At 41.8% G+C, this 288,358-nt stretch overlaps 8 protein-coding genes across 14 annotated transcripts; 4 read left to right on the plus strand and 4 right to left on the minus strand.

The window, feature by feature from the left end:
* Positions 1 to 12,191: 12,191 nt before the first annotated feature.
* Positions 12,192 to 15,933, minus strand: elf3 (E74-like factor 3 (ets domain transcription factor, epithelial-specific)). Its single transcript, XM_086118547.1, has 9 exons — positions 15,771 to 15,933; positions 15,465 to 15,619; positions 14,640 to 14,873; positions 14,393 to 14,518; positions 14,170 to 14,313; positions 13,990 to 14,076; positions 13,786 to 13,899; positions 13,443 to 13,638; positions 12,192 to 13,240 (listed from the first exon to the last, which is right to left on the minus strand). The coding sequence occupies exons 2-9, from the start codon at positions 15,601 to 15,603 to the stop codon at positions 13,129 to 13,131; spliced, it is 1,152 nt and encodes a 383-aa protein (XP_085974673.1). The 5' UTR covers positions 15,604 to 15,619; positions 15,771 to 15,933; the 3' UTR covers positions 12,192 to 13,128.
* A 10,862-nt stretch (positions 15,934 to 26,795) lies between these two features.
* On the minus strand, positions 26,796 to 73,013 carry LOC147200888 (uncharacterized). Its single transcript, XM_086117790.1, has 3 exons — positions 72,968 to 73,013; positions 30,130 to 31,070; positions 26,796 to 28,585 (listed from the first exon to the last, which is right to left on the minus strand). Exons 2-3 carry the CDS (start codon positions 30,305 to 30,307, stop codon positions 27,738 to 27,740), a joined length of 1,026 nt encoding a protein of 341 aa, XP_085973916.1. The 5' UTR covers positions 30,308 to 31,070; positions 72,968 to 73,013; the 3' UTR covers positions 26,796 to 27,737.
* Positions 62,548 to 132,560, plus strand: plekha6 (pleckstrin homology domain containing A6). Of its 7 annotated transcripts, XM_086117789.1 has the most exons (27): positions 62,548 to 62,893; positions 68,084 to 68,167; positions 69,188 to 69,305; positions 70,477 to 70,581; positions 71,358 to 71,430; positions 78,866 to 78,966; positions 91,943 to 92,130; positions 93,506 to 94,042; positions 97,440 to 97,920; positions 98,263 to 98,349; positions 101,562 to 101,615; positions 101,806 to 101,886; positions 108,469 to 108,537; positions 108,809 to 108,889; positions 111,662 to 111,811; positions 111,994 to 112,089; positions 112,232 to 112,343; positions 112,425 to 112,564; positions 114,713 to 114,880; positions 115,588 to 115,666; positions 115,938 to 116,041; positions 120,383 to 120,541; positions 121,349 to 121,501; positions 121,749 to 121,882; positions 122,139 to 122,287; positions 125,854 to 125,957; positions 129,088 to 132,560. In XM_086117789.1, the coding sequence occupies exons 1-26, from the start codon at positions 62,862 to 62,864 to the stop codon at positions 125,934 to 125,936; spliced, it is 3,618 nt and encodes a 1,205-aa protein (XP_085973915.1). In that variant the 5' UTR covers positions 62,548 to 62,861; the 3' UTR covers positions 125,937 to 125,957; positions 129,088 to 132,560. The 7 variants fall into 7 exon arrangements, with proteins under 7 accessions (XP_085973915.1, XP_085973908.1, XP_085973910.1 ...); XM_086117782.1 differs by lacking the exons at positions 101,562 to 101,615; positions 101,806 to 101,886 and having other exon boundaries at positions 62,551 to 62,893; XM_086117783.1 differs by lacking the exons at positions 101,562 to 101,615; positions 114,713 to 114,880 and having other exon boundaries at positions 62,553 to 62,893.
* Positions 132,561 to 135,490: 2,930 nt separating this feature from the next.
* Positions 135,491 to 136,778, minus strand: LOC147200890 (metalloproteinase inhibitor 2-like). Its single transcript, XM_086117378.1, has 5 exons — positions 136,649 to 136,778; positions 136,381 to 136,463; positions 136,195 to 136,310; positions 135,885 to 135,993; positions 135,491 to 135,661 (listed from the first exon to the last, which is right to left on the minus strand). Exons 1-5 carry the CDS (start codon positions 136,776 to 136,778, stop codon positions 135,491 to 135,493), a joined length of 609 nt encoding a protein of 202 aa, XP_085973504.1.
* Positions 136,779 to 137,776: 998 nt separating this feature from the next.
* Positions 137,777 to 146,345, plus strand: golt1a (golgi transport 1A). Its single transcript, XM_086118006.1, has 5 exons — positions 137,777 to 137,888; positions 140,517 to 140,608; positions 140,737 to 140,915; positions 146,002 to 146,065; positions 146,188 to 146,345. The coding sequence occupies exons 1-5, from the start codon at positions 137,864 to 137,866 to the stop codon at positions 146,215 to 146,217; spliced, it is 390 nt and encodes a 129-aa protein (XP_085974132.1). The 5' UTR covers positions 137,777 to 137,863; the 3' UTR covers positions 146,218 to 146,345.
* A 7,478-nt stretch (positions 146,346 to 153,823) lies between these two features.
* Positions 153,824 to 181,485, minus strand: csf1a (colony stimulating factor 1a (macrophage)). Its single transcript, XM_086118144.1, has 7 exons — positions 181,438 to 181,485; positions 170,481 to 170,594; positions 167,728 to 167,790; positions 163,190 to 163,360; positions 157,876 to 158,068; positions 156,432 to 156,479; positions 153,824 to 154,422 (listed from the first exon to the last, which is right to left on the minus strand). The coding sequence occupies exons 1-6, from the start codon at positions 181,468 to 181,470 to the stop codon at positions 156,448 to 156,450; spliced, it is 606 nt and encodes a 201-aa protein (XP_085974270.1). The 5' UTR covers positions 181,471 to 181,485; the 3' UTR covers positions 153,824 to 154,422; positions 156,432 to 156,447.
* Positions 181,486 to 191,288: 9,803 nt separating this feature from the next.
* optc (opticin) lies at positions 191,289 to 203,596 on the plus strand. Its single transcript, XM_086118780.1, has 7 exons — positions 191,289 to 191,416; positions 193,081 to 193,308; positions 194,487 to 194,643; positions 194,759 to 194,917; positions 195,010 to 195,212; positions 200,867 to 200,962; positions 202,864 to 203,596. The coding sequence occupies exons 1-7, from the start codon at positions 191,414 to 191,416 to the stop codon at positions 203,029 to 203,031; spliced, it is 1,014 nt and encodes a 337-aa protein (XP_085974906.1). The 5' UTR covers positions 191,289 to 191,413; the 3' UTR covers positions 203,032 to 203,596.
* A 5,334-nt stretch (positions 203,597 to 208,930) lies between these two features.
* On the plus strand, positions 208,931 to 276,943 carry LOC147200894 (dihydropyridine-sensitive L-type skeletal muscle calcium channel subunit alpha-1-like). The gene is made up of 42 exons (XM_086117655.1): positions 208,931 to 209,118; positions 209,779 to 209,884; positions 231,694 to 231,833; positions 232,091 to 232,233; positions 232,930 to 233,082; positions 233,305 to 233,510; positions 233,583 to 233,686; positions 233,781 to 233,926; positions 235,495 to 235,576; positions 236,135 to 236,295; positions 237,165 to 237,390; positions 238,158 to 238,365; positions 239,454 to 239,574; positions 239,654 to 239,768; positions 240,095 to 240,197; positions 240,301 to 240,370; positions 240,459 to 240,591; positions 248,733 to 248,862; positions 248,971 to 249,030; positions 249,147 to 249,253; positions 251,142 to 251,229; positions 251,321 to 251,428; positions 251,546 to 251,598; positions 254,031 to 254,177; positions 255,257 to 255,458; positions 255,829 to 255,987; positions 258,344 to 258,454; positions 260,153 to 260,236; positions 260,925 to 260,972; positions 261,224 to 261,250; positions 261,339 to 261,464; positions 261,622 to 261,687; positions 261,793 to 261,884; positions 265,621 to 265,780; positions 265,959 to 266,086; positions 267,254 to 267,350; positions 269,197 to 269,299; positions 270,971 to 271,072; positions 272,315 to 272,445; positions 273,027 to 273,149; positions 274,107 to 274,233; positions 276,791 to 276,943. The coding sequence occupies exons 1-42, from the start codon at positions 208,931 to 208,933 to the stop codon at positions 276,826 to 276,828; spliced, it is 5,022 nt and encodes a 1,673-aa protein (XP_085973781.1). The 3' UTR covers positions 276,829 to 276,943.
* Positions 276,944 to 288,358: the final 11,415 nt, after the last annotated feature.

Consider the following 288,358-nt stretch of genomic DNA (forward strand, 5'->3'; position numbering starts at 1 on the left):
CAAACCAGCTAATTTGTTTGGAATGTATGTGCAGAAGATGCTTCACAATAGTGAGTGTGAATGCAAATTGTGTGCTGACCTTTATATTTGCTTTGTATTGTCTTGAAATAAAGGTCATTGAAATAGATCAATAAGCGTTGAACAGAGCTTTTCTGGTAATTGTGTGGAATGTAAAATTATGTTCAGGTGGAAAGTTGATTCAATAACAATGCCATAATGCCATAGACTTTACTATTTTTGGACTAAAAAAAAGATTTTTGTTTTTTCACCATCGACGATTGCACTGGTCAACAGAGTTTACCATTGTTTATTAACCAGAGATGCAAATAACGTTTTCAAGAGGAATTTTATGCGCTGATTCTGAAACTGCCCTTGTATTTTTTCCAGCACATCAGGTTTTCATCATCATCATCATTATCATCATAACAATAATAACAATTATTATTATTGTAATTATGAATAATAATAAGACTACTAATAATTGTTATTATTATTATTATTATTATCCACCCAAATAGTGTCATCCCAGAGGCCTCCTCCCGCTGGGATGTGCCCAGAACACTTCGCCAGAGAAGCATGCAGGAGGCAAACCTGTAAAAGCAAATGTATCCTATATACAGGAAATTTTGAGCCTTCTATTACTTACAAGTACAAAGTATAAAAAAATGTTCCCCTGAAAAGCCTAATATATAGAATCAGATAAATGCATTTCATGGTTCATCCCTTAGGGGGCAGTAATCCCTAACTGGAAAGTGAATGGCTTTCCAGTTAAACTTGCAAGATGGCCATAATTGAGAATTACTCAGTCGTTTTGTTTTTTGTTTGTTTGTTGTTGTTGGGTTTTTTTTGCATCAAACCATGTCTTGATGTTTCAGCCAAACTAATAGTTTAAATTACATAATTTGTTACATCCATTCGTCCATCCATCCATTTTCTAATCCCCTTATCCTCACGAGGGTTACGGGACGTGCAGGACTTTGCATAGTTGTCAAACTCAGGTCCTGGAGGGCCGCTGCCCTACATGTTTTCCAAGTCTCCCTGTTGCAACACACCTGATTCAAATGATCAGATCATCAGCAAGCTCTGCGCAAGCCTGACATTGAACCTGTTCATTTGAATCAGGTGTGTTGCAACAGGGAGACTTAGAAAACATGCACGGCAGCGGCCCTCCAGGACCTGAGTTTGACACCTATGTGCTAGAGCCTCTCTCAGCCGTCTCCCGGCAGTAGGCGGGGTACACCCGGTGAACAGGTTGCCAGCCAATCGCAGGACACACAGAAATGACAACCATCCGCGCTCACTCTCACACCAAGGGTGTCCCCCGCCTACTGCCCGAAGACGGCTGGGATAGGCTCCAGCACCCCCCGCGACCCTAGTGAGGATCAAGCGGTTCAGAAAATGGATGGATGGATGTCCCATTAACCTGCCACACATGTTTTTGGAATGTGGGAGGAAACCAGAATACCTGAAGAACATGCAAACTCCACATAGGAAGGCTACAGCCTGGATTCATCTGCACTGAGGCCGACATGTTAACCAGTCGACAACGTGCCGCCCTAATTTGATACATCTACAGCAAAAAAAAAAAAAAAAGACCTGCAACTTCCTCTATTATGACTGATAACTAGTTAGGTATCCGGATGTCGTATTCCCAGTAATTTACTTTTGCAGTCTGATTTTCATGGATAAATATCACAAATTACTGAGAAAAAAAAATACACAATGACCAGTGTTGTGTGTCTGTGTGTGTGTGCGTGTGTGTGTGTGTATTATGTATCTCAAAGCTCCATAAGTGAGTTGAAAATGACCCGCATTTCTTTCCTATGGTATATGATGGGAACCTTTTATTTTTGTCAACTGTGATTTTCAGGAATGTATCTTAAATCGAACACACAGGCTGTTTAAAGAAGTGTCACCTCTGACACCACCTATTTGTCTTCCAAAATCCAACATGTCAAAATATTACACGGGTCAACCCGATTTCTTATTTTTGCTGACTTTTGACAACTTTTGAGAAATTTTAGGGCCCTGAATGAATTTTTGCTGATCATGTTTTTGACGGATATTTTTTTTAAACTACATACGTTTTTTGTTTTTTTTTTGGTGCTGAAAGTTTAAAATTTACATTGCGTTCAAGCATCCATATATGTTTGAATAATGAATAATGTTTGCAATCGAAGACAACTATTCCTAAACAATGGATTTCCAAAACTACTTTTATGCTTGCGATATTTTTAGCATTATTGACCACAGAAAACAAACACTGAATAAGTGAAACATTGAAATTGCTACAATACAATCTAAAACATTTTGCTCATCATAGAAAAGATACCACTGAAAAGCATTTTTTCTCTCACCATTGTCTTTTTTTATGTGTGTGTGTCTGTGTATAGATAGGTATACATATATATATATATAGAGAGAGAGCGAGAGAGATAAAATCAAATGTGTCATTTGCAAACACACAAAAAGGTTACACTGTTGCTTTGAAATGCTTCGCAGTGTTGTACAAATTTTGGCAGCCATGTTTCACCCTTTTAATTGTCTTTTTGTGGCTGATCTCTTGTGAACTGCATCAGGGGCATCTCTCATCAAACTCCAGCAGTAATCTGCATTTTAATAGTCATGTTACTCCCTAATTCTTGCAATCTGAAAAGGTGCTCCTCCACTCTGTCAAATGAACAGCATCATCAGCAAGCTCTCTTAACGCGCGATAACCATCCTGGTCATTTGAATCTTTATTCGGGGAAGCTTGATGTGCGATGGTGATAAAGCATATTCCCGTTCCACCCAGGGGGTTGTTTTTGAAAATTTTCCCATCAGGTTTCAGTGAATTTCTAGGTGGTCATTCCTTTCTGATCCAATGCTCTTCAAAGGCGCTCCCAGTCGCATAAAAAAATGGGGGATATTTGGTGTGACCTCCTTGCTTTCACAAAAGGTTTCATGTTCAAATCCACGCAGAACAACCCCTTGTGATCGCAGTATTTTAATCTTTCAAGCACAACCTTGATGTTTGCGTAGTTGTAACTTGGTGGTTTACTTCTTCTATCAAGCATTGAAACAAAAGCTGCAGTCTCACACACTTTGGCACCAGAAAGGATACGATGATCATTTGTTTACATTTTGCCAACCTGGTTTAAAAACTGTGCTTTAAAAGCTGTTTTTGTGCATGACTATGTGGCGTCAAACTCGTGAGTGAATGAGCAGGTTTTGTGTAAACCATTAATATGCAAGATGCAGATTGCAAAACGTGGTGTGATAGAATAAATCTGAGCTCGAATTCAGATCCGTTTTCAAAGTCTGGAGGAAAAAAAAAAGTAGGCCGGTGTTCTCTCAAATTCCAACCTAAAATTTAGTTTGCATATTATTCAGTCCTGTGTGTTATGAACACATCAACACAACAGTTAGCTATTAGGGGTCTCCGATCAGGGTCGTATGCTTCCGTTTCCGAAACAGATCACCCATTAGTGAGATCGGCTGATAACGGTCCCAGTCTCATAGATTAGCTACATTTTTCTTTTTCAATTTTAGAGTTGCTCACGAACATTTATTTTAATAATCGATTACTGTTCATCCATCATCCATTTTTTAACAATAACCAGGGTCGGGTGGCGGGGGCAACAGCTTTAGCAGGAATCCGAGCGTTCCCTCTCCCCAGCCACTTCGTCCAGCTCTTGGTCCTGAGGCTTTTCCAGGCCAGCTGGGAGACATAGTCTCTCCAGGTTGTCCTGGGTCGTCCCCGGGGCCTCCTGCCGGTGGGACATGCCCGGAACACCTCAGCAGGGAGCCGTCCAGAAGGCATCCTAATCAGATGCCCAAGCCACCTCATCTGGCTCCACTCGACATCGACGTGGAGGAGAAGCGGCTCGACTCTTCTCACCTTATCTCTAAGGGAGAGCCTGGACACACTGCAGAGAAAACTTATTTCAGCAGCTTGTATCCAGGATCTCATTCTTTCGGTCACAAACTATAGCTCCTGACCATAGGTGATGGTTGGAACCATCAACAGGTAAATTGAGAGCTTTGCCTTTTGCCTCAACTCCTTCTTCACCATCAGACCGACACATCACAGCAGACAATGCACCGATCCGCCTGTTGATCTCCCGCTCCCCCCTGCCCTCACTCGTGAACAAGACCCTAAGATACTTAAACTCCTCCACTTTGGGCAAGATCACATTCCTGACCCGGATAGGGCACTTCACCCTTTTCCAACTGAGGACCATGGTTTCAGATTTGGAGGTGCTGACTTTCATCCCAACAGCTTCACACTTGTCACTTTTTTTTTTTCAATTAATTAATTCAGCAGATTTTTAAAATACCCACATTTCTATCCCTTTAGGATACAAAAGTACGACTTTATTTCAAATTAACACTATAAAAAAAAGTGTATCAAAACACAGAAAAAAACGTTATGATTCTGTTGTTGGTTTGGTCTGCAACATAAGGAAAGGAGTTGGGGACACTGCACTCCACACAAGCTGGTCCCAGGTTGGATGCATGCTGCATACAAGCTGCAGGTGATCAGGTTTTGTGATCGGCAACAAAAGACATATTTCGATCACATACTTTTCCGCAGAAATTGTCTGATCACGATCAGTGGCCAATCGATCGGAGCAGTATCGGACCTTAATTCAACTTGTGGGAATATTTCACTTTGATGTATCCTGATGAGTATTTTACTGTATATTCCATTGCCTTGACCAATGTGCTCCATGAACTTCGTTTATTGTTTCAGTAGTCATGCCTATGCTGATAACCCCTGAGAGTTGTCATCTATATTATGACAGAGGCCACTCCTTGGACATTACCTGCATTATCTGGTCGTTGTCGGGAAATGTTTATAACCTTTCCTTCAAACAATAAATGTTGCGTTTGTATTTATATTGTAAGCAACCTTCCACATCTGACTGATCACTTTTGCAAAATAGGTCAATCCGTGGCAAATCAGGTTCATTTGGCTGTACAGCTGTAACTGGAATGGCAAAGCACAATAGCCAAAAATAATAACACCCGCATCTGGGTCTTTGCTACTTGACTCCAAACAACAATCCGACGACGGTTATGTCAGGGGAAAACAGGATGAAGCTGTATAACCTGAAGTTATTTATTCTTTGCCTGTGAAGCAAAAACATGTGAATGTATGTAGAAAATGTGGCTACCATAAAAATTAAGATGATTTTATATATGTGTGTATATATATATATAATTTGTTTATTTAATAGGTGTAGGAATGCCTGCAGGAATGGTGTTTGTTTACAGTTTCAGTGGTAAGGCTGTGTTTTCTAAAGCGAAAGTATTACGTTTTAGCTTAATAATTAACTATAGGGAAGGGCATAATGCGTCCCTTTGTGTTTATCTGGTGACAATGCAGTGAGGTCACGGCAGTAAAAATCCACCCCTCCCTTCCTTTCCTGTATTTCTCTGGCACAGCCGATAACGTTTCCCGTAAACTCACCCGCTAGACAGGTATGTTGACCTTGAAGGAGGTCTAACTATGTGTGCATGTGCGTGTCGGGCTTTTGGTTGAGAGTGCTCGACACGGCAGGTGGATTAACAGGTCTAGCAATGGCCGTGTATCAGAGCAATTTCTGGTGTTCATCAGCATTGTGCAGCACCTTTTGTCAACTTTTTTTTTTTTAATTCAGAAATCACAATTATTGATCTGACCAACTATTTGGTCTGGCACTCCACTTTTATAATGTATGTATGTATGTACCGGTATGTAAAAAAATTTCAATACAACTCGTGACAAGATAAAAACATAAATGTGCAGCTGTACTGTGTAAATCAACAGCATAAGAGGGAGTCTGGTGCACTAATTGAGAGCATTAATGTTGTGTTTCAATAATAATAATCATCATCATTTAAAAATAATAATAATACTGTATATAAAATGTTGCAATTAAACAATCTTATTACTGGGAAATGTCAAAGAATAATCTGTTGATGTACCTCATGACAAGATAGTAAGAGTAAGTCACAAGCCTCAAGCAAGTCCCAAGTCACTGTGGGGAAAAAAATAAATGCAGGCCGCCACCAAATTTCAAGGAACTCATTCAGTCAAGTCATAAAATCTTTCTCAGTCATAGCATATGTTAATGGAATAAAATATTTTCTTTGAGCATACTACAAAAACATACATTATTACTAAAAGTTATATTAACATTTACTGGACATTCCTAAAAATGAAATGAAATGAATGCCTATCCTTAAAGGTCAACTGAAGTAATTTTAGAAAATCCAAAATGAAATATTTTGTCATAAGTAATTAAACTTAATACATTACATAAAGTGTGAAAAAAATCAATTTCTTAAATTCGACAACATAATCGTTTTCCCGAAGTGAGATCCTGACGAGCGACAAACCCGGAAGTGTGACGTCACTTTAAGACACCACTCGTGGGGCTCACTATGTAAAGTGTACAAAGCCAGTCAGATATCAATTTGGATTTCAATTTATCTGAGGGGATCCAGGTGTTTGAAAAGTTGAGGAAGAGGAGGTTGTTGGAAAGATGTATTCTGGACCATCCATGTACGAGCCAGATGATGAGAATGCGGAAAAACAGAGGCCCTCGAAGTGCTTGTATCAAAGAACGCTCGTCGACACCGGTGTGAAATTCATTCACCTTGCGAGAATGAAACTGTATCGTTCCAATTTTCTAGTCCATTTATGTGCCCTATTCTTTTCTTTTGGCCACTCAAACAATTGTTTGCCTGAACGTGAACAGTGTATCGCCACACACCGCCGATGCATTTCGCCGAATAATTCGACAACAATGGCAAAGAGCAGTGAGCGTGACAATCAACAATGCAGTACAATGATCGCCGACTCAGCATTCTGTAAATGACGTCACTCGCCAGAGATTACAGAACAATAGCATTTTCGTTGCTTAGCGTGTTGCTATGGCTCTAACTATGAATCTATCAAAACCCCAAAAAAAAACCCTTTCAAAACTATGCCCGAAATAGTTTTGGCTCCAAGTATTACTCAAAAGATGGTTGGCCAAGTTTACTTCACTCTTGACCTTTAAATTATTTCGAATAATCCATGTTATGTTTTTCATGCCAATGTTCATATATGAGTGGCACACTTAATGTACTGAGAAATACAGAAATATGCTGAATGGGGAGTAAACCTGGATAATTGTCAGATTTTCAGATATAAAAACTGCATGTGTTGTTTCTCATGCCAATATGTTACCCAAATCGAAATTATATGCATAAAAGGGTCAATGAAAGGTATCAACTTTGTGCACTTTTGTACTTCATAGGTTGTTGCTTTTTGAAGTTGACGTGCATCAGTTTACGGGAGCGCTGTCACATTAAATATGGTGGACACACTCACGAGCAGTTAAGTACCCTTTTATGGACTCTATGTCGGAAAACGACTTCAGGTTGGGACTTTGTGTATCGATGTCTATGCTTGAATAAAGATCAAGATTCAAGATTGCAGGCGCCTAATCTGTCACTTTATTGACTTCTCAATGCACAAGTGACGAATTATTTGACCAACTAAACTTTGGAGTTTACCTGGCTCGCTTAGGTTCACACAACTCTTCTGCGTCACACAAATGAAAGGAACCGTCGATATTGTCTCTCTTTTCTTCAAGTTCCAAACCTTGCACGTTGCGATTGTCTTTTTTCCGGTTTCACCAAAACAATCATTCTTGAATCTAAAACTTCCTCACACGTTTTCACTCTGTGCAGCCGCATGGCTCAGTGGTAATTTGATAATCTCCCAACTCACAGGTCATAGGAATTATCCTCTGCCCCTGTGACGATGTGGAAGTGTCCTTGATTGAGTAAGACACTGAACCTCCAGTGGTTCCTGATGCCATGTCATCAGAAGGTGAATGAGGATTCAGTGTGAAGCTCTTTGAGCGCATTGTAAGTGGAAAAGCGCTTTAGAAATGAAAGACCATTTACCACAATTGACTTCTAGCAACCGCTTTGCTTCTTTTGCATTGAGTTGTTGTCTAAGTTTCGATGCATAGAAGCTGCTTTCGATGTGTAGATGGCTTCACGTCATGATTGAATTGAAAGCGGGGGGCATGACTATGCGATCGGAAATGCCACAAGCAAAAAGAACAGTTTGGATAGTTTTCACACACCATCCCACACCTGGTCACGTTACCTAGCTGGGTCTGAATGTTCACATGATCACATTCGGTTATCTTTTACTCGTCCCAAACCAATGTTCGTATTGCTAGCTAGACTGTAAGGTTAGCTTACCTGTCCGTGGGTGTTGTAATGATGAAGGAGGTTTGACATTCTCGTTGTGTATTTGTTCTGTGAGATGCAAAACATGCGTTTTGCCATTCTATGTTTTACACCAGGGGGGTCTAACTCATTTTTGTCGCGGGCCACATTGTAGTTCCGGTTTCCCTTGAAGGGCTTGTTATGAATTTTGGGAAACCATATCAATGTTTAATCCCCTCCACGTCTTACATACCTAGCGCACAACAAATTGATGAATAACTAGTTTTAAAATCAGAAGTCAAGAAAGGTGACTGTTATTGTGGATTACATATGACAATTTGACATTTTGTACTGACTTTAGCAAGCATTATGGAACTTGACATGCTTGATTTGCTTTTGCGGGCCACATAAAATGATGTGGCGGACCAGATCTGGCCCCCGGGCCTTGACTTTGACAGATGTGTTTTACACCGTCATCAACAAAATAATTCAAATTAATGATCCCCGGACTTGCTCCCATGCTTTTGATGTTTACATCGCTCCTTCACACCAACAAGTGAAACTGACTAGGCTGCCAGGTTGATGTGACTGGAACAAAAAAACATTTTTTTTTCTTTCGTGCTTTCTTTCCAAAGGCAAACTGTGTTAAAATGCTAATTTCAAACTATAAAAACAATGACCTTTCAAATCATATAGTTCAAATCCAAGGCAAGTCACTTAGATACCAAGTCCGAAGTCAAGTCAAGCTGTTCCCAAAGCGTAAGTCCTAAAAATAGCAATTCGAGTGAACATTTAACATTTGGTCCCACACAGACAGATATCAGTTACGCAAGAACGTTTGGTTCGAAAGGCGGTGTTGCAGTGCATACTTCACAGCGTGGGTCTGTGATTGCCCTGGCCAGGTTTTCTTAAGTAAATATCACTCCATTTTTTTTCTGCAGTAGTAGTTAGGAATATATTTATGCAATTCTATTCTGAGAGTGTCAAGGGCAACACAGCTCACTCATGCAACTCATAGGATTTTTACGAGACTGTTTGTGTTTTCATCTATGTGTGCCCTGCGATTGGCTGGCAAACCGTTCAGGGTGTACCCCGCCTACTGCCCGAAGACAATTGGAATAGGCTCCAGCACGCCCTTGACCCTCGTGACGATAAGAGGATTAGAAAATTGATGGATGCATGGATGTTTGTGTGTATATCGTAATGCTCTTGTGTCTTTACCATGACACAATACGTGGATTTCAGTGGCCCACCACCATGTGCTCTGTCAATTGTTCTATCAACAAATCTGTGGCAGAATTTAAAGGATGAGATAAATGCACAAGTTGATGTATTCTACAGGATGGGTGTACTTTCATGAATGTATTTCTAGTTGATTGCCAATGCATGAACCTTTTCAGTTTTTATGGGCCACATTAAATGAGATGGCGAGCCACATCTGGCCCACAGGCCTTGATTTTGACATGTAAGTGGGTGGATGAGTCACTGTTTGTGGTTTCTGCATTATTTGAACCTTTTGTTGAAGTTTGTCTATTTTGGTCGTGAAAGTCACAATTTTTATTTTCTAAAATAAATTGGGACATGGGAAGTTAGGGTTGAGTGAAATACACAAATACACACAAACACGCACGCATTCACTAGATTCTTCATCTAGTGCCAATTAGATGAATCTTCACTGCCAATTTCCTGACTTTGTTTCTTACTTCTATTGTGCAGGGCCTTTATTTGTGTATTTAATGCATTACAATTTCACAATAACTGGCCAAAAGTCCGATACTTGACTGCCTTGCAATGTCAGTGCTCTGGAAACAGATCTGTGCTGTCAATTAGGCCTGATTCTCATCACAATGCACTGATCGATGACAAGTACAGACCTACTTTGCAAACACACCCAAATCTCTTTTGCCCATTAGACAATATAGGTGGTTAGTAAGAGCCCCGCAGATTCTAAGGGGCATCCCAAAAAATTGGGTGAAAATTGACCTTCAATATCAAATTAAAATACTACTGTCCATTCATTTCAAGTCAAAGATTTCTACTCGAAGAACAGCAAGGAGAAATGAATTGAAATTCATATCACCAATTCATTAAATAACCAAAGAGGAGCCATCAGTAGTTTGAAATCCGTTTAACGGCCTGGGGCATAAAAGGCAATATCTCCAGCCACAGCTGACAGTAAGTAACCTGGAAGTAAACAAGCAACTACTGAATGGGACAAAGGCTTCATGAAGGTATTGCTCCAATGGAACAGAACTGAATAATCTCAAACCCCAAAGAGGCATCCAGTAAGACACTCATTTGAGGCCCATTTCCTGTGTACGCAGAAGGCATGCACGTTGTGAATGAACATTTGAGTGTTCTTGAATCAACTCTTTCTAGTTACTGCATACTTTTGGATTTATGATGGCAATTGCACTTCAAATGGTATGAAATATGAAAGAACATAAATTTTAGTCAGATATTTCATATTACTGGGCAAAATTAACAATGACAGCCTCTCTTGCTGTCGAGAAATGTACACGATGACTTCATCTAAGGCTGGAGCGTGATGCCATAAAAAATTGAAATATGTGTTTTAGTTTTCTGTTACTACTTCCAATGACAATAGCATATGTTCTGGTACTATCTTTTTTTTTATATACAGTATATCATCAGAACCTTACATCTAATTGCAGTGCACCCAATGCACTTCATGCACCTCCATGCCAGTGACTGGTGAAACGAATAAATCTTCTTGATGAACTGTCAAACTTAACTACTGAATGTTAAAATAAATGGAGACAAAAGGAAAACATTGCTTCACGATTGAGTAATATCCAGATGAAGTCTTCCGCACGGATGAGTGAGTGACTTTCAAAAAGAAAGATATATCACACACGTTTACAATAACTTGACAAGTGATCTTCAGCATGGGAAAGCGAACATGATGTCCAATTTAAACCAAACCCGAATTAATTGTTCGACTTCTGTTTATTCGACTGCTGCAGCAAGTCTCGAAAAATTCTCCAGCTACTCCAGAATGCTGCTGCTTCTAAAACAATGGGACAAGATCAAGATTGGTTTGCCTTTCCTGAACAAGAAAAAGTCAAAAGGTCAAAATACAGGTCTTGTGTCTGGACAGTGATCAAATTATAATTTAATGCGATTCAAAACTTTGATATCCGAGATTCTGCAGCAAAAGCATCGCAGTGCCACACCTTTTGTTTTTACCCGTATGCTCCTCCCAGCAATCATGCAAAAGTACATTTTTGAAATTAGTGTATTCGTGAAAAGGAAAGTAAAAGTGTCACACCCAGTATTTCCCAAAATGAATTTGGCAGAAGCATGAGGTTGATTATCAAGCAGTACAAAAAGTATATTTTAAAGTATAAGGTTTATCAGTATTGTCAATAAGTCTGTTATTTTTGAGTAATCATTAATTAATTACATTCAGTCTTCTGGTTTGACCAGAACAAGGTGTAATCATTCAATTCTAAAATAACAAGCAACAAAACCTCATGAGAGAAAATCATGGTAGAATGAATAAAAAATGACTCTGTGCTTTGGTCCAAACTTAGAACCTCTTGAAAATGATTTCGTCCAGTAAATATAAAAGATTTCCGTCCCATGTTTCAAGACAGGGCGGCACGGTGGACGGCTGGTTAGCGAGTCGGCCTCACAGTGCATAGGTGCAGGCTTTGATTCTGGCTCCGGCCTTCCTCTGTGGAGTTTGCATGTTCTCCCCGTGCCTGCATGGGTTTTCTCCGGGTACTCTGGTTTCCTCCCACATTTCCAAAACGTGCGTGGCAGCTTAATGGAACACTCTCAATTGTCCCTCGGTGTGAGCGTGAGCGTGGATGGATGTTCATCTATGTGTGCCCTGCGATTGGGTGGCAACCAGTTCAGGGGTACCCCAAGGACAGCTTGGATAGGCTCCAGCACACCCCACGACCCTTCAGAGGGTAAGCAGATCAGAAAATGGATGGATGGGTGTTTCTAGACAACATGGTCAATGCGTTTATTTTATTTATTTATTTTTTCACACCAATATGCTTCATAATTGATCCATAATTAACATGTGGTATTTGACTTGATCCCATCATCCCCCTCATTTTAAGTGTTACCAAATCCCCCAAATAGGTACTCAGTTGTCAACAAACCAGGCAGTGCTTATTTTCAACAATTCATTGTTTTCATTCTTGGTCACAAACACACAGCTTTAGAAATACATTGAAAAACAGGTAAAACATAGACAAATATAAACGGTATAAAAATGAAATAAATACAACATTTCAACCTTCAGGACATATCAACAAGAGTCCCCCCCCCCCCCCCCCCCCCCGTAGTGCACATACAATGATCCAGAATTGTGGAGGCATGATGCAATGACGATCATAAAAAAAAGTAGAACTGATTGTTTTTTTTTAATTCTGAAAGCTAAACCAGATGTAAATTGTGCGATAGAATTACCACTCATTTTTCTTTAAAACACTGTGTAAAACACTTACTAATATATGACACCAAAAATGTCGTGTACGTGGTTACAATCATTTTATCCATTTTCTCCACCAGTTGTCCTCGTTGGGGTCACAGGCTGCAGCCTATCCCAGCTACACATGGCAGCAATATTACTTATACTTAAGAATTCCCGCTTTTCTAAGTCTTAAAAAAAATCTGAATTTCAATGCAAGAGAACAAAACAAGATCCATTTCAGTTACTTCAAACGACTCTTTGATGACAATCAATCACATACACGACATAACATTAAAATTGGTTCACAAAACCTACTAGAGCCCACAACACTGGCTTACATTTTCTTTAACACCTTCCCTCGAAAAGGAAGTTAGTGTCTTAACATTTGGGCCGCAAGATTTTCTCCATGACAGGATAAGCAGGTAAGTCAAGTTCTGAACGACTTTGGCTTTTTCGTTTCAACTGCCATGAAGAATTTAGATGCCCATTCCAATCTCTTCAACTTTCCAACCACTGGAATTCTTTCCAAACTTGTATACCAGCCGCCGTCCATCAACCCGCTCAAGGATTTCTCGTTTATAGTAGTACCTATGGATGGAAGACATCAATGAGTTCATTTTTAGTATGCAGCCCACTTCGTCTAAAGTGTTTTTTTTTTCCCACACAGAATTGAGACACTGGTGTTATGTATGCTTGTGATGAAAATGCGTGCAGGTAATAAACTGGATTGGCAATGATCAATGTGGTAGTCCAGATATCGCATCAAAACGCTTCAATGTTGCATACTGACCTCATAGCACGACTGAGTTTCTCGTATGTCATGCTGCTGTTCTTCTTCTTCTGGCCCCACATTTGAGCCACAGCCTCCGATTTGAGGAACTTGAAAACACCCTCATGGCGATCTTCCCATTTCATCAGGCCCTGGTTCTTCTCTGGGTGAATCAGAATATCTCTGATGAACTCCCAAAGATGAGTGCCCCGAGGTGCTGCAGACAAGGCACACGGCACTGTGAGCTAGACTCAATGTGTAGGCAAGCGAATTTGTGTACAGGTCAAAGAAGATAAACCAAATCCGATACATGTGTTATTAAAATCTGAAGATGCTATTTCTTATTCCCGAATCTTATTCTTACCGTGTTTACTTTTCTTTGACGTGTCGTAAATGCTGTGATCCCTGCTGACTTTAGGAGGTCGCCCCCGAGGTCGTTTAATTTGTGACTCTGCTTTCTCCTTCTTAATCAGCGTCTCTGTCACCCAAACAGGACATGTTCACATGTTTATTGAAAACTACTCACACTATGGAGGAATTCAAACAAATCTCACGGTTTTCCACTTACTTGAAATCAAAGGGTAGGAGAACTCTGGGTCAGATTCTCCACTGCCAGACTCTGGTGAGCCAAGGTTCGAGAAGCCAAATGGACCACCTGATGAAATATAACAGAACATAAGGGTTGAAATTTAGACCCTTAAATTTCTTTCCACAGGTAGATGTATAAATAAAAGAATGAACTACTGACTATTGGATGAGGAGCTCCACTCGCTATCAGACTGATTATCAGACAGATACTCGTCTTGCAGAGGTGTCATGGCCCCCATGGTCAGGCTGAGCAGATCGCAATTGTCACCATTGTCGAACTCCATTTTGCTGACCGAGTCTTCACCTGTTTTATGGAACAAAGCACCTTTAGGATTTTCACTTCCAGATGCTAAAATTTACATACACTTTTCAAACTCTTGTACCTTGACCAAATTTGACGGTGCTGATAAGAGGAAAGGTTAGGTTGTCTGGGAGGTTAAGGTTGTGCAAGAAACTATCCAGGAGTTGGCAGGTTTCGTTTAGCTCTGGTCCCGATAGGCTCGTCAGTTCTGGGAAGAAAAAGAAAATCCCCTTTTACTCAGTGTTGCGTTGCTAATCAAAAATGTGAATCTATTCGAGGTTATCTGAAGTGCCTGGAATCATATTTTGTGAAAAAAAATGCAGCTTTACCATATTTAGCTTTGTATTCTTGCAGGTTTTGGTGGAGGTGCAGTCCAAGCTGAGGTCCAAACGCCATGATCATCTGGTCCAGGCTCATCTGACAGAAGCTGTGGCCGTCCATGGCACAATAGGACAGAGTCAGGGTACTGGCATCAAACTTGGTGCTGTCAGCTTGGGCACTGATCCACTCCATAACGTTTTCCGCCGTCCAGAAGTGAGGATTCGTCTGACCATACCAAAGACCTGCGTAGAGAGGAAGCAGTTACTTCAGCAGTGTAAAAGTGCTCCATTAAAAGGACGATCCCTACACCCTCTGCATTTAACATTAAATATATAATGCTAAGTTTCACTGAGACAGATATTTGAAAAGAATTGAAATTTGATATAGCTTCTGAAACTACATCCTACTGAAAACTTCGGCAATGCAGCGCCAGCTTGGATATTGATTAATACCAATCTGCATCACTCCCAGGTGGGGCTTTATTTCTCTAAGGTCAGAAAAACAAAGAACGAACTGTTTTAGCAACTAGGTGGCACCGCTTGACGCTTAAAATAAGTTAAACATTGACTCTCTGGTAAATGATTAGCAGCAGCGTCTAATTGAGGTCAAAGCAAAGTTCCATGAAGTAAGGGCCTGGCTACATTGAAAATAAGGGATGATGTCTGGTATGAGGAGGAGTGTCACGTGAAAGTACCAATGGTATTTTGAAAATACCTTCGGTACATCGGTTGTTTTTGACTCTTATGGTGAACACTAGCCTCAGAGCCCAGGCACACAACACAATTTCCATTTGGCGCGTTCTCATATACATGTGCAGATCATGTTTCTCTCACCATTGTTGGAGCCGTAGCCCAGGTTGCTGTTTTGCTGATTGTTGATGTTGGGTTGATGAGGCAGAATATCAGGAAGACTGTTCTGGTACATCGTGAAGTTTGCGTTGGTCAGCACGCTACTGAGGCACTGTGATGCCATGGAAAAAAACAACAACCTGGGAATAATTCAAAAAGTGTACGTGAGTCCCATTTCAAATCTGAACAAATTGCAATTGAAATCTATTCAAATTGAAAATAAAAGTCACTTCTGTCGAGACAGATCCTAACATTCAAATTAAATCCACACTATTTGAATGTATTTTTTACCTGGTGTGAGCCACGGGATGATGCAATACAATTATGATCCAAGAGAACACGACGGATGTGGAGTATTTGGTTTTCTTCTTGATATCTTGGTTGACTGATTTCTCCGTAACGTGTAGCCTCTTTGTCAAAAATGCACCTGTTGCCTCGTTCAGCCTGCGAGAAGATTTAATACTCTGGTGCAGTGGTGGGGGTGGTCACAGGTGAGTTCAGGGGAATTCCAGATGAAGTAAGCCACACCTCCAATCCTCCTCATCTCATCCTCCGCTCTATGCATGTTGATCAACACCTTAAACCTCCCACGTTTTCAAGTATGTCGCCAACAATGAGGCTCATTAACATATTTGTGTATCCAATTACACAGAGGGAAAGAAAATGGTTCGTTAAATATACAGTACTCCATTTGATTTTGTCAAGTGCTTGAAACATAGTCATCTAGATCGAGATACCTTTTGGAAGTGGACGACACATCTACTTAGAAAATGTCTCAAGACCCAGATAATTTTATTGTGAGCAACGACCCGACAAAATAAAATGGGATGCATTTCACAAGTCATGTTTTTCGGCTCTCTGCTGTTTGGTAGGAACTTTACTCACAGCATGTATGATAGCAGTACTGTATACTGTACACACACACACACACATATATATATATATATATTTTTATATATATGAGCGTCTGACCTGGTTCCAACTGAGTGACAGTGTGAGCGTGAGAAAGGTTGTCTGTGTGTGTGTGTTCCCTGCGACTGCCTCTCAACCAGACTGCCTTTTGCTCGCCCCAAGCTCCCAATTACATCAAACAGTACAGGTGGTATTGAAAATGGATTGATGGCTGTTTCATGATTTTGTCTTTTTCACATACACGACGTCATTTATTCTGCCAATTTTGCATGATGAAAATGTCACTGCTTGAATTGTCGGTAGAGCTGGATAGTTTTATCAACCCGATTTTCAACATGTATTTCGTATAGTCGTTGTTATTTTTGGTGTGCAATACAAGTACTGTGGTGCTAAGAAGAATAATAAGAGAGACCCAGTGTGTTCAGTGTTTATATTGATTGCCACGCATACCTATGTTTATCTCCATGCGCAAACATAACTGACTTCTTCTGATTACTGTATCGGGTCCGACTGTGTGTTCAGTGTTGTAATGTTGATCCCGGCATTGTGACTTACAGTTTCTAATTGACTTTTAAACGCATTTTTGAGATTCGTGCCAAGTTTAGTTGCACAGGCCAAAACAAACCGTACCAGTGCAACAGCTTTTTGGCTCAGTCGTCAGGTTAGTGAGCTGCATGTCATGTTTCTGGGAAATGTAATATTACATTTGTTCGGTTGAAAATTATTATGTGCGAACAAACAATTAGCGTTTTTGTACTCACATTCAACATGAGGCACTTAAATTCCTACGGTATATGAAGTTGGGTGAGACCGAACTGAGGACAGGGGGAGCGAACTCAGGGCAAAGGTAGAAAATGGAACGTCACGACTCTACTTCTTTTCTTTTCATAGTGAGGCAGGCATCTGGAGAGCAAAGATACAATGACATTAAAATAAATAAATTGTAAAAAAAGAAGAAAAAAAAAGAAACTTTCAGGGGTGTGTTCTGGTGTTATATTAAGCACAGTTGCAGGTTTCTGGAAGGGTTCCATATGCTCCGGAGGTTTAATGTTGCTCATTGGTGATACCTAGTGGTGACTGATCAACACCTTCTCTACTCCTGCTTCCGCTCCTGAAATCAACATTTGTTGGTTGATGATGCATTTCATCATCATCACTGTTTGATTATCAATCATGGATGAACCAAACCATATGTCACCCCCTCTATCGAGTCATCCATATGTTAAAACATGGATACTGTGATTTGTGTCCATTAAGCTAAAATAGCATAATAAAGAAATAGTTGCTGCAAAAAATATGTCAAGTTGTTCCACATCCGACGGAAACCGCTGCCTTTTTTTTCCCATCACGATGGCAATGCCATGAAGAGCAAGATAGATCGTACAAACATACTATGTATATGTACTGTATACACAATCTCAACAAAATAAAATACACAGTCTAAATAAAGATCATAAAAAATGTATGGATCGTTTTTTTCTTCTTTTTTTTCTTCTTAAGGTCCAATGTATTGTGTGTCAATTGGCTGTGTGGCGAAAGACTGGTTTGCACATCCACCAAGCAGTTGGTGGGTTCAAACACAAGCTCTGGCCTTCCTGTGTGGGGAGGTTGCATGTTCCCTTTGCACCTGCGTTCCAAAAACATGCATGTTAGCCTAATTGAAGGCCATTTCCTAAATTGTCTATAGGTAGAGTTGAATGGTTTTCTATATGTGCCCTGTAATTAGATGACAACCTTTTTCTGGGTGGACCCTGCCCCTTGCCCAAGTCGGGTATTAGCTCTCACACAACCGTCAACCTCATGGGGGTAAGAAATGCAGCGAATGGATGGATGCATGCCCATCATTTGGTTCACAGCTGTGACATGCTTCTTTTTTGAAGTGTAAGTTTTGAGAAAATGAAAATGAAGAGGCACACAGGTATAAAAATCACTCTGTTTACAGAGGAAAAACAACCAAGATTTTGTGTTGAAATAGAAATATGAATAACACACTCGTGAGACGATTTGAAAACATAATGAAAGTGCAACAAGAGCATAGTTAGTAGAGGCTACTTGGGTTGATGAAAATTTAAGCTTCTACTATCTGCAGTTTCAAGAGAGATAGAGATCAACAGTAGAACTCTATAGGTGATGATGTAAGCGGTGTTTTTGCGTAGGTGTAAGACAGACACACCAATGGAAAAACATTTGAAAGTTTTCTCCCAAATTTCACAACACCACTTCTTCCGCTGGGAGTTAAAAAGAGAGAGAGATAGTATGGAATGCAGCCCAGCAGGTTTTTGCTCTGTGACGAGGTACGAGCTTTCATAGCCTGTAGGCAAACAGGCAAGCAATTTCATCACTTCCCGCCTTCATTCTCCGCCACTCATTATCCTCCTTCAACTGGCTTATGTTGACGGGGCTTTCCACAGATACCGCAAACGTATTGATGTGAAGAGTGAGCATAGAGAGCAACGTCATCACAGAGGAAGTGCAATGGCTATGCCGAGGGTGTGCTGAAACAGAGCACAATGGATGGTAATTTGACAGTTTATATTTAACTTCAGACTATAAAAAAATCGTATTTGCATATGCAGGCAAGTAAACAAAAAAATAATTTGGACAGCAAAAATACGTCACACTTTGTGTACTGCATTTTGTATATTTTGCAAAAATCATGTCTCTGTACCAAACTATATGTTCACCTAGCTAGAAATCTAGTTTGCCTTCTCTTTATTCACCCTTTGGTGTGATTTTTTTTTTCCTATTGATTCTGTCGTAATTAGAAAAATGACAATTTCTAAAGTCGCGAATGGTGTAGTGGTTCACTTGCTCGGTAACAGCGTGAGTATGAGAGTGAATGCTTGGTTGTCTCTGTACAGTATGTTCCCTGTGATTGACTGTCGATCAAGTCAGCTGGGATAGGCTCCAGCTCCCTTCTAGCCTGAAAAAGAAAAGTGGTATAGAAAATTGATGTTTGGACAAGAGAACTTCACTGCGCCCATGCGTCAAAACTGCTGCACCCTGATTTGTGTGCCAATGTAAGCCTTGATGTCCTTGTTTGGTAATTTGGATCATCTATCTGCGGCATGCCGGGTGTTCTAGCGCAACAAGGGTGTTTTCTTTGACATGCTGCCAGTGAACCTGCCAAGTTGGTGGCTGAAAATAGAATAAACTTTATGCATGCTGGAATCTCGTCAAATAACTGGTGAAGGTAGTGTAACATGATTTTGGAAAAAATTATCAGGGTGCAGGCAGACAGATTTTGAGCTCTGCTGATATGTATTGGATTTCATTGTTCAGTGGTACCTCTCCTTACGAAATTAATTGGTTCTGGAAGAAATATCTTAACTCGAAGATTTTGTGAGTAGAGACTCGTTTTCCATGTAAATGATCCGTTCCAGGATTGTTTTTAAATGTTAAATGCAGTAAATGTTTTATGAAGCATAAAAATGCATCAAAATATGTAACATATACAAGTTACAACTAGATTATTGCACAATAACTTTGCTGCTGTGAATTGGGAATTTCTCCATTGCGAGACTAATAAAGGTTTTCTTATCTTATCTTAAATTAGAGTTGTGCATAATGCAAAAAAACAAAGAATAAAGAATAAAAATGATGGTCATTTAACGTAACTGTGGCCTGATCGTTTTTTGCCCTCTTTCGTTCATGTTCTGTCTTAGAAGTGGTTTTTGCCTGGCATTTTGAATGCCAGGCAAAGAACCGATCCAAGGACGTTTGCTTTTGTCGGCTTTTAACGATCCTTCGAAAATGTCCAAGGCAAACATCAGCATAGTGAGCAATTGCCGGACTGGTGAACGCTTTTTCTGGGTGATTCACATTTACGTAAAACTATTGGAAAGCCTCATGGTCCGAGGGGTGAATGACGAGGATGCTGCATAGACACATATTCATCCATCTATCTGCACACATAGACACATCCGGTAGAGGTTCCTCTGAGCCAATGGGATGCCAGGATGATGCTAGGTAATAGCCAATGGCAGAGCAGCTATAAGTGTGTTGCGTTCAGGAAACTCGGAGCTGCGAGAGCAGCCCATTCGCTATTTTTACCTTTCGTATCTTGAAATTTATTTCGTATGAAGAAATGTTCGTAAGTAGAGGCACCACTGTATCTCATTTGTGAATATGACAACAGCGTGCATTTGAGTCATTGAAGAAATCAATTCTTAATACGCATATCCTCCTGACTACCAGTAGTTCAAATTTGTCCTCTGTAGAGGACATTTGTGAACCTAAATATCTCCCACCCAGTGCCTCCAATCGCATTAACTCCTTGTGTTACTCTAAAGAGGACATTCAGTGCTTTCCAAATGATACCAAATTTGTAGGGGTTACAAAAAGTAAGAAAATGGCTTCCCTCAGTGCAAGCACTTTTTATGGGAAGAGGAAAAGTAATACTTTTTATCAAACACATTTTGTCTTGAAATGCTGTTGGCATTGTAATTATAAGACTCTTATGAACACGTTAAAGTGTTGTTTGAGGTGTTTTAAGTGTATTTGAGCCTGTTTAAAAAATGTAGTGGGATTTCAAAAATTTATTTTGGAGTAGTCCAATTACTTCACATGGATTGGGGAATTTCAAAATAAATGTAATTGGACAAAAAAAAATTCCCTGGTAGTCAGGAGGTTATTACGAGCTTTAATATATACAGTATTTCTAAAATTCTGCTGGCCGCAGCACAACTATGGAGGGCCTGCATGGACTCCAGCAAATCAGTTTTGCCTTCCGCCAGGACTGTGCACCTCGCACACTGATTTTATATAGAATGAGAGGAGTCACTTCCATTGTCGACAAATAGTCCGCCGTGTTCAGAAACGGAGCCAAGCCACGTGCTTCTGCAAAATACTAAAACAAAGTCTAACCCGCCCCTGCGCAAATTTTCACAGAGCCTTATGCCACCGCCAAACAGGTGCTGGTCACAAAAATAGATTCCACTGTCTAAAATCATGTGAGTGTAAAATTCATATCATGATGATTTCATACAAATGCAATCATTCAAGACATAAGCTTTTGAAGATATTGTAGGAAATTATATGGTTGGGTTGTCAAACTCATTTTTGTCATGAGTCACATTTGAGTTACATTTTCCCTTGGAGGGCCATTATGACTGAAACCAAATAAAAAAAGTCAATAACGGTTTATTCAACTAATGTTTGTGATGTGTTCACAATATGTCTCTTATTTATTATATGTGAGAATTTAAATTTTTTGTCGAGAGTTTAGCAATCAGCATGGAATTTGACATGTTTGATTTGCTTTCGCGGGCCACATAAAATGATGTGGCGGGCCAGATCTGGCCCCGGGCCTTGAGATTGACACCTGTGTTATATTGTGTACAATTTGAAAGTTTACCAATAGTTCAAAGAAATATAAGTGTCTAAAGTTGATTGTTTTTAAGTTCAAACTACTGTCATGCATGATTTTATAACAAGGTATCAGCATATTGTGCAAGGCCTCAGTTATTTCTTATCCATTCAAACAAACTCAGTGCTTGTTTGTTCAGAGCTGTGCAGTTAAGCTCTGCTTCATTTGCAAACATATAAGCAAATATGTGAGCATGTCCATAAATTCAAATCCCCAACAATGGATCACTATAGTCACGAGAATGTTCTTTTATTCTTAATGCTTAGCTGGAAAACGGATTAAATAACTGAACGTAGACTGAAAACGTCTTTCTCAATCAGTTAAAAAAAAAGAAAATCAAATACAGTATACCTTAAATAATTCCACTCTTCATTCCTTCCCTTTTAAATGTTAACTTTTAATTATTTTACTGACCAACTTTTCACCTCGCAGTCAGGATAAAAATTACATAAATACATGTACACAGTATTATTTGTATATGCATACACCATATGTATATTCTGTATTTTAATTATCCAATAAAACTTGCAGCCTGATGTGAACAATTACAAACAACGCCTATTTTCTCACCAAACTTTGAAAAATTGGTTAAACAGTTTGGCCAATCCTATTTCCCCCTGACTAAGGCTATGTTGGTGACAAATCAGCAATCAACTGACCTGGGAAACGTTTTGCAACCTCTTCCGAGATGAAACTTCTTTTCAGCAAGTCCTAAACTATACTCCTCTGTTTTGTATTATCTCCGTGTTTCTTTTTACAACCAGCATTAAATTCAAAACAAGGGTCCAGAGGTGAAGAACAATGGTATATAGGCCTAAATAAAATGTATTATTTTTATTATTATTATTTAAGGGGGAAGAAGTCCCGCTAAAATGTTCTTAAGATGGCCTCGTTTAATAGTTTGGTTGCATTTTATTTATTATTCATTTATAACGTATTGGCCCGAATATAAGACGGCCCTGATTATAAGACGACCCCCTTTTTTTCAAGACTCAAGTTTGAAAAAAGACTTTTTGAACACCAAATAAATTTTTATACAGAAAATAATTACAATACATCTGAAACAAATGATTATAACAATATATTTGAGAGAAAAAGCATGTTATTTTGCCTCATTCAAATCTAAAGTGCAACCACATTCAGAAATGAATGGCTTCTGGTTTTTGAAATGTAAATTACATGATAATTTCTCCTCAGCTGCCAGTTAACCTGGCCGATCTTCGACCCACTTTTCTCCAGATTGTCACTACGTTTCTCCATGTTCTGTTATCTCTTCCATTATTTTCTTCTCTTTTCCTTGTTAGCACTATTTTTTATTTTTCTTCTTCGTGCTACCGCTATTTTTATTTTTATTCTTCGTTGCAGGGGCTCGCTTTGGACTGGGGAGTCAAGTTCATCATTCGCTTCATTGATATCCGGCGCCATCCAGCGTTGTGAATGGGTATAATGTCTAGACCCGAATATAAGACGACCCCTACTTTTTCAGTCTTATTTCAATGCAAAAAACACCGTCTTATATTCGGGCCAATACGGTATTTTTATTTATTTACATTTAACATCAATTATCATTAATCACATGAACATAATCATAAATCTGTGCATTCCCCTAGTTCAGGACAGCATTTGTTGTGTCATAATTCAGTTTGATCACCTTAATCCTATGACGGAAACGGGACTCCATGTTTTCTTTGCGACCTTGCTTGCAGTGGTAAATGCCTCCATAGCTGGGATGCACATAGGCACACTGCAAACTGAATAATGCTCTGCGGTTCAAATCTGTCATCCCGCTTTTACGCACTGGAATAATGGAGCTCAGTCAACTTTATTGTAGCCAGGCTATACGACCTCATTTTAAAGCAGACGTGGGCAAACTACGGCCCGCGGGCTGGATCTGGCCGGTTGGTCTTTTTAATCCGGCCCGCCGAAGGTTGGTACAGCACACAATTAAAGTTTGATGTAAATGATTGCATTCATTTCATTTGGACTTGTAATGACAAGCATTTCAACGCCAGGTGGCGCAGTTACTTGAAGTTGCAGTGCACAGGGAGGGAGGGGGAGACGATACGGAAGCCCGCAGTTGCGCTAACTCAAGTAACTCCCGCTCGATATGACGGAGTAAGTGTGTCAGCGCTGCTATTTTCTATCACTGGATCCAAAACGGCGACATGCAAGCGACTCTTTATTGCAGTGAGTTTTACTAGAATTGCGAACATTTTTACATACTGTAGATCATGGCATCCAAACGAAGAGGAACAGTAATGGCCACGGAAGAGAAAGTGAAGTGTAGCTGATTAAATGAAGCGGGTTACAAAGTACGAAACATTCAGGAGACGCTTGGAGTCTGAAAGACTCAAAGCTACGAGACTTTGAAAAACGAGGAAGCGATTCTTGCTCAGTCTGATTCTGGCTGTTTCCATGCTCAGAGTGAATTGCTTGCAGCTTGACGGACAATCGAGTAAATAAACGTTTCCTGGAATGGTTTGTCTGTTATCGTGCTAAAAACCTTCCGCAAACTGGACCGCTAATAAGAGAGCAATTGAGTTCCATAGCGCTATGGGCATCAAAGACTTCAAAGCATCCCATGGCTGGGTTCAAAAGTTCATTGCACGACATCAGCAGAGCAACGCTGTCTTGTGTGGTGATCGAGGGGAGGTCAAGTTCGAGACAGTGAGTGAGTGGAAAGAAAGCCACCAGGTCTTTTACTCGTCTCATTTTGTAGCAAATAGTCCTAACTTTGTTATATTTTGTCATATACGTGTACTCTATGCTGCAGTTTTTGGGCAATATATAGTTGCACTCTGTTGCTTGTGTTGTCACACATGTATGTTGTTAACATACTTGGACGTTCATTCAGGACATATGTCGGTATGTCACCCAAAAAAAACCCACTTATCAAAATAGGATATATTGAACAGAGATTTGTGTCACGAATAAAATCAGCCCGAGTTTGTTACTTTTATTTTAGCACACAGGTCAATATTTAGGCATAATTAAGTCATAATACAATTAGTAAAAATATGGTCCCACATTGTCCACTCATAAATAATGAAAAGCACCTCTCAAACTTGTGAAAAAGCCTCATTCAAGATTAGAATTGTAATTGCACAGGTGTGCCTTTGACTGGCCACAACAAAAAGCCACTTTGAAATGAGCAGCTTCATCACACATCACAATGCCACAGAAGTTTGAGGGAGCGTTCAATTGGCGCAGGGAACAATAGGTGCTCCACCGCCTGTTTTTCATTCATTTGGCTTACATAATTTACATGGAAGCAGTGCTTAGTCATTGGCAATTGTTGGGCAATGTTCACCTTCCCCTAGGGATTCCTTCAGCACTGGGCCTTTGCCTTTACTCTAGCAGTAAAGATGTCAAATCACACACAAATTCCACATGTGTCTGCTACTCCACTTTTTCCCAAAGTCCAAACTTCTGCCGATAAGCTTCAGAAACCAACTCATATTTGAGCACCACAGTTTAAACATATTCATAACTTAGATCCCTTCTTGGTACATGAGGCTGGATAAATGGTCTTGGACAGCGAACACCCACCACACACCCCACAACTAAGGGCAGAGACCAATCAACTTTTATTGTCGACATAAATCAAAATCATTATTTTCACACCATAGCAAGCAAGCCAAGTAATGAGCCTCTGATTACAGTATGCAAATTGGCGTCAGTGAAAACTGATCACTCTGATTGGCTGTTAGCTCACGAATCAGTGCATGAGTGAGAAATGAACTATGAGAGTACACAAGAGCAATGCGATGCCAAAGAAAATGGCATAATCTAGTGAATTAAGATCAGTAAAAACATAGCTTTTAACTTAGACTTGCTCCTGCTTGATTATGAGTGTGATGGGCATTTTTCTGGATATGTATGAATTTCATTTAATGAAACCTTGACTGTGGATGGTATGAACAATAGTAATTGACGCACTCATGGCCCTCCCTCGTCTCTATTCGCTGACGTTGTCGTGTAACCAAGGAGACCCCAGCACCGTAAGACAACGGTCTATGCTTCTATCGGAATCCCTATTTTAACTATATTAAAACAATCCATACAGCGTCCGTCAGAAAGTCGAATGGAAAAATAATATACCCCAAATAAACTGCAGTAAAACACTTGTCTGAACCCCGCAAATGAGCAGAACGCGGATACAGGGGAGTCAGTCGTGTTGAGAGCGGATGGGTGGAAAATATACCATTATGCATGGGTCTTATAAATATATTTTACTCTTCATGCAAACGAAGCCGTGGTGGCTAGCATGTGTGAGAAGTGCAGCTGCAAGGGTTGGCATTGCTGGGTGCGGCAACACTTCAGGAACTATTTGCTGCCTAAAATGATTTTCTTTCTCGTAAAGGCATGACCTGATAAGCATTGGCTTTTAGCTAGGGAATTTGCGCCACCTTGTGGAGGTGTTGGAAGGGATGCAAGATGATGACAGTGGGAGTAGGAGAAAGCAGACATTGTTTCATAGGTTAGCTTTTTTTTTTTTTTTTTTTACCATATAGCCCAGCAGTCCCTGTTTGCGTTTCTACAGCATCTGTGTGTAAATATTCATTATTTGAAGGAACATCTCTCCCAAGGTTTGGTGCTTTCTACCCGCCTTTATTACCGATTTGTCTTACTGTTTATTGTGCATGTTAAATTGCTCCATGTACAGCACTTTGTATGCAGTGATGGCTGTTTGAAAGTGCTCTATAAATACTGTTGACTTGACTTGACTTGAAGGTTGTTAATTTCCTCTTAGCATTTAAACAGGGCTTTACATTACTTTAGCATTAGCACTGGCAAAGTTTCAAAATTATTTTTATGTGTTTAGTTTTACAGTAAACTCCAACTGGGGTGTCATTAAAAAACTTAAAGGACACTTCAGGACACCAGCATTTCAGACTGTATGCTACACACTTGCTACAAAAGGCAACATGCTGCATTCAATCATCAATACTTTATTTATAGAGAGCTTTTCATCCAGAAATTGTAACTCAAAGTGCTTGAGAGATTAAAATCATCCCACCCGCCACCCACCCATACACACACACACATCCGCCTCCCAGGCCTCACTCCTGCAAGGTCAAACAGATGATGATATGATACCATTAATAAACTACAGTGGTACCTCTACTTACGAAATGAATTGGTTCTGGAAGAAATTTCTTCACTAGAAAATTATGTACCGGTAAGTAGAGATGTGTTTCCCATGTACATGCCCTAATCCGTTCCAAGACCCCCCCCCACCCCCCATGCAGACATAAATGTTTTCTAAAGCATAAAAATGCATCAAAATATGTCACAATACATGTTACAATTAGATTACTGTACAATAAATGAGAGTTGCGCATAATGTAAAAAACAATGAACAAAGAAGAAAAATGATGGTCATCATCAGAAGTGGTTTTTGCCTGGCGTTTTGTAAAGAACTGATCCAAGGGCGTCTGCTTTTGTCGGCTTTTAACAATCCTTCGAAAATGTCTAAGGCAAACATCAGCATTTTGAGCGATCACCCGACTGGTGAACACTTTTTCTGGATAATTCACATTTGAGTAAAACTCTCTGAACGCCTCATGGCCCAAGGGGCGAATGAGGAGGACAATGGATAGACACACATCTATCAATTTATCTATCTACACACATACACACATATGATAGATGGTCCCTCTTAGCCAATGGGATGCCAGGAAGATACTAGGTAATAGCCAATGGCAGAGTATGTTGCATTCAGGAAACTCGGAGCTGCGAGCAGCAGCCCATACTGTATATACTTTTTACTTTTTGTATCTTGAAATTTCTTTCAGAACAAGAGGTAATATTTTCCTTTTGAGACGTTTCGTAACTTTGTATAAAAGAGATGTTCGTAAGTAGAGGTACCACTGTACTGTATTTCGAAAGGATCACAGTATACAGTGATATGATTCTGTGATATCATGGAAATAGTCGTCGTAAAGCCCAAGATCCTTCACATTTTAACTGCTAGTTTATTTCACTGTTGTATCGTGTGTAATTGTCATGTGCTTTACTAGTGTCCCTCTGTTATTATAACTCTTCTTGCATATGGCACAGGTGAAAGGCTTCTCCCCAGTATGAAATCTCATGTGTGAAGTCAATGATCCCCTCCGAGTGAAGTTTTTCCCACAAAACATGCAACTAAAAGGCTTCTCTCCTGTGTGTACTCTTTTGTGCCTGTCCAAACTTGCCTTTTGATTAAATTTTCTGCCACATTCAATACAGCCAAATGGTTTCTCTCCAGTGTGACATGACATGTGCCTCTGCAAATTATGGTTGTATTTGAATATTTTACCACACTCTGTGCACTTCACTTGATTACGAGAGCTCAGCTGTGTTTCAGGATCACTGTACTGCCATGAGTCCAAAAGTGACTGACGATCAATAGTCTGGTTCCTGCAATTATTGAAGTCGTCTGTCTTCAAAAGTGCAGGCGGACTATTTTGAGTTACTTTTACGACATTAGCTGCATCCAAGTCAAAAAACGCGACAGAGCTTCCACAGCCTTCTTCATTCACTTCACATTCAACTTTCTCACATAAAGCAGAAGTAGTAGAAGCTGTCTGTCTGTCCTCAACACTTTGTCTTTGCTGCATAGTGGAGGAAAGTGGGTTCTCTTTCACCACTTCACTTTCCAAAGAGGCATTCATCTCTTCTGATTTTTGACAATGATTTAACATTGGACTTGTCGAGACTTCTTCCAGTTCCTCTTTGACGAGTGGAGGCATTGGAGCTTTTTGTTCCAGACTTTGGCTGCTCTCTTGATCCACAGGGGGGATCTTCATGCTGATTAGCAAAGGCTGGATGCACTGGGATACATCTGAAATACAAACATTGAAGGAAACACTTCACACGTAAGTCACTGATGAGGGAACAATCGACATTCGCCTGACTTCAGTGCTGGCAGCGGGGGTTCAGTTACCACTCAGTAACGGTGTGAATGTGAGGCTTAACGATTGTCCATTTCAATATGTACCCCGCGACTGACTAGCGACCAGTTCAGGATCCGTGCACCCAAAGTCAGCTGGACAAGCTCAAGCACCCTATGGAACCTGAACTGGATAGGTGGTATTAAAAATGGATGAAAGTCAGCTTTTATAACTGACCCAAGCATTAATTATATTATTATTATTATTGTTATTATTATTACATTTATTTTACGATTTATTAACCATGCTTTAGTGATGATATTGGCGTGCTCTCTTATGAAATGTTAATAGCTCAATCAAGAAGCATTTTTTTTAGGTTTGTTTTCTTAAAACGTGGACTGAATTGGAGATAGGATTCCCTCTGACACCAGTGATATATGAATGTTGGATTTGAATCAGAATCATCTTTATTGGCCAAGTATGTAGAACACACAAGGAATTTGTCTCCGGTATAACACGCTGCATTAGTATCATCGTAAACAACAAATCATTGAACCATTTTAGAGTAACCAGTAGCAGTATTTGTAGTACAAGAAGAGTGACTACGTCAGTGACTGTTTAGGGAGTTAATGAGGATAATTTGCTTTCTTAAAATAAAAGTCATTTCATTTTACTTCATTTAAACAGGAACATTGCTGACACATGATTAAATATTCAAACATATTCTACCATTTTCAAGAAGAGGTGATAAATAATATCAGTTTACCACATATTAATCATGTACAACTTATAATTAAGTACTGTTTTCAGTTAATTGGGAGTTGCTCCATTTTTTTCCAAATTCACAGGTTTCCATGGTCAAGATGAGTGGAAACATTGGCAGATGATTCATGCATAATGAGTTTTATTTGGAGTGCCTCATGTACGGTATTTGTGTTTGCACGTGTCATGGTGGTCATAGTTTGGTGCTTTATTAGTACCCTATGAATATTTTAATTTAATTGGGGGTCATTTCATTCTCAGGGCAGTTGGACTGTTGTGGTTGTCTGGAAGACATTTCGCTTCTCATCCGAGCAGGCTTCATCAATTCGTGCAACAGTTCGTGCGGCTCTAGAAGTCAGCTGGGACAAGCTCTTGCTCAGACGCGACCCTGACCAGGATAACGGGAGATAAAATGAAAGGAAGGATGAACTTAAAAACTCGTCATTGACAAGTGAGAGCTGGATCTTCAACGGGCTTAGACTATTAATATTCAATGGCCGACCAATATATTTTTTAAACGTGTCATTTCGCCAAACTATCAGTAAAAAGACAGTTTTCCCGAAGTACTGCATGTGCCACAGTTGGCACGTTAGATACGTCCAGCTTTGAACACCGTTAATTGCAATTAAAACGAACAGCTCTTGTTTTCTATCGCAAGGGATCCTCTTGTAAATACTGATTAGACAGAGGGCGGTAAAATGATATGAAACATTGAGTGATTTAACGAACAGACCTGATCCGCGGTCATCGAGTGTTTTGCAGGATAGCTGAGCAGCTCCCAGCAGCCTGCGATGATGCTTGATCTCGTACTCGTAGTCGGCTATTGTTTTCTCAAACATCATCATAATCTCCTCAGCAGCCGCGGTCAGCCTCTCACTGACAAATGCTCTTAATAACTGAACAGAAGGCATTTTAAGGTGGTCGCCAGCTGAAGAGTAGATGGCCGTTTTCTGATGTTTATACCTTTTTCTTCATCTGGCGTCACTAGTTCAAACAGTCATTATTAAGGTGCCTACCGCCATCTACCGTTCAGGATGTACATTTAAATCATAACAGATACTGTACTGTATTCACAAATGGAATATCTCACCAGGAAGAAACGTTGATGTGATGGATTATGTCAAGATAAAAAGTGATTATTTCATTATAATAAAGAGATTGTAGGGTTTTTTTATGTCCAAGCGTGCATTAAGTGTGTGCAACGAGGCAGACATTGTGGCTGCTGAATGTCCTTTTTGCTCCCCGAGTTATTGAGCTAAGCCTGAAAGGTTGTGAACTCACTGGTATGTCCATCCTAAATGAAATTGCTGATTTTATCATGCACTGTCGTGTTGTCAGACAGTAAGATCGTTTTTATATGATTCAGTCAAATTGTAATTAAAATTGTAAAGCTTAGTAAAAATAATTATAATCAGTCAGAGACCATGACATTTTCATTAATTTTCATTTCATGCATTTTTGTGTGTGTGTGTGTGTGTGTGTGTGTGTGTGTGTGTGTGTGTGTGTGTGTGTGTGTCTTTTTACTTATCCAAGGGGTTTCTTTTGTCCTTCTGGGCTTTCCTTTTGTCTCCCTGCCTCCATGTTTGCCTCGGTGTTGGCACTTTCGCTCGGGGAGGGGCTCAGATCAGCATGGTCCTCATGTATTATTGGCTCCTGTCTCCTATGTCTCGGTGACTGTAATGAAAAGGCGGTTTGAGCAGCACTGTGACATCTCCCCCCCCCCCCCCCCCGCCTCCCATTCACTCTTGTCTTCTCCCTGCCTCCCTCTCAGTTGCTTTTCTCCTATCCACTTGTTCTATGACTGGCGGTGGAGATGGGTGGTCATGTGATGTTTTAATACCCTGGGATTTTCTGCCGGGCATGCTCTGAATTGCCTCAGTCCAGACGTATCTGAGGAGCGCTTGCCTATTTTCTTGTCCATCCAGCTACTTTTTTTATTCTTTGCTTCTTGGGGGATATATTATTAGCTCATAGTCATGTTTAACATGGCTCTACCTGGTGGTAGGACGACGTATTAGAGCACTGCCCTTTTATGCCTTGGCTGGAATATATATACGTGGTGAAAACAGACAGAAGCAAGACGTGGCATCCGTTGTGCAGGTGCCTGGTAGGTATGCTCCTGTTTGATTGTTACTGTATTACTGTTTGGTAATGCTAACAGAAGTGAATACAGTTGTGTTGTTTAAGGATTGGATGCCAGTCACCGTAAAGAAAACACATAGGGATATAGATCCGATGTGTGCAAACCGGGAACAAATGAATCTCTTCAATGATTTATGCTTGCGACATTTTCATCCCCTATGCATTATCCTACTACGCATCGTCACGTTGTTATTGACGCGTTGCCTGAATGGTGATGAAGAATGTGGTGTGTACATGCTTTCATTTAAGTGGGTGCAACCCGGAGTTCTTTTTTAATTACATGGTTCTCAAATCTTAATTTAACCAAATGTCGACTTAGCCTATGGCACACCTCTACTATCCCTATACACGCAACAAAAAAGCAAAATAAAGCGAAGGCCATTGTACATGGTTATTTTCTACCGCCCTCCAAGGTGATTGACATGTCTCGACTCAGCGTCACTACGGTTACCAGCAGGAACAAAATTGTGGAATAGGCCAGTGTCTCCTGAGCTTCTATGAGCCAAGTCACCCATGAGTAAAATCTTACAGCCTAATAACAAACAAAAACGCCACACGACATATGAATACTGAAATAATAATGACCTCTTCTCAATTTGCTCACAAATGATCATACTCAGTGTGAAATCTGGGCCCGTTTGATTACACAAAAAGGTGACATATTTGCAGAAAGCCGTGACTTATACAATTTTGTTGTACGAATGGGGAAATGAGGATAGACGGGTTTATTGTACCTTCTGACATCTAACAGAAGAGCATTTCATTGCTCTGCCTGTCACTTTAGGTCTCTGGCATTGATAGATGAGCAATGATGTAATTTGTCCGCCATGGCACCTCCTCGAATAGGCTGTTGACTTAAAATACTTCTGGTTAACGTTTGTATGTAGAGTTTGTATGTTTTGTCTTGCCATATTTTTCCTCTAGGTCAGAGGTGTGAAACTTATTTTTGTCACATCACAATTATGGCTTCCTTCGAAGGGTAATTATGACTGTGAACCCAAATGAATGTACGATCGCTACATATTGAATCATCTATCTCTGAACCACTTATCCTACAAACTGATGAATAACTAGTTTTGAAACCAGAGCATGTAACATTATTACATTTACTTTTGAAGTGGGATTAGTAACAAAAAAGGCTTGTAATATCTCTACGTCAAAAGTGAAGCCAATTTCCTGCAATTTTGTTGTATTAACAAGAAACAGATTGATGCACGTAATTTGCTTTTGCGGACTCTGGAAAATGACGTTTGACACCTGTGCTCAAGGTACTCTGCTACTCCTCACATTCCAAAGACATGCATAAAGGATATCTTATCTTATATCAAGTTAATTGTTCATTATCCATATAGGTGTGCATGAGAATGATTGCCTGGCGACCATTCCATTGTGCAACCCACTTCTCGTATTAATTGGCTCCTGCTCACCTGTGACCCAGAGAGGACAAGCAGTATAGAAAATGGATTAAGAATTTATTTTTATTTACGTGTACAACAAAATAGTGAGCAGCCTTCTTTGTCGGTCCCTCCAAAGAGTCTTGAACAATGTACAGATTGTTTACAGGAAAGGCATATATTATGCAGAAGTGTACCATAATAATTTTTATTATCAGTGACTCATATCTGATACATTTTATCATTAATAAATAAATAGACGGGGGAAATAATATATTCCCAAATGTTCTCTTAGCAGGGATTGTTATGATGCTTGGGACTGAACTTTTTTATTAATTAATTTTAAATCTTGGGAAAATGTACTGTATTTTCAAAGGATCGACTTGGTTAAGGCGATTTCAGAAACATGAACACAGATTTAAATGGTAAAAAGGAAGAGAAAAAAAAACAATCCTAAAATTTAATCTGCTATTGAAATATGAACCGACCGTAGACAGAGATAACCATTAGATGGTGGTGTGTTATTGCTCTTGAAGACCACCATCTTCCACAGCGTTGTGCCCTGTGGCTGTAATGCCTTTTCACTCAACCTTTATTGGTTTAATAAATCAGCAAAATTGTCTTTGGAAATACTAAGCACGTCCCGTTCATCTTTGGGAGCTGAATTTATGTCTCATTTACGGTGTGACAGGAAATTCAGAGTATGACCAATTTATTTCACCAAGAAAACAGCCATTGCAAAAAATGCATGAGGAGGGCAACGTACGTTGAGTCACACACTGTTCATGAAAGCGATGGATTATCCCTCATCGGTTGTATGTATTGCAGTTTGTCATTTCACAGAACAGTCCATCACTGATCAAAAACGAACCTATGAACCCTCAATCTAAATAATAATGACTGTTGGCACAGACATACACAGCAGCTAAAAATAGCCAGAGATTTTGTCTTTGGCGCTGATGGCCACATGGCTGTGTTAAACTAATCCAAGCCAATTCTACTCCAATCCTCCCAGTAGAGCTCATCAGAAGCAAAGCAGGATGAAAAGGATTTGATTCAAGCTTTCAGTACCGCTGTCATCAGTGTCTTTCCCAATTCACATACGGTACTCTAGATTAGAATGTGGGTGTTTTTAAAGAGGAGCTGCATATTTTTCGTGATGGTTTGTGCACATGGACCAATTTTCATTCATGGATTGCAAAAGTGTTTAGGTCACAGGCCATTAAATATGACCCCACCACAAAATAAAACATGATGCAAAGTTGCTGTATATTTCACCGATATAAATTCCTAATGAAAGATACCAAGGATATTTAATTTATTCACTTTTTACCAGCTGGCATGTGGCATTCATGGCACACACACATGCACACGCACACACACACACGCACACACGCACACATGCACACACATATGCACTAGCCATTTGTAACCATGGTAACATAGCGGTAATTACCGGGTAGGCCCAAGATACAGAAATGAAAGTAGACAACAAAGGAAGGTGTGGAGGACAGGGTGAATCCAGCGTAAAGAAAACTGGAAAATAAAGGTGATGGGCTGTTGACTTGAATAATAGCAAGGTGAAATAAAATTTGTAAGAGGTACGACTGCAATAATTTGCTCCGAAAATAATATCTGTATTGACATTTTTTAAAACTTTTTGGATCCATCAGTGCTTTCATTAAGTATATTACAATATCAGATTCTTGACGTTCCTTTTATATACTGTATATATATATGTATATATATATATATATATATATATATATATATATATATAGAGAGAGAGAGAGAGAGAGAGAGAGAGAGAGAGAGAGAGAGGACAGAGACTTCCGATGTGACAGAAGGCCATTAATGACTCTGAGAGGAGTCACACAGAGAGACAAAGACCTTTAGCAATTCCCCAAGGAGACAAGAGAGGGAGTAGGCCGATGCATAGCAACAACAAAGGTAACAGAGGAATAGCAAGCACATTATTTATTCAACTCATATTCTTCAAATGATATTCTGTATAATTGTTTATTCTGTATATGCTGTGTTTACCCTCACATTTGTCCATCGTACTTTGAACGGCAAGGCTAAAAAAAAAAAATCTAGCATGATTGTATACTGCAGATCAGTGTTAAAAGTTTGGGGACAGTATTAAAAACAGAAGGACAAGGTTGCAATTAAAATCATTCAGTCATAAAAAAGCCTGTGTAGTCAGTTGTAGTCATATGTAATGCTAATACGTTCACACCCTTACGTCATGATTAAGGATGGACTCAAACCAAAGGTAGGCACAAACTGTCACATGATGGTATTTGATGAAAAAAAATGTTTTTGCCTCATAACTGGCTTCCACTTGAGCTTTCTGTTTCATCCATCCATCCATCCATTTTCCAAACCGCTTGATCCTCACTAGGGTCGCGGGGGGTGCTGGAGCCTATCCCAGCCGTCAGTAGGCGGGGACACCCTGAATCAGTTGCCAGCCAATCGCAGGGTACACAGAGACGAACAACCATTCACGCCCACACTCACACCTAGGGACAATTTAGAGCGTCCAATTAGCCTGCCATGCATGTTTTTGGAATGTGGGAGGAAACCGGAGCACCCGGAGAAAACCCACGCAGGCCCGGGGAGAACATGCAAACTCCACACAGGGAGGCCGGAGCTGGAATTGAACCCGGTACCGCTGCACTGTGAAGCCGACGTGCTAACCACTGGACTACCGGGCCGCCCACTTTCTGTTTCATACTGTTTAAAACAGATAACATTAATTAGCCAATAACTAAGATAATGTCTATATCTTTACAGTATTTTGAAGTATAGTGTGTTGGCCACTTGGCCAATCAAAATATTTTCTGTGACATCATGTGGTTACATGGGCTACACGGCCAGTCTGGGTCATTAACTCAGTATTTAAAATGATTTGATTTAAGCGAGTGTAAGCAGTGCGTGTGATGAGCTGCATATTTCTTCAAACTTTTTTTTTTGTGTGTGACTTGTCGTTTTCGGCTTGAATTATGGATCATATTATATGCCGCCTATGTTGTAGGAGACATCTGTGACACACAAATCCGCCAAACGAGTGTGTGCCTTGGTGAGTCGCCCAGCTGACTCGCTCAGTCTAATGAGCGTCATTTGTCAGCTGCTTGATAAATGTCCTTCCTCCAATGTGGGAGACCATCAATTTAAGTGAGTACAGTATTGCAATGCACACACTTGATAGGTTTCCTCATTTGGCCATTTAGGATAAAGTGGACCTGAGCATGTATTGTTAATTGTTCTGTGACCATATTTGGCAGCCATCAGATGAGGAATGCATGCACATGATGAAACGTTTGGCGAACAAGCCTTTTGTGTCAAAATGAAGGCAACGTTCATGCACAGAGAGATGCCACACAACCCAGACTAAGTGTGAAGGCTCTTGTCAAATATGTAATGTCGAGTGTTGCCACTATCTCCAGGTTGAAAAACTATTCAACTGAATGCCTGAATTGAATGTTTGTATGGGTGGGTACTGAAAATGAACACCCCTCTTTCAGGAAAATGACCATATTTTCCACACTATAAGGCAAACCTAAAAGCATTCGATTTTCTAGAAAGACAGTGCATCTTATAATCCGATGCACCTATATATGGATCTATATTATGATTTCTTGGACATAGTATTTTAAATGTTCTCGAAAACGCTTTATTTCAAATGCAGCGGTTATGAAGGCTCTATAAATATATAAATAAAGCTGCATGGGATTGTATTGTATTCCCTTTAGCATACCACCATCTAGTGGCTGCATGGTGCAACTGCAGCCACGATTGTATCTTCTATTCCCTGCACCTTATAATGCGGTGCACCCTATACATGAAAACAGTTTGAAAATATGCCATTCATTTAAGATGCGCCTTATACACCGAAACACCTTATAGCATGGCAAATACGGTAACATCGTCATGACGATAAGGCATATTTCTTTTGACCGCAGATGTTCTTACTGTGTGTTTGATGATCACCTGGGTGCATTTAGAATTGAGGAGGATTTGTTCACTGTTACTAATGTGTGTGAGTAGATAAGATTATTGGCAAGACAGACCGTTTTCACATTAAAATGATGACAGAACAAAATTGTCCCCTCCTGTGTTTTGTATGAGCTGTCTAAAATGGATTTAATAAAAGAAAATGGTTTTGAATTGAAATCTTATAATGTGTTTTATTGAAGGTCGTTAGGCATTGGGTATTTTTCACCGAACTGAATAATTTTAAAATGAACACGCATGAGTGTTAACCTATACGATCAGAAGTGGCATTATTACAGTCAACACAAAATATTGTTGCTGTAACACACCTTTGGGTGTTGAACATTAAACACTTTCATGAATTTTACTTCAACGCGGGATAGTGAGGATGCATAGAGATACTTTGCAAGTGTGAAAATTAACACCCTAAATGTTGAATTAACACCATATTTGCAGTGCAGTGAAGTTTTGGTTTTTTTTGGGCCATTTGTCCATCCATGTTAAAAAAATGCTTCCCTAACCCATTTCCACAGTTTGAGCGTGCCTTGCTAAGTTGAATGAATTAGAGTCAGGCCGAACTAAGAAGTAAAGCCCGTTTGATTAATTAAACCCCACAAGTAGAGGGATCTCCTTCGAATAAACAGATTGAAAGCAGAACGATAGATCATCATTATTTGTGACAGTTAGGTGTGAGAGCGTTTGTATCATGCGACTTCAGCTGATTTGGGCTAAAATGACATCGTCCAAATGGGTGATGGGATTTTAGTGAGATGACAACAAGGCGGCTCAGTGAACTCTTTGCATGTTTTGCAGATGATGTCCAATCCGATTTACTTTTGCCTCTTTACAGTCGGTCAACAAATCTGCAATGTCATTAGTTCTGCAGACTGTGAGTGTGCTGCCTCACTGCATTAGCCTCCAAGCCCACACCAAATTATTTATATAACTCTCACTCCCACCCTCTGGAGTGGTTTCATCCCTCAGTGTACTTGGGAATGCCGATGTTGCTCTTTCATCCAACAGGAGAAGTCTAATCCTAACGGCCGTAGTATGACACTTTTTTTTTTTTCCGGAGACCAACTTTCTCAAGGATTATTCAAAATGTTGATTATTTAAACCTTACTTCAACGCATTAGTTGGAATTAAAATTGCTTTGGGAAAAAATCCAAACTGACTGGACCGAAAATACCCTTGAATGGTCACCAATTAATCAGAGGGCACATACAGAGACTTGAAAACCATTCACACTGTCATTGAGAAGCACATGAACCAATACTGCCCCTTCAGAAATCAGGTTAATCAGTTCATTGCCACACCATCAGCATAGCCTTGAAATCCCGCATGAATGAAACGCGAATATAACGCGGGGTGGTACCACAGTGGGTAGCATGGTTAATATGTCTGCCTATAGCTCTGATGGTCTCCTGAAGTGTGTCATTTTATATTTTGATACTCCAGCTTCCTCCTCTGCATCCCCAAAACATACATATGAGGTTTCTTGACATATAAATTCCCCATATGTGTGAATGTGTGTGTGGGAACAGTGGCTTGTTGATATGTGCCCTGCCACTGACTGGCGCCCTGTCCATCTCTTGCACAAAGTAAGCTAGAAATGGCTCACTAACGAGGACAAGGAGTAGATAAAACGGATGGATGGAAGAATCGTGGAAATTTTTGTCATGTCTCCCACCATCAGTTCACTTACACATATGCACAAAATTGTTGGTACCTCTCTGTTATTTAATACTAATAAATAAACAGACATGTAATTAACCAACTGAAAGTCAATTATTGTGTTTGAGTAGTGGTTCAAATAATTATTTAAAAAAAACAGACCCATTTAACAGGCCTAGACAAAAAGGCACACCTAGAAAATAGTTTGACCACAAGGACATGTTGAATCAAAGCGTTGTCATCTAATTAGCATCACAGGGGTCTTCAAACTTGTCAAATCAGTCAGCCTATTTAGATGATGACAAGTCGACACTTTGCTATTTGGTGACTTTGTGTGTGTCACACTTAACATGCACTGGAGGAAGCGAAGGAGAGATTGGTCTCAGGATATTAGAAATAAAACTATAGACAAGCACAAAGGTAAAGGCTACTACATCCTGTCCAAGCCTGATGTTCATGTGACCACAATTGCAAATATTCAGAAACTTGAGATCCACGGGTCTGATGTCAACTTCCCGCAAGAGGAAATTGATGACAAATTTGTGATTGACAATATGAGTGGTAAACAGAAGAGCCCAGATTAAGTAAAGGTGAACTTTAAGGTCAAGATACAGTTAAATCAATGTCAGATCGCACCACTCATCATCTTTAAGCCAAAGTGGACTTCAAGGGAGACGGTCAAGAAGGCCACCAAAGTTTAAAATAAATAATTGAAAAAAATGCCACACTGCATGTTGGCAAGTAACAGATCTTATGGGACACTGTCCTTTGGACAGATGAGACAAAATTGGAACTTTTTCACGAGGCGCATCAGCTCTATGTTCACAGATCCAAATATGAAACATACCAAGAAAGAAACACTGTCCCGACTTTGAAAATGGAGGAGGCTCTGTTATGACCTGGTGTTGTTTTGCTGCATCTGACACAGGGTGTCTTGAATATGTGCAGGGTTCAGTGAAATCTCACGCCCATCAAGCTATTCTAATGCTGCCCGGGATCAGAAGGTTTGGTCTCAGCAACTTGGGCCATGGGTCTTGTAATAGGATAATAACCCACGGCATCTATGAATGGCGGAGGGCAAAACATTGGACGGCTCTGAAGTGGCCTCCGATGAGCCCTCATCTCAATCCTATGGAGTACTGAGCAAGCGATATGTGATTTTCACTGGCTAACTCGCATGGATTTTCAGTGGTTAACGCTCATGAATTTATTCTTATTAACAGTATTATTATTATTATTTGTTTTGGCATTTTTAGTCAGCACAAACCGACTCGACTTGTATGCCTCCCCCATGAGCTGTTCATATTCACTCTGCATCACAGTCACACGGTCCTCTGGTCTGGTGAACTCTGGCTAGTTCAAATCTAATTACTGGGCCCAGTGCATCGTGGCTCCAACCAGCCCACATGATTTGTTTCTGCTTATTTCCTGATATTGAGCTGAGGGAAGCCAGTCTATGTCGCATATTCATTTTCACAAAATCCCCACATGTGATTTTGTGCAGTATGTTTAAGAAAGATAATACATTGGAAACCTGCAAGCTGTGGTTAATGCATCTGGTTATATAAACGAAGACTAGTTTCGTAAGAATCACATTTCATGTGGCAATTGCTTGTTTTTATTCAAGCTTCCTGATTTTCATTTCTAACGCGTACTTTTATGGATGATCGTCCATTGTTTTTAACAGCAAAAGTCAACAAATCGCTTCACTTTGGCCCAAAAGAAAGCGATTAACTCTTTGTCATGATCTTATGTAAGTTTGTCTGTTTGTTTATTCCCTAAATGTAAAGCTGCACTCCTGATTTTTATTTTGGGGGTGGGGAGGTGGAGGGTCACAAATTCATAATTCTTTTTTTTTCTAACTCAAAATGACACATTGATAACTTGATACCTATATTCCTTTTGTCTGACGTTCGGCAGCTTTCCATGAACAAGTTCCTGGCATGGTTCTGACTGCGCATTCCAAAACCTTTCTTGACAGAAATTTTAAAGCGGTGTGGTTATGGGAGAGATATGGGGAATGGAAATCACAAGTATCCATCTGTACAGAATGGTTGCGGTTGTTTCCTTTCAATGACCCACTTGCACAAACCACCCAACAATTTCGTGTTGAGGTCAAGACTTTGGGAAGTAAATTTCAAAATTTTACTATCAGCTTAATCTATACATTCCAGAAGCACCTTGGATGTGTGTTTGAGGTTCGTGTCATGCTGGAAGACCCATTTGTAAATTTCAACCATCTGGTTTGAGGCTTGCTGAAGAATTTTGAGGTTTGCATCCCTTTTCATTTAGTCCATGTGCAAAGTACTTGGCCCAATTTTCGGTGGATGCAATGCAGCTGCCCTGTTCGTTTCGTAGCATAAACAACAGTGGTCTTGGAACCCGTCCTTGTGGAGATCAATGGGAGAAAGTGATGGAGATGAGCTGTGCAACTGTGAGACAGTGCAACTTTAATTTTGATCTACTTGTGCCAGTGCAACCAGTAAATTTGTCGATTTAAAAAAAAATACTGTTCTTAAATAAATGGTGATTTCTGGCAAACATCTGCTCCACACTTCAGCTCACTTATCAGTAATATATTGAAAATGAGTGGAATGAATTTTCGCTTTGCAGGTCAATGTACAGTGTGTGCTCCTAAAATGTCAGGTTAGAGGGCCACTGTACTCCTAGTAAGAAAAAAATAAAAATGAGTCTGGCGCTCTGCTGAAGCTGGTATCTCCCACACTGTCTGAACGTGGTTTGTTGGTGAAGGAATCTAGCAGCCAGTTACACATGGGGTGGGCTCTGTTTTTATTTTATCTTATTTTCTTTCTTTCTTTCTTTCTTTCTTTCTTTCTGTCTGTCTGTCTGTCTGTCTGTCTGTCTCTCTCTCTCTCTCTCTCTCTCTCTCTTTCTTTCTCTCTTTCTTTCTTTCTTTCTTTCTTTCTTTCTTTCTTTCTTTCTTTCTTTCTTGCTTGCTTTCTTTCTTTCTTTCTTTCTTGCTTTCTTTCTTGCTTTCTTTCTTTTTGCCAGAAGCTGATTGTGGTAAATTCTGCACTGGAGTCAACCGGCAAATCATTCAAATCTGTATTATTATTATTATTTTCATCCAGGTTCAGGTAGAAAGCAGAGGACATGGCGTCCTCTGTGGGGCAAGTTGGCTGGGAAGCAATCTGATGTTGGTCAAATACAGGGGGCAGTGTGTTTACAAGCCTCTCAAAGCACTCCATCGATTTGGGAATTAGTTCTAACAAGGTGATAGTCATCAATAGCTTTAATGGTAGAGTTTTTCTACACAAGAATTGTGGTGCCAGACTTGAAATGGAACAAAAGCCTGCTCCAGCAAGATGTTGTAGATGTCCATCTCAGCACTTGTGCCAGCTGGTCGACATACTGCCACCGTGACTGTTGAATATTTCGAGCATGCATGTGCTTTGCTCTTCAATACTGAGATTGCTTCCAGTCGTTCTGGGCACAGCCTTGTCATTTGACTTGATATTTGTCTGCATTTTGTACATTTAAATTTTTCCCTGCGTCATTGTTGGCTTCTCGTTGTCCCTGAAGGATATCTATTTTATCACGCAGTTGTCTTCTCTGCACTTACACATAAGGCCAAGTCCTCGTGTGCAACACAATGAATTTTGGTCAGCGGGCTTTGGATGGAGTCATTAGCATTGAATCAGTCAATGTGAGCAGATCTGTAGGCATTCTTAATGTTTGTGAAGACAAAATCCAATCATGTGTCTGCTTATTGCGAGACATGGCGAACCATAGTTTTAATGCCAGCCTGATTGACATGAAAATGTGCCCTGGATGGGCATTTTTCAACTTTGGGAGGGTCTTTTAAAGAACATTCAAGGCACAGTTGTGCCTTTCTGCCATCCACAGAGGCACGGAGAGAGAGGAGCCAAGAGCCAGTTTGCAAATTATGATGGGAACACATTGATTATAGAGTGGATTTACATGGTTTATTTTGGGACTGCACTCAACATCAACATTAACACATGAATGTATGCATCCACGTGGATGCATTTTCAAGCCATGAAATAAAAGTGTCAATACATTTTGTAAATCAGTCATACAAGTTACAGCGCGAACAAATGCACATTGGGCTCCACTGCATCTGATCACAAAAAGTTCTGGGCATAAAAATGAGCACAAACATGAAAAATTCAACAGATCATTTGAAAGCCATCAAAGGCACAAACATAACCACTGATTACAAGCTACACAAGTGAAACGCTTTTCATTGAAAACCATCTGTTTTTCATCCATCCATCCATCCATCCATTTTCGAGACTGTTTATCCTTATTAGGGTTGCTGGTGTGCTTGAGCCGATTACAGCTGACTTCAGGCAAGAGACCCTAAATCCTGGATGGGTTGCCAGCCAATTGCAGGACACATATAGACAAACAACCACTTACAACTTTGGACAATTTAGGGCCAATCTCATTTCTTCATTTGAAACTCTCGGTTCTCGCTTCTCTCTCATCTGTTTAACATTAGCGCCTCCCATCAAGGAGATGAGGTGAAAAACAGAGGAGCGAGGCGCGAAAAGGGAGAAATGTTTGCAAAAAGAAGACAATTATGTCCTGATGACATCCATTACTGAAAAACGGCAACTGAAGATGTCACGTAATTGATGTGTCACAAATCCATTGTTTGAATTATGATGATCACCACACTGCAAAAAGAAGAAGAAGAAAAAAAAGGATCTTTACAAAGGTAAAAAGACACTTGTTTCTGAGAACTTTTGTTTCTTTGGGAATTTCTCAACCAACAAAACAATAAACAAATAAATAAAAATCTTGAAAAGTAGGTTTCATATAAGAAAAGTAATCTCAAATAAAGAAAAAAAAATCTACTTTTTTTTAATACCATATTCACACGAATTACTTAAGAGCCATGCACTACACGAGTCACCACATAACTAAATGTGAACGGCTGTGCTGAATCACATCTACGAGAATAAAGAACACAACAATGTAGTTAAATAGATGCCCATAATCCAGATCAGGAAAAAAAACAAAACATAATTCGGAAAGCATGGCAAGCATGAACCCGATTTTACAAACAAGCACATTTCGCATTGTTTGACACAGCCATGCACTATTACACATGTAACACTGACAACTAAGCGGATGGCTCTGCTAAATCAGAACTGCATACAGACATGGCCACTTCATGCTTTATGTGGTGCCTAAGTCGGTACGCGATTTGGTTCGGTACTACAGAGCACTGATTCAAGTGAAATCAAACACTACTATGTCTCTGTGACTAAGTGGATCATTTTACGTTGTGACTGTGCAGTAGTCAGAGTTGCTTTTCTGGGATTGAAGCAAGCAAGACCTAAATGCAGCCACTGTTGCCAAACCTCATAACTGCAGTACCGTACTTATATTGTAACAATTGTGAGTTGCACACTCTCTCGCATATGTAACCATATGCGAGCCATTTTGTATTTATATTGCACTTAATTGAACGGTGTTTGTTTTGTTTTTTCTTCTTCTTTCTGCCTACATTCTTGCTGCTGGAGGCTGTAAATTTCCCCAGTGTGGGACAAATAAAGGATATCTTATCTTATCTTATCTTATATTTATAATGTCATCAGTCAATGTGGGTGACGTAGTGAAAGCTTGTGGCCAAAATTCTTAATTTATCTTAATTTCACTCTTTTTTGACATTGTTTTGTTATTTTGATAAGATAACCTTTATTTGTCCCACACACTGGGGAAATATGCAATTTGTCAAAGTTTATGCATTGAACAATATTTGTTATACTGAAAATGTCCATCCATCCATCCATCCATTTTCTAATCCCCTTTTCCTCATGAGGATCGCGGGCCGTGCTGGAGCCTATCCCATCTGTTTTTGGGCAGTAGGGTACAGGCTACACCCTGAACCGGTTGCCAGCCAATCGCAGGGCAGACAGGGACAAACAACCATTCGCGCACACACTTACACCGTGGGACAATTTTGAGTGTTCCATTAACCTGCCATGCATGTTTTTGGAATGTGAGAGGAAAGTAGTTGAGGTAGTACAGATCTATATAAATGAATTGTATTAACTATCAAACATCGATGGGAAAATCTGTGTACATCCCCTACTTCCATCAGTGGGAAGCTTTCGAGATATTGGGAGTAGGACATTGTATGGCAATTATGCACTATCATCTGTGACTACATGCAATGGGTTAACAGGTCTTCTGATTTTGATGTCCATTTCAGACCATAGCCACACTTGCAGATTAAATAACGTTGGTTTAAATTGTTCAAGGTCCTCTGCACAGCACCAAAGGCCCTCGTTATTGTGATGATACATAAGGTTGTCTTCTTATTATCGCAGATTGAGTTCCACATTTTGTATCCATCAATTTAAAGGTCTGTCGCCCCCAACATCCCAGATACAGTTCCGTGTTATTTTCATGATTTAGAGTTGTATTTAAAGAGGAGCTACAGGATTTTTCATACTCAGCAAAATGCAGCAACTTGAGATGAATTTCTACTCTTGTTCACTGCAGAGGTCCTCTCATACTTGGTCGAAATATCAGGTGAATGTCTCCCAACAAGAAACGATTTCCCATGATTGCGGATTGTGGATGATTTTACTTTTTTGAAATTAAAAAGCATCTCCAGGACTCAGAACCTCAGAACCTTCTTGTCAACATATTTCCAATCCCTAAATGGCCGTAATCAAAATTCAGCACTGATTTTTCAGTCATGAATCGATGAGGGAATCCACCATTACAGGACAGTGATTCAAAATGGATGCAAAGACTTTGGACAAGTTTGGAATGATTCGTGTTTTAAATGTTGTTGGTGATGTTACTATAGGCTACTGGTGGTTATTGCATACAAGGGATGCGTGCCTACTGAGAAAACTCCACACATTTCCATGTCCTATTTACACTGCCTTGAATATTGAGGAATGAAAAGTGCAAGGAAGTAAAATCAAAATAGTGAAACTGAAACAAATGACCATTGACTTGTAATATTAAATGGGTGTCGAGGCTGATGAGGAGAAAGTGAGGCAAGCAGTGAGAGAGATAGAGGTCACAGAGTAGAGGAAGGGTGGGGGGTTGATTGTTTCTGGAGAGTCGGTGGTTTCAAATTTCTCTTCTTTCATTTCTGCACTCACATGCATTGGCCCTCTCTTACTTTCTCTTTCTCATTTTCTCTCCTGACCACTGGGGTGTTTCTGCAAACAAGTCCATTCCAGCCGAGCCTCAGCGTGTTGTAGGCGGTTGCTCCACACAGGAAGACAGGAGTGTAGAAAACAACAAAGAAGAGTGGTGACGTGAAGTGAAGAAGGAAACTAAGAAAGGTAAGCACCGCGGCACGTGTTTCTTTTGAGAGTTTCACAAAGGGACCATACATATTCTTTTTTTTTGCCTTTTGTTTTTTGTAAATTGGGGTTGGATGCCGTGCACATGTAAGTGCCTGTCTGCGTGAGATCAGGCTAGACGTGGCCGCTGATGCGACTGATGTGATTACAGAGCCGTTTGAAGAAGTTTCAGAAAATCCTAAAAGAAATGAAAGCTCTACTGTGATGGCTGCGTGGTTGGAGAACTGATGGTTTCAGAGTCATTCAAACCACAGTGTGTCTGTTCCATTCTAACATATTGGCAGAGCTCTGGCAGCCTTCTCTGGCCGCTTGCTGGGAGGCTGCAGGTGGACATCACACGTGTGCCACTTTTTTGGTTAGGGATGTTAGGAAGCTGACGAAAACCTGCATGATAATGTGCTTTGATAATAAACCGATTAATGGCCTTGCCTGCATGTGGTTGAGCATTGCTCATTTCTAATCCTACTTTTCTTCATTAGAATCAGGTTCCTTACATAACCAGTAACGGCACAAAATAAAATAAAACAAAATAAAGAATCTCAATGAACAGGTTTGTTTTCCTTTCTTTTTTTTAATTAATAGTTGTATCCTTCCTTTTTCTATAGGTGTCAGGCCTCAGACCTTGCCTTTGGCGTGTATGACTGGCGGCACATGCCAACATGTCAATTTCAGTTCAGATAATGTTTGCCCAGAAGCTTTTCGATTACAAACAATGATGGCAAGCTAAAAAACAAAAAACAAACAAACAAAAAAACGTGTCCTTACTGCCAGAGCTCAGCATGTGATTTCTTGACCAAATGCATCAAAATAGATCATTATCATATGTGCATTTTCTGTTGTCACCTGTGTGCTTGTGAGTTTAAGCAGCATGCAACTTCTTTATGCCTTTTAGTTGAGTGTATTAAGGTTGGGTAATACGCACACATGTAGGTGCATGCATGTATGCTCATGCCTGGCATAGCTGCTGGTATGACTAATGGGAGAACAGAGTACTTCCAGAAAATCCAAATAGATGAAAGGATATCTTGATAGATTCATCCACATCTCTCTGTTAACCGTGTGGTTAGAAAATTGATAGTTTAAGGGTTTGCGGATCACTCTGTGCACGGTGCATGTGTTCTACAGCCACTCGAAATAGCTACGGCAGTCTTCTGTGGCGGCTGGCAGGTTGAAAGAATTGGTCAATTTGTCGGTTAGCCATGCTACGTGGCTAGCGAAAACCTTCATAAGCGTCAGTCAAGGTTCATTCTCATAAAATATTTAATAACACGGTCTGGATGGGATTGAACATAAGTAGGTTCCAATTCTACTTTATGGGCAAAGATCTGTCACGGTCAATAAAACAATAAAAAGCTCATTTTAGTAAGCAGATACAGTATGTTTCTTTATTTTTTTCAGTAATTATATTCTTTTTTCTTCTGGAGTTGTCTATTCGTAGAGCTGAGACTGATTGTTGCCTGTTGTGGTGATAACTGGCCGGATTGTATAGCCACGAGCTCCAAGCATGTCGATTTTAATAGGACAAGGTAGAATGTATGCCCAACAAACTTCCCAACTACAAACAATGATCGCGAAGCTCAAAAGTAGCTTGTCTATATTGCCATGGGCTCAGCATGTGAATCCCTGACTTGTTACATCAAAAATATATTCGTGTACCTGATGGCAGTGTAGTGGTTAACATAGACATAGACCAAAACCTTCCACATTTTGACAATTATGGTCTCTTTGTTGTTTCAATTCATTTTCTGTGGCTGTTATTTTCTTTCTTTTTGACTTTATAATGACCTCATGATGACTGGTCAGAGACTGTAGAGGGGCTGGCCGTGGTCCACGTCTGCTTTCTAGGGTTTAAGTTTGAAGAGTGACTTAGCTAAAACCTCTTACTTATCTTCCCTGAAAAGCGCCTTGGTTATTTTGGCAGTGTGTTTTGAGACATGATGTTGCCGATCAATGGTTGCATCTTTGTTTAAATTGTTAGACAATATCCTGTAGACGTCCAAGTTGATGTGTTTAATGAACAATTTGTGGGGGGTTTGGGTCGAGAAAAAAATCGATTTGAGGTGACATACTTGAGGGGTTCTCGTTTTGTTTTTTTTTCAATAAAACTGTGATAGACATCGCAAGTACCGAGCATGTTTGTATGGAAGTGTGCCAAAGTAAACATTTTTGACGACTGAACTCGTTCGAATGTAGTTTTAAAATTCATTCAAACGTATTAATAAAATATAGCCTACATGCTAAAAAACAGCATTTAGTCATAATGCCACACATGCTCAAGTTAAAAAAAAATTCTGCTTCTAGCTTTTGGCCTACATTGTTACCAATACGTTCAAAAATGAACAAGGGAAAATATTGTTAATTAGTAATTGATGGTGTCATTATGTCTCCAGGACATGATTTCCCTTTAGCATGAGTTTTCCCAAAATGCTATGGGGCGAAAATGTAAATGTTTTTGGCATTTAGCCTATTTTTTTTACCTATATGTTCAATTGCACTTTGCAAATATCGTCAAATGTACTTACTTATAATGCGCAAATAACTGAAAGACCTCTCTCAGCCGTCACAAACACACAGAGTACAGCTGCAGCTCAAATAAGGGAACAGGAATTTTATTGGAGCAGAATGGCTTCTTCAATCTTAAATTAAAATTGTAATATTTTCAAACACAGATAAATAAATCAATAAATAAATAGCAATGGGAGCTCAATGAGGGCTATACAGACATCTAACAGGGCTATGGCACCACATAGCCCCAGTGTAGCACCGTGCATGGAAGAGCATTCGGGGCCCTGTTTTCGTTCCAAGCCCAAGTGTAGTGCAAAGTGCAGTCTAACCGTGCGCATGGGTGGAGTTTTCATTCTTTTTGGGTTTTTATTTTTTTTATTTTTTTATTTTTTTAGATGGGCGCAGTTAGAAATGGGCCTTTGCTCTTTGTGGGAGTGAACACAGCTGCTTGATTCCTGGCCAATCTAAGCGGCTCCCCTCATTCCTTTTAAATTCAGCGCGGAGGGAAGCACACTGTACACATGGCGGCAGAACTCAACAGGAGTCCATGCAGGAGATTGATGTGTGCAAAGTCCGTTTATAAAGAACTGCAATAAGATCTTCACTTGTGGATGATGTAAAGTTGGCAGCTGCCAAGTGGGCACTTCAACCCCCAATCGTGCATCTGTGTGTGACAACCCCGACCCTCCAAACAAACACACACACACACACACACACACACACACACACACACACACACACACACACCAGTTGTGCCATGGTCAGGGAGGTGCCTTCAAAATATGTATTAAAAATGACAATCAGAATCAGATTTATTGGCCATATGTGCAACAAACACACAAGGAATTCACTTCCCAGTTACAACCCATTCAGAGGTACATGGACAAGACTGACATGGGCAAGACAGAACGAAGAGTCTAGCAGGTGTTAAGCGCCCCAAGATCTTAGATACTGAAGGAGAACAGTCGATATTGTAAGGGGGAAAAAAAAATTACAATTGTACTGTAATGATAATAAAAACCATTATCATGCCTCCATTATCATGCCTTCAATAGACTCCTGTACACCCGAGACCCTTGTGTTTCGGATAATGGATGGATTATTATGCAGTCCGTTAATGGATTTCTACAATGATGCAGAGGGTCCGATGCATGCTTATGTTATATTTATGAATGCAATATGATGACATCCAGCACACATCAATAATCTGTCTCCTTGCGTCTGGATCATCGGTGTCAAACGCAGGTCCTGGAGGGCCGCTGTCCTGCATGTTTTCCAAGTCTCCCTGTTGCAACACACCTGATTCAAATGAACAGGTTCAATGTCAGGCTTGCGCAGAGCTTGCTGATGATCTGATCATTTGAATCAGGTGTGTTGCAACAGGGAGACTTGGAAAACATGCAGGACAGCGGCCCTCCAGGACCTGAATTTGACACCTATGGTCTGGATCAAATCCACCAGAATTATGTGACACCACTTGCACTACAACTAAAAACTGACTTTACCTGGTTTAAAGTCTAGTCTATTTCATGTCACCAAATTGTCAGCTCCGATGTGCTGGAAGCATGTAATAGAAAACCACCCTGCCAAATTCCAAAACAAGGTCAACGAGACATGCCCTGGCACTAAAATGAAGATGGGCAAGTGTTTATGGCAGGCACACGTGCATCTATCTATGAAAATAGGTCCCTCTATGTATATGTGTTGGTCTCTTGACTTCTACTGAATGCCTGAGTGTGGCTCACTGAACCCCTTGGGTTTGATTGAACCCAGGTTAGGAACCACTGCCAAAAACTAATGACTTCTCCCAGAGCAAATTGGACCCAGGAGTCAGTCAACCTGCAGTCCAGTCAGTGTGACATGATTGGAGGTCTTAAAGGTGGTTAAAGCTGCACTTCCCAATTAAACATCTAAGAGTTTTGAGTTGAACCATTCTTCAGAAACATCAGATGATGTGAAACATTCCTCACATGAAAGAGTTCTGACAAGACCTATGATTACGGTACACATTCTTGACTTGCATGAAGTCAAGAAAAGGTTACAACAGTAGCTCTAAAAGCCTCAAACTGATGGTTTGTAAAAATACACCATTTTAGGACAGTTTATTCTCTCCCTGGAAGTGGCCGGCCTGTAAAAAAATAAAAATAAATAAATCTCTCGTGTTAGCTAAAGACTTCAGTGGCATACAGAAATATCTAGCATAAGGTGAGGGTTTTATCTCTGTTGACAAATAACAATAAGAACTGAGTTGATGATAGCACCCCACAAAGGAAGTTCCGACTGACCCCACTAAAAAAAAAATAAATCTGAACGTCTGATGTTATCAAAAGACCACGTGAATGTTCCACAGTACTAAGGCAAACTATTCTGTGGGCAGGTGAAACCAAAGTTGAGTTCTATGTGTGACCGCACAACATTGCCTATAAGAAAGAAAGAAAGCTTGATGTGTGGCCAATGAGATGTAATTGAGAAAAAGATCATTCCGGCAAAGACAGATTGTTTTCTTTCTCTCCCTCTTGTTTAAATTCCTCTCATTCTAGCCTCACAGGCACTGGCATCCACTCAACTGACTGCTAAGTGGAACTGGGTATGCGGCGGGAAAATGTGAAGTAAATTCAGAAGTGATGGAGGGCAGGGTCGTTTTCAAGCAGAGAGGGACAGCGAGGGGAGGAGTGGGAGAGCCAGTGAGAGAGAACTTTGGAAGCAAAGAGAGCGTGAACAGATGTGGGTATGTTTGTGTCAGCTTGGGTTTGCGCTGGCTCGCCTGGAAGAATTGTAAACACACAAAGAAACACATTCCTTGTTTCCGACACACAGGAACATGCAAGGGACACATGCACAAAAGCGGGATTGTAAAGTGTGGAGTTGTGATTTATAGTAGAGCAATTATTGTGTCTATTCAATATGTTATTGTACCTGCAGCATTTATAAAGAACTCAGTCACAGGTCTAAGATCTGACAGTAGCAACAACAGCACTTTACAGATCAGACTGCACACATGGCCTCCTTAATCTCTTGGAAATGTGGAAATTTGTCACACTTCAAAGCGACACAGGCGTGAGTAAAGGTGTAGTATGTAAACACCTCTGACTCTTGCTCACTCAAATGTGGTTATGGCTGCTGAAAGAACACACAAACAATAATACATTCAAAACGGAACATTTTCTATTCATTGCCTGAATATTTCAATAAGGTGTTCTATAAAACCAAATAATTGTTTGGAGAAAAGACTGATAAACTGTCATATTTTATGTAGTTTTGTGGAGGAGCCTAACACATTTATCATGTCATGGTTCTGTTTGTGACCAACAGGTGGCACTGTAGGGCTCCACCTGCAGCTGCACACCTGTTGGCCATTACGTCATTAGTTGTATAAAATGACTTTATTTAAATTAGTTTTTGAGTTAGTTTTTCGTGTGTATTCCTGTTTGCATTTTTGTGAAATACATTTTGGTCAGCTACCCTGCTCCTCCTTGCCTCCCTGCTTTTTGGGGTCCTCCAACTACCGAGATGGAGGATAAAAATGCAAACAGGAATACACAGGAGAAACTAACTCAAAAACTCATTCAATAAAGTCCTTTTATACAACTAATGACGTAATGACCAACAGGTGTACCGCTGCAGGTGGAGCCCTACAGTGCCACCTGTTGGTCACAAACAGAACCGTGACATATCATGGGTGTACAGTGTGATGTCAAATGTTTTAGACGTCATTAATGCTGACGATCAGTCTGTAAGATTTCAATCTCATACTATCTGAGTAATTATTTACCACCATCTTGGGAGTGTGTCACATCGACTGAAGCCACAGTCTCGTCGTGACAGGCAGATTAGCTGGTACGGAGTCTAATACCTTTAGCCTCTAGAATGAGTTGCCATCCACAGCTCTTCTTAAGTCAAGGAGAAAGGTTTACTTACAGCAGATCTCGTCATGGTTGTTAGTCACGCTTAGTGTACTGACGCCAGCCAGCAGGTAGTGCTTCCATAAGAGTCTTTACATGCACATGACGAACAAGTTGTCATAATTTGTTAAGCATAATTCTATACATTTCCATTTGTTTCATTTTTGAACCCCCCCCCCCCCCCCCCAGTGCTTTACAGTGTTGTCCTTTCAGTACATAAAATAAGCAATTTAATTCCATTTTTTGAGATGTGAAATGTTCATGAAATAATAGATTCATTTAATCAGTTCATAAAATAAGATCAAGTAAATAGTATGATCAGTGAAAAAAAATGACGATACGTCCAACATATGTGTTGTCTCAGCAATATTTTATGACTGGACTTCCCACTTGCTTGAATCAAGTCATGACTGGACTTTACTTTTTTGGTGGAAGCTTGACTTGCTTGATTTGTTTTTTCCACGGTGACTTGAGACTTGCTTAAAATTGCACATTTTTGACTTATTCCCACCACTGAATGTCACCACAAACAAACCATATAAGCCGGTACACAGACACATTTCTGACTGTGGTGCATGCTTTGCTTTCAGCCACTACAACATCATTGCCCATGCACAAGCCACATGAATTGGTAAACTCGAATAAAAAAACCATACATATGAACACATAAGCTGTAAATACTTAAGGTACCTATGTTAAAGAAATGAATATATTTTTCTTCACAATTAATGACTCAGGAGGCTTTTCTACAGGTTGTCTGTGTGTCATTGGCATGAACACAAGTCCTAGTATACACATGCTAACCCAACCAAAACACAGAGTGAAGTAAACTTTTTTTTTAAATTAGGGCATGCCTGGCACATGTTAAGTGGCCACCTTGTGCACCCACAGCTTCACATACACAATGAATGGGCTGGTCAACTGTGCGCCGAGCTGATCTTCTCCAGTCTTTTTAAGTGCCGCAGCAGTTTAGGGGCCACAACTAGGCAGCTGGTGGGCCAGATACGGGCAGGGGACCCACCTATTGAGTAACCCTGAGGTAAACTATATACTATAGCAGGGACAGGCAACTAATGGTGATGGGTTGTTCAATCATCCCTTGCGACCTTGAGTTCCAAAGGGAGAAAGCAGGTAATCTGGGTGTCGGGCCATTGCAACCTTCTTGGGAATGACTTAGCAGGCGAGCAAGCTAAACTTGGCTCGACCCTCCTCCAACCAAGTCTGGAACCTGACACCTCCACCCGGTGCGCCATAATACGCAGAAGCTGAATTGCCCCACGACCTCTTCATCCCCATCTTAACTCTCTCACCACCTCTAAACGCAATCGCGCCAAAAAATCCTCACTGTCGAAGAAGGACCTTGTCGACTTGATACGCTTAGGGTCCGGCCATCACCCATCACTCCGACGATGGCAAAATTTGCTGGGGAAATGCGAGGACGACCGTTGCCGACTGTGCCCTTGCACAAAGCCCTTCCCCAGCAAATGTTGGAAGAGTCCTGGTGGTTCAGAACTTCTTCCATTTACGGATGATGAAGGCCACTGCGCTCATTATTACCTCAAAAGCAGCAGAAAATATTCTGTACCTTTCCCAGATGTGTGCCCTGAGACAATCCTGTCTCGGAGTTCTATTGACTATTCTTTGACTTCATGCTTCGTTTGTGGTCTGACATACAGTGTTACCTGTGAGACCTTATATACACAGGCGTGTGCCTTTCCAAATCATGTCCAATCAACTGAATTTTCCACAAGAGGACTCAAAGCTGAATTAAACTCTCAAGAATGATCAGTGGAAACATGATGCTCTTGGTGGCAAAGGCTGTGAATACTTATGTACATGTGATTTCTTACTTCTTTTTTTTTGGTTAAGTTTTCAAAAATTACAAAAAAACAAACAAATAAAAAACAAACAAACTTCGCATTGTCATCATGGGATGTGGTGTGGATCATTTTGAGGAAGAATATTTTCCACTCTGGAATGATGTTTGAACATAATGAAAAGTGGAAAAAGTGCAGCACTGTGAATACACCCCAGGTGCATTGTAGCTTTGTTGAATCAATAAAACATGAATAAATAAAACATTTTTTTGGTCATTTAAGAACAGGGACAGCAGTAAGACATTCATTCTATTTGTACAAACTCCAGCCCTAACTATATTTCAACAAATAAATAATAACTACTGTAGATGGATGGATGGATGGATAAGAGTCGGTAGGACAGGTACCCTATGTTTTCCATCCATCCATTTTCTAATCCGCGTATCCCCACGAGGGTCGCGGGCATGCTGGAACCGATCCCAACTTCCTTTGGGCAGTAGGCATGGGACACCCTGAACTGGTTGCCTACGCTACATATTCATAAAATAAAAGAGAATGTGTGAGTGCTAGTTTTTCCCACCAGAGGACAGCATGCATCCTCTCATGGCACCATGCCATCTTGAATCAACTCAATGTGGAAATCAGTTGAATTTGCCAACTGGGACAGACGTCTGTTGTCTGTGTCATTCGCCCTACTGCTGAGTATTTCTGAAAACAGAACAGCAGGTGATTTTGAGGAAAAATCTGCTTTAATTGCACTTGCCAGATAATATTTACCTCAACTGTGTCAAGGCCAGGCACGGGCCTGCATGTGGCCAGAGCACCTCCAAGGCATAAGTGAAGCTTTGGGCCCCATGATGACGATGAACGCCCTCAGAGAAATTAATAGTCAAGAGAGCCTGCAATATATTACATGAAATGTACATTAAGACTGGAGTCCATTGTTTCGGATCCGTTATAATGAAGGTAACTGTACTTGTGTTTGTTCTTCTTTCAAATTTACACTGTGTCAAACCAAATAGTGTGCCACCATCTAGTGGTTAACAGTGTAAGAAGCAGACAAAGAAGAACTAGAAGAAGAAGTAGAAGTGGTCATGGCAACTCATGTGTGACTTATGCCGTGAGTTTGCTGCCACCTCGCACGGCAGCAAGCGAAGAGACTATCTCCGTAGCTAGCTCACTAGTTCAGCATGCAGCATCCACCACAACATTGCCTGACTATGTACAGCACCAAAAGTTATCATTAGGGAAAGGCTGGGAACTAAATTCATCCCGGGAATATGCATTGATGGTAGCTGTCACTTGCCCAAAAATAACTGGGGGGGGGGGGGGGGTGAACAGTACTGTCACGTTGTTTGTCAGATCTGATTTCTTTCATTTCAGGATATAAATCAGATATCTGCGTGATGTATCTGCAGTATGAACACTCATCCATTCACATCAGACCTGTACGTTATCAAAAGTCAAATATGCATCCCGCATGGTTAAGTGGAGAGTGGAGGGAGACTAATGACAATCACAGTAGTGTTGACTTTGCATTTGATTTTAATTTCGTCCCACTTGAAACATGAAACATAAAGTTGACATTTGTGGTAAAAGTAGTAATCAAGCCACAGAGACGATTCATTTATAATCCATGTCAATGGTGTGACATCACAACTACTAGATATCTCCATTAAATGCATAGATAGAGAGGTGTTGCCTCATATCTCCAAAATATTTCTACCTCCTCCAGCCTCACTACTTTGAGGATATGAGATGATAAAATGAGCTCATACTTGTGGGGTCATATTAACAATAGTAAACAATGCGCCACATGACGTCGTTTGATGCACGTCACTCAACATCATCATCTGTGCGCATGTGTGTCACATCACGGACATGTTACATTCACATCAGAAGACGCATTTGATTTAGCAATTTTGTACATAAAAATAATAGATTAAGCAAAAACTCTAAATTGGGCGTCACGCTCTACAGTGTGAATGTAGCCTAAATCTTGAAAGTTTGTAAAAATGTACAAACGTCCATCCATCCATTTTCCGAACCGCTCAATCCTCACTAGGGTCGCGGGGGGTGCTGGAGCCTATCCCAGCTGTCTTCGGGCAGTAGGCGGGGGACACCCTGAATCGGTTGCCAGCCAATCGCAAGGCACACAGAGACAAACAACCATCCACGCTCACATTCACACCTAGGGACAATTTTAGAGAGTTCAATCAGCCTGCCATGCATGTTTTTGGAATGTGGGAGGAAACCGGAGTACCCGGAGAAAACCCACGCAGGCCCGGGGAGAACATGCAAACTCCACACAGGGAGGCCGGAGCCGGAATTGAACCCAGTACCTCTGCACTGTGAAGTCGACGTGCTAACCACTGGACTACCGGGCCGCCCATGTACAAACGTTTTAAGTTAAAAAAAGATTGTGTATATATACAGTATATAGATACTTTTTTAATGTATATGTTTTTAATGAACAAAATCCATCGAAATAGTGGTGCCAGGCTGGAACTCCAAATGCCTGCTCGCACCAAGCAAAGTCCATTAATTCCAGATTTGCCCGCTTCTTTTTTTTTTCTCTGATGCAATCAACAAACCGAGCCTGGTCCCGTAGTTTTGCCACAGGGTGTACCACAAAAGGCTCAGGGTGACGGTGGTGCTCTACAAGCCACTGTTTACTTGAGCCCACGTGCTGTACACACACATTCTGCTCTGATTTTGGGACAGTAAGTATAAATTTGTTACGTGTCAAACCACTGACTATAGTGAAATGGAAAAAACCAAAAGGGTGCTTACCATAGAATTGGTGACAAGTTGGACCTTATGAAGATGGAATCAGAGGTTTCCGAGGCTCACTGTGAAGCAGTAAACAGGCAGGAAATTGGAAGCTGATCTTATACACTAAAAGTTGGGTATCCAAAAACACCAGGTCCATGTAAAGTAATCACAGCATTCAAGCCACCACCGTCAACTGCTTCAACATCTTTTTTTTTTATGTTCGTTAGTTAAGGATATACCTTGCTTGTATATTTTTGTTTTAAGATAAGATAAGATATCATTTATTTGTCCCACACTGGGACAAATTGACTTATTTTATTTATTATTTTACTCTTTGGGAAGGACTATTGATGTATGTTGTGAGATGATACATCTATCTACTTTAAATCTGCTGATGATACATCTGCATTTGCTCACTGCATACACTGAGGGGGATCTGTTTGTGCAATATTTTTGTGTTATCCTTTACTCTTGCTTTTTCTCATTAACTTATGTTTTTAAATATGCTAGTGTTATTATAAATGTGTGTCTAATGACCTTTAAACAAGTGCCATAAACACTCCAAAAACATTCCTAGGAAGTATTTAAAATGTTTATTTCTATATCGCTGATGTCATTTGTCACAGGGGTGGTTTGTCACAAAACCCCTGCGATGGAGGGGGATTACTGTAATGATAATAATAATAATAAGAAGAAGAACAAGAAAAAGAAGAGGAATTTTAGAAATGCATCACATTTATAGAACACTTTTCCAAGAGGCAATTATGTTCCCAGAGTACACAAGAGAAGAGAGATAATTTAGAGGATACTGGAGTTCAATATCCTGCATGTTTACTTGCTGCACTATCAGCAACTAATTAAGCTGGAGGAAATGTTTTTGAAGAACTTTTTGTTGCGTTTCTCTCTCTTTCTCTCTCTCTCTCTCTGGAGATCTCTTACCTCAAATTACAAAGCCTCGTTCAAGCAGAGAAGTAAAGGTCTGTTTGCATAAATACAGCAAGTCTGAGCTGGGCACATGCCCAAAGCCATATGAGTCTGTTAAAAGAAGCCTTCCAGAGACATCACATGATGCTGAGGCTGAACTTGGATCAGGTGATAGGGAAGATCTGGAGATCGTGACTGCTGCCTCTATTCTAATGATAAGAGATACACATGTGAATGTCCTCCTTTATCTGTTTCATTCCTCAAAGAGAGAACATGGCATCTCTCCTGATGATGAACAGTTCCAGATTCCTTAGAGACTAATTTATTCCCACAACTTGCATTTCACATTAGTTTCCTAAGTAATCATTTGTGACTTGTTTTGCTAAAAGTTTGCAAAAATGGATGCTGAGTTAGTTTCCCAAAACGTAGCAACGGAGGCAAACACTTTCCAGTGGCACAGATAACATTGTAGATCAGGGGTGACAAACTAATTTTTGTCGCATGCCACTTTGGAGTTACGTCTTCCCTCGGAGGGCCATTACGACAGTGAAACCGAATAAATGTTTCATCATCACATCGTATTATGACTTGGACAGAACAAATCAAATTGATGGATTACTAGTTTTGAAATCAGTCAACTGTTTGTTTGTTGTTTGTTCAATTACTGTCCAAGTGAGTGTAAACAGGGTAAAAAAAATTTTGTAAAATCTCATTGTTTTTTATTACACATGACAATTTGACATTTCGGTCCAAATTTAAGCAAGGATCATGGAAGTTGACACATATGATTTGCTTTCGCGGGCCACATAAAAGTATGTGGCGGGCCGGATCTGGCTCCCGGGCCTAGAGTTTGACACCGTGCTGTAGATGTAACAGTTTGTGTTTCAGAATAATGGAGACAGTATGCATTAGTAACCATAGACACAGAGTAGACATGCTAGACAGTGTGATGCTTTGTCTCTCATCTTGTCTTCATATAAAAAAAAATAATAATAATAATCCTCGTCTCAAGCCCCCCTCGGTGGTGTCCGTCCCTCATTCAGCTCGGGTCCTCTACCAGAGGCCAGGAAGCTCGAGGGTTCTGCGCAGTATCCTTGCTGTTCCCAGCACTGCACATTTCTGGACTGAGATGTCCGATGTTGTTCCCGGGATCTGTTGCAACCACTCATCTAGTTTGGGGGTCACTGCCCCGAGTGCTCCGACCACCACAGGCACGACTGTCACCTTTATCTTCCAGGCTCTCTCCAGCTCCTCTCTGAGCCCTTGGTATTTCTCGAGTTTCTCGTGTTCCTTCTTTCTGATGTTTCCATCACTTGGGACCGCGATATGTGTTGGATTGTCTCAGGTGCCTCTTTGCACAACCTACACCTTGGGTCTTGTCTGGTGTGGTATATCTGGGCCTCAATGGCTCTGGTGCTCAGGGCCTGCTCCTGAGCAGCCAGGATGAGTGCCTTTGTGCCGTCCTTCAGTCCAGCCCTCTCTAGCCACTGATAGGACTTATTGAGATCAGCCACTTCAGTTATGGTCCAGTGGTACATCCCGTGTAGGGGCTTGTCCTCCCATGATGGTCCCTCTTCCAAGCGCCTCATCCTCTGTTCCCCATTGTCTGAGACATTCTCTGAGTACGTCATCCGTTGGAGTCTTGTCCTTGATGTATTCATGAAGCTTGGATGTTTCATCCTGGACAGCGGCTCTCACACTCACGAGTCCCCGGCCTCCTTCCTTTCGGCTTGCGTACAGTCTCAGGGTGCTGGATTTGGGATGGAACCCTCCATGCATGGTTAGGAGCTTTTGGGTCTTAAAGTCCGTGGTCTGAATCTCTTCCTTTGGCCACCTTATTATTCCTGCAGGGTATCTGATCACTGGCAGGGCCTAGCTGTTTATTGCCCGGGTCTTATTCTTGCCATTGATCTGGCTTCTTAGGACTTACCTCACTCGCTGGAGGTATTTGGAAGTAGCCGCTTTCCTTGTTGCCAGTTCGAGGTTGCCATTGGCTTGTGGTATACCGAGGTACTTGTAGCTGTCCTCAATGTCTGCTATTGTTTCTTCAGGGAGTGAGACCCCTTCAGTGCGGACTACCTTTCCTCTCTTAGTCACCATCCGACGACATTTCTCAAGCCCAAATGACATCCCGATGTCGCTGCTGTAGATCCTGGTTTTGTGGACCAGGGAGTCTATGTCCCTTTCGCTCTTAGCATACAGGTTTATGTCATCCATGCAGAGGAGGTGACTGATCGTAGCTCCATTTCTGAGGCAGTATCCATGGCCTGTCTTGGTGATTACTTGGCTTAGGGGGTTCAGTCCTATGCAGAACAGCAGTGGGGAGAGTGCATCACCTTGGTATATGCCACATTTGATGGACACTTGGGTAAGTGGCTTGCCATTGGTTTCAAGTGTGGTTTTCCACATCCTCATCGAGTTCGCAATGAAGGCTCTTAGGGTCCTGTTCACCTTATACAACTCCAAGCATTCAGTGATCCATGTATGTGGCATTGAGTCATAGGCTTTCTTGTAATCAATCCAGGCTGTGCACAGGTTGGTATGTCGGGACCTGTAGTCTTGTGCGACTGTTCTGTCAACCAGGAGCTGATGTTGGCTCCTCTGGTATCTCTACCAATGCCCTTCTGTGCTTCGCTCATGTATTGATTCATGTGTCCACTTATCTTAGCCGCAATGATGCCTGACATGAGCTTCCATGTTGCGGAGAGACAGGTTATTGGCCGATAGTTGGATGGGACTGCACCCGTTGAGGGATCCTTCATGATCAGGATCGTTTGCCCTTCGGTTAGCCATCCTGGGTGAGTCCCATCCCTCAGCAGCTGGTTCATTTGTGCTGCTAGGCGCTCATGGAGTGCTGTGAGTTCCTTTAGCCTGTAGGTGTGGACCATGTCCGGGCCTGGTGCTGTCCAGTTCTTCATATCTGGGACTCTTTCCTGTATGTCTGCCACTGTTATGGTAACTGGGTTCTGTTCAGGGAGGTTGCTGTGCTCCTCTCTCAGAGTGACCAGCCATTGTTCACTGCTGTTATGTGCGACCTCCTTCTCCCATATGCCTTTCCAGTAACTTTCAGTTTCCAGTCTTGGTGGGTCAGCTCTGTTGTTAGGACCCTGCCACTGAGCGTACACTTTTGCAGGTTGTGTTGCGAACAGCCTGTTTATTCGTCTGGCCTCATTCTCTTTTCGTGTACTGCTTTAGGCGGCTGGACAAGGCTTGGAGCCTTTGTTTGGCAGTTTCGAGTGCTTCAGGTATGGTCATCTGGATGTACCTCTCGGGTATCGGCCTTTTCATCACACCTCTCTGGGCCTCCGTCAATTGACTCACATCTTTCCGAGCCGCCTTGATCTTCGCCTCCAACCGTCTTTTCCATGGTGGGTAACTCATGGCTTCCTTGGTTGCTCTTATAGCCAAGCATCTCTAGGATCACTGATGCTGAAGCGTACATCAGCTCATTGGCTTCCGTGATCGTTACGGTAGGGATCACCCTCAGTGCTGCATTCACACTTTCCATGAGACTTTCAGGTGGTACTTCACATAGCCGTTGTAATCGGTTTCTAGGTTGCCCAGCTTTCATTCTCGCCATGATCTTAGCTTTCAGGTCAGTTGCTGCCTCGCTCAGCATTTCATTCATTGGGGCTGGCCTCCCAATCTCATCATCTGCATTCATTGGGGCTTGCCTCCCAATCTCTGGTATGACCTCCTCCTCTTATCTGGCAGCCTGGGACCTTCACCATGGAACCTGCGTTGTACCTCATCAATCTCAAGTTGTGACAGCAGTTGCCGTTTGTGGATGTTGGAACACTGAGCTACTCGTTGTTTCGTGGTCAACCGTGACTGTGGATTTCGAAGTAACCATTTAGCCCACATTCTCTGCATGTAACCCCTCTGACTAGGGTTGCTTGAGTAGAAGCATTCCAACAGAGCCATGTTATCGCATCTCGCCCATCTCCGCTTTGTTCCAGTAGCCCATATATATATATTTATGTATGTATATGCGCTTCCCCCAAGTTGTCAAGTGGTTAGCGCGTCAACCTCACAGTGCAGAGGTACAGGGTTCAATTCCGGCTCTGGTATTCCTGTGTGGAGTTTGTATGTTCTCCCCGTGCCTGTGTGGATTTCTCTGGGTGCTCCGGTTTCCTCACACATTCCAAAAACATGCATGGCAGATGAATGGAACATTCTAAATTGTCACTTAGTGTGAGTGTGAGCGCAGATGGTTGTTTGTCTATGTGTGCCCTGCAGTTGGCTGGCAATCGGTTTAGGGTATACGCCGCCTACTGCCTGAAGATGGCTGGGATAGGCTCCAGCATGCCCCGCGACCCTTGTGAGGATAAGCGGATCCATTTTTGACTACATGTTACTGACTTTGTATTTAATTAAAAAAAAAAAAGGCACTCAAAGGTTGAGGAACAAACCCACAACTTTTAGATTGGGAGACAGCCAGGAGTGGCATGACACTGGTGATGAGTGGCAGTCACTCAACTTGAACATTTTTTTTTTGTATAAACTACTACTGTGCAAGTAAAATTGACTCAAAATTTCTGAGTGAAGGATTTCGAAGTGAAAAATATTACTTTTTAGTAAATAGCACTCCATTTTTCCAGTGCACAGCCAGAGAGCCATCAATGAGAGCAAAATACATTAACTCAAAGAGAAAGAGGCTGTAATAGAGCATGTACTGTATCATCTACAGCAGGAATGAATAAGCTGAATGCTGCATTTCTTTGCCAGAAGGCAGGGAGTGTGTATGTGTGTGCTCGTGTGTGTTTGTGTGACAGAAGGAAAGGAGGGGGCAAAAGAGAGAGAAAGGAGAGGGTGAGACAGGTGAGGAAACAAGCTGCAAGAGGGAGAGGCATGCGGTCTGAAGGAGAAAGAGCCACCCTCCTCCAGCAATGTGACTACCTCCCCTTCTCCATCTTTTCAGCAGCTCTCCCCCTTTCTGCATCTGTCATCTCTCTGTCCATCTGTTGGTGCTGTCTCCCATACTGTTTGTAAATGAGTGATCCAAGGAAGGATGTTGAAGTTCCGTGTGGACAGGAGAATCAGGTAGGTGGAGACACAATGGAGGCGGGAACACTCGGGGCTGGGGTTGAGACGGGATGTGGGAGAGGAGAAAGGAGATGAGGAGAGGTTGACAGAGGAGTGAATGGCCAAATGCTTGTAGGTCAGAGATGACTGCAATGCAGTAGCAATCAAAAACATTGCATGATAAGCTCTTTGTCTATGGCTGGTGTGCATTATGTAGCGTGACCTATAGAAAACATCTTAGTAAATGAATTTGTGAGTCATGTGGCTCTGTGGTGACCTACTGTCGCTCAATCTCCTCCTCTAGTGGGTCGCGATAACACTGGCAAGGGTCCTGTTAGTGAGGTTTGTGTGTGTGTGTGTGTGTGTGTGTGTGTGTGTGTGTGTGTGTGTGTGTGTGTGTGTGTGTGTGTATCTCTCTGGCTATCTAGCTAGCTAGCTAGATAACGTACTTGAAAATTTCCATATGTAATATACATATATGTATATTTATATGATATGTTATATCATTATTTTTACACTGGGAATGTGGTGACAAAGTGCGTAGCACATGTGCTTCACAGTTGGGAGGTGCTGTGCTCGATCGTTGACTTCGCCCTTCCTGTGTGAAGTTTGCTCGTTTGCATTGGTTTTCTCAGGGTTCTTTGGCTTCTTTCCACATACCTAAAAAGCATGGATGGTCGATGAAATGAAGAATTTCAATTGCTCATAGATGTCAACGTGGTGACTGGTTGTTTGTCTATGTCACGGCCTCTTTGGCTCATTCAGAGACAGGAACATACAAGGTCGAAAGGATGGCAGGGACAAGAAGGAGTGTGGTCAAATGCCACAATCTTTATTTTGCCCAACCAAGAATAAGTTTAAACAAACAAACAAAAAGGACTGGAAACTCAGACCAAAAGGAAAAAAAATGTGTGGCCAACACTGGACCAACCCAAATTGAAGGTTGTCCTATCCAGTGTTGTTCCCATCACCTTCGGAAAGGCAAAAATCTTGATTAACAAACAACAAATGAATGGGGCTACCGGTGGTCACCAGCCCAAACTAAAACAATCAACTAAAACCAGAAAGGTTCCAGCATGATTGTCATGCATGGAATCGGGCAGCTGTGGAGAAAAGAGATGCGTTAGCCAACAAAAAAGATTGCCCTCGACATTACCTTTGTGTCATGTGCCGTGTCTTTGAAAGGTAAAGGCACACCTCCACTAGCGGTGGATCTGAATATGCTGCGGCCTTTAAGCGTGTGTTGAGAAATCCAGGATAGAATTTCTGAGTCGCGTACAGTTTATCTGGAAATGACATCATTGAAACGTCACTGTCCGTGTCGGCACAGTTCATGAACAAGGGAAATTCATGTGACTCACAGAAACACATCCAATCGTTTTTGGAGTTATGACCTCTTTTTTTCCCCCCTAAATCAAACACGTTTGATTTCGAGGGCCAGTGACACCTAACAGAACCCAATATTGGCAAACTGTATCAAAATTCAATTTAGAAAATAACTGACAATCCCTTTTCAGTAAGGTAAAGGTGCATAAATCCAAGACAATACATCAAAAGCATGTATAATTAAACACACAATCAAAGTCAATATCAGTCTTTTGCAAAACACCAATTTGAACATAAATATAGAATGCCATTTGTCCATTTTGTACCACAGCATAAACCCCACATTATTCATAAATGGTTTATATAAATGAACCCCAGCAGACATAATTTTGGTGTTTTGATTTCAAATATTATTTTCAGGCGGACACTGTTGTGAGACTAAAAAAAAAACTAAATAAACAATCACACAGTTCAAGTGGCATCTAAAGCTTTGACCACTGGGGTGTGGGCTGGGGGGCACATAAAGCCTCAGGAAGCGGAACCTTTTGTGAACCAGTTGGATGGAAAACTTCAAGTAGTCAGAAGGATTCATTTGCCCATCACTAGCCTCCATATTCTCGCCACCTTCCTATATCTTCTCCACCTAAGTGCTCATTGTTACCCGGTGTGACACCAGGTTGGAAGAAGAAGCAGAACCTCTTCTGCTTCTTCTTCAGAACCTCTCAATGGCCATAATGGCCGCATGCAACAGTCTACATGTGTACTGTATGTGCTTGGCGACAAATGCGAACTGTACCTTGCCTCTTGGCCAAAGTAAGCTGGGATAAGCTTCAGCTCACCCCTGGCCCTAGTAAGGTCAAGAAATATAGTAAGTTGATGGATGGATGGCCATAATATACATTTTCAGCCCCCCCACCACCCAAAAAAAAATCCATACATGAAAATAAATAAAGAAATACAATTTCTACATTCATATCATATTGAATGTTTAAGGATGTGCTCCGAAAAGCCAAAGGTTTCCAGGACCAGTTTCCTGAAACAGTCAGGGATGTGAATAATTTTCAAAATTAAAAACAATGAAAAGAACTATGGTAATATTTTTCATTTGTATCTCAAAAAGAATGTCCTCCAGTCATTAGCCATTCAATTAATGACGAGAAGATACTTTCAATAAATAATAGTTGAATGATTTTGTGATATGTGTCGTAAAAGTAACAAAATTGAATAGTGAGCTTTTCAATTTCGGTTCTACTCATACAATTATGTTTCCATACTTGACCATGCTTTTCATTTTATTTTAATTTATTATTTGATTTTTTTACATATACTGTAAAACAATTATTTTGCTTAATCATAATGGAAACTAGGCCCCATGGTGGTCGACTGGTGAGCACATCTGTGACACTTAAGTAAGGATAAGCGGTTTGGAGAATGGTGGATGTCATCCTTGGTTTTCTGACCTGTTGGCAACCAGTTTCTAATGCACATCACAGTATTTTAACTTGGTTGTTTAGCCTTTTGCATTTTGTGACTTCATGATTACTCCTGCCATGACATGTTGAGTGCCAAGGGTTTTATCTCTTGGCTTAGCAGTTGATCAGCGTATCCTAGCCTATAGAAGTAGCTTGGAGTTAAGTCCCATGACGGGACTTGACTGTTAGATTACTGAGGTGCAGTCCTCTTGAGCAAGATGATGCACCCCTGACTGCATTGCAATATATTTGCATGCCAAAAGATTTATTTACTGTTGTAATTCAATTAAATCTGTGTGCTGTTTTTGATAGATTTTTAAGACCATAAGGAAAACAAGGGTGGCCCGATGGTCGACTGGTTACTGTGTCGGCTTCACAGCGCAGAGATGCAGGGTTCGATTCTGGCTCCGGCTTCCCTGTGTGGAGTTTACATGTTCTCCCCGTGCCTACGTGGGTCTTTGTCCGGGTACTCCGGTTACCTGCCACATTCCAAAAACATGCGTGGCAGGTTAATAGAACACTCTAAATTGTCCCTCGTGTGAGTGTGAACGCAGATGGTTGTTCGTCTATGTGTGCCCTGCGATTGGCTGGCAACCAGTTCAGGGTGTCCCCCGCCTACTGTCCAAGACAGCTGGGATAGGCTCCAGCACACCCTACGACCCTTGTGAGGATAAGTTCGCTCGTCAACTTGTGTGTGGGCAGCGTGGAATCGCTTCCCACTCAGTGATGGTGTGAATGTGGGTGTGTGTTTTTTTTAATCGCCACATGTGTCCTGTGACTGAATGTCCACCAGTTCAGAGGTTCACCCTCCTTTTGCTTGAAGTCAGCTGGGATAGGCTTCAGCAACTCCCGCGACCCTCTTCAGGATAAGCACTTTTGAAAATGGATGGATAACGATGGCTACATACACACTGCAGGGTGTGTTACTCAACTGTTCGTAAAAATGTACTAAAGCAAAAAAAAAACAAAACACAGATACCTTTACCTTCCAATACATCACCTCATCAACTCCAAACCTCAACCAAAATGGTGTGTTCAGACTCTATTGACAAGCAATCGAGAATTACGACCAAAAGTTTGATGTCCTTGCAGCAGAGGAAGGTTTTGATAGTTGTATGTCCAGGGTTACACCACTCTTTTTTTGGAGTTTATTATTTCTTCTTCACTGGTCAGTCATCCATCTATTTTCAAGACAATTTGTCTTCATTAGGGTCCCAGGTGAGCTAGAACGGATTCCAGGTAATTTTGGGCAAGAGACAGAAGACAGATTATCCCCCACCAGGGCACATGCTGCATTGGCAACCAACTAATGACACTTATATTCACATCAAAGTCTACAAGTAGGTTAGGTGGAAAGTGAAGACACCGGAGAAAACCCATGCTCGCATGGGGAGAACCCACAGACTCCCCACTGCCAGGCCGGAGCCAACATTCGAACCCCTGAGGCCACCATGCTGTCCCGACACAATTTGATTCAGTATTATGATGCTGTAGCATGATTTTCTTTTCCTCAGGAGTGAAGCTGGCTTGTTTTGCTGAACATCTGGCAGTTGTAATTACCGGTAGCTTTTCGTACTGAAAAGACAAGAGACTTGTGCGTGTTTATCCACCCATCTACTTAATCAGCAGCTGCCTCTATATAGGTTTATAGGTTAACCAGCACACACACGTACACTTACAACTCCACACTTCAACCCCCAACACAAACTGCTCATTGCCAACCTATTACATTCACATGCAAATGCTGTAAAAAAAAAAAAAAAAAATTGGGATAACCTAAAATCAAGTAGGTAATTACTCCTGGTGCAGGCAGGTGTAGTATTGCTTTCAGCAAGTATATCATCCATAGAGAGAGTAATGTCATACATAACATTCAGAGCAATCTGATCCGCTGTCAGCCAGTGTATTTCAAAACCTCCTCAACCACCACATTTTCCTGCGCCGAACCGGGGAGAGGTTTTACTCTTACTGCTACGGTGGTCGTCACTCCGTAGTTGTATTTTGGGCTCCGTAAATGGCCACAATAAATGTTTCAGACAGAAATGTCCACAGCATGTCATTTGCTTGGAGCGATTGATCCAGAGTGGCATTAAATCCATCATCTTGTCAAGTAGGTGAACATGAGCTACAAATACGAGAAGTTGAAGCATCTCTATTCTGCTAAGCCTTTATCCTTTGCAATATGTCTATATGCCAGCTTTTCTGTCATATTTCGTTGTTTTTTTAACATCTTTTCCTGCTCTCTTTGCCCATCCGTCTTATGACTTGGGCTACTTTCATTTCTGTTGGTAATTGTCATGATGGTCATGTGTGAGCATTTGGTGTTGACCATATTTGCACATACACCGTTCAGAGAAATGTATTCATAAAATACTCATTTTTATTTTAATTTGAATCTGTCTGTTTGCAGTCAACATGACACCAGTAGACCAGCTGGACCAGTAATGAACACAATCCAGCTACAAGGATCTGCACCAATACACAACAATCTGCAGTGAGTAAACACACTCTACACATAGTTCTCAGCATGCTAATTCCATCACAGTGATGCGTATGTGGAACTGGGAGTCGCGGCTTGGAATTGAAGCGGATTTACATGGGACAGGAAATGAGAGCCAATCTCTTTTCGTTAATGGACGCTACAGCTTCTTGTTGCTTTCAAACTTAGCTTGTAGCAGATGTGTGCACATTCTCAGCATGATGTTTTTGATCCACTGGTGAAAAGGACACTTTGATTCGCTCCTCTTTCATCTATAACTGCTTCAAACAACAAAGTGTGTGCAGTAAAAGTGGTTAATATTGCACTCAACACGAGTGATGTCATGATGTACATCAGGGGTATCCTAGTCTTGTCCTCGAGAGCCCATATCCATCCTCTTTCATATGTTTCCCTCCTCCAACACACCTAATACAAATGACCAGGATCATTATCAGGTTCTGCAAAGCTTGCTGATGAACTGATTATTTCAATCTTATGTGTTGGAGGAGGGAAAGATGGAAAACAGACTTGATGGTTGCTCTCGAGGACCAGACTTGGTCACTCCTGCTGTACATACAGTAGATACATATTGTAGTTCACTGGCAAACCGAATGAGACGTACTTCTGTTGCATTTGCTTCTGGTTCCACAGTATGACAGACTTGAATGTGAGTGTAATGAAGGCCTTGGTTTTGGAGACATTTCCATGTGGTAGCCCAGCACTACCACAAGCATCACTAAGAATTCAAGTTAGCACAGATGATAGGACACTGGCATTTATTATGAACATGCCTCAAAAAAAGGACTGAAACTGCAGACAAGAGTGCGCTGTGTGGGTGCCCAAGACTTATAAACAAGACTCAGATTGATGTCTCTCGTCGACTGTGAAAACGTGATCACGAAAGATGAATCTTGCAACTTTATATGATGCTGCAACACCATTTGAAAAATGTTACTCAAGAAGAGGCTTATGAAAAATATCACCCAAGATGAGGACACGCTACACCTCAACATCATTGCTTTTTGTCTCCTCCAGGAGCTGTGATTCGATGATGAAAGGGAAAGTGAACACTGCTGCTGAGATCAAGATCAATCACACTAAAAGTACAAACATGGTGTCAGAAGTGTCTCAAGAAGTCCAACCTTGTGCACGGGTAAGAAATAACACATCCATACACAGTGAAAACAAAGTACATACCCCACAAATAAATATATGATTGTTCTCAAAATATTGAGGCCCTTTTTGAGGCCCATCACACCTAATTGTGAATGGGCAGAATGGTGAACTAGTGGTTAACACATCTAACTCACACTTCTGAGGTTTGAGATTTTAATCTTGGCTTCAGGCTTCCTGTCCAGAGCTGGCGTACTCTTGACATTCTGCCCCTGTCTCAAAGCACTTTGTTTTGCTCCTACATTTAACAAAAAAAAACAATAATACTGTATTGGCCCAAATATAAGACGGCCCTGATTATAAGGTGACCCCCTCTTTTTCCAAGACTCAAGTTTGAAAAAATACTTTTTGAACACCAAATTAATTTTTATAGAGAAAATAATTACAGTACATCTGAAGCAAATGATTATAACAATATATTTGAGAGAAAAAGCATGTTATTTTGCTTCATTAAAATCTTAATATTTGAAAATGTAAATATGTAAGTTAAAGTGCAATCACATTCGTAAATGAATGGCTTCTGGTTTTTGAAATGTAAATTACATCATAACTTCTCCTCAGCTGCCGGTTAACCTGGCCGATCTTCGACCCACTTTTCTCCAGATTGCCGCTACGTTTCTCCATTTTCTGTTATCTCTTCTATTATTTTCTTCTCTTTTCTTTCTTACCGCTATTTTTTATTTTTCTTCTTCGCGCTACCGCTATTTTTATTTTTATTCTTCGTGACGGGGTTCACTTTAGCCTGGGGAGTCAAGTTCAGCAATTACATCAATGATATCTGGCGCCATCTAGCGTCGTGAATGGGTATAATGTCTAGACCCCGAATATAAGACGACCCCCACTTTTTCAGTCTTATTTCAACGCAAAAAACACCGTCTTATATTCGGGCCAATACGGTACATGAAAAGATGCCTGTGCCCTGCCATTGACTCACGACCAGTCGTGGGTGTTTCCTGAGTGTGACTTGAAGTCAATTGAGATCAGCTCAAGCTCACCCACATCTCAAATTTGGCAAACCATCAGAGAAAGTGGATGGATGGAATTAGTCTTGAATTTGCATTGTCACCCAACATCCTCCAGGTGGTCCTGCATTGCGAAACTGTAGAACACATGTGCCATTTAGTCTTTTCAATTCTTCTCCTGACTTGCAGACGTCCCGAACGCCGAGAAAGACAGCTACATTTGGGAAGCGCTCCAACTCGATGCGCAGGAATCCTAAAGCAGAAGTCTGCAAAGCAGGATGGCTGTACAAGCAGGTATGTTTTCCAATCACTTGTCAGTATTTCATTCACTGGTCATTTTGCGCAGCGGCACGGTGGACGACTGGTCACAGTGTAGAGGTGCAAGGTTCGATTCCGGCCTTGCCTTTTATTTGTGGAGTTTGCATGTTCTTCGTGTGCCTGTGTGGGTTTTCTCCAATTGCCCATCACATGCATGGCTGACGACATCATCCACAAGGGGGAGATCTTCAAGTTTATGTGTATAAACACACTTTGTGCACACCAGTCTCATACTCAGACCACAGTGAGTCAATTTCTGATCCCGCAATGTCAAGCACTGTGTGCACCTTTGACTGCTCTGATTTTAAAGGGAATGACGAGAGCTGCTTCGATTGGCCGAGTCGGCTCTGTTCCCTCCCACAATGGCACACAATGACGCAAACGCCCTCTTCCACCTGTGCAAGTCGAGGAAAATATCAAAATAAAGAAACCTCCACGAATTGTCAACATTTAGACTGAGCTTTGCGCGAAACTTGCGCTGGGCCCGAAAAAAGAGCCCTCTGTTTCACATACTTGCAGTTAGAAATGCCTACTAAAATGCCGTCTAAGCTGAAATAGTTTCACCAATCCATCACTGTCCTTTCCTGCAGAGAATCTGTCATTGGTTCTTTTTGGTATTTGATTATACTGACAGTTCCAACCACAGTATGTGCCTCAAACAGATTTTACAGAATATTGGTGCTACAATGTCAACGTTTATAGAATGATTTGATCTGATGTGATAATAATCATTGCCTGTATGTCCCCACCAGGCCAGTAGCGGAGTGAAGCAGTGGAACAAGAGGTGGTTTGTCCTCTCTGACAGATGTCTATTCTACTATAAAGGTGTGTGCCTCTGATTTGTAAAGTTTGAAATTCATTTTAAATGGCATTAAAATTGATCTATGGTGAATTAAGTTTTGCCAGGAGGAGAGCGAATAGCAAGTCGTCTTTGTTCACCGGTAATAACCAAAACATGCAGGCGTGAATACGTTTTCATTCCAAACGCCATATTAATCATTAAACATGAACCACAGCAGTGACAATTCCATTCATTGTTTAAAGGGGTGTTCACACGGCACACATTTGCTCCGGCGCTGCACCGATGTATTTTGTTGCGATATATTTTGCACCGCAGCAAATTGTGTGGAGCGTTCACACGTACAAAGCCGCTGAGCGTGTCAGCACCGGCACAGCGTCGGTGCAGCCCCACTTGCGTTCACACGGCAGTTTCTGCAGCGGAGCAAAACGACAGAAAACAAATGAGCTGTCGTGTTGGTTCTTTTTAAAACGTATACACAACTCAAGCGACTACAGGACAGGCACGTCCTTCTCCTTCTCGGTCTCCGTGCCCTCTGCTCGAGAGTGACCGCCCACGAAAACGTAAATCAACGATGACTTCAATGACACTCAGAAAAGCAAACACGGAATGCGCCAAACAGAAAATCAAGAGAGGAAATCACAAAATAAATTATATGGGGGGCGGGGGGTTGTGAACACACAACAAAGGAACAAACTACACAAACAACTCCAAGACAGTCCAGTCTCCTACAAAAGGAAAGATGTTACCAGCCAAGTCTTGTGTCGTTATTAAACAAACACATGACGGAAATCCGACAGAGCACGAAAGCAACGCATTCTCGCCGTACGTACTCTTCACAAGCATTTGCTCTGGAGCAAATTTAACCTAGTTGTGTTCACACGTGCAAATTTACATCGGTGCTGCTTCGCAAACGAGCATTTGCTCCGGAGCAAATGTGGATCAAATTTGGTCCGGTGTAAGCTGTTTTCCGGGGCTACGCCGGAGCTAATTTGCACGTGTGAATGCTCTACTGGGGCAGCCCCGGCGTAGCACCGGACCAAATCTTGCCGTGTGAACACGCCTTATGTGCAATGATTCTTTAAAACCTTGCGCTCGATAAATGATCAACTCAAGTTTGTTGATTGCTTCAACTGGGTTAACTGTCTTATCTAAATTTGGGCTGCTGTAAAGTAACTTATAATAAAACGTGAATGCTACATCGTGTTTGGAAAGTCACTGTGCACTTATTTGTATTCACCGACATGTTTCAATATAGAATACAGGCAGTGCAGTTCATTTATATTGGAAAATAGAAATAGAAAAATTTAAGTTTCTGACCACCCTGGTTCTTATAAGTCTAGTCTTTCATCCTTTTTGTCCTATTTCTCTCTCTCTCTCTCTCTCTCTCTCTCTCATTTTACCCTTTGCCCTCCGTCCCTGTTCATAGTCATCCTTTTAAGGCGCTTCCTTCCCAGCCCGCCTCCCGCCCTCCCCCGAAAAAGGGTCCATGTATGACACTGTGGGAGAGAGGCATGGGAGGGAGGGGGGCAATTAATACCCTAAAGACAAGGCAGCACTTACCGGTACTTTGCTCCATACATCCGCATAGTACTGCTGATCCCATCTTGAATGGCAAATTTTGCGACAACCGCAAGCAAGTATCAGAGACAACATTTACATTCCATATACAAAGACACCTTCTTGAGTCGTACTGGATGTGGCAAAGTGAAGCAAATTGTGAATACCGATGCTTCCTCCTTGGAGATGTATCATCAAAGAAAGTACGGAATCATTGCATTTGATTGTATGATGTTATCCTAGCTCAGTTTTCCGATATTATTTGCCATATTCATATCTAATATTAATATATATTGGCTGACATATAGCCCGGTTCAACAATTGTCTGCTGCAGAATTAAATAGAAAAAGGAAAATAATATTTATATTCATTGTAGAATTTCAAAGACTTTATGGCTCCCATTACATCTTGGATTAAACGGTTGCAATGCCTCTTTATTTGCCGAAACAAATGTAATATGTCTTTTCTCACTTGTTGTACATTGATGCAACTTGACTAAACCAGTAATGTAGGAATTTTAACGTCATCTAATGTGCCAAAACTGCAATATCTTGACTGTCCCCAAAGTGGGGTTGCCTCTGCTCGACTGATACCATCACAGGTGTTACACTTACCATAATTAAGGATTGTAATGTTTCTGTCACCTTTTTCATTTCTTTAGATAAGTTAAGAAAACCTTTATTAGTCTAGATGTTTCGTCTGTTTAAAAAAAAAATGGGGGCCCCCTTAGTGGGCAACTTCATGTCAATGATTCCCGTGCAAATAAATGTTCTCCCGGCATACATATAGAGGATGTTTAGTGTTTGTGAATGTACATGTGTCAAATTGTGTGACTGCATCCGCTCATGAGGGGCGTTGCTCACATGCAGAAAAATGGGTCAGTAAGCTCACTTGGCTCTGCTCCGCGAGACAGAAGAGTGAGGCAAGATTGATATCTTTTCTTACAATGTAAACTCAATCATAAAATGCAAATCACACAGAATTAAGAATTTAGTCGTTGTCTAAGACCGGTGTAAAAACCATCCATATCATTAAAATTCTTTTTATATTTGGTAAATGAGAAACTACCAAATTGTGCTGTAATTTAAAAATGTATTTGGTGATTAGGAATATGGATTACAAAAAAACATGTTGTTGGTCAATGAACTAAAACTTCCTGATATTTTACCAGAGAAAATTGTGTAAATCTGTTTAATTGAATGCAAAATACCATTCGATGCTACCATGAATGATCTCAACTTATCATAAAAACCAGTGGCATTAAGTCTCTCTCTCTCTCTCTGCAGGGAACTATGGGTAATTTAAATCTTACTACATCTGTGTATTATAGTAACCAGTAACGGAGTGTGATGTCCCAATGTTTGCTGCTCTTCTTGCATGATGCTAACTGATCCAATACACATTGAAGATTAGAATGTAGTAGAATTTTTTTACTTTCAACAATGTTTTTTTTTAAAATAAGGGTAACTATTATTAACTCCCTTTAATTCTTTCACTTCTGATTTCATCAACGGATGTAATTTGATTAGGTTTCATATGAAGGTAGTGTGATAATTTAACGAAGTTGTGATCGCAACTCTGCTCAAGTTTATTTGTTCTACTTACTTTTTTACTTTTGTCCAACTCCTGTGGGGATTCTCTCTTCATTCTGACCACGTCTCTTTGTTCCCTTCCTTTCCTCTGCGTGGCCCAGCTGTATTTTGAAAAAGAGGGCCTGGTGAGAGGGAGCAATGGAAGCAGTAATGTGGCCAGTGCAATTTAGCAGTGTGATAGCTATGCCAGAAAAGAGCAAAGCTCAAAGAATGGGCAAAAGAAAAGCACTTTTGTGGTCAATGCTGTGATTTATAAAGCTCCCTCTGTCTCTCGTCTAAAGCACAGGGCTGCGGTTGGCGCCTCTGTGTGTGTTTACACATCTACTTAGCCAACAGTGACATTTCATTCCATTTGAGCCGTGTTCACATTAGGTGCTATCAACAAATTGGTCTCTTGGAGTTGAGTATCCCAATTCGACAAATCATTTCATTGCATCTATACATACACTGTAGCTCTGTTTTATGATATATATACAAAGAAAATCATTAAGGATTGACAAGCACACAAATTTGTGGGGATGTTGTGCGGGGATTACTTAGATTGCAATTTTATACTAATATCCCAAATGTTGTGCACTAAATTATATTGTATGCTCACGCAGTTGAACAGCCCTGAGATCATTTATAACATTGCCTGAAGACTGCATTCATGATTGTCCATCTATCACCAATCTGTCAGTCCAACCCCCCCACATCCCCCAAAAACACATCATGCTTAGTTCATCTGTTTTCAAATACAGTAATCCCTCGTTTATCGTGGTTAATGGGAACCAAAACCACCCGCGATAAACAAAAATCCGCGAAGTAGCAACCAATTAACATATACAGGTAATACATTTTTTTTTTTTTTTTTAAGTACGCAAAAAGTCCGCAAACAGTCCAGGAGAAGCTGCAAAACAACAGCGAGTCACATAGAGCAACATATACAGTACTGTACTCCATGTATATGAATTTTTATTTTATTTTTATTTTTTTATGAATATGTTTGAAAAAATCCGCGATGCACCAAATCCGCGATAAACGAACCGCGAAATAGCGAGGGATCACTGTATGTCGTCAGTTGTCATTTGCCAGAAAATCAGGCTTCCTTCAGTGATGGACTGATGGGCCTTCTGTCAGTGGTGACAGAATGCCCACCTCTGGATGATATATCGCAGTACAGTCCCTGATGTTTAAAAAATGTTGACATAGGCGTTAAAGTTTTTCCCAACACTTCTTATTTTTCCTGTGCTATATGCTGTACCACTGTGCATAGTGTTTTAGAGCTACATTTCAGAAAACGAGCCCTATTTTCATTCCCAGCGTAAGTTTCGTGCAAAGGGCTGTCTCACCGTGCGCATGGGTGGGGGTTTCTTTGTGATGATGCACCCATGTTTACTCTGAGTGCAGTTATTAAATTGTCAGGAGAGTGCAGTTACTAAATTGTCATAAGAGTCTGAGTTGAGGCAACTGCATGTGCCAAACAGGAAGACGGAAAAGTAAGTTCCACTGAGCGCATGGGCACCAGTTTACCAAAATAGGGCCCGATGTATTTCAAGATGCAAAATCAGCCAGTGAAATTTACATCAGCTTTGATTAATCTCATTCCAATTGCTAAATGTTTGTAAATGCATACACCCTTCCCAAAATGTGCAAAATTAACTGCACTCAGTGTTTGGCAAAGGTAGTCCTTAGTGCCCTGCAATTGGTTGGCAAGCAGTTATGTGTGTACCCCGCCTAATGCTCAAACACAGTGGGGATTGGCTCCAGCGCGCCTATGACCCTCGTGAGGATAAGCGGTTTGGATAATGGATGGATCAATATTTGCATTACGGAGGAGTGAGAGATACTACTGTATATATTTTAATATAATGATTTGTCATGCATTCAGTAGAACTTGTATGGTTTTAGATGTTATCATTAAGATTAAGATATCCTTTATTTGTCCCGCAATGGGGAAATTACAATCAGAATTCAGAAAGGAAAACGCTGGGTAGGGAGAGGGAAAAAAAACCACGCTCAAACTATCCTCTTCTGAGGATAATTTAAGTCCAGGATAAAAAAGACCCTAGCACATAAATAAGCATTTGACAGTTACAACAAGTCACAAGACATAACATGTAATAAGGGGGAGGATGAATGGGAGGGGGGGGAGGGGGGTAACCGCGACGCGCCCGAAATGACCAGCTGCACGGTCACCGTTGCGCTCCGCATATCGAACCACGTCACGGGGTAAAAAGAATCGGAGCGATGAAGACGGTGATGTGCCCATTTGTAAATTCACACAATGTGTTCATTCCCTTCCAAAAAAAATTTTTGATTCAATAAAGAGTCGGATTCATAACTAATGTGTTATTTCAATTATTAAATCAACTCAACAACATTAGGTGACAATAAATTGCAATTCCCTGTCGTGAACGCTTGGTGAGTGGCTTTTAAAAGCTAATATGCTAAAGACAGGAATCAAGAAAACAAAAATCAAAGTCATGTATCATTTGCCACAACATATAATTCTCAAGATAGCATGTACGCCCTCTGGGGCCATAAGCATGACATGAAAGCAAAAAAAACAAACAAAAAAAAACAACAAAAATATGGAGGCTACTTGGAGACACACACTTTTGTGCCTTTGATCTTGCCGATGCACTTCCATAAGAAAAGTCCAGTGTTTTGGAACTGATACCCATTTGAGTTGAATAAAACAATTGCTCATCTGTCTCTGTCTTTGACCACAATGGCACTGCTTCTAAGCAGCACATAAAAAAAAATAGGCCATATTTTTGTTTTTTTTAGTGTGTGTACTGTAGTGTACTTTAATTTTTGGTAGTTCCTTTATGGTTATAGTACAGTAATACTAAAATGATGTAAATCAGCCATTTCTATTTTTTCCTTCAGAAAAGCCAGGTCACAACTTGTTGTATAACACCTTTCTACCATCAACAATATTTGCTTTACACCTACCTTTAATATATATGACCTTATTCACTGATTCACCAAATAATGACACATTCATTTCCAACTTTTCCACATTCGCCATGTTTTGGATGGGCCTTGTCGAGATGTTCCTTCTCCTTTTATCTACTTCATTCATTGTCCTTGCATTTGTTGAAATGATTTTGCATATAGGTTTCAGCATAGGTTTTATCAGGCATGTCCTTCCTGACTCCAACCCATATTTCTGGGCTTGGGACCAGCACAGAACTGGACTGGCGTGCGCCCGGGTCCTCGGTAAAAGGCCCATTCACACTTTGTGACAGAGTATCAGAAGTGATCAATATTTGGTTGGAGGACCATTAAAAAGTGGAATTTTCATGAAAAAAAAAAGGAATCAATCTACCAAATTATAATTACCACTCGGCAATGTAACCCCCGATGGTTGAAACGGGAATATACATAACATCTATTTATTTTTATATTACATCTCTTTACAGTTGTGGCTGAACGATGCATTTAAGGTTTTCCTCTCATCAATGTTTCAAAAAAAAAAAAAAAAGACTTTAGACGCACTGATTTGCTTTTTAACATAGAGGTCAGTAATCAATGTTTTTGCGGCGGGGGCAAGGAAGAAAGAGGCAAGAGGTGCGCCCGCAAATATCACGCATGCACTCACGTGTACACGACGCTGAATCAGTGCGGACTAGCAGCAGGTACAGCTGGCTGCCGCCCGAAATTCCTGCTGCACTGACTCACATGGGCTGATCACTATCTTGCATGCGCGTGCGCACAAAACACACCCACCCAACAACCATGCGCGCACACGGAGAGGAGGGATCCGTGTATTGTATGATTGCACAAACCCTCCCCCTCCTTTTAATCTCTCTCTCTCTCTCTCTCTCTCTCTCTCTCTCTCTCCCTCTTCCTCAATACACACGAAACACAAGCACACCCCAGTCACCAGCAGAACGATTGGCCATGCAGAGATAAACATTCACGGAATAAAAGGTAGGAGAAAAAGGAAAACAAATCTATCCACTTGCACTTGCGGAGGTTTTAAGAAATCATGCTGACATCCATTATTCATTCAACATGAGTGGTTTTCTTCTACGGTGGTCCTATTTTTGACGACAGGATTCTGATGTGTGGGAGCCATTATAAAGTGCTTATCACATTTTTGAACGGACCATAATGGATACTTATTCTAGGAAACTGTCACTACGGGTAAAAGTGCATGTTCCAGAAGCAGCGCCAGTCCATTTGCAGCGACTTGTCTTGATTTTTCAAAAAAAACCTCATAGATTTTTTATCTTCTGCAGAATGCGCGTGTATTTCTGATCCTGTTCCTTTAGCTCTAACTGAGATGTTCACTATCATTTTTTTTCCTTCTTCACAGATGAGAAGGAGGACACTGTGCTAGGGAGTTTGCCTCTGCTCAGTTTCAGGATTGGAGGAGTGCAGCCTTCGGATAACATCACCCGCAAGTTTGCCTTTAAGGTCAGTGACATCCAAGCGAAGGGACGGATGGTGCCAAGAGGTTCATGTTTACAGTTTCATGTCAGGAACGTAACTGTGAAAAGACATCATTATTTTCTGCAATACTCAATAATAATGAAACAGTCCAGAAAATATACTTTGGATCATTTTTTTTCTACAGATATGTTATACTGCAATGTAGAAATATGCACTGACTGTTTTTCCCACAATATGTGATAAAATCTGTAAAAAAACAACAACAAAACAATCTAAGTGCACTGTGCAAGCAGCATTTAGTGATGTCTATGTGCGTTCTTTGGTTGCATTGCTGTGGTTGAACAAAGGATGATTTGGACCTGATTGGCGAATACTGAAGCTGCTGAGTTCATAGTTGGGCCTCATATGGTGTAATTTATGGCTAAAAATACCCGCTTGGGTACCACCTCTTCTAATGAAGTGTTGCTGTCTTCGGAGTACAGGAGTTTTATTGTGAAGCATGCAATTATTTTGCTGTCGTTTTGGGGGTTTTTTGGGCGGGGGTGGGGGGGGGGGGGGTACCAGTAGGGTCAGAATTATAGTTTACTATATTATGTTGCGCAACTTCATTCTTCACAGACATCTGGTCTTGGTCCGCCATACTTGTCCTTGGCTGAAATGAAATCTCGTAATACTTTATTTGCACTCTGCACATGCTTCGTGTGGTGGCAAGCAGGTTCATCAAGCTATTAACCAGAAAATGGCTTCCTTCAGACATAACTGACTGGTTAGGTGTGTATGGGAATAGTTCATGAGTTTTAAATCAACTGTTAAGAATTACAGTCCAAATAATACTCATTCAAACCTTTGCCGTTAGCCTCTCTGCACGCCGTCATGCCTGGCAAAAAAATGAAAGCCGGGTGGTACAGAGAAAAACTCTCCTCAACTAGTTGGCTTCAGCTTTAGGATGCTGTTGATCACTGCCGGTGTGGAGGATTTTATGAATAGCCACCTGACTACCAGTAGTTCAAATTTGTCCTCTGTAGAGGACATTTGTGAACCTAAATATCTCCCACCCAGTGCCTCCAATCGCATTAATTCCTTTTGTTACTCGAAAGAGGACATTCAGTGCTTTCCAATGATACCAAATTTGTAGGGGTTAGAAAAAGTAAGAACATGGCTTCCCTCAGTGCAAGCACTTTTTATGGGAAGAGGAAAAGTAATACTTTTTATCAAACACATTTTGTCTTGAAATGCTGTTGGCATTTTAATTATAAGACTCTTATGAACACGTTAAAGTGTTGTTTGAGTTGTTTTAAGTGTATTTGAGCCTGTTTAAAAAATGTAGTGGGATTTCAAAAATTTCTTCTGGAGTAGTCCAATTACTTCACATGGATTGGGGAATTTCAAAATAAATGTGAGTGGACAACATTTTTTTCCTGGTAGTCAGGAGGATAGGCACAATAACTTAGATTCTCTCTCTCTTTATTTATATATATACACACACTGTATGTATGTATGTATGTATCTATCTATCTATCTATCTATCTATCTATCTATCTATCCATCCATCCATCCATCTATCTTTATATATCCTGTGTATATTTATACCCGCGTGTGTATCTGGGTTCATCGACTGTTTCGACCTATTTCTAATTCTCTTCTGTTTTTAAGTTCTGTTTGCTAAGGCAAATACATGTGTGTCTACTTGACACATATGGCGAATAAAAGCTTTCTGATAGATTATTAGTATCGCGTTGGTCTGATCAGTGACAATCAGTTTTCTGTTCTTTGTTCTCAGAGTTCTTTGATGATATTTAAATGATATCGTACAGAAGGCGGGCAAGTTCAAGGCTGAAATATGTTCCTTCTGGCAGCTCTTAGCTTCTTCCTTTTAAGCAATTTTTTTCACCAATGATCAAGAATTCTACCTATTTTTAATGAGAACTTTTCTGAAAATATTGCAATTTAGATCGCTGAGTAGGTTACTTAAAAGTCTTGGTGATTTTTACATATCGCTTTAAAATAAACTACACCCATAACCATAGGATGAGATGAATTTATGCCAAAATGTTGAAAAGCATGTCAGTGGCGTATCCAACATGTTTGTGGTGTGTGTTTTTGCAAGGCTTGCACATTCTCACATGTTGTTAGGTCACATTATGGCCTTCCCATATAGAAGTCACACATTAGGTGGTATTGGGGAAGTCACGAACGCATCGATCTCCAGAAGCAGCACTACAAAGTCACCCAATGACATGCTACCGAAGTCTGAATCTCTGAGTAAATCTTTACATAATTAGGAATGTTAGTCTTGTTTCCATATCTGCATCCGTGTGAAACACAAAGCGATACATTTTGCCAGCCCTCTATATTTGTTGCAATCAGTGTTTGTCATTATGAGACCTTTCAGAACATTTTGTTCTTTTTGTTGACTCTTACATTGCATGTTCAGCATGGGAGCAAAGTCCAGCACATGTAGCCATTGCACACACACACACACACACACACACACACACACACACTCATACAAACCCTCTTACACTTGCAGCTGGGTCGGACTGCCTGCCATGGAGTTCATTTCATCGATGTTCCTGATTGGACACTTCGTACTGTTTACTGTCTACTGTTACTGTGTAAAGTAGTTAATATTAACAGAGATCAATTGCATTTGATGCACTTTCAAACATTTTCAAATATGAAAGCATACGCCACTGAGTAAGATATAAATGTATCAAAGACTAAAATCTCGTGAAGTGTTTTAAATGCCGGCGAAAGGTAAACCTAGAAATAATATAATAAGATATTTAAAGATGCGTAAGTCCGTTTAAAGCTAAACTAAAGGGAGCGTGGACAGTTGATCACAGAAAACGTCTAATTTCAAACAAACAGAGTAGAGTGAATCATCACTATTCCTTGGGCTTAAGGGGAACCACGAATAGCAAAAACCGGCATAGTGAGCACATTAGTGTGGCATGGTGCACTGCATGTCATCGTTTTGCAACCAGTAAAAATACAAATTACTGAGCTCAGTGGGTGAGCTCGAGTCGATTTTAGCCGACTTTGGGTGATAGGGGGAGTACACCCTGAATTGGTTGTCAGCCAATTGAAGGACACAAATCGACAAATAACCATTCCCACGCTCACATCCAGACCTATGGATGACAGTCGTTATATTAAGTCCCCTCTCTCACTGAACTGTGAATATTCGTAAGTGTTTGTGAAGGTAGCAAACGTGCTCCCGTCGAAAGACGTTCAGGTGTACTTTTCTTGTTACAATTGGTTCATGAAGCAAATGCATACCTGTCAACTTTTCAGAGCGACAACCTGTATAAACTACCAAAAAAATCCGTATAAAGAGCAAAAAATCCTTATAACATACCAAAGCATTTTATATGTCAAAATAACGGCAGAAAAAAACCCACAAAATTTTCAATGATATTTATTGTAGATCTCCATAATACAATGTCTGGTTAATGTCTAATCATCATTCTACTTAGTGGCATTACTGTGTTCAGAGTTGTATTCCGGAAATGAAAGCATTCGAGTAGACGAGCACCACTCTGGGCAAAAGCAAATGGAACTACCTGTTAGGAGGAAACCCCCCCCCCCCCCCCCCCGAAAAGCAGAGCTTTACGGAATCTTAAGTGCTTGCAGAAAGAGCACAGAAATACGTGGATAGGCAGGAGGCGGTGTGCGTGTGAGTTTGCGAATGGTGATTTCCATATTTTAGTCATCACTTTTCCCTGCGGCTTCCGAGATAAATGGTGTTTCACTGGCATCTGGCCAAAGCTACTTGCTTTTTATGTTAATGAGTGACACCAATTTTGCTGCAAATAATGGGGTTTAACTGATTGATTGTTGGTTGCTCAACAGAAACGTTCAGACTGGAAATGGGTTACCATTTATAAAGCGGAGACGAGAAGATTAGAACTGAGAAAAGTTCCCTTTCCTTCAAGTCATCAATAATTCTGAAATCATCGTATTATGTTGCAATTAATCCATCCACAATAAATAATAAGTAATACTTTCTCAACCCTGCAACACTGGAAACGTCATTGATTTTTGCATCAATAATGACACAATTTGATTTGAAATGTGCAGCGCTGCGGAAGAGTGGTTCGCGCTGTTGCCTCCTCGCAATAACATTCTGGTTTTGACTGTGTCTCCTGCAGTATGTGGAGTTTGTTCTCTCTCTGTGCTTGCATTCGTACTATCCATGTTTTCTAGCTTACTCCTGCGATACAAAATGTATGTTCAATTCCTTGAAAACTGCCTTTGTGTGCGTGTGAAGCAAAGAGTGGGCTGTCTGTATGCATCAACAATGTGTTTGACTGATGATCAGTCCAGGGTGTTTTCCACCTGTCACTCTCAGTCATCTTAAACATGCTCGCTGAAAGCCCTGAACAGCATTCAGCATTATAGACTGGATGGAATGAATGATTAGTAATTGAACATTACTTTTAACCCACGTAGTGTAGACCATTGCTCCGCTTTACTGTGTTCTTATTTCCAGGTGACTGTATGTAAAAGTCACTCTTCGAACAGTCATATTTCATACATCTGCTACATTCCTGTTGGCCAGCAAGTAGTTTTTATTATGACCTCCATTAGTTCGCCCCTTGTACAGTAAGGCAAGGCAAGGCAGCTTTATTTATATATTTCATACAGAAGGTAACTTCCCATCATTTAAAGTACAAAGCAACAAGATTTTAGAGAGCTGATTTTAAAAATGCTTTGAAAGACCTGAATCATAGCTATGGGAAAACAGCATAGTTTTTAACCTGGATTTAAAAGCATTTACACTTGTGGGTGATTTCACTTCTGTTGGTACCTTATTTAATTTGCAAGCAGCAGAACTGCTGACTGCTGCTTCACCATATTTTCTTTGGACTCTGTGCTCCAATAATTGACCTGAGCCCCACAGGTTCTATATTCCATTTCCATTTCTTTAATGTAATCATGAACTAAACCATTCAGCGATTTATAGACCACTAGCAGCATTTTAAAATGTATTGTACAGTTTACTGGAAGCCAGTGTAAAACCTTTACGACTGGAGAAACATGTTCTTGTCTCTTTGTTCTGGTCAGAACCCAAGCTTAGCGTTCTGAATGAGCTGCAGCTGCTTGATGCTCTTTTGAGGGAGTCCAATCAGAATCCGAACAAGTCTACTGAAGATAAAAGCATAGACATATTTCTCCTGGTTTGTTTGAAGCATGCAACCCTTTAATCTGGGTGTTTTTCAGCTGGTAAAAGGCTGTTTCAGTGATTGATTTGACATGACTGCTGAAAGATCCAAATTAATTCGCACCCCAAGATTTTTGACTTGGTTTTGAGGACCTCATGTGTGCTGGAGTTGCTACCATGCATATCCCAATAACGGAGAAGAGTGTGTGACTCCTTTAGATCACAGTCAATTTTAATTTGTTGTTGACAGGCTTTGAGTGTAACTTCTCTTCATAGGTATCCGATACAATATCCTGGCTACCATTCAGTAGTGCCACATACCCATCAATGATTGCGTAATGATTGTTTGATAGTGTTGTGTTGCTTGTTGAGTTAGAGATTACTATTTACAATGTGAATCATAAAGGTTTGTGACAGAGCAATTGTGTTTTAAAACTTAATTCTACATGCTAAATGTTCTGATTTTATTCTACTCAGTCTTGGTGCTTTTGGTTGATTTCTCAACAAGGGTACAATTTACCTGATGTAACAAAGGGCCTGTCTCAATTTTACGATCTCCCCCCAGGCTGTCATATAGAGGGATCATGTTCCAACGTGTCTCTTCCAAAGGTAACTGACCCAACTACTACTGCCTTTGACATGTAATGTATGTAAAATGACCCTCACATGACATGAGAAAATAAACTGAGGGAGATATGAACCTCCAAAATCGATAATAATACTGTTCAAAAACAAGATACATTTTTTTACAGAACACCACGTAATCAAAGCTTTCAGTATTTGTATCTTTTATTTTCACGTTTTACAGCAATCCATCCACTGATCATCAGTTGATCCTTTCTTTGGATACTTTGATAGGTTGTATGAAAATTATATATACTGTATATATGCCTGCATCGGTTTTCTTTGGGTATTCTAGTTTCCTCCCACATTACAAAAACATGCACGGAAGTTTAATTGATCACTTTAAATTATCCACAGGTGGGATTGAGAGCACGGATGGTTGTTTGTCTAAGTGTCCCTCTCTCTGGAATGACCTCCCACTGAACATTCGGCAAGCCTCCTCGCTGCCCATTTTCAAAACCCTCCTCAAAACTCACTTGTATTCTTTGGCATTCGACTCAGCATGACTTAGATTTGTTCTTGGTTTTACTGTTTGGTGCTTCCAAGTTGCCTTGATGAAGAGATGTTTTTGCCATCATGTTTTTTACTTGCTTCGCTCCTATTAATGGTTGGGCAACATGTGCCACTACGTGGTAGGGCTGTGCTGACCTCAGATGACATAGTTTTGTAAATAAAGTCAGTCAGGCCTTTTGATTCATGCTGGCAGAGCACATGTTAATGAGTCATCAATATTACACAGTATAATCCACAACATGGATTTGTCCTCCAAAATTCATGTCATGCCGATATCTCACACAAATTATTCCATGGTGCTTATTTAAACATGAGGGCGCAAGGTTTATCTTATCTGCATTTTGAACACCAACTATTTCAAGCTAATTATTTATATATTAATTTCACTAACCTAAGGAGCAGGGAAGCAGACGGGTGTTTTATGTGACCAGCAATCTACATCATGCACAAATCATACTTCAATGAAATCCGTGCTCTTGTTCATCGTGAACCATGTCCAACACAATTCCCATAGATTAGTGACTTTGCTACTAAGATTTGTTTTGTTCCCGCCAATCTATTGTGGACTTTTCAAAACCTGTTGGACCTGCAACTTTACAACCTGGCTGTTCAGACAGGGGTGTGTCCATAGCCAGAGGATATCTTGTGAGGAAAAAAAACATGTCAACTGTCGGTTTGAAAGCTTTTCATTTCTTAAGGTGGACATATTTTGAATATAGTTGGGTCGCTGGATTGCCTGCCGAGCCATTCAGGGTAAAACGACACTGCCTAGTAAATCTGATATTGACTGCATATTTCCTAAAATGTTTCTGAAAGTGAGCCATCTGAAGCTGTTGTAAGTGAAGCGTTCTGAATTTTTCAGATTTGTGACATCACCCTCCAACAAAATGTTTGTGTGACTGTGAGAACATCTGTATAGTGTGTGTATAGGTCTAATTCACATTAGTTCACCACAGTGTGAAATTTAGGGGTGTGTTTGCGTGACTTGTGTGGGCAGTGCAGGTATGCCTCACCCTCACAGTCTGCAGTTCAAAACAAGTGCCAGCCTGTGGAAAAAAGAGTCATCACATCTTTTGTTTTGTAATTTTTTTTTTAACCTGCTGTGATTGATTGGTGACAAAAATCAGCTAGGATATGCTCCAGCTCACCCACACAACAACCGCTGCAGCAGAAAGAAAAAGGATGAATGGATTTTTATTTATTGTCACTCTTCTTCTATAGGATAAAATACACAAGCTAACGTATGCCTACTCTGCTCACTTCAGATCTATGGGCGCTTTGTTGGTATAATCTTGAGTCTCCATTTCCCAACAGCATTGTGTTATGTGTTGTATTATACTGGACTGATTACTGATTTAAGTACAGATGGATAAACTCCACGGCCCTGGCATATAGATACAGTATATGAATTTTAGAAGCATTTATACCCCTCCCATGTTTCATTTGCACAACTTTCATGTGCCGTCCGTTGCAGTGACTGCACAATGTGTTCGTGGTTTGTTGTGTACTGTAAAAGTAAGCAACTGAAATAACGTGCACGTACACCCTCGTTTGTGGCTATGTTCAGAAGTGGCATTCACACTCACGTTAAATGGGAGTCAGCCTCGGTTTCATCATTTTTTAAAAACCAATGTAGAACTTTTTGCCTCTAATTTCGAAAGGTATGTTTGACACAAACATGGCACCAAAAGACCACCATACCTACAGTGCTTTCGGAATGTTTTTCTTCAGAACTGGGCCTTAGTCAGGGCATAGGGAATTACCAAGAGTTCCAAATACCAGCTGGTGTTAAAGCAATCAATTTGTCTACTAGAACATCTGAACTTCACGTGGGGTTGATGAAGGCAAAGCAAGATAGCTTTAGCTGTAGCCGACTCTTTCCTCCATTTATTTAGTTTTATTCAAATGGAATTTTGTGTTTAATTGGGATGCCTTTGTGAGGTATTAAAATCGGGTTGATGAGGTAAAAACTTTCAAATGTGATAAATATGCAAAAATAAGAAAAGAGAATTAAATACATGAAAACAAAAACAGAAGTCAGATATGAGAAAATCGTTTTATCAAGGCACTTAATTCATTTGCTGCAGACGGGATTTTTGGAAAAGGTTTGATTGATCTATCTATCTATCCATCTATCTTTCGATCTATTGATCTATCTATGTATCTATCATAAATATTTTACATACATACATAGTTTTTCTTTATGTTATTTTTTTTGTTGTTGACGTTTTTACTTTTACATTGCTTTCTAAATGAAATGATATTCTGAGTGCGGCTGTGAGAGGGACCGACTGATGACCTGCTTTGATTTAGTGTCTCTTCTGCTGACAGCACTCTGACTAAAATAGAATCTTCTTCACACATACTTCGTAAGATGAAAAATATCTCATACTTCTTAGATTTAAGCTTCCCTGTATTATAATAGTGCACTGTGGTGAAATAAGGATGAGAAGAAAAGAAATTAAATAAAATTAAATAATACTCATACATCATGTGCCCAGCCCTATCAAATGGTTGCTAAAACCAGTGAAATGTCCGTACTAGCAATTATCAATTTCCCTGAAAACATACATGCTGATAAGGTGATAATTTTAATATCCGCTGTTCTCTGTATCACTGTGGCCTAGATTTATGGTGGGTGGCCCACTCTGTGCATGTGGGTGAGTGTATATACACCCCCCCCCCCCCCCCCACACACATATATATATAATATATATAAAGATAGATAGATAGATATCCCCTCTTTCTGGCTGGAAAAAAATCCAGCATTTATAATCAGGAAGTGCAGCAGTGTCAATGACCAATTCTTACTCCTTGCACCTTTCCTTCCAAGGACAAACGCCATACTTAGACAAGGCTCCTCCTCTGTTGCTATGTTACTGCTGGGTGTTGCTGTGTAGTCAGTCAGCCCTATTGCATCATTGCTCTGTCACTGCAGTAGGCGGACCATTTCGGTGTTTCAAGCTGGAAGAAAAGGAGTCCTGTTTATTCGTGACATAATTTCCTCCTCATGTTGTTGCTGGATACATGAATACAGTACACATTTCAGCAGTGGGTTAACATTTTGTTGCTGTACTGACCCAAAATCATGCTTGGTATATTTAAAGGCAAATATGAAATAATTGCTGTTTATTTCATGATTATCATTTTATCTATAGTGTTCATATATATATATATTAGAGCTGTCAGTTTAGCGTGTTTTTATTGGCATTAATTTAAATAAATTTTAACGGGATTAATTTTTTTCTCGCGAGATTAACGCGGCACACGTCACAGTGGATGTTACGTTGCTCTATAAATAAACCAGAAACAAAACAACAAGCATGCTGCATAGGTCCAGCACGTTTGTTTTGCCAGCCACGGCAGCGCGAGACACCGAAAACGGATACTTAAAGAGTTTATGAATGGAAAGTTTACTTTTAAAATGTTGCCAGATTGTTCCACTGACAAGACCAAAGTTACCTGCATCATACAGGTATACGATGTATGCCACTGACGCGATTGTTACTTGTTTGGAACTATTTTGTGTGGAAGGTTACAGTGTTCCGTGTCCATATAAATAGAGCGGGTGGAGCTTCTCCGTGTTCGTCTGACAGTGACAGTGAAGTTCAGCGGTGCAGTGGTAGCGACCTAGCGAAAATAAAACGTCTCCAGTGTTGTCATCGAACTAAGTGTAGTCATCCGAAATGATGTCTACACAAAACCGTAGAGAGACTTCCGCGCAAGAAGGACCAACAGAATCAACATAGCCTGACTGCTGTGTTCAAAGCAAACTTGAGAAAAACGAAGTATGCAACCATGGTTTAAATCCATTATAGGCTGAGTACTAGTTTACCTTAGATATGCACTTTATAATGTTATATTGCTCTGTTTTGATTCCATAAAAAGAGCTGTTAAAGCAGCTGTTGTGTGACAAAATATTTTTTTTCACTGTTGTTGATGGACAGCAATATTGTGTGAGAGATTATGTGTGAATAACTGCTCCAAGTGAAAAATGTTCATGTAAAATTGAAATTAGAAATTGTTATTTCAGTAAATATTTGCATTTTGCACAAAAAAACTGATTCATGATTCCATGTTGATGAGAGCATTAAAATGGGGGAAAATAGGACTAAACAATATAAAAGGAAATTCAGAAACGAATAAAAAATGCATGAGTAGTCATGATTAATTTTTTTGTTCATTTGAGTTAATTATGACAGTTGGATTTTTAATTAGATTTGTTTGTTTGTTTGTTTGTTTGTTTATTGAACATAAAACATATATACAGTAATAATTTGACAGAAAATAAGGTAGATAAAAAAAGTAAAAAGAAAGAAATCAATCTTCATTCAACACAGTTATTATGTTCAAGGGAGTAGGAAGAAGTAAAAAACTTATCTAGTCCTACCCCGTTATGTGATTGTATCTAATAAATCATTTTTATATCAATCAGAAAAGAAAAAAGTAAGAAGAAAGAAGTCTCCATTAAGGCTCATACTTTACCCTTAACCGTGATATTTTTACAACTTTTGGTTTGTATCGGGATTATATACTTCCACACCCTGACACTCTTGTGTCAATTTTCTCTTAAATTCATAATGGATATTTATATACCTTTCTCTATTTATCAACTTAGTTCTGATTTATCATTATATTTAATGTTTTGAATTTATCATTTTAACTCTGATTGATGTAGGTTGTTTGTACTATTTTTTTGAATTTGTTTTTTAGATTAAATATTTTAATCGTTTGACAGCTCTAATATATATATATATATATATATATATATATATATATATATATATATATATATATGAGAGCGAGAGAGAAAGATGTAGCTATACACACACTACTCATAAAAAGTGAGGGATATTAGGCCTTCAGGTGAAATTTCAGCACGCGCATAAAATGCATTCAAACCTTTACAGATGAACTTAATGTGACCACCTCTAAGCTTTTGATTGCACATGTCCAACTGTTAAATGTTTCAGTAATTTTTGCACAAGTTGCTTCATGGCAAAATTTACAACAGGTGTTTGATACTTGAATCAACCAATAAATGTCGTGGTTCAATTTGAGCTGGTGTTTTAACAGTCTTCTTCATCATGTTATTCACATTTTGACATCATGAGGCACCTAACAATGGTCAGACGGTTGCGTGCAAGTTGTGTGACACACGTTTCATGAATTATAATTTTTAAAAATTTGTTTATTAAAGGGCAGCCCGGTAGTCCAGTGGTTAGCACGTCGACCTCACAGTGCACAGGTTGTGGGTTTGATCCCGGCTTCGGCCTTCCTGTGTGGAGTTTGCATCTTTTCCCCGGGCCTGCGTGGGTTTTCTCCGGGTACTCCGGTTTCCTCCCACATTCCATAAACCATGCATGGCATGCTGATTGAACACTCCAAATAGTCCTTAGGTGTGAGTGTGAGCGCGAATGGTTGTTCGTTTCTGTGTGCCCTGCGATTGGCCTGCGACCGGTTCAGGGTGTCCCCCGCCTACTGCCCGAAGACAGCTGGGATAAACTCCAGCACCCCCCGCGACCCTAGTGAGGATAAAGCGGTTCGGAAAATGAATAAATGTTTATTAAAATAAATATTCGCACATATACAAGAAAGAGCAATGAAACATATCTTTTAAAATTAAAGTTTTTTTAGTTGAGATTCAGTTTGGCCCTTAGGGCAAGAGCATTTTTGTTATTTGTGAACTATTTTCAAACATTCTTTTCTCTTAGTTTTTGTGTGTTTTTTTTAGATTTTATCTCAGGAACTGCATGTTTTTAGTATTTTGTATGTCGATTTATTTATTATTATTATTATTTTTTTATGAGTAGGACATAAAACGCCCTCTGATTCTGGAATGAACCATATATTGTTGAAATGGAAAGTGGTGCCATGGTTAAAAACATCAGCTTCAGAGACCTTCAAGATGGAAGATAGAAGATTCTCTTCTCTAGATATTCTCTTCTTTGGCTCTGCTGCCATCTAGTGGAAGTTGTCAAAATACTTGTCTGAGCGGTTTGAACTGGAAGTAACTGTTGACTTTAGAATAGAATGTGCTTTTATTTAACCAGGATGAATAATTAAGTGCGTATAAGGTTGCATTTTTTAAAAAAAAATTCCACTTTAAATTTCAAATGTCTTCCATTATTTTTTCACATACAAACACAAAACAAATCAAATCTTTAACATTCAAAGACTCAACATGACCATTGTAATCCCAACCCGAACCCTGACACTCTCCTTGTCTCTTCTTTTTTCCACATTGTATTTATCCACCCCATGAGCTCTACTGGCCTTCACTCCTTGTTTCCTGTTTGGGTATAAAAGTAAAGTAGGTACAAGTGGTGACTGTTTCTCTTATCAACTCTTTGGTGCCAATATGCATGCCGATTTACATTATAGTGCAAGTTGCAATGGTTCCCATTGGCAAAGCACAGGAAAATTACACAAAACTGATTTTTGTTGATCTTGAAGCAATTTGTCCAATTCATCAAAACGATCGTGTTGTATTACTGCTCACTCCACAGCAAATTTCTGCATCATCATGTCCATCGAACATTACTTCAGCAAAAGCAGACACAACTTTGCATCTGGGCAAGCATCTCCCATGCATGCGGAGATTCATTTATTGCTAATGGTTTGCACGGAAATCATTACGAATGTGTTCCAAGACTGTTGTTCTTATCTGCTCTTGTTTTGTTGACCTCTCTACAGGTGTGGTCGAAAGAGGAAGAGGAGCAGGAAGAAAATGGGGAGTTGAAAGCCCCTGTTGTGTTTTGCGTACAGGCGGAACATGCTGGAACCAGGACATATTACTTCAGCACAGACAGCTATGAAGAGCAAAAGGAGTGGATCACAGCCATGAGCGAGGCTGCAGAGGTCAACGTCAATCCATCCCGCAGGTGTTGCACCTACATATACACAGAACCAACAAATGAAATATTGAATAATATGTTTCATACGGGCAGCATGGTCGACACATCTGCCTCACAGTTCTGAGGTTCAGAGTTTGAATTTCCGTCCTTACTTTCCTTTGTGAACTTTGCGAATGTTCTCCCTTGGGAATGCTATGGCAGCTTCCTCTCAGATTCCAATAACATGCATGCCTGAAGTTTATCGAAATCAGTGGTGTCCAAACGATGGAGCGGGGGGTGGGGGGTGGCATTTGCTGTCCATTTTGTAGCAGCCTGCAGTATTTATTGAAATTAAAAACTTGACTGGACCCGTGTCATTTGGCTGCAGTGTACTACCGTTTTTTTCATAGTTTGGTCGGGGTTGCGATTTATACTCTGGAGCGATTTATGTGTGAAATTATTAACACATGAGAGTGGCTGCCTTTCCAGCAGCTCCTATATTTTGTTGTTCTACTTCTTCCTTTCATAACTTTGCTGCTGTGAATTGGGAATTTCTCCATTGCGAGACTAATAAAGGTTTTCTTATCTTATCTTATGATTATATCATTTCACATGTTATTTTTACATTAAACCACAAGAGGGCGGTCTCGGCCTGTGTTGATAAATCGACGATGAATCTGATGTAAGTGACGCAGAAGAGGAAGCGGCGCATCGTCTACATCCCGAGTTGGGGGAGTTGTTTAAAAGTGACACCGAAGATGAAGATTTCATTGGATTTAGTGATTTGGAGTGAACCTGATAGTTTGGTAAACTTGTTAGCCTGTTCTTTATGCTAGAGTTATCTGAATAACTCTTACTATGTTACGTCGTTACTGACATAACCAGGCACATCAGTCATGTAACGTGAGTATACCATACACTTATTCAGTCTGTTGTTCTATAGTTTTATTTTAATTTTAAATTGCCTTTCAAGATGACATGTATGTTTTTGGTGTTGGATTTTATCAAATAAATTTCCCCTAAAAATGCGACCTATACTCCAGTGCGACCTATATATGTTTTTTTCCTTCTTAATTATGCATTTTTTGGCTGGTGCGATTTATAATCGGGAGCGACGTATAATCTGAAAAATACGGTACTTAATTTCGTGATAGGGCAAGAGAAGAGAAGAAGAGAATGAAATTCATTCTCATCATTTCTATTCATAATCCGCCGTGAATAAAGGTAATTCATTTGGGCAGACCTACGCTCGTGGATTATAGGGCCACCCCCCAAACCAATCCGCTTGGCTCCAGTTCACCTGTGACCCAATAAGGGCTAGTGGTTTAGAAAGTGAATGCATAATATAAAAGTGTATGTCCCCGTATGTGTCATTTAATGAAATTATTGATTTTATTTTAATTTAATTTAATTTATTTTTCAGATCAAATGCGGCTGTCACAGTGGACCAGGCCATGGTGACAAGAAACACCGATCCGCTAATAGAACTGAAACAACAGACAGCACCAAACAAAAATGACAATGGGGTAGACAACTTGGAAACGGCCTCTCTGTCAACTCCTTGTTCTGATCAGGACACAGTGAAGAACAATGGGAGACAAGAAGACTGTGGAGGAAAAACTGAAGATGAAGGTGGGGGGCCCGGTAGTGGCCATTTTCAAACAAACCACAATCCAAATGGTTGGAATAAGCATTTCCCTCCCAGCTCCACGCCCCAAAACTACAACGGTAAACCCCCTCAATCCCAAAGTCACAGCACTTGTGCACATCAAAAACAACCCCAAGCGAGTGTCAACTCACCCAATGACACAAAAGAACAGCACCAGAATGTGGTGTTGAGGAGGGGTTTTGTTCCCAGAACTGCCCCTGAGAGAGTAGCCCAAAGGAAAAGCTCAATGGCACAGCTACAGCATTGGGTCAACCAGCGGCGGGTCATGGTGTCCCAGGAGGACATGAACAGGTATACCTTGTTGTCATAAATATGGGCATATGTGGTTTTTAAAACTTCCAAATGAGTTTTGGAGGACCCCTCCTCCCCTTGTTAATAATTATGCATGTAGGATTTAAATTGGGGAGGTCCAGTGGTTAGCTCACAGTGCAGAGGTACCGGGTTCAATTCCAGCTCCGGCCTCCCTGTGTGGAGTTTGCATGTTCTCCCCTCGCCTGAGTGGGTTTTCTCCGGGTACTCCGGTTTTCTCCCACATTCCAAAAACATGCATGGCAGGCTGATTGAACACTCTAAATTGTCCCTAGGTGTGAGTGTGAGTGTGGATGGTTGTTTGTCTCTGTGTGCCCTGCGACTGGCTGGCAACTGGTTCAGAGTGTCCCCCGCCTACTGCCCGAAGACAGCTGGGTTAGCCTCCAGCACCCCCCCCCCCCGCGACTCTTGTGAGGATAAGCGGAACAGAAAATGGATGGATGGATGGATTTAAATTAAACCTTTGAATTTTAGTTTTTCGGGGATACATTTTTGCATATGTTGTTCCTCTTGTCTAATTAGATCCATCCATCCATCCATTTTCCGAACCGCTCGATCCTCACTAGGGTCGCGGGGGGTGCTGGAGCCTATCCCAGCTGTCTTTGGGCAGTAGGCGGGGGACACCCTGAATCAGTTGCCAGCCAATCGCAGGGCACACAGAGACGAACAACCATCCACGCCCACACTCACACCTAGGGACAATTTAGAGCGTCCAATCAGCCTGCCATGCATGTTTTTGGAATGTGGGAGGAAACCGGAGCACCCGGAGAAAACCCACGCAGGCCCGGGGAGAACATGCAAACTCCACACAGGGAGGCCGGAGCTGGAATCGAACCCGGTACCTCTGCACTGTGAAGCCGACGTGCTAACTACTGGACTACCGGGCCGCCCTTGTCTAATTAGATTATTGAAATAACTTTTAGTCAGGTTTGATCATTAGTTTACCAAATGAGACTAGCTAAAGGGGAATTTCAAAAGTGAGGTTGTTGTTTAACTTTCTTAAAACAAATGTATTACCCAAAGGGGCTTTCTCTTGATGAAAAGTCCATTGCCTTGAAAAAGGAATAAAACAACAAGAACACATTAGTGAAATTGTCGTATTGTTAAAGGTACAGTGTGTAGTGTTTAACTCCATCTACTGGTGAACTAAGAAAATGCAATGAACTGAGCTCAAAAGTGGTGCCTTCGAGAAACAACAATTTGCAACCCTACTACCCATTTCTTCAGCAGGGGTGCAAGCATAATATCGTTCCAAATGACTTCTTATATTCCCTCAAGTGACAGAGTTTGTGTGTGCCATTTGATACACATGCTGTAGTCATCATATTGAGGAACTAATTTAGCTAAGTTTGTCTCCTTCGGGGGCGGCCCGGTAGTCCAGTGGTTAGCACGTTGACTTCACAGTGCAGAGGTACCGGGTTCAATTCCAGCTCCGGCCTCCCTGTGTGGAGTTTGCATGTTCTCCCCGGGCCTGCGTGGGTTTTCTCCGGGTACTCCGGTTTCCTCCCACATTCCAAAAACATGCATGGCAGGCTGATTGATCACTCTAAATTGTCCCGAGGTGTGAGTGAGGGTGTGCATGGTTGTTCGTCTCTGTGTGCCCTGCGATTGGCTGGCTACCAATTCGGGGTGTCCCCCGCCTACTGCCCGAAGACAGCTGGGATAGGCTCCAGCACCCCCGCGACCCTAGTGAGGATCAAGCGGTTCGGAAGATGAATGAATGAATGTCTCATTCGGGTATCCATAGCAGAAAGATGGCGGCGAAACATGGCAGCCTCTGGTAGCCTCCTGTGGGGGAGGAGCGCCCAATCTATCACCTACGATTACATTTTTTTTAAAAATTACGATGATGTGATGATGTGATTGAACATATTATTTTGCATATGAAATTGCTGTATTTTCCGCACTATAGGGCGCACCAAAAAGTCTTCCATTTTCTTAAAAGCTCACCGAGCACCTTAAAATCCGGTGCCTCTTGTGTATGGTCATTACGGTAATACATCGACTCCAATGGCTCCTTCCTGGAGACATGCTTCCAATGTTATAACTTGCTGTTGGTTCAGTGAACTGTGTCGCTGCTTTATTAAATAGGTTTTTGTTGCAGTTCCGAAAAAATGAGAGCTGTGGTGTTAATTTTTTAAAACGCACTCTTTATGATTGTCTTTCACAGTCTCAACAAATACAATTACACCTGTCAGTCTCCGGCCTTTTCTTCTTCCTTCGACTCGAGAGGCGTTCATGACTGCCTCGGAAAAACGTAAATTAACTATTCCTTCATTGAAACTACGGAAATTGAAAATAATGCATCAAAACAGAAAATCAAGTGAGGAAATCACAAAATAAATTCTTTAGCCCCCCCCCCCCCCTACAGAATTTATTTTGTGATTTCCTCGTTTGTGAATACAGTACATAACAAAGGAATAAATAACAAACACTTCTGAGACAGTCCAGTCTCCTACATTTTACTAACATTTGATCTTTCTGTTGGAGTTATGCTCAAGGAAATGCCAAAATAAATTCTCTAGGGGGGCTACAGATGTTATTTTGTGATTTCCTCGCTTGATTTTCTGTTTTGATGCATTACTGTGTTTTTGATTTTCGTAGTTTCATTGAAATAATCGTTAATTTACATTTATTGGAGGCGGTCGTGAACATCTCTTGAGTCAAATGAAGGGCGGTGGCTCCATCTAGTGGATGCATTGTAGATTGCGCCTTATAACGCGGTGCATTTAATATATGAAAAAAAAATTGCAAAATGGACAATTCATTGAAGGTGCGCCTCATAATCCAGTGCGCCTTTTCGTGCGCCTATTCGTATTTATTGTGAAATAATGAAAATTGAATAATCAACCATTTCTCACACGCTGTTCCATTAAATAATTAAAAGTGTAGTAACATTTTGAACAGTCAAACAAATGTATACACGCAGCTGACTTTGTACGAAAGTACGAAACATTGTGATACTGTATGTTTATATACATTGTTTTCTACTACTTTGTGTTGTTTGAATTTTGCCTCACCTACCTGTCTGCTCCTGCCAGATTAAAACAAGGCTCATATTGTAAGGGAGATTTGGTTTTAATATCTGACAAATTTAAAACTGTGATTAGTTGTAAATCGCAATGGAAGTCACTTCTGTTCCCTGCAAACAAATGAGGTGAACTAAAATATTTCCGAATGTACTGATGTCTTATACTGTTCAATTCCTGCGAAATAATCAGTGGCAACTATACTATGTTATTCTATACAGTATTTTTTTGAGCTGGCTGAATGCCGCACAGCCACCTCATGATATGGAGAAGTGCTTCTTTACTTCCAATACGTTTTCTCGCTCAAAGGCTTAAATCCCATCGGATTTGCTTTGTACCTTTTCTTCCAGTCCATCCCATCATTACCCAGCGAGCCAAGGCTTCAACTACTATGGCTACTCTCGTGGCCCGCAGTATTTGGAGGAGTACCCGCTGTACCCACCAGGAGTCCGGCCTGACAGCATTTGCTCCGTCTCTGCAGTGGGGGGATATGACCACCGCTGGACTGTTGAGGAAAAGCGGCACTCACTGAGGGACGGGCCTCACCAGTTTTATGGTCCACCAACGCCCAGGGACTCTTGGGGACCACATTACTACGGTGGAGTTGATAAGTCTATGAGACGCCTGTCCATCCAGCCGCGTTCCAGATCTGTGCCCAGGTCACCATCCTTGTCCTCCCGAGGGGCCTACTCGCCAGTATCGCACAACTTTGCCTCACCGGTTCGATCACCGTCGGCACGGTTTGACCGGTTTTCGGGGAGAATGAGGGATGATGTGATCTACGCTGATCCGTCTGTCTATAACCTAAGGAGATCGCTCAGCTCGCCAAAGGTGAGAGCACAACACTGTCATGGTGGATGATCATATTGAATTAATATTTAAAAATATAATAATAAAAAATCGACTTAACGTTAGAGCACAATCAACTGACGTTTCTCTGAAATTTGAGGTTGTAGTTTTATAAAGGCGTGAACAATTAAGGCGCAACATCGAAACAACTCAAATGTCTTTATTTAATTTTAGAGTTTTGTTTTACGGAACCGCAGAAAGAGAAGAAAGAAAGAATGAAAGATGAATGTTGTGACCATTTTCACCTTTCCCAAGTCTAACGTCCGTGCTGTCATTCTTGCCTCCTTTTGACTCTTTCCTCGTTATCGTCTTCCCTCCCTTTAGTATGACTACTCTGGTGATAGGAGGTCCATAAATCAAGGACTATTCCACCACAACTACCCCGTATCCCCTTCCATCCACCATAAAATGGTATGTGCTGCCCATGTGCTGCAATGCTTAACAATCAAGAGAGCATCACAGAACATACAGAAATAGTCATGCGGTGGTCGACCCGTTGTTTTGAAAAAAGTGAAGCTTTGCTTCGCAGCTGCAAACAATAAGTACTATCTTGGCCATCTAGAGATCAATTTCTTCCAGACTCTTCCAGTTCTCCTCAGTAGTTTTTTTGTACTCAGTTTCAAATACCGTATTTTCACGACCATTCGGTGCACCGTATGGTTGGGCGCAGTCTCATTAATGGGTGCTATTTCTGTATTTTACACATAGACAAAACGCACTGTATTATTTGGGCGCAGTTTTACAGTGGTAAAACATACGCCAGCTTAAACATACGGCATGCATGCGCGCACGCTAAAAACACGTTAGCTTGTAGCATACGGTAGCATGCCAAGACATACAGATACAAGCTAAAAACACGTTTTTAAAGAGGCAACGGAAGCAAAACTGAATTCCGTTGTATTTTATTTAGCCATCGTACAATGTACTCACGTTTTTCGATCAATCATCACCCAGAAATCCATCAAAGTCCTCATCCTCTGTATCAGAATTGAACAATTGTGCAAGTACCGGTAATCCATCAAAAACGCAGTGTTCCCTCTCGTTGTCAGTCACTCTCATTACCATGTGGCTCCACAGAAATGATGCCGGCTTTGCCAAAAACTCGAACAACAGTGCAAGCAGACAGGTTCGTCCAAGCAGCCACAATCCATTCGCAAATTGTGGCGTAACTCGCCCAGCGCTGCCTCTCACTCTTTGTAAAGTTGTGTTTGCCATCAACCATCCATTGTTCCAATGCCGCTCGCAACTTTACTTTGAACGCCTGGTCGCAACTTTGCTTTGAACGCCCGGTCGCAACTTTACTTTGAACGCCCGGTCGCAACTTTACTTTGAACGCCCGGTTGATGCCGATGTCCAGCGGTTGGATTTCATTAGTCAAGCCTCCGGGAATAACGGCAAGCTCAGAGTTCATTTGCTTGACTTGGTTTTTCACCGCTGCTGTGAGATGGGCACGCATGCCAAAAGCATAACCGATGGCTTGAAGTTTGAACTGAGCTTCGTAGGCGTGTCTCTTTGTAGAATTTATTTTCGGGGGTTCTTAGAAACCAAAACCGAAGTTGTTTTGCAACAATGCACATAGCCACACTCTATACAGGTGTTGGTACCTGCTTGGGGCGTCCCTTTAGCGTCCACTTACACGCCCACCCTTCACTCATTGGCGGACTTCTTCGCCGCATGCCTGTCCTCACTCACGTCTGCCTTTTCTCTCTCTCTCTCTCTCTCTCTCTCTCTCTCTCTCTCTCTCTCTCTCTCTCTCTCTCTCCATATATGTATATATACACGCCCACCCTTCACTGATTGTCCGACTTCTTTGCCGCATGCCTGTCCACAGTCACTTCCGCCTTTTCTCTATATAAACAGCGTGTCGGCTGTCAGTCAGGTTTTGGAGCTCAGCGCATACACAAGACGCTGCGCATCATACGGCGTCCTGTCCATTTTGGAGGAAATTTGAGACTTTTAATGACGCCTCATAGTCGTGAAAATACGGTATATTTGAATGTTTCAAGTGCGCACTGTCGGCTTTTGAGAAAACTGAATGCTTTTAGGTGCGCCTTATAGTGCGGAGAATACGGTATATATGTAGAGTGTTTCACCCCTTTTGCACTAAAATGCTGAAATGTAAAATAGCCGCTTGCCAAGTCATAATAGCTTGTGAAAACCAGGTACCACCGTTGTAACTTGTGAGTCAGTTGTGTGTGCAAGCATGCCAAACAGATACCCTACGGGTGGCACAAACCACTGTTGGTGATTAATTTGTTGGATGCATTACAGTACTTGTACAGTCTCATCTAGTGTTATTTGGACATGCAACTCATAATTATGTTTATTTTAGCACCATTTCCGCTTCATCTTAAATTTTCTTCATTTCATAGCCATTTGTTGCAATGCAATGTGCCACCATAATTGATTACACACTCTGAACTTGAACCAGTACTAGCGAGCTATATGGATTCCTCACATCACATTTGTGTGTTGCATAGCTCAAACAAAGAAATGAGCTATGCGAGCATTGACCGACCATTTCTTTGTTCACTGTCAATGACGGTGAACAAAGAAATGAGCTGTCATAGACACGTAGTGTAAAGTCTAAGAGGAAGCAGACTGCAAATCCCATACGCAGTTCGGTGAAATCAACGTTGCGGCCATTATGTAATAGGCATGTTTAATTTCCACGGCTAGGACACATCAGCCAGCTTCTTTCTGTCGCTCATAGCAGCCCTATTTCCACTCAACAAAAATTGATCACACCAGTCAGGCTGATGCTTTGATTAAAATAAAATGATATTTCTCGGGGTACTCCGGTATCCTCCCACATTCCAAAAACAAGCATGGCAGGTTATTGGAACACTCTAAATTGTCCTTAGGTGTGAGTGTGAGTGTGAAATGTTGTTTGCGTATCCTGCGATTGGCTGGCACCCAGTTCAGGGTGTATCGCGCATCTTGCCCAAAGACAGCGGAGATAGGCTCCACCACGCCCCGCGACCCTTGTGAGGATGAGCAGATTAAATATGGATGGATGGATATATTCCTCAAATTGAGACCAACAAAAATACAGATGTTTACCCGTACAAGAATAACACACATTCCTTATTCGATCAACTCATATTTGGATTATGGTTTTGCTTTCCAAACAGTTAACTCAAACTTGTTTGAAAAGCATTGATGGAGTTAATATATGCATGACCCTGCATGACCCCTACATCATGCATCAGTCCATCTGTTAATTTAATTGCTTCCGTTTTTCCTTGAGCGTGGGGTAAAATTAACATTTCCTTCTTATTCCAAACATCTGGAGTCTTTTTTTACTTGTCATCTTATTTTGCACTCCTTTACAAACAATTTTTGGCATGCATAAAATGGTGATTAGCAGACAGCCAAGTATTGCACATGTCAAATATTTAATCGGGTTAATATTAAATTTCCTTGGAAATGTCGCTATTGTTTTTAAACTACAGCACAGTAAATCATTTTAAAGAGTAAACTACAAAATGAAATTGTCTGTCCAGTGAAGGCGACTGGGTGCTTTGTTTGCTCTGCTTCTGTCTGATCTGAAATTTGTCGGTCAATGCTGCATGTGTCTGTGTGTTCACCTTATTTGTCACTGTTGCTGCTGCTTGGTTCAGGACGACATATTAGATCTCCAGCTCCAACGCAACTTGGATTATTTAGACCAGCAGGTAGGCGCACACATCTGCATTGTTTGTAAAATCATATTCCATTCAGCCATCTTTTATTTGCCCTATTCCCGTACGAGGAATACTTGAATAATCTCCTTCATTTAAAAGTAAAAGGTGTTCCAGTCGCCTTCAAATCCAGGTTGTTGTGAACGTGAAGTTTTTTATTTGTTAATTTGAGCTGAATCTTCAGGTGCTGGAGGGAAGCCGGTTATTTGGTATGGTTACTCGAAGGGTGGAGAGGTCCTCCTCTGCAGCAAAGCTCTGCATACAAGTAAGAGAGGAGAGCCAGCGCAGCAGGGAGGCAGGCTTTTCAGATGGCAAAACTGCTTTGTGCAGCAGGTTCAAGCTGCACCAATCATCCACCAGATGGAATCACACCTTTGATCCTGACACTATTTGATAACTTTCGAGTGAAACGTTGCAGCAACAGAATCAATCCTCACTCAAGGCCAAAATGCAGCAATTCAGCCGATACCGTAATACACTCTTTCCTAAGCCTGCCTCTCTTTTCGTCGTATTTTTGTCTGCATGCAATGTTCTCCTGATAACTTCACCGTTGTTTCTTTCTTTTTTTCCACATAACTACGACATTTGTCCTGTCATTTGTCACGTTTGCTAAAATCCAAAATTGTTTGTTGATACAAACCCAATTCCAGTGAAGGTGGGATGTTACGTTCAACAAAAATAAACAGAACAGCAATGGTTTGCAAATCATGTTCGACCTATATTTAATACACGACAAAGGCAAGATAGTTCATGTTCAAACTGATCAAATGTATTGTTCTCGGCAAACAGTCATAACGTTTGAATTGGATAGCTGCAACACGTTCCAAAAAAGGAACTGCAGGCAGGCCAGCTTAGTATCCACACTCGTTGACTATGAAGCCACGCTGTTGTAAGACGTGCAGAATGTGGTTTGGCATTGTCTTGCTGAAATAAGCGGCCATGAAAAAGACGTTGCTTGTCTGGCAGCATATGTTTCTCCAAAACCTTGTATGTACCGTTCAGCATGAATGGTGCCTTCACATACCGTCACAGATGCTGCCTTTTAAACTTTACGTCCATAGCACTTGGAATGGTTCTTTCCCTCTTCGTCCACAATTTCCAAAACCTATTTGAAATGTGAATTCGTCAGACCACACGGGATTTTTCCACTCCGCATCAGTCCATTTTAGATGAGCTCGAGGCCCAGAGAAGCCGGTGGCGTTTCTGAGTAATGTTAACACTTTGCATAGAGGGGTTTTAAGTTGCACTTCGGGATGTAGCGCCGAACTGTATTCACTGACATGGGTTTATGAAGTGTTCCCGAGCCTATGTGATGATATCCTTTACACATTGATGTCGGTTTTTGATGCAGTCCTGCCTGAGGGATTGATGGTCACGGGCAGTCAAAGTTGGTTTTGGGCTTTGCCGCTTTGATAAGATAAGCAAACTTTTATTGTCTCACAATGGAGAAACTCCCACTTCACAGCAGCAAAGTTATGAGAGGAAGAAGTAGAAGAACAAAATAAATAGGAGCTGCCTGAAAGGCAGCCACTCTCGCGGCGCCATCTTGAAGTCAAAATAACACAGCAAAACACATAAGACATAGACAGTCGTGCAATCTTAATCACTTTGATGAATGCTGAAGCTATTGATGATATGGAGATGACAAAATCCCTACATTCCTTGCAACTGCATATTGAGGAGCATTGTCCTTAAGCTGTTCGACCATTTTCTCATGCAGTTGTTCACAAAAAGGAGAACCATGCCCCATCTTTGCTTGTGAATGAGTGAGCATTTCAGGGAAGCTCCTTGTACACCAAATCATGGCACCTACCTGTTGTTTAGCCTGTTCACCTGTGGCATGTTCCAAACAAGTGTTTGATGAGCATTCCTCAACTTTCATCGTCTTTTTTTTTTCCTTGCCACCTTTTTTGGAACTTGTTGCAGCCATAAAATTCATGACGATTTGCTGAAAACCATACATTTGATCAATTCGAACATGAAATATCTTGTCAAGTTCAAGCCAACTTTTTTTTGTCAAATGTAGCAACATACAGCACAGATGAAATTTCTTTCCTCTCAACCACAGGAGAGAGAGGAGCAGCTGCGGGTACCCGTGCCGCGATCAACAGAACAGTTAACATAAAATAACAAAATAATACAACACAACACATACGACACAGACAGTCATGCAATCTTAACCACTTTTTCTGCATGCACGTTGTTGTTTGAAGCAGTTAGCGATGAAAGAGGAGAGACTTAAAGTGTCCTTTCAGCAGTGAATCAGAGACGTCATGCTGAAAAAGTGCACACGTCTGCTACAGGCTAAGTTTGAAAGCAAACAAGAAGCTGAAGCTTGTCTTTGTAGTGCATTCAAGTAAATATAGGTTGAACATGATTTGCAAATCATTGTATGCTGTTTTTATTAATGTTTAACACAACAGCCGAACTTCGCTGAAATAGGGTTTGTCTGTGCATGGCTTTGTGAATGACGTGCTAACATTTACAAAGACTGCGCAAGTCTTTAAATATTTTTCTGAGAAGTCATTGTTACATGTGGCATATGCTTTTTAAGGAGGCTCGTGCAAAGATTTATGTGAGAAGACCTCATCTTAGTTTAATCTCATTCAATATAAAATATATATATATGAATTGGGTATTAGGTTTTAGCCTGTAATGTAAATGTATATATATATATATATATATATATATATATACATACACAGTATATATATACAATACAATACATGCTGATTTATATAGCGCTTTCACAACAGCAACAGCTGTAACAAAGCGCTTCACAAAACAGTTAACATAAAGTAAAATAATAAACACAACACATAACATAAAACACGGACAGTCGTGCAGTCCTAACCACTTTTCTGTCACACGCTTTGTTGTTTTAAGCAGTTTGAGATGAAAGAGGAGAGAATCAAAGTGTCCTTTAACCAGTGGATCAGAGACGTCATGCTCAGAATGTGCACACGTCGGCTACAAGCTAAGTTTCAAAGTCAACAAGAAGCTGTAGCATCCACTGACGAAAAAAAGAGATTGGTTCACTTCTCCTGTCCCATGGAAATCCATTTCAATTCCAAGCAGCGACTCTCAGTTCTAAATACGCACCGGCGCTCTGCGCCAACGCTCCTCTCTCCTCATCCTCAACTTCAGCAGCCATCCATCCAGCCGCACCAACGCCGACTGTCCAACAGCGCCGACATAGCCACTGAATAAAACGGGTTTGTGAAAAATGCTGCCCAATACAGGCGCAAAAAACGCAAGCGCCCCAGGTCTGTCCAGCACCGACAGCCAATGGCGCCGACATTCCTCCAAATCAACATCTGTGCTGGTACAGGCGTGCTGCCGAGAAGGCTCAACCACCAAGCACAGATACTTCTCCTTTGACAAATGTCGTGGCCAAAAAGCGCTGAAAACAGTCCATATCAGGTCCACACGATGAAACAACAAACAACATGTGACAAAACAAAAGACAAAAATACCAAAAAAGCAAGGCTCTTGAAGAGCACTCGGGCGCCTACTCGGGGTGTGTATATATATATATATATATATATATATATATATAGCTAATAACAACTGCAGGTTTGGAGGGAAAGAGTCACTGGGAGCCGAACAACTCATAGACTAACTAATAGAGCATTTTAATTACACTATACTTCAGACACGGGTTTAAATGAATTTTAATCTACAGAAAAGAATGACCACAAAAAAACATCATATTTCATTGTCACATAAGGCTTCTGACCCTTTGCATAAATCTCCACTCAACTCAACTGTATTTATAGAGCACTTTCAAACAGCCATCGCTGCACACAAAGTGTCCACAAGTCATCAAATGTGACAGACCAATAGGCGTTATAGGTAGCATATATCATCGTTCTGAGATGAGGCTCCAAAAATTAGCTCTGTTTGCGGGTTGTTCGTGATGAGTTTATTGTGCTACCTCAGGATTGATTATGACTGAGGGGGGGGGGGGGGGTGCGAGGACTTTTCTGGCATCAAATGTATAAACCTATCAGTAGAATGAGAAAGGGTGCCTAAATGCACGCTGTGCCTTTACCACAACATTGCACTCCATGACTGGCGGCATAAACAATGTGCAGATATTTTGACCAGTGGTCCCCCCTGCACCCCCCCCCCCCCCTCTCCCCTCCATAAAAGTATCTAAATTCAGTCACAGCCTGGATTTTTATTTTATTTATTTTTTTTGGGTGGTCAAAATGAGATTATCCTCCCTCGTGTTTTTTTCTGGATTAGATTACTAAAACCCAGTCTAGAAACGAAAATAATTTTGCTTGAGATTATAGCCCCGAATAGTAAGTGTTTGGGTGCATCAATGTGCTTTTGACCTCTTGTTCTAATTCCACCCCGAGAAGAAAATTGCATATTTTACAGAAGCCCTTGTTTGATTTCAAGCTGAACTGTCAGCCTTGCAGACACACAAGTACTGATGATCTTTTCCTCCCAACATATGATGTATGAAATACATTATTTCACAGCCCCTTGTAAGCAACTCCATTGTCAACTTGACTCATTTTATTAGCCCTTCATCTCACTTTACATACAATAGTCCACTTTGTGTTTTTATATGGTTTTGCGGTGGTGATGGTTGATTTCAGATAAAGTCGCTTTCCGTACCATCAAGCACCCCGTAAAGTTTTGTAAATCATTTTTATCTGCAAAACAATGTTATTTCACTCATTACATTCATTTTCTGTCAATAAATGTATTTTTAATTTCAACATAAACCATGTTGACCGCCATGCTACACATTACATTGTACAGACCAAGTTTTCTAATTTGTCTGTTTTCATCAACAGTTTTATCTGTGGAATGTTACAAGTCACAAAATGTTTACTTGCGTGTTTGTTTTTGTTTGTGTAATGGGGAACATTCCATATATACATGAAATAAAAATGTGTTTCAAAATTAAATGGATCTTGAACATAATGAGGACTTCAAATTGGAGACTGTATGAAATAATTTTCCGATTTACTAAAAAAACAGATACAATGGTGCTTTCAGATGCAAAGTTTAAGTCGCATGTTATTAAAAAAGAAAATATCACTTTAAAAAAGTATACTATATCAAAACAGACACATAACAAACTAATTGAACGCAAATGATTAAACCATTTGTGCAACATGATTGGATGCTACAATTCAATTCATTGTGCTGCTCCTGATGGATACCATGGGGGATAGTCCTGCAGACAAAAATGAAGAAAAATAGTTTTACATCTCTGTAAGTGACACTGAAAGATTTAACATTTGTGGTTTTTCATGGGGAATAAAGAATACAGTATATGCCTGAGAGTATTGTTATATGGTCAGTCCATATATGTGTTGCTCCATTGCTGAAAGGGTTCTAAATCGATTGATGCTAACCGATTACCATGTGAAAGGCATTATCCATTGCTATGTTAGCATTAAGCTGGTGGAGCCTTTTTGTTGACAGTTGTCTGGTTGTTTCAAAATTGAAAAAAAAAAAGAGTAATTCTCTTTCTTTTTTATTTAGTTTGACAGTAAACTTAGAGGCATTATGCTGGGTTCATACTGAAGGTGAAATATGGTTGCTCCTCACATGGCTCTTCCTTCTCTAACAGAAAATAAATATTAGAATAATATGTACACTCTAAATTGTCCCTAGGTGTGAGTGTGACGTGGATGGTTGTTTGTCTCTGTGTGCCCTGCGATTGGCTGGCAACCGATTCAGGGTGTCCCCGCTTACTGCCCGGAGACAGCTGGGATGGGCTCCAGCACCCCCCGCGACTCTAGTGAGGATCAAGCGGTTCGGAAGATGAATGAATGAATGTTTCAACATCGTTAACCAATCAAGTGGCTAGTAGTTGTGCTCAAACTTTGGATGAGGCGAAAGGCTATATTGGTTCACTGTTCGACAGCCGCCAAATTCCTTGCTCACCATTCTCCATGCCTGCCACTTTTTGGTTTGGTTCCAGTTGGTATTGGAATCTGGATGTGCTGTTGCCCTTAGTAAAAAGTACTTTATTCAAGTATACCTAAATGAAAGTATTTTTCACAAAACAGAGGCAACGTACTTTAAGTGTACTTTTTAAAATCTATATTTTGATAAATTTCACAGATATATGCTTAAGTATACCTGGCTTGTACTGAAAAGAATACAGGAAAATAGAGTATATTTTTAAAACTTAATTTGTTCCAATTTAGTATGAAAAAGTACATTTTATATGCTTGTACTTGAGTATACTTTATAAAATATACTTCAAATACTTTTTCATAAGGGTGCCCACAGTTTGCAATGATTATTATGTCCACTTCTCAACCCTGGCTGTCGCTAGTTAAAATGTTCAAACACGAGTGAATAGGCGAAGAAGCACATTTCTCGTTCCCACTCGCGTCGTTTTGAAACACCCACCAAAAACCCGGTAATGATTCACACCTCTCCGCGCAAACCCCATTGACTTTAAATGTAATCGCACCACGAGAACTGCTCAACTTGGATTTGGTCAGCATTCAACAGCTTGAAGCCTCTTTTTGATGAATCGTTCACTATTTGCCAAACTGCTGTTTGAGTTTAAGTGAGTTCACTGGCCACCATACATTGCTCTAGTTTCTTCATACAGTCTCAATTTGTGCTTGCAAGTCAAAGCGAAAACCGTCTGGATGATGGCTTGATCTAAAAAAAAACTCTTAAATCAGGGAACTCATATCTTAAGGCACCAATGTACCATGTTTTAGAAAGCAGAAATAGTTCCCACATTGCAGGGGTTTTATTTGGTTCATGCAGTATCCCTGCTTTTTGGATTTTTTTTTTTTTAATAAAAGCCTTCTATTCAGGCCGAGTGTCAACATTTATGTCCTTGTTTTTACAGGTGCCTCCTTTCCATGATGTCTACAGAGAGTTACACCCAACACTGAAGCTCAATGAAATCGAAACGAGTGTAAGTATCATCACTTGACCACTATAAATGAACTTGTACATTTTCAAATAGAGTTCCTGGGTAAAACCGAAGGGACACACGTTTTGGGATACCGGGCCTTGAAATGAAAATGGAATAACACACTATATTAACCAGGTTTCCAACAAAAGTACAAAAGTGTGTGTGAGCGAGAGAGAGAGAGAGAGAGAGAGAGAGAGAGAAAGACAGTACTCTACATTTGTTTTCATCACAGCTTTTTTTGTTTGTTTGTTTGACATGTTGCCTGACACAGAAACTCTTGGGCCGGCTCTGTGAACAGAATCACATTGTGAAAGATCACGAAGCAGTTGTCCACAGATTACGAATGGACAAGGTAAAAAAAACATATATGCAGTCATACCTCGGTTTTCGAACGTCTCTGTTCTCGACCAAATCGTTTTTTGACCAAAAATTTCGAGTTTTTTATGCCTCGGATTACGACCGAAAATCAGTTCTCGACCAAACTGAGCGCACTTGAATGTGCCACTTGACTCCTCTCGCCTTCCTTACACGAGGAACTGACGCTTCCTCGGGTAGACGAGGAAGTGACACTTCCTTGTGTAGCGTTCCATTGTGAGCAGACGTGTTCAATAAAGTTGTTGTTTTTTTAAAAAGAGCGTGGTTTCGGTTTTCAAACAGCCTTCTGGAACGGATTATGGTCGAAAACCAAGGTATGAATGTACTTCATGTTGTGACCCGAACCAGTGGACATTCATTTGCTGCTTTCTCATGAACAAAGAGTGTGGAAAACATACAGAGTAAAAAAAGCCCACATATAAGCACATATATTCTCTCTGAATTATCATTTTCCCATATTAGACATGGTCATGTAGAGTGAATAACTCACTACAATAGAGGTTAATACTTTGATCCAAACCCGCACAATTCACGACGGAAGAGAGATCGGGAGAGAGAGCGAGAAGAAATAAATAGGAAGCTCTTTTCAAAGTAGCCACCCTTAAATTTCAATGAGATCCAATTATTTTGTTCATTTTGGCAAGAGAGCTACATTTGACTTTATTTTTTCTTTTCCTTTTAAACCTTCGTGTGTTTCACAATTTATAACTTTCACGCCTTGCTGGAAACATTAAACTCAGACGATTCAGAGTTGGCCCTGCAATCAGAATATATGTCTGACTTTCTATCTATCTAGCAATATCAATATCTATATCAATACATACCTATATCTATACATCTCTCTCTCTATATATATATATGTTTTTTTATACATACAGTATATATATACTGTATTTTTTGGGGGGGTATATATACAGTATATACTGTATATATATATCAGAATCAGAATCATCTTTATTGGCCAGGTATGTAGAACACACAAGGAATTTGTCTCCGGTATAACACGCTGCATTAGTATCATCATAAACAAGGACATGACAAATAGGTATGGAAGGACACTTCGTAATGTAAGTGAACCGTAGTGCGGTGGTACCACCCAGTGACAACTGTGAGACAATGTGCAAATATCAAGCAGAGCTAAAGTGATCAGTGGTAGAATACAATACTCTAACAGTTGTACAGTTGGTGCAGAAAATCATTGAACCATTTTAAAGTGACCATTAGCAGTATTTGTTGTACAAGAAGAGTGACTACGTCAGTCACTGTTTAGGGAGTTAATGGCTAGAGGGAAGAAGCTGTTTAAGTGTCTGCTGGATTTGGTGCGCATGGATCTGTAGCGCTTGCCTGAGGGGAGTAGCTGGAAAAGGTGGTGGGCAGGGTACACAAAGACACACACACGCACACACACACACACACACACACACACACACACACACGGTTTTGGTATAATAATGACCAGGTAATAATTATCATCATGGCCTAACGGATTTATCAAAGTTAGCAGGATAAGCACAGTCAAACATTACACAAGCATACCTTCACAGGTGTTGCATTTCAATGCAGTTGTCAGATTTAAAAAACAAACAAACAAACAAACGACATAGAGATGGTAGTTGCAATTCTCATCTCCATTAACGTGGGACAGGAGAAGTGAACGAATCTCTTTTCGTCAATGGACGCTACAGCTTCGTGTTTGCTTTCAAAACTTAGCTTGTAGCCGACGTGTGCACATTTTCAGCATGACGTCTCTGATCCACTGGTGAAAGGACACTTTGATCCTCTCCTCTTTCATCTATAACTGCTTCAGACAACAAAATGTATGCAGAAAAGTGGTGTTGTGTTGTGTTATTTTTGTTATTTTGACTTCAAAATGGCGCCGCGAGAGTGGCTGCCTTTCCAGCAGCTGCCTTTCCAGCAGCTCCTATATTTTGTTGTTCTACTTCTTCCTTTGATAACTTTGCTGCTGTGAATTGGGAATTTCTCCATTGCGAGACTAATAAAGGTTTTCTTATCTTATTACTTGGGGTCACTCTTGGACTAGCAATGCCCTGGGGTGGAATGCAGCTGGGTTGGTGTATGAGTTGTCCAAATGCAAGAATGTCTTAGCAAGGGGGATTTGAATACACGACAAGTTCTCTTTTGTGACATCTGCGGCGTCAAAGTAAGTCTCCTTGTTAGGAGTCTTTGCTTTCCTGAAGCAGAGAGTAGAGGTTACATGGTGGTTCAATTACTTTAATGTTCGTCGGAAATAAACATGACGTGGAGGTGTGGAATGGTTGGTGATCTTGGGAATGGAGAGACATTGTCCATTTGCTGACTATCCATTACAGACAGTCAAGACGTTTTTTTTCTCCCCCATGCTAAGGATCTCAATTACCGTAAGTATTCAGGATTTGCCAAAATACACAATTCAATTTTTTTATGTCATGGCAGCAAAGGGGAGGTATATTGCTGCCTTTTAGTGTGAGCAAGTATAGCTTATATCTATGAAGAAACATTGCAAAATAAAAAAAATGTCATCAACTTTAAATTGGGAAAAAAACATTTTCCTCACTCTTTTATGATCCATATTTCGCATATTTTGTCTCCGTTTTGTCGACCTTCATACTATTTCAACCCTTTCATGCACCAATAATGATGACCTGAAACCTGATACCAGGACAATCTGTCCATTGTAGTAACCGCTGTCCCTAAAACCTTCTTAACGCTCCATTTGTTAACGAGTTGCTGTTGTGGTTGCTTTTTGTAGGACAGCCTCGAGGAGGCGTTGGTGGCTACTCATCAGGAGATGGAGAAGTACCATAACCAGCCTGTGGTCTTGGAAAAGCTGCATATCAAAAAGGAAACCCTACAAAACCAGCTAATAAACATCAGAGGGGAGCTTTCCCAGGCCTCAAATGTAAGACAAACATGACATGCGGATCGTTTGTTTTACATAGTTTGTTTTACATAGTTTGTTTTGAAAAATGCTGAGGTTACGGATTGGATTTCATCATTGGCATATCCCCTACGTGTGTACATAAGAATGCCTCAACTGCATAAACAATGCAATCAGAGAGTAAGTTTACACTGTCCTTACAGTCTTTAAATGCCACTCGTATGGAATTTGAAGCTTTAGAAGATGAGGCCCATGCCATTCACGGAGATCTATGGGAACAACTTAATGCAGGCGTCCAGGTAATTTGGTAAACCTTTCTGCTTTAACGTTTTGAAGTCGTTTTGTCTGAATGTTGACTGGTGGAGGCCCTTTCTGTGGGGCTACCCGTTTCCTTTCGTTCATTCTTCATTTATTTTAATTTCTTTGTTTTGGGGGGAGCAGAGCGAATTGGTTCGAAGGCACATCCAGAAAGAGTTTTGGAGAGTCCAGGATGTACTAGAGGGCCTACATAAGAATCACTCATCCAGAGGCACTGATACAGCAAAGCACAAAGGTATCATCCAAAACAAAACGATGTGGATGACGACAACTGCAAGTGTCTCAGTGTAACCTTTCTCACTCTCTTCGTCTGCAGTGGCCAGTGGTGCGTCAGGCTCCTTTAGCACCAATAGTCCAGCCAGTCCCCTCAGCTCAGTAAGCCTCACCAGCCCTCTCAGCCCTTACTCCCCAGTGCCCGGGTCCCAGGTCTCTCCCTCTAAACAGCTGGGCCCGGAGGTAAGCACCGGACACACCCAGCAAGGGGTCAATCCTTTTTCAACACCTGTCTCACACTGTAGAACCAGATCTAGCCCTAAACCTCGTCCCAAATCTTGTGTAATCCCTCATTTCAACACTGAAGCCAGGCCCAAATCAAGACCAAAAAGTTATCGAGAATCTGACAAAAGCCTGAATGCGGAACATCGAAACAAAAATAGCTGTGAAACCCGTGAATGCACATTTCCTCGTTCTGCCCTAGTTTTGCAGAGTCCAAACGAGTCCTTGGCGAGATTGGATACTGTGATTGAAGAAACGGATCCAAGTGTCACATGCAGAAAGAACTCACACATTAGCAAGTTTCTAAACCCTTACGAACCCAGAGATGTTGACTTTCTCCAAGTTCAATGCCAGGACTCCACTTCCAGTCCACATTCAAACTTGACACTAGCCCACATGCAACTCCAAGATTTTGGTTGGTTAACCTCAAATATGTGCAGCCAAGAGGTTAAGGTTGGCCAAAGAAAAGATGTATTTCCTGACTCCATCCATGCATCTCCCTTGTTAGTAGGATATCCAAATGATCAGAGAAACTTCCAACCCAACAGGCATTTTTCTATGCCTGAATCCCAGATCCTGCTTTTCCAGGACATCTTTCAAACTAATGTGTTAACATCATGCCATGGCCCGGATCTCCCACTTTCTTATTTTAGAGGTGATCACCCTGAAACTCCACACCACCACCAACTATTCCATTCAACTTGTAATGCTCATACAGATGCTAAGATTCTCCCTCTCCCCCATAATCAAACAGAACATTACACTGATCCAATGATTTGTTTGGTACCACAATCTGATTCACCCACCCAGCCTTCAGATAAAGTTTTTATGCAGACTCATCTATAAAAAAACAAGATTGAACCTGAACAAGATTGAACCTTAATTCCGGTTATCCCGATCACATCCCATCTTTTAAAAAATATATGACCTTTCAACTACCGTTGTACTGTACACTGATTATGTGATAGTCAACCCATGAAATGGAAATAGTTAACACATTCACGTTCGTATGTATGTTTTATAAACATTACTCTTTGGTATCAGTCTAATTCAGATTGATGAATTCATAGACCATATAAATATATAATCACGTGTTAACATAAAATCACTTTAACGCAACTTTTTAGTGCACTTAATTTACCTGCTTTGTAGTTGTAAGGTATATTATAGCAGTATGGGTTGTGTGTGTGTGTGTGTGTGTGTGTGTGTGTGTGTGTGTTGGTTGCGGGCATGCTGGACCTTATCGCAAATGTCTTGAGGCAATAGGTGGGGTACACCCTGAACCGGTTGCTAGCCAATCATAGGGCACACAAAGACGCACAACCATTCACTCTCACAATCACACCTAGGGACAATCTAGAGTGTTCCATCAACGTTTAATGCGTGTTTTTGGAATGTGGGAGGAAACCGGAGTACCTGGAGAAAACCTATGCAGGCATGTGGAGAACATGCAAACTCCACAAGGTGCCCGGAGACAAACCCCTGACCTCTGTACTGTGAAGTGGAGGTGCTAACCAGTGAAAGAAAGAAAGAAAGAAAAAGATGGAGGGATAGATAGATAGATAGATAGATAGATAGATAGATAGATAGATAGATAGATAGATAGATAGATAGATAGATAGATAGATAGATAGAATGTTAAATCATGTCGGACACTGGTCCTCCAAAGTAAGTTAGCCACTGGTGCCGGTCGCGAGACGATTTCGTTTAACACATTCCAGGACAATTGAGCTCATCGCCGGCAACCAGTTCAGCGTGTACTGTACTTGAAGACGGCTGAGATATGCTGTAGCACACCCGCGACCATGAGGATAAGCGGTTGGGATAATGGATGGATGGAGAGATGTAAATGTCGGTCAGAACTTCTGTTCATGTGTTGGCCCGCAGAGACAACACATCATTCTTAGAAACTAATAGGAATTCAAAGTCAGGTTTCCCATTGCTATGAGCGAATGATCTCTTGGAACATACTTGCTTCCTTACCTCTTTCTACTCTGCATTTAGCTGGCTTATCACTCCCTCTGATGCGCAGACTTCTCTTGCTTCAACCCTCTCTATTTTTTTGCTTCCTTTCTACCTTGCTATCCCCCTGGCCTTCTGGTGATCTAGGAAAGTGCACCCCCAAGACCCCCCCTCCCCAAGTCCTATTTCCCTTTGGAATCTTCCACTTCCTTCACCCCTTCTATCTCCCCACTGGCCTTTGACAGCACCATCTGGCTACGCAACTTGGGCATCGATGATGGTTACTTTGATGTTGAAGATTCTCACATCAGAAAGGTATTTGGTAGATACGGCTTTTGCTGTGCCCCACCCCAAATGCTGTTCAGTTTCTTTTTTTTTTTTGTATCCATCAATTTTAACCTGACACCATGGTCTTTCGGCTTAACCTATTGCTAAATATTATACCCTTTGGTGTCAGTAACTTAACCAAAACACTTGTTGGTGATCACTAATCAAATCATGCTAGAACAATGTCAAACCATGCTAATCATATACTGTATGTGCATTTCATCTCTATTTTCAAATGGAATGCAATTTCACATGAAGGCTCTCCACGACAGAAGTTAGGTATCTACTTCCCGGTGAAGAAATACGTGGAGCACAAGTGGCAATTTCATTACTCACCAATACAAAATGCATACATTTGTCGGGGAGCATTTCATGTACATTAAGAATGCATTTGCCCAGCAAGTTAACGTAAACCATGAAGAGTGACACTGCCTGAGGTGGTGTGATCAGTATTATGCAAGCAGTGCATTGCTGGCCCCACTCATTCACTCCCAAAGTCGTTTTTAAACATCTTTTCAGACTTGGTCTAGAATTGGCTGGAACTGAATGAGTTAAAGTACATTGTAGATATATTGATGAAAATGAATGCATTAGAAAATAATTAAAACCTTCACAATTTGCAAGCAGATCTTTGAACATTCTAATCTAAAAGTCAAGTAAGGTACAGTTTAGTATATCAGTCTTCTCTCTTACAGATGAAGTTTGGAGATCAGAACTATATGAGTGATCCACAAGACCAAGGCCCGGAAAGGCAATCCACCATGAATAATAAAGGTACAACATTTTTTCAGTTGAGATTTTCATATGAAACCCTAAATGACTGAGACTAACTCAGCTGATGATTATTGTCATGTGGTTGGTACAGGGTTACTCATGGGACATGGGATTACACTGTTAACATGCCCTCTGGCATGTTTGAATGCCAGATAAAAGAGAAAATCAAAATGCGTCATAATTGTGCTTGGTCATGCGTGAGACTATCATGCCTTAAGAGTCACGTAATCTTCTTTCCCATGGTTGTGACCAAATCTCATCTCACTTTCAGTTGGTATTGTCCCTCCAAGAACCAAGTCACCCGCTGACGATTCAATGAGCTGGTCTGCTGGAGTTTCTCGTCATAATGGGAGAATGCCTAATGGGATTTCTAGGGTAAGTCAAGCAACACTAACAACAAGTTATGTCTTGCTCGAAGCTTGAAATAGATTCTGTCAGGTGGATCTCAGTCCATGGATTCAGTTGGAAGCAATGCATTAGGGGAAGGACCAATATGTTTTGGGTCTCCCTGGCAATGAGTTTACCTCTTCAGGTGAATACCATTACGGGTCAATCGAGAAAATAAAAACGCTGGAGATATAATAATAACGTGTTCACTATTAACCCTTACCGTAACTACAGTGGGCAGCTTATCATGTTATCAGGTTGCAGGGTGCATCAGAATCAGAACCAGAATCATCAGAATCAGAATCATCTTTTTTGGCCAAGTATGGACAACACACAAGGAATTTGTCTCCGGTCGTACAGGCTACACTAGTATTATCAATAACAAGCAACTACGATAAACTACCATTAAAGGGTTAAGTCAGTCGGTTACACTGTGAGATTCCACTTCCGCCACAATGTCCACTCTGATGTCCCCCAAGTGAATTATCCTTAAGTGGGAAAACATGTGACTCTCCGCTTGATCGATGATCAGCATTTTTTCTTGTTCCTCCAAATGTGCATTTTTCCTGCATTTATGAGCAACCTCAATTTATTCGATACAATTCGGAAAAACATACCGGTATATCATTTATACAGTGTAAAGCTGAGGGAGCATACTGGAGACAAAACACAGAAGTGCATTGAAACTAATTCGGTTCAGAGAAAAGACTGTAACAATGCCAAAATCTCGGCAAGGGATATATTTTTGTTCTGCTGTGCTTAAATCTTTCTTCAAGTTGAGTATCCTCTTTAATTAAAAAAATGGAATTCAAATTTGGGACATCCAGGGCCCTCTAAGAATGTTACAATTTCTACAAATGTTATCACAAGTTATTCTCGATTTCCCTTTAAAACTTTTCAACCGAAATGAATATCAAACTCTGTAGAGGAAGCATACATGGAAAGACATTTTTTTCTGGTTATTCTTCTCTATTCTGCGATTGGCTGGCAACCGGTTCAGGGTGTCCCCCGCCCACTGCCTGATGACAGCTGGGATAGGCTCCAACACCCGCCACGACCCTTGTGAGGATAATGCGGATGGGAAAGTGGGCAGATGGATGGATTCTTCTCTATTCACATCCCAATTGTGCAAGCACATATTGCAAGACTGAGTTCATATTGTCCATGGATAATAACACCATTGCAATTGATATGATAAGTCACCTACCTAATTTATATTTGTACACATGGAAACTAGAGAGCTGTGCAGGGGTGAAAAAAAGCAATTGTTTAACTAAGGGATGATGTCAAATCATTCTGAGCGATTGCCCAAATATTGGCCATAGCCTGGAATGTCTTGATAAAACCACTGTTGTTCTAACAAGCTGATGTTAAACACATACACTGAAGAAAAGAGCAGCAGGTGATGACGGAAACATTGTCAAATGGTAAACAAAGAGCCAAAACAATTGTTAGTGACATCAGTAACATTCAGAAGGGTGGAGTGAAGGTATCACATTTTACTGTACGCAAAAGACTTGGGGAGCAAAAGTACAGAGGCTCCCAAAAGATGCAAACCACTAATTAGTAAGTAGAAAAGGAAGCCCAAAAATTGCTGGACTTTTATGGATGGATAAGATAAAAATCAAGTTTGACCAATGTTATGGAAAGACATACATTTGCGGAAAAGAAAAGGATCTACTCACGAATTAGACCGTACAAGCTCAATTCATCCGTCCATTATCCGAGCCGCTCATTCTCACGAGATTCGCAGGCACGCTGGACCTTATCCCAGCTGACTTTGGGCGGTAGTGAAAAACATGGCTTGAAATTGCATGGCTTCTTGTAAGACAGCCCCACTGATTTTCACTTGTATACATTATAGAATTCACATTAACAAAATGTTCTCGCAAGTTGAGAGAAACATTTTGTCAGACAATTTAAAGAACAGAGCAACCAAGGTGTTTGGTACATCATTCATCATGAGGCAAGATAATGGCCAGTTTGTCAATGTAAATAGGTGGATGGTTTTAGACTGGCCCCAGCTTAAAAATAAACCCCACATAGCAGTGGTTCAGAGCTGTTGTCACCCTGGTATCCGCACATTCCTGTTGTTGCAAAATAGCGACTCATTTTATAGAAGTTACGTACAATAGAGCATGTTTGGTTTCATAATAGACTCTGATAATACATGTACAGCAGTGGTGGGCCGTGCATTTCAACCTTAGGCCTTCAGTGACGTCACATACTTACACAATATAGGCTCGTCAAGCAGCACTTAATTTCAGGAGCATTTAAAACCATCAAGTATGCATTCACAATTAAGAGCAGGAAACTAAATTTACAGATATTGTCAAAAATAAAAAGATGATTTGAAAATATTAAATAAAATACCACCCAAATTACGCTGTGTGATCTTCAACAAGTCTGTCCAATAAATTGCGCAATGTCGCAGTTTCATATAAGACACCAACCAAACAATTACAAAACAAACTATTCTTTGAAAATAAAGTAAACAGATCATTTGCATTTTGAAAATCGGCGATACAACAGTAAATAACTGAAAATGTTGAGCAGCTGAGATTGAACGAACTTGGTGACTACAATGCGCCATTATACAGTGAATTGCAGGTGAGCAGATTTATTTGATGCATTTTTGTATCTTTGTCATTTTATTTCGTTACCATTAATTTAATACTAACGAAATAAAATGACAAGAAGAAATGTAAAATAAAATTCATTTACTCAACAATGTAGTGCCTGTTCACTGAGCTGCAGATCTACGCGAGTGTCCCCAAACGTTTTTAAACACACCGTAGCTTGTAAGTGCCCAGCCGTGCTCTGATGTTTCCTTGCTGCCTTGCTAAAACAATCCAGTGTGGCTCCAAACACCAAATCGGTCAGTTGCAAGCAATAGGCATTCCCAGCAGTACAATTTGCAGCGTTTCTCAGAGGCTGTGAGCCACGGGTACCGTTCATAATTGCTCGTCTGAAAATGACGGACAAACCCTTTTCCTTGCTGGGACAGGCTAGCTAGCGCAGGAGTTGGGCGACCTCTTCGTATAATATCCAGCTTTTCGTGGAAGGCCCGTCTTGAAAATTTTGTGGAAAGTAGTTCTGCAACCAGATCAACGTCTTCTCCTTCAGCCATTTTGGGTTAAGATGCAGTGATAGCTCTCGCAGGCGCGAATCCAATCTTTTTTTTTTTAAGAATCTTTATTGAACAAGTCAGGATGCAATTCTCAGTAAACAGAAAAGGCGCTAATCAAATTTTATTTTTTTTAAGAATTTTTATTGAACAAGTCAGGATACAATTCTCAGTAAACAGAAAAGGCGCTAATCCAATCACCGAACGTGCACGGCCAGTCTCGACGTAAACCCTTCTAGCTGGTCCGAGTACGCAGACTAGTCTCAGACTCGTGATCAGATTGGCTATTGCAACTTGACTGTGCCCATTCATTTACAGCGCACAGGGGACTGCTCTGTTTAATCTGAAGGCCCCGAGCAAGTTAAATTTACCTGGCAACACAAGCTAGCTGAAATATGATTGGTTAAAAACTCTACCATAATAAATAAGTTATTAATGTAATTTTAAATAACATTGAAAGCCACTCGACTAAGTGGAAATAATATGACGTAAAGAATACAGAGAATAATTTTGTTTACATATTTATGAAAATAAAATAACAAATTAAATTTATGTTATTCTCAGAAAAGTAAATTTATTAAATTTTCATTTCTGAGAATGTTTAGGCCAGCAGAGAAGGCCTTGCTGGCCCTGACGGAACGCCACTGATGTACAGTATGTTTCCAAATGTGTTTGAGATGCCACAAAAAGCACATTGCTAGCTATGACATCCGGTAGCGTCTCGGTCTCACCGCACTTGTCAGGCACAAATGTTTTCAGTCCGTTGTAAAAGTAAAATAACTGGCTTCACTGTTCCAGTTATTTTGGAAGGCAGTGTGTGTGTTATTATTAATGTAATTTTAAATAACATTGAAAGCCACTCGCATATTGCATTTTTCTCTTTTTTTACAGTTGAGCAGAGGTTTATATTTATGAATGCTAAAATGAACAGAATTGAAACATTAAATATACAAAATAAAACAGTAAATTATTTGGATAGTTTAAATACTTTCTAAGTCCGCTACTCATCATGGCATTTAGGCACCCATACATTTTCAACAACACTTATCCAGAACAGAGTCACTGAAGCCTAACACAGCTAAATTCGGGCGAAAAGCGAACGATTCCCTGAACTGGGCGCCATATTCAAGATAATTGTGACTCTTGGGATGTCAAAATTCACGTGCAGCTCGGAATCAATGTGTTTTCTCTCTTTGACAAAGGAACGTCCAAAGAGTGCTGTGTTTCCAGCTGAGCTAAGGTCCAAAATGAGTGTGGAGGAACAAAATGAAAGGATCCGACGCAACCAGAGCAGCTCTGTACGAGACAAAAGGAGGAGTCTTAATCTCTCAGGCGGGCAGTCTCCAGCGAGCTACAAAGTGGTACATACAATAATTTTGCCTGTTGCACGTGGACAATGAAAAGAGAAACCTTGGTTATTTACTGTTTTGATATATCCGGTACAAGGTGTCCTTAATATGTCGCTGGGGTCATGCTGAAACCTGCTTTGTCAAGGTTTGGTAAATGTCATATTTTTCACAAATCGAAACTATTGGTCAGTTCATGCGACACTTTTTGTGTGTGTGTGTGTGTGTGTGTGTGTGTGTGTGTGTGTGTGTGCGTGTGTGTCAAATATTTGTCCAATCTAAAGTGTTGAAAGTGACTTGCTCTCTTTGGCAATGCAATGTTCATACGTAGTTGGTCTCCTGAAAGGTGCTGATTTTAGAGGAGTAAGGATTCTTCCCAAAGACAGTGATGTACAGGGTACAATGAAACTATCAAACCAATGCGGAGCAAAATATTTTGTGTCAGAAAGCTTGCTCTCATCTGCAGGTAATAAGTCCTCAAACCGGATAATGACCCAAAACACACTGCTAAAAATACCCCAAAGAATGTTGAAGAACAAAACAGTGAACTATTCTGAAGATCCCTGATCAGGTTTCTATTGGACGTCTATGAAAGGAGCTGAAATTTGCAGTCTGGAGCAGTCGCCTTTCAAAACTGAGACAGCTTGAGCAGTTCGCCTCATAAACAGTCCAACTTTACCAATACATATCAGTGTGTCAGAGGCTGTAGATGCTGACTCTGCCTTCGAAACAACACTAACAGGTTGAATCATTTTGTGGGTTGTTAACTGAAAGTAAAATCAATAAGATGAGCAATAATATACAGAAAAATAATGTGTGCAGATTCGGCGGCGGCTCACAGCTCATGAGATTGACATCAATGACTTAGAGGCAGCAGTCAGGGGACCGGGACTGGAGTCACCTCGTGAGGAAATTGCCCGTTTGAGACGGTCACAGGTTGAACCAGAACATTATGACCTGGACATTAACAAAGAGGTAATGTCCTCTATTTGCTTTCTCAATGAATTGACTACATTTTATATATAGATATAGATATATAGATATATACAGTATATCAATATATATAGATAGATAGATAAATCTAATATACAGTATATATATATGTACATATATATACATTTTTTCTTTAAATTTTCACTTTGATGCACAATGCATGTGTCGAAAATACAGTGCAGTTACAGGACAGTCCTTTTCTAATGATATAATACATTGTAATTCCTAGCTAATGGCTCCAGACAAGGTTATGATCCCAGAGCGCTACCTAGATGTGGAAGATAACACCCCTCTAAGCCCAGAGGAGCAGAAGGAAAAGCAGAAGAAACTCGAGCGCATTAAGACCCTGATTGCCAAATCCAAGTATGTATATTACAGAATTTTAAAAAGTCAATTTGAAATTAGCACAGTCTAACCGAATCCCCACAAGCATTTACTTACCAACTGCTTTGTGTTGTTGTGCAATCACTGACCAAGAAGGTATTCACAATCATAGGATGAAACTTAGAAACTGGACTGTGGTTGTACAATAGAATTGTGAGACGAAAATAAAAGAATTGAGATGTGACATTTCAGATCAATCTCACATTTTTGTTCTCACTTTGCTCATCGATGTCAGTCTGCAAAATGTTGTTCCTGCCCTGGATGGCCCTGTCGAAGGTGGAGCACCAGTCAATTCTCAGCAGCAATTGCAAGAGCAGGAGAAGCGCATTGAGATCTCCTGTGCTCTGGCTGCTGAAGCATCTCGTCGCAGTCGCCTTCTCTCGGGTGAGGACGATCTCCCCACTTTACCAGTCTTCGTGAATGTTATATTTATTATTTTGCACGTTGTTTTCAGATTTGCCTTGAAAATATTGCACTTCAACTACTTGGCTGCCTTTTTATTTATTTATCAGATTCTTGGCTCATTGATTAATCTTTGTAGTTATCTTGAAGCCACACATGAATGTGTTTATCCAGTTATCCATCCATCCATTTTCTACCGCCGATGCGGGGTAGAGTTGTGGGGGCAACAGCTTTAGCAAGGAAGCCCAGAATTTTCTCTCCCAGTCACTTCTTCCAGCTCTTCCCGGGGAATCCCGAGGCGTTCCCAGGCCAGCTGGGAGACAGAGTCTCTCCAGCATGTCATGGGTCGTACCTGGGCCTCGTGCCGATGGGACATGCCGGGAACACCTCACCAGGGAGGCGTCCAGGAGACATCCTAATCAGATGCCCGAGCCACCTCATCTGGCTCCGCTCGACGTGGAGGAAAAGTGGCTCGACTCTGAGCCTCTCCCGGATGACCGGGCTCTCTACCTTTTCTTTAAGGGAGATCCCGGAGGAAACTCATTTCGGCCGCTTGTATCAGGGATCTTGTTCTTTCGGACCCTTAGCTCGTGACCATAGGTGAGGGTTGGAACGTAGATCGACCGGTAAATTGAGAGCTTCGCCCTTTTGCTCAGCTCCTTCTTTACCACGACAGACCGATACAACGTCCGCATCACAGCAGATGCTGCACCGATCCGCCTGTCGATCTCTCGCTCCTTCCTGCCCTCACTCGTGAACAAGACCCCAAGATACTTAAACTCCTCCACTTAGGGCAAGATCTCCTCCCCGACTCAGAGAGGGCACTCTACCCTTTTCCGACTGAGGACGATTCTTTCAGATTTTGAGGTGCTAATTTTCACCCAACCACTTCACACTTGGCTGTGAAGCTCTCCAGTGAGAGTTGGAGATCCCGGCTTGAAGAAGCCAACAGCACCACATCATCTGCAAAAAGCAAAGAATCAATATTGAGGCCACCATACCGGACCCTCTCAACGCCTCCACTGCGTTTAGAAATTTTGTCCATCAAGGTTATGAACAGAATCGGTGACAAAAGGCAGACTTGGAGGAGTCCAACACTCAGTGGAAACGATTGCAACTTACTGCCAGCAATGCGAACTAAACTCTGAAATTGGGACCGAACAGCTCAGATCAGAGGGTTCGGTATCTCATACTCCTGAAGCACCCTCCATAGAGCTTCCCGAGGTAAACAGTCGAATGCCTTCTCTTCAAGTTCACAAAATACATGTGGATTGGTTAGGTGAGCTCCCATCTACCCATCTTGAGGACCCTGTTAAGGGTGCAGAGCTGGTTCACTGTCCCATGGCCGGGACGAAAACCACACTGTTAATCCTGAATCTGAGACTCGGCTTTCCTCCCCAGCTCTCCTGAATAGACCTTACTCGGGAAGCTGAGGAGTGTGATCCCTCTGTGATTGGAACACACCCTCCAGTCCCCCTTCTGAAAAAGAGGGACCACCTCGCCGATCTGCCAACCCAGACCCTCTCTCTCCAATGATCAGGCAATTTGCAGAGGTGTGTCAATCAGGACAGCCCCACATCCACAGCCATGAGGAACACCGGGTAGATCTCATCCATTCACGGGGCTTTGCCACAGTGATTTCAACCCCAGAGATAGATAGTATTCTGCCCACCGATTCACAACCCCTCCCCACTGTGCACAGTGTTAATGGTGCATTGCTTCACCTTCCTGAGATGTCGGATGGTGGACCAGAGATTCCTCGAAGCTGTCCAGAAGTTGGCTTCCATAGTCTCACAGAGCTCTTCCCATACCCGATGTTTTGCCTCGGCAAACGCTGAAGCTGTGTTCCGCTTGGCCAGCCAGTACCCATCATCTGCCTCTGGAGTCCCACAGGGCATAAAGACATTGTTTTCTCTTAACAGAATTGTGGCGCCATCTCTGTAGCGCTTTCAGCCTACAAAAAAAAATATTTGTAATCACTTAAATGTCAAAATCTTGATCCTTGATTTACACACAGATTGGATACCCCGCCTAATTTGGATGACCAGGGCGGGCGTCCTGTTGGCCAAGCCCACGACACACTCCTAGTTTAATGCTGTTCGTTTGACAAATACGAGCCATGTAAAAAAAAAAAAGCTGCTAAACCATTCATTTGTATGAATAGGGTGGGAAGTGCTACTGCCCAAAGAGTTGTCATCATTCTAATATTACATACATTCAGTTAGCAGACAAACAGTATTCTGATTAGCCACTTTTACACATACAGTGGTACCTCTACTGATCAAATTAATTGGTTCTGGAAGAAATTTCTTAACAAGAAAATGTTGTAAGTAGAAATGAGTTTTCCATGTAAATACCCTCATCCATTCCAAGCCCCCCCCCCAAAAAAAAAAATTCAGACATAAATGTTTTCTAAAGCATAAAACTGCATCAAAATATGGAACAAATACATGTTATAATTAGATTATTGCACAATAAATAAGAGCTGTGCATAATGTAAAAAACAAAACAAAGAATAGAGTAAAGATCATTTCCCTTTTATTTGTGTCCTCGTCGTTTTTTGCCCTCTTTAGTTCATGTTAACTCTCAGAAGTGATTTTTGCCCGACGTTTTGTTAAGAACTGATCCAAGGAACGTTTGCTTTTGTCGGCTTTTAACAATCCTTCGAAAATGTCCAAGGCAAACATCAGCATAGTGAGCGATCTGGTGAACACTTTTTCTGGGTGATTCACATTTACGTACAACTCTCGGAACGCCTTATAGCCCAAGGGGTGAATGACGAGGACATTGCATAGACGCATATCTATCTATCTATGTACACACATAGACACATACGGTAGAGGTCCCTCTTAGCCAATGGGATGCCGGGAAGATGCTCGGTAGTAGCCAATGGCAGAGCAGCCATAAATATGTTGCGTTCTGAAAACTCAGGACTGCGAGTAGCAGCCAATACTGTATTTTCACCTTTCGTATCTTGAAATTTCTTTCATAGCAAGAGGCAATATTTTCCTATTGAGGCATTTCGTAACTTGAAAATTTCGTATGAAGAGACTTCGTAAGTAGAGGTCAGAATATAGACTGGCACCATGCTGTTTTACTTGTTTCGAAGAGCTTATCGACCTTATCGAGATGTTTCCCTGCAAAGTGCCTTCTCATGGAGGTGCGTCAAGTTGTTGAATATCCTGATGTACCGGTCGAGGATGACATTTCCATCATTACGTTTTTACGATTTTTCCAGATACTGATCTAGTGCTGCTCCTAATTTACTGCTGCAGTAGACCTTCCAATCTCATTCCATTTTAAAAAGAAGAGTGTGGCATTGGACACAGGTTCAATTGCCCTTGAACGGGTTGTAAAAATGCTTGAGAATTGTTTTGAACAGATGTATGAACTCAACATTTTACAACCCGAAGGATATTTGCATGTGGCACTTCGGCAGAAAAGTCTATTTGTAGCTCCACTCAAGATTACTCCTCCTTTTGATTGGCTGATACGATGTTTTGCGTTGCATTGTCTTTCTTTTTATACCTACCTTCATTTCACTCCAGCTCAGTGTGCCCCAGATCCCCCCACTTCCCCAACCAGCCTGCATCCTCCCCCTTCCTCCGCCGACTTCCCCACCTCCTCATAATGAATGCCGGAATCGGACCAGGTAAGTGACTGTTCACCACACCCACCCTTTGTTCAGCCCTGTTTCCTCTCAACGCTTGGTTCACTTTTTTCACTGGCCGAAGAAGTTGAACAATTACAAAAAATAAATGTACAGATGCACTTTTCCACTTTCACTTTCTTTTGCATTTGATGAAAATGAAAGCACTGTATAGCACGTGGCTACCAGTTGATTTTATGCACAAATTCCAATGACGTTGCGATGTTATGTAAAACATAAAAACAGAATACAATGATTTGCAAATAGTTTATATTCAGTTGAATTCACTACAAAGACCAGATATTTAATGTTCCAACTGAGAAACTTTGTTGTTTTTGAATACTCACTCACTTTGAATTTGATGTCTACAGCATGTTCCCAAAAAGCTGCAACAGGGACTTGTCCTTGCCAATGTGGTGCCCTAACCAAAATTTTCAATGGCAGGCCCTTCTATCGACAAATTATGTGTATGTCACATTTTTATTGCATTTCCTTGATAAGGTAATGACAGAGATGTTCGCTCGGGCAGTTGAACAAAGGCTCGAATGCAGGAACAGATTGACTTTCACTGACGGCAGGAGACGCAGTTTTCAAAGAAGCCACTCTGTGTGCGCTTCTCAACTGACACCTGACCTCTGCATCCTCTGCCGGCTTTTTATCGATCGTGTATGCAAATTACAAGTGATATATCAGAAAAACACTCCCTTCTTCATTTACATGTCACGCCTCTCAGCCCAGCCCACTGATACGCCCCACAGTGGGCACCTGGAGGCCAAAACATCTCTCGGTACAAACAATGGATACCTTGTTAATGCAATGGGTAGATTTCGCATGAATTGAGACACTGTAACAAACTCAAGGACATCTTATCGTGCTGCCTACCCGAAGTTGAACCTTCCTGTCTGTACTATCAGTTAACAAGACCTCAGCTCCGTTCAGCTCAAGCATACAACAAAATGAAACTTTAAACATGATAACTTTGAGTTTGTCGATACTCTATCAGGTAATGTCACATCATTGAATATGTAATATGGACCATTTTATTAATTTCATGACTGGCTTGTTATGCAAGGGACTTGCTGTTGCGTGCCTAATTCGACACACCAAAAGGAGCAACAACTTGACCTCTCATTCTGCCATTTTCCCTCTTTTTTTTCTTTCCTCCTCTTTTTTCGTCCCAGTGCTCTGGACAATTTCGGTAACGTTCACATGTTTCCAAAGTTTCATACCCTAAAGAAATGGTCAAGACTTTTTCAAGAGGTTGCACAAAATAAAATTATCTGGATCCAGATACATTTTTAGCTAGGCTATATCTACTTGTACTTAAAATGTATCTGGACCCAGATGATTTTATTTTGGGCTTCCACTTGACAAAATAAATGTGTCCCTCCATTTTAGGAGATTGAGCAGTTTACTAATCAGCCAGAAGAGGGAGTATTTGCCATTAATGAATATGTGGCAAGTATCAAATTCAAAATAAGTGAGTGTTCAAAAACAACAACAACAATCACAAAAATCATCAAGCTTATCAGATGGAACAATAAATACCATGTCTTTGTTTTGTATTCAATTGAATATCGGTGTGAAAGTACTTGCAAATCATTCTTCACTGGAATTGCTGTTTGTGTAAATACCTTGCACTTTCTATGATAAACACCTGTGCTTTGTTTTTAAGGTCCTCGTTTTTGTTCGCTCCTTTTGGACATTTTCTCATTCAATCATATAACATATAATATATAACCTGAGCAGCTCAGTTAAGAGAGTGTGTGGTTTCAAATATTTGAAAATACGAATGGATGGCTGGATGGATGGATTTTTTTTGTTTAAGGTGGGAATACGATTTGTTTCAAAAGCTATGCTTGGTTTTACCTACCAAATGTAAGGCACACTAGGTCATTGAAACCATGCTTGAACACACTTCATACCAAAAGTCTAATTCAGATTCAGAATCTAATTCATTGGCTAAGTATGCAAGAAACACACAAGGAATTTACGTCCCAGTTACAACCCGTTCAGAGGAACATAAACAAGACAGCAATAACCAATGTGGAGGAGACAGAACGAGAAGCCTGGCGGGTCACTGTTAAGCATCCCGATATCTTATGTGAAAGGAAAACAGCTGTGAAGAAGAAGGAAAAAAAACAATAGACTCCAACTATTCTCCTTAAATTGGAGGACAGGGTTCCCACTCTTCCACTTGCTTTTTATTTATGGACCTTTTAAGGACATGTGAGGTCTAATTTAGCCATTTTTGAAGGCCTTTTTCTCCATTCAGCAGGGGATTCACGGTGGATTTAATGCCCGCTCAGCAACATGCGGGCTGAACAGAAAGCCACATATCACTGAGCTGGTGTTCAAATCATTGCTGCCAAAGGAAGGGTACATCTTTATTTTTAGGGGCAATCAGCTCACCCTTTATTTGACATAATGTATGTCAAATTTTCATTTTCAAATGAAAAAAAAACTTGAATTCATTCTCAAATAAAGTACACAAAGAAAACTGTAAATTTAGAAAATATAAAATTTATTTTCAAATAAAAATACATTTTTAAGGATTTTTATTGATATCGGAAGCTTTCCCTGAAATATAGGACAATTAAAAACATAATTTTACAACTTATTTTTTTATGGATTTTTATGAACTTTAAAGGACCCGTGGGAACCCTTGAGCATAGTTTGAGCCAGAGAAAAAAAAGCTCAGCACATGGAGCATACATTTAAAAACACAGTCCAACAATTCTCAAGGCTTCACATGTAATGAACTGGGTGGGGGAGGGAGGGGAGCAAGGTGGGGAGTGCGTCACAATTTGTGAAACAACCTGCACGCAGTAGGTGTGCTCAAGTCGCTCCAGCTTTAGGGAGCGGGTGAAGTGAATAGGAATCCAGCGAGGACTTATTTTAGACCAATGTCAATGGGTGGGGCAGCACAGAGAACAGCAATTGCTCAAAAATAGAAGCGGCCCAGTGAAAACCATCTCTATAGTCACGTGGTCATCCTGGAATTTGACAAAACCAAACCCTGTGCTGAAATAATGAAAGCGGTTCGTAGCAGTGGACACAGAGGTCATCTAAAAGCCCCGCCCATTTCATACGGTTTTGTTTGTTTGCTCTTTTTACCTCTTGCACCCTCCAGCTCAAGCCCTGTCTGCTGTCAAGTTTGATGGAGCATCTTTTTGAGGACTTACGGTGTGAAATTGACAATGAAGATTACCTCAAACAAGTGACATGACCTGATCCAACAAAAGCATGGCAAGCCGTCAACATGGCGACGAGGGAAATAGAGCATCTCTACTTCAAAGGAATCTGCACAGACTTCAAGATTTAACACCCCAACATTCAAGTCATCCTACGCTTTACCTCCAAATCAATGGCCAGTATAAACTGCTTGTACCCTGGGGCTGTACAAAAGCTCGAAAGCGTAGTCTATCTCGTGCTTCAAAACGTGTCGCGCGGTACATGTCAACAGAACGTAGTTAACAAAGTCGAGAATGACCGATGGGCTGTGTGCGAGTGAAAGAAATGAACGTCAGCAAACAAAGGTTGGATTATTAAAACATTTACATTTTAACAAGATAATGTTAAACTGTTCAAGATTGAGTGCTCAATGAGAAGACCGCGCCGGTGCTTTTGGACCCAATGAGTTTCATTTGAGGTTGGGCGTTTTAACCATAGTGAGAGTCATGGGAACGTTGACTAGCCTTTTTGCCCTTGTGGAAAAATAGAATTGAACTTTGGTGATAACTTATCCATTCCAACCAAGCCTGTCATTTTAAACTTAATGCTACTAATAATTTATAATTTATATCAGGAGACCCAAAGATGTTTAACAGAAATTTGTCCGGGTAACATGTTTTTCTGTAGCACTGACTTAGAATTCTATTTCTAGCGGCTGCACATATATTCACAATTGTGACACGATGTCTTTTTCTCCTTGATGAAACGGTTGAAAGGAAAAGAAACAGTTTGAGCAGGGGCGCCCAACCTTTTTTGACCGAAGATCGACTTTTCAAGCAACCAACCTCCCGCGATCGACCCGTTAGCACACACGCACTCACTGACACACGCACGCTATGATAAGCAACAGCCATAACGGCCCACAACACGAACGAAACAGAACAATAAAATAGATACAAGAGCTTGTGAGTTTGTAAAAAGGAATAAATGCCTACCTTAGTCGAGACCTGACGCGGTATGGGATGCACTTTGGCAGCGTCTTCAGTGCAACAACGTCACGATCATAGCTCACGTGTACCGTTTTAAAAAAGCTTCTCCGGGCTCTCCAAATTCCCATTCTTTGCCAGTGCTATCAATGAATTGCACATGAAACAAACTTTGAATGAGAATAATAAAAAATAAAGCAGATATATGGCAACAGATCTGATCACAAGCTGCAAGTGCAGACTGCTGAGCGCTAACAACTTCAGGTGATGCAGGTCACGCGCCGCCGTAGGTTAAAGGTGAACTGCTTTGTTGTATTATTTTATTAAATTTTTCTGCTAGTGAAACTGAGAGGATGCTTAGGGTGCAGTGTGCACTAACACAAAAATATAGAATATTAATAACACGCACACAGACATGCATCTTTTTTTTTTTAAATCCATTTCCCCCTAGACCCCATGCGATTTACTTTGGGACCAGTTCACAGGCTACCGGTCAATCGCGATCAACTGGTTGGGCACCCCTGAGTTAGACTGTGTGTCCCAAATATATGGGCTTTAGACCGCAAATCCTCCCAAAAGTAAACATTTGTCTTAGGTCATCATTTCCATTTCTGGTGGGGATACAGGAAACCAATTTTTAATGAGGCAAAAGGATGGAAGGCCAAGGCAATATTTAATGACCAAAACAAATAAAACCAAACATATACCTGTATGTATATGTGTACATATATATAAAATTCTACTCCAGTGATTGTCAACACACATAAGTTTGGAATATTGGATCTTTGTTTAAAAGTAGCAAGCCACACACGTTCACTGGCTATAGAAGTGACCTTAGAAATTGAATTCAAAAATTGTCTGTGGAAGTTAGCCAGGAGGAAATACTGTACAGTACCTACAAAATACGATTTCATGACAAAATGGTTATATTTCATGGAAACATGCTGTGCCAAATGGCTAAAATGTGTGAGCATTTGAAACCATTTTTGATTGACAGGGTGACATTCATGATCGTTGACATGCCATGAGTTATGACGCAGGTGGAAACAAGTTTTATTTTCAAAGACGCATTTAGTGCCAATAATCCTAAACTCCAAATTGACCAGCATAATTCGATCCATTCCTTGATTTTAATTGACTCCGTACATGTGGATGAAAACTCACTGGTCAATTAAATACTTATAAATAATGTATAGTTGTACTTTTTGGGGCTTTACGTCTGTTTACTATGGCACTTTTTTTTTTTTGGTCAATTTATAGCTTTAAGAGGTTCAACTGAAACAAATCAATTTCAGTACTTTGGGGGTTAGAATTCTTTCAATATGTATTCACATTTCAATTGTTCGATTCAAGGTGTTTTTTTTTTTTTAATGTGCGTCAAACTTAATTGCAGATGCGTGTGGGCATGACTTTCCAGCCATGTAAATGATTCAATCAAGTTCATCTCTCAAAACGAGCATTTTTAAAGCAGGATAAATCAATGATAAAATCAACTCCATTGAATCTTTCCACATGCCCCTGTTTTGTTTTGTGTATCACAACCCATAACATTTTTCATTCTCCTCGATGCACCTCGATGTCCAAGTGGCCTGTCTTTGTTCAACCAGATTTCAAGGAAACGTTCCCCAAATTTGGGAAAAACAATTTCTTGCCGAAAGCAGTTAAGCTCCTCACCACACAACAGCAAAACAAAGATTTATTAGATGATCTATATATTTTTTTCTTTTACAATTTTTTAAGAAAGGGAATATGCTCATTCAGTGGCAGTACTTATATTTTTTGACGCAGGGAAAGACAATAACAAGATGTAATTTTTACACATTTCATCGACAAAAGATTTGTTTTTAAGTTTGTTTGCTCTGTTGGATAAAACACAGATTGATATTTTTCACTCAATGGAATCTGACATGCAAAGATGATTTCAGTCCGCAAGTGGTTTTCAATATTGGTAGCGTATGTCAAATTCACGGCTGAAAAGAAATAATTGGCCGGGTTTTATGATATTCTCAGAATCCATTCGGTTATCCTTCTATTATGGATTACAACTACTCCTTTGAGGGAAACATCTACCAACTGCTTAAACTATGCAAATGATTAAAAAAAAGAGAGAGTGTGTGTGTACGTGTGTGTGAGAGAGAGAGAGAGAAAGAGAGTCAATATGCTTGCTTTCAGAAAATTTTGCAATAAAGTGAATGTATTCAAATGTCTTTTTTTCCAGATGCTTTAGAACTCACCACGGTATTTTGTATAAGAAAATATTGTTTGGAATGAATATACCGTATATAGGTATGCTCGTGAACTCCACTTGCTTATGAGGTATTTCACTGCCAATACACTTGAGACTACTGAGGTGAAACCTGCTTCTCATCAATAAGCGCACTCATTATGATGATGATGATGATGCTCTTCAGTCTTGCTGTATGTCCAAATAAAAGGTTAAACAAAATGATTTTGTCTTTCATGCTTATAATTCGACAATGCAAACCTTTACATGCCCCCCAAAAAATATGGCTACCATAGATAGACAGGTGCTGAAAAAAAATCCACCTCACAGTTTAGAGGTTTTCTGAGAGCAGACTCGTCCCCACAGGTGGGCCACAGGGGACCGTGGTCGCCCACAAAAATGCTTGTGAATGTGGCATCTTAACAAACCGCTTCACTTTGTCACATAAAGACTGTTGATTTGGAGCGGCAGTGCTGCGCAACTATATAATCATAATTGGGCTCCACATTCATTTCATGTGTGCCCCTTACGGGTAAGTCTGAGGTCAGCGGACGAATTCTAGTTTCCTTCTGCATTGTTTGTTGTTTTTTTTCTTTTTCTAATGGGAAAAGAACATTTTGGGCTCTAATGACACAGGAAGGTGTGTTGGGGATACACACACAATTATATATACATATATATATATATATATATATAAATATAAAATTGTGTGTGTGTGTGTGTAACTAATAGCCCTCAGTTAAGTGAGACGACAGAGGTTGGTCATCAGGAACCATAGTTCTACTTCCACAATTCACTGTAACTTTAAAATGACCTGTATGTGAGTAGGGTGGCCCGGTAGTCCAGTGGTTAGCACATCGACTTCACAGTGCAATTCCAGCTCCGGCCTCCCTGTGTGGAGTTTGCATGTTCTCCCCGGGCCTGCGTGGGTTTTCTCCGGGTACTCCGGTTTCCTCCCACATTCCAAAAACATGCATGGCAGGCTGATTGGACGCTCTAAATTGTCCATAGGTGTGAGTGTGGGCGTGCGTGGTTGTTCGTGTCTGTGTGCCCTGTGATTGGCTGGCACGGAAGATGAATGAATGAATGAATGTATGTGAGTAGAACACAAGTAAGAAGAATGGATCGCTTGGCCAACATCAGTTCAGCCTGCTGGCAGATGTTCACGTGTAATCCAAGCTTTTTTTTGTGAAGACCAAAACGGGGGTGGGCAATCCCCCCCCCCCCCCCCCCCCCCCCCAAGTTCTCTAATACACACAACGCAGGTTTGACTCCAATACTGTGCCTGCATGGAATATGTTGATACTGGTACTGAGACGACAGCTAAACAACTTTTTTTTTGTAATCATTAAAAAAAAAAAAAAATTACAGTAAACGTTCGAATTAGAATACATTTCGTCAAATAAAAAAACATTTTTAAACATTTCAGAATAATTGAACACAGGACAAAGTTTCTCCACTGGCTTCTGGTTAAATACAGAATCAGTTTTAAAATTTCACTTGTTTTTAAATATCTTAATGGTGCTCTCCCGTCTTTTGTTTCCGAGATGCTCATTAACTATACCTATATATAACTTATTTTCAGGATATCATGTATACTTTCCAAATCAACTGAAGGTGCTTTTAGGCCTGGGTGTACACAAGGATTTTTGGAATCACAAAATATTTTTTTTTTAAATCATTAGCAGCAGTGTTGGAAATAACATTTAAGTATTGTGGTGCTCAATTTAGCGTGTTTGTTATTAGTGAATGTTTAAGAGTATGATAGTTACGTTTACTGTACAATAATATACCAATACAGAATTGAACTACCTCATGGACACATTTTCCTCCATTTGTTAACCTTTTACGTTAAGTTTACACTTTGGTGTCTTAGTTGTGCACTGAAATGCAAAGTGTGTGAATGTACTGTATGTCTTGTCAATGTTTGCCGTAAGTTTTCTTTGAAATATTTTATTTCTATGCATGTGGCAACTTGCAATCTGCTGTGTTTAAATAAATACCAAATGTTCTAAAATACATTGTGTTTTTAGTCTTTGACACTTTAGATGAAATATAAAAATATATAATTTTATGAGTAACTAACTATTTTTACAAGGCGGGTTATTAACTAGATTCATATTTGGAAAAAGTAATTTGTAACTGGAAGTACAAGTATTTGCTTTTTTTTAAGTAACGAACATAACACTAACTGGCAGACCGCACACAAAGATTTAAAAAAATAAAAAAAAATCTGATTTTGGCATATTGTGTGTGGGGTGCTCAGATAATCTCAAGACCGCCACCGACACACAAAAAGATTCTCTTCCGCCACCAGTCAGGAATCCAGTCCTCAGACAGAGCATTGTCACGTGATCACACGTGGCAAACACAAAGACAACCAGGCTCTTCCAGGTATGCACCAACGGTTGCTGAGTGTTTCTAAAGAGGACCAGAGACAGAGACGTGTGGCAATATCGGCAAAGAAATTCTTACTTTGGAAAATACTTTGTCGTCTAGGAAATCCACAGACGGCAAGGTCTTGACTGATTAGCACATCCCCCTCACAGTACAGAGGTTGTGAGTTTGATTCCAGGCTGTGTGGAGCTTGTATATTTTGCCTGTGTAAGGGTTGGTTTTCTCCCACATTCCAAAAACATGCACGGTAGGTTAATGGAACACGATAAATTGTCCCTAGGTGCGAATGGTTGTTTGTTTACGAGTGCCCCGCGATTGGCTGGCAACCAGTTCAGGGTGTTTTCTGCCTACTGCCCGAAGACAGCTGGGATAGGATCCAGGAGCCCCTGTGACGCTTGTGATGGTAAAAACGGCTGGATGATGGATAGCTTGAGATATGTCTGCAAACACACTACCAAGCATAGACCCAGTTTAACCTGAATTGTATATTTGGTGTGGGGGGGGGGGGGGGGGGGAGAGAGAAGCAGTCCAATAGTAAATGGATGTGATGCACGTCCATGGCTCCAGCATCTCATGGCCGCTGAGATACACACAGCAAGCCAGCACTACAGTAGTTTTTCCAGCAGCAGGCCATCGGTGCACTCCCGGTCAACCAAATGATTGACAAAACAATATTGAAAAGTCAAAGGAAAAAAAAACAAAAAGACAGCTGCATTGATTTTATTTGGAGTCAATAGCTTTAAAGCTCTGGTAAGCTATCCCCTTCGGGGAATGAAAGCTGCCCTGTACCAGAAACAGACGTCATTTTTCTTGATGCAAGCAAAGTTTTGGGCCTGCTCGTCGTAGCCCATCTTCCCTGGCAAGAATGTCCACAAGCACTCTGTTGGGGTGGTCATGCAGCATGGGAAGGAAAAGCAGGATTTGATCTGAGGGTGAGTAAAGAGAAATTTCACAATGTCACACAGAATATTGATTACATATGGTTAATTTGTGCCAAGACTTAATGAAATAAAATGGAGGGAATTTAACACGATTTTCTTGAGCTCATTGATTGCATCTTTAAAGCGGTTGGCACTTGTTCATGGGTTAAGGTGGACATCTAGAATATAGCTCAAAATTCCTCACTAAATCCAACTTCTGCATTCCTACCATGCAATCACAGCCCTTTTCATAGCGGTACAACAGACTCTTCTGCACAGCACTCAAGGCTTTCCACGGCTGGTAGAAGTCACACAGAGAGATGCGCAGCGAGCCGTCAGTCTACCTGTAATGGCAAAAGACCAAAGTGGAAAAACAGAATATCAAGACTGCATCATAAAATGCATGCAGAAGTCTCAAAACTGTCAGACTAAAGGGGGGAGAAAAAACTAAACTGCCCATCACTCATAAGCTGTGTTTTGCAAGCATCAATGGTTTACATTTGGGTGCCATTAATGGTTTGAGTTTTCATAGGGGAGAAAGGCTTTTTATACCCATGAGGAGATATTCAGTGCCCTTGGTTAGAGTGACTCCACAAGCTGTAGAACTGGGTGCAGTGTAGATTTCATCAAAAAGCTTTTCTGCGCCCTTGAAGCTCTGGAAAGAGGGTGGGGAGTCCCAGTGAGAAGCTGTCCAATTTGCCTACAAGAATATAGTCAAGTCTCACCTTTCTCTGTTTGATGTCATACTTAGCGAGTGTCCCTTCTACATGTGTGCCAGGCGTCACTCCAACAACCTTTGCCTTGATGACTAGAAAGACAAGTTTTGAAAACATGCATTTTGGGTGGTGCTCCTGGCCCACAAAAAATAAAAAAATCATATTGGCGAGCTATGTCACATGGATACCGAATAAGCACTCTCCCAGGTACACTGTCTAGCAATTAAACCCTTAAGAAAAATAAATCAAATAAAACATGATAATTAAGGTGGCTTACCAACAACATCGGCTTTGCAAAACACCTGCTGCGGATGCATCGGTAAACAAGTGCAGGCTTGCGCTCCTTCATCCTGGAAGCCCCACAAGCACAGCAGCACCAAGGCTAACACAAAGTTCTGCCAGCACATTGTTGACCGGTCAGGGTAAATCAAAAGAAATGAGCAAAACAAACAGATTTAAATTGTACAAAAGCTGAGCTCTGGTTCACTTTGCTGGAGTCAAAGTTCACAAGGGCCTTTTTATGGCTACAGAGCTGCTCACAGGTGGCGTTGCTTGCATACACCAATGATTGTTTTCACCTGTTTTTCCCCATTAAATACAATAATGCACATGTGAGTACCAGTGCATGTGGGCGTGGTGGTTGGCCAATAGGGGGCACTAAGCTCCCATCCCATTTCTCAGCAAGGAGACGTGAATGGTTTGGGTTTTTTGTTGTTGTTGTTTTTTGTTATTTACTTTTTACTTGTTTACTTAAACAACATAAAAATAGACAAAGTGGCATCAATCACATTTTAACAAATATTAACATGTCTGCCAAGGGTGCAGTAGTTATCCAACAATAAGCAAAATGCACATATAACAATTACTTAAAATTGAATTTAAAAATTAGAAGGATACATTCAGATTAATGCAAAAAAGTACCTTGAAAACCATGCCAATTGTGTGCTCTAGTTATAAATACAATAAATATTTTAAGATATGTGCTGAAAACATTCAAAGACTGAAAACAATTTAGCACTGAATAGTCGAAGAGGCGCTTCAACCTCACAGTGCAGAGATGCAGGGTTCGATTCATTTTAAATGTCATTTTGCAAGGAGGCTGTCACGCTGGCTTAAAATGTTATCTAGTGATGCCTTTCTCAGGGTGACTGTTTAATTTCAAACATATGTAAAGAATTCCAGCGAGTAGCAATAAACTGTAGGCTGCATTACTGGAGCCCACCAGCTAAGGCTGAAGGGTGTAGTTGTTAGAGTGATGAGCTACAAAGATGAAACAGCTCACCAACCACAGACAACAGATTAACATTCAATTAAGGTTTGATGATGACATCACTATTTACTGAAGGGAGACTGTGTGGTTCTAGTTAATCTTCACCTCACTGACGCTACATGACACAATCAGCACTCAAAGGTCGGACTACAAAAAGAAAGCACTTCGTCATTGAAAAGCAAACCTGGCAGTACTAGAAGAGAAACAATATAAAGGATTACCATGGTTGCCATTACCGAGTTTCAGAGTAAGTCTTCCGACAGTTTTGGTTTGGTCTGAGTTTTAAAATACAGCATTAGAAGAAATTTCCAATTCAATGAGGTCACAATGGGCAGACTTCAGTGACTTGATTCTAAATACAAGCCTACTTGTGACTTTGAGCATGAATAAACCCATGTTAAACAAATAGGAACGAAGCATGTCAGCCTCTGTCAGGATATCCAGGCTCGACTGTCATTTGCATGCACTGGCTGAGCCGTGATTTTTTAGGCAGAATTTTTGGCCATATCATTCGGTTTTCAGTCTCCATTTGAAGCAGCTAGTCACTGATAAAAATAACTGGCATATGATTTTACGTAATCAATATGTTTTGAATGGTTGATTTTCTCTTATGTTTGTTACTGCAGTGAATATTGCCCTGAACTTGATCTGTTTTAAAAAAAAAAGTGAATCAAATCACAACTGAACTGATGAATCTGCCAGAAAAATCGCTATTAGATATTTTCCAATAATCGATCAGCCACCTTCTTAATCAGATTCCTAAGCAAGCTCTGACTTTTCCAGGTTTGTGAAGTATATCGAACAAATAAATGCAAGAAAGTAAAAAAAAAAAAAACATGGCATAACTATGCAGATATATCAGTCATATGCCCAGCTAATTATATATAAATTATTGAGTACCATATTGGCCCGAATATAAAACGGTGTTTTGTACATTGAAATAAGACTGAAAAAGTGGGGGTCGTCTTATATCTGCGTTCTAGACATTATACCCATTCACGACGCTAGATAGCGCCAGATATCATTGAAGCGAATGCTGAACTTGACTCCCCAGGCCAAAGTGAACCCCTGCCACGAAGAATAAAAATAAAAATAGCGGTAGCACAAAGAAGAAAAATAAAAAATAGCGGTAAGAAAGAAAAGAGAAGAAAATAATATAGATAACAGAAAATGGAGAAACGTAGCGACAATCTGGAGAAAAGTGGGTCAAAGATCGGCCAGGTTAACCGGCAGCTGAGGAGAAGTTATGATGCAATTTACATTTCAAAAACCAGAAGCCATTCATTTACAAATGTGATTGCACTCTAGTTTACATATTTAAATTTCCAGATATTAAGATTTGAATGAGGCAAAATAACATGCTTTTTCTCTCAAATATATTTTTAGAATCATTTGTTTCAGATGTACTGTAATTATTTTCTGTATAAAAATTAATTTGGTGTTCAAAAGGTCTTTTTTTCAAACTTTCAAACAAAAAGGGGGGGTCGTCTTATGATCAGGGCCGTCTTATATTCGGGCCAATACGGTAATTACTTTTTGCAAGGTACATGTGACACAGCATTTCAGGAAAGAACATCATACCAACAGTTAGTGCTGGGAGAAATGGAAAAAAATGTTACAATACAGGCCATTTTATACCAAAATCATGAGATATCATGATATATTTTAAGTTATTCGACAAAAAAAAAAATCATACAACACTGATTACTGCTTACATTTCATCACTTTATTTTGGAGTGACATTAAACAGAATTCCATCAGTGCTGATACTGTAAGGTTCAAGGTTCAAGTTCATCTTTATTGTCAAATATGCTTTATGTATTACATGCTGCATAGATGAAATTTCTTCCTCTCAATATTTTTTCATAGATGTAAATATCTAACTATATAGAGTAATAAAAAAAAAAGATTTCTGACAAAAATTGACTATCCATCCAGCCATCCATTTTCTAATCCGCTTATCCTCATGATGGTCATGGGCATGCTAGAGCCTATCGCAGGCCTCTTCAGGCACCAGGCGATGGACACTCTGAAATGGTTGCTAGCCAATCGCAGGGCACACATCAACGAACAACCATTCGTGCACACAATAACACCTAGGGGCAATTTGTAGTGTTCGATTAAACTGCCATGCAGTTTTTTTCGAATGTGGGGAGGATACCGGATTACCAGAGAAAAAACCTCATCGATCCATCCATCCATTTTCCGATCCGCTTTATCCTCACAAGAGTCCGTCTTCGGGCAGTAAGCAGGGAGCACCCTGAACAAGTTGCCAGCCAATCGCAGGGCACAAATAGACGAACAACCATCCGCGCTCACACTCACACTTAAGGACAATTTAGAGTGTTCCATTAACCTGCAATGCATGTTTTTGGAATGTGGGAGGAAACCGGAGTGCCCGGAAAAAACCCACGCAGGCACAGGGAAAACATGCAAACTCCACATCATAAGGCTGGACCCAGAATCGGCACCTCTGCACTGTGAGGTAATTTGATACTGGATGCATCGCCGTTGAGATGGAAACAAAACAGCCGTCATTAGAGGAAGTGTAGTAAAGAGGAAAAGCATCGCACTGCTGTGAAAGAGAATAGCAAAAACAAACAGATTGGCTCACAGCTCTGATGGATACATGTAGATGATGATGATCACAGTTTTTATACAGGTAATGAAATAGAAAATGTACATTTTTCATTTCCAAATATTTGTTCACTGTATGATTTTCTGAATAAATGAAGCCATCAGAAATTGGTGAACACATGTCACTTTTGGGAAATTATTTTCCCTGACAGGGGTGAAAAGATAAATAAAAATGACAACCGCCTTAAAGGCAGTAGATGCAATTGTTTTAAACATTTTCTCTGTATTTGTCTTCCAGGGATTGGAATTGGTCTGGTGGGGTTTGGCTTATTTTTTCTGCTTTTTGGTGTGTTGCTGTACTTTGATTCTGTTTTGCTAGCCTTTGGGAATGTAAGTAGTATTTTTATTCCACTTTCTCTCTCATAAAACAGATCAATGACAAATTTTTAAAAAAATGAAATGTCTTTATAAGGCTTCAGTCCAAAACAAATTTTCGTAGTTTATTTTCTCCCCCCCAGATTTTGTTTTTAACAGGTTTAACATTCATCATCGGCTTCAGGAAGACATCTCACTTCTTCTTCCAAAGACATAAGTTCCGAGGCTCGTTTTTCTTCCTGGGAGGTGTGTCGCTGGTGCTGTGCCGTTGGCCAATTATTGGTATGCTGGTGGAGTGTTACGGCTTCATCCTTTTATTCAGGTCAGTTACAAACATCAAAATGTTGAGAAGGAATAAAAATTATCATAAAATTGTGTGCACCACATGAATGGAATGCATTTGTGTTATTTTTCTCCCTGACAAGGGTGAAAAGATAAATAAAATCACCTGGTGGTGAGTAGGCTCCGATGGTGGGGGAAGATGCCGGTCCGTCCTGGCAGACCCAAACGTATTGTGAGGGTTTGTTGAGAGCGTCTGGTGGAATCCCCTGTCAGAAAGAGTTTCAACTCCCACCTCCGGCAGAGCTTTTCCCATGTCTCGGGGGAGGCGGGGGACATTGAGTCCGAATGGACCATGTTCCGTGCCTCTATTGTTGAGGCGGCCAATCTGAGTTGTGGCCGTAAGGTGGTTGGTGCCTGTCGTGGCGGCAACCCCAGTACTCGCTGGTGGACACCAGCAGTAAGGGATGCCGTCAAGCTGAAGAAGGAGTCCTATCGGGCCTTTATGGCCTGTGGGACCCCAGCGGCAGCTGACGGGTATCGACTGGCTAAGCGGAACGCAGCTTCGGTGGTCGCCGAGGCAAAAACCCTGGCGTGGGAAGAGTTCGTTGAGGCCATGGAAGACGACTTCCGGACGGCTTCGAGGAAATTCTGGTCCACCATCTGACGTCTCAGGAGGGGGAAGCAGTGCACCACTAACACTGTGTACAGTGGGGATGGGGCGCTGCTGACTTCGACTCGGGACGTTGTGAACCGGTGGGCAGAGTACTTTGAAGACCTCCTCAACTCCACCAACACGCCTTCCTCGGAGGAAGCAGAGTCTGAGGATCCTGAGGTGGGCTCTCCTATCTCTGTGGTTGAAGTCACCGATGTGGTTAAAACATCCTCGGTGGCAAGGCCCCAGGGGTGGATGAGATCCGCCCGGAGTTCCTCAAGGCTCTGGATGCTGTGGGGCTGTTCTGGTTGACACGCCTCTGCAGCATCGCGTGGTCATCAGGGAGAGTGCCTCTGGATTGGCAGACCAGGGTGGTGGTCCCTCTTTTTAAAAAGGGGGACCAGAGGGTGTGTTCCAACTACAGAGGGATCACACTCCTCAGCCTCCCTGGTAAGATCTATTCAGGGGTGCTGGAGAGGAGGGTCCGTCGGGAAGTCGAGCCTCAGATTGAGGAGGAGCAGTGTGGTTTTCGTCCTGGCCGTGGAACTGTGGACCAGCTCTACACCCTTAGCAGGGTCCTCGAGGGTACGTGGGAACTTGCCCAACCAGTCTACATGTGTTTTGTGGACTTGGAGAAGGCATTTGACCGTGTCCCTCGGGGGGTTCTGTGGGGGGTGCTTCGGGAGTATGGGATACCGAGCCCCCTGATACGGGCTGCTCGGTCCCTATACTGCCGATGTCAGAGTTTGGTTCGCATTGCCGGCAATAAGTCGGAATCGTTTCCAGTGAGGGTTGGACTCCGCCAAGGCTGCCCTTTGTCGCCGATTCTGTTCATCGCCTTTATGGACAGTATTTCTAGACGCAGCCGAAGCGTTGAGGGGGTCCGTTTTGGGGGCCTCAGTATTGCATCTCTGCTTTTTGCAGATGATGTGGTACTGTTGGCTCCTTCAAGCAGGACTCTCCAACTCTCACTGGAGCGTTTCGCAGCCGAGTGTGAAGCGGTTGGCATGAGGATCAGCACCTCCAAATCTGAAACCATGGTCCTCAGTCAGAAAAGGGTGGAGTGCCCTCTCCGGGTCGGGGAGGAGATCTTGCCCCAAGTGGAGGAGTTTAAGTATCTTGGGGTCTTGTTCACAAGTGAGGGCAGGAGGGAGCGAGAGATCGACAGGCGGATCGGTGCAGCGTCTGCTGTGATGCGGACATTGTATCGGTCTGTCGTGGTAAAGAAGGAGCTGAGCGTCCCAACCCTCATCTATGGTCACGAGCTATGGGTCATGACCGAAAGAACGAGATCCCGAAATACAAGCGGCCGAAATGAGTTTTCTCCGCAGGGTGTCCGGGCTCTCCCTTAAAGATAAGGTGAGAAGCTCGGTCATCCGCTGCTACCCCCGCGATCCGACCCCAGATAAGCGGTGGAAAATGGATGGATATATTTCTCCCACATACAGTAAACAAGAAGTTCAGGCAGAATTTGTTTGATTAATTTGTATTAGTTGTGTGGTTTGAATTGGATTCCCTCAAATAAATAAATACAACCACAACTCGTTGATGAAGTATATAAAAGTAAGCGGTACAATTTCATTGCAAAAACCTGAAGAAAATCCAAAATCCATATTTGCATATTACTGCTTGCCCTTATGAAGGTCGTGAATAAACCGGAGCCTGTCCCTGGTGACTTACCCTTCAAAATGAGTAACTAGTTTATTTTTTAATGGAGCAGAGGTGATAGGATGCTGGCAAGTATATCATTGCTTCATAGTCTGGAAAAATACAGATTACCACATTTTCTGCACTACAAGACACTTTGGAGTATAAGGCGCACCTTCACTGAATGGCCTATTTTCAAATTTTTCATATATAGGGCGCACCGCGTTTTAAGCACATAGAATAGAAGCTACAATAGTGGCTGCGGTTGTGTTATGCATCAACTAGATGGAGCTACACTCAAGAGAATACAATACAATAAGCCTTATTTATACAGAGCCCTGGCTGCAGTTACCTCATGCATCCACTAGATGGAGCTAGGCTAAAGGAAATCCAATACCAAAAAAATACAGCTTTATTTATAGAGCCTTCACAACCGCTGCAGCTGTAAAAAGTGCTTTACGGGGCATTTAAAATACTACAGTGAAACTCCTCTACAACAAAATCATGTTTGCAGCAAGACATTTTTCACAACAGGGGGTTTTTCACTGTAGCAAATTTGATCTCAGATGTAAACACACACACAAACGTATGTCTACACTCACACACAATCGTATGTGTACTCTTTATTTTTATTTCAATCGTGCAAAAGAATGAGCACACACTTATTTGGCAGTTCATATTATCATATTATCAGTGTAGAAAGAAATTGTGAAATTTATGATCAACATTCACTTTCACTTACACCAATTTCTTGGATAATGTATTTTATTTTGCTTGCTCCGTCTTTCATTTTGATCACTTTTACCCTCTCTTCCAGCATTAGAGCTCTTCTTGTCTTAGCTGCTTGACATCCAAAGGTCCGTTTTGTAGCCATTTTAGCAATGCAACGTCCATGCTCGTCTGAATCTAACAATAACAAATTTTTCCTGGACCCGGTGGCTTTTCTTTCCACCATCTCACTGTCTTTAACTCGACCTCCCCTCGATCGCCACCCACGACAGCGTTGCTCAGCTGATGTCATGCAATGAACTTTTAAGCCAGCCACAGGACGCTTCGTAGTCCTTGATGGCCATAGTTAGCTCTCGAAGGCTAAAAACCTTACGCTAACTGGAGTGCTTCTCTCTCATTAGCGCTCCAGTTAGTGTAAGATTTTTAGCATGATGAAAATCAGAATTAATACGAGGACACGTTAGTTTATTTGAATGTCCGTCGAGCCACTCTGAGCAGCTAATCGGATGCATTCCACTCTATCTTCTACGGATCTAGCTTCAGTATCGACACACATAGACAGTGAGGTCCCTCTTGGCCAATCGGAGGCCAGGATGATGCTCGGTAAGCCAATGGCAGAGCAACTACGAGTATGTGGCGTTCAGGAAACTCGCAGCTGTGACTGAAATAAACATCGTTCACTATGTAAACCAGTGTGGTTGTTGCTGTTGCCGATTCCGAACGAAGCAGTAGAGGTCGCTGTTGTATTCGACTTCGTTGTAGTGAATGTCTTCGTGAGGCTGGAGCAGAGAAAATGATTTCGTATAACGCAACAGGGGTTTGTTTTCGTCGTATGGGGGGGGGGGCAGTAGAATGGGAATGGTGTTAATGCATGAAGATTTTTTCACATTTGGGGGTATTTTCGCCCATGTAGGTTTCGTTCTAGAGGAGTTTCACTGTACATCCAATATATCAGAATATAGATAACCATCTATAACCTGGGAACGCCTCGGGATCCCCCGGGGAGAGCTGGAAGAAGTAGCTAGGGAGAGGGAAGTCTGGGCTTCCCTGCTAAAGCTGTTGCCCCCGCGACCCGGCCCCGGATAAGCGGTAGAAGATGGATGGATGGATGGATGGATGGATAACCATCCATTTTCTGATCCGCTTTTCCTCACAAGGAGCGCAGGGCGTGCTGGAGCCTGTCCCAGTTGTCTTGGGGCAGTAGGCGGGGGACACCCTGAACCAATTGCAGGGAAAATTGATGCGTTTAAAAGAAAACTGAATGCTTTTAGGTGTGCCTTATAGTGGATAAAATCCGGTACTAAACTCACTGGGTGACCTGGACCCTATCGCACCTGTCATCGGGCGGTAGGCAGGGTACACCTTGAACTAGTCTCCAACCAATCCCAGTACACATTTAGAGAGACAACCATTCACACTCACATTCACACCTACAGTCAATTTAGTGAAATGTTTGCGAATATATATACAGGTGTGTGTGTGTGTGTGTGTGTGTGTGTGTGTGAATGAGAACATGGGGTGATGGTTATGGTAACTAAGCTCCACATCCTTATATTTTGCTGGACTGAAAACATTGGGCCTCCGTGATCACAGCATACACACAAATATGTGCTTAAATTGTTCATCCGCACATTGGGCGCCAACATCTGTGATCCATCAATAATTGTACGCTGTGAACAAATTCAGAACCTCAGAACAATATGCAGACACACAAATAATGATGGATCCTCATCTAACCTGAACCATTGAGAGGGAAATAAGAATATGGCTTATTCAACAACTGTTATTCAGAATTAATTCTGAACATGGGCCAGCTCAGTGAGATTTGAACCCAGATCCAAACTCAGATGTTTTTTGTTTTTGTTTTATTTCTGTGGCAGCAGTGTCAAGAAATGCTTCACAACCTTACATTTATTTGTTGTAGTGAAAATAAAATACTTGGGTTAGGTTTTTTTTTTCTCCATTTGCTGGTTTTCCTAGTTTGGTGAGCTTGCTGTGTTCACTGTGATGGGTTAAATGCAGAGCTCAGATTTTGTGTGTGAACATGTACATGACAGTAAGAAAAAAAAGACAAATCAATTTGACTTTCTCTCCGTAGATCTTTCTTTCCAATGGCCCTGGGATTTGTGCTGTCGCTGGTAAACATCCCATTCCTTAATGATGTAAGAATGTTTTCACAGTCACTCAACACAGAATTGCCTTCATTTCACAATCCCTGTATTTATTTCTTTTTTTTTTACTCTCCCCGAGATTGGCAATAACGCCCAAATTTGTTTCTTCACAGTTTTTACAGAGTGGCTCCAGCATGGTCTGAGAGCAGCTTTGCACACTCTGAAGAATTATACAAGCCTGATGGACAGTTGTTCAGATACTGGAGAAGATACGTCCAACCAAGTGTTTAAAACAAATATGTTGTATAAAAATGTACACCAGAGTATTGTACTTTCATATTTCATTATTTTAAATACACACATTTTCCCACAGTCACACATAAAAAACAAACAAACAAAAAACTATAATTTGAGCGACTGTAGTACAGAGTATATGCTGAACTGACAGACCCTCTGTACAATATTTCATGTGAGAGTCATAGACATTGCTTTTTTTAAATTAATGTGTTACATTCATTGCATTATAGGACATCAAATAAAACAAGACATGACATCAAAACAGATCTTGTGTGGCTTAACTAATCTAGTTGATCTCAATGCATTAAAACATGTAAATCAATTGCAGAAACAAGACATTTGTTTGACATTTTCTAGATGGCACAACAAGGCCAAAATGGTTTGCTGGCATTTTAAAATTGTCGACTGGTTTGCGTTTCTCCTTGCTGCTCGACTTTAATTGGCTTTGGCGATTGGATAGATGTATCCTATTCAGCCACTGAAAACAAGCTGAACTATTGGCACCGAGAGTTTTTCCACCTGTCCTGCTACTTGTAACGACAGTATGGAAGCAGATGGCATGGCAAATGGTTAGTGTGTCTTGTCACTATACAGGTATTTATCTTACTTGATTGAAGCTATTCGTTGAAGTTGTGCAGTGCACAATCACTGACCACACACAGGTCAGAACAACTCACTGACTGACAATTTTTTTCCTCAGTCAGAGAGATATGCTGTAAGAAATTTGACAGGACTGACGTCATGGAAAATATATGCCAATGAAGGAGGAAGTAAAGAAAAGAGTGGTTGAGCAGGGTTAAAAAGTTGAAAATTGGCCAGACAAGCATGGATCACGCAGGAGCAGGTCGTTCATCAAACTCGCCCACAAGTGAAAACAATGAACAAGCTCAGTCTGGCCACTTTCAAACTTTTCAATCCACTTGTCCACAGTTCTTTTCCATATTGTGTTAAGAACCTCTGGTGAATTTCAGCCCTAGACAGACGTTCTGACCCAAAAAATCGGATAGTGCGCCGTTTTTCAACGGTGCATATTGCAAGTGGAGCGGCCATTTTTATCGACTGAAACAAAATCGTGTAACAATTGATCAATCAGATATATCACCTGATCGTGATTACATGACACTCAAGTTCCGGCATGTAGGGAAAACTACATTGAACTTACATACAAGGGCCCGCTGTAGCTTAAAGTGTGGAAATTTTTATAGAGAGAGAGAGATACAGTATACAGTACACCGTATATATATTGTGTGTGCAAATATTCTCTCATTTTGAATGCGATGCCTGCAATATTTATCCAAAAAGATGGGTTGGGGCTAAAAAATAAATACATGTTGGGAAAGTTGAGGACTGCTCAAAAATACTTTTCTTAGGTGAACAAGTCTTGTCTGTTTTATGATGTCTCACCAATTTGGTTCTTATTTCCATCATCGTGGTTTTTAAGTCAAGTCAAGTGAAGTCAACTATATTTATAGAGCACCTTCAAACAGCCATCACTGCATACAAAGTGCTGTACATGGAGCAATTTAACATGCACAATAAACAGTAAGACAAATCAGTAATAAAGGCGGTAGAAAGCACCAAACAGTAAAGCCAAGAACAAATCTAAGTCATGCTGAGTCGAATGCCAAAGAATACAAGTGAGTTTTGAGGAGCGTTTTGAAGATGGGCAGCGAGGAGGCTTGCCGAATGTTCAGCGGGAGGTCATTCCAGAGAGAGGGACCAGCAACAGAAAAGGCTCGATCCCCTCTGAGCCTCAGTTTAGTTCTTGGTACTTCTAATAATGTCTGGTCCACAGACCTGAGGCGTCGGGCAGGTGTGTAGGGGCGGATGAGCTCAGAGAGGTAAGGTGGCACTAGATTATTCAGAGATTTGAAAACAAATAAGAGGATCTTGAAAATAACTCTAAAATGTATGGGGAGCCAGTGAAGGGATGCCAGAGTAGGAGTTATGTGCTCCCTCTTACGAGTACCAGTCAAGAGGCGAGCAGCGCCATTCTGGACCAGCTGAAGGCGCTTAATGGAGGACTGGCTGACTCCAAAGTAAAGGGCATTGCAGTAATCGAGCCGGGATGTGACAAAGGCATGAATTACTGTCTCAAAGTGTTCATGTGAGAGGAGAGGTTTTATTTTGGCCAGCTGTCTAAGATGAAAAAAGCTGGATTTAACAACGGCACCAATTTGCCGATCAAGTTTGAAATCACTGTAAGTTTTATGTGTATCACCATGCTATTTTCGAAACCTGCCTTGGGAGTACGGCTGAAAACTAGCATTTATTTAAAACAGTTTTTCTTTTTGTTTCACTGGGATAGTGCACATTCATCAACACAAGCATAAACAGTCTAACTTTCAGCCGTTGTATCAAGGCAGGTTTTGAAAATAGCACACGAATAAAACCACGATGACAGAAATAAGAACCGAATAGGTGAGACATGAAAAAAAAAGCAGACAATACAAACAGTTGCAGTACTCAATTACAGGACAATAGACCAAGACAGACAGATCACTTACAACTTCAACTTTGCTGGCCAGAAGCCCACTGGAACGGAGTCTGGAAATGGACCTTCCTGGGTGCATGTCTGATGTATTTTTAGCCAATAGTTGTCGGGTTTTTTTGGAAAAGTTATAACAGTCTCTAATGTTTCTTGGCGACTTATTCCAGGGTTGCTTTCCTCTTACAGAAGTGACCATTTGACCGAAATTTGTCCTTTGTCTTCTGATGTTACAATCACCTTGAGTCAAGACCCTAGTTCTCCGTTCTTCGCTGCTTCTCCTCTGAATGAATTTATCTAAAGGGAGTGGTGGGGGTGGGAAGCCCATTTAAAACTTTGTAAATGAGACAAGTACCCACAAAGACCTGGTAGCTATCCAGATCGAGGATGTAAATTTTTTTGAGAACAATACAATTGTGGAAGTGCATTGATTCCCTTCATTTTGGTTCATTGGAAACAGACAACTGTCATGATTGATGATAAATCGAGCACCCCTACCCTGAAAGTTTGGGTGCAAAATATGCTCCCATCCAAGCAATGTCTTTTTCAAGAATGGCCCTGCTTCGCAAGAATATGTTAAGACACATTCTGTATGTCTTACACCAGTGGGGCTTCGTAGTAAACGTGCGCAAAAACCAAACTGGCCTGCCAGGAATCCAGATTGATGATGCGCAAAATACGACCTTGGAGACCACAGACTGTTGAGCAACTGATGTCATACATGAAGCAAGAATACGAAAGAATTTCACTGACAAACCCTCAATAATTATTGTATGTCAGTTACCAAATGTGAGAATTGTTAAAAGGACAAGTGTTGTAACACAGTGGTAAACATACGCCTGTCCCAGTTTTTTGGACAGTGTTGCATGCACCAGATTCAAAATGAGTGAATATTTTCCGAACCCAAAGAAGTTTACCAGTTTGAACATGAACTATCTTGTCTATGTAGTGTGTTGAAAAGAATAAAAGCTGAAAAGTATTTGCAAATCATTGAATTCTGTTTATTTTCATTTACACAATGTCCCAACTTCTTGTTGGCTGGAATTGAGGTTTGTCCATCTGTCTGCCGATAACTATGATTAAACCAAAGTTACTATAGTTAAAGGCAACCAAAATAACCGAAAACACATTTTAGTAAAGTAGAGTGGTTTTTCAGTAACTCACTCCTAAAACATATAATAACATATAATTATATTCATATTTTATATTTATATTGATGAACATAGTTTTTGTCTTCTACTTTCTCCCTTTCATAATTTTGCTGCTGTAAATTGGGAATTTCTCCATTGTGAGACAAATGAAGGTTTTCTTTTCTGATCTTATCTTGAAAACTATATTTTACGTTAACTAAACTAAGGAAGCACTGCGATTGGCTGGCAACCAGTTCAGGATGTACCTGTCCAACTGCCTGAAGTCATCAGATCATGGATGGATGGAAGGATAAAATCAGGAAAACTATAATTTCATGAAAATGGCCTTCATTTACAGTGTTTTCTGCACTATAAGGCACACCTAAAATGCATTAAATTTTCTCCAAAGCCTACAGTGCGCCTTATAATCCGATGAACCTTCTTCATGGATCAATATTCTGATAACTTGGAAGTCATATTTTCAATGTTCTGTAAAGGGCTTTGTTGCAGCTGCAGCGGTTTGGCTGGTTCAATGCGGCTCTCGGGCTTTCACACGACAATTGTCGAAAACGCCTCGGCGATGGCGCTACCATTTAAACAACGGTGCTTAAAACACAGAATGTACTACGTCAGCCTATCATCAATCCCGTTACTTGATCGACATAGAGGGCAACCAATCAGATGACTGAATCACCGCTCATGCGCAGACAACGGCGCTAAGTGCTAAGCTAGTCAGCAAATTATCTCTGTTTTTAAGGCAGGGGTGCCCAATACGTCGATCGAAATCGACCAAGAGCCAGCAGACTGGTCTGAAGGCGACCGCGAGCGGTGGGAGGAGGAAATGGGGGGGGGGGGGGATTTGTGTGTTTGTGTCTTTAGGTTTCGTTCATGTTCAGGTGCGCCGGCTGTTGCTCGTCGTGGCGTGCATGTATATGTGCGCGAGTGCACTGGTCGTGTGTGTGTGTGTGTGTGTCTGTGTGCGTGTGCGCACGTGCGCGTGTGTGTGGCTCTTTGCAGTAACAGTAAAGAAATTGGCTCTTAGTCTCTGACTGGTTGGCCATCCTTGCTGTATTGTATTGTATTCCCTTTAGCTTCATCTAGTGGATGCATAAGGGAACCGCATTATTCCTTCATTCAGCCACGGTGTTCTTGTACAAAACAGCTTTATTTATATCGCGCTTTCACATCAGCAGCAGCTGTAACAAAGCACTTTACAGAATATTTAACATTCTTGGCACAAAGCACCATATACACTTTGCCATGCAGTCAAGATGGAAACCAGGTACAAACTGCACTCAGCTGTCAAACTTTGTGGATGTGTTTGCGTTGGTATGTCATCAGCGCAATATCCTTTGTGAAACGGACGTTATGATGGATCAAATTGCAGTTGCAAATGAATTGCAGTTAAAGGTGCTATCAGCGGCTGACGTTTTTTAAATTTTTTTTCATGAGGATTCTTTACATTCTGGTCACCAGGGAAGATGCATTTTCGGAGTGCAAACATAGCAAGCTAGTTAATCGCATGCTGTAGTGGCATAAATGAAGCAAAACAATGATTATAAAATTATAATTAAATAACTCGAAAATATGCTGGATCACCACTTATGCAAAAAAAGCCGATAAGGTTCCTATAAAGTTCCGACTGTAGTGGGCGAGTGGGGACTGATCCAGACCTCTAAAATCAGAAAAACTGAAATGCTACCTCTCCACCACTCACATCTACATAGTCTTTGAAAATTGTCGCTGTCCTGTGAAAAACACGTCTGTTTTTTCATTTTAAAAAAATGTTAAATGTTCATTACAAAACGCGGATACCCATTCACATAAAAGTTAAAAAAAAATAAAAATGGGCATACATGTTTATCACAGCACAGTGACGATAAATTCTAAGAGCATGTGCATCATTTTGTCATTACATTTCTTCAATTAAGTTGGACAGGTTTGAGGTCAAATTCATGTGGGTCAAATAGTGACGATTTCATCATTTTTATATATGTATTTGTTTATTTATTCGTTCAACAGCACATCTTGTTTGTCTGTTTCATGTTTTTGATGGGTAGGTTTGTTCAAATAAATAGTCTAAAAGTTACATTTTTGCAGCATTGTGTATTTTGTCAGAACAACAGTCTTTCAGACAAAAATAGAACTTAAGAGTGACATTATTTGATAACTGGAAAAATAAAATATATACAACCACAATACCATCTGCAAATGGCAGTCAAGAGGTTTCGTTGGGTAAATGGACAAACAGGTGGTTCTCAAAAACTATGATCTAGGAGTGTGAAATGAGAGCCCGAAAATGAACTTGTTCAAAACCAGATCAAAATGATGTACGATTTAAATAAAAACTTTCTAGCATAATTCACTCAGCCCATTTTTTGCAAGAGATGGTTCACTGGTATTCCATCGTTTCATATCGGAGCGCTTGGAACCTGAGTACCAAGCATCAGGCACTCAAGTGAAAGAAATATTTTTCAATTCAGTATTTTGTACAATTGAACAACTTCACTACCTTCATACAAAGAGATTCAGGTGAAAAACTGCTCCAAATTACACGTCGAAAATTACCACTGACTTGGTGAATGGCCGTCACGTAACATTGGAAGATCAAATGAACACCACAACTTATGAAAATATACTGATCTATTTTGGTGTCTTTTGCTGTTACTGGTAAAACTGGACGCCATGCACGACACGTACCGTATTGGCCCGAATATAAAACGGTGTTTTTTGCATTGAAATAAGACTGAAAAAGTGGACGTCGTCTTATATTCGGGGTCTATACATTATACCCATTCATGATGCTAGATGGCGCCAGATATTATTGAAGCGAATGCTGAACTTGGCTCCCCAGGCCAAAGTGAACCCCTGCCACGAAGAATAAAAATAAAAATAGCAGTAGCACAAAGAAGAAAAATAAAAAAATAGCGGTAAGAAGGAAAAGAGAAGAAAATAAGAGAAGAGATAACAGAAAATGGAGAAACGTAGCGACAATCTGGAGAAAAGTGGGTCAAAGATTGGCTAGGTTAACCGGCAGCTGAGGAGAAGTTATGATGTAATTTACATTTCAAAAACCAGAAGCCATTCGTTTACGAATGTGATTGCACTTTAGATTTGAATGAGGCAAAATAACATGGTTTTCTCTCAAATATATTGTTATAATCATTAGTTTCAGAGGTACTGTAATTATTTTCAGTATAAAAAAATCATTTGGTGTTCAAAAAGTCTTTTTTCAAACCTGAGTCTTGAAAAAGAGGGGGTCGTCTTATAATCAGGGCCGTCTTATATTCGGGCCAATACACTAGTTTACTCAGTCGGAGAATAAACAAAATTGTTCCAGTGTAAGTATACAGTATATTTCAGTAGTAAATCATCTGAGGTACCTCTTGGACTCAGAAGGTAACATGCGTAACATCATTTTTTTTTCTGCTGATGTATTGTCACATTATGGACAGCGTGGGACTTGATTAAATGTTTTTGTGTTGCATTGACATGCTACCAGTTTATTGGTAACATCCAGGAATGTAGTCAAGTCCACCTTTATCGAGTCTCAGTCAAGTTGGGTCACAAAGGTCAGAATCGAAGTCAAGTCCGATTCCACAAGGTTCGAGTCCAAGTCCGAATGAGATCAAGAGTAAACCTTAAGACAGAAAAATACTATTTCCACAACCACCCCGCCCCCCAAAAAAAGAGACATTTTGCTCTTATTAGATGGCATGGAACCCTTTGCTTAATTAATAATCGACAAGTGTCGAGTGAAGTTCAACGTGATAAAATATGTGTCCAAAATTGACTTATTACAGAATCTGCAATCAGATAACTACTTCGATCATCTGAAATACTTTTATTTCAAGTTTTGTTGTTGTTGAAGGTTTCAGTTAATTTTCAGGAAGAAAAGCATAGTTCGACTCTTTTGAGTCAATAAAAATATTTTTTGAGTCCAGTGGCTGATCTGAGTCAAATGCCAAGGAGTCTGAGTCCAATCTGAGACAATAAAAACAAGACAAAACAAAATTGTCAAGTCCGGATTCGACTCAAGAATGTACAGCCTTGATAACAACTGCTTTTGGCACTGATGCATTTTAAGGGGGGAAAGGGCTCTTAATTGCAAGAGCGTGTTGCGATGGCTCGTTTTCACCACTATAAGTACATTCAGACGCAAAAGACAGCACAAATCTCAGTTAGGCTTATTTATTTTAGCTCTGCAGTCTGTATATATTATATTAATTCTAAATGGAGAAAATTTGTTATATATACTGTATATATAAAAAGAGAGAGAGAGAGTGTCAAAGTGGGTCAGCGTTTCAACATTCAGCTGGACCACACTTTCTGAGAACCGTGTAAATAGAAATATATTTAAATATTTAACCACGAACACAAAAGGTTCTAATGGTGATGGGCTCACAAAATGCAGATTCCTGGGAGAGGTTATGTTTCGATCATGGCCCCAGATGATCAGAGGCAACAGTTGTGAAAGCTCCAAATAGGGGAACCTGAAGAAAACAAAACAAATTCATCAACATAAAGGATTGCCGATCAAAATATACACCATCAATTATGAATGCATTTCATCTATCTGCATCCATCCATCCATTATCTGATCTGCTTCATCCTCACAAGGTTCGCTGGGCGTGCTGGAGCAGTGGCAGTTCTGGGGGGGGGGGGGGGGGGGGGCGGACAACGGGGGCCAGTGCCCCTGCAGCACTGATTCTGGCCCCCCCCCCTCCGAGCGTAGATTACGCAGTCGCGCCGAGTCGCCGACGCGAAAGGTGGAACCAAAGTGCGTGGCTTAACATTCTAGTCTGACCCTTTAGTGTGCTGCACCACTTAAAAATGAGCGGGAAAATGAGAAGCAGTCCGCAGAGAAGGAAATTACCATGACACGAGTGCTATTTACACCATTTATATTTTCGATGTAAAATCACAAAACGAAACAAGCCCCCAACAGTAGCATTATTAATTCTAATTCCTCTTCACTTAAACATTTAACAATAAAAATGAAAAGAAAAACGGGCATTACATCATATTTCTATATGAAAAAGAAACAAATTGATCCAGACACAGAGAGAGAGTCAGATGATGACGGTGGTGAGAGTTCTGAAGAGGAGCAAGTTGAAAGCACCAGAGAGGGAGAGTCAGAGGACACGGGATTCATTTATTTTCAGAGCGAGGACACAGAGCAGGAAAGGGATACAAATGAAGAGAGGTTTTATTTGAGAATGAGGAAGACGAGACTGCAATAGAAGTGGAGTGTGAGACACAGACAGAGGATATTTGCGCTTCAACAAGCACTGGACCATCAGGTATGTGATGCTGAAAAGAACACGATCCTGTTCTGTGTGTGTGTGTGTGTGTGTGTGTGCGTCTGCGTGTGTGTGTGTAACTTTTTTAGTCTCCCTTTTTATTTTAATTTAACAGGATCAATATATAAGACATTACCTTTTAAAATTTGGATAATTATATGCATGTAAAAATACACCTTCAGTGTATTTGCAATTTTTGTCCCCGGTCAGGCTTGAGAATGTATTAATTTATATTTATTTAATACAATTAAAACAATAATGAATAGAATTAATGAATAGCATCAATCAATTCATTTTAGACAATTGTGTATGTCTGAGTGCCTCAGCAATGTAAGTGTAGCGGGTTAGTGAATATGCTGTGTCCATGCAGAACTTGTGTTTACATATATTTGGTTTGTCTTTGTCCACAGACATCAGCTGATGTAAAGAGGACCCGCCAATGCAGCCAGACCTAAAACAGTTTCCCAGGACCCTGATGGGGGACAGGAGAAGGAGCTTCAAGGCAGGCTGGTACCATATCATCCCCTGGCTTGAATACTCTCAACAGATGGACACGGCGGATTGTTACGCTTGCAGACATTTTAGCCCTCCTAATACAGTTTTTTTTCTCATCACTGTAATGTTATGACTACAATTTCAAAGTTTGATGAAATAAGAAGTCAAATAAGATTTTGAATCTGTCTTTTTAGCCCTGCGTTGAATGTGCCCCTCCATCAAAACCCCTGGCCCCAGCCCGGCCCCCTCAGTGAAATTGATCCAGAACCGCCACTGTGCTGGAGCCGATCTCAGCTGTCTTCGAGCACGAGGCGAGGGACACCCTGAACTGGCTGTCAGCCAATCATGTAGGGCAGACAGACAAACAAACATCTGCACTCACTCTCACACCGAGGGACAATTTAGACTGTTCCGTTAAACTGCCATGCATGTTTTTGGAATGTAGGAGGAAACCGAAGTACCCGGAGAAAACCCACACAGGCACGGGGAGAACATGCAAACTCTGTACAGGAAGGCCGGAGCCAGAATCAAACCCTGTACCTCTGCATTGTGAGGCCCAACAGACTAACCAGTGGACCACCAGACCGCCCTATACACACACACACACACACACACACACACACACACACGCGCGCGCGCGCACACACTTTTTTTTAATCACTCTGAAGCATTGTAAAAACTGATAGAAATGCAGAGCACTTTACCAGATCATTGAGTAAACTAGCTTTGTTTGCGGCCTCCATCTGCTTCCCCTGAAAAAAAAGAGTGCAACAAATTCAACCAGTTCAAGTAGACATAACGATTCGGGATGCTCCAATCATCAGGGGCCCATCATTATTCGTGAAAAAGTGTGTGACTGGTGAATTCAAATTGGAGCTTTTATTGGCCGATCACATTTTATTATGTTTTAAATTTCATTTTATTACATACAGATTAACCTATTCGCTGTGATGTGGCATTCAATTATATAACCACTACAATCATTAAACTGAAGTTTCGTTTTAAGGGATGTATTGGATTAATATGTAGTATATATATTAATGGACTGTGAGTGACTATAATCAAAGTACAAATATTTCGGTCACTTGCCGATCTGCCACATTCATGTCACTGTCATTGTAGTGTGTGAAGTGATCCCCTACTGATTCATAATTACATTTTTGAGGGTGTTTAAATGAATGAATTACAGGCAGTTAAATTTGATTTTACTTATGCAAGAGAATGAATAAAGTTTACATTAATCTCAATGTTGGCCCGATAGTCGACTGGTTAGCGCGTCGACCTCACAGTGCAGAGGTCGTGGGTTCGATTGTGGCTCCAGCATTCCTGTGTGGAGTTTGCATGTTCTCCCCATGCTTGTGTGGGTTTTCTCTGGGTACTCCGGTTTCCTCCCACATTCCAAAAAAACATGCATGGTAGGCTGATTGAACACTCTGAATTGTCCCTAGGTGTGAGATGTGAGCATGGATGGTTGTTTGTCTATGTGTGCCCTGCGGTTGGCTGTCAACTTGTTCAGGGTGTTATAGTGGATCGGAAAATTGATGTATGGATGAGATTAATCTCAATGTGAGATGAAACATTGCCTGTGAAGACATCCATCCATTTTCTGATCTGCCTATCCTCACAAGCGGATCACCAGCGGGGCGTGCTGGAGCCTATCCCAGCTGTCCTCAGGCAGTAGCCGGGGGACACCCTGAAACGGTTGCCAACCAATCGCAGGGCACAAAAAGATGAACAACCATCCAAGCTCGCGCTCACACCTCGGGACAATTTAGAATGTTCAATCAGCCTGCCATGCATGTTTTTTGGAATGCGGGAGGTAACCGGAGGACCCTGAGAAAACCCACACGGGCACAGGGAGAACATGCAAACTTCACACATATTGGGCCATGGCCAGAATCGAACCCTACACCTCTGCACTGTGAGGCAGACACACTAACCACGGTCCGCCGTCTGTGATGTCAATAAAGGTTAAATTATGGTCATAGATTGGGCACATTCTTTATTCAGAATAAAATTGATCCTACATTTTATCTTGAAAGTTGACCAAATAGGAATTCGACCAACAGCATTGAACAGTTCATGGGCAAACTTAGAGGTACCACTGTACTACATTTGTATTACCTGTCACGATGTTTCAATCTTTACCTGTGGTGCTGGTAAATGCAATTTGAGTGTGATTTAAATAATCTCCGACAGAATATTCAGAATGACAATTCCAGTCCACAGGATGAGTGCTGAATGTCATCAGTCTCATATACATCTGGATCACTTGTCGAGCTTTTTTCAGAGCTTCCTTTGGTGAGCTTTCCGCCTCCTTTGTTAACCTGGATGGACTTTCCTAAAAACACGCACACACACGCACACACAATACAAACAATTTTCAAACAGATATGAAAAACCTGCTCAACATGATGCCAAGTTCTACAAAATATGTGTGAATAAATTCAAATTTAAGCAATTATAGTTCCCTTTTAGCAGTACAAAATTATTTGAAGGAGTTATTGCATTTCCCCAAATTGCACTGAGAGAGAGCAGGGGTGAAATCAGGTTGATGTTCAGGCAGGTAAAAAGTATGAACCAAAGATGACGTCATAGAAAATATGAAACATAAATATACAAATGGCCATTATATCTTCGACCGTCAAGAAATAAGTTGCATTTTCCTTCCATTCGTGGTGAAATCAATTTCTTTACGCGCCTATTTCGCGCACTTTCAAAGTGCTAAGATAACAGTCACTTGCGCTGTGGGTCCGAAAGTTATTGCCAGTGATGTGCGCGACTCACCTACATCTCATCCACAGGCTACTTTGAAGGTGCGCGATACAAAGTCAGAATCAATATCGGATTGCTTTTCTTTGCAACACAGCACTCTTTTTTTTTTTCTTTTTTTTTTTTTGCAGAACTGGAAACACAACTCACTGCTTGACACTCAATTTCCAAATGATCCACACACTACTTGCACGTTTGTGGCTATTATTTACACTCTTCTGTCAACTGTCTAGCCATTTGGTCAAAGGAGAACACTGTTGTAGATAATGAGTTCATTTTGAAATCAGCTTGAAAACTACGAATAAGCCTCAGGTAAGCTGTCAGTGTGGAGTACAAAAGAGGGAGGCAAAAGAGTGTGAGCTACAATTATGGACCATGTAATCAACCATGGAATGACCCAGAGGGACAACACAACGTAGGCTGAGGTTTGCTTTTTCTCCCACTCTTATCGCTCAGTGAAATGATGGGAGAGTGCTTGGTGGCTGCGTCAAGAGGTTTGGTCGTCTTGTGAAAGACTTTCTTATTTGGGGAAGATAGTATTGCGTCAATCGAGTTCAATTTACCGCATTTTCTGCACTAAGGTGCACCTAAAAGCATACAATTTTCCCAAACTTCTCGACTCTGCGCCCTTATTATCCAATGCACCTTATATACGGTACTGACAGTGTTGTTATAGTCCCCATTGAGTTGTTTCCCTGTTAGTGTTTCTCTGTCATCCAGTGGTGATTATTAGCAGGAACCAATTGGAAAGGAAAAGGGTTCTGCCCGACACAATTGCATTCGCCAACACATACTCAAACAGACAACTACTGTATTTTCACGACCATTTGACGCACCGTATGGTTGGGTGCAGTCTCATTAATGGGTGCTATTTCTGTATTTTACACATAGACAAAACGCACTGTATTATTGGGCGCAATTTTAAAGTGGTAAAACATACGCCAGCTTAAACATACGGCATGCATGCGCGCACGCTAAAAACACGTTAGCTTGTAGCATACGGTAGCATGCCAAGACATACAGATACAAGCTAAAAACACGTTGCGCTAAAAGGCAACGGAAGCAAAACTGAGTTCAGTTGTATTTTATTTAGCCATCGTACAATGTACTCACGTTTTTCGATCAATCATCACCCAGAAATCCATCAAAGTCCTCATCCTCTGTATCAGAATTGAACAATGGTGCAAGTACCGGTAATCCATCAAAAACGCCGTGTTCCCTCTTGTTGTCAGAGTCACTCTCATTGCCATGTGGCTCCACAGAAATGATGCCGGCTTTGCCAAAAACTCGAACAACAGTGCAAGCAGACACGTTCGTCAAAGCAGCCACAATCCATTCGCAAATTTTGGCGTAACTCGCCCGGCGCTGCCTCTCACTCTTTGTAAAGTTGTGTTTGCCATCGATCATTCATTGTTCCCATGCCGTTCGCAACTTTACTTTGAACGCCCGGTTGATGCCGATGTCCAGCGGTTGGAGTTCTTTAGTCAAGCCTCCGGGAATGACGGCAAGTTCAGAGTTCATTTGCTTGACTTGGTTTTTCACCGCTGCTGTGAGATGGGCACGCATGCCAAAAGCATAACCGATGGCTTGAAGTTTGAACTGAGCTTCGTAGGCGTGTCTCTTTGTAGAATTTATTTTCGGGGGTTCTTAGAAACCAAAACCGAAGTTGTTTTGCAACAATGCACATAGCCACACTCTATACAGGTGTTGGTACCTGCTTGGGGCGTACCTTTAGCGTCCACTTACACACCCACCCTTCACTCATTGGCAGACTTCTTCCCCGCATGCCTGTCCTCACTCACATCTGCCTTTTCTCTCTCTCTCTCTCCATATGTGTATATATACACGCCCACCCTTCACTGATTGGCCGACTTCTTTGCCGCATGCCTGTCCACAGTCACTTCCGCCTTTTCTCTATATAAACAGCGTGTCGGCTGTCAGTCAGGTTTTGGAACTCGGCGCATACACAAGACGCTCCGCATCATAAGGCGTCCTGTCCATTTTGGAGAAAATTTTAGACTTTTAATGGCGCCTTATAGTCGTGAAAATACGGTACTTTGTGAGCTCTGCGCAGCCAGTACGAAAACGAAGATAATACCAAAAGCTTAGTTAACTACTGACTAAACAAAGGAAGAAGGAGACAAGCAAGACTTGTAAGGATATTTCGCCCCACAAGGTTTGTTGGCCTTTTTGTTGAATTGTCTTCATAACGTTTGTCTTTCATTTATTGTTTTGTAATGACATTTGTATTTATAAGTTTCATGTCTGTGTTTGTGACCAGTTCTCACGTCTTTCTGAGGAATAAACCCTGTATTTTTATGGAATTTGTGTCGTGCTTTATGTTATATACTGAGGGAGCTACATATGCATCAATATTCTGATTTCTTGGATGTGGTATTTTAAAAGTTCTGTAAAGCGCTTTGTTACAGCTGCAGTGGTTGTGAAGGCTCAAAATAAATAAAGCTGTATTGTATTGTATTCCTTTTAACGTAGTTCCATTTGTGGATATATAGTCCAACCTCAGGCACGACTGTAGCTTCTATTCTATGTGCCTTATAATGCAATGCACCCTACATATGAAAACATTCTTAAAATAGGCCATTCATTGAAGATGTGCCTTATAATCAAATAACCTTAAAACCATGTCAGGCTGTTGCTCATCATGGCGTGCATGTGTATGTGCGTGCGCGCGCGCTGTAACCGGTCGATCGCGGGAGGTTGGTTGATCGAAAAATCGATCTTCGTTTCAAAAAGTTTGGGCACCCCTAATGTACAGTAATTGTGCACTGATTCATTAATGCGTTTTCTTCAGGGTCATATTGCTTTTATTTGAATGACCTGTATTTGAACCCTCTTGGAGGACAAGGCGTGTCAGTGGTATGTTGTTACAACTTTCATCCATCTATTTTCTGAACCGCTTTATCCTCACAAAGGTCGCGGGGCGTGCTGGAGCCTGTCCCAGCTGCCTTCTGGCAGTAGGCGGGGGACACCCTGAATCGCAGGGCACACCTAGGGACAATTTAGACTCTAAGAGTAGGGCTTTCAAAGTCGAAAAGTGATTTGACTTTGGCGGCAATGTCACCAACGTCAATATTTGCAACAAATGGATAACACATATAGCTGACTATAAGCTCGATGGATGCAAAGTCAGTAAAACGCCTCAAACAAACAAATCTTCCCCCCACCCACATTTCCTCCTCCAACCCCTTGCGGTCGACTTGGGACCAGTCCGCTGGCTACCGGTCGAGTGCCATCGACGTATTGGGCACCCTTGCCTTGACATCAAAGGTAATTCGCTGACTAGTTGAGCGTTTAGCGCCATTGTTTGCGCACGAGTGGTGATTCAGTCATCTGATTGGTTGTCCTCTGTGTCAATCAATCACGGTATTGATGATAGTCTGAAGTAGTACATTCTGTGTATTTGGCGCCGTTGTTTGAATGGCATTGCCGCCAATGAGGCATTTTCAAAGCTTGTCGTGTGAAAGCCCGGGAGCTGCATTGAACCTGCCAAATAAAGCAGGTAAATATTGAATTTACAGTGGTGCGTGATTACGTCACCGGAATTTGTTAGCGCTCAGCAGACTGCAATTGCAGCTTGTGATCAGAGCTGTTGCGCTCTATCTTTTATCGTCATTATTCTCATTCAGAGTTTGCTTCGTGTACAATTCACCGAGGGCACGGGCAAAGAATAGGAATCTAGGAGGGCCCAGGGAAGCACTTTAAAACGGTATGTGTGAGCTATGATAGTTAACAGGCTGCAAAAGTGCATCGCATGCCTCAGTTTCAGGCTGTTGCTCATCATGGCGTGTGTGTGTGTGTGTGTGTGAATATGCGTGTGCGTGTGTGTGTGTGTGTGTGCGCGCATGCGCGCGCGCCATTAAGGGTAGATCCCGGGAGGTTAGTTGATCGAAAAGTAGATCTTCGGTCCAAAAAGTTTGGGCACCCCTGATTTAGAGGGTTCATCCAGCCTTACCATGCATGTTTTTGGGAGGAAACCGGAGTACCCAGTGAAAACCCACGCAGGCACAGGGAGAACATACAAACTCCACACAGGGAGGCCAGAGCTGATATCGAACCCACGACCTCTGCATTGTGAGGTCAACGCGCTAACCGCTGGTCCACTGGGCCGACATTGTTACAACTTATTTCCACCATTTGTGACATATCAGGGAGGCCCGGTAGTCCAGTGATGAGCACGTCGACTTCACAGTGCAGATGTACCGGGTTCAATTCCAGCTCCGGCCTCCCTGTGTGGAGTTTGCATGTTCTCCCCGGACCTGCGTGGGTTTTCTCTGGGTACTCCGGTTTCCTTCCACATTCCAAAAACATGCATGTCAGGCTGATTTAACACTCTAACTTGTCCCTAGGTGTGAGTGTGGGCGTGGATGGTTGTTCGTCTCTATGTGCCCTGCGATTGGCTGGCAACCGATTCAGGATCGCATCCCCCCGCGACCCTAGTGAGGATAAGGCAGTTCGGAAAAGGAATGAATGACATACTGTATCTTCAAGCTATTTGGGTTACAACTGCATACATTGTGATTGAATAACATCTGGGCCAATTTGTTAAAATTGCAGATAATTCGTGCCAAGTAAATATGTAAGTTTGTGTATGTCTGGGGGTTTTTTCAGTTTTATTTTTATTTTTTTATCGTCACTGGAATTAGTCAATCTGCTTGTATGAAATTCTTACCTCAAGCTCTTCATTTATTTCCGAGATACATCCTTGGGAGTAAAGATGGTAGATTGCTTTTTCCAGGGTGTTGACATATCTTCTGTTGTCTGAATTCCTACCATAATGGAATTGTGTTCTCAGAAGCTCAAGTACTTGTGGAAGGGCTGCTTTGACATAACAAACTTTACTCTGTAACACACGATGAACAAATAAGCACCACAAAAAAAGATCAAGGCACTTGGAAAACATTTTGGCAGGATATTTGAACTCAAGACCAATACAATGAAACAGCAAAATCAACTCGTCATTGCATTTTATCTGCCACTACAGTATTTTTGTTTAGTTTTGGAGCTTAGTCATACATTTTACAGGGATGTGTGGTCAGGTGAGGCTCTCCAATAAGAATAATAAATTTAGTTACATGCTCTGTGCTTTGTACTGAATGTATATTTGAATCCAATAATATCCATGATGGATAGGCAAAGTTGTTGTTTTTTCCAGGTGCAGGGGCTATCCATAGGCGGGCCAAGCCCACCCATCAAAATGTTTGTGCATTTCATGTTTTCTTTTGCTGATCGCATAAAACCACAGATAAAAAGCTTGAGGTGAGGCAAACAGTCCTCTCTGCCTAGCTACAGCGCACTATGCAATCACACCGAGTTGTCATCATTTATTTTCTTTAAGCTATAAATTGCCATGTTCCAAATATGTGTGCAAAAGGAATGCTGATGATTTCACCGGTTTTTAATGTCATGCTGCTAATATAATGGAAAATTTGACAGGAGACCATGCAAACGCTGGCATCTCATTGTGGCTACATACACAAATTTTATCAGACATTTTGGTGTTAACCGCCCTGCAATATGTCCTATGAGTTTTTAAATTTCTTTTTTAAGAGGCAATTACTGTTATGTTCATCTTTAAATGTGAAATAGCATTTTTGGTTGCCAAAATGTACATGTTCATGTCGTAGGGATGGGGCCGTGTTCAGTAAAACCAAGAAACGTTTGGTGCTCTGCACAGTACAATCTGTCTTTGAAACCACAGTTTTTCGGTTTTCCACTTGGAGCGGGATAATTAAAGCCAACGTGTGCTTGCCTCTTCCACGAACAAAGTGCAAAACCCTCAGTTACAAAAGGAATATGAGCTGTCAGGATGTTTCGCGTGTGAAACCAGAGACAACAACACAGGCTGTGGTTCTCCTTGCTATCCCTGATCGAGTGCCCATTCATTAAAGATAAAAACAGCCAACATTTTAGGCAGCAATGAATGCTAAAAAAACAAACAAACATGAGAATGCAGTTGGGTTGGAGTTAGCTTTGCTTAAAGATGTTAGTAAAATATCAATGATTATTGTTTTTTCCAGACTATAAATCGCAATTTTTTTCATAGTTTGGCTTGGGGAGCGATTTGTACTTTGGAGTGATTTATGTGTGAAATGATTTACACATTTTATCATTTCACGTTATTTGCACATTAAACCGCAAGAGTGTACTCTCGGCCTGTGTTGATACTTTCCACATTGGCGGTACAGTGAAACTCCTCTACAACAAAATCATGTTTGCAGCAAGACATTTTTCACAATAGGGGGTTTTTCACTGTAGCAAATTTGATCTCAGATGTAAACACACACACAATCGTATGTGTACTCTTTATTTTTATTCCAATAGTGCATAAGTATGAGTACACACTTATTTGACACTTCATATAGTTAGTGTAGAAAGAAAAAAAGGGAAAGAAATTGCAAAATTTACGATCAGCATTCACTTTCACTTACATCATTTTCTTAGATAATGTATTTTATTTTGCTTCATCCGTCTTTCATTTTGATCACTGTGTGTGTGCGCGCGCGCTCTGCTCAAAGGCCCACGTGGGGCATTTTTTAAAATATGTTAATTGGTCGCTACTTCGCGATTTTCGTTTATCGCGGGTGGTTTTGGTCCCCATTAACCGCGATAAACGAGTGATTACTGTATATGAATGTAAATTTCATTGTGTGTACATGTCATTGACAAAATATGCGCTACAACGCGCTCAACTTTTGTTCAGAATCAGCTTCCTTCATACTGGTTACGGCGCGACTCCCTTCTCATTCATTCCCGCAGCTTCGCTGTGCTTTAAAACAGTGGACTCTGAGCGTCCGCAGAGTGTCTACTGCCCGGACGCCGAGCGTCTCGAGAGTTCAGGGTAGGTTGTCTCAACGCGTTGAACGGAGACGAGTCATTGGATACAAGCTGGTTTTTGTGCCACCCACGGACGCTCGGCGTCTCTGGGACTGGATGGCAGTGGGAGGGTACTGGACGCAAGGCTTTTCTGCATCAGATTGGATGATCTGTCTGAGCCTGTGTGCCAGTTTGATTGACATCGAAATGAGCCAATCACCGACCTTTTAGCGTAGGCGTCCGTGTGAGCAATTTTTCAATTCACATTCTGTTCTGAGTTGAGCTTGAGACTTCTCCTAATCATTTTAGCGACACTCTTTGTTGTAAACAACTAGCGACAAATTAATCTTTTATTTCTGGTGGGTTTTATTGTATTTCCTGTAGTTGTAGGACACTAATTAAGTCCCTGGAAAATACGCCTTGTTGGTATGACATGGTCACAGATCATTTTCTTCGGAGAGTAGAATTCGCGTTTATATAAACGGACATGTTTTATGATGTCGGCCAAAATTGAGCTTCCCCTCTTTGACAGACCAGCATCCGCCACTGGTATCCAATGAGAGTAAATAGCAGCGCGGACAGAGTTATTCCATGGTATCGAGCGGGACTTGCTTGTGTTTGCGCCCCTGCGTGCTTATGTATGGCTTCCGGGTTCCGGGCAGTGGAAATTCCGGTGTTATGAATTGATCGTTAATGTAACATCGTAGTCGAAATTTTAATTTAAGATTAAAGATATCATTTATTTGTCCTACACTGGGGAAATTTACAAATGGCCAGGTTTTTAGTCCGGGTGAAGGAATTTCCTTTTGAAAGAACTCTGGAGATGGGAATATTTACTCTAAACCAGTGTGGTGGTTGCTGTTGCCGTTTCCGAATGAAGCAGTAGAGGTCGCTGTTGGATTAGACTGCGTTGTAGTGAATCTGTTTGCGAGGCTAGAGCAGAGAAAATGATTTCGTATAACGCAACAGGGTTTTTTTCGTCGTATGGGGGGCAGGGGAATGGGAATGGTGTTAATGCATGAAGATTTTTTCACGGAGTTGTTTAAAAGTGACACTAAGGGTGAAGATCTCATTGGATTGAGTGATTTGGAGTGACACTGATGGTTTAGTAAACTTGTTAGCATGTTCTCTATGTTATATAGTTATCCAAACTACATAACTCTTAATGTTACGTGAACATGCCAGGCACGTTCTCCGTTCTCTGTTTATGTGTTATGTAATGTTCGCATATCGTACACTTATTCAGCCTGTTGTTCTCTATTTTTATTTTTATTGGCCTTTAAAGATGACATGTCTGTTCTTAGTGTTGAATTTTATCAAATAGATTTCCCCACAAAATGCGACTTATACTCCAGTGCGACTTATATATGTTTTTTTTCCTTCTTTATTATGCATTTTATGGCTGGAAAGATTTATAGTCCGAAAAAGACAGTATGCCATCTTGTTGTTTTGACCTAAGCAGAGGCAGAATCGGGTGACCTAACATTTAACAACATTAGATAGACTATCACATCATACTGAAGTCAAAGTATTGATGTGGATGAATTTGCTTGATCACAACTGACTGAATTCAGTTAGATTTTCAACATGTCTCGCGTGACGCAAAAAATAAAAAAATAAAATACAGTATATTGCCTCGCTCAACAAGCTGTGCAGCCGGAGTGAGGTCATTCACACAGAAATGTAGCACTTTGAGCAGGGTCTTTGTTGTGAGGTTAAGATAATAATGAAAACAAATCAGATGTACTGTCTATTCACCAAAGCAGGTTTGGAGCTTCTGGATAATATTAGGACTGAATCGGAGCCAGTCATAAGACGGAGGCATGTGATAGCACTTAAGACAAAACTCTTCTCAACACTGTTTTTCACTGTTTCTGGGTCATTTCACCGCATTGTGACAGTTGGTGCTGGCTTCCCCCAGAACTGTTTATCGGGTCTGCGGCCCGACTTGTTATACGCAATGCTACGCAAATCGCAGGCACTAAGGGCAGGGTAAATTAAAGAAAGATTTGTTTTTCTTTTTTTGCAGTTGCTGCCTAGCCCCAAATTATCAGGACAATAAAACTTGTTTGTCTTCCACTTGCACTTCCAATTCTGTCACTTCATACTTCATTTTATACTTGCAGTGCTGTCACAAATTTCTTATGGTGCACATCACTAAAGCTTGCAAAGGTGGAAAACCCTCTTTTAAATACAGTGGTCTCCACCACTTTTGCATCTGTTGCCATCAGCGTGCATAGACTGTTGAAGTGTGTGAACATTTAATGCAAATTGGCCACATGGTGGTACTTTACAAAGATTTTGTCTCAGAACATATGTCACCTGATCTGGTATGGAAATTAATGCAATTTCTGCTCAAAACTCAGGAAAGTTTAATGGATAATGTCCACTTACCAAATTCAAACGTTCAGTAAACTGATAAATTATAAAACACCCATGGTCCAACTGATTGTCAATCTGTAAAAATGGAAAAATGGATGTTAGTGTTCTACAAACTCAATCTGCAAATCATTTCACAAACCTCATTATCACTTTAACCCTTAGATGCATATGTGGGTCAAAAATGACCCGGTGAGGTTTTTTTCTTGAAATATCTTCGGACTGAAAATTTATTATCATTTCATATTCCAGGTATTCCTCAAAAAAACTGTTTTTTATATAATGTCATTCACAATTTTAACTTACATTTTATACATTTTAAGAAATTTCAGTTTTTGTATTGCTACCCCAAGTTTCCATAAATGGGTCAAAAGTGACCCGTGTACATTTTCTATGGAATCCAATGGGAACCACAGATTCTACTCGACTTTGGCTGTCAGCAATACATTGACTGCAGACCACGCAGACTATAATATCAGAAGTGTCACCCCTCAGGAAGATTATTTTACACTGTAAGAGCTGATACGTCTAGGTCTTCATATAAAATTGTTTGCGTGTCGTTCATGACTATTATTTATCTACAAATTGGCCTTCCGCCTGGAAACAGATCATATGGCAGCCTTCCGCTATGTATCGGACCTGTTCCTGGTCAACTGCAGACAGCGATTCATCCCCAGTGATTGTGTCACTGTGGATGAACAGCTTGTGCCATTCAGGGGTAGGCGCAAGTTTCTACAGTACATGCCAAGCAAGCCTGCTAAGTACGGCCTAAAGATCCTTCTGGGTTTGTGATGCACGCATCCCCTATGCAATAGATGGTATAGTTTACACGGGGAGACAACCAGGGGAAGACGTTCAGAAGAATCTGGGCGAAAACATTGTCCAGCAGTTGTGTGGTAGATTTAGAAACACCGGTCGCAACATCACCATGGATAACTTTTTCACCAGTGTGCCACTCGCGCAGCATCTCCTAGAGAAGGAGCTCACTATTGTGGGGACTCTACGTTAGAACAAGCCAGACATCCCTCCTCTGATGAAGCCTTCCAAGTCCAGGGAGGTTTACAGCACAGAGTTTGGATTCAACGACAGCCTTACCATGGTCAGCTATGTCAGAAAGAAAGGAAAAGCTGTAGTGCTCCTGAGCACGATGCACCACGATAAAGCAGTGGATGAACATAGCAAAAAGAAAAAAACAGAAGTGATCAAATTTTACAACAAGACAAATGGAGGTGTAGACACCATTGACCAGATGGTTGGCAACTACACGTGCAACCGGCAAACACAGAGGTGGCCCATGGTGCGATGGTACAACATAATTGACATTGGCACCCTAAATGCCTACACCTTTTTCATGGCTCAGCACCCATATTTCAAGAGTGGCATCACCAATGCACGACGGCTGTTCCTCAAAGAGCTGTCAAAGGAGCTTGTCACACCACACATGAGGAGTCGACTGGAAAGCTGCACCCAACTGCAAATCCCGATTATTGAAGCAATGAAAAGGTGCGGGGTGACAAAAGCCACCACCCAGACACAGGAAACAAATACACGGGGCCAACCAAAGAGAAAAAGGTGTCAGATCTGCCCAAGTAACAAAGATCACAAAGTCAGCAATAGGTGTGGGAAATGCAATGTACCTGTGTGCAATGATCACTGCCAGAAACAGGTCGTTTGTCTGAATTGCATACAGTGATGAGACAAGAAGGCAAAACAGGCAATGCATACCCAGAGACAGACAGAGAGACGTGCACACACACACACACACACACACACGCACACAAAATGGATGTTCACGTTTTTCTATTGCTGTTTTGGGTAATTTATATTTTTTCAAAAATGTTAAAAAATTAAAAAAAAAGATATTTCAAATATGAAATCATTCCTGTATGGTCCTAAATATATTACTAAATTTTATACAAGTGATTATTCTGAACCAAAATGACAAAGTTTTCATTAAAAAAAGCATTGATTGTATTATGGGTCATTTTTCACCCACCTATGGAAGAGTGTAGGGTCCAGTCACTCATGCATCTAAGGGTTAAAAGATGCATTTTTCCCACTGCATTTGAGGCAGGTTTATATGAACAGAGGTGGGCAATTTACAAAACGTTGTTGGTCAGTCATTCTTCAGCAGCCTGGACACCTGTCTGTCATCTGTCATTATTTCAAGCGATTGCTTTATACAAGCTCGCCAAAAACAACCCAAAACGCCGTTGTGGGAAATTTGCGACCTGCACATTGATTATGACTACGAACAACTTGCGAACAAACACACGCAGGACAGGTGGGGGCGTGTTTCCGTCAGTTGTCAGAAAATGGGCGTCCGTCAGTGACAGACAGAGCTCCCTCTCTATTTGAATCATTTAGTGATGATTACACTGATGGACAAAAATCCACTTCCGTCAGTGCTTATGTTGCCATTTTGTTTTTAAATTTGTCGCAATTCATCAGAAAAACGGGTGTCCAACACTGATGCACTGACGAGACCTTCAGTACTGACGAAATGCCCATCTCTGTATATAAATAAATAAATTCTGCTTTGTCTTGAAAGAACTGTCAGTAAACCTGATAATAGTTTCCAGCTTATCACTGACAACAAAGGCACATGCCCTACTTTGTAAGCACTGATGAACAAAACAGTTTTGTATTTTACAATGTACAAAGTACTGTATGTAATACTATTTTAAGATGTCTTTCCATTCTTCTTCTTCTTGTCTCGGATTGGCCTAATGAAAGTCTTTCATATTACAGTATGGGATCATTCTCACCAGGCGATTGAGGATCCAAAGGTGCTCCTGTGTTACCGAGTGTCGGCATGGACCAGGAACACCACCCATTACGAGGTGAAAGCACAGGATGGGAAAGAAGCATAGATGCCAAGCCTAAAGGAGGAAAGGACAAACGATGAGTAAAATACAAGCAGTCTCTCAAAATATAACTGCATACATTGTTATTGTTGTCGAACGATTATGATTGCACAAGGCATGCTTCCAGAGAAACCGAAGACTGAACAAGCTGGTCAAAAAGGCTGGTTTAATATTGCAGTCAGACAGTATAAAAAACAAGAACAGAGACAAACTATTTACACATCAGAGCTAATTTGGGGGATTTGTTTAATATAAAGGGCAACTTGAAACACACTTTTGTCCAAATTAGCTTCAATTGTTCAGTATGTTACTATTCATATTTAAGAATCACATTTGCTTGCATTTACACCCACATACGGGAAATATGACCTCTTCATTTGACCCTTCATAGTTGCGGACACAGCAAACACACACTGGAGCAGGCGGCTACTTAAGCACAGAGCAGTTCAGGTAGTCGGGTTGTTGCACAAGGTGACCACAGCCATGGGTCTATTGCCACATTCTCTTTCAAGCTCTGTCAACCTGAAAGGTCATTTTGGGGTTTTTTTTGCCTACATTCCTCTGCCGGACGGTGACTTGAACCAGGGCCATATGGTGGCATCTTAGCCACGTTGCCCCGAGTGCCCATAAGATCACACGTGTATGTGTGGGCTTACATCGAGCATTTGCACACTTGGCTGAAACCTCACAACTCAGAGGTTTTTAGATCTGTCTTATGACATCTACTGTATGTCAAGACACTGATTACGTTAATGATTTCTGATTTAGCAAAGCCGCCTCCTTGTGCTGCCACTTTACCATAGTGAAGAGGCTTGTGTGTATCCACAACCCGAGTTGTTGGGGGCTGATGTCCTTGGTAGGGTCACTTAGTAGGTAGGTCGTAGATGATTTACCAGACAAAATATGACTCAGAGAGTCACGATGGAGAAAAACATATTTTGAAGTAATTTTCATATTCCTGGGAATGGGTCACCGGGCCTCCCCTCTCGAGCCTGGCCTTGAGGTGCGGTTTGATGGCAAAAATTTGGTGGCCAGGGCTACACCAAGGGGCTAGACTGGGCACAGCCCAATGACACAACATGTGGTAGAGTGGCCGTTTCCTAACCCAAATGTCGAAGTGTCCTTGAACAAGAATCCCCAGTTGCATCAGTAGGTAAACGAGATAACAATGTGAAGTGCTTTGAGTACCTGAGGTGGAAAACCACTGTACAAGTGATACCCCATTTACCATTGTTGATCATAACATCCACAGTCATGGTTGGATGAAATAAAATGCACACAAATACAACACACTCATGCAGGCAGGCACAGACCAAAGTCAAAAGCAACATTTAGAAATATGAAGCATTACGAGACTTTTGTGTCATTGAGCTTCGTAGATCTGATTTGAATGAATGAGCCACTGCAAAATGGCGTTGACCGTCGTGGCATTTGATCACAAGTTATATTTCATTAATACACTATGAACTGGTGGTCTCCAGCCAATCGCAGAGCATGTTTAAACAAACAACCATGCACACCTTCGTCTTTACATGCCCTCCATGGTTTTGGAATGTTGAGTACCCAGAGAAAAGCCACGCAGCCACGGAGAGATCATGTAAACTCCACAGAGGATGGCCGGAGTCCACATTTGAACTCAAGGCCTCAGAACTGTGAGGCAGATGCGCTAATCAGTGCCACCAGCTTGAATTATATTAAATACAGTATAATTTTCCAACGACAAAATTGTGGCGAGTGAACATTGTCAGTGGTGAGTAACTCTCGGAAGCCACTCACCACAGCGGCTGATGAGCAAAACATTCATGTCAAGCTCTGCACTTAACACATTTTCCGTCACTCATTCCAAGTTGCTTGGATTCATTTCTTCACCTCATTAAGACATTCGCTATTGCTCAGGAGCCTCACTGATGCTGCATACGTGAAAAATATGTGACAGAAAAAAAAAACGGACATGGTAAAAGGGTGCAAATATGCCAAAACTTGACTTCAACCCATGTATGTACACATCTTGGAGACAAAGAAATTTCACAATGAGGTCGTGAACTGAAACCAGATTCTATAATCATGCCTCACACACATATGGTTCCACTTATTACCAAATGTAATAATAGATCACAACAGATTTATCATGTGGCATATGCATTGGTGCGGGCGAAGGGAGGTTGATGGCTGCGCTGAGCAACCACTTCTGGTTAACTCCAGGATTTACCATTCCCACTTGACCGAGAATAAAGGACACATGAAACCACTTATTGTATTTTCTCATTGCTTTTTCATGTGTTGTATATCATTTGCAATAAAACAACGCTTTTGCCAATTGTCTCTTAGTCCTGTCAACATCTCCATTTGCAACATTATGCCACAATGAAAACCAAGTACATCGGTTGCACATGATTAAAATATGGTAAAATTATTTCATTTTCCCCTCTTCTCTTCTGGCCACAACTCAGACCTGCTTTTAGTGTATCTAAGCTCTAAGCTTATCTAAGCTTGTTTTCCAGCTATCCCAGGAGCAACCTACCTGATTCGAATAATCAGGTTTGTTCTAATGATGCTTCAGAGCGAGCTGATGAGCTGATCATTTGAATCAAGTGTGTTGCAGCCGGGAGAGCTGAAAAACAGGCAGGACAGTGGCCCTGCAGGCCCAGAGCTGGACATGCCTGGTCTCAGGTGAAATCTATTTTCTGTCACCAAATTGTCAGCTGCTTCAGGGACATGTTATATAACATGCAATCGGCCTGCCGGAATGTCCAGCATGGCGCAATGCCATCAGCCAAATTTCCAAACACGATAAATTGGACTTCTCCCTGCATGAAAATTAAGATGCGCCAGTTTTTACACCGAGCGCAAGTGCACCTGATGACATCAATGGAGCCGTAAGTACTTAAAGTCATCAAACCTATCTGTTTTCACACCCATCACCACGGGTGCGATGCCCACTCATTGAGATGACTGTGCCCCACCCATTTCGGGGACGGATGTCAAAAAGTGAACTTTCATATTATTATTATTATTATTATTATTACTCTTACCCATCCATCCATTTTCTCATCTGCTTTTCCTCACAAAGGTCGCGGGTATGAGGGAGCATGACTTTGGGCAGTAGCGAGAGGTACACCCTGAACCGGTTGCCAGCCAGTCGCAGGGCACAGATAGACGCACAACCAGTCGCACTCGCAATCACACCTCGGGACGACTTGGAGTGTTCCATTAAACAGCCATGCATATTTTGGGAATGTGGGAGAAAAATTGAGTACCCGGAGAAAACCCACGCAGGCACGGGGAGAACATGCAAACTCCACAGAGGGAGGCCGGAGCTGGAATCTAACCCTGAACCTCTGCACTGTGAGGTCGGCACGCTTACCACTTGAGCACCGGGCCACCCTCTGTTATTAATCAAATTAATGTATTTGGTCGCGTGTGGCCTCGGCTGCCTTCAACACTCACTCACTTTGCACCGGTTCCAAACATGCGTTCAGTTTGTGACAATTTATTTATTTATTTTTAGGATTATTTAATAAAGAATATAAAATCAATGGCTCCTTCACGACGATTACTGTAATTTCTGGATCCACTAAAGTTCATTTTACAATTAAAGTGTGACATATTTTACAAATGGATTTTATGGAATTCTTGTCTCATGAAAACTCTACAATCTGAGAATCAGGAACAGCCTCAGAAATCAATGAGTCATGCATCCTTGGTGGTTGCACCCAAGAAATCAGTCAGAAGTCTTCCGAATCCGGAACAGGAGTCAATCCCAAAAATGCAGACCAGGAGCGTATCTAATTTATTATCACAAATCAGGTCGTGAGACCGACTAAGTGCAACACAAATCGCTGGAACAACCCAGAGCTAGATAATGCTACTAACAAAAAGAGCTCGCAAAAGAAAAGAGAAAATAACACTCTTGTCTCAAAATGACAAGGAAAAGAAGAGTAATGACTAAAACAAACACACTTCGGATAACAATAACAAAACAAAGCTAACAATAGAAAACAAAGCAGTATATACACAGGACTAGAAAATGATATTGAGAATGACGAAGGGCTAGAACACAGGTGTCAAATTCAAGGCCTGGTGGCCAGATACCGAAATGTCAAATTGTCATGCGTCTTAAATGATGTTGAGATTTTTCAAGTATCTTGTTTTTGCTTATGACAAGTCTCATTTAAGTAAGCCATTATCTCCAATAGAAAACTACTTAGCCCGATTCCTCAGACATACAGTATAATCACACCTATTAATAAAGACAGATCCTCTACCAATGGTTATACAAGGACTGGAACAGCAGGTCATGATCCTAAGCAGAGGTATCAAAACAAGCAGTCAAGGGAGATTCTACAAAGAGGTGCCTGAGATGATCCGACACATAGAAGCAGGGTTGCAGATGCAGGCTTTATGTGAGGCATAAATTTAAATTCGATCCAGCAGGTTCAGTGTCAAGCATGCATGCGAAAGTGACATAAATCACAAACCACAGAAGAAAACATGCAGCAAACAACAAAAACGCAGTCCTGTTGTAATTTCAGTCACAATTCCAAACATCTCTTGGCTAATTAAGTTCGCATAATGGTTGGTAATGTGCCAGTCTAAGTCAAGAGCAACATCAAAATAAAAGTTGAAAGAGAAAATGGACAAATCCCACGAATATGATAAACAACCAAAGCAGATGAGCACAGGCATTCTCAGCAATGCGCCAAAACTCCACTTAACACTCGAGCAGTGTGTGTGGGTTGGGTTAGCGGCAAAATTTGAATCGCGGGCGCATGACATGACGACATCACAAATTACAACCAAGCAAAAGCCGCTCCGTGTTCGCTGTCAAGTATATAGAGACAATACACATCCAGTATTTTGTGTTTAACCCAGCCACAAGGGAGAAGTGCCCTCCCCTGGGGGTACACTGTTCCCTAGTGCCGGTCCCAAGCCCGGATAAATGGGGAGGGTTGCGTCAGGAATGGCATCCGGCGTAAAACCTTTGCCAAAACGAACATGCGAGTTGATAAAACGATTTCCATACTGGATCGGTCGGGGCCCAGGATAAAAACGACCGCCAACAGTGCTGTTCACCTACATGGTACTGTTGGAAATTGGACTACTATTGGTCAAAGAAGAAGAGGAAAAAGAAGAGGAGGACGATTGGTGCAGAGAAAGAGGGAAAAGAGGAAGGGTAGAAGTATTGGTCTGAGGTTAGGAACTCTGAATGTAGGTACAATGACAGGGAAAGGCAGAGAATTAGCTGACATGATGGAGAGGAGAAGAGTAGATATTCTGTGTGTTCAGAAGACAAGGTGGAAGGGCAGCAAGGCTAGAAACATTGGAGGAGGCTACAAGCTGTTCTATGACTGTCCGTGTTGTATGTTATGTGTTGTGTTTATTATTTTACTCTATGTTAACTGTTTTGTTAAGTGCTTTGTTACAGCCGCCGCTGTTGTGAAAGCGCTATATAAATCAGCATGTATTGTATTGTATTGTATTGTATTGTATTGTATTGTGGTTTAAATAGGAAGAGGAATGGAGTAGGGGTGATTATAAAAGAAAAATATGCTAGACATGTAGTAGAAGTAAAACGAGAGTCAGACAGGTTGATGTGCGTGAAGGTAGAGATAGAAGGTGTGATGATGAATGTCGTCAGTGGGTATGCACCACAGGTGGGCTGTGAGTTAGAAGAAAAGGAAACGTTCTGGAATGAGAAGGATAGAGTGACAGAGAGCATTCCCAGGGGAGAGAGAGTAGTGATTGGAGCAGACTTAAATGGTCATGTAGGGGAAGGTAACAGAGGCGATGAGGAAGTGATGGGCAAGTTTGGCCTAAGAGATAGGAACTTGGAAGGACAGGCAGTCTTTGCCAAAAGAATGGAAATGGCCGTGGTAAACACCTATTTCCAAAAGAGAAAAGAACACCTGATAATTTACAAGAGTGGAGGCAGGTCCACGCAGGTAGATTATGTCCTATGTAGAAGAGGTAATCTGAGGGAGGTTAACGACTGTAAGGTGGTGCCAGGAGAGAGTGGAGCCAAACAGCATAGGATAGTAGTGTGCAAGCTGAAAATGGAGGTGAGGAAAAGGAAGAGGGTGAAGACAGAGAAGAAAATAAAATGGTGGATATTGAGGAAAGAGGACTGTTGTGAAGAATTCAGGAAGGAGGTAAGGGCAGTTCTGGGCAGCGTTGAGGAATTCCCAGATGATTGGGAGACTACTGCAGCAGTGATTAGGGAGACAGGCAAGAAGGTGCTCGGTGTGGCCTCAGGACAGAGAAAGGTGGACAAAGAGACCTGGTGGTGGAATGTTGAGGTTCAGGAAAGTGTACAGAGGAAGAAATTAGCGAAGAAGAGATGCCTTGTTTAATGCATCTCTTTAAACAATGTTTAATGCCTTCAAAATACGATACAATGCAAATTCAAAGTGCATGAAAATGACGACTCACCAGAGCTTGATTTTCTGCAACCAGACGGTCCCATCTCGTGGTAATAAGAGACAATGACAACTCAATTGTGTGTTTTATGTCCAGCCTACTTCGTAATTTTGTTTTAGTCGCCGCTGCTGCAGAAAACCCCGCCTCACACAGGTAGCATGTCTGAAATAGCAACAGTGCTATTGTGGCGATCTCAGAATATTCAGCCATAACTTTAATCCAGTTGGCTCGAATGTACTTTTAAGGTCGCCGTCATTTGCGATCTCCAGCAGTTTTTTTTACTCATTTTCTTTTTAGCGTAATCGGTCACGTGACGCAGAAGCGTGGCTTGACGTGTGTCAAGCGTGACACAGACGGATGTAACGGAGAATCCGGTAATTTTTCAAAATAAAACATCTTTCGTATTCCGAAAAAAATAAAACGGAATTAAGGCAAGTTCTTTCTGTGCGGCCTGGCACCAAATGCCCTGCGGACCGGTATCGGTCCGCAGACCGGCGGTTGGGGACACCTGGGCTAGAGTACAAAAAGATGATGTCACGGTTCTGTTTTTTGGTCTGGCCAGCAGGTGGCATGAGTGGACTTGCACACCTGCTGCCAATCCATTCATTATGGGACTCTGTATTTAAGGACTTTTCTGTGGTTCACCTGTTGTCGGAGTATTGTTTATGCCTTGCTGTTTCCATGCTCATAGACCCTTTTGCTATAGACATCGTTGTTTTTCGCTTTTGATACTCTCGGTACTATTGATCTTGTAAGTGTGGTTTTCATTTTGTGATTTGGCTTTTGCTTGCGTGTGCTTTGTCACATTGTTTTTCGTTTGCATTCTCGGTTCTTGGTTTCTACCCTTGCCTTTTGGCAAGCGCTTTTTGTTAATCATCATTGTACGCCCTGGTCCATTTGGACCAGCGTTTTTTGTTACTCTTTGTCGGTGCGATTTTTGTATTAAAACATTTTTGCTACGGAGACCTTGTTGATGTCTACACTTTTGGGATCCAAACTCAATTCGGCTTGTCCAAAATGTGACAGATGACAAGGGAAGTGAAGAGAGAAGTGGCCATGGCCAAACAGAAGGCATTGAGGAGTTATACGAGAGGTTGAAGACAAAGGAAGGTGACAAAGAATTGTACAGGCTGGCGAGACAGAGAAATCAGGCTGGGAAGGATGTACAGCAGGTGAGGTTGATTAAAGACAGAGAGGGAAATGTCATTACGAGTGAGGAAAGTGTGTTGAGGAGATGGAAAAAAATACTTTGAGGAGTAGTTAAATGAAGAAAACAATAGGGAACGTAGGAATGAAGAGCCAGAGAGAATTAAAAAGAAGGTCGATCAGGTTAGAAAGGATGAAGTCAGAAAAGCATTAAAAAGGATGAAGAGAGGTAAGGCGGTTGGTCCAGATGACATACCAGTGGAGGTATAGAAGTGCTTAGGGGATGTGTCGGTTGATTTTCTGACGAGGTTGTTTAAAAGAATATTAGACACAAACAAGATTCCTGATGAGTGGAGGAAGAGTGTCCTGGTACCAATTTATAAGAAGGGAGATGTACAAGAGTTGTAGCAACTACAGGGGGATAAAGTTGATGAGCCATACGATGAAGGTTTGGGAAAAAGTACTTGAAGCCAGGTTGAGAGAGGAAGTGGAGATTTGTGAACAGCAGTATGGTTTCATGTCGAGGAAGAGCACCACAGATGCAATATTTGCCCTGAGGATGCTGATGGAGAAGTACACAGGTATGAGAGTGGCTAGTGATGAAAAAAGCGGAAGGGGGCTTGGCCACGTACAAAAGTGACACTCAACATGCTGGAGATGAAGTGTATTCAATTTACACACTATTTGAAACTTGAACAGAAAAAAAAATCCCAAGATTGTTCACTATTCTTTCAAGTGAAAATTTGAAATAGGTCTTCGTGCAACTTTGCTTATGCATTCCTAGTGAGCACCAACATGTAACTATATAAACTATATTATATAAAGTGGATGTCTATTTACAGTACATACAACAATATACATGTACAGTTTCATGAGGTAGAATACTTTATTTTCTCTTCGTTTTAAGCTTTTCACGCACTTCAGCTTCGGCATAAGTCTCGATAACATTCGGCATTCACGAGAAAGGGGTTTAGGAAGGTGAACACGGATTGGTTGTGGTTCTGCATTTGCCAATATAGCGACCAATCACAAAAAGTAAGACATTGGTTTTAGCCCATATAGGAAGTAATGACAAACTAACGCTTCGCGATAAAAAACGGGATTCAAAATGGATGCTTGCAAACGTTGTAAACATTACGAGCCCCGAATCTGCCGAAGACAAGTCCGGAAAAGATGCTGGGATTCTCCTTCGGGAGAATGGACAAGATCAGAAATGAGGTAATCACAGGGACAACTCAGACAGGAAAGTTTGGAGAAAAAGTTAGAGAGGCCAGACTGAGATGGTTTGGACATGTACAGAGGAGGGACAGTGGATACATTGGTAGGAGAATGTTAGAGATGGAGCTACCAGGTAGGAGACAGAGAGGAAGGCCAAAGAGGAGATTCATGGATGCCGTGAGGGAAGACATGCAGGTAGTTGGAGTCAGAGTCGAGGATGCAGAGAACAGGGAAAGATGGAAATTAATGACTCGCTGTGGCAACCCCTGAATAGGGACAAGCCGAAAGGAGAAGAAGACACATATTTTGTGTTTTATTACATGACCATATTTTTAAATTAAAATGACTCGTGGACAAAGTAGCAGAGCTCATTGTAAAAATGTACGAGAAGCTCGTGCCTCGCCGGTCCGTCCAATTGGACGCGGGCTGCAACATTGTCAATGTTGTTGACTGCCACCATCTTCTTGTGGATGAATAAAAAGTCAAACAATGTAACATACTTCATTTCGCCATGCAATGCATCAATGCACACGCAACCATCGACACGTGTGTGTGTGTCTGTGTCTGTGTCTGTGTGGGAGGGGGGTTCGGGGGGTGAAATTTTGTCGATTTTAATTTTTTTAAATTTTTAATTTTTTTAAACCACACAACACATCCATCCATGTTCTGAACCACCTAGCCTTACTACGGTCGTATATGGACAAATTGATACATAATACACACATTGATGCAGTTAACACACGCACGCAAACAAAACACTTCTGTGGTAGCATAACATTGTGAGCAATCTTAACAGCAGAGTTGTCGAGCGTGAGCGTTGGAAGGAGGAAATGGGGGGGGGGGGGGGGGGGGGGGGGGACTTTGTGTGTTTGGATTTCGTTCATGTTTGGTGATGTTCCGGCTGTCGCTCATCTCGGCGTGCATGCGTCTGCTTGTGTATGTGCACGTGTGCGTGGTTGGGCGCCCGCGTTCGTGCGTGTGAATATGTTTGCACGTGCGCGATTATGTCAATCGCGGAAGGTTTGTCCCTTCAAAAGTCGAACTTCGGTCAAATATATAGCAAGGTGACCCAAGTAGTAAGTAACCACTGCAGCTCGTGTGTGTGTGTGTGTGTGTGTGTGTGTGTGTGTGTGTGTGTGTGTGTGTGTGTGTGTGTGTGTGTGTGTGTGTGTGTGTGTGTGTGTGTGTGTGTGTGTGTGTGTGCGTGTGTGTGTGCGTGAGCGCGTGCACAGACAAAATTGGCTCTTAGTCTTTGACTGGTTGGCCACCCTTGTGAGTAGGTGTCTACTGTAGTAAACGCTGTCCCTGAAAGGATTAAAGTACAGTATTCTGTATAAAGCTACATTTAAATCTCATAAGTAACTGTGGTTCACACACACCTTCAAAGGTCTTGTTGAGTCCATCCATCAATAGAAAATACCGATGTACTTTATATGTTGGACAAGTGACCATAACATAAAATCATAAAATGCTTAAACTGTGTTACACAATAAGAAACTAACATTTAGAATGTTGGCATTTGCTAACACTGTCTTTTTTTCCAAATCGACCATCACAATATATCCATGTGCTATATTTTGAGGGGGGAAAATGTCATGTGACACCCAACAAGTGCCAGGCTCTAGTTTTCTTTTTAACCCCTGTTAAGTAGCACACAATGAACATGTGAGGCTGAAGCACTCACCAAAGCAAGTCGCAGATGAGAGAAATGTATTAAAAGAGAGAAAGAGCGAAACTGGGAAGAGTGGACACATAAGAATTTGTGATTTAGCAAGCAATGCTGTGTTGGTTGTCCTATTGAACACCAAGGGAAAATAATATATTTGACATTAAATGCAAAAGAAAAGTCTCCAGTTTTACTAATTTCTTCCCTTGGCATACTCTTTTTGTTTACATCTAATTCTTTACCGAAAATGACATAATCCTTCTAGCAACATATGTTTGTACTTATAATATATGTGTGTATCTGTAGCAAAGTCCCGTTGCTTCAAAATAACCGCATAAAGCAAGATGCAAATTGTTTTACCCTCTATGTTCAGGATTTTTATTTTTTTATTTTTTTTAATGAGACGCTTACCTTGGTTGCAAAGTCTACCGCGTGTGTGTTCATCTGGCTGAAGTGAAAAGACAAGAGAGTTCCAGCGTCCTTTGCCCAACGGTGGGGCCTTGGATCTTGTACAGTCCTTTCAAATCTCTGTCCAGATGCTTGAGTGTTATGACCTAAACAGACACTGAGCTCTGCTACTGATTGTCACATCCATCCATCCATAGAGACCGCATGGGTGGGAGGGTGGTTCAGACAATCTCACCGCCTCTATCGTATGAGAAACATTTCTCACTCCCTCACTCACTGATGAGGCAAGTCAGCAAATGCGACAAAGTACTCTACATGAAGTAGCCTGTGTTAAATTCACATCTGATGCAACGTCACACTTGTGTTGATATCGGACCAATCAGGCTCCCAAAATGCTGCTCAGAGGCTTGTTAAAAAAGAAGAAACTTTGGATGAGCTCAGCAAAAAAATACAACAAAAACACCCCCACCCCCCATAATATATCAACTTTCCAATTTTAAACATAAACGTCATATACAACGTGACCCACCCAATAATACTGTATGCCCGCTAGGCACTGAAAGAAGAATAAGAGCTGAAAGAAGAATAAGAGCTTTGATGTGAAGTCATATGCTCCATTGTTAGTTCCCACTCCTTGATTTTGTTGTGATTACAGTACTGACAATATCTGGCTGTCATAGAACAGTAAAGCCTTCAAAGCTGCGATACATTGTGAACTTTGTGTTCATATCGAATTAATTCAAATTCCATCTTGTTTTTTGGAGGGGGTTTTTTTCCCCCACTAAACTCAGGTTCTGGTTGTGAAAAGGGATGCCGATCAAATTATGTAATCTGACTAGGGTCTAAGATTGAGTTGAAAACCCCCAAAACAAAATACAAAGTTTGATTTGTATCAATTTTTCTTTTCACGGCTGATATGAATTTAAGATAAGATAAGAAAACCTTTATTAGTCTCGCAATGGAGAAATTCCCAATTCACAGCAGCAAAGTTATGAAAGGAAGAAGTAGTACAACAAAATATAGGAGCTGCTGGAAAGGCAGCCACTCTCGCGGCGCCATTTTGAAGTCAAAATAACAAAAATAATACAACACAACACATAGGACACAGACAGTCGTGCAATCTTCACCAATTTTCTGCATACACTTTGTTGTCTGAAGCAGTTATAGATAAAAGAGGAGAGGATCAAAGTGTCCTTTCTCCAGTGGATCAGAGACATCATGCTGAAAATGTGCACACGTCTGCTACAAGCAGACACGTCTGCTGAAAGCAAACACGAAGCTGTAGCGTCCATTGACGAAAAGAGATTAGTTCACTTCTCCTGTCCCACGTAATCCACTTCAAACTCCAAGCCGCGACTCCCAGCTCCAAATCCGCATCGGCGCTCCGCGCTAACGCTCCTTTCTTTTCATCGTCGGCTCCTCAAGACTTACATCCATCCAGCTGCAGACCGTTCAACAGCACCGATCTCTCCGCTGAACAAAGCAGGGCTGTGAAAAATCCTGCCCATTACAGGCGCAAGACACAAGCGCCCCGGGACTGTCCAGCAACGACAGTCAAATGGCGCCGACATTCCTCCCAGTCAAAAACAGTGCTGGTATACCCATGCTGCCGAGAAGGCGCAATCACCAAGCACAGAGTCTCCTCCTTGATGAATGTCGTGGCCAAAAAATGCTGAAAAAAGTCCACATCAGGTCCACACGACGTAACAACAAACACAAAGTGACAAAACAAACACAAAAACAACAAAAAAAAAGCAAGGCTCATGAGAGCACTTGCTGACGGCTGCCTACTCGGGCGCCATCCTGACTTCAAAGACCAATTTATAGACCCATAAATCGACACTTTTAAGATCTTTTTCCTATAAATTCATGGGACTTCTTGCATCATGTGAGATCTCGTTACAACACAAGAGTATCGTGTCCTAAAAAAACACTAAGGTTTGGGGTTAAAAAAAAAACACTGAAACAGCTGTGGACTCAAACTTCATGAGACAGTCAGGAATGTGACTGTCATGAGTTTAGAGTGCTTTTTGGCCACTTTATTTACACAGTGTGCCCTGTGGCTAAAATGGTTTTAAATTATTATTCTGATTTGATCAGGTTATATTCAATAAAACACACATTATTCATATAATTGCATTGGGTTCAAATCATGATGTCAATATCCCTATTTTTACTAATGCACCAAGTTGGAGATACAAGTTACGACGATTTGCAGCATTGCTTCTTCTGAGAATGGCTTCCATATATGAAAGTAACATTGGTACTGCATGAAATCCTTAACTGAATTGAAAATCAAACAACCAAATGAACTGTAAATTAAATTGGGCCTATGTAAACTGAATCGGATCGATTTTGGAAATCTGAATGGAGCCCTAAAACAGAAAAAATGAGATTCGCTAATTCATCTCACATTACAGCCATTCATTTTCCGATCCGCTTTATCCTCACAAGGGTCGCGGGACGTTCTGGAGCCTCTCCCCGCCGTCTTCGGGCAATAGGCTGAGGACACCTTGAACCGGTTGCCAGCCAATCGCAGGGCACACACAGACGAACAACCATCCGTGCTTACATTCGCAACTAGGACAATCTAGACTCTAAATTCCTAGTTGCGAGTGTAAGTCCCAAAGGCCAAGCTATTTGGCTTTCCTACATAGAATGCCCAGAGAACAGCCAACTGGCTGACCGTTCTCGTACTAATGTGAAGAAAACCACCACATTCCATTTGAACAAGGTGGGGGAAGAGCCCCACCTTGCTGCATTGACAGAACAATGTTGACAAAATGGGCGGCGGGAAAATATCAAATTTGGGTGCCTGTCTGGTCTATCGCCCAGAAAGTAATTGTGTAGTACCCTCCCATACTGCTAGGGAGCAGCAACAGCTAGCCAATTGCCTTGTGTTTAGACTCGTCACAAGAGACAAGCGAATTTGTGACGACACAGGACAACGGTGAAACAATAAATATGAAAGATCATAAAATACTTTTTTGTGTACATTTGATTCCAATTCAAGCTGTTATAACACAATTCTTCAATGTTACAGACGGTTATAGTAACAATATGACGCATTAATTGTTAAAATAAGCGGGTTTTTTTCACATTTTCAGCTAGTGGTGCGCCTTTGCTCAAAAAAGTTGATAAAACACTGATGGAGGACACCCACCACATTCTATTTGAACAAGATGGGGGAAAACCCCCAACCTTGTGTTTTCGCAGGGAAATACGTCTCATAGCTCCTATATACCGTTTTGAAATGCTGCCCCAGATTGGCTTTCTTCGGCAATGCCACCGTTGCATTGCAAATCAAACAAACAGGCTTTGAATGAGAATAAACAAAAAAAAAAATCTTGCTCCCACTCAAGGTGAAAATGGTAGTTCTTGGCTCGTTTCCTCTCAGCCATGTTGACGTTTGGTGGTGACAACCGCTGTGATCGCGAGCTGCTCGCTATTGTTGAACAACTTTCAGGAGTATTCCAACTCATCGGTAAGAAAATTCGCTATTGGCTGTCGCTGAATGATGTCATCGGGGCGATGGCTAATATGCGATTTACTTGGGGGGATTTTTTTTCTTATCTTCTTTACTTTTGTAATTTTTATTTGTTGATGTTTTTTTCATTTATTTTAGAAAAAGAAGTTTTACATTTACATCCAGCCCAGATTATAAACCTGGCGGGATCAGCCAGCAGCGGCTTCATTTGGGGGAGGAGCCACAACAGCACCCGGCGCTGCTCATTAAGAACAACATGCTTTCGCCACACAGACTCCAAGTCTCCAATAACACAAGAAAAAGTCATTAGATTGTCACGTCATTTTTTGAAAAAAAAAGTCGCTCGAGAGGGTCTTAATGCTCACTAAATATAGCTTCAAAGTCGCTAAACTGGCAACACTGACTTCCAGTTATGACATTGAAAAACAAAAAAATTCCTACACGCCTCGCGGTCGACTCGGGATCAGTCCGCGGTGGACTGATTGACCGCGGTCGACTGGTTGGGCACCCCTGATTTAGAGTGTTCCATTAACCTGCCGTAAATGTTTTTTTTTAAATGTGGAATGAAACCGGTGTACCCAGAGAAAACCCACGCAGGTCTGAGGAGAACATGCAAACTCCACACAGGGAGGATTGAATATTTATTCCTATTTATGGTATTCACACAGCCGATGAATTCCAATATTTTTTGCTAATATGCGACACGTATCGGGATTTTTCCATGCAGTGTGAAGAGTACATTTCCGATTATTTTTCAAATCTGACCTTAGCCTCTTTCGTATGTGGATAGAAATCGCAGATGTTTGGAGACGTTGCACATTTAGTGATGTTCGAGTCCCAGACTCTGCCCGTTCCATGTCCCTCTACCATATTTTCCGCACTAAAAGGTGCACCTAAAAGCCTTCCACTTTCTTAAAAGCTCACAGTACGCCTTAAAATTCGATGCGCCTTGTGTATGGTCATGACGGTAATATTTCGACTCCAAAATGGCTCCTTGCTCGAGACATGCTGACAACGCAGAGTTCAAACTTAAGGCGATCGGTTACGCAGTTGAACATGGAAATAGAGCAGCGGCAAGACAGTTCAAAGTTAACGAGTCAATGTTATAACTTGCTGTTGGTTAAGTGAACTCTGCTGCTGCTTTATCAAGTTTTACTGACATCTGATCGTTCTGTTGCCGTTTCCTTGAACGTAACTCCAGACAGTGGATGCATTGTAGATTGCGTCTTATAATGCGGTGCGCCCAATGTATAAAAAAAATGACAAAATAGGCCATTATTTGAATGTGCGCCTCATAATCCAGTGCACCTTTTAGTGTGAAAAACACTTAACAGATGGGGGCACACCTGAAATTATTCACTAATTCCCCTGCACTGATGGGTCAGCTGAGTTGGAGATGAGGGCCAACAATCAGAAAAGAGCAGGGGAGATGCAAAGACAAACCCCAACACACACACACACGTTAGCTGTCCATCATGTCTGATGATGACACTTGCTCCAAGGGAGGGGAGGATGGGTAAGGTGGGGGGGGGGGGGGGGGTCAACGACTCTGTTGCTGGTGCCACTTCTCGTGGGCATAGAGACGGATTCTTGAGCTGCAGACTCGACCACAGATGGAGCAAGGGAAACCGGATACCAGGGGGGTACCAGCTGCCCGCTGGTGTCGTTGAATGCGTTTCTCGGTTCGTCTGCCTTGGTTAATTTTGTGTATTTGAGAGATTGCAGTGGCACAAGTGATCTGCCAGGTTGGTCTGTTGAGTGCAAGTGTTTCAAGCTGCGTGGGGTTGACGTTGGCTCGCTTTAGGAGGTCCCTGCTGTAGTCCTTGAGGCGCCGCTTTTGCCCCCCAGCAGAACGCTTTGCACCTCTCAGTTGGCCGTAGAGGACCTGGCGGGGCAGGCGGTTGTCTGGCATGCGAATGGTGTGTCCAATCCACCGAAGATGTTTTTTCGCCACGGCCGCTTCCATGCAGATGGAATTGGTGCTTTTGAGGATGTCTGTATGGGGAATTCGATCTTCCCAGGACAGGCCAAGGATCTTTTGCAGGCAGCGGATGTGGAAGGCTTCCAAGGTAGTAATGTGCCAGCGATATGGAGTCCATGACTCGGACCCGTAGAGCAGTGTGGAGAGACACACTGCATTGTACACAGCAATCTTGGTACAGGTCTTCAGGTTTCGGTTTTCAAAGACCCTGCTGCGTAGGCGACCAAAGGATGATGATGCTTTATTAATACGGGTGTGGACTTCAGTGTCAAAGGAACAGTTTGAAGATAAAGTGGAGCCAAGGTAGGTGAAATGGTCCACTACGTTTAGTGGAGTGCCATTAATGTGAAAGCTGGGGGATGTGGAAGTTGGGGTAGCGAGTTGGAACATGACCTCAGTTTTTTTAATGTTGATCTGAAGACCAAAGGATTGGTACAGATTGGAAATGGTGTCCAGGGCGTGCTGCATAGAGTTTGAACTGTGAGCTAGTATAGTGCAGTCATCAGCATACTGAAGCTCACAGATCTGACAGATTTTTGTCTTTGTGTGAGCCTGGAGCCGTCTGATGTTGAAGAGGCTTCCGTCTAGGCGGTACTCCATATGGACACCGTCTTCATGTCCCATGCCACGGTGGAAGAGGCACGTGGTGGCAGAGAGGAGGATGTTAAAAAGCACTGGAGCCAAGACACAGCCCTGCTTCACCCCGACTTTCACCTTGAAGAGCTCTGACTGGAGTCCTCCGATGAGCACTCTGGCTTGCATCCCATCATGCAGCTGCTGGAGGATGCAGAGAAACTTGGGTGGCACCCCAAGTTTGGAGAGGTGTTTCCAGAGCAACTCACGGTTGATGGTGTCAAAGGCTTTGCTGAGATCGATGAAGGCTATGTACAGGTCCTTGTGATGTTCTCTGCTTTTCTCCATTAGCTGTCTTAAAACAAAGATCATGTCAATGGTGGATCTAGTCTTCCGGTAGCCACACTGGGTTTCTGGAAGCACACCTTCTGAGATGTGCTCGACCAGCCTGCTGAGCATGATTTTGGCCAAGATCTTTCCTGCGGTGGAGAGGAGAGAGATTCCTTGGCTATTCCCACAGGCTGCTCTGTCCCCTTTCTGCTTATAAATAACAACGATGTTAGCATCCTTCCAATCCTGCGGGACGGTCCCATTTTCCCAGATGTTTTGAATCAGGAGGTGCAGTCGGCGCGTGAGGAGATAACCTCCGTGTTTGAAAACCTCTGCAGGGATGCCATCAGGTCCAGCGCTTTTGTTGTTCTTTAGGCCCGCAATGGCTTGCTGGGTTTCAGAATAGGATGGTGGGGCGTCGAGGCTCATGATTGTTGGCAGGTCTGGAAGATTGTCCAGAATGTGTGGGTTGACAGGGTTGGTATGGTTGAGAAGATTTTTAAAGTGGTTTGCCGAACGGGCAAGGATCTCATGGTGGTCCTTGATAAGTGCAGAGCCATCAGCTGATCGGACTGGAGCAATTGCCCGCTTCTTGGGACCATACAGTGCTTTGATGGCATTGTAGAAGCCCTGGGTGTTGTTACAGTCAGCCAGGTTTTGGATCTCATTTGCCTTCTGCACCCACCAGGTGTCCTCCATGGTACGGAGTGCTCGCTGGGTCACTGTTCTAACTGCAGAAAAGGCGGCTTTACGGGTGAGAGATGTAGGGCAGGACAGGAGAGCTTTATGGGCCTCATGCTTTGCTTTCAGAAGTGTATGTATCTCGGTTGAGTTGCAGTCAAACCAATCCTGGTGGCGTCTCCTTGACTGGCCAAGCACCTCCGAAGCTGTGCTCTGGATAGCCTGGTGCAGAGCTGGCCAGTCACCTGATTCCTCCGGGATCTTGTCAAGGTTTTCAGCAAGGAGTCGCCGGAGGTTGGCTCTGGTGGTGGGGTTGTTCAATGCTGCACAGTTGAGCCTTTTGTTGGGAGCTGTCCTTGGATGATGGGGTTGAATGCTCATGAGGAGTTTGGATCTGACCATAAGATGGTCAGTCCAACACTCAGCTCCGCGCATGACACGGGTGATGAGGACATCCCGTATGTCCTTTTGACGGACAATCACATAGTCCAGGAGATGCCAGTGTTTGGAGCGGGGGTGCTGCCAGGTGGTCTTAAACCTGTTCTTCATTTGGAAAATGGTGTTAGTGATGACCAACTGATGTTCTGCACAGAGAGAGAGGAGCCGTAGGCCGTTGTTGTTCATTTTTCCCACTCCAAGCTGGCCAATAACTTTACTCCATACCAGGTGTTCCGTGCCGTCACGCACACACACACACACACACACACACACACACACACACACACACACACACACACACACACACACACACACACACACACACACACACACACACAGAATAAAAGGCCACAAAATATTGTGGACTGTAACAGCTCGCACCCAAACCAGAGAGGTTGGGGTGGTATAAATTTGATCCAAGAGTAAAAAGGCCTCCCTCTCCCCATCCGTCGACAAAATACGTTTACGTGTATAGGAAAACTGACTGTTTACTCGAGGCATCGACTTTGCTTCGCACGCCGCTATACCCGTCACTGCCCAGCATCATCTCGATGACTCTCCAAAGGATCTAAAGGAAGAAAAACATGCTTACGCTAGCCAAGTAATTGCCGAGGAGCACTCCCACGATCATTTTACTCATGATACCTCCCAACGTGACAGTGGAAAGATGCATTTTTTGGGTTTATGTGTGTCCGCAACCTTTTCAATGAGTGAGAGTGCAGAGTTGTGGTCTGTGGTGGGTTGGGCATAAACCCTGCATTAGTGTTGCTCGCATCAATTTACTGCCACTCGCGCTCAGGGAGGCAGGTTGCGTGTGAACAGTTTTCCACAGATGGAGAGGAGTGTGATGCCTCTGTGGTTACTCTAGATCAGCTGGTGACCCAACTGCTTGCAGAAGGGGAGTACAATGCCATGCCTCCAGTCATCTGGCAGCATCTAAGACAATCAGGTTTTTTTTAAATGTGTGCCAGATTAGGATGTCAGTAGAGAGGACATGACCGACACTGTCCTTGAAGAAAAAGGCCTTGCTTTTCCTTGCTCAGAGTACTGAAGAGCTGCTGCAGCTTGTTATTTTGGGAAGCCTTCCGAAAGGCTGTTGTCTAGTTGCTCTCGAAGCATTCCCACTCGCATTGAATGGAAATGTTGCAGTGGCTGCTGTCACCCTGGGCAGTTGCCTGTCTAGGTACGGGGTGTACCATAAGTCTCCAGACATTGAAAAAATACATATTTCTTGAAATAAGCCATCCTTGCTGAACCGGCCATAAGGATGATTTCAATTTGTTACTCTTCGTTCAAATGCATTCTCTGGGTTATCTGAAATGTAAAGAAATAAATGTTGGAGACAGATACCTGTATGTATAAAATGTATTTTCCCTCCTATGTATGGAGACTTATGGGACAACCTGTATATGTTACCTGCAATTGATGAGCAAGCATTGCATGTTCACCAGCGGCCCTAATGAGCACACAGGATATTGAAAATGGATGGATGGGTTTCTGCACATTTAAGGTTATTATAAGAATACTTGAACATTTCACGTGTTACATCTTGCATGCGTTATGTTCCTGGTCTAAAGGAACCAAAAACATAACTTGCTTGAAGTCTTCCGAGGTTCCTACCCTCAAGTAAGGCCAATGTCCACAAAACAAAATCAAGCTTTGCAGGGGTTATTTTGGTTTCACAGACACACACACACACACACGCACACACACACACACACACACACACACGCACACACACACACACACACCCACACACACACACACACAGGGAAAAGTATCTCCAACAATCGTGAAAAAACAATGACACATGCCAGAGCGATCGTCCCCAATAGTAATCAGCTATCATCCTTGTAAGTCCTCAAAGCTTGAAGACAGTCCAGTAAGAAAAAGATGGTTCAGAGTAGCAAGCTCTTTGCTGTCATGCATTTACACCATCAAAGTTTGCTCCTCATTCATTGACCTTGAAGTGTCTACTAACCTTCTTCATCAATAAATTAACCTTCCAACAAAGTAAATCAACCTTGCTTTTGGGTCAAGAAACTAACCCCACATAAGTCTCATTTGAAACCCTCACATATAAACAAAAATGATCACAAATATTTAACTTTTTCAGTTCAAACCTATACTGTGGAGTAGAGCGTTTGATCAACGATCAAGAATTATTTTTTTTGTTCATTTGTTTCTTGGACCATTATTATTTCCCCTAATTTCGTTGACAGCTGAGAGCACGTTGACTGAAATGACCTGGACAGCCCTCCTTTCATTTCGCTAAGTCATCAAGCCCCCGCCGCATTCCCAAACTCCCTCCGCCCCCTTGCCTTCATAATGAAGCATTGTTCGAAAACAAAAACCCAGGCCAAGGGTAGAACAAGGCACGTCCAAATTCTGGGACCAGACTGGGGAATCCTCAAGGGGTGAAGAGGAAAGTAAAGCAGTGCAAGGTGAAGAACTGAAGGTTGCAAGAGCACGCACCGGGGGAGAATAAAATGGTAAGATCACTATTTCACTTTAGTTAATTAAATCCAATGGAAAAGCTAGAAGAATTAACAAACAAATATGTAATACACGTTAGTCTTTCATTTTAAAAATTATTTTCCTGTTGATTTGTACAATCTATATTGCAAAGCCCATCATCTACCCCGTGAGGAGACTTTGAGGCTTAAGTCCTGCACAAAAATGACCTTGACAAAACATTGCTGGAGATGGCTTATTGCCAGCTAGTGTCATGGAGTGGGAAAAAATTAAGGTGCTTTTGTCTTTTGGCTGTAATTATCTTCCATGGCCTATTTTGGAACAGTTCAGAAACTGGATGCAAATTACTGGCTGAGACACAACCCATCCAATCACGATCACAACAATCTTTTGAATTCCAAAGCACGAATGACACATTTTGCTTTGATAAAACAACATTGCTCTGCGTTAACACTGCCAGAGAATTACTAAAATCACAAGATGTTACACAATGTAACACAATGGTAAACATGTCACTGCTTTTATCAAATCCGTTGCATGCATCATCCATCCATTATCCTCACGAGGGTTGGGAGCATGCTTGAAATGTATCCCGTCTTTCTTTGGGAAGGAGGCGGAGTGTTGGAGACATTAAAATATAATAATAATAATAAATCAATAAAAATGTGGATTATAGATAAATGTAGGTTGAAATGAATTTGCAAAACAGGATTTTCTGCTTTTATGTTTTATACAATGTCCCAAGTTCATTGGATTTGGGTTTTGTCATACCAGCCCCACAGTGCATGCAGGAAAATATTGTTTTTTTTCAGCTCTTGTATTGGATCTCAATAGATCGTGTAGTTTGTGTGCAAGAGACCAAGATTGTTCTCCCGGTCAGAAAACAGTACTAGATGTCCAGTCGGGCTGTTAGTCATAGGTTATAGCAGTAGGAGTTTGGCTTGTGTACCTCCTGCAGTCAAACAACATTCACAGGTTTATGTCACTTTTAAAGTAAACATTCCTCTGGCATTCTGACCAAACAGTTAAAAATACCCCTTTTGGCTCACCAATTAACAAAAAAAAAAAATTCACGGCTTTGAACAGCTCTACAAGTAAACACTCTAAATAGCCCGTTGATTAGGTATGGCTATTGATTATATTTTCACATTACTGCTGCTCATATTGATACTACCTATGGATCTGGTGACTTCATGATATTTTTATCAGTACCGCTTAGACTCATAAGGGGCATGCTGGAGCCTATCCCAGGTGTCTCCGGGCAATGTACCTGTAATCTGATTACATTTTTTTTTCTGAAACTGGAACGGAATACTTTTACAATTTTTTTGTACTCCCATCACGTTACACCGGTGTATGTATTCCATTACTCTTCAAGCTTGGGTAGGATGCAATCATTTTTTTCTCTAAAGTGCGAGTCTGTGGGGGAGTGAATTCTAAACTGGTATTTACAATGTGTATACCAACCATAGAGACCCATCGACTATGTCAGGAACATTTCCATTGAAAACATGAATTTAGCGTTGATAGGTTCCTAGCTGAGAGTAGCGTTGGCAAGTGGGGTGGCAAGGCATTTGGCGGGGCTGGTGGCTGCCACCCTGGAGATCTGCCCGAAACTGTTCCTAATGAGAGAAACAAAGACAGTCCAATCAGGATATTAACCCCTTTAATGTCATTGCAGGTAATTTGCAAGTTGAAGATGAGGATGTCTTTGGCATCTCTGCTGGCGTTGATTGCCTTGGCCCTGGCCTTCCTGGGCCCTTGCCCTGGCTTGACAGCTCCCCTAGAGGCATCAGATGATGATCGTTTTGACCTAGAGAACTACGACCTGAACAGTGTAACAGACTGGGGCAAAGTGGGACCCACCATTTATGGTGACAATTATGATTATGAGGACTTGGACCAAGAAGTAAGTGGAGAGTATCAATGCAGTAAATTACTGTATATTCTTGAACAGGGATAGGGTAGGGTAGTAGGGCCCAAAGGTCATATATATCCCACTGTATAATATAATAGTATAATTAGTATAAGAACAAACTAAAAAGTATTTATACATTTTATGTATCATTACAGGCATTTTGATTTCTTTTAATCATGTTTATCATAAATTCAGTTGATGATTAATTTATTATAAATCACAAAATATAAATATGAGTAAAATATTCAATTTCATACATACATTTAAAATTTTGCTAGGACCCTTCCATGACTCGTCACCTTATCGTGGTGGATGAATTTGTGTCCCATTGACCCAAGGAGCTAAATTGTCACCCATGGCAAATAGATCCTCGGGGAGCGACCAAACAAAGCACAGCTCACAGACACATTCTGATGAGTTCTAATATTGTCCCGTATTTTTGCTGGCCCAGATGCAGGTCATCAAATGTCCAATTTATCTTCACAAGGGTCGTGCATGTGCTGGAGCGTATCCCAGCTGATTTCGGGCAGTAGGCGAGGGACACCCTGAACCAGTTGCCTGCCAACCGCAGGGACGAACAACGCTCATGCTCACACACAGGGACAATTTAGAGTGTTCAATCAGCCTACCATGTATGTTTTTGGAATGTGGGAGGAAACCGGAGTACTCGGAGAAAACCCACAAAGGCACGGGGAGAACATGCAAATTCCACACAGGGCGGCCAGTGGAATCGAACCCTGCACCTCTGCGCTATGAGTTTGGCACGCTAACCACTCGATCACCGGTCTGCCCAGCACAAATATATAATATATGAATGTAGGCGTTGTCAGGGGTTTTATGCGTCTACCGGTGTCATCCAGGGCAAACGGTTCCTAAGACAAAACAGATCAGGTTGGTAAAGTACAATAGACTCCACGGTTGTTTATTCAAAGGGCAAAGGTATTAGTTTGGAATCAAAATTCATATTTTGCCGAAACACCACATATGTAGGCAGCCAATACATAGAGAATACAGCCTGCAATCTATTGAAATTTTTTTTTAATAATAGTACCAGAAAAAAAAGTGCACAAACACCTCTCTACTTGAAAGAAATTAACTACATACATAGTTTGCTAAAAATATCGAACCATACTAACAGATCAATGAACACAATTATACTTGATTGACAGATCGAAGTAGAGACCGTCGCAGCGGACATCAACAGATTAGGCAACCAGCCAAAAGTAAACCACCATGAGGAAAAAGGGACTGTGCCGACTTTTACGCCTCCTCCTGTGACATTGGACTTCAAAGGATCCGGCCTATTTGGACCTGAGACGGGAATGGGTTTGTCCTGTCACTGTGCTTCATATGATTTAAAGACACAGTTTAACTGCCCTCACCTGTATTTGACCGGCCATCAGTGATCGACTTGCTCTGTTCTAAAACTAAATTTGTGCAGGAATGCCTACCTGCCTTCTGTGTGTCTGTATTGGAGGGAGTGTGTACTGTGATGACACAGGCCTGAATCAGATACCACCCCTGCCCAAGGACACCAGGCATTTTTACGGACGCTTCAACAGCATTCGACACATCAAGAACACTGACTTCGTAAACCTCAGTGGGAAAACCAGTTTAACGACAAACACATCTATTGTAATGTGAAAACAATGACACATTTTTTAAAAACATAATTGTTGTCTTGATTTACAGGTAAGCTTCAATCTATTGACCTCACTGGAAACCAGATTGCGGAAATGGATGAAGATGTATTTGGCTCGCAACAGCAGCTCCATGACTTATTGCTCGCTGAGAACAACCTACAGGCCTTGCCGGAACTGCCAGTTACTTTGAAGTACATCGATCTACGAAACAACAGATTGATCAGCCGAGGGATCCATTCAGAGTGCTTTAAGGTAGATCCAAGGCAGACACAGCGATGCCAAATGCGGCAGTTCATGACGAGATTAAACATTCTGACATGGTGACACATTGTCTCCACAATTTCTTTCTCTCTCTTTCTCTCTCTCTCTCTCTCTCTTTGTGTGTGTGTGTGTGTGTGTGTGTGTGTGTGCGCGCGTGTGTGTGTGTGTGTGTGTGTGTGTGTGTGTGTGTGTGTGTGTGTGTGTGTGTGTGTGTGTGTGTGTGTGTGTGTGTGTGTGTGTGTGTGTGTGCCTCGATGGGATCACCACCTTATCGTGGTGAGGCAATTTGCGCGTCTCCATGACCCCTAGAGCTATGTCGGCAGGAGTCCCGTACTCCTGGCAGGGTCACCCAAGCCGAACAGGTCGAAGGGTAGAGGCCAGACAAAGAGTGATCCCAAACCGGCACCTGGGGGCAGGCACAGGCGGAGTCCAACAGACCGGACTACCGTCAGCCCCCTGCAACTCTTGCCAGAAGAAGGTCGTCATGGGTACCCTCATGCCACCAGAAACCACCTGGTAGGAGTGAAGATGGTGGGAGTGAGGACTGTGCACCCACACCCTCACCTTAATCCGAACCTCTGCGCAAGATTCTTGCCCCAACCCCACACCCAATCCCCCACCCTGCATCCCCCTAATCCCCCAAAATCCTGTGGCGATGTGGAATGGCGGTGGGCACAGGCCAAGGATGTGGCTGGCAGTGCCTAGCCAAACCATGCACACAGGCGGCAATGGAGTGATGGTCGTTGACACTGCGGGATGGAGCCACACTCCGGACGGTAAACCGCAATGGTCGGAGCATCCCCCTTGCGGTCGAAAGGACAATAAATGAAATAGAAAAAAATCTATGCATAGCTTCGTGGAATGTCCGCACACTGTTGGATCTGGCTGAAACTCCTGACAGGCCCCACCGGAGGACAGCACTTGTGGCCACAGAGCTCGCGAGGTATAACATCGATATCGCAGCTCTCAGCGAGACCAGAATACATGGAGAGGACTCCCTGACAGAAGTTGGTGCAGGGTATACCTTCTTCTGGAAAGGGGTCCCTGAAGGCACTCGTCAAAACCATGGAGTTGGCTTTGCTGTGAAGTCCCAACTGCTGAAGCGCATCCCAGAATCCCCTACCGGCATCAATGAAAGGCTGATGACATGGCGCATTCCCTTCGTCACTTCGTCGCTTCGTCACACTCATCAGTGCTTACGCAACAACTCTGAATGCCGAGCACAATATAAAGGAGGATTTCTACAGAGCTCTGGACACCATCCTGCAGCAAACACCGGCTACGGACAAGCTCATAGTCATGGGAGATTTAAATGCTAGGGTGGGCACGGAACACCTGGTATGGAGTAAAGTTATTGGCCAGCATGGAGTGGGAAAAATGAACAACAACGGCCTTCGGCTCCTCTCCCTCTGTGCAGAACATCAGTTGGTCATCACTAACACCATTTACCAAATGAAGAACAGGTTTAAGACCACCTTGCAGCACCCCCGCTCCAAACACTGGCATCTCCTGGACTATGTGATTGTCCATCAAAAGGACATATGTTGTGTCCTCATCACCCGTGTCTTGCGCGGAGCTGAGTGTTGGACTGACCATCTTATGGTCAGATCCAAACTCCTCATGAGCATTCAACCCCATCATCCAAGGACAGCTCCCAACAAAAGGCTCAACTGTGCAGCATTGAACAACCCCACCACCAAAGCCAACCTCCGGCGACTCCTTGCTGAAAACCTTGACAAGATCCCGGAGGAATCAGGTGACTGGCCAGCTCTGCAAAAGGCTATACAGAGCACAGCCTCAGAGGTGCTTGGCCAGTCAAGGAGACGCCACCAGGATTGGTTTGACTGCAACTCAACCGAGATACATACACTTCTGAAAGCAAAGCATGAGGCCCATAAAGCTCTCCTGTCCTGCCATACATCTCTCACTCGTAAAGCCACCTTTTCTGCAGTTAGAACAGTGACCCAGCGAGCACTCCGTATCATGGAGGACACCTGGTGGGTGCAGAAGGCAAATGAGATCCAAAATCTGGCAGACTGTAACAACACCCAGGGCTTCTACAATGCCATCAAAGCACTGTATGGTCCCAAGAAGCGGGCAATTGCTCCAGTCCGATCAGCTGATGGCTCTGCACTCCTCAAGGACCACCATGAGATCCTTGCCCGTTGGGCAAACCACTTTGAAAATCTTCTCAACCACACCAACCCTGTCAACAGACACATTCTGGACAATCTTCCAGACCTGACAACAATCATGAGCCTCGACACCCCACCATCCTATTCTGAAACCCAGCAAGCCATTGCGGGCCTAAAGAATAACAAAAGCACTGGACCTGATGGCATCCCCGCAGAGGTTTTCAAACACGGAGGTTATCTCCTCACGCGCCGACTGCATATCCTGATTCAAAACATCTGGGAACATGGGACCGTCCCGCAGGATTGGAAGGATGCTCACATCGTTGTTATTTATAAGCAGAAAGGGGACAGAACAGCCTGTGGGAATAGCCGAGGAATCTCTCTCCTCTCCACCGCAAGAAAGATCTTGGCCAAAATCATGCTGAGCAGGCTGGTCAAGCACATCTCAGAAGGTGTGCTTCCAGAAACTCAGTGTGGCGACCGGAAGACTAGATCCGCCATTGACATGATCTTTGTTTTAAGACAGCTAATGGAGAAAAGCAGAGAACATCACAAGGACCTGTACATAGCCTTTATCGATCTCAGCAAAGCCTTTGACACCATCAACCGTGAGTTGCTCTGGAAACACCTCTCCCAACTTGGGGTGCCACCCAAGTTTCTCTGCATCCTCCAGCAGCTGCATGATGGGATGCAAGCCAAAGTGCTCATCGGAGGACTCCAGTCAGAGCTCTTCAAGGTGAAAGTTGGGGTGAAGCAGGGCTGTGTCTTGGCTCCAGTGCTTTTTAACATCCTCCTCTCTGCCACCACGTGCCTCTTCCACCGTGGCATGGGACATGAAGACGGTGCCCATATGGAGTACCGCCTAGACGGAAGCCTCTTCAACATCAGACGGCTCCAGGCTCACACAAAGACAAAAATCTGTCAGATCTGTGAGCTTCAGTATGCTGATGACTGCACTATACTAGCTCACAGTTCAAACTCTATGCAGCATGCCCTGGACACCATTTCCAATCTGTACCAATCCTTTGGTCTTCAGATCAACATTAAAAAACCTGAGGTCATGTTCCAACTCGCTACCCCAACTTCCACATCCCCCAGGTTTCACATTAATGGCACTCCACTAAACGTAGTGGACCATTTCACCTACCTTGGCTCCACTTTATCCTCAAACAGCTCCCTTGACACTGAAGTCCACACCCGTATCAATAAAGCATCATTATCCTTTGGTCGCCTACGCAGCAGGGTCTTCGAAAACCGAAACCTGAAGACCTGTACCAAGATTGCTGTGTACAATGCAGTATGTCTCTTCACTCTGCTCTACGGGTCAGAGTCATGGACTCCATACCGCCGGCACATTACTACCTTGGAAGCCTTCCACATCTGCTGCCTGCAAAAGATCCTTGGCCTGTCCTGGGAAGATCGAGTTCCCCATACAGACATCCTTAAAAGCACCAATTCCATCTGCATGGAAGCGGCCGTGGCGAAGAAACATCTTCGGTGGATCGGACACACCATTCGCATGCCCGACAACCGCCTGCCCCGCCAGGTCCTCTATGGCCAACTGAGAGGTGCAAAGCGTTCTGCTGGGGGGCAAAAGCAGCGCCTCAAGGACTACAGCAGGGACCTCCTAAAGCAGCCTTCCTCAACTGGCGGACTGCGATCCACGACCAGACCGCCGACCTCCTCTGTCCGGACCCTCGGCAATTTGTATAAAATAATAAATTATAAAGTGATTTTTACGTTATACATTTTATATTTTTGGACTATAATCTGCGCATTACCGCGATCGCTTGTTAAAATTATTCGTTGTATTCTTTGCGTGCACTAACAGATATATTGCTGAGGACCGCAGCAGCGCGACTGTGTGTGTATAATGTTTGACTAACTGGAGACCCTGGCTGAGCAGGGCATGTCGGCGATAATGATGCGCTGATTGGCTCCTCTGAACTTAAGGTGTGCCCATACATAAGCGTCAGCATATACGATGCGCTGATTGGCTCCTCTGAACTGAAGGTGTGCCCATACATAAGCGTCAGCACGCGTCTATCCCAATACACACGCATTCAAAATGGATGATTGTGTCAGGAAACAGACGCATGCGCGACGCCACAGTGTGCTCACAGCTTCAGCCCAGGAGAGCCGCACACAGACAATTAGACAAGACGAATCGCGGGAGGTTTCGATTGTGTGCAGTTTTGCTCCCGTCTACCCGGGGATCTTTGCAGCTGTTTAACAGCAGAACATCGCAACATGGTAAAGGAACATCCCAATGGCGTCCTCAAATAATATGTGCATGCCTCAGACATTGCATTCACCTTTAGTGGAAGAACAGCACTGCACATTCCTGTGCTCCCTTGTGTCAGTATTTAAAATGGTTCTTAACTCCTCTTCCGATATATTTTTCAGTGATTTCAGAGGGGATGTGAAAAGGGGAATTGTACAAATGAAAAGGATATTTTTGCTTTCATGTTTAGTATTTATTTTGGTAAAATTTGTATTTTGTTTTGTTTTTTTGTTAAATTAAGGGAAAAAAAAGACAACTACTGTTTAACAAAGTTAAAGTAAAAATGTCTTATTTCCCTAAAAGGGCTATTTCTATTATTAAGCAGGCACAACTTAACAAAATAAAAGAGTTCCTGTGCCTCAACACAATACCTCTCATTATTTGCTGTGTACTGGCAAAGTGAATAATTGTTATTTTCATGCACCCCATTATTGGTTGGTTGTGAGGAGTGTTGATGTGTATAAGCTTGGCTTGACCATACTAAATGGGCATATAGCCCTGCTCCCCATGACCGCCGTGCATGGGACCGGACCTTGGTCTTATTAAAAAAAAAAAAAAAAAAAAGTGGACCTACAGCATTTCTAGTTGAGGACCACTGCCCGAAGCCAAGCAATCACCAAGACAGGCTATGGATACCGCCTCAGAAATGGAGCTACGATCAGTCACCTCCTCTACATGGATGACATAAACTGTATGCTAAGAGCGAAAGGGACATCGACTCCCTGATCCACACAGCCATGATCTACAGCAAAAAAAAAAAAGTGGACCTACAGCATTTCTACTTGAGGACCACTGTCCTAAAGCGAGCCAACATCAACCCCACGCTGCTTGAAACACTTGCACTCAACAGACCAACCTGGCAGATCACTTGTGCCACTGCAATCTCTCAAATACACCAAATTAACCAAACCAGACGAACCGAGAGACGCATTCAACGACACCAGCGGGCAGCTGGTACCGCCCTGGTATCCGATTTCCCTTGCTCCATCTGTGGTCGAGTCTGCGGCTCAAGGATCGGTCTCTAAGCCCACGAGAAGTGGCACCAGCGACCTATTCGCTGACCCCCCCCCCACTCCACCCCCCACCCTACCCATCCTCCCCTCCCTTGGGGCAAGTGTCATCATCAGACATGATGGACAGCTAATCCAGCTAATCCGTGTGTGTGTGTGTGTGTGTGCCAGAGTTGAATGTATTTTTATGTTAACATACATTTCTTCTTTACACAGGATATGAGTCATCTGGAATTCCTCTACCTCTCTAATAATAACCTGGATTATATTCCAACACCACTGCCATTGACTCTCAAAGTATTGCACCTGCAGGTAATCGTACATATGGAGTAACCTATTTTGTAGTGGTATTTTTGAGGTTATGTACCTTGTGTTTTGTACTGCGTATGATGTCATGTTATCTGTACGCCTCAAACTTTAATGACGGAATCCCATAAAACAATGTGTGGGGGATGCGAAATTGTGTTCCGAAGAACAATATTTTTGCAATTCACCCGTTTACTCCAGCCTCTATTTGTCATTTAGGGCTGCCGCAAATGATTATTCAACCACTAGCGGTCATGGCGATTAGACGAGCAATTGAATCTTATGTAAATGGTGGCATATTGCACCAGCAAGCAACTGCTCTTATATAAACTGTCATTCATTAACAGCTTGAATTTTTTAAGGCAGGGGTCACCAACCTTTTGGAAGCTGAGAGCTACCTCTTGGCTACTAATTAATGCGAAAGGCTGCCAGTTTGAGCCACACTTCTGAAATACCTATCTCCATTATTAATCATTCATAATATTCTTTCGAGCGGCACAACTGGTGAGCACGTCCGCCTCACAGTGCAGAGGTGCAGGGTTCGATTGCGGCTATGGCCTGCCTGTGTGGAGTTTGTATGTTCTCCGTGTGCATGCATGGGTTTTCTACCTCTTTTACTCCGGAGAGTAAATTTTTAAACCACCTCCTGAGCAGGGTTATATTTGCTCCGGTTTAAGCTGTTTTCAGGGGCTACACCGGTATAACTTTGTTCGTGTGAACACTCTATGGGGGGCAGCCACGGTGCTACACTGGAGTAAAAGTTGCCGTGTGAACATCCCTCAAGTTGAGCTGCTGCTCTTCCACATCAAGACGAGTCAGATGAGGTGGCTTGGACATCTGGTGAGGATGCTTTCTGAAGCCCTCACGAATAAAGTGTTCCGGGCACGTCAAATTGGGAGGAGGCTTGGGAACGGATCGGGAATACCCCACCACTTGGAGCTGGTTAATCTAATGCTCCTGAAGCATGACCTCGGATAAGTGGAAGAAGATGGATGGATAAAATTAGATGATCTTCTCACCATCGAATGTCAGCAGTTTTAGCATTGGTGGCCAGTATGATTTAGGCAAAAAAATGTCTCAGGCCATTATTTTTAAGAAAGTGGCAATGTGTTCTTAAATAGAAAAGTATGCCATTAACAAGTTATCCTCTTCCAACACTGCTGGGGCCAAGGAAGTGTGCCATTGCTTGAGAGTGGCTTGAACCAGAGCTGGCCCGACCTAATTTTGTACCCAAGACAAGATTTTTAATAGCTGTAATTTGCATCCCCTTAAAAAATAAAAAAAATCAATGAACATTGTTTTTAACATTCTTTAATTGAAAATAAAACATCACTCTATTTAAATGCTTACCACATTTAGGTCTGCAACTATTATTAAAAAATTAGAAAGATTATTATAATCTGTTGATTTTGTCAATTTGATGAATCAAAAAAAAGATTTAATTTCCATCCATGTATTCCAAATGAGGACACTTTTTCAATTTGACAGTGCAGAAAATGCTCTAAATATGCACAAACATGATGATTCAGAGTCTCGATTGGTCTGTGAAAAAGTGTCCTCTCATGAAAAGGTTTGGACATCTCTGCTATACTTTTTAAATAATTATTGTTTTACCTCCCAAACATTTGCTCATTGTGAAGTGAGTAGAATTGAATTCACTGCTACCATACAGCGCTCTTATCTCAAAATATGCTCGCAAGTCAAAGCAATTCAACTGCCCGAACAACAGCTCTTCTCTCGAAAAACTCTTAAGTTGAGTCATTCATATCTCAAGGCATCATTGTATCGCCTGATGGGCCAGCTGGTTCTGACCTGCAAACCTCACAAGTCAGAGGGACGACACAGTTACAACTACACTTTTAAATGTGTGAAAACAATAACAACTTCTCTTTGGAACTTGCAATTAGGGCAACAACATCCAGTCGCTGCATGAAGACACCTTCTGCGACAGCCATGATCGTTACTTCATCCGGCGTAACCTGGAGGATATTCGCCTGGATGGCAATCCTTTGAACATCAATCTGTTTCCTCAGGCCTACGTCTGTCTGCCCCGTCTGCCTGTCGGGAATCATTAATAGTCACTGTGGAAAAAGAAATATATATATATATATATATGTGTGTGTGTGTGTGTGTGTGTGTGTGTGTGTGTGAGTCCTAAACAGAAATACTATCATACAACTGTATGGTTTTAGATATTTTATACAGGAACTTCCTATTGCAGCTGACAATGTGCCATGTGAGTGAAGTCCCCAGGCATGACTGAAGAGTCGTTTCGAACACGACTGTTTATTATCCCTTGGCAGAAGCAACCCGTTTCACAATTCAGTCTTTTGTTGATGGTATACAAATTATAACTAACAGAACCTTAACACACACGTCATTGATTATGTGTCATTGAGTTTTTCATAATTGTTTTTATCTGAATCTGTGAGTCTTAATAATGCATATGCCGGTCGATGAATACATAAATGTACTTGTTTGTTTCAAATCATAAAAGTACACTGAGCCAGACGTACAGACCTAGTTAAGATTAGCTGTGACTATTCCAAATATTCTATGAGTTGAAAGTGGCAGCACCATATCTGTAGCACCATTTGATAAGTTGATTGTTTGAAATTAATAAAGGGGTTGAACATTCAATTTGTCAACTTCCGCATTTCTCTTGTGATTTGTGAATTCATATCACAGCACACGATGATGCAACATGTATCGAGTTTCTTAAGAATGCAATTGTATTTGTATCCTATTTAAACTACATGTTTCCAGCTCCTGAGCTGCAGCAGTTTGAGTGTCACATTACTGAGCTGCAGCTGTCTGAAGACTAACCCTTCGGGTGCAACCATCCAAGGCCGTCCCCTCAGAACTGGAGACAGGCTTAATACATGTTGATGACGCAACAAAATGGCAGGACTCACGTTTAGTCCATTTTGTTTGATTCGCACCCTGCCAATCTGCTGATTTTTATTTTATTTTTTTCGTCCTTACCTACCCGACCGATTGACCGACCTACCCTACCCATGTTTTCAACCAGTTAGGAGGGGTGGGAGCATGCCAAAACGAATTGCGGTCGACCAACCTCAAAGGCTCCCCTGTGTGACAATCTCAATGATATGTTGGCAATAGGCTGGTGGTATGATGTGGACACTATGTATACTGTAGTTGCCACACAGTTCAAAAGATTCACTTTTCAAATAACTGAACAAATTGCGCATAGGGGCACAGCACTGCTTGAATCTCTCCCTTATATCTATGTGTGGTCTCCTTCAGAGCAGACCCATCACCAAGGGTGGGCCATAGGAGGCTGTGCCCGGCCACCAAGATGCTTGTGTCTCGCACCCCATTTGAGGCACGGCTTTCGAAAAGTAAATGTTTTACTATTATTATTTTATTTTAAACTTATAGCAGCAATTATTGTCTTGTGAAATAGTAATGTTGAGTTGCTTATCACGAAGAAATATACATAAACAGTGATGTCATTTTCATTTGATTGATGGCCAGTCTCTCTGCAACATCCAATCATGTCGTTACTGAAAATAAGATTAGGTATGCAGACGTGTCCGCATGGGTCAAAGTTTGGAGTTGTGTAATGTGGAAAGGACATGCCTGTATTTTGTATTTTATGGGCGACGCGTTTCTCTCATGAAGTGACAGAACATTTGGAGTGGGCGCCTGTATGAGGAAAGCACCCTAAAATCCCTCAAATTTGGGCGATCATTCTCATGTTTTCTAAGGTTGGTGTGAGCATGAGTAAAGATGTCCCCATAAATTTACTGCGGTCAAGCCAGCCTCCACTCGCAAAATCGAAGTCAAGTGAGCCGCCACTGCGTTGTCAATACTGTGCATTACGGTAATCTGTCGCCAGTGAGCGGCGTTGGCCACCTTCAAAATAAAAGATCCACCACTCATGCATAAACGTCATTTGTTTGGGTTAAAAGAAATTAATAAAAGTATAAAATAAGTAATTTCTTGGCTGTCGGGAAAAGATTCAGAACTACAACTCTCAGAACAGCACCAATAAGCGTTCTCAAGTGGAGATAGAAAAGAAAGTCAATGGTAATTCTACATCAATTTCACCTGATATTAAAAAAAAAAATCTGGGTGATCGCGCAACCACACCAGGTTGTCGACACACTCGGGCACCCCAGGTATCCAACCTCAGTACAGGCATTCAGATTGAATATTCCATTACCAATTAAAATGCCTCTCAAATATGCCATTTTGAGCTCCTCTGCTTATTTCAAAAGATTCTTGAAAATGAATTTCAGTTATCCCTCAATCAAACCCGACCTGCAGGACACGAGAGCACTGCAGGTATCCAACAAGACCATTCGGTTCTGATGTCGGCCTCTGAAAAGTGACAAGATGGTCTGCGTCCTGACATGACCTGCATTCTAACATGTTGATCTTTTCGCCCATTTATAGAACATCCTAAAAGAAGGAATCCAGCACCCCGGCTCTCCACCCAGACCACCCTCGTCCGGATCAGATGTTGCATTTTGAAATAAAAGACCTCTGAAAACTGGCATGTTGACCTGATTTCTGACAAGATGATCTGAACGCCTAACATGTTGACATTTTCAACCGTTTTGAAAAAATTCCTAAAAAATATATCACCGTTATCCCGTGAGGGCTGTAGGTCTGGGGCTAACTACAGCACTCCGGCTTTCCAACGCAACTGATCGCAGTTTTCGCAAGTGAGGAGACGTTTAGATACTTACAATTACGATTGAGTCTGTCATGGTACGTCACTCTACGGCAAGTGAGGAGGGACCAATTACATTAGTGTCGATAAACTAAAGAGCCATTTGAACCGTTTTATGCAATATTCCATTGGAGCGACAATCTCTTTGGAAAAATAAAATGAAGACACATGTTCTTTTCCTTTTTCTTGGTAAGTCTGTAGCAGAAAATTGTTGAACCGGGTGACCCAGACGAAGGCATCTGGCTTCCCTTGCGACTCTCTTCCCCCGCACTTCTTTCTGGAGGTTCTCCCGAGTGTTGGCGCATCGGTCTTGGATATCATCAACAGCAGCCTCTCTTCTGGTGTAGTTCCCCAACAGTTTAAACATGCTGTGGTCCAACCCTTGATCAAGAAACCTGGTCTTGATCCAGATGTGCTGTCAAGTTTCAGGCCCATTTCCAAACCGCCTTTCATTTCCAAAATTCTGGAAAAAGTGGTGCACATGCAGTTGAAATTTTTCTTGGATGAACATAACATCTTGGAGGTCTTCCAGTCAGGTTTCAAGACGATGCATAGCACGGAGTCAGCCCTGTTACGCGTTTCTAATGACATCCTCCTGGCAAATGACTCTTGAGACCACGTGTGTCTAGTTTTATTGGACTTAACTGCAGCATTTGATACAGTGGATCACAGTATTCTGCTGACTCGTTTGCAGCACTTGGTGGGCATTGGTGGCAGTGCTCTTGGTAGTGGTTTAGGTCCTATTTAGCTGACAGAACCTTTTGTGTCAGCCTTGGCTGCTCTGAGTCACGCACTGCTCCCCTGTCATGTGGTGTTCCACAGGGCTCAATTCTGGGGCCTCTGCTGTTCTCGCTGTATCTGCTCCCATTGGGTTACATCTTAAGGAAACATGGTATTCCCTTCCACTGCTATGCAAATGACTGCCAGATCTATGTCCCACTGAGCAAGAAAGACGCCTTCTCATTAAGACCACTCCTATCCTGTCTGGAAGAAATCAAAACCTGGATGGCACAAAATTTCTTGAAATTCAATGAAAAGAAGACAGAGGTGATATTGTTTGGTCCCAGTGGCCCTTGTACATTCCATCCTGTAGACTTGTCTCCTTATCTTAAGTCAACAGTCTCAAACTTGGGCCTTAAACTGGACAGTGATTTCAAACTCGATCGGCAAATTGGTGCCGTTGTTAAATCCAGCTTCTTTCACCTTAGACAGCTGGCCAAAATAAAACCTCTCCTCTCACATGAACACTTTGAGACAGTAATTCATGCCTTTGTCACATCCCGGCTCGATTACTGCAATGCCCTTTACTTTGGAGTCAGCCAGTCCTCCATTAAGCGCCTTCAGCTGGTCCAGAATGGCGCTGCTTGCCTCTTGACTGGTACTCGTAAGAGGGAGCACATAACTCCTACTCTGGCATCCCTTCACTGGCTCCCCATTCATTTTAGAGTTATTTTCAAGATCCTCTTATTTGTTTTCAAATCTCTGAATAATCTCGCGCCACCTTACCTCTCTGAGCTCATCCGCCCCTACACACCTGCCCGGCGCCTCAGGTCTGTGGATCAGACGTTATTAGAAGTACCAAGAACTAAACTGAGGCTCAGAGGGGATTGAGCCTTTTCTGTTGCTGGTCCCTCTCTCTGGAATGACCTCCCACTGAACATTCGGCAAGCCTCCTCGCTGCCCATCTTCAAAACCCTCCTCAAAACTCACTTGTATTCTTTGGCATTCGACTCAGCATGACTTAGATTTGTTCTTGGTTTTACTGTTTGGTGCTTTCTACCGCCTTTATTACCGATTTGTCTTACTGTTTATTGTGCATGTTAAATTGCTCCATGTACAGCACTTTGTATGCAGCGATGGCTGTTTGAAGGTGCTCTATAAATACTGTTGACTTGACTTGACTTGACTTGACCCGGTCGAAGCGATCGTCATCCCATCCACCATATTGTGTGAGGCTTTAATACTAGCCATAAACTCTGCAAATATCGTAAAATTGATCTAGAATGGCATCATGCGATCCAAAGCAATAATTTGGTATTAATCTCGTGATTTCTTGCTTGATGATACATTTCCTTGGAACAAGTGAAGGAGGCATCTTCACGATTTGCTTCACTTTGCCTCATCAAATTCGGCTGCGTTGTCGCCGTACTCAGGAAGGTGTCTTTTTATATATAATGTAAAGAAATATAAAATACTGTATGGAGCAAAGTATGTGCTGTCTGTACGGTATTCATTGGGCCCCCCATGCATTTTACGTGCCCCCTCACGGCTGGGTTCTGGTGACAGGTCTACTTCAGCGTATGCTGTAATTCATTCGCCCATCAGCAGCACACTGAACATTTAATTGCCTTATGAGAAGAGAAGTAGTAATAAAAAAAGTATGAACATCTCATCCAAAAATATGGAATGCATATTACAAGCAAAATATGGCAAGCGATTTCAGATGTTTTTCTGCATAAGCCTGCAAGTCCGACTGATCCACAGTGCTGCAGGCTTCACCTCCATGTAAGGTTAGCAAACCAAATGGAAGAGGCAGGACATAGCCTTGTCTTAAATTTCAATAATCCCAAACTAAAATGTTTTTGTTTGTTTAGGTTGATGAAGTAATTAGGTTTATTCAAAATGTAGGCAAAGGAGTAAAATATGTTCTATTTTCAATGTTAAAACTTACACTGACAGTGTGTATTCTGGTAATGAAGCTCTGAACCTCAAACATGTTTTGGAGACAGTGAGTCCTGGCAACGAAGATGGCAATGTGTTAAAATGATGGACGACGACAGGCATAAATAATTGATCTGTTTAGTCACAAAGTCAGATTTTGCTGTAAATGTTGCTGTTTTATTAGTATACTACTTAGAGAACTATCATACTTTCATTCCCTCATCAGTGTTTTGTTGCTCTCGGCTCTGCGTGTTGTGCATTGGATGAGTGAGGAAATCAAAGCAAGGTTCGCTCACTTTAATGATGAAATCCATTCTTGTGTGATTGTTTTTGTTTTACCAGCGGTGTACTATGCAAACATGTACTTCCAACTCTGCCAGAGTGAGACACTTCCAAACAATAAGCTCCCTCCAGACTATATCTGTACATACTGTATACCACTGCCAAGTTCATTGTCTATATTTATTCTCTTAGCCAAGCAGCTGTTCAGTCATGCCGTCCTCTACAAGTAGAGGGGACAGCGATTCCCCAGACACACTAAGATGAGTGGGAGCGCCGCATGAACTTGTGGAATATCACTTTTTGTTTTAAGTCAAAACGAAATTGTTGCAATGGCAGACAGTAACGGTCCCCCTCTATCGTCCTTCATCATGGATGAAGAAACTCTGAAGAGAAAACAGAAGGAGAAGTTAAAGAAACTGATGGCCACTGGCGGCAATCCGAGGCCTGCTCGCTCTCTCCTCTTCTTGACACTCAGGAATCCCTTTCGTCGGGCTTGCATCAGTATTGTGGAATGGAAGTATCCTCATTGAAAGGCAAATGGACCAAACAAATATGATGACATCTAATTGCAGAAGTACAGTTGTGGAATGTAATTTGTATTTGCTGTCTTTGAATGCTAATCATTGATTGTTTAGAACAGTGTTTTTCAAACTTTTTTGAGCCAAGGCACACTTCTTTCATTGAAAAAAATCTCGCAGCACACCACTAGCTGAAAATGTGAACCTCCCCCGCCCCCGCTTATTTGAACAATTAACGTGTTATATTGTTATTAAAACCATTTTTAACATTGAAGAATGACGTTATAACAGCTTGAATTGAAATCAAATGAACACAAAGAAAACAGTATTTTATCATCTTTCAAATTTATTGTTTCACCGTCGTCCTGCATTCATGCGTCACAAATTCGCTTGTCTCTCGTCGAAACACAAGGCAATTGGCAAGCTGTTGCTGCTCGCTAGCGGTATGGGAGGGTACTACATGATTACTTTCTGGGCGGAAGACCGCACAGGTATACAAATTGGATATTTTCCCGCAGCACACATGACAATGTCTTGCGGCACACCTGTGTGCCGCGGCACAGGGTTTGAAAAACACTGGTTTAGAATACGATCATGAACAGGAAAGGAAAAGAATGGTGCTCAGTCATGGTTGGCATTTTCCTAGACATGACTTTCAGACCTTTTGAAATCATTATCCTTTTGGCCATTTTTGCCAACTGTGTGGCCCTCGCTGTGTATTTACCCATGCCTGAGGAAGACAGCAACATCACCAACAGCAATCTGGTGCGTCCGCTTGACAGCATGTATTTTTATGCTTGCTACATTATGTGTCTACTTTTTATTCAAACTACTACAATGTTGTACGTGGCGTTCTTTTGCATACCCCATGTGGGGTTACTGTGATCATACCAGGATGATGTCTCCCGCTTTGTTCCGTCAGGTGGGATAACTTTCATCTCTCACTCAACCCTGAACTCATCTCTAATTTACCTCAGGCTGTTAAAGTAGTGAGGGTGGCACGGTGATCGACTGCTTAGCATGTCGGCCTCGCGGTGCAAAGGTGCAGGGTTCGATTCTGGCTTTGGCCTTCCTGTGTGGGGTTTGCATGTTCTCCCCGTGCCTGCGTGGGTTTTCTCTGGATACTCCGGTTTCATCCCACATTCCAAAAAAACCTGCATGGCAGGATGATGGGACACTCTAAAGCAGTGGTTCTTAACTTGGGTTCGATCGAACCCCAGGGGTTCGGTGAGTCGGTCTCAGGGGTTCGATGGAGTCTCTGCCATCGAGGGTAAGACACATGTGACTCAACATGTTAATTAGTTATGACACGCCCACTAGCCATCACTGACTGCAGAAGACATTGTTTGTCCAATCAGCGCTGTAGGAAATTGAGTTCGCTTCGTAGTCAACGTGTGACTGTCGTGATTGTATGTCGTTCAATTAACAAGAAAAAAGTATACTTATCCCTTGAAATTGTATTATTTTTTTTCTGTTTTTAATAAATGTGTTTTTTTATATCTTGAATTTGTAAAAGAAAAATATATATATATATTGGAATGCTACTACTCAAGCAACCCGAGTCAGAGGGGTTACATGCAGAGAATGCGGGCTAAATGGTTACTTTGAAACCCACAGTCACGGTTGACCGTGAAACAACTCGTAGCTCAGTGTTCCAACATCCACAAACGGCAACTGCTGTCACAACTTGAAATTGTTGAGATTGATGAGGTACAACGCAGGTTCCATGGTGAAGGGCCCCAGGCTGCCATATCAGAGGAGGAGGTCATACCAGAGACCAGCCAGAGGCCAGCCCCAATGAATGAAATGCTGAGCGAGGCAGCAACTGACCTGAAAGCTAAGATCATGGCGAGAATGAAAGCTGGGCAACCTAGAAACCAATTACAACGGCTATGTGAAGTACTACCTGAAAGTCTCATGGAAAGTGTGAATGCAGCACTGAGGGCGATCCCTACCGTAATGATCACGGAAACCAATGAGCTGATATACTCTTCAGCATCAGTGATCCTAGAGATGCTTGGCTATAAGAGCAACCATGGAAGCCATGAGATAGCCCACCATGGAAAAGACGGTTGGAGGCTAAGATCAAGGCGGCTCGGAAAGATGTGAGTCAATTGACGGAGGCCCAGAGAGGTGTGATGAAAAGGCCGATACCCGAGAGGTACATCCAGATGACCATACCTGAAGCACTCGAAACTGCCAAACAAAGGCTCCAACCCTTGTCCAGCCGAAAGAGAATGTAAATGAAAGAGAATGAGTCCAGACGAATAAACAGGCTGGTCACAACACAACCTGCGAATGTGTACGCTCAGTGGCAGGGTCCTAACAACAGAGCTGACCCACCAAGACTGGAAACCGAAAGTTACTGGAAAGGCATATGGGAGAAGGAGGTTGCACATAACAGCAGTGCACAATGGCTGGTGACCCTGAGAGAGAAGCACAGTAACCTCCCTGAACAGAACCCAGTTACCATAACAGTGGCAGACATACAGGAAAGAGTCTCAGATATGAAGAACTGGACAGCACCAGGCCCGGACATGGTCCACACCTACTGGCTAAAGAAACTCACAGCACTCCATGAGCGCCTAGCAGCACAAATGAACCAGCTGCTGAGGGATGGGACTCACCCAGGATGGCTAACGGAAGGGCGAACGATCCTGATCATGAAGGATCCCTCAAAGGGTGCAGTCCCATCCAACTATCGGCCAATAACCTGTCTCTCCACAACATGGAAGCTCATGTCAGGCATCATTGCGGCTAAGATAAGTGGACACATGGATCAATACATGAGCGAAGCACAGAAGGGCATTGGTAGAGATACCAGAGGAGCCAAACATCAGCTCCTGGTTGACAGAACAGTCGCACAAGACTGCAGGTCCCGACATACCAACCTGTGCACAGCCTGGATTGATTACAAGAAAGCCTATGACTCGATGCCACATACATGGATCACTGAATGCTTGGAGTTGTATAAGGTGAACAGGACCCTAAGAGCCTTCGTTGCGAACTCGATGAGGATGTGGAAAACCACACTTGAAGCCAATGGCAAGCCACTTACCCAAGTGTCCATCAAATGTGGCATATACCAAGGTGATGCACTCTCCCCACTGCTGTTCTGCATAGGACTGAACCCCCTAAGCCAGCCTTCCTCAACTGGCGGACCGCGATCCACGACCGGACCGCCGACCTCCTCTGTCCGGACCCTCGGCAAATTGTATAAAATAATAAATTATAAAGTGATTTTTACGTTATACATTTTATATTTTTTGGACTATAATCTGCGCATTACCGCGATCGCTTGTTAAAATTATTCGTTGTATTCTTTGCGTGCACTAACAGATGTAATGCAGAGGACCGCAGCAGCGCAACTTTGTGTGTATAATGTTTGACTAACTGGAGACCCTGGCTGAGCAGGGCATGTCGGCGAGAACGATGCGCTGATTGGCTCCTCTGAACTGAAGGTGTGCCCATACATAAGCGTCAGCACGCGTCTATCCCAATACACACGCATTCAAAATGGATGATTGTGTCAGGAAACAGACGCATGCGCGACGCCACAGTGTGCTCACAGCTTCAGCCCAGGAGAGCCGCACACAGACAATTAGACAAGATGAATCGCGGGAGGTTTCGATTGTATGCGGTTTTGCTCCCGTCTACCCGGGGATCTTTGCAGCTGTTTAACAGCAGATCACCGCAACATGGTAAATGAACATCACAATGGCGTCCTCAAATAATATTTGCATGCCTCAGACATTGCATTCACCTTTAGTGGAAGAACAGCACTGCACATTCCTGTGCTCCCTTGTGTCAGTATTTAAAATGGTTCTTAACTCCTCTTCTGATATATTTTTCAGTGATTTCAGAGGGGATGTGAAAAGGGGAATTGTACAAATGAAAAGGATATTTTTGTTTTCATGTTTAGTATTTATTTTGGTAAAATTTGTATTTTGTTTTGTTTTTTTGTTAAATTAAGGGAAAAAAGACAACTACTGTTTAACAAAGTTCAAGTAAAAATATCTTATTTCCCTAAAAGGGCTATTTCTATTATTAAGCAGGCACAACTTAACAAAATAAAAGAGTTCCTGTGCCTCAACACGATACCTCTCATTATTTGCTGTGTACTGGCAAAGTGAATAATTGTTATTTTCATGCACCCCATTATTGGTTGGTTGTGAGGAGTGTTGATTTGTATAAGCTTGGCTTGACCATACTAAATTGGCATATAGCCCTGCTCCCCATGACTGCCGTGCATGGGACCGGACCTTGGTCTTATTAAAAAAAAAAAGTGGACCTACAGCATTTCTAGTTGAGGACCACTGCCCGAAGCCAAGCAATCACCAAGACAGGCTATGGATACCGCCTCAGAAATGGAGCTACGATCAGTCACCTCCTCCACATGGATGACATAAAGCTGTATGCTAAGAGCGAAAGGGACATCGACTCCCTGATCCACACAGCCATGATCTACAGCAGCGACATCGGGATGTCATTCGGGCTTGAGAAATGTCGTCCGATGGTGACTAAGAGAGGAAAGGTAGTCCGCACTGAAGGGGTCTCACTCCCTGAAGGAACAATAGCAGACATTGAGGACAGCTACAAGTACCTCGGTATAACACAAGCCAATGGCAACCTCGAACTGGCAACAAGGAAAGCGGCTACGGCCAAATACCTCCAGCGAGTGAGGCAAATCCTAAGAAGCCAGCTCAATGGCAAGAATAAGACCCGGGCAATAAACAGCTATGCCCTGCCAGTGATCAGATACCCTGCAGGAATAATAAGGTGGCCAAAGGAAGAGATTCAGACCACGGATGTTAAGACCTGAAAGCTCCTAACCATGCATGGAGGGTTCCATCCCAAATCCAGCACCCTGAGAAAGCCGAAAGGAAGGAGGCCGGGCGCTCGTGAGTGTGAGAGCCACTGTCCAGGATGAAACATCCAAGCTCCATGAATACATCAAGGAGAAGGCTCCAACGGATGACGTACTCAGAGAATGTCTCAGACAATGGGGAACAGAGGATGAGACGCTGGAAGAGGGACCATCATGGGAGGACAAGCCCCTACACGGGATGTACCACCGGACCATAACTGAAGTGGCTGATCTCAAGAAGTCCTATCAGTGGCTCGAGAGGGCTGGCCTGAAGGACAGCACAGAGGCACTCATCCTGGCTGCTCAGGAGCAGGCCCTGAGCACCAGAGCCGTTGAGGCCCAGATATACCACACCAGACAAGACCCAAGGTGTAGGTTGTGCAAAGAGGCACCTGAGACGATCCAACACATAACTGCAGTGTGTAAGATGCTGGCAGGGAAAGCCTACATGGAACGCCATAACCAGGTGGCTGGCATAGTCTACCGAAACATCTGTGCGGAGTATGGACTGGAAACCCCAAGGTCAAAATGGGAAACACCTCCGAAGGTGGTGGAGAATGACAGAGCGAAGGTCCTGTGGGACTTCCAGATCCAGACTGACAAGATGGTAATGGCGAACGAACCAGATATCGTGATCATAGATAAAGGGCAGAGGAAAGCCATTGTAGTGGATGTAGCGGTCCCAAGTGATGGAAACATCAGAAAGAAGGAACACGAGAAACTCGAGAAATACCAAGGGCTCAGAGAGGAGCTGGAGAGAGCCTGGAAGGTAAAGGTGACAGTCGTGCCTGTGGTAGTCGGAGCACTCGGGGCAGTGACCCCCAAACTAGATGAGTGGTTGCAACAGATCCCGGGAACAACATCGGACATCTCAGTCCAGAAATGTGCAGTGCTGGGAACAGCAAGGATACTGCGCAGAACCTTCAAGCCCACTGCTGATGTTTTTCCTGAAACCGATCATTTCCTCCTCACTTTTAACACCATACTCCGTCTCTCTACAATCAAAACCTCCCGCCTCATTTCTTTTCGTAATACCAAAAATATCAACATTGACACCTTCTGCTCCATTATCGACCGTTCCCCGCCCCCAGACACCCTTTCAAACCCGGATGACCTCACCGCTCACTACAATGCCTGCCTCACAAATATTCTAAATTCTCTCGCCCCCCTGAAGACCAGGACTGCTTCATTCTCTACATCTGCCCCCTGGTTTACACCCGCTCTTAGATCATTGAAATCAAAAAACCGCCAACTTGAGCGACTCTATAAGAAAACCGGTCTCACCATCCATAAGGACATGTACACTACCCATATGACTAAATACAAGGACCAAATTGCACAAACCAAATCCAGCTACTACTCCGGCCTCATCCTCTCCAACGAAGGAAATTCAAGAACTCTCTTCTCCGTCATGAACAAAATCCTCTGGCCACCAAATTCTCTCCCCCTCCACCTGTACTCCACAGCAACCTGCAACTCCATGATGGAGGACTTCAATCACAAAATCCTTAAGATCCATCACCACCTCCATCAAAACCTGCCTGCTCCCCCCCCCCCCCCCCCCCATCTGAACCTTCTTCTCCTTGTCATTTCTTCTCCAGTTTTGTTCCACCCACGACTGCTGAATTATCCAACCTCATACTCAAATCCAAGCCCACCACTTGCCAGCTCGATCCCCTCGTTTCATCCCTTGTTAAATCCTGCCTTCCTTCCCTGCTTCCTCTCATATCTGCTATTATCCACTCCTCACTCTCTTCTGGTATTGTCCCATCACTCTTCAAAACCGCTGCTATCACCCCCACACTGAAAAAACATGGCTCTGACCCCAACAACTTCGATAACCTCCGCCCCATCTCCAACCTTCCATTTATCTCGAAAATCCTAGAAAAAACTGTTGCTGCAAAACTCCACTCCCACCTGTCCTTTCACTCTCTCTATGAACCCTTTCAGTCCGGTTTCCGCCCCGGCCACAGCACAGAGACTGCCCTAATCCGTATTGTAAATGATCTCCTCATAGCATCTGATTCTGGTTTAGTCTCCATCCTCATCCTCTTAGACTTGAGCGCCGCCTTTGACACAATCTCTCACCCTGTCATCCTCAGTAGACTCTCCTCCATTGGTCTCTCCCACACTCCCCTCAGTTGGTTCCACTCCTACCTCACTGGCCGCACTCAGTTTGTCCAGCTCAAATCCTTCACCTTAAAGCCCTCCCCAATCACCACAGGTGTACCACAGGGATCTGTCCTATGTCCCCTTCTCTTCATCATGTACCTCCTGCCTCTTGGCCATATCCTCCGCAAATTTAATATCAATTTTCACTGCTTTGCTGATGACACCCAGCTCTACCTCCTCCAAACTCCATACTCCAACCCCCTCCCTCACCTCTTGCCTCTCCGAACTCAAAACATGGTTCACAACAAACTTTCTTAAATTAAATGCTAATAAAACTAAAGTCCTCCTTCTTGGCACCAAATCCACTTTATCTAAAGTAAACAGTTTTTCCTTCAACATTGACAGCTCCTTAGTGTCCCCCTCCCCCCAGGTCAAGAGTCTGGGTGTCATCCTGGATAGCATGCTCACCTTCCACCCACATATCACATCTTATTTCCACCTCCGCAATCTTACCAGACTTCGCCCTTCCCTCACCCCCCGCACAACTGCTATTCTTGTCCACAGTCTTGTCACATCCCGCCTTGATTACTGCAACGCTCTCCTCTTCGGCCTACCTCAAAAGTCCCTCCATAAAATCCAGCTGGTTCAAAACGCCTCTGCTCGCATCATCACAAAAACATCTTCCCAGCAGCACATCACCCCCGTTCTCCAACAGCTCCACTGGCTCCCTGTTCAACATCGCATCAATTACAAACTGCTTCTATATACATATATGGCCATCCACAACCTGGCCCCTCCTTACCTGTCCGACCTTCTCCAGGTGCATATCCCCTCTCGCTCCCTCAGATCCTCGTCCTCCTTCCGCCTGTCAGTGCCCCCTGCCCGCACCATGGGAGCCAGAGCCTTCAGTCGCGCTGCTCCAAAGCTTTGGAACAACCTACCTTCGGACTTCCAAAACTGCACACCTCTTTCCACTTTCAAGTCCCGTCTAAAAACCCACCTGTTCAGGATTGCCTACAACACATAGCTCTTCCATTTCCTATGTTTTTATGATTTTATGTCCTGTTTTTATATAATATCTCGCTTACTAATTTTTACATTGTATTTTCTTATTGTCTGTACAGTGTCCTTGGGTGGCATGAAAGGCGCTCTTAAATAAAATGCATTATTTTTATTGTTATTATTATTATTATTATTACTATAAAATGTGAGCCTAGTCTAATACTTCTTTGCTTTGAGACAGTCACTCAAACAGACAAGCCTGTTGACATTTTCAGACGAAAGGGAAGCTCGCTTCTTCCATACAATGTGGCCAGATACTGAAAACAACCTCTCAGAAGGTACTGATGAAGCCGGTGTTGCCAAGTACTTGCATGCAAGGTGGGACATTTCTCTGTGTGCTCCTTCATGTGTGGACCACCATTCTTGGGGACAGTCACCCATGCCAGCAAGAGGCTCTGCCTTGTAGCGCTCCAGACATTGCTCAAGACTGTCCTCCTCTTCTTCAGAAGAAGACTCATGTTCAAGCAAAAGAGTTGGTTTGTTCGTCGGAGGCTTAGGCGTGACTTGCTTATCTAGCTGTTCGGGCCCCTCCTGAAGCAAGGTGTGGACCGTACCCCACACCTCAGCCCTGTCAGGCTTTCTCAGACACTTGAGGTCCGTAAACCTTGAAACAAAGTGAAAACCAACTTAAATACAAGTACAGGTGCAGATAAACAAAACAATATTCATAGATATACAGTATATATATATATATATATATATATATATATATATATATATATATATATATATATATATATATGCAGATAAACAAAACAATATTCATAGATATACAGTATATATATATATATATATATATATATATATAGCGGCCCGGTAGTCCAGTGGTTAGCACGTCGGCTTCACAGTGCAGATGTACCGGGTTCGATTCCAGCTCCGGCCTCCCTGTGTGGAGTTTGCATGTTCTCCCCGGGCCTGCGTGGGTTTTCTCCGGGTGCTCCGGTTTCCTCCCACATTCCAAAAACATGCATGGCAGGTTGATTGGACGCTCTTAATTGTCCCTAGGTGTGAGTGTGGGCGTGGATGGTTGTTCGTCTCTGTGTGCCCTGCGATTGGCTGGCAACTGATTCAGGGTGTCCCCCGCCTACTGCCCGAAGACGGCTGGGATAGGCTCCAGCACCCCCCGCGACCCTAGTGAGGATCAAGCGGTTCGGAAAATGGATGGATGGATGGATATATATATATATACGCTGAGAGAAACACAATGCTGAGAATGAGCATAAGTAAGAATAAAGCCCGATAATCTGACCTTGGGTCTCGTGCTGTTACAACTTTCATCCATGTGATGTTTGTCTTCTCCTTGCGACTCTCCATGTCTGCTAAGAAGGCTCCTTTAAACTTGATCATGTAGGCTGGATCGTCCTCACTGACCTCCATCACTCGCGACAGATGACACAATGCTGGCAGCACCACTGAACAAGACACAAACTTCTCTCCCCCAAGAAGTTCAGACACATACCTGCAAAAATATAGGTAAGCACATTAGTGCGGAACTAGTGATGCCTACTGTAATTTAACGAGAGTTCACACACCCACAACTCATATCCACACACACAGGTAGATATTTAAGATAAGAAAACCTTTATTAGTCTCACAATGGAGAAATTCCCAATTCACAGCAGCAAAGTTATAGTTCGAAAGGAAGAAGTAGAACAACAAAATATAGGAGCTGCTGGAAAGGCAGCCACTCTCGCGACGCCAATTTGAAGTCAAAATAACAAAAACAACACAACACAACCAACACATAGGACACAGACAGTCGTGCAATCTTCACCACTTTTCTGCATACACTTTGTTGTCTGAAGCAGTTATAGATGAAAAAGGAGAGGATCAAAGTGTCCTTTCACCAGTGGATCAGAGACGTCATGCTGAAAATGTGCACACGTCTGCTACAACACACAAGTAGACACATACACACGCACGACACAGGTAGACGTGTACAACAGACAGGTAGACATGCATACACACACACACGCACACACACACACACTCACACACCTCATTCAAAACAGATTTTCACATGACATGGATACACAGTCATTTATCTCAAGTGCTCCAGCATAGCCTTGAGCCTCTTCAATTTCTCCATCATAGTATCTGTTGGCATGGCGACATTGGTTGCGTGACCGGCTAGAGCATCTCTCAGAGGTTCAGCATTCTGCAGAATGCGCTTTATCATTTCCAGGGTACTGTTCCCGTGGCTCGAGTAAGTTTGTTCTTAGTCGGGTTATCCATTTTCTTCTCTTTGAAATTCTCCATAGTTGTCTGGCTTAGACGAAGGGGCGGAGTACTTACATCAGCCGTGTGCTTGGCCTTTAAATGGTATTAAAGAGATTCGGGTCTCTCTATAACCACACTGGCTAAACCCCGGTGGGACGAAAGAAGACGTGGACAGGACAGCTGTTGTTGGTAGAAAAATATACTGTATATATTTGGACAGAAAAAGGAAAAGAAGAGAAACATACAAATGTGAGCGTGATGTCGTCTCAACTCCCCACTAGCTTAGCTGTTCGTCGTGGCTAAACTAGCAGAGCTGTTCAAAGAGATCAAAGCTCTTTGATGTGTAATGTCCTTTGCGTCAGCGCTGATTGGTTGAACGTGTGAGCGTGCTCGCATCGCTACAGTATTTCAAACTCAACGTGCTACGATAACTCAGTTCACGACTCCAAAACACACAGATAACCTTGGTCTTGTCAGTTGAACCATCTGGCAACTTTTTAAAAGTAAACTTTCCATTCATAAGTGATTTAGTATCCATTTTCGGTATCTCACGCTGCCGCTCAAACTGTGGCTGACCAAACAGATATGCACGTTTATTTTAGAGCAACGAAACAACCGGTGTCGTGTGGTGCCGCATTAATCTCGCGGTAAAAAAATAATCCCATTAAAATTGATTTAAATTAATGCCGATAATAACGCGCTAAACTGACAGCACTAGTTTTTATTATTATGTTTTGGAAATACCACCGTTTTCATGCCGGTCATATCATATTATTTTGTTGTATTTATCCAGCCTTTAAAGGCCGGTCCCTGAAAATATTGTCTGACATTAAACCGGTCTGTGAGGCAAAAAAGGTTGGGGACACCTGGTCTACCAACTTGCCTCCACAATGTTGTACTACAATTACTTTACGGGGCATATTTAGTAGTTTAGTGTATATTGCTACCTTTGACGTTACCTTGAAGCTACACATGAAAGTGTGTATACTGTTACTGTGATACATTGCAAAGGTAGGAATAATTGACATGAAAGCTAAGTCATAAATAGAATGTGATGTTATAGAATTGGATATGCAATGTTGGTGCTATCAGCCCTATTTTTGAGGTTTTACACTAAAAGTACGACAGCCAAGCCATTTGGCTTTCCTACATAGAATGCCCAAAGGGCAGCCAGCTGGCTGGATTAGTTTAACCTTTGATCTGCAAACGAGCCAAACTCTGATGTGAACAACACAACTCAGCAATGACCCTTCGCATGCTAATGTGAAGAAAAGAACGTTGCCAAACTTGTCGGGTTTTGTTGCAATGTACTGTCATGATCCGTATTCGGCAGCAGGTGGCACGCGTTCACTTCTGCCACCTGCTGCCTATTTGCCAGAGATTGCACCTGCTATATCTAGGCGCTCCGACAGTCAAATCACTGCCGGAGTATTGCATGCCGTGCCACTGCTGTTGCCTCTGATTGCAATTCTTATTCGATACCATTCGCTGTTGGTTAAATTTTCGTCGTCCCAAGGGAATCATTATATTAGCGTATGTGAACTATTACTTGTCTTAACATATTTTCCTTGCCATTTTTTGCAAGCGTTTTCTGTTGTCGCGTTTCCTTATTTCCCGGTTCTCGTTTTCACCAGCGCTTTCTGTTGTTTATTTGACGGGGTTTTGTTTGTAATAAATATTTTTGTTTTGACGAAGTCCTTGTCGGTGTCTGCTCCTTCGGGGATCCACTTATTCTCTGTTACGTACGAAGCAGTTCCCTTTTCCTGCTTCGTGCGTAACGTGACAGAATACTCCGGCCACCATGGATCCCGCAGACATTGGGAAGGTTTTGTCGGCTCTGTCCCGTCAAGAGCAGTTTAGGAGTCAGCAGGACCGAGCCATTTCAGAGCTCCGCGGCGCGGTTTCCATGCTGGCTCACAAGTTCGATGATTACGAACCTCGCATAGTCAAATTAGAAGGGCGGAGAGCACCTACCCCGGAGCTTCGACATGTTACCCTGGAGGTACCCGTCCAGTCTCCTCCATTTAGTAGGGAACCAATGCTTCCCCACCCTCCACGTTATGGAGGCGAGCATGGTCAGTGCGGGCACTTCCTCCACCAGTGCTCGCTAGTTTTTGACCTGCAGCCTTCGTCTATGTCAGTGATGACGCGAAGGTCGCATATATCATGAGCCTATTGGCTGGTCGGGCGGCGTCATGGGCAATTGCAGTGAGCGAAGCACAACCGAGCCTCCGGTCTTCCTTCCCCGGCTTCGTGGCGGCATTTCGCCGTGTGTTCCATCATCCCGTGCGGGGAAGAGAGGCTGAGGGTATTAGAGCTCCGCCAAGGGAGACAATCCGTGGCGGACTACTCGATTGACTTTCGCATTTTGGCCGCCCAAAGTGGCTATGGCGACCGGGCGCTGTGTGGCTTGTTTCGTCGCGGACTTAACAATACACTTAAAGACGAACTGGCCACCCGCGACAACAGTTCCAACCTAGAGGAGTTGATCGATCTCTCTCTGCTCCTGGACAACCGCCTGAGAGAGAGGAGCCGGGAGCACGGAAGCGGTTGGTTCCCGTTCCAGCATACAGCGGACCAAGGTGCATCCAGCGAGATCACTCGGACAGCTGGGTCCGGGGACCACCCCAGCGCCCGGAGGGCTGCCGCCAGGGGGGAGCCAACGCAGCTGGGGGGCGGAAGTTCCAGTCCGGAGGAGAGACGGCGTCGGTTCGTGGACCAGGCGTGTTCCAACCGTGGTCTACAAGGACATCGAGCCGCATCCTGCCCATCGGAACCCCAACCGACTACGCCCGTCGAGTACTGTGAGTCACGACCCCGCGCCGAATCTCGAGAGCCTCAGAGAGTCGACTCTCGGCCGGGACACCCCAGAAGACTTGAACTCGAGGGGGAGATCTACGGGGCGTCTCGGGCGCGACAGATCAGGGCTCTGATAGACTTGGGTGCCGACGACTGCTTTCTGGACACCGACATTGCCTCAGAGATAGGCTGTTTGACCGAGGAATTAGCCGAAAAGAAACGGGTTCACGATCTCGATGGCCGCCTTCTGGCAGTGGTAACCCGGATCACGGTTTTATTTAATGCATTCCCGAGCCGTTCCGGTTATTCTCGGCTTGCCCTGGCTCAAGACACACGACCCAATTATATCATGGAACCGCCCGGCCATAGAAATATGGAGTCCGTTTTGTCACGAGCATTGTTTGCGGTCGGCCGTAGGGGGGCATACGCGTGTCTGTAACGATGCCCCTGAAGTCATCTGCCTTGACGGGGTGCCTAGTTACTACCACGATCTGAAACAGGTTTTTAGCAAGGATCGCGCCCGTTCTTTGCCTCCGCACCGTCCGTACGACTGTGCCATAGACCTGCAGGTGGGCGTCCCGCTGCCGAGCTCCCGATTATATCAGGTGTCTCGTCCAGAACAAGAGGCATTGAGGGACTATATTAATAGCTCGCTCGCTGCAGGTCTCATCAGACCATCACGATCACCGTTAGGTGCTGGGTTCTTCTTCGTAGAGAAGAAGGACAAGTCGTTACGGCCGTGTGTGGATTATCGTGGGCTAAATGAAATTACAATTAAGAATAAATACCCACTTCCGTTGTTAGATTCCGCTTTCGCTCCCTTACAATCTGCCACCATTTTCTCAAAATTAGACTTGCGTAGTGCGTACCATCTGGTTCGCGTGCGAGAAGGGGATGAGTGGAAGACGGCTTTTAAGACCCCATTAGGCCATTTTGAATATTTGGTCATGCCTTTCGGTTTGACTAATGCTCCCGCTGTCTTCCAGAGTCTGGTCAACGACGTGTTGAGGGACATGCTGAATGTATTTTGTTTCGTTTATCTCGATGATATTTTGATTTTCTCCCGGTCAGTACAGGAGCACAAACAGCACGTCAGGCTCGTTTTACAACGGTTATTAGAGAACAGGCTCTTCGTCAAGGCAGAGAAGTGTGAGTTCCATGTACAAGCCATCTCGTTCCTGGGATTTGTCATTGAGCAGGGTAAGCTGAGAGCCGACCCAGTAAAGACCAGGGCGGTGGTGGAGTGGCCTACGCCCACCAGCCGCAAGGAACTACAACGCTTCTTGGGGTTTGCCAACTTTTACAGAAGATTCATCCGTAACTATAGCCAACAGGCTCTTCCGTTAACCAGGTTGACTTCTGTTAAGCTCCCGTTCAAATGGGACCCGGACGCAGACACCGCGTTCGCGAACTTAAAGAAAGCCTTCTCCAATCCACCTGTACTGCAACATCCTGATCCTGACCACCCGTTTGTCGTAGAGGTGGACGCCTCGGATTCAGGAGTGGGGGCAGTTTTGTCTCAACGTTCTCCGGTTGACCAGAAGCTGCACCCCTGCGCCTTTTTCTCTCGTCGTCTCAGCGCCGCCGAGGCGAATTACGACGTGGGAAACCGTGAACTTTTAGCTGTAGTTGCAGCACTACAGGAATGGAGACACTGGCTCGAGGGGACTAAAGAACCCTTCACTGTTTTTACGGACCATAAAAACCTGGAGTACATTCGGTCCGCTAAAAGACTGAATTCGCGACAGGCCCGGTGGGCGCTTCTGTTAACGCGATTTAATTTCACCCTCACATATTGTCCCGGATCCAAGAACACCAAGCCTGACGCCCTCTCCCGCCTCCACGATCCCGCGGAAAAGGATCCCACGCCAGGAGCAATCCTTTCGGACCATTGCATTCTGGGGGCTTTGAGGTGGGAGATCGAGCGGAGGATTCAGGAGGCTCAAGACGGGGCCCAAGTTCCGGCTGAATGTCCCGCAGGGAAGCTATTTGTGCTTCCATCACTGCGGTCGGAGGTGTTGCAGTGGGGGCACGTGTCCAAGGTGGCTTGCCACCCCGGAGTGACCCGGACATTACATCTCATCTCCCAGCGGTTCTGGTGGCCTGAGCAACGGAAGGATGTCATGGAATACATCAACGCCTGTTCCGCCTGCGCCTGCGGCAAGGCCTCGCATCGGCCTCCGGCTGGATTGCTCCAACCTCTACCCATTCCTCCTTGACCTTGGTCCCACATCGCCCTAGACTTCGTCACGGGTCTTCCTCCGTCCCGTGGGCGGTCCGTCATTCTAACCATTGTGGACCGCTTCTCTAAATCGGCCCACTTCATCCCGCTGTCCAAGTTGCCGTCGGCATTGGAGACCGCCGACCTCCTCGTAAAGCATGTTTTCCGTCTCCATGGCATCCCGCTGGACATTGTATCCGACCGGGGGCCACAGTTCGTGTCCAGAGTGTGGAAGCGGTTCTGCCGGTCCCTGGGGGCAACGGCGAGTTTGTCGTCGGGATACCACCCGCAGTCCAATGGGCAGGCGGAGCGCGCTAACCAGGATCTGGGGGCGGCCCTCCGTTGTGTGTGTCTCCACCGTCCCTCGTCCTGGTCTGACCACTTACCCTGGGTGGAGTATGCTCACAACACCCTCGTCTCTTCAGCTAGTGGACGGTCCCCTTTCATGACGGCCTATGGGTACCAACCACCGATGTTCCCGTCCAGGAGGGTCAGGTGGAGGTTCCGTCGGTGCAGTTCCACAAGGAGGCCAGGGCCGCATTGTCCCGCACCGCGTCCAGGAACCGGCAGATCGCGGACCGTCGGCGACACCCGGCGCCGACCTACGTGGTGGAGCAGAAGGTGTGGCTGGCTACGAGGGACCTGCGCCTGGCCGGCACGTCTGCCAAGTTGGGGCCACGGTTCACCGGACCGTTTGTGGTGGACTCCGTCGTCGGCCCCGTCACAGTCAAGCTCCGGTTGCCGGCCTCAATGAAGGTTCACCCCGTGTTCCACGTCTCGCTGATCAAGCCGGTGGCGACCAGTCCCTTGGCTCCGTCTCCCACCCCGCCTCCTCCTCCGCGGGTTGTCGACGGTGACCCCGTGTACACTGTGCGGGCCATCCTGGACTCTCGGCGCAGGGGTAAGGGGTTCCAGTATCTGGTCGACTGGGAGGGCTATGGGCCAGAGGATCGGCAATGGGTCTCCCGCTCCTGGATCTTAGATCCGTCCCTGATTCGTGACTTCCACGCTTCTCACCCGTCCAAACCGGGTGGGCCGCCGGGAGGCGTCCATTGAGGGGGGGATACTGTCATGATCCGTATTCGGCAGCAGGTGGCACGCGTTCACTTCTGCCGCCTGCACACCTGCTGCCTATTTGCCAGAGATTGCACCTGCTTTATCTAGGCGCTCCGACAGTCAAATCACTGCCGGAGTATTGCATGCCGTGCTACTGCTGTTGCCTCTGATTGCAATTCTTATTCGATACCATTCGCTGTTGGTTAAATTTTCGTCGTCCCAAGGGAATCATTATATTAGCGTACGTGAACTATTACTTGTCTTAACATATTTTCCTTGCCATTTTTTGCAAGCGTTTTCTGTTGTCGCGTTTCCTTATTTCCTGGTTCTCGTTTTCACCAGCGCTTTCTGTTGTTTATTTGACGGGGTTTTGTTTGTAATAAATATTTTTGTTTTGACGAAGTCCTTGTCGGTGTCTGCTCCTTCGGGGATCCACTTATTCTCTGTTACGTACGAAGCAGTTCCCTTTTCCTGCTTCGTGCGTAACGTGACATGTACTGCAGGAAACAGCAATGAGTCTTTGTTGTAAAAAGTTGCTTGTCAATGGTGATGTTCCTGCCTGGGCTGTAAGACTGCTGTTGGTAACAAAAGACCTTCAAACATCAGAGACTGCAGCAAACTTGTCTTTTCCAACATGTTCACTGCGTGTGCGCTTGTCGTGGAAGTGTAGGTGCTGCATGATTGGAAGTTGTTTCAGGCCATAATGCCTTTGATCAATGGGGTCCCGATTTTTCCAACTATGAGTCATGCACCGAAGGGAGCACCCCCCCCCCCCCCCAAAAGAGGAGAATAGCAATGAACGCCATTAGTTCAGGGAGGGCCGTGAACCAACTGGTATGCTCTGTCTGATGTCCATGCTGAACAGTCCACTCCAGAATAGTTCGAAGCATATCCAGAGTGATGAAACAGAAGAAACTCTGTAAGCGACTTGACACTCTGCATCTGCAGCCTAAGGCTCAATTGGGCTGTGATTGAGATGCCTTCCGATCTGTTCTTTATACCACACTGTGCCGTCTTTTGCATTATTTTCTTCACATTAGCATGATTTGCAACAATACTTTGTAAATACTTTACTAATGTGAAGAAAAGACTGTTTGGTGGGGGACAGGTGAACGTGTCTCTATATTTTAATGTATGTGCTTTCTGCTCTTTTACACTGTTGCTATGACATGCTATGTTTTCAGCTCTGCTTTCTGTCTGAAAAGCCATCCAGGGACAAGGGTTGCGAATTAGCTCAATACTCTACATGCATCTTCACTTCTTCGTTGAGTGAGTTATTGAGCAAGTGTCCTGTGCGCAAGCTCTTTATGCATCTAGGACTCCCACCACATTCCATTTGAACAAGATGGGGGAAGAGCCCCACCTTGCTGCATTTACAGAACAATGGTGACTAGATGGGCCGTTGAGTTGTTGGTTTTAGATAACAGCCATTTGGCTGTCCTCTGGGCATTCTGGAGGGCTCAGAAAATCCCATCTAAATCTATCAGCCCTATTTTTGTGGTTTAAATTACTTGCGTAGAATTTGTGTGAAAATGTGATCATACTGAGGCTTCCCCGATGCGTGTCTGCCTATCTTGTCTCTACTCTCGTATCCCGGTCCCGACGCACACCCGTGTCGTAATCGCACAGCGACTCTGTAGACTTTGTCGAAAACGTTTACACCACGCTGAGGAACAAAACAAACAACTAGTTGTGGCATCACACGGGCACGTGAAGTGGAAGGAAGGACGTTACATTCTGTTTCAGAAGCCTGCTGCGCACACCAAAATGGCTGAAAACACAGAAACTACATTTCCCAGCATGCCTAACTGGTTCATTTCACTGTCTGTTTGTTTGGGTTTAACCCTGCCTCAAGAATGTGCTTCACGAGATCGTGACCAGATTCCAAAATGTGAATTATTTTATTGTATAAATACACAATACGCCAACAAATGGTGTAAAAAAAAATCTACCCATCCATTTATCGTGTACCACTTGTGCACATCAGAGTGGCAGTAGCAAATAAAATAGATGAAAAAAACTTTAAAATTATTATCTGCAATCTTTGGTTTGGTAAAAACTTTGCTCACGACAAATGTTCTATCAGAACTCTACTCTTTAGTAATACATGTGAGGACAAGTACACAGGAACACCAATGAGGTCATGTAACTGACTGTTTTATCCCCATGAAGGTCAGTGGGATAAGTCAGTCAGTGTTATGCATCTAAAATAGACTGGTATCATGCTAGCCGTGTAAAACCAGCGAGTGCATGCCTCCACTGAAATGGGAGAGGCCATAAAAACATTCCAATACAGTGTGGGTTAGTAAATGACATGAATAAACAGGATCAAAGACAAGTGAAATTGACAAAATAAAACAGATAGGGCACATCAGTGCACAGTGTAAATGAATTCAAGAGCAGGGCAATCCTCAATGTAATATTATTGGTATAATAATTCAGTATAGATTCCAAAGCAAATAATAATGTACAGTGGATTTTGATATCCACAATATTTTAAGATGATTCACACAGTTTAAATCAAATCATATCAGTGGTTATGTCTGATCATTTTGGTCTTTCTTCATTGAATTCTATTGAATATTTTGGCTAAATATTTTTCAACAATAACTTCCAGGGAGCAATTTTTACCCAAGGTCCCCCTTACCCTAACCCTAAAGACTTGAAGCTGTAACCCTATTTTGAAACCCTAACCCTACTTTGAAACTCTAACCCTACTTTGAAACCTATTTTCATCCCCTAACCCTACTTTGAAACACTAACAATACGTTGATACCCTCATACAAAAACTACTTTTTTTTTCTTCCAAGATGGCGGCTGAGTAGGCAGCCGTCGGCAAGAGCCTTGCGTTTTTTGTTGTTTTTGTGTTTGTTTTGTCACTTTGTGTTGTTGTTACATCGTGTGGACCTGATGTGGACTGTTTTCAGCACTTTTGGCCACGACATTCGTCAAAGAAGAAGAATCTGTGCTTGGTGGTTGCGCCTTCTCGGCGGCACGCGTGTACCAGCACTGATTTTTATTGGGAGGAATGTCGGAGCTCCGGGGTGCTTGTGTCTTGCGGCTGAAATAGGCAGCATTTTCACAGCCCCATTTTGTTCAGCGGAAAGATCGGTGCTGATGGACAGTCTGCGGCTGGATGGATGCATGGCTTGAGGAGCCGACGATGAGAAGAAAGGAGCGTCAGCGCAGAGCGCCGATGCGTGTGTGGAACTGGGAGTCGCGGCTTGGAATTGAAGCAGATTTACATGGGACAGGAGAAGAGAGACAACATCTTTTTCGTTAATGAATGCTTCAGCTTCTTGTTGCTTTCAAGCTTAGCTTGCAGCAGACGTGTGCACATTTCAGCATGACGTCTTTGATCCACTGGTGAAAAGGACACTTTGATTCGCTCCTCTTTGATCTATTACTGCTTCAAACACCAAAGTGAAAGGAGGAAAAGTGGTTAAGATTGCACGACTGTCTGTTTTATCCATCCATCCATCCATCCATTTTCCAAACCGCTTGATCCTCATTAGGGTCGCGGGGGGTGCCGGAGCCTATCCCAGCTGTCTTCGGGCAGTAGGCGGGGGACACCCTGAATCGGTTGCCAGCCAATTGTCTGTTTTATGTGATGTATTATTTTGTCATTTTATGTTAAGTGTTCTTTTGATGGCGGCGCGGGCACCTGTAGCGGCTCCTCTTGTTGTCTGTCGTCTGTTTAAGACGGAGGAAATTTCATCTGTGCTGCACATTTGACAATAAAGTTGTACTTGATACTTGATACTTTGAAACTCTAGCCTGACTTTGAAACCCTACAATGATTACCGATTTTGAAACCTTACTTTTAAAACCTTTTTAGAAAATCTAAGGTACTTTGAAACTATCCATCCATTCATTTTCTAATCTGCTTATCCTCACAAGGATCGCGGGTGTGCTGGAGCCTATCCCAGCTGCCTTCGGGCAGTGGGCGGGGGACACCCTGAACCAGTTGCCAGCCAATCGCGGGGCACACATAGATCATAGAACACATAGAACAATCATTCGCACTCACACTCACACCTCAGGACAATTGAGAGTGTTCCATTAGCCTGTCATGAATGTTTTTGGAATGTGTGAGGAACCCGGAATACCCGGAGAAACCCCATGCAGGCACCGGGAGAACATGCAAACTCCACACAGGTAGGCTGGAGCCGAAATCTAACCCTGCACTTCTGCACTGTGAGGCGGACGTGATAAACAGTCGACCACCATGCCCTACATTTAAAAAAGTACTATTTTGAAACCTTAGCCCTACTTTGAATCCCAAGGTCACCCAATATGAAAGTTAGGTATCTAAACTGACCCCAACCCTGTATACACTTATATATTAACCTCAATCGTATTTTGACACCCTATTTGAAGCCCTCAGAGGGCCGAGGCGGTCAGCAAATCCAAGGTGTTCGACTGTTAATAGAATCCCGGTTGTGCCTTCAGCATTGAAACTTCATCCATCCATCCATTATCAACAGTGCTTATCCTGAACAGCGTCCCGGGGGAGTGCTGAAGGTGGACGACATCCTGAACTGGTCGCCAATCAGTCATAGCGCACTTAGGTTTGCAACTCGCAACTTTCAAATGCTATTATTTTGGGTAAACCTAATTCCCATACTTTTTAAGTTGACTTAAATGCATAGACCTGCATAGACGGGTGTTAATATGTAGTTGTTGTTTTTGTTTTTTTAATGTCTGAAATCAGGAACAACATTCATGCTGTTTAAAGGTTGCATTATTTTGAGAGTCGAATGCTCATAATGATGATTTCTCATTCTGTTACACATCACATGCAAGATGGCAGGATGGCAGTTCCACAACAAAACAAAAAGGATTTACAAAAAGCATGGTCGGTCACATTGTATCTTTAGACTGTGTGCCATTCATAGCATACAGTACGCCCATGGATTGTGAACCCTGAGGCGAGGGAACCGTGAGACTCTTTGAAATAGATTAGAAAGAGAGAAAACAAAGTGCGGTTCATCAAGTAACGTTGCTCTCAAAAAACCAATTGTGTGCACGGTATGTGGAGTATGTGGTGTGTGATGCACAACAATCGTTGGCATTGTGACAAGAAGTAAAGGATCCCTTTACTCACTTCAGGTTAACATTCTGGCAAAATAGCTTGAACACATGGAGTGCCAAGTGACTTGAATTCCTGTACATCTCTCATCTTGTTAAGAGGACTTTTATATCACTTTATCTATCTTTGTACAGTGCAGTATTGTGTCAGATGTTGCCGACTTGGCATCCATTGCAGCCTAGTCATTCTGGAAGGTGAATTCCCCCATCTGAGGTTTCTCATTTTCCCCCAGATGTTTTCTCCTTGCCCTCCTGGGCGTTAAGGTCAGGGGGTTTCATTAATATTTGTCAACTGTAGGCTTGTAGAGCCCTTTCAGACGGTTTGTGATGAAGGGTTATATAAACAAATGTGACTACTTGAATCCATAGCAGAATCTCCGAGCCATTTCCCTTATTACCATATTTCAACTTTATCCTAAGTGTTTTTCTGCCTGCATGAATTGTGTTAAAAGTCTCAAAATATTTGCCTCTAAATGGGTTTCTATATCTTGAAAACTAGTAGCTTACTGGGTTTATAATATTTTATAACCACCATAGTTCTGTCTACAAACTAGTTTTTTTGTTTTTTTTAATTCATAAAACAACGATAACTAATAATAGTAACTAATCAACTCAGGGCGCCCCGGTAGTCCAGTGGTTAGCACGTCAACTTCACAGTGCAGAGGTATTGGGTTCAATTCCAGCTTCGGCCTCCCTGTGTGGAGTTTGCATGTTCTCCCCGGGCCTGCGTGGGTTTTCTCCGGGTCCTCCGGTTTCCTCCCACATTCCAAAAACATGCACGGCAGGCTGATTGAACACTCTAAATTGTCCCCAGGTGTGAGTGTGGGCGTGGATGGTTGTTAGTCTCTGTGTGCCCTGCGATTGGCTGGCAACCGATTCAGGGTGTCCCCCCCTGCCCTACTGCCCAAAGACAGCTGGGATAGGCTCCAGCACCCCCCACGACCCTAGTGAGGATAAAGCGGTTCGGAAAATGAATGAATGAATGAATAATCAACTCAAACTGTATTGCGGGAAATCAACCAATATACGGTTGTGATGGTGCTATGATCTTTAAGAGATGTCAAATAATACTTTGTCAAAGAGGTTGAAATGGTGGTTCTTTTGAGTTGTGTCACTGAACTATGTATCATGGTTGTTGTCTTGTAGGAAAGCCTGGAATACATTTTCCTCCTCATCTTCTCTGTGGAATGTTTCCTGAAGATAATTGCCTATGGATTTCTTTTTCATGCCGATGCGTACTTAAGAAACTGCTGGAATATTTTAGACTTTGTTTGTGTATCAGTTGGGTAAGTTTGTGTTTTCGCTGAGTGCTTAATGTGAATATTATCCTTTGTATTTTTCAGTTTTTCAATTTTTTTCCATGTTATTTTCATGTTTTGAAAATTGTGATGAAGTGCTCTCTAACTTAATTTTGACTGTGAATGACACTTTTTATTTGGTAGATTTCACTGCAGACTGTACATAGATTTTCGTATGTCGAACCTATTCCTTAATTTTCCAATTGTTAAGATGGTACTTGATGTGACATTTGTTGCTATTTCAGACTCTTTACTGTTGCTGTGGATGCTATTAATCACATCAGTGGAGTAGAGCCTGTAGTTGGAGAAAAAGGAGGTGGTTTTGATATGAAAGCTCTGAGGGCTTTCAGAGTCCTTCGACCACTGAGGCTTGTGTCTGGAGTCCCAAGTAAGCAAACACTTTTTTCAAACCAGACTGATGTCACAATGACGCATTTTCACTCGTTTTCAGAGCAATGATTTTTATTCAACATTCATCTAAAACTCATGGAATTCTATAAGTACCTATCAGGTCACTCCTCTTTCCAATAAAAAGTCAAGTACAGTAAGTAGAGCGAGGATATTTTTTCTGCCCCAGGAAAACTTTTAGTTTGGAGGTCTTGGCAGCCTCCAACTTTTCATAGTTCTTGGTGAAGCGTACAAACGGGGTTGCTGCTTTGAAAAGTTGTAGTGGGTGCTACTGAACCATTTTTGAAAACTCCCACAATACAAAATTATATATACAGGTATGTGTGTGTGTATGTATATATATATTATATATATATATATATATATATATATATATATATATATATATATATATATACACATATTCCAATGAATGTCATTAATGCGTGTGTCTAAGTTTCTGTAGTTTAACGCTCCTAGTCTCTTCGTTAATTTATTTCTTAGTTTCCTTTTTTTTTTTAACTTGCTGCAGGGAATACTCTGTAGATGATCCTTGTAAGGAAAAAAAAAGGCCAAATTGACCCACTAACCCCACCCGTTATATAACACCAAAGAAAAAGAATTCTGTTATAAATGTGATGCCCGTTGTAGAAATATCAAGATATTTGATGCTATACTGCATTTTGTTCCTTCTTAGGTCTGCAAGTGGTCATGAATTCCATCCTGAAGTCCATGCTGCCCTTGTTTCACATAACTCTACTGGTCTTTTTCATGGTTACCATCTACTCGATAATGGCTCTTGAGCTATTCAAATGTAAAATGCATAAAACTTGCTACTACACAGGCACCGGTATGTTGTGCTATTTATTTTATTTTATTTTTTATATTACAAGCATACCTTTTTGTCAGCTCAGACTATTGCTTTTAAAATAATTTATAGGATCCCTGCTGTCATTGTGTGTTCTTTTAGTAATTTTGGGAAGTTGTCTTGTGCAGTATAAATTAAGTTAACTTAAAGCTTTGATACAAAATGAAAGCTCCATAAAAATCTGTCCGTTTTGTCCATACTCAGACATCATTGCTACGGTGGAGAATGAAAAGCCTGCCCCATGTGCCCAGGCAGGGAATGGGCGCCGTTGCACCATCAATGGCACAGAGTGTCGGGCCGGCTGGCCTGGTCCAAACCACGGCATCACTCACTTTGACAACTTGGGATTTTCCATGCTGACTGTGTACCAATGTATTACTACACAAGGGTGGACTGATGTCCTATACTGGGTATGTTGTGTCACATTTTTGTCCCAAATATGACACAAAGCAGGGATATGTAACATAGACACCAATGAACAGGTGAATGATGCGATTGGAATGGAATGGCCCTGGATCTTTTTCACCACACTCATCCTGGTCGGTTCCTACTTTGTGCTCAACCTGGTTCTTGGTGTACTTAGTGGGTAGGAACACTTTTCAATTATTTTCTTTTGGGATTTTAATTAAATCATATATCACTGTTTTCAATGATCTTTCTCTGGTGTTCTTTATCACTAGTGAGTTCACCAAAGAACGAGAGAAGGCCAAGTCCCGAGGTGAGTTTCAGAAGCTGAGAGAGACCCAGCAGCTGGATGAAGACCTCAAGGGTTACATGGAGTGGATCACCCAAGCTGAAGTCATAGATAATGACCATGAAGGACAGAGTAAGGACCACAGAACAAAGCAGAGGAATTGAATACTGTAGACCAGTACACGTAGCCAAACCAAACCTCCAGTTTTCGGGCAAGCTACTGTGAAAATGTAGTGAGCTAAGCTACAGTTTGTTCTCCATTAAAGCTGCAGTGTTGTGACTGTTTGTTATGCAGTTGCTTTGTATCTTTCGTCTGTCAAATAGAGTTGATGTCTCACTGTATATAAACTTGGATTACGACAGGTTGTCAGCAATGTTCCCTCTAATTTTTCATGTCTGGGCCAACAGACAATCTCCCTGAGCACACCAATGACCACTGTGAGCAATATTAGAAATGCTCGCTGTGGCCACACACCAGTATCTCACCTGGGATCATAGAAAGTTTCATGGCTTATTAAAAGAATCAAATTACAACAGTAATTTCCATAGGTTTGCTTTTAATATAACTAATGTGGCCCACTTAAAGTGAAAAAGACAAAACTCATTGATTGTTCGTGAGAGTCCAATTTTGGCTTAGGTCACTGAGATCCAGTTTGAGCCCGGATGAGCGTCTTGCTCTGGAAGAAATGAGACATACACACCTTTCAGACGTAACATTCTGTTCACATTAAAACATTCACATTTTCCACAATGTTGTGCGCTGTATCTTGTGATACAGTGTATTTTATTGGCGTGTCTACTGCTCATAAAAGATCTAGTCATCATAGAATTTAATGCTGATTATCCATAATGGAAAATATCTTAATATAAATGTCACTAGAATATCCACAAATCTGACTTAAATGTTACCTTATTTTTCACGTCGGTCCTTCTCACTTCCCCAATCGCTGTACACTTGAGTCTTTGTAGAATTCCAACAGCTTCCAAATGACTGTTCTGCTGAATGTGTCGCTTGAGGGTAGTCCAGCTTCCATTGAGTCCATATTTTGCATCGGAAAATTGGCTTACAACTTTAGATTCGCCACATGGTTTGCAGAGTAGACCTTTTTCACTTGAAAAAGATCTCACACATCTCATTTGTTGATTAAAGTGCACTGTCCCAATGAACAAAAAAAGAAAATGGATTTCCAACCTAAAAGAACATTGCATCGTATCGTATGATTGGCTGGACACCCGTCACTCACTGAATTACACAGCAAAATGATGCAGAAAAAAAAGATACATATCTAATTCATTTTACTTTTCAACTTCTGTGTCCTAATTCGGCTCCTCACGTGACAATCTGTAACGACAAGTCATGAACCCAGCAGACTGATTCCCGTAATCTAGCTCCCTGGTGCACTTTTGAAATTGAGAGGGTCATTAACCCTTTTGCCGCCTGTCTTGCTCATAAGTTAACATGCCCCGAGGGTATGAAAACCTATGATCACAACTGTATATATTAGTGGTTTTACCATCACACCCTGCTAGAATACATAAACTGATCTTGGTCCAAACTAATGCAATGTAAATTCTCTGAGACCCGACACTGCTCTCCAGAGCCTGTTCTCCAATATCTTTGTCACTCAGAATGAAAGTAAAAGACCTTTATTGAGGCCATATTTTGCAGTCACAGTAACTACACTAACTGTGTCTACTCAGGTTTGCTCCCCACCGAAAATGGAGGATCTCAGGCAGGAAGTGTTGGAAAAATGGACACAATGCAGTTAATATTGTATTACTAGTAGGTTTTAGTTTCTTATTCCCATCAGTGGTGGCTGGTGCTGTTTTCTCCAGGATAGGCACTATAGATATATCTTTTATGTATGGATATACACAAATCCATTCATACAAATACATATATAATTGTGATTATTGTTTTTATATTCAGTACAATATTCAGGTCTACTGTCCGCAGCCAGATCTGCATAGAAAATGAGAATCTGTTCTTAATGACCATACCTGGTCATATAAATGATAAATAAATACATACATATGTTCATACAAATCAGCATTGAATTACCCTGAGTGAGACATTTCCTGGACTTAGAGTGAAAAATAAGACCAACTGCAGAGCAAAAAAACAACAACAAAAAAAAGAAACAACATTAAATATTTTGGCAAAGTCCTGCGTGGTGCCAGGATTCAAAACCAATGCTGTACTCTCTAATTTCAAAGTTAGCTGCTGCTCGCTATTAACCAGCCGCCACTGATTCCATAATTGTTTTTAGTCCATATTTTCATTATGATTAAGTCACATTTTTTTGTAAATGCACTTTCTTTCTTCTTCCCATTTGCACAGTAAACTGGCTCGCAAGTGGAACCGCTGGTTACGCCGTAAATGCCGGGCGTACATTAAGTCCAAACTTTTCTACTGGTGGGTGATTATGCTGGTCTTCTTCAATACGCTAGCTATTGCAACGGAACACCACAAGCAGTCTGAAAGGCTCTCAAACTGGCAAGGTCAGACCAATCCCCTGACTTTTCTGCATGGATAGAGTTGGCCAATGAAACACATAGTCATCATTCATTGTGCAGCAGACAGTAAGTCGACTTGTGAACAGCATGAGACAACGTTGTAATTGATGCTCAAGGGCACATGACGAATTATTGAGATATTGATTTTTTTTTTGTGGTGTACCCACCAGTGTTGTTCACTTTAGTTTCAATGAATTGTTTGATGTGGGGAAATCACCAGTGCATGCTTCTACTTAAACGTCCGGCTTTCATGATATCACTGTAGCGTGAACGTTTTATATTTTCTATCAATTTCACCTGAAAGCCAAACATACCAAACTTTTTGTGAGTAGTGTACATACTGTAGGCTTCAGTCAGAAATTAATTTGTCCCTTTAACTACTAAAACTATATTCCATCTATCGTGAATGTTATTTTTGCCCTTTTCTGGTGTGTTAGAAGCTATTGCATCTTGATGAAAAAAGAAAAAGCCCTTTTTTAAATGTATTTATTTGTTTTTACTTTTGTATTTTTTCATCATAGCTTTAATCAATCAGTCAGCATTTGCCTATGGAGATCCATCAAATTTATTTATGACATTATTCTATTGTTATTTTTGCTGTGTTCATTTGATATTTCTTTTTTCAATGCATTATATATTGATTTTTTATGAGTGTAAAACAATAAGACGGCAATGTGATTCACTTCATAATCTGATGTTTTCATTGTTTATAACAGAATTATTTAAACCTTGAATTAAAAAAAATGTATTATTCGAAATCTAGGTGAATAACTCTTAATCCTTGCCTTGTATTTTTTTCCCCCCTTTGGACACTACTCGATACTGTGGCCTGAAACGACATCCACAATGAACAGACACTGCCAATAATCTACTGCTGTTCATGTTTTCCCTGGAGATGTTTATGAAGATGTACGCTCTTGGCTTGTCTTCGTACTTCATGTCACTCTTCAATCGTTTTGACTGCTTCGTGGTGTCCACTGGCATTATGGAACTCATCCTTGTACAAATGAACATTATGTCGGTCATGGGCATCTCAGTGCTGCGCTGCATACGCCTGCTGCGCTTGCTCAAAGTCACCAGGTAAATTTTGTCCTTTACTTTGCAATAGAGTCTTTTTCATGACTAAAACACATCACAATACAATCATCAGATGTTCAACTTTAGTTGATAGAGTATCTTCATGAGGGTCGCAGGCATGCTGGAGCTTATCCCAGCTGTCTTTGGGCAGTAAGCAGGGTACACCACGAACTGTTTGCCAGCCAATACACATAGACACACAACCATTCACGTTCACAATCACTCTTAGGGACAATTTAGAGTGTTCCATTAACCTGCCATGCATGTGTTTGGAATGTGGGAGGAATTTGACAATAAAGTGACTTGACTTGACTTGAATCTGGAGTACCCAGAGAAAACCCACTCAGGGACAGCGAGAACATGCAAACAGCACAGAGTCGGCGGAATCGAACCCTACACCTTTGCACAGTGAGGCGGACGTGCTAACCAGTCGAAAAATGCAATACGATTACGACGACTTCTTCGTTACATATTTTCCAAGCCTGCTCCTCTTTGCTTTGTATTGGAAGCTGGCTGTTTGTGTGCCTATGACGTCACACCATGCCACCTGCATTCATGATGTTCTCCCTGACCTTGCATGGGTTCTCTTTGGCAGCTCTGATTTACAAAGACTATAAAAAACATTTGTTAGATTAAATGAAATGCAGTATAGAAAATGGAAGTCATTTATCTGAAAATTACTCTCTCTAAACCAAATGCAATTAATGGTCTAGCAAGTGACTGTTTCGACCTGAATAATTGTATTGTTGATCTGTTCTTGTTTGCTTTAGATACTGGACCTCTCTCAGTAATCTGGTGGCTTCCCTCTTGAACTCAGTCCGTTCCATTGCCTGCTTGCTGCTGCTGCTCTTCCTCTTTATTGTTATCTTTTCACTGCTGGGTATGCAGGTGTTTGGAGGAAAGTTCAACTTTTCCAACCAACCGAAACCGCGCAGCACTTTTGATAGCTTCCCTCAAGCCCTGATAACCGTTTTCCAGGTAACAAAGAATACATTACTTTTTTTTGGCTTTTTTGCTTTTTTTAGGCTTTACAAGTGGTTCTGGAGCATTTCTAGGAAACACAAGTACACAAAGGACATCTTATCTATTATATGAAAAGTATTTAACACTGGCGGTGAAAAATAGCCACTGGCTATTAAGCGCACCGATTGACCATATCGTTCAACAACAACAATCAGACGAGCAACTTCAAGACAAGAGTCACTTGTTCGATTTGTTTTAACAAACCAAATGATGAAAAAAAATGTGGGTAATTAACCCAGTGTTTGAAGCAGAAAATTGCCTATTCTTGATCAGATGAGTGTGTTTGATGTACACATTGAATCATTTGGGTAAATAAGTCATTAACAGGGCTCTACACTAACTTTTGCACTGGCAGGGTGCGACAGACGTTTTCAGTGTATGATGTATAGTCATCTAAGTTGGCCTACCGTAGTTTCCGGTTTTCCAGTTGGCATTCCGTAGATTGATTGTGACTCAAGATATATTTGCAAAATATTTTGCGGTAACAGGAATTTAGTTTGCCACAAGCACCGGCTGACTAAACAGGTCTTTTTTTTTTAAATATAAGAAGACCATAAAAAAACGGATGATGAAAATTTCAAACATTCGACAAAGTACTCGTTCAACAAAATCCGAAATGGATTCAGATTATATGGCTTTTATTAACATTAAAAATCAAAATTTAAACATTTAAAAATGCTTAAGAACAATTGATCATGAAAAACTTGAACAATATTTACACCCTACGAATATTTTCATATCATATAACAATATCCAGCACTTTCCAAAAGTCTTAGGGCATCAAAAGATTTGTTCTTCATTATTTAAGCCTTTGGGGAGTGTAAAGTCTTAGACAGATGTGCAGCTGCTTTCAATGTTGCTGAGCTCCAAAATGGGAGTGGTACGGGAGCGGGTGTCATTCTGAATGGGAGCAGGACAAAAATGGGAGTTGTTTTCACCTGAAGCAGGATGGGACAGGATTATTTACTGCAAGTGGGATGGGACGGGATTGAAAATCCACTCCTGCGTCACCCTTTAATTCGCACCCCTAAACTTTCTTTCAGATTCTTACAGGAGAGGATTGGAATACTGTCATGTATGATGGAATAATGGCACATGGAGGACCCAGCATGCCCGGAATTCTCGTCAGCATCTACTTCATCATCCTGTTTGTCTGTGGAAATTGTATCCTTTAAATTTGCCTGCATGCATATTTCCCAGTAATCAAATTTATGTTATATTCTTTGACTACAAAATTATTCAGTCATTCTTTTAAATGTCTTCCTGGCCATTGCAGTTGATAATTTGGCTGAGGCTGAGTCTTTAACTTTGGCACAGAAGGAGAAAGCAGAGGATAAGAAGCAAAAGAAAGCACTCAGGTTAATTTTCCATCATGCGTTCCCATTCACTGCAAAATGTATGACAGAGATGGGCAATTTAAATGCTGGAGGGGGGCACAAATTTTCATCAGTGCAATTGGGGGACCATGTAGGACCACACACTTCCTAATCAGATCCATTAATCCATCTACCCATTAATCGAGTCGCTAATCTTTACAAGGGTCACAGGCATGCTGAAGCCTATCCCAGCAGTAGGCGGGACACATATTTAGTTTATTTATAATACATTTATAGTTTATATGACAATATACTGGATATTTGTCATATAAACAACTCACCAATCATGTTAATTTCCTGATTGATAGGGCCAACTTGCCCAGCAAGACTTCCGAGGAAAAAGCTAATCTTGCAAAGAAGTTAGCTGAGCAGAGAGCCAAGGGTGTTGAGGGCATCCCCACGACTGCTAAGGTAAGCTTAGGTTTTTTTGTTTTGTTTTGTTTTGTTTTTAATTAAATTAAAAAAAAAAAATTAATTTTAAATGAAAGTATTCAATCACATTCTCAACTTTCAGCTCAAAATTGACGAGTTTGAATCAAATGTGAATGAAATTAAAGACCCCTTCCCTCCAGCTGATTTTCCTGGTAAACACATGGCGTCAATATTGCATTTTTCATTATTTCAAAAAAATTTTGAGCAATACATGCTAATTCCTGTCTTCATGGTAATTAGGTGATGATGAAGAAGAGGACCCTGAGATCCCAGACAGCCCGAGACCTCGTCCAATGGCTGATCTTCAGTTAAAGGAAGAAGCGGTACCTATGCCAGAAGCCAGTTCATTTTTCATCTTTGGACCACAAAACAAGTACGTGACTGTTGATTGTTGTTGGAGGTGGGGGGGGGGGGGGGGTTGTGTTTTTTTATTTGTTTTTTTTGTTGTTTTCTTTTCTTTTTTCAGAAATGACAAAAGAAAATTATTATAGTTGTACTTTGACATGCAGAAGACATTCTTTTTCTGCTGCCATGTCTTATTCTACATTGGTGCAGCGGCGGACTCAGAGAAGCAGAAGAATGTGTTACGTGTGAAGGCAAAAACAAGCTCAAGGGAAACAAATTACGGTCATATTTTGTTTCCTGATTTGTGTTAAACACGGAAATGAGCGATGGCTGGTTCCCATTCAGTGGCAACAGCAACACTGTGAGTGAGAGAGAGAGAAAGAAAGAGAGAGAGAGAGGCATAATTATGAGTATCATTTTTTTGGAGTCGTGGCAAACTTTGGGCACTTTGTGATTCGATTACGATTACAATTCGGGGGCTACGATTCGATTACAAAACGATCATTGAGGAATCTTTAATTTCTCTACATTGATGTACTTTTTCACAGCACACTTTTCTTGTCTCCCTGAGTTAAGATTCACTTGCGATCTTTAAAAACACTATTTGTACTAAGAAACGAGATGAATTCATTTCCATTATATTTTAATAAAATGATGGAAATGCACGCAACCTGGAAAGTTATAAAAAAATTGTGCAATGCTGTAAACAATAATCAATGGGAAAAAAAAGCGGTCAAACCAGCATTACACCTGTTCATAACCTGAGATCATAACACATAACATAATGGAGGTATGTGAAAAAAAAATCAAACCACCTATATATTGGAGTTCTTATCACTGAATCGAGATTTGTGAAACAAATAAAAATTAAATTAAGGTTTGTTATATGATTCATGATTTATGCCACTTTTTATTTTCAACTCAACTCAACTCAACTGTATTTATAGAGCACAAAGAAATTGATGCAAGTAAATGAGGAAATAGTCATAATGGTTAGTACATTTTGGCTTCAATATTTAGTATCTAAAATATCAAAAACTATTGTCAAGTGGAGAGTGACCTAAGTGATGCTTTTCATCACAAGATGTGAATAAAAAATGTTGTAAATGCACCGTTAAACTAAATGTTGAATAATCAGTATTACAGTAAAAGGGTTGAGATGCTTCACGTTAAATAATAATCCTTCAGAAGCATTATGACGAAATAGAATCATTTTCTAAAATTCACACTTTTTCAAAGATGCTAAACATTCATATTCAGCATCTTTGGTGGTATACTGTATATAAGTAGACTAACTCAGGCTGTCAGAGATTTTAAAAGCAGGACAAAGTGGACTAAAGCCCGTTACCCACTGTGCGATGAATTTTTGTGAGGGTAGCAGATATTAATTTTTTTGTCAGGGTTCGTTCAAGGTCACCTTCAGTTTTAATGGTCATCGGTAGTTTTTCTTGTCAATTTTGAACAAATTTTCCTTGCGATAAGCAAAAACATTAAAGTTGATGCAGAATGTCGGGCAAACATTTGCGAGTTTGAACAAACCCTGTCGAGAAATCAACATCGGTAACTTTTGCAAACACTTGCAAGCATTTGCCCCTCAGTGGGCTACGGTCTTAAATTCCTAACTCACTGTAGATGATTTGATTAAATGTTGTTCATCACACATGGGCCACCATACCTTCTGTGGCTGAGCCAATGACCAGGGCTTAGTGGAATGTAGATGACTAACAGAAGTGCGTACGCTTTGCCACTATTCGCTCTCTGTTTATTATCCATCCATCCATCCATTCATTTTCTGATCTGCTTTATCCTCACAAGGGTTGCGGGGCATGCTGGAGGCTATCCTTGTATTGGTTGCCAGCCAATCGCAGGGCACACATAGACGAACAACCATTCGTGATCACAATCACACCTAGGGACAATTTAGAATGTTCCATTAACCCGGAGAAAACCCTCACATGGGGAGAGCATGCAAATTCTGCACTGTGAGGCCGACGCGCTAAATAGTCGACTCTGTTTATTATTTATTTAAAAATGAATGCTTTACTCATCAAGAGTGTGATATTTGATTCGCACACTGAAACATACAAGTTTCTACACTCACTTTTGGGAGAAATGGATCTGTGGTTTGGGGGGCTCGATGACAGAGCCAGCCAATGTGTCATTTGCGTCTCGTACGTTGTTGATGAAGGAAGTTCAGGCTGTTAGAAGTCATGCGAACTGCATGACAAACGACCATCCACACTTCGAACATACGTTGCAGAATGGGCTTTAACTGTGCAGAGATATACTCGCTAAATATGGAGGATCCTTCCCCAAGCCTGAGCGGATTGGTGAGGTGGCAAGTGGACTGCTAGAGGCCCTGTCGGCTTGTAGTTGTTGCTTCAGCGGCAAGTGACACTCGTGTGAGACAATGGCTGTGTCCAAATTCACAGGCTGCATCCTTTGAAGGCCATATTTTTCGGCTGCATGACGTCACTTCCAGCACAACTTGACTGCACGTGGTTTCCAAATTGTAGAACAGTTCACAGGTTGGGTCCTTCGGCGCCTTCAAAGGCTCCTCTTCATGTTGCCTCCATGGACCACATAAACCGCGGCGAATTTGGACAGGTTTAATGTGAATTTGGATACCGCGTCCGGTCGAGTCGAGCCAGAAGTGACATCATGCGGCCGAAAATGGGGCCTTCAGTGGAGCAGGCCTGTGAATTTGGGAAAAGCGAATGAGTACACGGCATGTGTGCTCGCGTTGTATCGTTGTCTTTTTTGTCACATATTTCTTTGCTGCTCAGTCAACGACATACATGAGCCAAATGAACATTTTTAATGAATGAAATTTTTTGAACCAAAATCCAAAATGGGATTATTTATTTATTTATTTTCATAATGCGCTGGGTCGGCCCGGTGGTCCAGGGGTTAGTGCGTTGACCTCACAGTGCAGAGGTCATGGGTTCTATCCCGGCTCCTGCCTTCCGGTGTGGAGTTTGCATGTTCTGTTGCGTGGGTTTTCTCCGGGTCCTCCGGTTTCCTCCCACATTCCAAAAACATGCATGGCAGGCTGATTGAACACTCCAAATTGTCCCTAGGTGTGAGTGTGAGCGCGGATGATTGTTCGTCTCTGTGTGCTCTGCGATTGGCTGGCAACTGGTTCAGAGTGTCCCCCGCCTACTGCCCGGAGACAGCTGGGATAGGCTCCAGCACCTGCCTGCCACCCTTGTGAGGATAAAGCGGTTCAGAAAATGGATGGTTGGATGAATAATGCACTGTACACATTTGCTGTGCGCTGACAGGGTGAAAGCTGTGTACAATTTTTCCAGCGTGCATCTTCATGTTATATTTGCCCAAACCAATGTTATAACTCACTCAGACCATATGGTCAGTTGTAACATTTCATTCCTCTCTCTGTTTTTTTTTTCCCATGCCATTATTAGTAGACACTTGAGGCAATTTTGCATTGCAGTTTGAACACCCAAGACCACAGGTGTCAAAGTCAAGGCCCGGGTACAGATATGGCCTGCCACATCATTTTTTGTGGCCCGTGAAAGCAAATCAAGCATGTCAAGTTCCATGATGCTTGCTAAAGTGTGAACCAAAATTTTAAATTGTCATATGTATTCCACAATTACATTCATTATTCTTGACTTCTGATTTTAAAACTAGTGATTAATCAATTTGTTGTGCACTGTGTATGTAAAAATGTTGGGGGGATTAAACATTGATATGGTTTCCCAAAATTCTGAATGGCCCTCCAAGGCAAACAGTAACTACAATGTGGCCCGCGACAAAAATGAATTTGACACCCCTGGCCTAGACCAAGACCTTGGTCAAAAGAGCTCACAGTTAGAGACATAAATGTTTTAAAATGCTGTTGTGAAAGTGCTATTTAAATAAAAATGTATTGTAGTGTAAATGACACATTTATTTGTCCCAGGTCTCCCTATTATGCATATGTAACGCATTAGGATAAAAAGAAATCTGGCTATAGTTCGATTTCACCACATGTTCATTACTTTGTTACCGTAAATGTTTATAACTGATGGCTTCAATATTTGTTATTATGTATTTATTGCGTCAACACTGTCGTGGTGGACACCGTTGCTGCCTCAATCAAAGCAGGCCGATTTGAGATTTCAATGTGCCATCGACAAAAATAGGTATGGGTTCATGAGCCTTTACCGATTCTGTTTTCAACAATAGTACTGAAAGAAAGTCTGTTAAATTAGACTGTCAGAAACACCCATAACAAACACACCCATGCACGCACGCTGGAACTCAGGGTGCTGAGAAAGTAGACCTGACATCAATCAGACCTCAAATGTTAAAATTAAAACTCAATACTCCAGTTAGTGAACAAATAAATAACATTGGTGATAGTTTGACTTGGATAGTTTATGCAAGTAGAAGAAATTATGTTTCTATTCTGTGCAATGTACCGGTACTTCCTGTTCAAATGTCTTCTGCTATTATTGTATTTCTTGTATCCACTCCTGCTGCTGAAACAATGCCCATTGCGGGACAAATAAAGGTTATCTTATAAATATTTATGATTGTAATATACCTTTAACCAGAAAGGCCCCTCGCGAGTGTTACAGCCTGTAGACTCTAGGTTCACCCAGGTCAGGTAACAGTTCTAACACAGTGCTACACAGTCAACAGAAGTTAATGGTGTAACTAAAGGTCAGTATTTTGGACCACAGAATGGGGTAACAGAACGGGAACGTAAATGCACAACACAAATTGCCTCAGGACCAGGCCAAGGGACTGGTGGAAGTATGCCAAACAAAAGAATTCAATAAAACAGCTAAGAAAGAGAACCAGCTAAACTGCCGAACGAAATCCCCCCCGCCCCCCTGCTCCCCACCTCCCAAAGCAGCAAGTCACTGACTAAACAACTCTAACCAAAACTCTAACCAAACCAAAACAACTCTAACCAAAAAAAATACAAAAGGTGGCATAACCCCTGGAACCTGGTGTGAATAACAAACTTCTTACTTCATGTATCGAAAGGCGGCCTGGTGGAGGATTGGTTAGCGCCTTGGTCTCACAGTGCAAAGGTGTAGGGTTCAATTCCGGCTCTGGCCTTCCTGTGTGGAGTTTTCATGTTCTCCCTGTTCCTGCGTGGGTTTTATCTGGGTACTCTGGTTTCCTCTTACATCCCAAAAAAATGCATGATGGGGCCGATTGAACACTCGAAATTGTCCCGAGGTGTGATGTGAGCGCGGATGGTTGTTTGTCTGCGTGTGTAACCAGTTCAGGGCGTACCTCACCTACTGCCCGAAGACAGCTGAGATAGGCTCCAGCACGCCACGCAAAAATGGATGGATGGAACTAATAAAGAGAACCATCTTAACTGCCCAAGTAAATCCCCACCAAAGCCCTAGTAGCAGCAAGTGCCTGACTGTTACGCTACGAGGTGGTGGTGGACCCCAAAAAGCAGGCAGGAGGGAGGAGCAGGTTGCACTTGACGAATTGTATTGATAAAAAGACAGAAAACTAAATCCAAAATAAACAAAGTCCTAAAAACAAAAAGAATCCAAAGTATCAAACAAAATCCTGGCTGTTGCTAAAACTAGCAGGAAACAAAACATGATCGAGAACATAACAGCTACAACAAACAAACAATGACCCGACCATGAGTGGTTGGGTGGGAGTCCTTTTATACAACTAATTACATAACGACCAACAGGTGTGCAGCTGCAGGGAGAGCCCTACAGTGCCACCTGTTGGTCCCAAACAGAATCATGACAGTACCCCTCCCTCAAGGGATCGTCGTCCAAAGGCTTGGCTCGCCGGGGAACAGGAACAAAAAGCGACGGCAACCCTTGCCTGGCCGGGGAACGGTAACGAAAATCGACAGCAACCCTTTGGCTGGGCTTGGCCTGATGTGGACGGAGCTCGACGTAATGGGGGAACATGGGACAGCCGTAAGACCAGCGCTGCCTGAAGGGGGAACACGGGACAGCCGCAAGACCAGCGCTGCCTGAAGGGGGAACACGGGAAAGCCGCAAGACCAGCGCTGCCTGAAGGGGGAACACGGGACAGCCGCAAGACCAGCGCTGCCTGAAGGGGGAACACGGGACAGCCGCAAGACCAGCGCTGCCTAAAGGAGGAACATCGGACAGCCGCAAGACCAGCGCTGCCTGAAGGGGAACAGGGTGTCGGCCGCAGACGTGCTCCACCAGGCACATGGTGGAATTGAGACCAGTCCTTTGTCCCTGCAGGGTCCAGTCTGTGGTCGGGTCAACCTGTCATGTTAAGAGGTGGTGGTGGACCCTAAAAAGCAGGCAGGAGGGAGGAGCAGTCCAAAATAAACAAAGTCCTAAAAACAAAAAGAATCCAAACAAAACCCAGGCTGTAGCTAAAACTAACAGTCAACAAAACATGATCGAGAACATGACCACATCATATTTGACAATAAAGTTGTACTTGACTTGACATAACGACCAACAGGTGTGCAGCTACAGGGAGAGCCCTACAGTGCCACCTGCTGGTCCCAAACAGAATCAGGACACTGACTAATTAAAGTACTCTAACCAAAAAAAAGTACAAAAAGGTTACATACCCCTCTAACCTGGTGTGAATAACATTATTTCCTACTTGGGGATTATAAGATAAGAGAAGAAAACCTTTATTTGTCTCACATTGGAGAAATTCTCAACTTTCAGCAGCAACATTTGGAGGGAAGAAAGTAGAAAAACATGAAGTATTTGCATGCACATAATAAATTTTAAAAATGAACTGTCCACAGTACAGGATGCAATGTAAAAGGTAAAATATAAGATATAAGTATATATGCAACTGCATATATGCATATATTTAAAATGGGTGAGTGGGGTTGTGTCCAAGTTTTCAGGTGTGACTATTCAGTAGCCTGACAGCAGTCGGCAGGAACGAGTGGTGGCACCTCTCCTTGCAGCGCGGGTGTATCAGTCTCTGGCTGAAGGAGCTGCCCAGTACTGTCAGGGTGGCCTGGAGGCGGTGGGAGAGTCTGTCCATCGTAGCTGTTAGCTTAGCTAGCTGAACTTTGGAGTGAAGTACAGTGAAACTCCTCTACAACGGATGATGCTCGGTAAGCCAATGGCAGAGCAGCTATGAGTATGTTGCGTTCAGGAAACTAGGAGCTGTGTACACCAGTGTGGTGGTTGCTGTTGCAGTTTCCGAACGAAGCAGTAGCGGTCGCTGTTGGATTAGACTTTGTTGTAGTGAATCTCTTCGCGAGGCTAGAGCAGAGAAAATGATTTCGTATAACGCAACAGGGGTTTTTTTTTCGTCCTATGGGGGGCAGGAGAATGGGAATGGTGTTAATGCATTAAGATTTTTTCATATTAGGGGGTATTTTTGCCCATGTAGGTTTCTTTCTAGAGGAGTTTCACTCTATGTATGGAAGCCTCTGACTTGCCCCAGAAACTGGGCCTTAGAAAATAACAGAACGTAGGAATTTGCATGTGAGGGATGTGTGTGTGTGTGTGTGTGTGTGTGTGTGTGTAAAAAAATAAATAAATAAAAAGTGAGAGTGAGCAGCAACCAATAGGGTGCTTTTATACTGAACTAAATAGGTGATGGCTGGTAATAATTGAACGGCAGAGTTTATGGGGTGACATCCACCAATGACAGTAGCAGGGCAGGAAGCTGAAGACTCAGGGCCTGGAGAAGAGAAGATAAGTGATAGTGCCACGCCGAGTCACCACATGCCGTCCCAGGGAGAGGGAAAAAAAGGAGTGGATTCATCAAGTTGTGAAATGTTGTGGGGTGTTGCCAAGGCATGGAACCAAGCTAAACTTTTGTGGTTCATGTGTAATCCAGTGTTTTTTGTGATCTTTCAACAGACCATCATGGTTGAAAATAAATGCAAATGTTTGTCAACTGTGGGCAAGTCCTTTGAGACCTTTTTGTGATTAAACCTTTCAGGGATAGCGGTTGCTACAGTGGACAGCTTATCAGGTTACAGGGTGCATGAAAAGGTTATGGCCTATCTAAATAAATGTGACTTGAAAAAAAATATTTGCTGTCGCTGCGGCTTTAGGAGGCACTTTGGGACCCAGTTGGAGGTTGCTCAACTGCAACAGCAACAGCAGCGGCACCTACATTGAATATAATTGTTGCAAACATTTACAGTAGTCTGATATTGAGAATTGATCAAATTCTGTTTTGTTTTTTTTCAAAACCCCTTTTTAGGTTCCGGAAACTGTGCCATCGCATCATAAATGCAACCACATTCACCAACATCATCCTGCTTTTCATCCTGCTGTCATCCGTTTCTTTAGCAGCCGAGGATCCGATCGACCCAATGTCCTTCAGAAACCAGGTGGCAAAGAAAATGCTCGTGTAGTCTCGAAAACAATAGAAAGCAAAAGTTTGATCCACACTTACAGTATAGAATGCCATTGCAGTTTTCAATTCGTGTTCAACTCAGGTGTTGGCGTATGCTGATATAGTCTTCACTTCAGTGTTTACGGCAGAGATTGTACTCAAGGTAAAAAAAAATTAAAAAAGAAAAACCTATATTCTTCACATTGGAAAAAAAAAAAAGATTGCTTCCAAAGTGTTAAATCCTACGGCCCAACATTTGTTGTATCCGTTGCTTTTCAGATGACAACGTATGGTGCCTTTCTTCACAAAGGGTCTTTCTGCAGGAACTCTTTTAACATTTTGGATCTACTTGTTGTCAGTGTATCGTTGCTCTCGATGGGAATGGAGTAAGTGGATTCCAAACTCTCTTCACTAACTCAAAGTTCTGGATGGCTTTGTCAGGTTTATGTGACGGAGAGATGATGGGAAAGGTAGAACCTCCTGACTGTGGAGCTACTAACCAATGCTGTATTCATATACAGTACAGCATTTATATCAATGTATTGAGCACATCTCATACACAAGGTAACTCAATGTGCTTCACTTATTACAAATACAACATTGAAAAGCATTTAAAAATAGAGAACTAAAGACGTAAAAACAAAGTACAGAAATAAACACAGCTTGATAAATTACGAAAAGAATGTCTAGTGCAAGAAAAACCTTTATGAAAATGAGCTTGAAAACTTCTTTAAAAGTGCTCAATCATATCCATGAGTGAAAATACCATTTAGTTTTTAACCTTGACATAAGAGCATTCACCCTTGGGGCTGACTTCAACTTCTGTTGGCAGCTTATTCCATTTATGTAAGGTATAAAATGCTTGTCGACCATGCTTGCTTAAAATTCTGGTCTCTGCTATTTGACCCACATCTGCAGACCTTGGTTATAATCCGATCAGGTTTATATTCCATTAGCAGCGTTTCTTTCATGTATTCATAAATTAAACCGTTGTGGAAATTGTAGTAACTCGAAGAGAGCGACAATTTCTCACGTTCGCACCCGAGAGAGTGTGTAGTTTTTTTTATTAGCACACCAAAAAACTTCCCGCGCCACACGAGACCCGCCGAAAGTCAGTTTCCATAGAAACATCAGACTAACATGGCGGTCCTTAAAGGGACTGCAATTATTTCTACCCCGTTACCAAATGATCGTGAATTCTCTGACAAGCATATGAAACATTGAATTCACACGTTTGCAGTTGGTGGTGAATTATGTACATAGAAGTCACTACACCGTTCATTAATTTATAGAACAGTCACATTATTTTAATATCTGTTGTATAGCTGGCTAGGATCCCTTGTAAAGACTGGAACTGGGACTCGAGCCATATCCTCTGATCCCTTTGTGCGGGTCAGAAACTGAGCTACAGTTGTTTTATGCTCATTTTCGGGAGTCCAGGCAAAAGACCACGACAATCGTCAACTAGAGATAAAAGCATGGATGGACTTCCCCTGGTCCACTTGGAACATGCAACACTTCACCGTAATGGCTTGTCTTCGCAATTACAAAATAGTGTTTTGTCAAATTGCAATTACCGGTATATTATATTGCAAGTGCAATTTATCATTCAGCCGTACTTCCGATTGTCAAAAATAAATTCATTCCGTTAAGTAGGACCTGAAGCATTTTTGGACTGTTTGATTTAGTCCTACCCAAGTTTCCAACTTGTTCAACCGTATATTATGATCCACCATGTCAAAATTTAAATTGTAAATTCAAGAAAAATAAACAGAAAATGTGAAAGAGTGATGAACAAATTGATGAGGACACCTTGCCTAAAAACAAATTTAGACCGTCTAGCGCTAGCCACTTGTAGTATTTTAATACAGACCACAAGTACTGTACTTTGACATGAGGAATTCAGAAATGACGATTTTCACATTGAATTAACATTTTACACCCAAATTTGATGTGTTTCAGTGGGCTTCTCTGAGATGTCCGAAATCAACCATGCATAGCATTCAACCAATAAATCTGATTACTCTGTTTGGGAATACAAGTGATCAGCTATGTTTTGAGATCTTAATGTTTTGGGGGATTTTTTTGTAAATTTGAAAATTCATGGATAACAATATTTTCCAATTGAATATATTATGATTAAAATATTAACTATTGAAATATATACACTTTTAATTGTCTCATACACGTTAGTTTATTAACACTTACAGAAACAACAGGTAATTTCGTAATCACCCTTATTCATAAATCAGGCCATTTGATTTTTCAACCTAGATCCAGTGCCATCTCAGTGGTTAAGATTCTCAGGGTGCTGAGAGTACTTCGACCGCTAAGGGCCATCAATCGAGCAAAGGGCCTCAAGGTATATAACATGTACTGTGTATGATTAGACGGCAAGATCAGGGTTCTGGGTTCATGCGGTTTGATGTATTGAGATGTAATTTGATTTCTAGCACGTGGTCCAGTGTGTGTTTGTTGCTGTCAAGACCATTGGAAACATTGTGCTGGTTACCATGCTACTTGACTTCATGTTTGCCTGTATTGGGGTTCAGCTTTTCAAGGTAAGTATATTACAATTCCTATTAGCAAACCTTTACTGTAGTTTAACTTGATATGCTGTATGTCAAAACCATAGAAAGTGATCATCAGCTAAAAATCCTTTTTAAACTATTTACCAGGGGAAGTTCTATTCCTGCACAGACCCAGACAAAATGACTGAGGAAGAATGCAGGTATGCACATTGATGTTTGAAATAAATGAGCAATTACGTAAACGTGGTGAAATGGGATTTGCTTGTGTTGTTGATGGATAGTTGACAATCCACGGCTCCAGACTACACCTGAATCTTCGCAATTTACACCTTAAGTAAATAGTACAAGTATTTTTTTTTAATCAACTCATGCAATTATTTTCTTTTGTAATTAAATATTTTTCGTTGCTGACACACAACTCCTCCACACTTCGGTAACAAGACTTTTATCACCGAAATGGTGGCGGCATAAACAGTATGTTGTGATGACGTAGGAAAATAATGTGACTGTCAAATGCCCAGCAAGACTCAAATGGGCATCAGCAGGGGTTAGCCTCAGGGTCACTTGATCCCCAGTCAGTTCATACCGTCACCCGAGGAAGGGAAAAAGGGTAGCAATGCGAAGTGATGCTTCTGTCACGTTGTGTGGTGGTGGTGGACCCCAAAAAGCAGGGAGGAGCAGGTTGTACTTGAGGAAAAAAAAAACACAGAAAAAAACTAAATCCGAACCAAAGTCCTGAAAACAAAAATAATCCAAAGTAGCAAACCAAAACCATGACTGAAGCTAAAACATAACAGTGACCGAAACAAACATGACAGCAGCAAACAAACAATGACCTGACAATAAGTGGTCAGGCTGAGAGTCCTTTTAAAGCAATAATTACAGAACGACCAACAGGTGTGCATCTGCAGGGAGAGCCCTAAAGTGCCACCTGTTGGTCCCAAACAGAATCATGACAGTACCCCTCCCTCAAGAGACGGATCCCTGACATCCCAAAGTCATCCAAAGGCTTGCCTCGCCGAGGAACAGGAATGAAAAGAGACGGCAAACCTTTGGCTGGGCCTGTCGTGGACGGAGCTCGACGTATCGGGAGACATGGGACAGCCGGACATGAACGGGGGCTCGGCCTGACGTGACGTGGGCGTTGCACGGCTTGTCGTGGACATGAATGTGACTCAGTTCGAACAGACACGTGACGAGGCTTGGCCTACCGTAGATGTGGCTTGACAATACGAAGACAAGGGACAGACACATGACCAGCGCTGCCTGAAGGAGGAACATGAGACAGCCGCAAGACCAGCGCTGCCTGAAGGGGGAACATGGGACAGCCGCAAGACCAGCACTGCCTGAAGGGGAACAGGGTGTCGGCCACAGACGTGCTCCGCCAGGCACATGGTGGAATTGGGACCAGTCCTTTGTCCCTGCGGGGTCCAGGTGGTCGGGTCATTTTGTCACGTACGTGGTAGTGGTGGACCCCAGAAAGCAGGCAGGAGGGAGGAGCAGGGTGAACTTGACAAATTGTATTAAAATACTAAGGAAACGGAATCCAGAACACACAAAGTCTGGAAAACAAAAAGAATCCAAAGTAGCAAACCAAAACCATGACTGAAGCAACAACTACCAATAACCGAAACATGACCGGAACAAACATGACCCGACAATGAGTGGTTGGGCTGGGAGTCCTTTTAAAGCAATAATTACAGAACGACCAACAGGTGTGCAGCTGCAGGGAGAGCCCTACAGTGCCACCTGTTGGTCCCAAACAGAATCATGACAGCTTCACCGCCAAATTTTACATCTATTAATACACAGACAGCATTGCCTGCTAAAGATTACTTTATTCATCTTTGATGTTTAGGGCAACACCACCAACATCGAGACACTTGACAATATTGTGTCATTACATACATAAACACTTCAAGTGGAAGAGGGATTTGGGCTTTTCCCGCAATTCATTGCCGGAAGCAATTTTGGTGGACATGCCACACACACAGACAAAGCCATGAGTCAGTCCTTGTATGGGTGTTGTTGCTGGCTGTGATAGTCGGGCGGAAAAGGCATAAAATATATATTTTTTAATCTCATATAATTAAAATAAACCAGGGATTTGACGCCCACTCAGAAGAAAAACGAATAGGGATTTTGGCTGTCCACGCCTTCTCACCGAGAGCTAAGTGAGAAACATCGCCATACATTAGTATTCTGGATCATGCTGTATATCTTGGAGTTTATGTTGTGTTGAAACTAGCACAATAAAATGTGAATTTAAAACATTGTAATATGCAGTTTCTGCAAGTATTATCAGTAAAACAGTGAAAATGGAGCAGAATGTGAATATTAACTTTGCAAATCTATTTATCGTGTGTGCCCCTAAGTTTTCTTCCAGCACTTCCATAATTTATGAGTTTGGGGCTCCTGTGGTCCTCGTAAAAACTGTTAGTCTGGAGCCCTGTGATAGCACTGAAAATAAAACACAAGTATAGCACGTAGGATGCCTTGGCATCCCAGCTCTAGTATGAAAGGTTGTCATCGTCTAAAAAGTTTGTTCACAGTCGAATATCAGTTTTTATAAAATTCCTGCTGCTTGATGATTTGATTGAACTGTCTCTTTCCCTTTAACTTTGTTACTCAGAGGTTGGTATATAAAGTATCAGGAAGGAGCACTTCATGAGATGGAGGCCCGTCAGAGGGAATGGACCAACTCAGAACTAAATTTTGATAACATCTTCAATGGCATGCTGGTGCTCTTCACCATTTCGACATTTGAAGGATGGCCAAAGTGAGTCATGAGCATGACTTTCTAATAAGGGTTTCTAATAGATTGAAATCAAAATTGTAATTCTCAGAAATTGCATGGGAATGCTTGGAGGTGCAATTACGGGACTACAGTTTCACAGAAACAAATCATTTGAGGAATTAATTTATGACAGCGGAATTTTTCAATCCCCAGATGGCTCATTTATGCTCTACCCAGGATATGCATCCAAATGGAGGAGCTGCTGAGGGCAAAACTGAGGCCAAACTGAGGCACATATTTACATTACATCATAAAATGTTACAAAAAGTAAATACACAGGTCCTTTACGTACTTTTTGCCATGTACTGGACACCGATTATTTGTTTTGCTTGTCACTGCGCGTCATAGTTGTTGTTGTTTGTCTATGTGTGCCCTGCAATTGGCTGGCAACCGATTCACGGCGTACCCTGCCTGCTGCCCGAAGGCAGCTGGGATAGGCTGCAGCGCGCGTGTGACCCCTGTGAGGATAAGCGCAATAGAAAATGGATGGACGGATGGATAATAATAATTATAATATTAATGTTTTCAAAGAATTTATTTCAGCACCAATTCAGAGAATCCGATGCATGCCGTGGTCTTTGCCATCTTTATGAATGAAATACGATGACGTCCACCACACGTCCTCAGAATCTGTCTGGCTGCACCTCAGTCAAATTCACCAAAATCGTCAATTGTTAAACATGGTTCCACCAGTTGTAAAGTTTAGTCTACTTTCAGCCATTGTCAGGTGCACGTCAAAGGAAAAGCCTTAGGTCCGCCGGACTGCCCAGCCTAGCCTTGAGTGAACCAAATTCCCTTAATACAAGTGCATCGAGGCTTGCATGAGCACGAAAAAAAGGATATGTTCGTGTTTGCACTCGAGTGCACCTGTGCTGTTTATGAGTATAAGGCCTTGTATGAGTACATTTCTGTCAGTATTACCAAAATGCACATGGTTAGGAGTTTCTCACCACTGAAATAAACCAACCTATTTTTCTCTCTTTGAATGTGTGTGTGTGTGTGTGGGGGGGGCTCTGTCTGTCTGTCTGTCTGCACTTTTGGTTTGTTTTTGTTTCATTCAGGATCCTTTACAAAGCCATTGATTCAAATGTAGAGGATCAAGGGCCAGTGTACAACAACAGAGTTGCCATCTCAATTTTCTTTATCATCTACCTCATCCTGATTGCCTTTTTCATGATGAATATATTCGTGGGATTCGTCATCGTTACCTTCCAGGAACAAGGAGAGCAAGAGTATAAAAACTGTGAGCTCGACAAAAACCAGGTACGGTATGTTTAGCACACTTAAGTGTCACTAAACTAAATTTGTACTTCCAAATTGTTGTTTGATCTTAAAATCTGCACATTTCATAGCACAGACATTCCATTAAATGACACAGAATTTTTTTACGTGATGTTGTTTTAACATTTTATACATCCGCTTCATTTAGACATGCCCAATTTGTTGTGGCTTAACTAGCTCAGTCTTTATTTTCATCACCCATTATAAAACAAACTGTACACAGTACGAGAATGGCACTGCAACCTCCCCCAAGGCTTAAACATAACGCCAGCGAGTGAACTTGTTAATTACAGTATGTGTATGTGGACTATGCACACCTTGTATTTGCTCTCACCTTCTTGAAATTTTCCAGCGCCAATGTGTGCAGTATGCTCTCAAGGCCCGGCCACTACGGTGTTATATTCCCAAGAACCCTTTCCAATATCAAGTGTGGTACATCGTCACCTCCTGCTACTTTGAATACCTGATGTTCCTTCTTATCATGCTCAACACCATGTGCCTGGGAATGCAGGTATGTACACAACACACACCATCCATTTATGAACACAAAGTCAAGTCAAGTAGAACTTTATTGTCAAATGTGCTGTATGTACAACATACAGCACATTTTGTATGTGCAACATACAGTACAGATGAAATTGCTTCCCTCTCAAGACAACATAAAACAAGAGGAGCCGCTGCGGGTGTCAATCAATAGAAAAGTTAACATAAAATGACAAAATAATGCAAGCCAACACAGTAGACAGACAACGGTGCAAACTTAAGGACTTTCCTGCATACACTTTGTTGTCTGAAGCAGTTATAGATGAAAGAGGAGCGAATCAAAGTGTCCTTTTCACCAGTGGATCAAAGCCGTCAATGCTGCAATGTGCACACGTCTGCTACAAGCAAAGCTTGAAAGCAACAAGAAGCTGTAGCATCCATTAATGAAAAAGAGAGATTGGCTCTCATCTTCTGTCCCATGTAAGTCCGCTTCAATTCCAAGCCGCGACTCCCAGTTCCACATACGCATCGGCGCTCTGCGCTGACGCTCCTTTCTTCTCATCGTCGGCTCCTCAAGCCATGCATCCATCCAGCCGCAGACTGTCCATCAGCACCGATCTTTCCGCTGAACAAAATGGGGCTGTGAAAATGCTGCCTATTTCAGCCGCAAGACACAAGCGCGGGGCTGTCCAGCAACGACAGTCAAATGGCGCCGACATTCCTCCCAATCAAAATCAGTGCTGGTACACATGTGCCGCCGAGAAGGCGCAACCACCAAGCACAGATTCTTCTTCTTTGACGAATGTCGTGGCCAAAAATGCATAACAACGACACCATGTGACAAAACAAAAGACAAAAACAACAAAAAAACACAAGGCTCTTGAAGAGCACTTGCTGCCTACTTGGGTGGCATCTTGGAAAAAAAGCCAAACAACAAAACAAACCATTTTTGAAACCGAGAGCTACTTTTTGGGATTATTAATATTTAATGATATTCATTTGTGTGAAAACATGTGGATGATTTCTCACAATAATTAGGAAAGAGACAAATATCAAAAGGCAAAAATGTACATATATTTCTTTAGAAAGAATCACCATGACACCATTCCGAGACAATCACAATGCCCGTCACCGGTGAGTAATTTTAAAAAACAGGACCATGGGCTACCAATGTATTCCTTGGGGGCTACTTGGTGCCCATGGGCATCACGTTGGTGACCCCTGGTATCGACCTTTTGCCTAATTCCATTCCAGGCATCTGAAAACAAGTATAATTCAGACTCAATCAAGTCCATCCATCCAGGTTTTATAACCCTTGTCCGCATTAGTTGTTGCGGGTTGAGCTAGAGCCTATCCCAACTGACTTTAGGCAAGAATTGGGGTCCACACTAGACTGCCGCATCCACTCAAACAACCCCATGACACGAAGGACTATTTAGAGTCCTCAGTTGAGCTAACATATTGATTATATTTGTGGACGTATCAAGACACTGGAGTGTCCAGGAAGAACTCGACCTACAAGAATATACTAATTCCAAAAGGAAAGTTCAGAACTAAGATTCAGACACCGAACATCAGATCTGCATGGCAAAAGTACTGACCACGAGGTCAGGTCACTTACTGAAATTGACATGAGTAAAGAAATTACAAGTGCAAGTGTCATTTACATTGCTCAGATTTCATCACACTTACTCCATATGGTAGATCATGGGACAAATACCTTGGATGAACAGTTGAATTTTTCACAATTATGACTTGGAGACCATCAGGACGGACTTTGTTTTTCACTGATATGACTGCAGGCAGGGGAAATTCAGCTCCCACTCAGCAATGATGTGAAAGTGCATATACTGTATTGTTGTCTATGACTGTGTCCTGTGATTGACTACGTAATCAGTCGAGGCATACAGTACTCTTCCTTTCTGTAATAAGTTCCACCTCCCCACGACGCTGATCAAGATAAGCGCTATAGAAAATGGATGAATAAAAGGCCTGGTGTCAAATTTCCATGTCGTCGTTTTGTATGTTTGCTATGGTGAGCCCCTGCATAACCGCGGTTTGGCATTCGTGAATTCGCCTATTAATAAAATTTGTTTTTATTTTTTAGAAGATAACGTTGGCATCATCTGGTGGCATCTTAGTGACAGGGAAGTGAGTTGAGGACTTTCCTTTACATATAAATAGTGCTTTGCTACCATCTTTTGGAATCTATAGAGAAATTCAAACCCGATGGGGAAGGGGCTCATCAGACACTTGAGGCTTACCTTGGTCACTTTCCCTCGCCAATATCTTGGGTTCACCGCAATGTATGAGACCAAATCATTGTAATTTTCCCTCCGGCTTACCTCTTCATGACTGTTCTATGCTTGTACTTTGACCCACAGCACTGTGACCAGTCAGAACATGTGAAACACCTATCTGGCATGCTGAACGTAATTTTTACTGTGCTGTTCACTGTGGAGATGATTCTGAAACTGATGGCCTTCAAAGCTAAGGTTGGTAAAAGTGCACATCACATAAGGGATGTCTGTTATGCTGGAATTTCTCTTTCAGAATAATACCTTCTATTATACATCACTTCATAAGTTAGAAATAAAAAAAAATACATGTTAAATAGTCCACATGCTCCACATGACAAGTTTTTAGTCTATGAATAATCAGAGATACCATTCAACAAATATGATTGATACAGTGGTGCCTTGAGAGACGGACTCATATTTTTCGAGAAAACAAGCCATCACTTGACTCTTTATTATTATTATTATTTTTTGCTTTGACTTGCGAGCACAGACAATACGAGCATTGTATGTATGGTGGCAGTGATTCAACACACTTCACAATAAACAGCATATGTAGATACAATTAGTGAGCACTTATTTTAAAAAAAAGAGGCGTGAAGCTGTTCATTGCCATTCATAGTTGAAGTTTGAACTGTCAAAATAAACAAAACAAAGACAATTAAACCTACTGCATTAAAAAGCTTCATTAAATTGAATTGAATACAACTTATTGTCAAATGTGCTGTACGTATGTGTAACATACAGCACAGATGAAATTTCATGCTAACACTAAATAGCATGTTGTTAACCGTTTCAGCATCTGATTGAACTAAAAATGGTGCTGCAACACATGTAGACACACGTTATGACACTATTCAGAGTCATATATTCTTTATTATACTGATTAGTGCCGTACTGATGAGTCGAGCAAAGAGCATGCAAGGTTCTGCTACAAGCTTTCACGCCTGGCCTAGTCTCGGCCACTGGTTTCGCAACGATTCAAAATATGACCTTGACCTTGAAGCTACATGATGTGGTGGCAAGTTATAGCCGATCAAAATGCACGCGTCACCAAGCACTAGAAAATGCCATTTATATAGTACACATACTGTGCACATATAACAATACTTAAAGGATTTTTATAATTTCATTTGTACCTGTGAATGAAATAGCTTCTGGTATAAATATATGCGTGTGATGTACATACCGCGCTGATTACATTCAAATGAATGAGCACGAGCAATACTGAAGATCCACATTTTGTTCATCTTCTTGCCTACATCTACATCGCCCACGTCACTGAAGCAACCAGTGTCTTCCATGACTGACACTGAATATTTTTTATGGATTAGAAAAAAAATGACCATGCACACAAAACATAAGAAGCCTCGGAACGCAAAACACGCTTGTAGAGTTCACATCGCATGTAGTCCTTGTGTTGAATCGCCAAATGTGAGGCGGTGAGTGGAGATTTTTTTTGCGATTGTTGGTTCCTAATCAGCTTCAGAAGATTTGAGTTGTGTGCAGCTGTGCTTATAGTGCCCCCATCCAACCACGATGGTCATTTAATTGATACAGTGTGACAAAAATTGTTTAATGCTTTTTAACTCTGATTAATTATGGCAAAACTACATATTTTTAATCATGTACAAAACAATATTATTGAGTCCAATTTTCTGCACCAAATGATACATTTTTGGGGGGGAAGGGTGAGGATGCAAGAACGGATTAATATAGTTTCTGTTCATTTTAATGGGAAGAGACAATTTGAGAAAGAAATGTTTTGAGTTATGAGTGCAGTCATGAAACAAATTAATCTTGTATCTTAAGGCAAAACTCAATTGAGCTTTGTAGCTGTACAAATGAATGGCAGCTGCCATTCACTGATCATCCCACATTGTGGTTTTCCAACAGGGTTACTTTGGAGACCCCTGGAATGTTTTTGACTTTGTCATCGTCATTGGAAGTGTAATAGACGTGATTCTGAGTGAAATTGATGTGAGTATTACCCTTTTTTTTTCTGAATGCCATACTTTGCTATTTACCGGTACTTCATTGCACTTTTTTAAAATAGAATTCTATAAAAAAAACTGTATTATATAGGCCCACTGTAATGGTAAATGGGCTTCAATTGTTGAGCTCTTTTCTTCAGGCAAGATAATTAAAGTTTCTTTTTATGTGCCCAGTTTCACCCTGATTAATGCAATAAATTCTAACCGCAGCAAAGTAATAAAAGTAACAGCATTCCAATTAAAAAAATTCAAACACTGTTGATGCAGCACCAGAAGCAAGTGAAGGTTTCGTATTTTGCTGAAGGTGACTGACCCGAGAGAAAAACAAAAACAACCCCCCCCCCCCCCCCCTAGATTTATGTGTTGAAAACAACTGCTCTAATACCTGAGCCAAGCCTCTACCTTTCCCCTTTTGGCAAAGACACACACAACCCAAAACCCAGAATTTCAGAATTTTTCACTCAAATGGAATTGACAATTTAGCCTACAATACATGCATCTGATATTCAATATTATGCCAATGAAATTATCAAGGTTAAAGTGAACTAGATGAAAAATGTTCGCTGGTGCTCTCTTTTGTTATTCATCAGTGAATCGTGTTTTTGTGTTCTGGCACAAAATGAAATTGTATGATTGATAAACTCCAACCTCTTTTCAACCTCCTCTTCACGCAGGCGGCGCTGGTGTCCTCTGGAGGGCTTTACTGTCTGCAAGGCTGCGATGTAACTATATCATTAAATGTATTGTGACTGCACGACTGTCACATTCTCTCACATTCTATCCGAAAACTATATTGAAAACTCTGTATATTTTCCAAAATATGTAACTTCTTCACATAATTAACCACAAACTGTGATGTGATGTCAGCTATACTGAAGACTAAATTATCAAGTACAATCCTGAATGAAGTGTCCATAGTGCCAATGCTGACACAACACCAAATAATAATAATATGAAACTTTTTTTTTTCCAGGAAGCTGATCCTATGCAAGCAATTGCGGTGAGTTGTAATTACATGATAGTGGGAACTGAAAAGTTTTTTTAGCTGTTGTTCTGACTGTTAAATTCTTGTTTTTCCCTCTCTATAGTCTGCGGAGAATATGAGTGTGTCAATCACATTCTTCAGACTGTTTCGTGTTATGCGTCTGGTGAAACTTTTGAATCGATCTGAAGGAATAAGGAATCTGCTATGGACCTTCATAAAATCCCTTCAGGTCAGTTTCATCCTGCTGCTAATGTAAATGGAAAAAAAAGAAAACACACCTCTCAATTTTGAGGCAAATGCACTTTTGTGCCCCGTGCAAATATTATGTTGAATTTAATCCATACAGTCCTTGCTTTGCATTTTTCTTTTGTCCCTTTTTGTTGTAGGCTCTTCCCTATGTGGCCCTGCTCATTCTAATGCTGTTCTTTATATATGCTGTTGTTGGAATGCAGGTATCCAGACATACTTTGCACAGGTTTTGTCTTGATTTACAATATAGATATTAGCATATGTCTCCCAAAACACACTCTTTCACTTGGATTGCATTTTCTCTGCAGATATTTGGTAAAATTGCTTTGGTTGATGGGACGTACATCAACAGAAACAACAACTTCCAGACATTTCCACAGTCGGTTTTGCTGTTATTCAGGTTAGTGTTAAAATTCAAAGTAGTAGTATGAAAACAATTTAGATTGGAATGTTGAACAAGATCCCAAAATACCGTAATATGATGAATTTTTGTTAGGAAAAGAAGCACTGTGACTCAACTGTGTGCTAAAATGTAAAATGCAAATAGGGGCCCGATTTTCGTGCCCAGTACAAGTACAGCACAAAGGGTGGTTGAACTGTGCACATGGGTGGATTTGTCTTTCATATTTGCGCAGTTAGGAATGGGCATTTGTGCTGTTGTGAGCATGAACAAAGCTGAAGCGGTCCCTCTCATTCCCTTTAAATTCAGCGCAGGAGAGGCGCACAGTCTACATGGCTGTAGTCCATGCAGGAGATAGACACGCAAAGGCACCTTAATCAAGAACTGCAAATAGACTTTCAAGGGTGGATGATGCCAGAGTGGCCAGTGCGTCACAGATCATCGCTGTGAAATGGAAAAACCGCCTTTCAACCTGAATGTTCGTGTCCATGTGTGATCACCCCCCCATCCCCCCACCCCTCACCCATACTTGACCAAGGTGATTTAAAAAATATAAAAAATATGCTGATAATAATAATGTGTTCGACTAAATGATTTCTAGTATGATTCAGAGGGTTCGATACACATTGTTGGAGGGTCTTTCTCGCATACCACCATGTTTTATTATTATTATTTTTTTCAGTTGTTCAAAGGTCAACTCATTCTGCAAACTCCATGACCTGTTTTAAATGAAGTTAATCTGAGTAGGTGACCTTTGTGTTGTTACCCGCAAAAACCATCAAAAGAAACATCCCTGTTCAAAGGCCACTGGTGACAAGGTCTGAACAAAGACCGGAAGGATAGTGGATCCCAAAAATGCTGACTCAGATAAATGGCGATCAATATTTATTGAGAGAAAAGTGAAAGAGTGACAAGTATAAACATCGCTGGTGACAACAAGCCAGGGAAAGCCAATGAGAACAAAAAGCACTTGTTACCGGCAAGGTAATGATGGAGACTGACAATCCACAAAACGAAATGACAAGAATCCAAACACACAAACATAAAACTGTAGTCAACAATAGCTTGACAAAAAGACTTACAAAACCAAAAATCTATTGAAACGTATGCGACAATAAGCAAAGCATGGGGTCTAGCACGTGGGCATGAACAGCGAACAAGGTTAATAATCCAGCAAACACCTGGTATCTTAGAAGTCCTTCAATACAATGAAGCTTGATTGCATGATAAGAAACAGGGGCACTGCTGAAAGGTCACGCCCAACACTCCACCTGGTGCTGAAACACAAACAAAAACAAGGCAGAGCAGAACATGACAACTGGACAGCACACATCTGGACAATCGACTTCTGGTCTTAGTTAACTCTGTTGCTTCTGCTGCTCCCAGGCAACTTCTCATTTCCAAAATGTTCTTCAGCTTTGAAATAAATGGAGTGTGAAATCTTGCATGCGACATAGATTATTCACTCGTCCCTTGAGGAATTTGGCGTGCATCGACACATCAGCATGTGTGAGAGGAGTGGACTAAGTGGTCCTTTTTGCTGCTCATCACTTGACCTATTTCCTGGACTACGATACATCATCATAATCGACAACAAAAAGACCCCAGTGCTACCTTTTTGCAAAACAAGGACATCTGTTTCAAGATCTTATGACATACTTTGCATTGGACTTGTTGGGCTCTATTTTGATAGACAGGCGCACACGCGCTTGACGGTAAAAAGTGATGCATTTTCATTCATTATGTGGGGGCAATTCCAGCTTATCATGTTTGGGAATTTGGCAGAGAGTGCTGCGCCTTGCTGGAAGTTCTGTTTTCTACTATACACCCCTGGAAGACCTTAGAATCTGGTGTCAGAAAGTAGACTAAATCTTAGACCAGCAAAAAGCAGGTCTAGGTCTAAATTGTGGCGCAGTTAGTCTCACGTGATTTTGATGGATTTTAACAAAGTGAAGATAGACATATTCTGCGCTCCACTGCTATGTATGTTGGATGTCATCATAGTTCATTCATAAATGTGACAACAGCGTGCATCGATCCCTCTGAATCATGTTCGAAAAGAATTATAATTATTATAATCATCGTATAATTATTATCATCATCTTTATCACATTACTTTAAACACTCCCCGGTCTTTGGTGTCACAGATGAAAACAATTAAGGTGGTCTCCAAGTGCCCACTTTCGAGTGGTGATCTGGGATCATCCACCCATGTAAGACTGCTTGCAGAGCCTTACAAACACACTTTTCATGTTTTTCATGATTCCATTTTCTGCATGGACTTCAACAAGTCAATTTCTGCTTCCGCAATGTCAGTCCCCATGTTAAGAGTCTGGCTGTGATCCTCAACAGGACCTTCTCATTTCAAGCTTGCATGAACAATAGCATACTGCCCGCATACTTCCATTGCTGACACCTGTATAGCAATCACATTCATCCCCACGTTACTCTCTGTTCAGCTGTCATCCATGTTCATGGCCTTGTCACCTCCCAGATCGATTATTGCAATTCCCTTTTTTTGGGTCTCCATTAGCTCCAACTCACCAAGAATTCAGTTGCTTGAGTGGATATAAGAATCTCTCTTTTCGCCACGTTACCCCAGTCTCACAGCAGCTCCTCTTGCTACTACTTAATAATAATAATAATAATAATAATGTATTATTCGAGGTCCAGTTGCGGGGGCAGCAGCTTTAGCTGAAAAGCCGAGGCTTTCCTCTCCCTCACCATTTCATTCACTTCCTCCTGGGGGATCCTGAGGTGTTTCTTGAACAACCAGGAAACAGTCTCCTCAGCATGACCTGTGTTGTTCCTGGAGTCTCCTCCCAGTCGCTGTTACACCTCACCAGGTAGGTGTCCAGGAGGCATCCCGACCAGATGCCCGAGCCACCTTATCCGGCTTCTCTCAATGTGGAGGAGCAGTGACACTGCTTTGAGCCCCATTTACCGAGTTTCTCACCCCGTCTTTAAGGAAGAGCCCAGACACCCTGCGAAGAAAAGCTCACATTGACCAATGGTTTCCACGATCTTATTCTTTCAGTCAAGACCCACAGCTTGTGACCGTAGGTGAGGGTATGCATGTAGCTTGAGCAGTATGGACCCCGTTATTCTTAAACAAGGTGTTGCAGGTGACGTGGCAGCTGTGATGAGCACAGAACAACAGAACACTACTTTGGTTCTGGTTGAGGGGACGGTTCCTCGCAATCACATCCCTCCAGGCCTCACTGTCATTGATCCTCCCCAGAAGAGCTGGATGAAGTGGCCACGGAGAGGAAAGTCTGACCCTCTCTGCTTAGGCTTCTCCCCGGTGACCCGACCTCAGATAGCAGTATAATATGAAGGAACAGAATGTGACATAATGATTTAAAAGCAATTACATGAGGGAGAAATCTGAGAGGGACCAGAATAGAGGCTACATGGACAAGGCACATGGTATACAGCTCAGTATCTGTACAGAGCTCCTCAACCATTGTGTGGCCAAAGTGAGACCCGAACAATCGACCTTTGTAAGTCAGTGCTTTAGTGCATTTTATTTTTGAGTAAGTGAGTTAAAGCACTTGGTGATTTGGTATCATATTTTGATGTGATCAAATAAAGTGGCCAAAGACATTGCAGTGTGTATTTAAAAAAAAAACATCCAACCAGATCTCCTGAAATCTGTTATTCTCAGTATCGGGGTACTTGGATATATATATAGAGATATATATATATTGTTTTGCTTTGTTTTTTTGCTTTGCAGATGTGCAACTGGTGAAGCATGGCATGAAGTGATGCTCGCAAGTATGTATGGAAAGAAATGTGACGCCAAATCTGATTTCCTTCCTGGAGAAGAGTTCACCTGTGGATCCAACTTTGCCATCATTTACTTTCTGAGTTTCTACATGCTCTGTGCTTTTCTGGTGAGATTGGAGGGGTGGGGTGCACACACATAATCACACATTATTCAGCAATGAAAAAAGTCTCTGTCCAAGATGGAACATTGCTTAAAGCTGAATCACACAGATGCCAAAGTAATCCCGATTATCTTGACATCATTTTAGCCACCGCTAATGGCATCAATGGTCTTATCATTGACAGATCATAAACCTGTTTGTCGCTGTCATTATGGATAACTTTGACTATCTGACCCGTGATTGGTCCATTCTGGGCCCCCAGCACTTGGATGAATTCAAAAAAATATGGGCAGAATATGATCCAGAGGCCACGTGAGTATTTGTGTGTCCTTGCAAAATGATTGATGTGTTTTATTTGTTTACCTACTAATAATTCAGAATATCCTTATTTGTTTCTTGGTCCTGTTACCCAAATCCCAGTTCAGTTAATATCTATATTTATACACCACAAGCGCATCTTTAGTGCATTCAATCCTACATTGTGTCTGGGATACAGCCGATCAACAAACAACTCGGATGTACAGTAATCAGTTAAAGTTTCAAAATCTCTATATGGGTATACACTGCAGGTTTTACAGCCCGCTTAAAATTTATTGCCTGTATCAGATTTATATATTTTTTTAATGGACTGTCAATTATTGTATCATTTCAAGTGTCCCGCATTTAATAACACTGCTTAAATCTAAACCACGAGAACAAACTGAATGTGCCTCAAATGAAAGCAAACAACTACCTCTCGGAACAGGATCATCTGTGATAGCAATTGCTTGCAGATAATAGATTGAAACTTGTGTTACAAGCCATCATGAATTAACATGAGTGTTTTTATTAAAGTGGTCATGCCACACCAACAGAAATAAGCAATACAGCATTTGCAGGATAGAGTCTGAAGAAAAACATACATCTTAGTGTTGGCACAGATTTGTACTTTTACGAAGGAAATTTGCTGTATTTAATTCAATGGATTGATTGTTTCAAGGATTCATGGCAATAACATGTTTAGGACATCCCTGGCTTTCCTGTGTGATGTTTGCTTGTTCTACCTGTTCTTGCAGGCTTCCTCCTACATTCCAAAATGATGCATGTGTGATAAATTGAAGACACTAAACTGTCCTGAAGTGTGAAGATGAGTGTGAATGTTGTGGAGGCTTGTGGTCGGTTACCAATTCAATTGGCTGCGAGCAATGCAGGGTCTCGGCCAGGGATAATTGGCATCAAATTTAGATGGATGGATAGATTGATTCATATATTAACTCTGGTTCCTCGAGAGCCATATCCTGCCTGTTTTAGGTCCCTCCCTACTCCAACACACCTGATTCAAATGATCAGTTCATCAGCAAGCTCTGTCGAGGCCTGAACAATTGAATCAAGTGTGTTGGGGTAGAGAAGGACCCAAAACAGGCGGGATCTGGCTCTCGAGGAACTGGAGTGCCCCACCCCTGTATTAACTTGTCTTTGTATTCTTCTTTCCCCCCCTAGGGGGCGTATTAAGCATCTGGATGTAGTGACACTTCTACGGCGAATTCCCCCACCTTTGGGCTTCGGCAAGTTTTGTCCCCATCGTATTGCCTGCAAGGTACAGACATTGAGAGCAGATACAAACATGACCACAAACGGAAATACCCGCTTCAATCAAGTCTTTTATTCTTCGGAATAGCAAGTCCTTACTTGCGTCACTGTGGTTCAGTACACTTGTTCTCTTGCACGCACGCACCCATACACACACACACACACACACACACACACACACACATGTAAAATCCCCATGTTTTAAAAAAGTATTTTAAATATTCTCTTGAATGAAGTCAGCTCAACTTGATTTAAAGAGCTCTTTACACAAAGGGAATGTCAGGCAATCATTTTTGTTTTGTCCATTTGGTTTTGTAAAGTGAAATTACTGTAGATTGGGGCAAGCTGAAAGTCACAACCAGTATTGGGGTAACGCAAGTTGCCAATGTAATGAGTTAGAGTAGTAATATACTGTAATGCGCTACTCATTTTATTCATATATTATTATTACTGTTACTAAGTATTGTAGTGTCGTGTCATTTGTCACGTTTTTTAATTTAAAGAACACATTTTTGGAGTGAACGTGAGTGAATCACTTCTTGAAGAGATTCATTATTTTCTAAGTTCATTTGAGCTCTGCCGCGCACATTTCGGCTGGGAGCAGAAATGGAAATGTAGATTCTGTCACTCACTCACTCGTGAATCTTCTCGAACGACTAATTAGCAGCCAGTACAAAGCAGGCAAGGGACTTTGCTGAACGTACTGCCATGCTATCGGCGTTCACGACCAACTCAGTGAGTGAACGTAGTGCACTTCCCATTCGCTAACGAGGTAATGAACATACTGCCATAGAACAACATAACAGTACCAGTTCAATAAGTCAACGTGAGTGAGATAATTTTGACAAGATGTTTGCCATATATCGTCCTTGCAAATGCCGAGTGAAACATAATGGGAAAACGACGCATCTCAACCGGCGCCATGGCACCAAACAACAACAGACCTGAATGAATGAATCAGCAGCGGCGACCGTGCAAGGTTGTGCGACAGACCAAAAATATTTTGCTGCCTTATTCATTCCAAAACTTGATCGTAAATCTCCTTGTGCTCAAAGTATCACTTATTACGTACACACGTTTTGTTCGTAAATTGGTGCATACCTACAGTAAGTGAATTTTAAGGGTTTTGCATATATGGATCACATACAAAAACCAATATTATATGTGGTTATATTGATTGTAAAAGCACGCTTGTTGTTCCTTATCTTATTTTAAAATACAATTAGGTGGTGACACAACAGATTACTACACATTCACATATTAAGAAAAATTTATGTCTGACAAAAAAATCAAACAATTTAAATGTAAAAAAAACCAAGCTTAAGGGGCCTCCACAAAACGGGGAATAAAATTGGTCATATATATATATATATATATATATATATATATATATATATATATATATATATATATATATAGGCGGCCCGGTAGTCCAGTGGTTAGCACGTCGGCTTCACAGTGCAGAGGTACCGGGTTCAATTCCAGCTGCGGCCTCCCTGTGTGGAGTTTGCATGTTCTCCCCGGGCCTGCGTGGGTTTTCTCCGGGTGCTCCGGTTTCCTCCCACATTCCAAAAACATGCATGGCAGGCTGATTGAACTCTCTGAAACTGTCCCTAGGTGTGAATGTGAGCGTGGATGGTTGTTTGTCTCTGTGTGCCCTGCGATTGGCTGGCAACCGATTCAGGGTGTCCCCCGCCTACTGCCCGAAGACAGCTGGGATAGGCTCCAGCACCCCCCGCGACCCTAGTGAGGATTAAGCGGTTCGGAAAATGGATGGATGGATGGATATATATATATATATATACATACACATAATCTATTTATTTAGTTTTTGCTTTTTCCTTTTGCTGCAGAGGCTGGTCTCCATGAACATGCCTCTCAACAGTGATGGAACAGTCACCTTCAACGCGACACTGTTTGCATTGGTTAGAACTGCACTGAAAATAAAGACAGAAGGTTTGCAATTTTGTTTTGTGCGTCTTTGAATTTACCATAAGTATTTGGGATTGCCATAATAAATTATTCGACGGTATTGAATGCCATCAGTGTACTGTTCTAAACATTTAGTCGCCAACAGTCTGAAAAGTGAAACACCAGCCTCTGACGTCAACTTGAAAACCACACTGCACGGCAAACTGATGTAGGTTACAGCAAGTAGCCCTGACTGCAGAGCGTGGTTCGAGGTGTGGGTCAACGTAGGGTGGACCTAATTGTTTGACTCCGCCCATACGGATTATAAGTGCCTTCTCTCTTTTTTTTTTTTTGTTAAATTATTTCCTTGGCAGGGGCGGCCCGGTAGTCCAGTGGTTAGCACGTCGACTTCACAGTGCAGAGGTACTGGGTTCAATTCCAGCTCCGGCCTCCCTGTGTGGAGTTTGCATGTTCTCCCTGGGCTTGCGTGGGTTTTCTCCGGGTACACCGGTTTCCTCCCACATTCCAAAAACATGCATGGCAGGCTGATTGAACACTCTAAATTGTCCCTAGGTGTGAATGTGAGCGTGGATGGTTGTTCATCTCTGTGTGCCCTGCGATTGGCTGGCAACCGATTCAGGGTGTCCCCCGCCTACTGCCCGAAGACAGCTGGGATAGGCTCCAGCACCCCCGCGACCCTAGTGAGGATCAAGCGGTTCGGAAAATGGATGGATGGATGGATTTATTGATTGGTGATTGATGATATTATTGTGTTGTGCTTATTTTTTTAAATATAATTTTAAACATAAAAAATGACCACCTCTCACCCCTCAGCCAGTCAGGGTGGAGCCAAATGAACTGTTTGACAGAAGTGGCCATTTTGACATCCATTCTGGGTGAACAAAGGGTTGTAGAACAAGGAAAATTGTTCACTTTGGTTCAGGGCTCCTGAAAATGGGGCATTCGATGTTGGTTCTGACAGTCTTGGCCATTGAGTTCTAAAAAAAAATGAGTGGAACGAGTGGAGTACCGCATGTCCCCAGTAGAAAGTGCAGTCCCTGTATGGTTGATGTTAGTATTTGGCTCAATAGTATTTTATGTAATTTTCAAACATAAAATGTTTTAAAAAAATAATAAGCATGACTTCTCTTCTATGTTGCACATACAGCACATTTGACAATAAAGTTGTACTTGATACTTGATCATCACCGCCAAGGAAATTTTTTAACAAAAAAATTAATAAATAAAGAGAGAAAAAGGTTCTCTGTAGCCAGGGTTTACTTAGCTCGAGAGGATTAAGACCTCATCTCATTTCTCTTTTTGTGGGCTGCACACACAAAATCACAATACCGTGAATACATACTGTGAGATTTTGAGATCACTGCATCCTTCATCTATATAATTCATGGAAACGTCATCTTAATAAGAACATTATTTTATTCCAATTCATATGAAGTCACATTATTACCTCTAGTTTTGTAAACCGCATTTAAAAGTGGCCACTGCCTGATTGAAATTACTAAACCTAGGAGAAGGCACTCTTCCTCAGTGCACATGTCAGATTATTGCTTGCATCATACTCTAAACTGCTGTTCTGTTCAAGACAACTTGAAGATTTCTATGCTGTGCAAGTTCATGTACAGTAAATACCATTCATTTATGATTTAATGACGTTTTTCTTGTCTTATTGATACGACTGTTACTCTTCTTGTCCAGGTAATTTTGAACAAGCCAACGAGGAGTTGCGAGCAATTATTAAGAAGATCTGGAAGCGTACCAGTATGAAACTGCTGGACCAAGTCATTCCATCAATAGGAGGTGAGCATGCCAAGCAAATCCACCCTAAAACAGCAGACTTCCTTTCAAAAGTTTTGTTTGATGTATGACAGTACATTTCATATTATGTAGTACAGTGGAACCTCAAACGTATTTAAGGTTATAACATCCATTCATCCATCCATTTTCCGAACCGCTTAATCCTCACTAGGGTCGCGGGGGGTGCTGGAGCCTATCCCAGCAGTCTTCGGGCAGTAGGCGGGGGACACCCTGAATCGGTTGCCAGCCAATCGCATGGCACACAGAGACAAACAACCATCCACGCTCACATTCACACCTAGGGACAATTTTAGAGAGTTCAATCAGCCTGCCATGCATGTTTTTGGAATGTGGGAGGAAACCGGAGTACCCGGAGAAAACCCACGCAGGCCCGGGGAGAACATGCAAACTCCATACAGGGAGGCCGGAGCTGGAATTGAACCTCTGCACTGTGAAGTCGACGTGCTAACCACTGGACTACCGGGCCGCCCGGTTATAACATTTGAATTTAAATTTAAAAAATTGGGAAGTCATGACTTTAAATCTCTCACAAATTGTTTAGATCATAATTGGTGGCTTTCAAATACGGTATGACACATAGCGTTAGCGTAACTGACTACACTTCATTTCAGCCAGCACCAAATGGTCAACTCAAGTCAATTTACTGAAGCTGTTTTCCTTGGTTTTTGTGACACTTTTTTTCTGAAAGAAGGCCGGTAATATAGGGAAAGAAGAGAAAAATAAGAATATCCCCATATTACTGTAATGTCAGTCGACTCACTTGTTTGTCCAGCATTGTCAGATATTTTACTGCTACGACAGTCCTAGATAAGTAGGCTGCCTCATGGATGACTAAGCAGAAGTGTTGGTTGTTTTCAGTGATTTAATGCTGTTTAAAAAAAAAAAAAGTGACTTTGTACTTTCTATTTGTCATTCTCTTTCGCATTTGCTTTATGGGGCTCTCAGACAGTATCGATTGATTTTTAATTAGCTTTAAAAATGTTAAAAAATATATACAGTATATATATACTGTAGATTTTTAAACATGTTGTTGGGTTGGGGAAATGCGGTGGGAGGCTGGTTGGTAATTATCACAAATCGTGATGGTCACTTGTATATAGTTTTAAAGAAACAAATTTGGATTTGTTTATTGGTATTTACTTTCGATCATCTTTGAGTCGACCATGGTACCGAGAATTGATCATTAATTACTCTTTTCTTGCTCATTCTTCTCTTTTCTATCAGATGATGAGGTGACTGTGGGAAAATTCTATGCAACATTCTTAATCCAGGATTATTTCAGGAAAATGAAAAAAAGACAAGAGGAATACTATGGTTACCGGCCGACAAAGAAAAATGCAACAAATGAGATACAGGCAAGCAGTTAATTGAATTGTATACTTTTTTTCAGTGAATGTGTTTCATTATAAACTCTAACAAATCAAGAGAATGGTGAATAATCAAATTTTCTTGTTTTACATCACTATTAATATTTTTCAATCACTGAAAAATGTATTTACCTCGCCACACCACCAAAGACAGAAACACAGATGTTCAACCTTGAGGAAGGACAGAACTCTGCTAAGAGCACCTGTCTTTGTTGTATGTTTACCCCTGACACTACTGTGAACTGTTTTTATTTGCAGGAGTTTTGCATAATGTGTCTAATACCTAGAAAAGATCAAATTACCCGCCTCAACACTCATTATAATCGGTAAACCTCTCCTGTAATAAATTAAACAAAAATCAAAGCGCGAAAGCAAAGAGCCCGGAACACTTTTTCAAGTGGGAAGTGCTTTTGTTGGAATGTTGTGGGTCACAACATTATTATCTCTCTTATTGCTTGAATTGACTGACATAGCATCATCTTCTTTGTGTCCATTAAAATGCAATTCAAAGTCTTATGAATGCCAAACGAAATACGCGTTGATGCCATAACTACAGATATATCTATCAGGCAGGACTTCGAAACATTGAAGAGGAGGCCGCTTCAGAGCTCCATCGGACCATCTCTGGCGATCTACTAAATGAGGATGACATGGACAGAGTTACTGATGAAGCTGTCGAAGAAATCTTCAGGGTAGATCGACAAAATGCTACTGTATTGGCCCGAATATAAGACGGTGTTTTTTGCATTGAAATAAGACTTAAAAAGTGGAGGTCGTCTTATATTCGGGGTCTAGACATTATACCCATTCATGACGCTAGATGACGCCAGATATCATTGAAGTGAACATGACTCCCCAGGCCAAAGTGAACCCCTGTCACGAAGAATAAAAGTAAAAACAGCAGTCGCACAAAGAAGAAAAATAAAAAATAGCGGTAAGAAAGAAAAGAGAAGAAAATAATAGAAGAGACAACAGAAAATGGAGAAACGTAGCGACAATCTGGAAAAAAGGGCAGCTGAGGAGAAGTTATGATTAATTTACATTTCAAAAACCAGAAGCCATTCATTTACGAATGTGATTGCATTTTAGTTTACATATTTAAATGTTCAGATATTAAGATTTGAATGAGGCAAAATAACATGCTTTTTCTCTCAAATATATTGTTATAATTATTTCTTTCAGATGTACTGTAATTATTTTCTGTATAAAATTAATTTGGTGTTCAGAAAGTCTTTTTTCAAACTTGAGTCTTGGAAAAAGAGGGGGTCGTCTTATAATCAGGGCCGTCTTATATTCGGGCCAATACGGTATTATGGATAAGTGAATAATGGGAATACATAAATAACCACGTATCTGGGAACTAGTGGAGCTAAATTATATATACAGTAGTAGAGGCACACTAGTTTTTAGATACTGGTTATGTACGTGTATAGCTATATACGTATGTATTTATGTACTGTATATATACATGTGTAAATCTGTGAACATTTTGAAACAAAAATCTGATGAAAGCGTTCTACAATATTTTAAATGCATTTTTATTTCAACGTGCATGAATTTGATATTTTTGAAGTTAACACTAACAGATATGTGTACCTTACTATTCAAACAAATCTGACAATATGTTGGCAATTTCATTTCCAAAACAGAGGCAGGGCAGTCTTTTTGGAAACCATTCAGATCCCTTTGCTATTGACAGTGATCTAACCAGTGGCAACCAGGCTGCAAGTCAACGGCCACTGCAAATGGCAGAGGGAATCATAAACAACACGAAAGGTGTGTATTCTTGCTTGCTTTGTGGGAGTTAATATTTTACAGCACAGCGCAATCCTTTGCATTCTAAAAAAAATGCATTGTCAGCTTTCCTTTAACTCTTTCATTCCACAAGACGTACTTGTACGCCTTTTTAAAATTAGGCCCCGCCGACCAAGGGCGAATTTGTACGTCTAAGTCTTTTTTTTTGCATCATAGAGAGGAGGAGGGTCTGATGCAATCTGTGAATGAGAATACAGTGATCCCTCTCTATTTTGCGGTTCGTTTATCGCGGCTTCGGTGCATCGCGGATTTTTTCAATGTGAACGTCAGCAAAACAACAGTGAGTCACAGAGCAACATATACAGTACATGTGGGGTGAGGGGGGGGGGGCTGAGAAGATGTAAAGCCATGTTGATTGGCTGAGCATCTTCTTTCTGTCTTATCAGGGTGGGTTACTCTTTGATCTTTAATCAGTGTCGAAGTGTTTTTTACATGCTGCTAGGTGTGTGTGTGTGTGTGTATGTGTGTGGCAGAGAGAGAGAGAAAGAGAGAGAGGCTTATAAGAACAAAAGCAGGTCTCTTCCATCCTTAATTGTCTAATCATCTTTAATTGACAAATCATAAACATGTCTGCTTCACACGGTGGGATCATCGCCAACGTGTGTGTGTGTGTGTGTGTGTGTGTGTGTGTGTGTGTGTGTGTTAGTGCGCTCTGCTCAAGCGCAAAGGCCCACGTGGAGCAATTTTTTTTAATGTATATGTTAATTGGTCGCTATGGATTTTCGTTTATTGCGGGTAGTTTTGGTCCCCATTAACCGCGATAAACGAGGTATTACTGTAAACCGTTTGCATTGTAAATCATGTCAAAAAATGACCAGTAGGAGGCAGTGGTGCCTCACGTGCTTGAAATGCATGCTTTTACAAAAAGCTCTTTTTCTCCGTTTTTTGCCCAGGAATCGCCATTTTCATGAAACTTAGCCATTTTGTAATGCTGATTGCTGAAGAATGGAAAACTATAGACATTTTCTTTCTGCTGAAAGAAGAGAGTCCAAACTTTATTACTTTATTTACTTTTGGTAGGCTCCATGTTTCTATAGCATTAGAACCAAATATTCTGTGGGCCTTGCAAGATCAGTCAAAATCCAGTAAAATGCTGGGATTGAGGGGGTTGCTCCAGTGAAAATGGCTGGGATTGAATGAGTTTTTAATCAGTTACAGTCCTTAAATATCACGATATCAACACTACGGTTGCTTTCACAGTATCCTTAGGGTCATTGTCCATCTGCACTGTGAAGCGCAATCCAATGACTTCTGTAGAAGTTGGCTCAGTGCGAGCAGATAATACACTTCAGAATTGAATTCATTCTCCGGTTTTTGTCAGCAGTCACAACATCAATAAAGAGAACGGAACCAGTTCCACTGCCAGCCATCCATTTCTACTTAGCCATAGGACAGCTAAGCAGCCAACTGTCCTTTTACTTTTGGTCCCATAAAAAATTATTGATTGATTCATATTCGATTTTTTTTTTTACTTTTTTCCCATTTTTCTGAAGTTCTGAATGCCAAAAGACTAGACCATGGCATAAAAATTCAGTTCAATTCAAGAATGCACTTGTCCGTTTTGGGTGTATAACTGCAGTTAAACAAGACAGCGTTTCTAAAATTGTGTCTTTTGTTGTTTCTCTTTCCACCTCCTTATTAAAAAAAAATCAGGGTTTTCCGTTGTAGTCGTGACAAATCCAACTTACCTACTTTATGTTCAAAACAATGGGAACCCTTTGTGTGTCAAAGAGAAGTGTACAAAGGTTATACATCCATTGGGATTAGATATGTGTGGGAGCCAATATCAAGTCAAGTCAAGTACAATTTTATTGTCGAATGCGCTGTATGTGCAACATATAGCACAGATGAAATGTCTTCCCTCTCAACCAGACAACAAGAGGAGCCGCGGCGGGTGCCCGCGCCACCATCAAAAGAACAGTTTACTTAAAATGACAAAATAATACAACCCAAACATAAGACACAGACAGTCGTGCAATCTTAACCACTTTTCTTGCACACACTTTGTTGTTTGAAATAGTTATGGATGAAAGAGGTGTGAATCAAAGTGTCCTTTTCACCAGTGGATCAAAGTCATGCTGAAAATGTGCACACGTCTGCTACAAGCTAGGTTTGAAAGCAACAAGAAGCTGTAGCGTCCATTCACTTTATTAACATTAACCAATTTGTCGTGTGAGTTCTTCAAAAAAATCTTGGATAAAGGCTGAATGTGAACACTTTCAGCATCTATCCACCAAGATGAAAAGTCTTGAGGGACAATATAGAATGATGATTCTATTTTTAATTTTCACCCCCCAAGAAACCAAGTTCAAATTCAAAGATCCAGTTGTTGTCTATGGCCACGTGTGGCCATGGCTGTCTCAATTCCTCAGGCACTTACTTCCTTACTTGCCCACTGTTGCCCCGAATTTGTTTGCCACTTGGTCCTTGATGAATGTTTCGGTTTGTTTCTGGTACCAAATGTTTTTTTTTCACCTCTCTTTTGCATTTTTCTTTTTTTTTTTTTTTTTTTTTACAGATACAGCTGGGAGAAATGACCCACATTCAGCAAATTAAAAAGCATGTATTTTAAGAAGAAAACTGAAGTTGTTGCAAGGACAGCCTTTGTGTGGATACTACAGTGCACCGCTTTATTACTGGTCTACAAGTACAAAGTTATGAGAATTTGAAAAATGCATTTCCACGGGCAGTTTGAATCCTCGAGTGATGACCACTGTGACTTAACTTAAAAGTCCCCTTTGTGCTCAACGTGAACACATACACAGTACATCCGTCAGTCTGTTTTATACATACTCCTTAGAGCCACAAGTGAACAAAACCTCTCATGTGAGTCAGTAGAAATGCAAGGTTGGTGTAGGATTACGGACCCAAGAACATGGAAGCAGGAATGCAAATCAGGAGCGCTCTCGAAATTTTGGAAATGCCAAACTAAGAAAACAAAGCACGATGAAATGATCAAGTTAAGACAAATTGATGTCAATATAACAAACAGTAAGATTAAACTCACCAGGACATGAAGACATTATAAGTCACATGGACTACAAAACGGAGCTAAAGCAAATGATCCAACCATGACAGAAAGGAGGCAGGGAACGAAATAGAAAAGTGACAAGACAATGAGGAACACCCTGACAAGACACAAGTGACTAAGAGAGTTGATAACCCAAAATGTTGAAAGAGCCATGTTGGACCAAAAGTCTGAAGACGCAAAAAATTTAAAGCCTTACATAAGCCTTATAATGAATGCAACACATGCTGTATGTATCGATATTAGCAATATTAGCCTACTATCAAAAGGACTACGTTGGCTACAAATACACCATAGGCCTTCATTATTATTTTTTTCCTCTGCAGTGCATCCTGTAGAGCAGGGGGACCCAACCTTTTTTGACAGATCTACTTTTCGATCAACCAACCTCCCGCGATTGACCCGTTACCGCACACACCGCAACTGCCATAACGGCCGCTAAGATGAACGAGGCACGGGGCGCACTTTTGCAGCGTGTTAATGATCGTAGCTCACGTGTACCGTTGAAAAAGGCTTCTCTCAGCCCTCCGGGTTCCCATTCTTTGCCAGTACCCTCGGTGAATTGTACATGAAATGCTGTTTTTTTTTGTTTTTTTTAACAACAGCCATCTACCTGGCATCCTATCCTGCTAATAGAAACGTGTGTCGCAGGCTTTGACGCAAATCCTTGTTGACAGAAATGTGATATTTATTCGATACATTTTTACAGCATTGGAAAATGTTAAGAATGTTTGTGTTATGTTTGTCCTCCTTCAGAAACCATATTAAAACAAAAAAAAATACATTTCCCTCCTCCATCTTTTTACATGTTCAAACATGAACATGTAAAAAGCTCGAGGGAGTCACTAGCATTGGCTCTGGAGCCGCGGGTTGCTGACCCCCGGACTAGGTTGAAAAGCACAGGTGGAAACAAAAAGACAAACAAACAAGACATTACATGAAACAAAACCAAATGTAAATCTAACCAAAGACACAGATCATGACTGCATTCAGTGCATTTGGAAAGTACTCACGGTGCGAGTCTTTTTTTTCAGATTTTATATCATGGTCTGATTGAAAAAAATGAACATTTCCTCAAAAGTTTTCTAAATAACTGAGCAAAGTGGATTTTCAGCAGATTTTTACAAGTTCTCTTTTCCATCCACAGTTATATATTAAATTGTAAATATGGTTAAGAATTGTAGTAAAACATAATATGTGTAACTGTGTGTAATGTATTTTAATGACTTGGTGTTGACTTTCTATTCATTTTGACGGGCTACAATTTGCAAGGTCGCCACATCGTCCAACTGCGATTTGCATTTTCAATCAGCGCAAAACCAGTAGCCGAGGCTCAGCCACTTGTGAAACCTTGTGGCAAAATCCCGCATACTGCAAGTGTGCAGCGGTGTTCTGCAGCAACACACATTTCCTCCTTCTGTAGCAACCTGTGTCTTCCTTGAATGACACTATCGTTTCATGGAATTAAAAAAAGAGATACAGCACAACATATCCTATGGGGAGCCGCAGAATGCGATCCAGAGGCTCGCATAGTTGAATTGATACAGCCCCAATTGAGTGATGCCTGTTGTAATGGAAAACCAACGAAGTCCAGGCCGGGTCCAGGCCGTTTGGGAACTTGCAATGGAAAAGCGCTTTTACGTGCACGTTGAGATGTCCCACATGACCTTACCCCACCAATGAACTCTATGTCTCATTCGGTCAAACTGATTGTGCCCATATACAGAAAGATAAGACCCAGCAGGGGACAGAGAAAGACAAGCACCGTGGAAGTTGAGTTAAAGATGGAAAAGGGGAAGAAGTTCATCAAATGATCAATAAAGGAAGAGAAACTTTGGAACGAATGGCACTCTCTGAAAAAAAAATCAAATACTTATTTTGTATATACTTCCCACTACAGGCGTTTCTAGCCCATTATTGGAGGTGCTGAAGCACCCCTAAAAAGAATCCTGGTACCCCAAAAATTTGGAAATTCAAATAAAGTTGAAACTCTCGTTTTGGAACAACCTAGAAAGTGGAAAACTAGACAGTAATTTGGTAATGGTGGCGAACCTCAAGGGCCGCCATCCTGCCTGTTTTCTGTCTCTCCCAGCTGCAACACACCTGATTCAGATGATCAGCTCATCAGCCAGCTCTGAAGCAGCATTAAAACCATCCTGCTGATTTGAATCAGGTGCGTTGCTCCTGGGAAAGCTGGAAAACAGACAGGACAGCGGCCCTTGAGGACCGACTTTGGACACCCCTGCCTTAGAGACAGCAATGACACGTCAGAATTCATGAATCTCCCATCATAGGTGTCCCTTTTTGACAAACACATGACAACGAGATAAAATATATCTTGGCTTATCCATTGGCCTCCTTAAGAAAGCCCAACACAAGTCACTATGACTGGTTCTGGTTAGTGGCTGAGGCACATGTGAAACTGCTGTAATTCCACTAGAGAGCAGTCACGACATACCCAAAACAAAGCCGAGGAGAGCAGTTGAAGACTTCTATAAGGCTATTTCAGTGAATCATCACAAATGTATAAATATACAGTATATTAATGCCTTTTATTGAAAAAGAAAAAAAAACAGAAATTCATTTTAATGTATATTGGGCCTGAAATGCATTGTCAGTAATTGTCTGGAATTTGGGTGCCAGTCTCAGGATAAGAAAGAAAATACATGCAAGGCATGCTCACTCGTGTGAAGTCATGCGATGCTTCTGGATAAGAGAAGCTAATTCAATTGAATACTGAATTATAGACCAATATCACTACTACCACAATTTTCAAAAATATTAGAAAAACTATTTTCTCGCAGACTTGATAGCTTTATACAAAAGCATGCGCTGTTAAGTGAGAATCAATATGGCTTCAGGGAAAAACGGACCACCTCAATGGCAGTTATGGAGTTTGTGGAAGCAATAGCCACTAATATAGACAACAAAGAATTTACTGTTGGGGTTTTCCTAGATCTAAAAAAAGCTTTTGACACAATAGATCACAGTATATTATTGAAAAAACTAGAAAGATATGGCATTAGAGGTGTATCTTATAAATGGATAAAAAGTTATTTAGAAAACAGATATCAGTACGTGCAACTCAACAATAAAAAAACGAATCAACTGAAAATCACTCACGGAGTTCCTCAGGGGTCAGTGCTTGGTCCAAAACTATTCATCTTATATATAAATGATATCTGCAAGGTCTCAAAACAATTTAAATGTGTCCTATTTGCTGATGATACAACTTTCTACTGTTCTGGAATAAATCTGAAACAGCTCCTGACAACCGTAGAAAACGAATTAAACAAATTAAAAAACTGGTTCGACAGAAATAAATTGTCACTTAACCTGAAAAAATCGAAGTTAATTGTTTTTGGCACAAGACCAATCAAACACCAAGCTAAAATTATGGTAAACTCAATTGAGATAGAAAGAGCGTATGAAACCAAGTTTCTCGGATTAGTAATAGACTCAAAACTATGTTGGAAGCCACATATCGATAACGTAAAAAGAAAAATAGCCAAATCCGTAGGGATCCTCTACAAAACCAAGGAAGTGCTAAATAAGAGATCTTTGTACACATTATACACTTCATTATTATTACCATATATGACCTACTGTGTGGAAATATGGGGAAATGCCTGCAAAACAAACACACTCCCTATTCTCAACCTACAAAAAAAAGCAATTCGAATTATTAATAGATCAAAATATACGGAACCCACAAATCCACTATTTATCAAATTAAATACGATGAAATTTTATGACCTGGTTGACTTTAAAATCGCCCAATTAATGTACAAAGCACACAATAACCTGCTCTGCCAAAACATTCAGAGGTTTTTCGAAAGCACCTATGATTTAAGAGGTACCAACTTATTCAAAAAACTCAAAACAAGAACAAACATCAAGCAAAGAAGTGTATCTATCAAAGGTGTTAATCTGTGGAATAATCTCGAAACGGACCTGAAAATGAGTACCGGTAAATCGCTTGCTGAGTTCAAAAACAAATTCAAAAAAATAGTACAAACAACCTACATCAATCAGAGTTAAAATGATAAATTCAAAACATTAAATATAATGATAAATCAGAACTAAGTTGATAAATAGAGAAAGGTATATAAATATCCATTATGAATACAAGAGAAAATTGACACAAGAGTGTCAGGGTGTGGAAGTATATAATCCCGATACAAACCAAAAGTTGTAAAAATATCACGGTTAAGGGTAAAGTATGAGCCTAATGGAGACTTCTTTCTTCTTACTTTTTTCTTTTCTGATTGATATAAAAATGATTTATTAGATACAATCACATAACGGGGTAGGACTAGATAAGTTTTTTACTTCTTCCTATTCCCTTGAACATAATAACTGTGTTGAATGAAGATTGATTTCTTTCTTTTTACTTTTTTTATCTACCTTATTTTCTGTCAAATTATTACTGTATATATGTTTTATGTTCAATAAACAAACAAACAAACAAATACTTGAAAGAGGGAAAAGAGAAGGCAATTAAAGCTGTTGTTTTTCACATGGAAAGTGAATTCGAAGAGGTTACACATGATTTTTTTTTGTGTGTTTTTTAATTACTGCATTCTTCAAAAATCATAATGGTCATTACCTTGATTCTTCAATAAACACCTGCTTGTTTGAAATCATAATCCACTTCAATTCCATATTTGGATGTTCAAAATGTATTCGTAAAGCAATGTTTCATGGAATATCTAATATTTGACTTGGTACCTGTCATCAAAATGATGTTATTTAAAGGTTAAATGAAAGCATAGAAAACCACCAATGTTGTCTGAGGTGTATGGGTAAAAAAAATATGTCTATATCAGTGGTTCTTAACCTTATTGGAGGTACCGAACCCAACCAGTTCATGTGCACATTCATCGAACCCTTCATTACTGAAAAATAAAAAACTGATTCAAGAAGTGTTCCTTCACAGTTTCGCCGGTGCGAGACTAGAGTTGCTCAACTTGGCATGACAAATGATGCCGATAGGATGCCGAGTCCCATCGCATTTCGTGATGCATGTGAATCCATGTGATACATATTCGTCCGACCACTTTGGGGTTTTTTTTGCTCGACATAGTTAGCCTGTATTAAAACATTCAAAAAAAAAATCACACGACGTACTATCACGACAGTCACACGTTGACTACTGAGCGAACTAAATTTCCCGCAGTACTGATTGGACAAGCAATCTAATGTGATCATCTGCAGCCAGTGATGGCCCAGCAAACATGTCATAACTAATTGACCTGTGGAGTCGGGTGTGTCTCAACCTCCATGACAGAGGCTCTATCGAACCCCTGAGACGATTCACCAAACCCCTAGGGTTCGATCGAACCCAGGTTAAGAACCACTGCTCGATATACATGTACTACGATCCACTACATAAATAAATATTGAACCAATGAGGCCAATTGTTTTACTTTTGCATTCGGGTTGGACAAAAAATATATACTACTGCACTCCTGCGATGAATCCTTTGTTCTTTTGAGGCATTATCTTGCTGCATGATAAAGGACCTCTCAAACAGTTTGATTGCAACAACAGGCAGAAAAAAAAGTTGTGGTGGTCAGTAATGGCTGACAGAAGCAATGAGATTTGAAGAGAATGGTTGTGGGTGGTGTTTCTTGTTCATTTTGCTGCTGCCAACACATTGTTCAGCAATGAAGATTAATGACCCCAGCCCAAGGGAAGATACAAACCTCAAGCTATGACATTACCTGCACTTGCATTTCACAAATGAGCTTGTATGTTCTGGGTCATAAGCAGATTCTTGAAATTTTCAATCACTTTGCCAAAGATTATATTTGCCTGTTTGGCAGGGGCGCCGCCAGGGATTTGGTTCCCATGAAAACAAATCTCACTTTTGGCCAATTCCTGTCAATGTTGCAAATTGAAAATACTATTCGGTGGCACCTTAACATACAAGTTTAAATTGGTCCATGATAAAACTCCTTCCATCCATCCATTTTCTGATCAGCTTATCCTCACAAGGATCGCAGGGGGTGCTGGAGCCTAGCCCAGCTGTCTTCGGGCAGTAGGCGGGGGACACCCTGAACCGGTTGCCAGCCATCACAGGGCACACGGAGACGAACGACCATCCGCGCTCACACTCACACTCACACCTAGGGACAATTTAGAGTGTTGAATCAGCCTGCCATGCATGTTTTTGGAATGTGAGAGGAAACCGGAATACCTGGAGAAAACCCACGCAGGCACGGGGAGCACATTCAAACTCCACACAGGAAGGCCGGAGCCAGAATCAAACCCTGTACCTTTGCACTGTGAGGCCGATGCGCTAACCAGTCTCTGATCAGGCCGCCTTTATTCATACAAAACAATAAAATTTAATTTATAATAATAGAGGGTCGCCACACGCAGGTGCATTGTGCGCCATCTTGAATCATCTATTTCACTCATATTCATACATCAAATCATTTTTCATCATTGAAAAGAATTGAAATATTAAGTAGTTCCTGTTATTGTTTGCAACTGATTGAACCCCAAAACAGTCACAAAATGCACAGCTAAAATAATTTCATCGTCTTTATTTCAAAAAGCTAAAGTACAAATTAAACTGACAAATACAAATAGGGCAAAATAATAATGCAAACAAAAGCACCAAAACTACAAAAATTATGTGACGAGACTTGCCGAGTCTTCGAAACGTTTATTGAGTAGTGAAGGGGGCGTTTCCGCAAAGTGAGTTTCGAGTCTTGCTTCATTTAGGAGAGGACCAGGAAAGGATCACGTCCGAAGCCTCGATTACTGTTGACTGCTTCAGGAAATGCTTTGGATTTTAGTGCGATGTTTGACAGTAAAAATGAAGCCTTTTGAAATGTATTTTTGTTGCAGTCAGAGTTTGTATAAGTTATTGGAGTTTGTAAACCAGAGTTAGGACAGTGTTATAGTCAGGGGTGCACATAAGTGATTCGCCTGTGCGCATGAGTATGATAATGCACTCCAATTCTAGTCTCTAGCTTTTGCACACTAGAATAATGCAAGTCAGGCTATGCAACCTCAATTTGATGTCAAATCAGCCGCCAAAAGGATTAATTCCGAGAGTCAGGTTTAAATTAATGACGAAGTGAGACGTTGATATACAGGTACAGAACTTTTTTCACTTTTATTTTGAAAATCCATCACGCCGCGAACGCGTGACACGAGCCGGGTGGGGGGCGGGGGCATTCGGGTCCATTACATGTGTGGATGTTTCCACACCAAATAACACATGACACACCAATGGCGCTCTCATTCTTTCAGGGAGGGGATTCTATATATTTGCTTTTTCGCCGGTGCGCCTCCGACTCGGCACAAAACAGGGCAAAGCCAGGATTAAAGGTTTAGCTTTTTCAATCAGAAATGAAAAGCCAGCGAATTGACCATCGCGACGCTTTACGTAGCGTATGACCAACCGTTGTTGTGGCTGGCTTGACTCAATTGGCTGTGGCACGAATAACTAGATTTGCCGAAATAGACGATGCCCAAATGGGTTGTCGGAATCCGGCCTGCCCGACTGTTATCTCTGTGTTGCAGGAAAAGATTGGGCACTGGCCCGCTGCCTGAGAAAAATGTGCTAAGCTAACTAGCTGATCACAGGGTCCCATAATGCAAGAGGTGGGTCATTAATTCTTTGAACGGGCCATGCACAGCTCCATCCATCCAACCGTTATCTGATCCGCTTATCCTCATGTAGGTCACGGGTGTGCAGGGGCCTATCCCGGGTGTCTCCGGGCAGCAGGCCGGTTACATCCCGAACTGCTTGCCAGCCAATCACAGAGCTCACATAGACAAACAACCATTTTTGCTCACAATCACACCTAGGGACAATTTGAGGGAATTCAATTAACCTACCATGCATGTTTTGAGAAAGTGGGAGGAAACCGGAGTAGCCGAAGAAAACCCACACAGTGTTGACTGTTTGAGTGAGCCAGAGGGTTGTTTCTTTGCCTCGGTGTTCTTCTGAAATAAACATCGGTGTTGAATTGCTGAACATAACGGCACACCACCTAGTTGACTGAAGGATTATCTCTTCGTCTTTATAAAGTCACAACTTCAGATGGCATTTCTACCTTGAAAACCCCCAAATTAGAGCGAATTGAACATACCCATTGCACAAACCCATATTAACACACAATAATGAGGCGGTGGCACGGTGATTGACTAGTTAGCACGTCGGCCACACAGTGTTGAGGTGCAGGGTTCGATCCCCGGCCTATCTGTGTGGCATGTTGTCCCCGTGCCTGCGTGGGTTTTCTCCGGGTACTCCGGTCCCCCTCCCCCCCACTTTCCAAAAACATGTGTGGCAGGTTAATGGAACACCTTAAATTGTCCCAAGGTGTGACTGTGACCGCAAATGGTTGTTCATCTATGTGTGCCCTGCGATTGGTTGGCAACCAGTTCAGAATGTCACCCGCCGACTTCCCAAAGATGGCTGGGATAGACTCCAGCATGCCCGTGACCCTCGTGAGGATAAGCGACTCAGATAATGAATGGATGGATGAATGAATAAGGTTAATTTTCCTGCAGGCGCCACTCTCAGCAGTTTATAACAAGCCAAGATCGGAAACGCCTAACACGCTGCACCTTTGCCTAAGCCATGCTTAATATGCTGTCGTGCATATAGTCCATTGAATAGAAGACAAAGACAAGATAGTTAATATTCAAATTAATGAATGTGATTGTCACTTCGCAAATATTCTCTCAAGTAGAAAATAGTAATACCTGCACCTAACATGCATAATATTAGTATTATGCTTAAAGTTTTAAAATATGCATAAGTAATTAAGTAAGGGTAAGATCACTACTTCATGGTTTTCATCCGTGGGTGTAGTCTGGAACGTAACCCTCATGATAATTCACAGGGTGGTTAGTGTATTCATTTGATGGAAATATACAAAGTACATTACTGTGTATATCACAGTACAGGCCGAAAACCTTTTGCTTTGTACTTTATGTGGGAATGTTACTTTCTAATGTGATTAAATGTAGCTGTGGAAACCATTATCTGCTTCCTCTTGTAATTCTCTGTTGGCAGTGACATTTTCGAGGTGAGTGATACATTTGGCCTTTCAGGATGGGACCACTTCGGGTCCTTGCAATTTAATTAGAGGAAATTAATTGAGGTGTGACATTTTTCCTCTTCTTAGCTCCGAAATATGCTTTGTCTAAAACTGACTTCAATCCACAAATGTTGGGAAGAATAACAAGTATGACATGCCGCCAAACTCAAGCATTATGTCTGTAGTGTGATGATTAATGATCATTGTGATGATTGAAAATGGGACGCTCTTTTGATAGTTGGTTGGTTGACATTTGTGTGCGCCTCAAATGAACACCCCCACCTCACTGGCTATCCATCAAGATGTTTTATTGCTGAAGCCACTCGGAGGGGTTCGTGTGTGTGTGTGTGTGTGCGTGTGTGTGTGTGTGCGTGTGTGTGTGTGTGCGTGTGTGTGTGTGTGTGTGTGTGTGAGAGAAGCTTCTGTTCATTATCTGCCAGGCATGTGTAACATCTTAAATTAAGCAGCATTCCTGGCTTTGAAACCATTCCACCCAGCAAAACACGACGCAGACAACGAACTTCATGTGTAGTAGACATTGATGAGGAGTCACGAAGCCACAGCCACTCTGACTCATACATCTTAATTAAGGAGCTAAGCAGCAACGTGTTCCTAATAGTGAAGGGAGACAAGACTGTCACTGCAGGCAAATGAGAACACACAATGATACATGCATGGATGCATGCAGCTCCTCAGCAAGCTCTGTAGAGGCCTGAAACAATCATGAACAATTGAATCAGGTGTGTTGGGCTAGGGAGGGATCTAAAACGGGCGGGATATGGCTCTCAAGGAACCGGAGTTTCCTATCCCTGGTCTAATCTGTCTAAAATGGTTCCTATCCTTATCCTGTGCTTCTTGGCAGCTCTCGTTAACCGTTAGGGGACTCCATGGTCTTAACTGTTTTCAACTGCTAAGTGTGCAAGGGTGCAGATGGATCGGAAGATGCCAAGCCAGGTGAAAAGAGCACAGGGACACAATGGCCTAGTTCAAGTAACCTAATTTAACAAGATAAATCTAAAGTGCATCTCATCGGCCCTCAATTGGCAAGTACTGTATATACACAGTATAGCCCTAGCACAGTACAAATTTTATCCAGTGGTACCTCTACTTACTAACGTCTCTTCATACGAAATTTTCAAGTTACTAAATGCCTCAACGGGAAAATATTGCCTCTTGTTACGAAAGAAATTTCAAGATATGAAAGGTAATAATAATACAGTATGGGCTGCCAGTTGCAGCTCTGAGTTTCCCCTTTTTTCAAAAAGGATCGTTAAAAGCCGACAAAAGCAAACATCCTTGGATCTGTTCTTAACAAAACGCCAGGCAAAAAAAACACTTCTGAGAGAGAACATGAACTGAAGAGGGCAAAAAAATAAAATAATGAGGAAGCAGTTAAAAGTTAAATGATCATCATTTTTCTTCTTTACTCTATTTTTATTAACATTATGCACAACTCTCATTTATTGTGCAATAATCTAATTGTAACATGTATTTGTTACATATTTTGATGCATTTTTATGCTTTATAAAATATTTATGTCTGAATTTTGGGGGGCTTGGAACGGATTAGGGCATTTACATGAAAAATGCGTATCACCTTACAAATTTTCTCGTGAAGAAATTTCTTCCAGAACCAATTAATTTCGTCAGCAGAGGTACCACTTTAATGCCGGACAATGGAATGACAAAGAATTTAATGGGTTCAATATCTAGAGATAATAAGAAGAGGTAGAGGAGTGAGCCTGTGCGGCAGAGAAGTTGGCAAACCTGAGGTAGACAGAGGCCACGTACATATCAATCAGTCAATCATTTTATTTATATAGAGTAGCACTTTTCATACGCGCCTATGTACCTGGAACCCATGTTTTCAAGATCACTGTGGGTGCTGCTATCTCTGAGAATGGTGTGCCAACACATTTTCCTGTTATTGAACCATACAATTCAGATAGTCATTATCTTATGTGTGGGTAAATTGTCTGTTTCTCTTTGAT

The sequence above is a fragment of the Hippocampus guttulatus genome, chromosome 8 (genome assembly GCF_054856545.1).
Source record: "Hippocampus guttulatus isolate MCC_2025c chromosome 8, RoL_Hgut_1.0, whole genome shotgun sequence".
In the NCBI taxonomy this organism is placed as follows: domain Eukaryota; kingdom Metazoa; phylum Chordata; class Actinopteri; order Syngnathiformes; family Syngnathidae; genus Hippocampus; species Hippocampus guttulatus.

Bases quoted from the DNA above. Each gene is read 5' to 3' on its own strand.
- golt1a (XM_086118006.1), top strand. From the start codon at position 137,864: ATGGTTGCCATTACCGAGTTTCAGA. The intron at 140,609-140,736 runs GTAAGTAGTATT...TCTCCCCCCCAG, and splicing joins TTTTGCTAGCCTTTGGGAAT to ATTTTGTTTTTAACAGGTTT. The intron at 146,066-146,187 runs GTAAGAATGTTT...GTTTCTTCACAG, and splicing joins ACATCCCATTCCTTAATGAT to TTTTTACAGAGTGGCTCCAG.
- csf1a (XM_086118144.1), bottom strand. From the start codon at position 181,470: ATGAACACACACGCGGTAGACTTTGCAACCAAG. The intron at 158,069-163,189 runs GTAAGAATTTCA...GCGTGTTTTTAG, and splicing joins AAATAAATGAAGAGCTTGAG to GAAAGTCCATCCAGGTTAAC. The intron at 156,480-157,875 runs GTAAAGATTGAA...CTTTTTTTTCAG, and splicing joins TGCATTTACCAGCACCACAG to GGGAAGCAGATGGAGGCCGC.
- LOC147200890 (XM_086117378.1), bottom strand. From the start codon at position 136,778: ATGTGCTGGCAGAACTTTGTGTTAGCCTTGGTGCTGCTGTGCTTGTGG. The intron at 136,464-136,648 runs GTAAGCCACCTT...TTGTCTTTCTAG, and splicing joins TTGCAAAGCCGATGTTGTTG to TCATCAAGGCAAAGGTTGTT. The intron at 135,994-136,194 runs TTCTCCCCTATG...TTACAGGTAGAC, and splicing joins CTCATGGGTATAAAAAGCCT to TGACGGCTCGCTGCGCATCT.
- plekha6 (XM_086117789.1), top strand. From the start codon at position 62,862: ATGTTGAAGTTCCGTGTGGACAGGAGAATCAG. The intron at 92,131-93,505 runs GTGTTGCACCTA...TTTATTTTTCAG, and splicing joins AACGTCAATCCATCCCGCAG to ATCAAATGCGGCTGTCACAG. The intron at 112,090-112,231 runs GTAATTTGGTAA...TGGGGGGAGCAG, and splicing joins AACTTAATGCAGGCGTCCAG to AGCGAATTGGTTCGAAGGCA.
- optc (XM_086118780.1), top strand. The intron at 193,309-194,486 runs GTAAGTGGAGAG...CTTGATTGACAG, and splicing joins ATGAGGACTTGGACCAAGAA to ATCGAAGTAGAGACCGTCGC. The intron at 195,213-200,866 runs GTAGATCCAAGG...TTCTTTACACAG, and splicing joins TCCATTCAGAGTGCTTTAAG to GATATGAGTCATCTGGAATT.
- elf3 (XM_086118547.1), bottom strand. From the start codon at position 15,603: ATGGCATCACAGTGCCTCAGTAGCGTGCTGACCAACGCAAACTTCACG. The intron at 14,874-15,464 runs GTGAGAGAAACA...CTCTCTACGCAG, and splicing joins GGGCTACGGCTCCAACAATG to GTCTTTGGTATGGTCAGACG. The intron at 13,639-13,785 runs GTAAGAATAAGA...CCTTGTCTGCAG, and splicing joins GTCAAAGAAAAGTAAACACG to CACCTCGGGGCACTCATCTT.
- LOC147200888 (XM_086117790.1), bottom strand. From the start codon at position 30,307: ATGCCTTCTGTTCAGTTATTAAGAGCATTTGTCAGTGAGAGGCTGACC. The intron at 28,586-30,129 runs GTCTGTTCGTTA...TTTGTATTTCAG, and splicing joins ACTCGATGACCGCGGATCAG to ATGTATCCCAGTGCATCCAG.
- LOC147200894 (XM_086117655.1), top strand. From the start codon at position 208,931: ATGGCAGACAGTAACGGTCCCCCTCTATCGTCCTTCATCATGGATGAA. The intron at 237,391-238,157 runs GTAAATTTTGTC...TGTTTGCTTTAG, and splicing joins CGCTTGCTCAAAGTCACCAG to ATACTGGACCTCTCTCAGTA. The intron at 240,592-248,732 runs GTACGTGACTGT...ACCCCTTTTTAG, and splicing joins ATCTTTGGACCACAAAACAA to GTTCCGGAAACTGTGCCATC.